At 54.2% G+C, this 281003-nt stretch overlaps 3 protein-coding genes across 7 annotated transcripts in view; 2 read left to right on the plus strand and 1 right to left on the minus strand.

Moving 5' to 3' along the window:
- Window positions 1-13057, plus strand: part of Adi1 (acireductone dioxygenase 1) — a 14653-nt gene extending 1596 nt beyond the window's left edge. Inside the window, exons 2-4 of the mRNA XM_047523151.1 lie at window positions 1591-1710; window positions 8118-8297; window positions 12538-13057. Of these exons, the coding sequence (XP_047379107.1) occupies window positions 1591-1710; window positions 8118-8297; window positions 12538-12657 (420 nt within the window). The 3' untranslated portion in view covers window positions 12658-13057. The remainder of the gene's footprint in view (window positions 1-1590; window positions 1711-8117; window positions 8298-12537) is intronic.
- Window positions 13058-23235: 10178 nt separating this feature from the next.
- On the minus strand, window positions 23236-91227 carry Trappc12 (trafficking protein particle complex subunit 12). Its single transcript, XM_047522838.1, has 12 exons — window positions 90270-91227; window positions 87681-88921; window positions 81462-81578; window positions 65293-65406; window positions 62704-62842; window positions 47530-47642; window positions 38588-38660; window positions 37501-37574; window positions 32477-32575; window positions 25074-25174; window positions 24484-24571; window positions 23236-24237 (listed from the first exon to the last, which is right to left on the minus strand). The coding sequence occupies exons 2-12, from the start codon at window positions 88914-88916 to the stop codon at window positions 23995-23997; spliced, it is 2397 nt and encodes a 798-aa protein (XP_047378794.1). The 5' UTR covers window positions 88917-88921; window positions 90270-91227; the 3' UTR covers window positions 23236-23994.
- On the plus strand, window positions 90817-206782 carry Eipr1 (EARP complex and GARP complex interacting protein 1). 5 transcript variants are annotated; one of them, XM_047522840.1, is made up of 10 exons: window positions 90825-91620; window positions 94295-94483; window positions 98379-98462; window positions 109921-110053; window positions 162874-163030; window positions 186628-186727; window positions 194353-194489; window positions 196589-196756; window positions 198104-198271; window positions 206350-206782. In XM_047522840.1, the coding sequence occupies exons 2-10, from the start codon at window positions 94454-94456 to the stop codon at window positions 206522-206524; spliced, it is 1152 nt and encodes a 383-aa protein (XP_047378796.1). In that variant the 5' UTR covers window positions 90825-91620; window positions 94295-94453; the 3' UTR covers window positions 206525-206782. The 5 variants fall into 5 exon arrangements, with proteins under 5 accessions (XP_047378795.1, XP_047378796.1, XP_047378797.1 ...); XM_047522839.1 differs by lacking the exon at window positions 94295-94483 and having other exon boundaries at window positions 90817-91620; XM_047522841.1 differs by lacking the exons at window positions 90825-91620; window positions 94295-94483; window positions 98379-98462; window positions 109921-110053 and adding an exon at window positions 146726-146887.
- Window positions 206783-281003: the final 74221 nt, after the last annotated feature.

The raw sequence follows: 281003 nt of genomic DNA on the forward strand, positions 1-281003 counted from the left end.
ATGCTGTTTCTTGCTGCGTGCTTCTGGTGCCTGGTGCCCGCGTACATGCTTTCTTAGCGGCTGAAATAGATCTGTGGCATCAGAAGATGAAATTCGTTAAAGGTCTTTACTTTTATTTCTTCAGTAGTGGGGCCTGAACCCAGGGCTGCTCTGCCACTGAACCACATCCCCAGCCCTTTCTTAGTTTTATCTTGAGACAGGTTCTTAATAAATTTCTGAGACCAGTTTGAAACTTGTGATTCTCCTGCCCTAGCCTCCAGTTTCTGGAATTACAGGTGTGTTCCACCATGCACTGCAAAATGTGTTAAAGAAGGAATTGGGGGCTGGGGTTGTGACTCAGTGGTAGAGCTCTCGCCTAGCACATGTGAGACCCTGGGTTCGATCCTCAGCACTGTATAAAAATAAAATAAAGGTATTGTGTCTACCTACAACTAAAAAAATTAAAAAAAAATTTAAAAAGAGAACTATTTAGCTTTTATTCCAGATTCGGGTGTCCAGGCTGTCTGCATTCTATGAAACACAGTCAACTGTCTGTGTCTGTAGGTTTTGCATCATAGGCTCAATCAACTGCGGATTGACAATATTAACCCGCAAAATTTCATCTGCAATGAATCTGTACAGACTTGTCATCACTGCAGAATACAGTATAACAACTATTTACATAGCATTTACATTGTGTCAGGTACTACAAGTAATCCAGAGTTGATTTAAAATACATGGAAGGATTATACTCCAGTTACATATGATCTATCAAAATTTATAAATGCATTCTGCTGTCATGTGCAACAAATTAGAACAAATAAAAAAACTTAGAAACTACGGTGAAGGTTGGGTGCAGGATATATGCAGATCCTGCACTGTTTTATGTAAGGATCTGGGGCAGCTGTGGATTTTGGCACGTCTGTGGGTGTCCCGAGGACAAGAGGACTGCAGGTGATAGCCCCCTGGTGTTGGCAGAGCGGTGGGCTTCATAAGGTGGGGACAAGAAACAGCCATAGGAGAATGAGCTCTTGGCTCGTGTCAGGTTACTTCAGGCTCCTGTTTTTGTGAGGGTTAAAGGAGAGGGCAGGTTCTTAGTAGCTGATGCAGGTAGACTGGTGTCTCATGTTTCCAGGAGAAACAGGTTTGTTTTGGGATCTCTCTGCTTTTTGTTTGATTATACAACACTTAACATCAGTGACTCTGTTGGTTTGTCTGGTCTGTTGCCTGAGTGCAGAGCTGAATTCAAAGCAGTGGAACCCTCTGCAGCATGTGATGGTGCACCCTGTAATCCCAGCAATTTCGGAGGCTGAGGCAGGAGGATCATGAGTTCAAAGGCAAAAAAAACCCTAAAAAACCAGCCAGTCAATGAGACAAACACAAAACCAAAAGCAGTGCCCCTGTAATTTTGCTTGATAGCAGGAACAGGTTTTCTTTTTTCCTGTTTGTTAATGGGGATTAGAGTAGTAAACCGGTGTACCGCACACGCAGCTGCAGGTTAGGCCGTTTTAGTTTGGAACAGTGTCCAGTTGGGGCGCGGTCAGCGTTCAGGAGGAGAATGTTTCTACCTGCTCCTATTAACATGACCTACTTTTCGTTTAAATTTGTTAGCTGGATGCTGACAAATATGAGAACGATCCAGAATTAGAAAAGATCCGGAGAGAGAGAAACTATTCCTGGATGGACATCATCACCATATGCAAAGATAAGCTTCCCAACTACGAGGAGAAGGTAAGGCCGGGCCGCTCCTCCTCGGAACCCAGGCTTCTTCCTCTTCCCGTGACTGTCCTAGCTTCGTGTCCTGGTGGGAGGGGCTGGACGGCGCGCAGGCTGCTGCTTCTGTTGGTCTGGTAGACCGAGTGGGGAGGCGGTGGCGGGAACCCAGGCTCCCCGGCTCCGACGGTCCAGATGCCCGGTGCTGGTGTGTCTCCCCCTCCCTCCCCTGGGCCTGCACGGGTCAGCGCTCTCGCTGACCTCGCGGAGGACCCTGGTCTCATCGATTTTCTCCCTGCTTCAGTTTTTACTTTATCGATTCTTCCCTGGTCTTTGCCTCCTCCTGTGTACTTTGGGTTTAGTTTGCTCCTTTTTCTAATTTCCGGAGGTGGAAGCTGAGGTGGCTGGTTTGGGTCTTTTCTTCTTTTCAACGTGGGTGTTTAGTGCTGCCAACTTACCCTCGTGATGACTCTAGTGGTATCAGACAGACTTTGGTATGTTGTGAGTTAATTTTTACTCAGTTAACATTTCCTGTCCGATTTTGTCTTTGACTCATGAGGATTTTTTTGTTCTTTCTCTTTTTCTGTACTAGGGATTGAACCCAGGGTTGCTCTACCATTGAGCTACATACCAAGCCCTTTTTATTTTGAGAGAGTCTTGCCAAGTTACTGAGTCTTGCCTTGAATTTGCGATCCTTCTCTCTCAGCCTCCTGAGCAGCTGGGACTACACACATGTGCCACCGTGCCTGGCTGTTTCATTTTTTAAAGATGTATGTTAGTTTCCAATTATTTGATGCTTTTCCTAAAGATATTCTTTTGTTTCTAATTTGATTCCATGTAGGTAGAGGTTTATGTGACTTGATGTTTTGTAAGTTGTTGAGGTTTGTTTTGGTGCAGAATGTGGTCTCTGCGTTGGAGGGGTCGCCTGTGAGGTCTGTCAGTCAGGCAGCTGACGGTGCCGTCAGACCTGAGTGTCCTAGCTGGTGGCCCGCCTGGGGTCTGCCGTCCTGATGGTGGGCTGTCGAAATACCCGGTGGTGGTGGACTCCTGCCTCGCCTTCGTCAGTCCCCGGTGTGATGCCGTGTGGGAGGCGTGGGTTCTGGAGGTTGTCCCGTCCTCTGCAGGAAGGCCATCTCTGGTGAAGAGGTGAACATGCTGCCCAGCCTTCTCTGGATGAGCGTTAACAGGAGCACCCTCCTCCGCCCCCTTACGTTCAACCCGTGTGTGTTCTTGTGGACAGCAGGTAATTTTGTTTTATTGTTGTGGTACTGGGGATTCAGCCCAAGGGGCGCTTTACCACTGAGCTGCATGCCCAACACTTTCTGTTTTGAGACGGGGTCTTATGAAGTTGCCGAGGGTCTTGCTGGGTTGCCGAGGCTGGCTTCCCACTTGCGATCCTCCTGCCTCAGCCAAGTTGCTAGGATTACAGGCGTGCACCACCGTGCCCAGCTTCAACGGATAATTGTGTTTGTTAGCTCTCATTCTGACAGTTTGTCTTCTAATTGGTGTATTTGAATAACTCACATTAAAATTGATCATTAATATAATTGAAATACCTGCCATGTCTGTGACCGTTTTCTATTTTCTCTAGTTGTGCTTTTTAAATATTCCACCTTTTTCCTGCCTTCTCTGGTTTTGACCGAGTGATCTTCATGATTCTGTTTCTCTTAGCGTATCATTTCAGACAGCGTTTCAGTGGTCGCCTCAGGGTTTGTGAGCCACGTTCTTCCCGGACTCTGTCCCAGTTCCTCCCTTCTGTCACCCTCATGGTTCAGATTATATACTAGGTCACTGAAGAGCATCAAAGGTACTTTGTCTTTATTTCCTCTCCTTTATATAGATCTGAGTTTCAGATCTATGTGACTTTCCTTTAGTTTCAAGAACATCTTTAACATTTCTTGCCAAGCAAGTCTACTGGTGATAAGTTCCCTCAGGTTTTGCTTGCCTGAGAAAGTTCTCCTTCACTTTGTTTTGGTTCTGGGATTGAACCCAGGGCCTCAAGCATGCTAGGAAAGTGTTCTAGCCAGGTGTGGTAGCACGCACCTGTGATCCCGGCCACTCGGGAGGCCAAGGCAGGAGGATTGCAAGCTCAAGGCCAGGCTGGGCATCTTAGCGCGACCCTCTCAAAATAAAAAGTAGAAAAGGCTGGGGATGTAGCTCAGTGGTAGAGCGCCCCTGTATCCAGTCCCCAGTACAGGAAAGAAAGAACGTGCTCTCCCTCTGAGCTACCTCCGTGGCCCCTGCCCTTCCCTTTCCGGGGAGGGTTCGCGCGGCGTGTGGTGTTGGCGGCCGTCCTTGCCGCCTGCGTGGTTTCTGGGGAGAAGCCTGGTGTGCTTCTGCCGCCTTCCTCCCTGGCTTGGGTGCATTTCCTCTGGTTCGTCCAGCTTTGCTCTGTGCCCTCAGTTTCACGCTGTTGTGACGGCACGGGCCTCAGGGTGGGCGTTGGGCTGGCTGGTTTGCTGCTGTCCATTTCCTGGTCTCTGCGGCTCGGTGTCTGCCATTCACGTGGGGACATGCTTGGTCCTCATTATTTCAAATTCCGTCGGCTTCTTTTTCCTCGCACACTTACCGGACGGCGCGCCCTTCCTGACGTCCTGGTTTGCGGCTGTCCTGGCTTCTTCCTGCCCCACCATCGTTCTCTTTGCACTGCAGGGTGGAGCGACAGCTGACGGGCCTCCAGCCGCTCGGCTCGTGGCCCCCTGCAGGCGTCTGTTGCTGCTGCAGACCTTGGCTCTCTGGGTCCCTTTAGATCTGAGCTTGCCATCTGTCCGCCCGGTTGCCTGTGCCGGCCCTGCACTTTTCACACGAGCCCCGAGCACATCAGGCATGTGGTTCCAAGGCCCTAAGTGTGCGTCACTCCCAGTCAGCTTCTGATGCCTGCTCGTCTCTGCAGGGCCGACTTCTCACCTACAGCCTTGGCGTTTGGTTTGACCAGCTGTGCTGCTGCTGTGACAAGAGCCTGGGTACACAGGTCAACAGTGCCGGGGGTGTGAAGAGCCGGCCGTGCAGTGCCGGGGGTGTCAGCTGGTCTTGGTTTTCCGCCCTTTCTCTAGAGCTCAGCCTGGCGGGTTCTCCTGGGTCCAGTTCTCTGATGGCTGAGGAAGAGACGGGCTTTCAGTTTTTTGGGCTTTGTTCTTGCCCTAGGGAGAGGAGTGAGCACCGGAAAGCAGAAGCCTGGTCCTTGACTTGCCAGGCTCCTTCTGAACCCCAGACCTGGTTGAGTGGTGAGAGACCCGCCGATGGCGCTGCCCTTGCTCCCCACTCCTGTCCCTGTCCCCTGTTCCCTAAAGCCACACTGTCAGTTCTATTCTTGCTTACACAGCGAATCGTCTTTAAAGCAGTTGCTAGGAGCGAGCCTCCACAGTGCCCGTGGTCGCCCCGGCCATGCCTCTCGCTCCCAGTCTGTGACCGCGCTTCCGCCTCTCCCTGCCCCTCTTGCCTGAGGACTTGCTGTGGCATCTTGGCATGCCGTCTCTTGGCGAGAGTCCCTTCAGCTTTTCTTTGTGGCACTGTGGGTTGAGCCAGGGGTGCTGTCCCGCTGAGCTGCATCCCAGCCTTTTAAGTTCTGTGTTGAGACAGGGCCTGGCTGAGTTGCCCAGGCAGGACTCGCGCTTGCCGTCCTCCGCCTCAGCCTCTCCAGTTGCTGGGATCATAGGTGTGGCCAGAGCACCTGGCCCTTCTTTCAGCTTTTGTGTTCTAACTTCAGTTTTTTGTTTTAAGTTTTTTTTTATTATATTTTAACAACTTTACGTTCACCTGCAGAGGTTTCCAGACTCCTGCCCCACCAGAGTGGCACGTTTGTGACAGCCGATGGGCCTACACGGACAGGTCATGGCCATTGGCTGTCCACACTGACCTCGGCTTTCTTGCTTGTGGTGAACATGGTGGACAAGACAGTTGGATAAGGGCAGGTCCGTGGCCAGCTTCACGCAGGTGGTGGCACAGTCCCCCGAGTCCTCCACTCTCTGCCTGGGCACCCGACCGGCCTCTGGCAGCTCTGGTCCTTTCACCGTCTCTACCGTTCACTTTCCAGGTCACAGCAGTTCACCTGCTGGGATCGTGGGTAACAGCCTTCAGCCTGGTCCTCGCTGGGGACGGCCCTCGGCCTGCTCCTCACGTAGAAATGTGCATTCCATTTCCACGTGCTGAGTGGTAGTCCACTGTCTGAATGGACCATGGTTCACTCGTCCATTTGTCTTCTGAAGGACATCTTGGTTCTTCCGTTTTGGCAGTTATGGAGAAAGGTGTAAAACCTGCGTTCAGCAATGGACAGCTTACAGATCGCACCTTTGCTTTCTCACCTAAGATCATGTCAAAGCCAAGGTTATCTAGATACTCCCTGTTGAGACTTTTATAGCTTTGTATTTTACGCCTGGGCCTGTGATCCCTTTGGAGTTAATTTTTGTGAAAGTTGTGAGGTCTGTTTAGATTTTTTCCGCATGTGGATATCCAGTTGTTCCAGCACCGTCTGCTGAGAAGGCTCGTTTCCCTAGTGTGTTGCCATTCCTCGTTTGCCACAGGTCAGCTCACTGGATTTATGTCCCTCTGTTCCTGGGCTCTGTTGTGCTCCATCGATCCTCCGTCCACTCTTCTGTGAATACTAAACTGCATTGCTCATCATAACTTTCTATAGTAAGTCTTGATGTTGGCTCCAGCTTTGTTCCATTCCTTCGTTATCCTCTTCGTTATTATTGGTCCTTTGCCTCTTTGTTAAACTTTAGGAGCAGTGTGCTATTATCTACAAAATAGCTGGCTGGATTTTTGATTGGCATTGCAGTGAACCTGCAGATGCTGCTGGGAAGATCGTCCTTCTTGATGTTGGGTCTTTCTGTCCGTGAGCATGGGCTGTGTCTCCACTGACTTAGTTCCTCCTTGATTTCTTTCATCGGAGTTCGAGGCTCTCCTCGTGTGTATCTGCACTGATTTGCATCTGTGCTTCGCGTTGCTGTTTGAGGTGGTGCTAAAGTAGATGCTGGTCTTGATTCCAGATCCTCCTGTTCGTGGCTGGCGTGCAGCAGAGGTCGGCCTTTGTGTGTCGACCTTGCTGTGCTGGCTGCACCCTTGCTGCCATTGCTTATTAATTCCAGGAGGTTTTTTTCCTGTCAATTCTTGTGGATTTTGCCGAGATGATTACATCTGCTGTGAACAGCCCGTCAGCATGTTTCGTTTCCCTGTCCTGTCGTCTTGCATTGGCTAGGACGTCTAGTCTGCGCTGACCTGGGCTGTGCCCCCTAAGGGGAACACGATGGCAGGCTGGCAGAGGGGACTGCAGCTGGGTGTTTCCCATCTCGACTGTCCTGCCCAGGCTGCTGTAACAAAGTGCCACACAGTGGTGAGCGCTGGACAGGTGCTCAGACGGTCAGGTTGGGGCGCCGGCCTTCCCGCACTCCCTCCAGGATGCCCACTGGCAAGCTGGGGAGCTGCGCTCTCCTCCCCAGCCTGTGGGCCCTGATGGCCTCCTGTGGCTCTGCCAGCTGGTCCTGCGGGCAGCCTTCCTTGGCGTCTGCCTGGTTTCCCTGCTCCTCTCCCTGCTAGAAGCAGGAGGGGAATTTCCCCAGGGTGGCAGTGGGGACCTAATTGAGCCCTCGTCACTTGGCGGTTGGGGCCACTGTGCTGGTCCCTGAAGGCTCCTGCCTGGTGGTGCTGTGGAGTCGTGTCCTGCTCTCCGCCTGGTCAGTCTGGGGTGGCCGCTCCCGCTCGCGGCTCTGGCTGTTGTGCAGAGTGGTGGCTGTGGAGTTTGATCAGCACTTCCGAGTGGGCGTGGGTGGGTGGTGGTGGGCGGTGGGCGGCGGCTGCCCGGCTCCTGGGACACATGGCAGGCGAGCAGTGGCACCCATCCCGCCAGGATGGAGAGCCCAGAACAGGACACTAGGCACGTCCTGCGGTCCAGCCGCTCTGGGGATTGCAGTGTGCAGGCGTGGCAGAGGCCACTCCAGACTCAGGCGCCTGCTTTGCCCGCCCCCGTCCCTCGTGGCGTTGGTCCCTCGAGAGCCCCGCCCCGGTCACAGCAGTGTCTCACTGGTTCTGCAGCTTCAGCTTCTGTGGGTCTCAGTATCCGCATCACGATGCTCAGGGAGATGGCCACCTCCTCTGTGAGCGCTCCTGGTCAGCGTGGTCCCTAGTGCTGCGGGAGGACGGGTGTGGAGCTGCACGTCTCGTGGCAGTCTTACTGTGTGGCACTGGGCCCATGACCTACCCTCTCTGCGCCTCCAGTCCCTCATCTGTAGACGGGGATGACAAGGAGTACCTGGCTGGTGGGTCATGGGACTCAGCGAGTTGTGTGTGAAGACTGGGGTCGTGCCTGGCACGCGGAGCTGCGTGAGTGCACGTGGTCACTGGCAGGTGCCCCTTGGGGCTCCTGGCCGAGCAGGGGCCACACCCGCTCACGTTGGCCCGCTGACTCACTGAGCTCTCCCTCCGCCTAGATCCAGCTGTTCTACCAGGAGCACCTGCACCTGGACGAGGAGATCCGCTACGTCCTGGAGGGCAGCGGGTACTTCGATGTCAGGGACAGGGAGGACCGGTGGATCCGCATCTTCATGGAGAAGGGAGACATGATCACTCTCCCCGCCGGCATCTACCACCGCTTCACGCTGGACGAGAAGGTAGGCTCTGCGGCCTTGGCTGGCATCCGGCCTGTGCTGGGCGTCAGAGCTGGCCAGGTGCTGCCCATCGTGTTCCTGCCAGCCTGCTGCTGAGACTGACGCTGGACCCTGGGTGGCACCGCTCACGGCCTGGGAGCGGCCTGGCCTGGCCGTGTGTGGAGCAGTGCACAACCCTGGCGTGCTGCCTGGACAGCGTCGCCCGCTGCTGGGGAGGCGGATGGCCCGCGGGCTGCCCTTCACTGAGAGGTTTTCAGCTGCGGTTCTCACTGGTTCTAGGGCCGTGGCCGGGAGGCACCTGTGGGTGGGTACTCTGCCACTTTTGGATTTTGACGGTCGAAACACAGCTATTAGGTTTGCCGGTAAGTATAGAAGTAAGCAGCCCCTGCCTGCTCAGGATGTGATTGGCTTGAACCTGAGGGTCAGTATGATTTTTGAATAGACAGCGATGCCTCTGGCTTAGGATCCCGACGCACGCAAGGAGACGTGTGTGGAAGGCTCTGCCTGACGCCTGCTCCCGGCCCGTTCCCTCCCTGCGGGCGGCCGTGGTACATTCTGGAAAGTCTCTTTAGAGGCTCTGTCGGGCTCCAGGGGATGTGGCTGGGCTCTTCCTCCCCAGGCGCAGAGGTCACAGGCTGCCCACAGAGCCGCGTCTGCTCTTTTCCACTGGAGGTGAGGGATGGGGATCATCTTATCCTGGAGGTTTGTGTGGCTCACGGCGGCACAGCCTCCGTGGTCGGGCCAGCCCCGGGCTCGGCAGTTCTTCACTCCACGAGTGACGGGCGTATACTGTTTCCACTTCTGTGTAACTAGTGTGGAAGCAGTGACGCTGTGCCTCTGTGAAACAGTGACGCTGTGCCTCTGTGAAACAGTGACGCTGTGCCTCTGTGAAACAGTGACGCTGTGCCTCTGTGAAACAGTGACGCTCTGCCTCTGTGAAACAGTGACGCTCTGCCTCTGTGAAACAGTGACGCTGTGCCTCTGTGAAACAGTGACGCTGTGCCTCTGTGAAACAGTGACGCTCTGCCTCTGTGCAACAGTGACGCTGTGCCTCTGTGAAACAGTGACGCTGTGCCTCTGTGAAACAGTGACGCTCTGCCTCTGTGAAACAGTGACGCTCTGCCTCTGTGCAACAGTGACGCTGTGCCTCTGAAACAGTGACGCTCTGCCTCTGTGAAACAGTGACGCTCTGCCTCTGTGAAACAGTGACGCTCTGCCTCTGTGAAACAGTGACGCTGTGCCTCTGAAACAGTGACGCTCTGCCTCTGTGAAACAGTGACGCTCTGCCTCTGTGAAACAGTGACGCTCTGCCTCTGTGCAACAGTGACGCTGTGCCTCTGTGAAACAGTGACGCTGTGCCTCTGTGAAACAGTGACGCTCTGCCTCTGTGCAACAGTGACGCTGTGCCTCTGTGAAACAGTGACACTCTGCCTCTGTGAAACAGTGATGCTCTGCCTCTGTGAAGCAGTGACGCTCTGCCTCTGTGAAACAGTGACGCTCTGCCTCTGTGCAACAGTGACGCTGTGCCTCTGTGAAACAGTGACGCTGTGCCTCTGTGAAACAGTGACGCTGTGCCTCTGTGAAACAGTGACGCTGTGCCTCTGTGAAACAGTGACGCTGTGCCTCTGTGAAACAGTGACGCTCTGCCTCTGTGCAACAGTGACGCTGTGCCTCTGTGAAACAGTGACGCTGTGCCTCTGTGAAACAGTGACGCTCTGCCTCTGTGCAACAGTGACGCTGTGCCTCTGTGAAACAGTGACGCTGTGCCTCTGTGAAACAGTGACGCTCTGCCTCTGTGAAACAGTGACGCTGTGCCTCTGTGAAACAGTGACGCTGTGCCTCTGTGAAACAGTGACGCTGTGCCTCTGTGAAACAGTGACGCTCTGCCTCTGTGCAACAGTGACGCTCTGCCTCTGTGAAACAGTGACGCTGTGCCTCTGTGAAACAGTGACGCTGTGCCTCTGTGAAACAGTGACGCTGTGCCTCTGTGAAACAGTGACGCTCTGCCTCTGTGCAACAGTGACGCTGTGCCTCTGTGAAACAGTGACGCTGTGCCTCTGTGAAACAGTGACGCTCTGCCTCTGTGCAACAGTGACGCTGTGCCTCTGTGAAACAGTGACGCTGTGCCTCTGTGAAACAGTGACGCTCTGCCTCTGTGAAACAGTGACGCTGTGCCTCTGTGAAACAGTGACGCTCTGCCTCTGTGCAACAGTGACGCTGTGCCTCTGTGAAACAGTGACGCTCTGCCTCTGTGAAACAGTGACGCTGTGCCTCTGAAACAGTGACGCTCTGCCTCTGTGAAGCAGTGACGCTCTGCCTCTGTGAAACAGTGACGCTCTGCCTCTGTGAAACAGTGACGCTGTGCCTCTGTGAAACAGTGACGCTCTGCCTCTGTGAAACAGTGACGCTGTGCCTCTGAAACAGTGACGCTCTGCCTCTGTGAAACAGTGACGCTCTGCCTCTGTGAAACAGTGACGCTGTGCCTCTGTGAAACAGTGACGCTCTGCCTCTGTGAAACAGTGACGCTGTGCCTCTGTGAAACAGTGACGCTGTGCCTCTGTGAAACAGTGACGCTGTGCCTCTGTGAAACAGTGACGCTCTGCCTCTGTGCAACAGTGACGCTCTGCCTCTGTGAAACAGTGACGCTGTGCCTCTGTGAAACAGTGACGCTCTGCCTCTGTGAAACAGTGACGCTGTGCCTCTGTGAAACAGTGACGCTCTGCCTCTGTGCAACAGTGACGCTGTGCCTCTGTGAAACAGTGACGCTCTGCCTCTGTGAAACAGTGACGCTGTGCCTCTGAAACAGTGACGCTCTGCCTCTGTGAAGCAGTGACGCTCTGCCTCTGTGAAACAGTGACGCTCTGCCTCTGTGAAACAGTGACGCTGTGCCTCTGTGAAACAGTGACGCTCTGCCTCTGTGAAACAGTGACGCTGTGCCTCTGTGAAACAGTGACGCTGTGCCTCTGTGAAACAGTGACGCTGTGCCTCTGTGAAACAGTGACGCTCTGCCTCTGTGCAACAGTGACGCTGTGCCTCTGTGAAACAGTGACGCTGTGCCTCTGTGAAACAGTGACGCTCTGCCTCTGTGAAACAGTGACGCTGTGCCTCTGTGAAACAGTGACGCTCTGCCTCTGTGCAACAGTGACGCTGTGCCTCTGTGAAACAGTGACGCTCTGCCTCTGTGAAACAGTGACGCTGTGCCTCTGAAACAGTGACGCTCTGCCTCTGTGAAGCAGTGACGCTCTGCCTCTGAAACAGTGACGCTGTGCCTCTGAAACAGTGACGCTGTGCCTCTGTGAAACAGTGACGCTCTGCCTCTGTGAAACAGTGACGCTGTGCCTCTGTGAAACAGTGACGCTGTGCCTCTATGAAACAGTGACGCTGTGCCTCTGTGAAACAGTGATGCTCTGCCTCTGTGAAACAGTGACGCTGTGCCTCTGTGAAACAGTGACGCTGTGCCTCTGTGAAAGTGACGCTCTGCCTCTGTGAAACAGTGACGCTCTGCCTCTGTGAAACAGTGACGCTCTGCCTCTGTGAAACAGTGACGCTCTGCCTCTGTGAAACAGTGACGCTGTGCCTCTGTGAAACAGTGACGCTCTGCCTCTGTGAAACAGTGACGCTGTGCCTCTGTGAAACAGTGACGCTCTGCCTCTGTGAAACAGTGACGCTCTGCCTCTGTGAAACAGTGACGCTGTGCCTCTGTGAAACAGTGACGCTGTGCCTCTGTGAAACAGTGACGCTGTGCCTCTGTGAAACAGTGACGCTCTGCCTCTGAAACAGTGACGCTCTGCCTCTGTGAAACAGTGACGCTCTGCCTCTGTGAAACAGTGACGCTGTGCCTCTGTGAAACAGTGACGCTGTGCCTCTGTGGCTGCGCTGAGGTGAGCGCGCCTGCTGGGCAGAGGGGCCCTGGGACCGCCGACCCTGCCTTCGCCAGGTGGTTTCCAGGGTGGATGGTGGTGCCAGCGGACCTCTGCCCCGTCGGCAGCACGGGGCCCGTGCTGGCTCTTGGGAAGGCTGAACCCACGGGGCAGAGACAAGGGACGGTGCTAGTGTCCACCACTGACCTGTTTCTGAGCGTGTAGAAGCTGAGTTTCAGCTGCAGATGCTTCCACCTGCCACCGGGCCCCTCAGCGTCAGGCAGCCACCGAGGCAGAGGGTCCAGTGTGGCAGAGGCGTCTTGTTAACACGGGAGCGAGTGGCGAGTCGTCAAGGGTGACGCGTGTGTCTGTCTGCCTTCTAGAACTACGTGAAGGCCATGCGGCTGTTCGTGGGAGAGCCCGTGTGGACCGCCTACAACCGGCCAGCCGACCACTTCCCCGCCCGGGAGCAGTACGTGAGGTTCCTGGCTCAGACGGCCTAGGCCGGAGCGGCTGCCTGCAGGACCTGGCGTGCCTGCGCTGTGTGGTGGACTCGGGCTGGCTTTCCGTAGCAGACCGTCTGGTCAGCGCGTTTGTGATGGAAGGAGCTGGGAGCCTGGTGCTCAGGAGGACGTGGGCGGAGCGTCGGGGCCCGGCTCCCCCTGCTCCACGGCTGGTGTGCAGGCATCAGCTCCTGGAGGGTCGCTGCCCATGGTCAGCTGAGGCCAGCCAGCCTGGGCCCCGTGCACAGGAGCAGTCCTAGAGACAGGCCACTGAGGGAGGTGCGGCACTGCCCGCCTGGGGCACCCGGGCTGCGGAGACTCAGGCTGGGTGTGCTCTGGGCTGCCTGTGTCTCCTGTTCAGAATAAAGTGCCTTAACTCTGCTGGAGCTTGGAGTTCCTCACTGGTGTGCACGTGGTTCGCCTGGTTCATGGCCGTCCATTCGAATTCTTGGTAAGATTGTAGGTGTATCTGGCTAATTTATTTATCATCCGTGTTAGTGTCTTTTCAATGCAGGGTTTCTGGGTTCCTTCACAGTCAAGTTTGAAGAGAAGTGGTCTATTATCTTCACTCAGTAATTCTGGGGTCAGGGCGTAGCTCGGTGCAGGAGCGCCTGCCGGGCATGGGAGGCCTTGGGTTTGGCCCCGGCTTCCACCCACACGCCAGTTCTGAGAGCCGAGCTGCTGTTCCTGGTTTGTCCTGATCACAGAGACACACGGTCCCGTCTTGAGGTGAGGTGAGGGTGCAGCCCGTCCTGACCCATGTTTGGACTGGATGCAGATGGCTCGCGCCATCACCCTCGGCTGCCTGCACGGGGTGGGGGGCGCGCTTGCCCCGGGCAGAGGCGCCGAGCTGTAGCCCAGTTTCCGTGGCTGGAACCAGGGCTGGTCTGCAGGTGGATTTCTTTTTTTTTTTCTTTTTTGGGTGCTGGGGATGGAACCCAGGGCCTTGTGCTTGCGAGGCGAGCTCTCTACCAACTGAGCTATCTCCCCAGCCCTGCAGGTGGATTTCTAAGTGGCCATCGGACGTGGGATGTGTTTCCCTCCTGTCCTCTGTGGCTGCTCGGGCTTCGTGAGGCAGGAGGACAGAGGCAGGTGGCAGACTTCTGCCAGCCTCAGGGGGCCAGGGCTCCGCTGGCCTCGCTCCCGTCGTGCTGTCTTTACTGCTTTGTCGAGGCCCGGTGCACAGGGTCCTCAGTGTGAGTGGCTTGACGTGTGACCCGCCCTGGTCAGGGCGTCTGGGCAGTCAGCAGCCAGGAGGTGTCTGCTCATCTCCGCCACCCGTCCCAGCCATGCCGGCCATGCCAGGGAACGTCCAAGGACCTGTGAAGGTGGCACCTGGGTAGGGTCCTTCTGGCTTTGGGCTCCTGCTTCCACCTGTCCCTAAATGGGCCTCTTCACCGCAGCCCTGTCTGCACCTCGGATGCCACGGTGCTCGTCTCCCTCGAGAGGGGCCTCGCTGTGGCCCAGGCTGGCCTAGAACTCCCGGGCTCACCTGAGCCTTCTGCCTCCACCACCAAGTCCAACTGGAAGTTTAGAAAACTCAGGGGTCGAGACATTCCCCCCAAGTAGGGGGCGTCACTGCACAGCAGGACCGTGTGTGTACCTGGGGGGGTCTCGTTCTGAGGCCATCCCTGCAAGGTAGCCCGTCTCCAGTCCCTCTCGTTGGTGCTGGGTCAGGTGGTGGTGCCCCGGGCCCAGCCTGGGGTCCTGAGTGGAGCTGTGAGGCTGTCCATCTGAGGGACCTGTTGCCGGCTGACAGGGCCCACCTGGGCAGAGACTCAGCATGCCAGTCTGAAGGTGTGCAGCGTGTACAGAGGGCCTTGGTTGGTGCGCCCTTGCACGTGGGCGCAGTCCTGCAGGGGAGTCTGTTGGCATCTTAAAGAAACGCAGCAGCCTGGAGTGCAGGCCGTGCGCCCTGAAGGCCGTGTCTGAGAAGACCTGGCTGCGGGGCGGTTGCCACCTGGTCTCCGTGAAGCCCCGCCCACAGCGCGCAGGCCGCCTTCCCTTGGGAGCAGGGACAGAGGCCCAGGGCTGGTCTCTGCCCTCCGCCTCCTCCGCAGCTGGTCTGCCCTTCCTGAGTGAGCAGGTCGTCTCATCTCTCTGTTCTCACTCCTCGCTGCCTGCTTCTTCGTCCTCACTGATCAGAAGAGAAGTTGGAGGCTGAATACCAAGTGCTCTGCTGTTGCAGGAAGCCACTACTGTGGGCACATGGGCGACTCAGCCAGACGCCAGTGATTGTCACTGTGTGGGACCTCATTGAAAGTGGCAGCGACCCAGGCTGGTGGCACACACTGTTGCAACTTAGGAGACTGAGGCAGGAGGGTGGAAAGTTGAGGCTAGCCTCAGCAGCTGAGTGAGACCCAGCGGTAGAGCACTTGCCTGGTGTGCCCGAGGCCCTGGGGTCCGTCCCCAGCACCCCGACAAAGGCAGAGACAAACGGGCAGGAGAGCACAGACCTGCCGGCCGATAGTGCTGAACTCTCAGCTCTGAGAAGGCCGTGTGGACCTCTTGCGCTGAAGAGGGGAGGCGGGTCCTCGGAGCCGGGACGAGCGTGGGGACGGGAGAGCTGGAGATGAGGCGCAGCACATCCGCAGCCCCGCAGCCCCTGAGTTCAGTACTTGCTCCAACGTTCTTTAAAATAGAAGGGTGGATCTGGGCAGAGGGCGGCGGTGGCTTTGTCGGCACGCACATCCGGCTCGCCGTCAGCCAGGTGGCTTCTGGTGGGATTCAGCAAGCGCCTTTGGGGCTTCCACACGGGCCCTCTGAGCCGCCGACACCGCGCCTCCCTCCCCACACGGCACGTGTCCCGGAGCAGAGCCAGCCCCTCCAGCCCAGCTGGGCAGTGCTTTGGCCACGCTGAGGAAATAGCCTTTCTTAAATCTAAAAGGACAGTGCTTCAGCCCCTCAGAAGCAGCCAGTCATCCGGAGGAGCGTGTGGATCGGAGCTTTTCTACGAAGATGGATTTTAACAGCAGGAAAGCAAACCCTGGCTGGCCAGCGCCAGGCCTGAGCCCGTAGGCTGCTGGCTTGTAGGAAGCCACACCTGTCCCAGTGGAAGGTGCCCTCTCTGCCCTGGCAGCGTCCACCTCCCCTGCGCTGCTTTCTGTGAGCTCTGGCCAGCACCTGAGGCCGAGGACCAGGGATAGGTCTGCAGGGCACGTGGGCTTCTTGGCTTGCCCGGCCTGCTTCCCAGGAGGCAGACGATCAGTTAGCCCGGGACCCCCCATGTCTCCAGGGAGGTGACCTACTTCTGCGGATGGGCGTTTTTTCCTAATTGCAGAGCAAAGTCTGCAGCATCAGACATTTCATTTTCTTTGCTTTGGGTTCTTATTAAATCCAGGGCCTCCTGTGTGCTGAGCACACACTCTGCCACTGAGCTACACCCCAGCCGACATTTCATTCCCCAAATATGGCTTTGACCACCAAAATGAAGCTCTTTTGCTTAACCGGGCTGGCTTGGTGGTTTGCAGAGTGCAGAGCCTCTGTCAGCAGACTGGAGCTCTGAAAGTGTTGGTGTGTGCCTGTGAATGACGCAGCCTGAAGGCAGAACCGGGCCCCTGGGATGGAGAGGCGACAGTGGGAAGGCTTCACTGTGGGAACGCGGAGTACTTTGCCAGTGTAAGGATTTTTGCACTTTTCCCAGAGCCTTGCATGTGGTGGAATTCAGTATGAATTGGGTGGTGGGTAGCCGGTCACTGAGGGTTGGGTGGATGGGTGGGTGGGTGACAGGTACATGGGTAGGTGGGTGGGTAGGTGGGCAGGTGGGTGAGTAGATGGATGGGTGGGTAATGGGTTACATGGGTAGGTGGGTGGGTAGGTGTGTAGGTGGGTGAGTGGATGGGTGGGTGGGTAGGTGGGCAGGTGGGTGAGTAGATGGATGGGTGGGTGATGGGTTACATGGGTAGGTGGGTGGGTAGGTGTGTAGGTGGGTGAGTGGATGGGTGGGTGGGTAGGTGGGCAGGTGGGTGAGTAGATGGATGGGTGGGTGATGGGTTACATGGGTAGGTGGGTGGGTAGGTGTGTAGGTGGGTGAGCGGATGGATGTCTGATGAATCTGTTTCTTGCCATAAAGATTCAAAATATTAAATTCAGATATCTTGAAAAGTCTTTTTTTGGAAATATTTTCTTTTGGAAGTGTATCATGTTTTAGAAACCTCAAATAATTTTCTGATTTACACAAGGAAAACTTAATCACAAGAAATGTAAACATCCATTGTCCTAAAGCCATCAGGAAGATGGAGGGAAGCAGAATATCCCACCTATGCTGCCCTCGGCTCCTGGGAGCCCCTTAGCGCAGAGCGGCTTAGGACGTTCCAGGAAAAGCAGAGGCCGACTGCAAGAACCAGCCGCGCGGGCGGCATCCGCCTGTTTGAGAGGAACCACAGAACCCAGCTGAGACCCCAGGGGTGCTTGGCCAGCCTGCACCCGCCTCTTCTGCCCCGCCAAGGCCCACCTGGTGCCTCTGCCCAGCTCCTTTGGCCTCGAGAAGCTGAGGGCCCTGGCTGGAGGGGCCCCTGGAGAGACGGTGTGCTGATTTCCCTGTGCTTTCTGAATCCTGGGGCAGGAGAGAGCCGTTTTCACCATTGTGTCTGGAGAGGGGCAGGTGTGCGACCCTGCTTGGGCCACGCGGAGGCCTAGCGCCCAGCCTAGGTACACGGCCAGCACATCCGGCTCTGCCCATCAGCCTTCCCAGCCGCTGTCAGATTTGCTCTCCCCTCATCCCCTGATGAGGTCCTTTTGTGGCTCTTCATTTGCCCGGTGGTGGGACATTTGCCTCTGGAGAGCTGGCACGCTTGTCCACCCGGGGTCACTGCACGCCCCACAGCACAGGAGCACAGCAGGCAGACTGCACGCTGAGCTCCTGGTCAGGGCAGGGACGCTGACTTCGCACTGTGCTCCTGTGGGGACAGGCAAGGCCTTGTTGCCCGTGGTGGCAGAGAGGTGGACACCGTCGGGTTTTCTTGCAGTTGGTCTCCATTCTCTCCCTCATTCTTAGAACAACGAAATAAAAATCCCCCATTCATTCCAAAGGTCTGTCCAGCTCTGGGGAAGGAAGCCGGAGCCAGGTCTGAGCTGTGGCTCCGTGCGTCAGATCCCGAGGCGTGGCTTTCCACCCCACGGCAGGGCCTCTCAGCTCCCCACGGCTGGCTGGGTCATGCCAGGTGGGCCTGCGCAGTGGGATAGGCCACTGAGAGACCAAGGAAGACCCCTGGAGGTGGAGGATGCTATGGGAGCCCAGCGGGAGCGGCCAGGAAGTGTCCCTCCGAGACCTCAGGACGCCTGGTCTGGGGTGGCTGGTGCCCTGGCCACGGTGCTCTGGTGTGCCCCAGGGAGAGGGGTCCTAAGTCAGCTACGGAGGCAGCAGCACTGAGTGCTTTTCCTTGGTGTAACCAGCCTGGCGGGAGCAGCCGTGCTGCCAGAGGCAGTTCCCCCAGAGGACACCAGTCTGGCCTGCTTGCAGGGCACACGAGAGGGTCAGTGTCCTTTAAGACAGCACTTATCTGGACACCTGGTCTGGGGCTGCACTTGCTCTTCCCCTAACTTGGCTAGGTCCCTGGGAATAGAGAGGGTGTTCTAGGGACTTGGTGCTATTGTTCTTTGCCCTGCGGGGGGTGGAACCCGGGTGCCCCAACACTGAGCTCATCCCCAGTCCTTTTAGTTTTGATTTTAAGAGTTTTGTTAAGTTACCCAGGCTGGCCTGAAACTTGGGACCCTCCTGCCTCCGCCTCCTGAGCAGGTCTGACTGCAGGCATGACTACCTGCCTGGCCAGTCCTTTATCAAAGGACAGCAAGGGTCACAGCGTCAGGACTTTAACTGGCCTGATCTCCCTTTCAGTGCAGCAGGGGCAGATGCTGCCCTCTCTCCTTTAATCTGTAAACGGGGACCTGGTCCCGAGCTATTTGGGACGAGAATCCCAGAGTTCAGTCACTATAGCCACAAAGTCCCTCTGGCCTCCTGGCTGACGGAGGAATCAAGCACCACCTGAAGAGGGGAAAGCGGGACTGTGAGGAAGTGAGGGCCCAGGAGTGAGTGTGTGCTGCAGCCGCGGCCGTGAGGGTGAGCCGAGCTGACCCCAGCTTGTGCAGCCGTGGACGTGAGGGTGACCTGCACTAACCCTGGCTTATGGTGTGGCGCTGGTGTGGGGAGCTTGGATTCATCGTCCCTTGGTGACATGGTGACCTGCACTCACTGCAGACTCCCATGGGATGGGGCAGGACTTGGGGCCATGAGGCCCCTTGGGATGGCAGAGGCTGGTCCTCAGAGTCCCTCTGTGGGGGCTGGTGGGTGAGTCCTGGCCTTGTGGCACCGCAGGGAGCTGGCAGAGGCCTGGCCTGGCGCGGCGCCGTGGGAGCGGGGCTGTGCACAAGCATAGGGTGTCCTGTGGGCCTGAAGGAGTGGAGGGAAGCCGAGGCCCACTGCCCACCAGGAGGTGGCTGCAACCCTGGGCCCGGCATAAAGTGCCTTCCAGGGGTCGGTGTTGGAGACAGTGTGGCCAGTGCTGCGGGCGTGGGTCCTCCTGATGCGCTTGAGTGCCCCTGCCTGTGGCGCCGACCTGTCCTGGCCCGAGTCGCCGCCCGCGTGCCCAGCCCAGGCCAGCAGGCTGTGCCACGTCTCCTCAGGCACCTGTGCCACCGTCTTGCCCTGAGCTGCCCCTCGGTGGCTTTCGTGCACTGCTTTCCCGTCCTCACCAGCACGTTCCAGTGCTCACGCAAGTGAGATCTTAAAACTCTGTTTCCCATGTCGTGAACACTCTTTGACAGCGTGACTTCGGCGCTGCTCAGGCTTCTCTGGGAGCGCGTGGTAGGCAGCGCACAGCCGCCCCTGCTCCCAGCCTTACTCTCGGGGTTTCCTGGCCGCGGGCCCCGTCCTGTTCCAGACAGGCACGTGCGGTTTTCTCGGCAAGCTGCTTTGAGAGCCAGCGCTGGTGGGAGGCCAAGTGACTGAAGCCTGTACCCCTGCTACCCGGGTGCCACCCGGCTGAGCCCCCGGTTCCTGGAGCAGCTACCTGTGCTGGAAGGACTGCCGGCGGGGCTGGTGGGGCCCCCGTCCATAGGACTGTGGCTTACAGGGGGGGCACCAGTGGCCTGCACATATGGCAAACTCCATGCGGAGGCACAGTAGGAAGGCGGCCCTCCCTGAGTGCAGGACAGGCTCGGGAGAGCCCGATGGCCAGTCCTCTGCCTCAGACTGGCAGCCTGTAGAACATAAGGTCCTACCTTCCTGTTGCTGGGTTAGTTTCTGCAGCTCACGCTGGCCAAGACCCACTGCGTCCACTCAGCTCCCTGGCTCTGTCTCTTCTGAGATGTCCTGTGCTCTCACCCTGTGTACCTCCTAGAGCTCCAGGACACAGGGACACTGCCTGTTCACCTAGGACAGTGTTGACCAGAGTGCTTGGCTTCTGTGCTGCCAAGCACAGAGGAAGTCAGCTGCCATGACTGCAGCATGAGAGACTGCAGTCCTTCCGCACAGGCAGGTGCCCAGGGTCAGGGGCCCAGCCAGCGGTGCCCAGGCGGCAGGGGTGCAGTGAGACTGCAGTCCTTCCAGCACAGGCAGGTGCCCAGGGACAGGGGCCCAGCCAGTGGTGCCCAGGTAGCAGGGTGCAGTGAGAGCTGCAGTCCTTCCAGCACAGGCAGGTGCCCAGGATCCTAATCCAGGTGCCCAGGATCAGGAGAGGTGGCAGGATCCTAATGTGGTTGGTGGCTGGAACAGAGGGGGTCAGGGGAGGTGGCAGGATCCTGACATGGCTGGTGGCTGGAACAGAGGAGAGACGGGGTACGGGGAGGGCAGACTTTGCAGGCCTTGGAGAGAGCTGGGCGGTGGGAGCTCCAATGTCCCTCTCAGATGGGAACCTGGGGAGGCGTGGGAGCAGAGGGGGCATGGCCTGAGCGGAGGCAGGGCGGGGATGAGGGGCAGCTTAGTGCGGCAGGACTTCCTGGCTGGTCCCGAGGTCCCAACTCCACAGTCTGGTGCCAGCAATTGCGGGAGCGTGCTTTCACTCCAAAGATTCTTGGGGGTGCTCCTGCGTGCCAGGCGCCATTCCAGGATAGCGAGCAGGCTGGCCAGGTGCTCGTGTCTGCAGCTTGAGGTGGTTTCCACATTCTCGAGGCGCTGGGACAGCAGAGCCAGGGAAAGAATACTGCGTGGCAATGATGGCGCGGACTCTGGGCCCTAGCTTCCAGCGCTGTCCTTGCCCGGCCCACCTAAGTCCCTGGGAGAGGGCTGTGCACACTGAGGTTTGCCCACGGAACCCCACATCCCTGGCCTGATCTGGGTGGTGGAGAACCCAGTCCAGGAGCAGAAGCATGGCTGTGCCTCACGGGTTTGGCCCGGCTCTGATAGACGCCGGCTCCAGGCGAGAGCATCGATGGCCTGTTGAGCCTGCAAGTTGAATCCCAGCTGCCGGTGCTTCCCAGTAGGAGGCGAGACAGGAGGATTGCAAGTTCAAGACCCTGTCTCAAAATAAAAAGGGCTGCCATGTCGCTCAGTGGTGGAGCAGCCCTGGGTTCCGTCCCCTACAATGCAAAGAAAGGAAAGAAAAAGAGGCAGTGTGTGCTCAAATAGCATTTTTACATTAGCTGCCAGGGTCCAAGAAGCTTGTTAATGTGATTGCTTCTTCCGTGATCCGGAGGAGAAGCAAGGAGACACATCTGAATGGCCGCGTGACAATTTGAGTTACGGACAGTGTTGATAGGAAAACGGAGCATGTAGACCTTTAAAGGTTGCTGTTGTTGCTGGTTGCCTGTACTGCAGAGTGGCAGTAGCTGGGTTTCCTAGGACAGTTGGAATTCCCCCCAGGTGTGCACGTGAGTGTGGACGTGGACGTGTGTGTGCTGAGCAGTCTGTGGCTGGAGAGGAGCCCAGCACCACGTCTGTTTCCTGCTCCTTTCCCCGAAGGATCTGTGCTGGGTGGAATGCGTGCCCTGGAGGGAGCAGCAGGGCGAGGAGGTTTGAAGAGGTCTGTGGGGTCCAGGGCTGACTGGGGATGAGATGCCCAGCAGCACCTGTAACAGAGGGATGGCAAGGCCCGAGGCTGACCGAGTAGCAGACCGTGGCCGCCATCTCAGGACCATCTTCTTACGTTGTGGCGGGAGGTCCGCGTGGCTGTTACTGGTACCAAGGAGTACCGCGGAAACTGAACTCAGGCTTGGGTGCTGCCTGTGGAGGCCAGTGTTCCTGTTGCCGGGACAGCCTGTGGCCCCTGGCGTGTTTGTTCTGACCATGTGGTGCCCAGATGAGCAGGAGGGTTACCCTTTGCCCAGGCCTGGGGCCTGGAACCCCATGGCCTGGCTTGTTCTGTCCCCCTCCAGCCAGGGCTCAGGTCCTGGGCAGAGAAGCACCTGTGGACGACCGTCTTCTGCCCCTGGTGACAGCAAAGGACTTAGCACAGCCTCTGTGCTGCTGAGGCCACATCTGAGGTGGCCCTGGAGCAAGGCCCAGGCACTTCCCGGACACTGCTGTGCACGCAGGGCTGCACATCTAGCCCTGAGCCCGTGTGTGCATCGCGACCTTTAGTCTGTGGGCAAGGTGTGGGGACGGCAGGGGTGGCGGGTAGCCCAGGGAGCCCGGAGCTCCAAGAGGAATGCTGGGGCGCAGCTGGCACGCAGCCGAGTGCGCAGCAGAGCACCGCTGGGGGAGGTGCAGCCGGGCGAGCGCGAAGGTGAGGCTGGTGTGGACTCCAGGATGCCACGGAGCCTGAGACCAGACAGATGACAGGCAGGGCGTGGCTTTGGAGGAACACAGAGATGGCCGTGCAGGCCGTCCCGAGGCCTGTGGCCTTCAGGCAGCGTGGAGAGGCCTGCCTGTGCCTGAGCTACGCCACCTGGGAAAGGCTAGTGCCAAGGTACGGACAGTGCCGTACCTGCATGGCAGGAGCCTGGAAGTCGTGGAGGGCTACAGCCCAGACCCCAGTTCCAGGCAAGGGGGGCTGAGATGTTACTTTCTGACCGGTTCCCAGGGGCCACTGCTGCTGCGGCCTGGGGACTCCGAGCTGAGGGCATCGAGTTAACCCTTCCTCTTAGGCAGCTGTGGGCTGACCCTGGACTCAGCCATACAGGGTTATTCAGGGGGCAGGGCGTGATCCTGACGGCCGGGGCCAGCAGCTGCTGCTGCCCGAGAGCTTCTGCTCACGTGATGGCTGGCTGAGCCGACGGGGAACCTCGACCTCTGTCTGACTTGCCTGGCTCACGTCTAGTGGGAGCCTGTGCCACTCCATCTGCATGTCCCATGCACATGTGGCCTAGAAGGGGCTGGTTCTGTGAGCCTCGGGTGACTCCCAGACTCGGGGCAGAGAAGCACCATCTCTTATCCCCAAAGCCAGACTGAAGGAAAACCTCACGGTCAAGGCCTTTGGGCCTTTCTTTTAGAAACAAAGGGTCTTGCCATTTACCAAAGCCAGGGCTCAGTGATCCTCCCGCCCCGGCCTCCCAAGTAGCTGGGATGATGGGTGCACTGGCTTGTTTTTTCTCTTTTTAAAGAGATTTTTGAGCCACACTGGTGTCCAACAATTCTTTTGTCAGCCTGCCTCTCCCATTTGAATGCGTGATCCCTGTTTCAATAAGCATGCTGGACTACACGCCTGGTAGTGCCGTATCTATTCACGTTACTGTGGAAGTGAGTGGAAATACTGCTCTGCAACAGACGTCTAAATCAGTCTTCAACGTGTTAAAGTATATTAGGAAAACTAGAGAGTTAAAGGAGGTTCTTTAGTGAAGTGCCTAAATTTTCAGGTACTTTTAAATTTCTCTGTGAATATCAGGGCCCAGGTCCCCTCAGGTGCCAAGTGCAGGCTGCTCAGGGCCTGGGCAGCACCGCCCTCCCCCAGCCTGGGTACTGAGTGTTCCGCACCTTCTCTGTGGAGTCTGCACCTGAGCTCCTGATCCTCTCCTCCCTGAAGGCAGCCACAGCCTTGCCCTCTCCCGCGCTGCGCGAAACACTGAGTAGGGGAGGGCTCTCAGCCTGCAGGGGCAGAGCAGTCGGGTGAAGCCACCGCATGTGGACAGTGATGTACTCCGCCCTCCCGAGGACAGCTGCTATTCCTCCTCCCAGCTTTCCTCTGGGGTGCTTAGGATGAATGGAGAGGGTGGCTTCCAGGGACATGCTGGGGCCCATGGTGGACCTGCTCCTGCCCTGGACACCGTCCTGATGGCACATAGGCAACAACACAGCACTGCGGGGATGGGGGTCAGCAGATGGTGCAGGTCTGGCCTGACCGTGGTCCTGGCTCAAGGAGATGCGCTCCCGGGCTCCAGCGAGAGCTTTTATTGAGTCTGGCAGAGCGGCGGCAGCACATCTGCTCCAGGGCTCGCAGGGCACAAAGGTCAGTGGCCTGCGGGGGACTAGGCCAGCTTGAGGCACTGCGTGTTGAAGCTGTCCCCTTCCTTGCCTGCAACGGCCTCCAGCAGGCTCTGCTTCTTCTGCATGCTCCGGGAGGACTCCAGCTCGTACATGGTGGTCAGGTTGAAGAGCACACTCTCATGCAGGTAGTGCCTGGGGTCCTGCTGGACCATGGCCTCCAGCTGCCGCAGCGAATCCTTGAGCTTGCCCAGGTAGAGCAGACACACGGCCGTGTTGTTGTTGGCCTGCGGGAGCAGAGACATGCAGAGGCACGCAGACCCGCCGCTGCTCCCACCCGTACCTCGGGCCTGTGGGGCAGAGCTGCTGAGGCAGAGCCCAGAGCCGCCTCACGCCTCCCAGGGCCTTCTGTGGCTGCCTGGTGCCGGCAGGCCGCACAGAGCTGAGGGCCCAGGTCTGCTGAGTGCACAGTGCTAACGTCTCCGACATGCCGAGGGTCCCCAGCGTCCTGGATCTATGCTTGGGCATCTTACCACTGCATTTGTGGGTTCTATCCTCAAAATCTCTGTGAAGAATCTGTGGGCTTCTGCAAAGTCGTTCTGGCCGAGGTGAAGGAAGGCTCTGTAACACAAGCACAGGGAAGCAGGCCCCAGTAGACGGACCTCAGATGCCCACCGGGGACAGGCGCACCCGCCCTTCAGGCTGAGGGCCACACTGCGCATGCTGGCTAGCAAAGCTCCCCAGGTGTGGCTGAGCACAGAAACCTGCTGTGAAGATGGACACCTGCTCTGTGTCCACTCTGTGTAGGTTCATCCTGATGAATACACACACACAAAGCCACAATGTTTCACTCATGAAAATGGCTCTTAGGGACCAGACAGGTCCCCATGGTGGGTTGTCAGGGACAGTGAACACTTATGCACATGTATGTGGAAACAGGGCCACACAAACAGTGCTTTTTGGTTTTTATGGCTGCAATTCTAGAAGACACCAGTGCGCCTCCAGCCCAGGGCTCTCTGGGATTCAGCTCCAGATGGCAGAGGGAGAGGGGTGTGTTTCCTGAGGGGAGAGAGGTTCTTAAGGGAGCTGAGAAAACACGTGTCTGGTGTAAAATGATATTTACCTGTTCATTAAAACCATTATTTTACCCTGTAGTCCATCCAGTTTCTGTGTCACTTTCTCAACGTCTTGAAAATACTTTTCAGCTGTTTTTATGTCTCCAATCTGCTTTGACAAAATCATCTTGTTAGTTAAAAAATTAAGGGATATTGAAGTTATACCCACATACATAGTTCCTAGCACCACGTCAGAAATGAGGCCATGCAGGTGCCAGGCAGGGCCTTGGCAGCCATCTAGCGGCCATTACCTTTTGTAAAAAAGAGACATTTAAGATACAATGTCTGCTTCACATCAGAAGTTAAAATGCATGCTTGATTTAAAAGTCTTCAATTTAGTAACTTGTGTTATCTAAAATGAATTCTGGAATAGTATTAAGTAAAAATAAAATGACTAATAAAATAAAAATAAGACACTTTTAACTTTTGGTGTAGTAAGGCAGGCCCAATTCTGTTGGCATCTGTGGGTAGAGGGATGGCATGCACCATGATGTGCTTAACCAAATGGTACAAAATTCTACTACAAAAAAGTAACCAACCAGAACATAAGCACAAACCTCTTATCACATGTGGAAGCCACGCTTCCTTCGGGTGGGCACTGGCAGGAGGGGAGCGGGTGGAGCCCGACATCCTGACACCCCCTCCCACCTCTGTGGTGCCCAGGCAGCACCTGCTGGGTTCTGGCCTAAAGTAGGAGGGGAGGCTTCTCCACGAGGAGCAGAGCCTCCCGAGGAGGGGAGGCACACAGCAGGAGGCAGGTGGAGCCGGGAACAGCAGTGCTGCGGCCACACTCTGCTCTTGGAGACTCCAGGAAACCAGCTGGCACAGCTCGTCCAAGGCCCTCGGCTCCAGCCCTGTGCATCCTGCAGGGCCTGCACTAGCTGAAACCCTGCTCCACAGCACGGCACTTAGTGCTGACCTGAAGTCACTGTAGCCAGCGGTCAAGATGGACTGGGCCCTTGCACGTCTGGCCCTGCACCTGGTACCTCTGGAATGGCTCATTTGACTTGCCACCACTGTGGACACACTGCCCAGCTTCATTTTCTGGATGACAAAATCAAGGCTGGGCAAAGCAAGGCAAGCCTCTCAGGGACTCAGCTCTGGGTCTTGCCAACTCTACCCTGCACACACCCTCTGCTCCAGAAGGCCTCAGAGACCTAAGGGCATTGTTTGCCACCCACTGACTTTCCTGAGTATTACAAAGTAAGTGTACACCTTCACCATTATGAAAATGTAATGAGGATTTAAATTCTACCCATTTTTAAGAAATTGGTAGGGCTTAAAAATATAAAAAATAAAACCATATAAAGATAAAACCAGGGGCTGGGGAGATAGCTCAGTCGGTAGAGTGCTTGCCTTGTAAGCACAAGGCCCTGGGTTCGGTCCCCAGCACCCAAAAAAAAAAAAAAAAAAAAAACCATATAAAAGCTAAAAAATTAAACCATATAAAAGACAAGAGTACTACAGAACATCTTGAAAATAAAGTTATTAAAGAAACCAGTAAATGGATAAGATAGTCAAGAAAAAGAAAGTGTGAACATACCTAAAGAATTAGAAATTTAACAGGAGAAGCAGGGTGAGGTAATGCACACCTGTACTACCAGATAACAGGGAGGCTCAGGTAGAAGGATTACAAATTTGAGGTCAGCCTGGACAACTCAGCAAGACCGATCTCTAAAGAAAAAGGACTGGGAGTGTTGCTCAGTAGGAGGGTGTGTGCATACTCTGTGTGAGGCCCTGGTCTAATCCCGGCCCCCAAACCAGGAAATCTAACAGGAGAAACAGCCATAGGTAGAAAGGAACTTGAAATAGCCACGAAGAGGCCTGTCCTTTACGTACTCTAGGCAATTCCTGTGCAAGAAGGGAACTGTTCCCCAGATGGGTCTGTTCCCAGAATCGATCCTGTTCCTCACACTGATCCAGAAAGAGAGAGGAACCCCTCCCCCACTGCGTCCCACCTGTCACTTGCGCCTGCTCCTAGAAGTGCCCTGCGGTGTGGCACTGTCCTCTCCACTGAAACTGCCAGAGGCGGCCCTGGCTCAGTGGAGTCCGCGGCTCTCAAATCTGGAGGCTGTGCACGGCCTCCTGGCCTTGTGCCTGGGGCAGCAGAGCTGCCTTCATGCAGCTGTGCTGACATTGGGGTCAAAGTCGTTTGCATCCACTTGGCTTCTGGACTTCCATGCTGGCACAAAAGGTATTTCCCTGGCATAAATGGCGATCCATGTAGAGAGATCTGAGGGGCAGCACCTGAGTCAGAGTGAAGTGACCCTAAGGAGGATGGACAGGGCGGTACGGCCGGCAGGTCTGTCTGCCCTTCCTGCAAACAGAGGCTCCCTAGGTCCTCCATCCCCGGGCACCACGGTCCTGGCAGTGGGGTCCTCTCCTCTGCCCACCCGCCTTTGGTGTGGGAGGCACAGGTGCCCTGCAGGCTGCTGTGGGGGAGGCCCACAGGCCGGGAGCTGCCTGCTGTGTGACCGAGGGGCTGACGGCGTGGATGGGAGCATGCCCAGGAGTCGGGGCCTGGGTGGAAAGGGTGGATCAGGCCTCGAGGGAGCCCTTCATGGTGCTGTATGTAGAGTGCAGGTCTCCGTCTATCCTCTGAGTGGACACTGGATGCACTAGGTGGCCCTCTGCTCAGAACCAGAACTGTGCTGAGCACTTCTTGGAGAGGAGGAGGAAAGCTCCTCGGAAGTAAAACACTGAAGATCTGGAACAGCTCTGTCACCGGGAGGCCTAAGAGGAGGAGCCTTTGGGGTTCCAGTGTTTGCTGATGTGTCTTCCTCTTTGGTCCAGCAATTGTGGGAGTGAGAAATAGGTGAGCCTATTTTTGTTTCACATAATAGTTTAGAAAAACCTTAAAAATAAATTTGAGCTGGGCCCAGTAGTCACACCTATAATCCCAGCTACTTGGGAGGAGGATCTCAAGTTCAAGGCCAGCCTAGGCAACTCAAGGAGAGCTCATCTCAAAATAAATAAAAAGGGCTGGATGTGGTGGTACATGCCTATATCCCAGTGGCTTGGGAGGCTGAGACATGAGGATTGTGAGTTCAAAGTCAGCCTCAGCAACTTCTGAGAACCTAAGCAACTCAGAGAGATCCTGTTTCTAAGTAAAATATAAAAAAGCTGGGGTTGTGGCTCAGTGGTTAAGTGCTCTTGGATTCAACGCCTAGTATGTATGTATGTTTGTATAAATAAATAAAATAAAATAAAAAGGGCTGCGGATGTGGCTCAGTGATATTACTCAGCATGTATGAAGCACCAAGTTCAATCCTCAGTACAAAAACAAAAAACCAAACAAACAAAAGCGGGAACTCAATGCAAAATGTGAAGCACACAGAGAAGGTGCCGTGGTTTCTGTCTCCCACCCGTGTGGCATCGTCTGGAAGCCCAAGGCCTGGTGTGACCCGCCCAGCACCATCCTGCCTCCTGGGCTTTCCCGCAGCCTGGCACCTCTGTTCCAGAGTCCCGTCTCTCCTCCCCTCTCAGACAGATAGGGTGCTGGCGGAGAGTGGCATCACTCCTGCTGGTCCTCTGCGCACGGGCTGCGCGCTCTTCCCAGGCTCACAGGGTGGGGAGCGCTGCTCACCTGCTCTGGCCCGAGGTGAGAAGACCTGCGCGTCCAGGCCCTGCTGTTGACACCTGCCGTGGTGGCATACTACTGGAGCCTGCCTGCTGCAGGTCCCACTGTGCCCCAAGGGCAGCGAGGGCAGCAGGCTGGCAAACACTGAGGTCATCCCATGCTGCAGGCCATGGTGACAGGGCCCAGGACCCCAGCCCTCAGTGGCCCCCTCAGGTGCCCCTCTAGGCAGATGCCCATGCCAGCATCTCTTTGGAACAAGCTCTCAGAGAACTCTGAATCTGCTGTCCCCACTGAGCGGCTTTGTCTGCAGTGCCATCGCTACGTGAGAAATACAAAGTACGGTGGTCCATCCTCAGAATGTACATTCAGCCTTAGTTGGGATGCAAGATCCAATCACAGCCATTTAACTACACCCTTCCCTTTGTGCACCCCAATTTAAAAATTAGCTAATCACATAGATTGTGACCCTGAGCTCCTCCTACCAGGGCAAGGGGTAGTGCTACATTCGGGACAAAAGCTGGGGACTGCCCCCCAGGTGCGCCTGCTGGCCAGGTTTAGAAGCACGTCCTTCTGCAGAAGTAAAGTTGCCTTGCCGGCCCATGTCCGAGCAGGGATTTATTCCCTGGGGCACCTGGGTCTTCGTGACAGTCAGCAGGCTGATCCAGAAGAGGCATACTCTCCAGGAGCAGTCTAGAAGCTAAGCTGCACTGGCCAGCCCCTGGCACACCTTCTGCCCGCAGGCCTTGCCCCTTGTGTGCTGTGCCCAGGATGTCCTCGCTCTCCTGAACACTGCGCCTGCTCCACCTGGGGCACTACCACACCTTCCCCTGGCACTGTTTGAGCCAGCCACCCTGTGCCTGTGGATAGCACGAGAGGTGGCAAAAGATGCCACTCCCTTCTACTTGCACACACTGGGCACCGGGCAACTCAACTTGTGGAAAGGAAACACATGCCACTCCAGACATGGCACTCCAGGTCCCGTGGCCTGAGGGTGCATGACCCTGGTGTTCAGACATGGCCCACAATGACAGCGGGGATCCTGCTGAGCCCAAAACCTTGCTTTCTTACTATTTACTTCCTTCTAATGCGCTGGTAACACGGTGCACCAAGTGCCTGCAGTGTATGCAATGCTTCTTGCCTTTGGCATTGTCTGCAACTCATCATGGAAGGGCTGCAAAAAGCTGTTCCAGAGACTGAACAACCCCAGAGAAATGTACTGATGCAGGGTGGGAACAAAGTAGCCACACGCTGTGGGACGGAGGTGGGCCTGTGAGGCACTCTTAAGAATCTGCCATGGCTGAGGCTGCCTGTGAGCTCTGAGTCCTGACTCCAGCTGTGAACCTAAGGAGCAGACCCTGCCTGGTTCCCATGTGAGTCAATGGGGATCCTTGTCGTCCAAACAGAGCAGACTCAGCCCTAGCTAGACTTAACTCTGGACTCTCATTTGGCACCAGCCCTCCCACCCATGCTGTCCTATGTCCTCATCTAACCACCCCATGCTGTCCTATGTCCTCATCTAACCACCCCATGCTGTCCTATGTCCCCATCTAAGCACCCCATGCTGTCCTATGTCCTCATCTAACCACCCCATGCTGTCCTATGTCCTCATCTAACCACCCCATGCTGTCCTATGTCCTCATCTAAGCACCCCATGCTGTCCTATGTCCTCATCTAACCACCCCATGCTGTCCTATGTCCTCCTCCTGCCCTCCACCCCATGCTGTCCTATGTCCTCATCTAACCACCCCATGCTGTCCTATGTCCTCATCTAACCACCCCTTGCTGTCCTATGTCCTCATGTAACCACCCCATGCTGTCCTAAGTCCTCATCTAACCACCCCATGCTGTCCTATGTCCTCATCTAACCACCCCATGCTGTCCTATGTCCTCATCTAACCACCCCTTGCTGTCCTATGTCCTCATGTAACCACCCCATGCTGTCCTATGTCCTCATCTAACCACCCATGCTGTCCTATGTCCTCATCTAACCACCCCATGCTGTCCTACGTCCTCATCTAACCACCCCATGCTGTCCTATGTCCTCATCTAACCACCCCATGCTGTCCTATGTCCTCATCTAACCACCCATGCTGTCCTATGTCCTCATCTAACCACCCATGCTGTCCTATGTCCTCATCTAACCACCCATGCTGTCCTATGTCCTCATCTAACCACCCCATGCTGTCCTACGTCCTCACCTAACCACCCCATGCTGTCCTACGTCCTCATCTAACCACCCCATGCTGTCCTACGTCCTCATCAAACCACCCCATGCTGTCCTACGTCCTCATCTAACCACCCCATGCTGTCCTATGTCCTCATCTAACCACCCCATACTGTCCTATGTCCTCATCTAACCACCCCATGCTGTCCTATGTCCTCATCCAGCCCTCCCACCCATGCTGTCCTATGTCCTCATCTAACCACCCCATGCTGTCCTATGTCCTCATCCAGCCCTCCCACCCATGCTGTCCTATGTCCTCATCTAACCACCCCATGCTGTCCTAAGTCCTCATCTAACCACCCATGCTGTCCTATGTCCTCATCTAACCACCCCATGCTGTCCTATGTCCTCCTCCTGCCCTCCTACCCATGCTGTCCTATGTCCTCATCTAACCACCCATGCTGTCCTATGTCCTCATCTAACCACCCCATACTGTCCTATGTCCTCATCTAACCACCCCATGCTGTCCTATGTCCTCATCTAACCACCCCATGCTGTCCTATGTCCTCATCTAACCACCCATGCTGTCCTATGTCCTCATCTAACCACCCATGCTGTCCTATGTCCTCATCTAACCACCCCATGCTGTCCTACGTCCTCATCTAACCACCTCATGCTGTCCTACGTCCTCACCTAACCACCCCATGCTGTCCTACGTCATCTAACCACCCCATGCTGTCCTACGTCCTCATCAAACCACCCCATGCTGTCCTACGTCCTCATCAAACCACCCCATGCTGTCCTATGTCCTCATCTAACCACCCCATACTGTCCTATGTCCTCATCTAACCACCCCATGCTGTCCTATGTCCTCATCCAGCCCTCCCACCCATGCTGTCCTATGTCCTCATCTAACCACCCCATGCTGTCCTATGTCCTCATCTAACCACCCCATGCTGTCCTATGTCCTCATCTAACCACCCCATGCTGTCCTACGACCTCATCTAACCACCCCATACTGTCCTATGTCCTCATCTAAGCACCCCATGCTGTCCTATGTCCTCATCTAACCACCCCATGCTGTCCTATGTCCTCATCTAACCACCCCATGCTGTCCTATGTCCTCATCTAACCACCCCATGCTGTCCTATGTCCTCATCTAAGCACCCCATGCTGTCCTATGTCCTCATCTAAGCACCCCATGCTGTCCTATGTCCTCATCCAGCCCCGCGACCCCATACTGCCTGTGCCCTCACCACTTCTTGCTCTTGCACTCTGAGATACTGGGCACATTTGCTGATCTGTTCCAAGATGAAATCTGGCCTGAACCTATAACACCAGTAGGCTGGCTCTGGTATAGAGAGCTGAGGTGGAAGGTTTCTTTTGGTTCATTCAGTGCTGTCCTACTGGTCCCAGGATTGTTTCTAATGTTTTCCATTTGGTGTCTGTGTTGAAAATTCCTGCCCACTCGCTCTGAGCACCCGTCCTTCCCGGTGTCCAAGGCTGTGGCTTCACAGTCCAGCCAGAACTGCTTCAGAGTCCCCAGGTCAATGGCCACACACATCTGAGCTAATCCTGCACCATTCCCCGTATGACAGTGTCGTGGAGAACGGCCCTGCTCTGGCCGGCCGCCCGGCTCACTCTGGAGCCACTGGGAGCGTGGATACCTGCAGCAGGATGCGGCCGATGCCACTCAGCAGCTGTGGCTCCTGCTCTGGGTAGTACCTGATGACCGCGCGGTACGCGTCCACAGCCAGCACATAGTCCTGTGGAGAGACCCGAAAGCACGGCTTGAGTACGGAAACCACCCTGGGCTGCATGCTAGGAGGGGCACAGCTGTCCATGGACACACGTGTGGAACTGGGGCTCTGAGCTGGGCAGTCTCATGTTCTTCTGTCACCCAGGGGCACAGGGTCAGCGTCCCTCTCCTACCCTCCAGGCAGCAGCTCAGAGGTCACCTGACTTGGTCTCTGACTTTCTTTCCCACAAGGCCATAGAGTGGACCAGCGACTCTGCTGAATCCATTCCCCAGAACACAATCCACATTTTCCATGCTAGAAACTGAGGCAAAATCCCTACAAATAAACAACCCTCAAGGCAGCTTTGCAAGGAGAGCGAGCCTGACGTTCCACGTTGCTCTTCCTCAGCAGGACATCTGAATGCCACCTGCTCTCCGCCGCACCCAGGATGCTCCTCTGTTGCCATGACTGCACAGGGGCATCGGGAGAGAGGCCTTGCAACCACGGCTGGGCATCTGAACCCTGCACGGGGCCTCAACCTTCAGGCCTCTCCAGCCTCTTGTGTCTTGAGAGCCAGGCCCCCTCTCCAAGGCAGGGCCTGGCTCCACTGCCCAGCATGCATGTGCCCCTACAGGCCACCCAGTGGAGGAAGCTCTCCTCTAGGTGGAGCTGGTCCTGGGAGGGGTCTGTCACTCTCATGGGACACAGAGGTCTGTCCCTCAGGGCTGCCAACAGACACCCAGCATCCTCTGAGTGATGTGCTGGTGTAACGGGGCACCTGCCGCAGAGCCGTGTGGCAGCCCTGAGCTGAACTCCCTCCCCGTCGGCAACCGCACATGGTCAGCAGGATGGCGTCCACGCACGGAGCTTTGCTCCTAGCTTACTCACTGAAAACCCCGGAAGGTACTTTTATTTTATATTCCTCTACATTTTCCATTTCCTACAAACTGGGACTGGAGTCACTAGCTTGCTAATTGGGATGTTATAAAGAAAGACAGACGACAAGGCAAGTTCCAGTTTGGCAGGAAGACAATGAAGCCTCTCGGAGCCTGGTACCTCCAAGCGCAGCTCATTAAAACTAATTTTACTCCCGGCCAGATGCTCACAAGGAGCCAGACAGCATGGGCCTCACTCTCCTCTCCCACGTCACTTTCTGTGTTGAGACAGGGCCTCACTAGGTGGTCCAGGCTGGTCTGTCTTGGCCTCCTGGGGTGCTGGGCTACAGGGCTAAGGGCCTCTCACCGCCTGCTGCTGCCCGTGGCTGCACCGACCTGCTTCCCGGTGTGAGTGTGAATGGGAGACCCCACAGAGGTGGCTTCGTGAGCAGCTGAGCCACGCTGAGGAGGGACACGCTGTGCAAATCGAGCCTGCCGTCCAGGGCCTGGGCACTGCTTTGTAAAGTCCAGCTGGCAGACAGGGAGGCTCCAGGAGGCTGTGGCCCGAGCCTGTGCTGCTGGGAAGTGTCTGTTCGGATCCGACACACCCCTTACTTCTGGTTTCAAGTGAACAAGAGGCAGACTGAGGTTCACAGGAGCTCTGACTGTCCCTGGGGTGTGCCTGAGGCAGGTGCCCTGATCCACCTGTGCTTCACCCGTGTTCTGCCAGGACGGCCACTGAGAGCACGGGACCAGGAGTGCCGGGCAGTGAGCTCTGCCACGACGGCTTTCTGGCTAGGGCAGTGTTTCTGATGGTCTGACTGGCGACTGGCCTTTGCTGGGAAAGCGCACTGCACAGGGCCGTGGAACTGCTCCTGGGAGGGCTGCTCTGGGCAGCGTCCATGGGCTCAGACCATCGGGGAAACGGGTCCGGAGCAGAGAAGAGGACAGGGCACTCTGCAGCAGCTGAGAGCCATGGTCTCAAGGTCGGTGACGGTGACGAAGGGCACCAGATGGGTGCCGTCCTTCAGGTGTAGACAGGACCTCTGCCCAGGAGGTGGCTGTGGCCAGGGCAGAGGAAGTTTGGCAGGTCTCAAGTGGGCTAGAAGAGGCTGGGCGCTTGCTGGACAGCTTCCCTCAGCCCTCTCTTCTCCATCAGACTGCTCATTCTCAAGGTGGCGGGAACAGAGCCCCTGCGAGCGACCCTGGATGACGGGACCTCCTCAGAGACCTCGCCTGTCGGGATCACACAGATCTGGCTTTGAAAGGAGCACGGATGCTACACCCAGGGACAAACTGCCTCTTGCCAGTCTCCACAGTGACTGGCTGTGAAACCAGACTTCTGGCCACTCTGCAGCTGGAATACTTGGGTGTCATGTGTGACCAAGGAGGAGGCTGTGCATTCACACCCTTTCCACAGGTGAGAAGCCAGGACAGGAGTGTGGGGCACCTGCAGGGACGTGGACGTGGACGTGGGCAGGCACTCCGAGAGGCTGGGCAGTGAGCTGGTGCCCCTGCGTGGCCTGCCAGCACAGGTGCCAGTGCACACCTGTAACCCCAGCCTCTTGGGGGAGGCTGAGGCAGGAAGACGGCACGCTCCTGGCCAGCCTGGGTAACTCGGCAAGACCCTGTCTCAACATGAAGTAAACGGGACTGGGGATGTAGGTCGGTGGTGAGCGCTTCCTTGTATGTGCCAGGCCTGGGTTCCATCCCCGCACCACACACACAGGCTTAAGGAGAAGGGACATCTACAGACGGAGTACTGTGGGGTTTCCCTGCTCTGTCACATGGGCCTGTTATATGTGCCTTACAGCACAGCGTACAGATGTTATGGCTTGGATCTAAGGTGTCCCCCAAAAGCTCGCATGTGAGACGATGCCAGAAGGTTCAGAGGAGAAATGATCGGTTGTGAGAGTTGTAACCTAACCAGTGAATTAATCCCAGATGGGATTAACTGAGTGGTGACTGGAGGCAGGTGGGGTGTGGCTCTGGGGTATGGAGTCTCTCTCTGCTTCTCACAATGCCAGTTGCTTCCCTCCGTCACACTCTCCTGCCATGATGTTTAGTCTCACTTCCAGCCCCGAGGGATGGAGTCGCCCTTCTGTGGACCAAGACCTGAAACTGCGAGCCCTCAAATAAACCTTTCCTCCTTTACAGTTGTGCTGGTTGGGTCATTTAGTTGCATCAGTGAAAAAGTTGACTAAGACAGCAGATATCTGGGGTGGGAACATACAGATTCTTATCATTAAAAAGTTAAATTAATATTTACTTCACCATTATAGAAGTGTTATTTAAAATAATTAAATGGCTGATTGAATAACTCATTGTTAGTCCACACAGAATTTAAGGAGCACCAGACCCCGACTGCTGCAATGCCGAGTGTGCTCACTAGGTGGCAACAGACTGCGCATGCTGGATGGGCCTTAACTGCAGCACTTACTCCTTTTCAAAATCATGAAGAGTAAGCTCAACTTTCAAATTGAATCATGTTATCTTAAAAACACTTTTGAAGAGCCACGATATGTTCTGATGAGTCCCAACAACATGGGCAGAGGCCTTACATTTGGTGTGCTGTCCTGGCTCCTCAGCACAAGGAAAGCGCTTTTTGTTCTACCACCCTGTGAATGCATCTTGAAACTGCAAGGCAGAGCGCACAGTGGGACAGGCGGCCTCCTTCCCTGAGGCGTGTCAGCCCACGATCAGTGAAGCCTGGGTGTGTGAACTTGTGACTGGTTCCTCCTCCATACAACCCTGCTCTGCAACCCAGAATTTGGGGGCCTTCAGGGAAGCTGGGCCTGGAGGGTGGCCTCGCTGTGGTTGCTCAGGCTCTGGAGGGCAGAGGGGGTAGGAGCCAGGGCACGGCATCCAGTTACTGTCAAAGCCATGGGTGATAAGGAAGCAACCTGCTCTGGCCAGGGTGACCCCTGGGAGGTGCAAGGCCAGCGCAGAGGTGGGCAGGCCCTGCTGGCAGGGCCAGAGGGGAGGAAGAGAAGGAAGATGACAGACAGAGGGGGACTAGGAACAAAGTGGCCTATAGGCAACTGCCTTTTTGGAAATATCTCAGATGAGCCAAGAAAACACTCATTCTGAGAAAAAAACACAACTCCTTAAAAAACACATTTTCCTTTGTACTGAAAGGTGAGAGAGAGCGTGTGAAGTCAGAGCTGGAGGGAACCCAGCCAGCCATCCCCCTGTGCTGTGAGGAGGCTGAGGCTGGCGGACAGAGGACACGTCCAGGTCATGCACAGAGGCAAGCCGATGTTCTGCCCTCTGCACCAGCACACACAGAGGCAGGGACGCTGGACGGTGCCGGGGCCACACACCTTCCTATCCCTACAGGAGCTGCTTGTGGTTTTGAATCTACACCCACACCCAGCCTATGGACGCAGTGCTGTCCGGGGTTCTGAGGGCTCTGTGTATAATGCGGGGCTGAAGAGGGGGCCAGGGGTGCAGAGTCAGCCGAGGAGCCACCCTGGGTTGGTGGGAGGAGCTCTGACCTGTCTCAGAACAGCCCAGAAGATGCCAGTGGGCGGCTCCGGGGCGGCTGCCACTCCCAGACTCCTGGGTGTTGGGGCTCTGCAGCAGGACGGCCTGTGCCCAGGCTGCCCCCGACACAGACACTGGAGAGAGCTACGGCACAGGGGGGCCGTGTGCAGTGGGACAGACTGGGAGGAAGGAATGACAGGCTCCACTTGCTCTCTGGTTTTTACCTGGCTCCTCAGGGGTGGAAAGTTCTGGGCTGAAGTCCTCAGAATTGGGTCAGATGTCACAATCATCAACTGTAACATCGAGCAGAGATGGGAAGGAACCCACCAGAGCAGGGAAAACAAAGGAACCCACCTGGGATGGAGTTTAGAGGACAAAAGGGGGGATGGCCCATGCGTGCATAATTAGATTTGTCACATACATTTTGCCTTCTGTAGGAATGACAGCCCCGGGGTGTCCCTGAGCTTGGTGGACTCTGCTCTGGGGCGCCATCTGCATTCTCTCCACAGAGTGCCCACCGCTCTCTTGCCCTCTTCCAGTGATACCCTCTTCCGGAACCTACGGTGCTCTGCAGCTGGGCCACCCACGTACCTTCATTAGGAGCAGACAGTTTGCCATGGAGTACAGCACCCGGCCCAGACGCGACCTCCACAGCTGAATGGAGGCTGCAAAAGAAGAGCAGCTGTCAAAACGCAGGCAAGTCACAGGCTCCTGCCAGCCATCAGCGGCTGGGTCTTCTGAATTCTGATTGAAAAGCCCCTCTTGCTAACACTGCGGGGCCAGCCTGGAATGTTGATCCTGCTGCGAGCCAGACTGGAGGCAAGAAGCACAGCATTGGAATCTGGAGGCCTCAGCGGGCTCCCGAAGATGCAGGCAGCACAAAGGCTGCGGCTTAGCCCTGCTCAGACAAAGGAGCACCACCTGAGCACTCCAGGAAAGGCACACGTCTGCCTGCGGCTGTGCCCTGCTGGGAAGGGGCCTCAGGAAGGTGGCCACGAGGCTCCTGCTCGCCCCCTGCTGGCCCCGGGGTGTCAGGACAGCAGGTTCTCCCCAGCCCTGCACCTGCTGGCTCTTCTTTAGTTCCAATGACTTCCCAGGCCCTGGCTCCTTCACCTTTTAAATGGGAACAGCGATCCCTGCCCATTTTCTTCACAGGGCTGTGTGAGGGTGCGCCATGCGAATGGGTACCGGAGGGCCACCTGGAGGGCACGTGCACTGCAGGCAGGACGAGGCCAGCTCCACAAGCCTGGCGCGGCAGCACGGCAGGCACCGCCTGACCCCGCAGGGCCTTGGCCTGGTCTCTCCCACGTGCCCGCTGCTCGTTGCCACCCTTCCACTGGGTCCGAGCCTTCAGGGCCCCCCTGAGGTTTTCAAGGGCTCCGTGGCTTCAGGGAAAGGTCCCACAGCAGCTTTTGGGACAAGGGGAGGGCTGGCGTCTGTCTGTTTACATGCTGGGCCAGGCCCGCCCCCGGGGGGAAGCCGCCTGTGCTCATGCCTCTTCTTCCCTGTAGTGGGGTCAGGTCTAAATCTGCACCTATCTCTGCAGCACAGCGCAGGGCTCGGCTTGCCAAGAGGGAGGCGTGAGGGTGCGCGGGAGTGCCCACCATGGAGGGAGGGGAGAGAGAGAGACCCAGGCCACGCCTGTGTGGCTGCTCTGCTGGGAGCAGAGGCCCCTCACCTTGCCGGCTCTCGGGCGTGACGCTGCTCGAGCCCCCGTCTTCGGCAAGCCCTTGCTCCAGGTTGGCCAAGATCTGCAGTCATTTAAACAAGGAAAGAAAACCATAAAAATGAGTTTGCATCTGGACTTGTCACAGTATATTCTCAGCAGAGCAAATTTCTCTGGATAAAAATGCATCTAAGGACCATCCACATGGAGATTTCAAAGGCCGGGATGACTGTCACTCAGAGGTGACGGCGAAGGGAAGGGCCCTGCTCCCCCGCAAGGTGGCACTTGGGTTTCTGGCACTTGTGACCACTCTGAGACATCGTGCACAGGGACACGTGGCCTTCCTGTTTAAGAAGAGCCTCGATACGTGACAGGAGGGTGGCCACCGGCTTCAGTGGAAGCATCTGTCGCTCCTCCGGGCACCAGGAGGGGCTGTGGCCTTTTTAATGTGCCAAATACACTCTGTGCAGCTGTCATTTCATGTAGCTCTCACTGTTTGGTTAGTAACTCTTGGTTGCTTCTTCCATGTTCTGTTTTATCCTGAAAGAAAAGCTGCTGTGGCCACTACCATTAGGTACTGATCTCACTGTCTTGAGGGGCAGGATGAGGAGGAAGTCCCGGGAGTAGAGAATCTTCCCTAGACAGAACAAAGGCCTCCAGCCGTTCACCAGGGACACCTCTCCCTCATCAGGCCGCCTGGCCGGCTCCACTCCAGTGTGGACCAGGTCGCCGTGCTGTCCACTTGTCCCCTCGCCTGTGCAGAGGACAGCAGTGGCCGTGAGCCTCCACCTGTGGATGCCTGGGGGCTGGTGCTGAATGGCCTCCCAGCTGTCTGTCTTCGGATGTGTCACAGACCACACGCCTGCAGGGCAGGGAGTCTCAGTGCTGCCACGCAGCTGTGATCCCTGGACTGGAGGAGAGGAAGCCCAGGAAGGAAGAGAGGGACAGGGGACGGCGCCAGACAGGAAGAGAGCCCAGTGGAACCCTGACCATGCAGACGGCCAGCCCCACTAGGGTCAACGACCTGGGCCCTGGGCACAGGGGAGGAGGCCTTGCGTGGAGCCCAAAAGCGGAGGTCGAGAGCAGTGCCCTGAGGCAGGTGTGCTCGGCGGAGGACCAGCAGCAGCTCCCCACTGGCCCAACGCTCCGCTGAGGGGAGCCCTGGGCCTGTGGGGCCTTGGCTAGCTGCGTTCCTGCCGGCTGTGGGGAATGAGGGGCACCCAAGGGGGCAGAGGCCCCGGAGGAGGCTCTCACATCGCAGAGGCCAGGCAGCTCCACTAGCAGCAGAAGCAGAGCAGGAGAGCGCCCCGGCCACCTGCTCGTCCTCCTCCCAGGGAGTCAGCTGGGGACGGCACAGGTCAACAGGGGGCTGCAGCTCCCTCTGCCAGGAGCCCACACACTGGGCAGGGGGCATGTGGCAAGGCTCTGCAGGGCCTGCCCAGTCCTGGGCTGCTGAAGCCTGTGAGCACCAGGGGAGGCTCAGCCACGAGAGTGGGCACGTCGGGTCCTCAGCACTGCTTCCCCTTTAGGCTGCTACTGAATGGTATCTGTCAGCAGGTTCCCTCCAGATCAGAAGTACACCCCAAGTGACCAACAGAAACCTGGTCCCAGCCAGCAGCTCGCACAGCTGCCAGAGCCAGCCCTCTGCACTGCTGAGCGAGGCGAGTCTGCACACAGGAGCCACCAGAGCCAGCCCTCTGCACTGCTGAGCGACAGCGCACCAGCAGAGGCCAGTCTGCACACAGGAGCCACCAGAGCCAGCCTGTCGGGCAGCAGGCTGAGCCACGGCATCTGGAAGGCATACTCGCAGATCATCTCTTCTGGTTACAGTGTGGTTCTCTTCAGCACATGGAGTGTTGGTTCTCCAGGACGCAACACATGTCAGTGTGCAAAAGAAGCCTCAGCAGATCACAGAGAATCAAAATCATGTGTCTTTTCTGGCTACTAAACCAAAAACTAACAAAAGCAACTTAAGAACTATACAAAGTCATGGAGACTCAGCACTTAACAACATGCTACCGAACGATGTCACTGAAAAAATAAACCTAAAGGGACATTTAAAAATTTCTTGAAGCAAATGAAAATGGAAAGAATGAACCTAAACTTAGGGCCAACAGCAAAAGTAATACGAAGAAGGAAGACTGCAGCAAAACTCCTGCACCCCAAAGAGAGAGACTTAAAAAATCCAACAGTGCATCTTGAGGACCTAAAAAAGGAAGAGAACTAAAACCAAAATCAGTATTAGGAAAGAAGTGACAAAGATCAGAGCAGAAGTAACCAAACACAGACAGAAAAATACAAAAGAGCATGAATTTAAGTGCTGCTTTTAATAAGACAAACAAAACTGACAAATCGTTAGCTGAAGCTGGCTTTGAACTCACAATCCTCCTGCCTCAGCCTCCCAAGCCACTGGGATTACAGGCATGCGCCACCAAACCTGGCTTCAGCAGCATTTTAAAACACCAATAACAAAACTGCTAAGAAAGCAAACATAAAAACAACCCTTTCATAACAGCCACAAAAACATCTACCACAGCACCACTTAAGACAGTAAGGAAGAAAGAAATCAGCAGAGGAGAGGAAGGTGACAGGGTGGAGAAGGGAGGGTCAGTGGAAGCACTGGGGCTGACATGGAGCAAACGACACTGCAAGCACGTGTGAGCACGTCGGGATGAACCTGCTGCTGTGAATAATGGCAGCACACCAAAACCATGAAAAACAGCTCAAAATGGGCCAGAGACCTCCATGGAAGTACTTCAAGACCTTGGCATGGGCAGTTTTCTGGGTTAGACCCCCAAAGCATGGGAAACAAAAGCAAAAATACACAAGTGGGGTTACAGCAAACTAAAAAGCTTCTGAACAGCCAAGGAGACAGTCAAAAGCATGAGAGACAACTCAGGTAATGGGAGAAAACATCAATCAAAAAGCATTATCAGATACATGGAACTCACAGAACTTAAGGGCAACACAGAAATTCAATTAAAAATGGCCAAATGATCTGAATAGATACTTTTTAAAAGAAGAAATACAAAAGGTCAACACATCTAAAAAAAAATGCTCAATATCATTAGCCATTGGGAAAATTTAAATCAAAACTACAAGATATCCCACCCCAGTTAGAATAATTATTAAAAAACTAAAAAAACAAGGGGGATGTGGAGAAAAGCTCTCATGCACTGTTGGGGAGAATGTGACTTAGTACAACCACTGTGGAGAACAGCATGGAGGTCCTCCGAACAACTAACGTGAGACCCGCTGTAGGACCCAGCCAACCCTCTTCTGGATATACACCCAAAGGAAATGCAATCAGCCCCCCAGGGGAAAGCCCACGCCCATCTCGACTGCAGCAGTATTCAAATAATTGAGTATGGAACCCGCCTAAGTGCCCACTGACAGATGAACGGGTAAAGAAAGGCTGGCACACGTGATAATGGAGTATTCATCAGCCATGGAGAAGAAAGAAATCCTGTAATCCCAGAGTCTCGGGAGGCTGAGACAGGAGGATCTCGAGTTCAAAGCCAACCTCCGCAACTTAGCGAGATCCTAAGCAACTCAGAGAGACCTGTCTCTAAATAAAATACAAAACAGGGCTGGGGATGTGGCTCAGTGGTTGAGTGCCCGAGTTCAATCCCCAGTACCGACCCCCCCAAAAAAGAAAAGAATGGAATCCTGCCAGGTGCAGCAACACGGACGCAGCTGGAGGACACCCGCTGAGCAGGACGCGACCAGTGCCTCAGGTTCTCGCTCACGTGTGGGAGGTGAAGATAAAGCGGAGCTGAGCGCAGACTCAGGGACTACAGAGCCTGGGCAGGCAGCAGCTGTGGCGTGGAAGGCGGTGAAGGGAGGCTGAACTGGATCCGTGCCACTGTGTGTGCTCTAAGGACTATCACACTCAACCCCACAGATCCGTGCGATTAATACATGTCGATCCAAAGAAAAACAAAACTCTCCTAAAAATAACATGTTTTGTGGGGGGGCACTGGGGATTGAACTCAGGGACCCTCGACCACTGAGGCACATCCCAGCCCTATTTTGTATTTTATTTAGACAGGGTCTCACCAAGTTGCTTAGGGACTTGTTTTCCTGAGGCTGGCTTTGAACTTGTGATCCTCCTGCCTCAGCCTCCCGAATGGCTGGGATGACAGTGTGCCACTGAGCACAGCAAAATAAAACTTGCTTTAAAAGGAAAACGCAAGCTGCTTGGCTTGAAGCCAGAGCTTTGGAGTGGTCTGTCCCATCGCAGCTGATAACCTGTCTCCGGGCAGCTTTTTATTCAGGGTGTGCCAAGGTCAGAGTCTTGCTCAATTTGGAGCTTCCCAGGTGGTTCCTCACTGGAATTCTGGAGTCATGCGCTCCGTTCCTGGGAAGCAGCTGCGGGGGCACAGCGCCCAGTGCTGGGCGCACCTGGGCTGGTCGGGGGGAGGCTGTACTCCATTAGTGCAGACAGCCATGACTGCACTAATCCACTGGGGGTGGGGGGACACCTCGGAGGGAATGAAGACCTGGATGTTTTGCCCAAGGAGAAAGTCGTATGCCCTGAATGAATACAGCTCTCTGACTTGTTCACAACAGTACTTAAAAGGCAATCTGTAACCTATTCAGATTTAAAGGACCCAACTCCTTGCTCTGAGTCCACGCAGTCGTCCGGGGAGGTGGTGGAGCACACGTCCTAACTGGGTCAGACACGTTGGTCTGGAGCCACAGTCTGCAGAGGCTGAGAGGAAGGGCCCTTCACACCTGTCCCTGGGGTGACTGTCGTGCATTGTGGGGTGTGGTGGGACAGGACTCAGGATGATAGATCAGTGCAGGCTGTTGGGAGGTGGGCACTAATTCAAGAGCCTGAGGATTCACTGGCCCCCTGCAGTCCAGACAAAGGGTCGGTTGGGTCTGCCTTGGATCTCGGGAAGTCCAGGGATCTCCCTCTCACCACCCCAGGGACATCTCAGTAAAGAGGCTTTCCAAGGGACGTGGGTTTCTTGGAGCTGCTCCAGGACACCCAAAGATCATTAAGTACTTGGCCATGTGCCAGCACCTTGCTGAGTCACTGACCCCTCTCAACAGCCCGCGATGTCATGAGCGATACTACTCAGGACGGACAAAGAGGCTGGGCCAACCCAGGCTGACAGCTGGTCAGGCAGGGCCGGGCCTGGACGTTCTCACCGTTTGCCTGGCTCCAGGATACCCTCACACCCACTGCCTGTGGGTCAGCATCCTCTGCAGCCTTCACACCTTGACCACGCGCACAGATGGAAAGAAGGCACAGCGCTGAGAGGACAGTCAAGAGTGCAGGGCAGAGGCCTTTTGTTATGTCGAGGGCCTGCTTCTCTCTGGGCGGTCAATGCCTTGAGCTCACTGTGTGCACCAGCCTTTGTGCCAGGTGCAGGCGCCAGGTGGCACTGCTGGCCGTCCCCTGGCTTCTGATTTTCTGGAGTGTGAATCTCCACGGTGAGCAGAGTCAGGATGTAAACCCTGCGAGTCCTGATGCGAGGGCTCCTCCCTTCCTTCAGGATGTCAGGCGCGGGAGCCTCCAAGGCCACGGCCCTCCTGCCAGTTCTGCGGCCCTCCACGTGCCCTCTTCTCTCAAGCCACGATCACTTGCTCTCTGCGAGTGCAGCAGAAAAATGGAGCAAGGGAGCATCTGGGTCAGGCACAGTGCTGGCGGCAGCGGGTGTCCTCTGTATGCGGCTGGCCGGCCTGCCTGAGCAGCTGGCCAGTGACAGGCAGTGACGGCTGTTCTCACTTCTGTACAATAAAACAGCAGAACTGAGTATGTCCATGTGTCAGAAATCCTCTCAGAAAAGACTTGAAGCCTCCCAGAGGCCCCACTCTCACTCCTGCCTTACCTGCAGCCACCAGCAGAGAAGCAGAGCACACTGGTGGCTGAACAGGCTGCTTCTCCAGCAGGGGTGAGAACACCTCACCCTCCGCCTCCTCCGGGTGTGCTGAGGCTCGGAGGAGGGGCTCCTTTCCCCTGGTGCCCTCAGCAAGCTCCTGCGGGCTGGTGGGGGCTGCAACAGGCGGGCAGGACGGAGCTGCCCTGAAGCCCATGCCGGGCACATCCACACTGGCCGAGAATGAAGCACAAACTAACTGGACACCATTATTGGTGGCCTCTGCATCTGTTTATGCAGTGGCTCTTAGGAATACGTTCGCTTGGCTCTTTCCCAGCTGTCTGCAAGGTTCTCGAGCCAGAGGTGGAGACAGCCTGGAGAACCAGTGAGACGCACAGAGAGCAGAGGTGGAGGCATCTGCTCTTCTGACAGTGATGGTCACTAGCCTCTAAGCCACGGTGCCATGGCACACTCATAGTAAATGATGGCATATTTCACTCTTCAGGGGTGCAACTCCATTGAGCCACACATTTACTGATTCACCAGCGGCTCCAAGACAATAGGTGAAACACTTGACTCCTTTGTAAAGCGCAGACGGGTGTCCTGATCAAACTGGGCCCACACAGGAGCTCTCGACATCACCCTGGTCGAGACTTGTAGATGAACACACGGATTCTAATCATCGCTTGGTGAGTCTCTCAGCTGCCTCTGAGCACATGATGGGTTTATGGCTGCCGAGAATTCTGTAATTGGTTGTTTTCTGCTCTGCCTTGGTTACTAGGAAGTGGACAACAAATTTACTTTGAACACACCTTTTACTTTACCAACTGTACTAGTGGCTAAATTTTACTTTTCTTTGTCCCCTAGTCCTCATTTTCTTCAACAGGAAGGGCCTTATAAATGAAATTATGCAATGCATGAGTCTTGAAAATAAGAGAACGAATCCACCTTCGATGACGTCACCCACTCCTCTCACCTGGTGCTTCCCCTCTAATGCTGCTGTCTGCATCACTGATCAGGTGCCATCACTGACCATGGGCTGGCTATGAGAACTAACACAGTCCTGCCAATCAGAACTTCCCTGCGAGATGGCGCTGGCCCCAGAGCCAGGGATGACCTGCTCCAGGCGCAGGTGTTTAGCACTCTTCACAGGCTCTTCCAAGTGGATGTAGCCCACACAGAGCACAGCAGAGGCTGCCTCTGCGGGGGTGGCAGACGCTGGCGTAGGGAGAGAAGTAACCCTTCAGGGCTTCCTCATTTCCTGCGGAACACACGGCAGTAATGACAGTACCTGACTGGAGCGTGGGCCTGAGAGCCAGATCGCTCGGCTCAAATCATGTGAGTTGGGCACGCCAGGTGACCTCCTGAGCCTCAGCGTTCTCCTTTATCAAATGGGACATACAACACCTGCTTCACTGGTTGCTTAAGGATTGCTGAGTTACTACGTGGCAGACGCTCAGGAAAGGTGTGGACTCATCCCAAGCTTGATGTACCTGCCTGTCGAGCAGAGTGAGGACAGGTGGTCAGAACACAGTCAGACACCCTCTGACTGTGTCAGTTGCTCTGCAGTCGGAGGCGAGGGCTGCTGCTGGTCTTAGCCAGTGAGGCCTAGGAGGACCGTGAGCAGGTGGGAAGTCAGAGGACCAGAGAGCTGGCTTGCGGACCTGACTGTCTGCTCTCAGACCACCCCATGCCTCAGTCTTCTCTCTCAAATAGTAAGATATTTTCCTGCAACAATCTGACATGGAGGTGAATGAAAAGACTAGTTTAGAAAGTTAATGATCTAGAATTTCTCAGTATCAAGTTATGCAGTTCTAGTTCTGAAAATAAATACATTTTAGCTGTTTTAAGATTCAAGAAAAGTGCTACCATGAAAAAAGTAGCAAGCAATTCCACCAGCTGACCAAGGCACAAGAAAGCAGCACAGCTCTTTTAATCTTTAAGGTATAGCATGAAAACGTGGGAGCAGACATGAGCTGGTGGGTGGGGGGCCCTGAATCCTGCACGTCCCAGCAGAAGGCCCCTCTCGCACAGACTGGGTGGGGCGCATCCCCTCGGGTGCTGACAGCCCCAGGAATCCCACGGCTCCCACCAGAGGCTGGGAGCTGGAAGGAGGGGTGGCGTGTGCCCTCACACGCATGCTTCTGCCCGAGCAGCTGCCTGTGGCTGTGGTTTCCAGGCTGCCCCCTCACAGGGCTGCCCCGTGCCCAGCTGAGCCTGAGTCCCACATTTCCTCCGACGTTTCTCGGTGTGCGTCTGACTGTTGATGGGACGGCCGCAAGCTGACTTTGCGCAGCTGCTGTCACGGCCAGGGTCCGTCGCTCACACTCACAGCTCCTGGGCCTTGGCGTCAGTGCTGCCAGAGGGCTGTGGTCACCAGGCGTCGTTTCAGTCAGCCACCATGCTCTGCCTAGCGCGGCGCAGGAGCTCGTGACAGGTGCTGGCGTGAGCGGTCTGGCCCACGGAGGCCTGTCAGGGCACCAGGCAGGCGCTCCCAGGCTGCTGCCACTAACTAAGGTTTCTGTCTTCATTCACCAAGAGCACTGAGGAAGGGGAACTCAGCACCCAGCTTCACCTGGCAGGAGCACTGAGGAAGGGGAACTCAGCACCCAGCTTCACCTGGCAGGAGTACTGAGGAAGGGGATGCTCAGCAACTAGCTTTACCTAGCAGGAGTACTGAGGAAGGGGAACTCAGCACCCAGCTTCCCTGGCAAGAGTACTGAGGAAGGGGATGCTCAGCACCTAGCTTCACCTGGCAGAAGCACTGAGGAAGGGGAACTCAGCACCCAGCTTCACCTGGCAGGAGCACTGAGGAAGGGGAACTCAGCACCCAGCTTCACCTGGCAGGAGTACTGAGGAAGGGGAACTCAGCACCCAGCTTCACCTAGCAGGAGTTCTGAGGAAGCAGAAGCTCAGCACCCAGCTTTACCTAGCAGGAATACTGAGGAAGGGGAACTCAGCACCTGGCTTCACTTATTGAAAATACTGAAAAGGGGAAACTCAGCACTCAGGCACTTCCAACAACCATCCTCCATCCTTCAAAGTTACCTGGCCACACTAAGTGATGCCCTGGCTCTGAGGAAGGAAGTGGGACTGGTGTCGGCGGGAGGGACGGGCGCTTACCTTGCTGCAGACGGTCTTGACCCGGTGCAGTCTATCCAGGGACTCCTGTGGGTGGCCCAGGTACTGCTGCAGCTCTGCGTGCAGGATGCGCATGGAGAAGGGCACCATGGAGCCTAGGGTGGAAATTGGATCGGTCAGTCTGCCTGCTGTGGCTGGCGGGCTCCGGGGGCCAGCAGCCCAGCCGCAGTGAGGACCCGAGCCCTTATTCCTTGAGCACAGCTGCAGGCGTGTGCTGGTTTTCTCTGAAGAGCTGAATCTATGTGTCTCCAGCAACTGCCACCATCCCACGCAGAGGTCCACTCCTGTAGGGAGGGACAGCGCGGCAGTGCTACCGTTTCTGTAGCAAGCCAGCTCAAACCAGGGCGGCTCAGGCTGGGTGAGCGCCTGGGCCAGCCCCAGGCTGGGCCTCTTAGTGCAAGTTGTCTCAAAATGTTCTCTTTCCATGTTTATTGTTCCTTTTCAGCTACACGTAACATTAGGATGGATTCTGACGTAATCAGAGAAATGTGGAATGCAGTTTGCTCTGATTGGGTCCCCAGTGCTTCCCTCCCGCCCGCTCCTGCACGTCCTCCGGGTTACCTCAGTGTCCTGGGGATGCACATGAGGTGCGACCTGCTGGGGTGTGTCCACACGTGTATGCAGGGGAGCTAGGCCAGAGCCACTCCTGCGCTTTCCTCTCCTTCCCCCTCCCTTCCCCTTGGTGCCCTGCATCTAGTTCATCACTCTTTCTTCTATTTTCATGGAATCTTCCCCTTTTCCTTTCTCTCTTTCTCCTACCCTCCCTTTACTTTAGATTAGCTTCCGCATATCAGAGAGAACATTCGACCTGTGACTTTCTGTGTTTAGCTTATGTCACTTAGCACCATAGTCTCCAGGTTCAACCATTTATCAGCAAATGCCATAATTTCATTCTTCTTTATGGCTGAGTAATATTCCATTGTGTATATGGTGAGTATTCCATTCATCCTGATTGGTCCCATAGCTTGGCTATTGTGAATTGTGTTGCTATAAACATTGATGTGGTTGCATTCCTTATAGTATGCTGATTAAAGAACATTTGGCTGTATACTAAGGAGTGGGGACCATATGGTGGTTCCACTCCTAGTTTTTTTTGAGAAATCTCCACATTTCTTTCCAGAGTGGTTGCCTGGAGATGCAGTTCAGTGGCAGCACCTGTCTAGCATGTGTGAGGCCCTGGGTTCGACTCCCAGTACAACACACACACACACACACACACACACACACACACACACAGACTGCTTAGGCTGGGCTCCCCAGCAGGTGCTGAAAGCAGGGTCTGGAAAGTCATCAGCTGGGAGGCTACAGAGTGAGGTGGAACCCCAGCCTGGGTCCTGATGGGGGTCACCCAGATTCTGGTTTACACTCTGGAGCCTCAGCCCTGCCTCCACGCTGTCCCAGCACGGGAAAGCTCCACTCCCAGCTGTCCTGGCGTGGAGGCATGCCGTGCGGGAGGGAAGGTGCAGGAGCGATGCGCCCCGCCCACATCCAGACACTCCTGAGTCCCTCGGGGACGGCCACCTTTCTGTCAACAGTACCATAGCTTCTAACATGATCTGGGGCTTGGACTGTAGTCTGCACTCCATACACGCGAACCAGCACAATAATCAAATGGCCCAGCTGATTACAAACGAGACGAGCGTGGGCTGCCAGCAGGGAGCAACTGGCAAGGATTTGGTAACTGGGCTTTTCAAAACAGGCCCAAGCCGTGAACATTCAGAGCTGGAACAGAGCTTGGAAGCTGGTCAGAAAACAAGCTGTGTGTCTTTTGCAAGCCACCAAGGCTCTCTGTACCTCAGTCTTCCACCTCACACTCATTCATAACTGAATGTGTGCCTTGAACCACACAGAGATGGGCTTCATGCCTGTGCTGCTCTTTATCTTGAAATCTTATGATGCTTGATGGTTCTTAACAAGAAAGGTTCAAAAGGACAGAAAAATATAAGGAATGCTACAGGAGGTAGGTGCTGAGGTTACAGGCCTGGAGAAAAGAATGATAGTAATTACTGAATCTAAAATGATTGAACTTTCTTTTTTGGTGACACTAAATAATTTCTATATCTGAAGAGGATGGATGATCGAGTTTAAATCTTCAGTGTCCTAAAGAGACATGGAGAGTCATGGCAGGTCATGCTCTGCCACTCCTGTGTGCCAGGCAGAGAGGAGGCAATAACCATGCCACGTGGTGGCTGGGATTCACCTCTACAGAAAGAATTCCGCAGGAACCCCAAGCTCCGAGACAGGCACAGGAGCAAACACCCCTGGAGTTCTCAGTGTGACCTGTAAATGAGGCGCCTGCGTGAGGGATGGCTGCCTATCACCTGACCTGGGGCAGTTTCTGTGGGTAGAAGGACACACAAAAATGTCGTGAATGAAGTGAAGCCTGCCAGGTGTCAGATGGAGCAACACGGTGCTGAGAGGGCTTGGAGAGAGCATTGACGGAGCAACGAGGTGCTGAGAGGGCGCGGAGGGAGCATTGATGGAGCAACGCGGTGCTGAGAGGGCGCGGAGGAAGCATTGAATAAGTACCTAAAATCAATAATCTAGATTCCTCTCCTAGGACACTGGAGAAGGATGAGTGATATGAGCCTAAAGTAAACAGAAGAAATAAAATAATAAAATCAGCACAAATCAATAAATTGAAGAGGACATCAAAAGAGAAAATTAACAAAACCAAAAGCTATTTCTTGACAATCAGTAAGATTTGATAAACAACTCAGGATAACCAAGAAAGGATAAGAACTACTAATACTGGAAATGAAAGGGATCATCACTACTGATCCCATGGACATTAAAAGTAAAGGAATATTTGAACTGCCCTACGTCCATGAACTTGGTAACCTAGATGAAAAGAAAAAGCTTTGCCCCAAAAGAAAGCTCCAGGCCTAGATGGTTTTCCTAGTGACTCCGCCCAACAGGTGCCAGTCTTCACCATCTGCTCCAGACAGCAACGCCAGCAGCACCCTAACCAACACCAGGCAAGACACCAAGAGAGGGAAACGAGGAACAGTAGGTCTCATGAACAAAGTTATGCCAGTCCTCTGTGGAAGGCCAACAGAAAATCAGCAATCAAGTAAAAAATGTATAAAAACAATTATAGACCATGACCAAAGAAGACTGCTTCCAGGCAGATCAATTAATGTGATCACCACAGAAAATGGTCTTGAGAACAAAAATCAACAGATGCTGAAAAAACAAGTAACAAAATACAACAACCATTTGTGATAAAAACCCAGCAAACCAGGAATAGAGAGAAACTTCCTCAACTTAATAAAGAACACCTACAATATATTTATAATGAGAAACTAGATGTTTTCCCTTTAATATCATGAATAAAGCAAGAATATCTCCTTTCACTGATCCTACTAAACAATACACTCAGAGTCCTAATATAATAAGAAAAGGAAACAAAAGGTATAAAGAATGAAAATGAAAAAAACAAAATTATCTCTGCAGAAGACATGATTATCTATGTAGAAATGTGAATCATCAAAACAACAAAAGGAACAAATGTAAAACCCAAACAAAACTTCCTAAACGATTCAAGAATAAACAAAAGTAAACTGAGTTCCAAATACCAGCAATCAACAACTGAAATTAAAAGCAAAATAGCATCTACCAAATGAATGAATTACTTAAGTACAAATCTGAGAACATATTCAAAAGACTATATAAAGAAAACTAAAATTCCTTCTGATGGAAGGAAATCAAAGATCTGAGTAAATAGAGAGATATCCATGTTCGTGGATAGAAAGACTAAAAATTGCTAATGCTATTTCTTCAGAACTTGATGTTTAGATTTAGTGCAATCCCAATGAAAATTTCAGCAAGTTACTTTGTGGGTATCAAAAAACTAATTCTAAAGTCTATATACAGAAGCAAAACCCAGAAAATCCGTATTGAAGAGAATAACCATGTTGGCAAAACTGACATATTCATACCACAAATATTACTTGATGATAAGAAATGTACTATCAAACCAGAGGGGGAAAAAATGGAAGTACCATATATTTAAATTCTGATACAAGAAGTCAGTCTGAGAAGCGTATGTACCGTGTGCTTTTGACTATGTGGCTTCTGGAAAAGGCAGGACTGTGGAGAGAGTAGGACAGGAGTCGGCGGGACATGGGCACTTATGGTTGGAGCACAGGAGATTCCAGGGCAGCGAGACCATTCCAGATGACGCTGTGATGGACACAGCAACCGAGGAGACCAGCTCTCAACCAGGACAGCACGCGCGAGCCGAAGACGGACTGACCAAACATCCACGGCGATGTCATCTTCCTTATCATGTCTTCAAAATACACATTTAGTTTAATTTTCCAAAATTTTTATAAAACTTCGCTTTATAAGAATTTTATGGGACCAAATCAAAACCTGCAATCAGGGTAATATACAGTATTCATTTATATCACACGAGGAAACGCACCTCTTTAGTTACATGCTGTTTCCTGGACATTTCCAACCCCTTTAGAACAATCCAGGCACTGAAGGACCACTGGGGCGGGGGGACAGGGAAGCCGCAAGATCTGCCTGTGGGTTTTCCCAAGTGGCTGAGGGGCCCGAGCCCGGGGCCTGGCGAGGCCCTCCTCACCGCAGGCACTGCTGTGCTCTGCAGAGTGGGGAAGGGAGCGGTGGGCAAGGCACTTCTGCTGCCCACAGGCGCTGCCCTCTGCGCCCCAGCCCTCGACTCTGCTAGGCTGGCTTCCAGGGCTACTGCTTGTCAGTGGGGTGGACACTTGTGAACCATGTTTATCTACTTCCTCGGTTCGGGGAACAAGTTGTGTAAAACTGCAAATGAAACGATGACTGGTGTGCAACGTTCTTTTAGAATTACATCTTCATGTTTCTGAAAAGAAGACATTTTAACACGTCATTTTTACAAACACCAGTGTTCCCTCCACAGAATGTCTGGGCACCCTCGTTCCCATGCACGGCCACCACGTGCCACTCAGGTTTCCGCCCTTGGTCTGCACAGAAAGGCAGCTACAAGGGGCCAGGGCTCTTCCGTGGCAGGAAGGGGAAAGGACCTCCTTGTTTCAGCTGCACTGACCCACACGCTGGCCCACTGTGTGCGGACATTGCCAAGAGAACAGGCCTCGCCCCCAGCCCAGCACAACCCTTGGCACACAGGCCAGGACAGGGAGCGCTGCCTGCCGTGCACAGGCGGGCATCACAAGGAGCAGGGCCCACAGGGAGACACGCGTGGCCTACGGGAGAGGCCTCAGGGAGACACACGTGGCCTACAGGGGAGAGGCCTCAGGGAGACATGCGTGGCCTACAGGGGAGAGGCCTCAGGGATTCACGCGTGGCCTACAGGAGAGGCCACAGGGAGACACGCATGGCCTACGGGAGAGGCCACAGGGAGACACGTGTGGCCTACGGGAGAGGCCACAGGGAGACACGCGTGGCCTATGGGAGAGGCCTCAGGGAGACACGCGTGGCCTGCAGAAGATGGGCCACAGGGAGATATGCGTGGCCTACTGGGGAGAGAACGAAGGGGATTAAACCAAAGGAAAACACGCCTTTCTAGACGACGATGTGGTCCACAGGATGAAAACAAGAACAGAGCAGCTGGGAAGTGCTGTCTCCAGGTTCTAGCTGGTCTCTCACTCTGTCCTCTATCCCGCTCTGGTGCCCCGCTCAGGCCGGCACTGGCCACAAACCCACGGCCCCGCCTCTTCTGCAGCACACGCAGTCACTGCTCTGGTGTCAGACAGACCTTCACTCAGGAAACGCCCCTGACAGTCTTTGCCCAGATGCAAAGTCTGCCTGTCACTGAAGAGCTACTGGGAGTCTCAGGGACATCCTTCGTGCTAAGAGCGGCTGTCAAGGGACATAAAGCTTGTGAAGAAAAGGCCAGTCAGAATCTCCAAGGAAACATAATTCTAAGGATCTATTTTCCAAAAGATTCCCACATCTAGTCCTGACCTGCCAAAATCTAGGTTGGTATAAATACTGTAGAAACTTTCTCATTAATCATTTAGAAAACATTAAATGAAAATTCTCCTTCAGAATTTATTTCAGACATCCCTGCAGTGCTCAAAATCCATGCTGCCACTGCAGAAAGCCAGGGAAACATACTGGACTCAGCCAGGCCCTAGTGGGAAAGGGACAGGGGGATGTCCGCCCGACTCCAGGGGCCTGTGGGTGCTGTGTGAAGGGGCAGCCGGCAGCGTCTCTGCTGGGCAGCTGCATCCTCTCTGCAACAAGGACGGAAGGTCACAGAGCAGCTGGGCGGGGTGAGGGGGGCTGAGAAGATGCTGATCACGGCGCTCTGCACCACTGTGGCTGGCACCTGCAAGGAGCCCGCGAGTCCTGGGCCCACCATGGCAGGTTATGTCTGGGCACCACCTCTGGAGTCTGAATGGGCTTTCGCAGCTCACTGGAGTCAGCCAGAGCCTGGCGGGGGTCGCAGCTCAGTGCTTTCTTCCCTGTTGCCACCTCCTCCCTGTGCCGCGGGCAGCCCGGGGAAAGCCGTGCCTTGGCTGCACCGAGGGGACTCCCGGCTGTGTCCATCCATCAGGAGCACCACGCTCACAGCCCAGCAGTCGCCTTCAACTCAGCACTGTTTCTAAGTAGGAAAAACCTACCAAGAAAGTCGCAGGCAAAAAAGTCCTACATCAAGTCCTCACCATCTAATGCTTCATTCAGTGACACGTCTGGAGCCACCACGCTGGAGTGCTGACCAGGCTGGGTGACCGAGGTTCTGGTCCGAGCCAGGCCTGAGAAGAGGCCTTCATCCTGCTGGTCCAGTGGCAGAAATGAAACAGGTGGAAAAGTCCTGTCCTGAGTAGCGTGTCCTAGGGGCTAGATTTGGTGACGTGATGAGTGTGCACTCCAGAGCACTGAGGATGACCAACAGCCGGCTCCTGCTGCACAGAGTGGCAAGAGCGTGCGACTGCGGCCTTGTTGAGTGAGAAGACAAGGCCAGGCCTTCGAGTCATGAGGGTGGACATTCAGCCTGAGCTTTCGTGTACGGTTGTGTGCTGATACCGACAAGTTTCAGTATTTGGCTTGGGAATTAGCAGTGTGCATTTCAGACTTGGGAGGGAGGTAGAGGAGGACTACAGACCCAAAGGCAGTTCACCCTTACTGGTGCAGAGGGTGGAGGTCAGAGAAGGGTGGAGATTAGCATCCAGTTAATTCCAGGATTTGTCTGTCGATTTCAGTTTGGCTTGATGGAACTCCAATAAGACTTCAGAGGAAGACAACAGAGCTGTCACGGCTGGGACTGGACAGTGAGCTGGTGAGCACACAAGAGGCTTTCTGAAACATCATGGTGAAGATCAACAAACCTGCTTTCTCCAGTGGAAAGACCCAGAGCTGCATAAGCTCCCAAGTCACACTGAAAGTTAAGAGAGAACTGTTCGGTGCTGCTCAGTGCTATGAAAACGCAGAGCTCACCACCGTCCTGAGTCTCCTGTTGCAACGAGAGGGAGGCTTTTACACAACAGACTGGAAAGATGGTGGTGGGGCCGGGAACACCTGTCTCCCGAGAGGCTGGAATTAACTATGTCAGCAAAGCACTTTTCGTTTCCTTTGGAGATAAAAACAGCCTAGAGTACGCACAGAGAATGAGCCCGAGGTAAACCCTGAACTTCTGCTCAGGATCACGCACCAGTGCTGGTTCACCAGCTGCGACAAACGTACCAAGGCAAGATGTTAAATGAAGCAGACCCTGGAGGCGCGGGCTCCAGACACTGCCACGTGGGGCCTGGGCAGCCAGAAGTGTGTCAGGTCACGAACGCTGCCTGTCCGCACTGCTTCACGCCAGCCAGCTACACGGCAGCCCGGGCAGACTGAACAGCACCCTCCCTGACAAGCTGTGCACGGGAGAACCTTTTGATGAATTTCAAATGGAAGGTGTCTTGGCAGAAAGCAATGAGGTTTATTTAGAACCAACATTGGAAAATTCATCTCAAGCCTTGATAATGGAGCTGACTAAACACAAGGTCCCTGCCTGAGGTCTCTGCAGAGCCCTTTCTGTTGGGCAGGCGTCGCATGGACTCATGACGTCCCCATGAAGCTCACTCCTGGAAACTGGAAGGACGGAGGAGGCCTCAGCCCCAGGCTGGGAAGTGAGTACGTATCTACCAGAATCAGGTTCGAGAAGAGCGTTGTGGAGGGAGTGCAGGCCACTGTCCTGTTACTGGAGCAGACCTTAATGGAGAGGTGACCTCAAAGGCAGAGACTTGGTGTTCGAGTCACAGCTCATGTTAAAATCCGGGACCCCTCCCTCAGCCTCTGAGAAGGCTTCTGGGGCAGGAACCCACAGGGAGGCCGAGGTGCGCCACTGCCGGGTGCATCCGGCTGCTCCAGCTTCCTGCTGGATGTGGAACCCTAGGGAGGCCGCCGGGCAGCACCTGCCTCCCGCGGACATCTCCCCACAGCCTTCCCCAGCCTCGTCCCAGCACAACCCCACTGGGATGGGGCACAGAGACCTCTGTCCTGAGGGGGACAGGCAGCGGGTGATGTGCTGCATCACCTGTCTGTCCTCACAACACACGAATCGCTATGCTGTGCCTCGCTGTCCCTTCCCAATGGTTTAACTGAAAATGAAACGGAAACAAGGTAGTTGGGTAAACATACCACTTCGTATTGGAAAGGGATACAGGGAATGACCTGGAATATTTTCCAGGGATAGATTTCTGTCGACCCCTGTCATGAATACAAACCCTGTAGTGAGAGAAAAAACCTGTTCCAGTGTAATAATTACAAAACCAAAAATAATTTAATTAAAAGATAATTAATGAAAGGCTGTTATGGGCACGTGGGGAGGGTCTCCAAAGCCACACTGTGAGTCTGGAAAGGTATTTCAGGCCTAACATGAACAGCAATTCTGCTGTGTTGCCGGGTGCAGTGGTGCACACCTGTAATCCCAGCAGCTTGGGAGGCTGGGGTAGGAGGATCTCGAGTTCAAAGTCAGGCTCACAAAAGTGAGGGGCTAACCAACTCAGTGAGACCCTGTCTCTAAATGAGACACAAAACAGGGCTGGGGATGTGGCTCAGAGGTCAAGGGCCCCGAGTTCAATCCCCAGTACTCTGCTCCCACACACACAAAAACCCCGCTGAGTCAACACTGAGACAAACCAAACACTCTTAATGCTGGGAAGAAATGGTGCCCCCAATGCGCTGGCCCCTTCCTTCTGGTCCCATGTGGGGGTGGACAGTGAAGAAGTGGGAGGAAATTTCAGGAGAACAAACGTTAAGCCAACTGAGTGTCCACTTCATTCCCATTAGGAAGCCGGAGCATGCGGGGAGAGCGCACCTGTGCAGCTCCACTCAGGCTCCATGCTCCGCCCGAGCCTGCCGATGTCCAGGCCACAGTGCACTGCCCCTCTGTGGTGTGTCTGGCACCACCCCTGGTCCTGGGTCTCAAGGCCTGGCCCACGCCAAGCACACCATTGAACCTGTCTGCACTCGCTCCTGGAAGAGCCCTAGGTGATACTGAGGAGCTACCTTCAAGTGTGCTAGCTGCAAATAAAACGTGTTATCTTTGTCAATTTAAATGAGATTCTCTTTTCTTGTGTTTAGAAATATTTTCCAAAATAGAAGGAGATACTCCTAAAATATGTGGCAAAGGATTAAATAGCTAGAACACAGAAATAAACCTCAACAAGTGAGAAGCAGTACAAACACAGAGGCAAGGACAGTGAGCCTGAGGAGGAGAGCCGGAGGACGCGAGGGGCAGCACGGCCGCGGCCAGGCCAGCTGGAGTTGCACACTGCTGGCAGTGGTCACAGCCCTCACGGACGGCTGTGGGGGTGCAACGCGGTGCGGGGAAACAAGCTGCTACCGCTTCCCAATTGGAAACACACCACCACACGACAAAGTAAGGCTGATGTTACTTAGGCCTCGGACACTCAGAGCCAGGGTGCTCGTTCTTCTGGAGAGATCCTAATTGGGCATCGGGAGGCTATGGATGAATATGGATGATGGCAACCGGGAGAAAGTAAACAGCACACTCACGGTGGGTATTCAGAAAGCCAATCGCACCCGCAAAAGCACACACTCTTACTCGCTCTCCACATGTGCTTGGATCTCTGTGTACACACACGTACATGTGGATGGACATGTAAAGACAGGATCCGCAAGGATGCAGCACATGCTCATGGTTGAGAGAGCTTTCTGGAGGCTTCTGGTGTTGCCAATGGAAACACCCATTTTTACTGAAGAACTCTGGACCTCGAGCCAAAATAAACTTTCCCGCCTCTGAGGTGTTCTTGTCAGGTCCTTCGATCACAGAGACTAGAACGAGCTGACTAGAACAAAGTCTAAGTGAGCAGAGGCTTAAGAGGTCTCCTCTGCCAGTGGCTCTTCCCCTGTGGCTTCCAAAGGCTTCCCTGGAGAGCCTCGGAGCTGTGCTGAGGGCATGGAACCACACAGGAGGACGGAAGCTGGGTAAACTGCTCACTGCAAAGAAATCCCCTCCTAAACACTCTCCTCGTGGAAGAAATGCATATGGGCAAGCCTGTCTGCTCCTCTGCTCCAGACGCACGGCTCCTGGGATCACTGTGCACCTCAAGTCAAGTTCAATTTCTAGAGACAAGAGAGGCTCAGAGCAAGTTTCTGCAAACTGTTTTTATTCTCGTTCTGACATCCTTTACCTGCGTGGTCAATGCCCACGCACAGACTTTCCTAAGCCACACGATGGTCAGACCAGACTGTACGTGAGACAGGTCTGAGAAACCAAAGCTGCACCACCTTTAGAGGGTCCTCTGGGGACACAGCAAACGCCCCGCTGATGAAGAGATGCACACAGCAGCATCTGCACCACCTCCCAACTGCTGGGTTCAGTCTGGCAAGAAGTGTGTGCACTGTGGGAAGCAGCTCTGGGTGGACACGTGGGTCCTGAGGTCTAGGACACCCAGGAAGCAGGAGCAGGGATGGCCCCCAAGAGAGTGGAGAGCAGGGTCAGCAGAAAGGGGTGGGCTGGAGAAGAGAGGGGACAGGGCAGGGCAGCAGGCAGAGCACCGGGCAAGTGCCCCTCACCGTCGGAGGCCCTCAGGTGCCCCAGACCTCCGGGCCTCAGTCCCGGGCTCTGAAGCTGGCTGGGCTCACTGTCCTCATTACTCTTCTAGATGGCAGGTCAGATTCAGTGCTGAGTGCCAGGAACCAGATCTGACTGTGCTTCAAGGGACTGAAGTGACCGACGGGATGTCGGAAAGAGTTCCTTTCTCAGATGAAAACGACTGCATGAATTTTACACTGTTCATCACGTCTTTTTATGAATGTTCTGAATGAGTAAAAATCATGCCCAATATTTACATGAAATATATTAAAGCTCATTCATAAAAGTTATTTATTTGTTTGTATTGTTGTACCCTCTTTTTTAAAGCATATTCTAATGACTCACTTTGCTTATATATTGCAAGCTAAAATGAAATGAATGAATCAAATTCTTACATTTATGCTTGTTATTCCACCAAACGAGAAGAAAAATTAGTAAGCATTCCATGTAATATTGTGGATGAATGTCAATACACGTTAGCTCAAGTACACGAGTGATGTATGTCTCCTCTGTAACTGGAATTAGCTGCTTCGTGATGCACGGCTGCTGGCTTCTCCTCATCTACACCCCCAGTGTCCAGTCTCGGCAGAGCGGCAAGGCTCCGAGGCCTGCATGTCCTGCGGAAGTGGCCTCAGGAGGCCTTTCTCACAGGAGGCCCTGTTCCCTCCCCCCGATGCTCTGTGAAGACGACCTTGAGCTCAGCCATTCTCAGGATGCAGAACAGGACGTCCAGGTGACTCAGGAAGCACGGGCCACTGACATCGGGGGCAGGCCTCCCAGGAAAGTCTGCCTGTCAGCCCACTCTTCCTAACACCTGTCCTGAGCATGGGCAGCCGAGGGGAGTCGCCATCAACCTACACCACTTGGGCCCTGAGGGCGAGCCAGGCTCCTCACAGCAGTGGCATTCGGGAACCTTGGGGCTCAGCCCCGGGAAGAGGGGCCTGCAAGCTCCAAGCACTGAGCTTTGAGTTGACACTCAAGAGGAGGAGGCAGGGGCAGGGCTGGGAGCAGCAGGCAGACTGGAGGCAACTTACGTTTTCATTGCTGAAGGAAAGCATAGCTGTTCTCTCCGAGAAAAGGCAGAACCGCTGCCTCCTGCCAGCGCTCCCAGGTGAGGCTGGTTGAACAGAAACGTCCTGACCCCTGCAGCCACGCCCCTAACCTTTCCTGCACCTCTGTCAAAACCCCGGGACGGGTCAGTGGCTCATTCCTCTTTTGGGCTAGAAGTTTGCAATTGCCGTACCATTAAAGATGAGCCTCAAAAGGTTACAGGGTGTGAATGAGAAAGGAAGAAGGCAGCCCCAGGGATACCACTCAAGTCACATGCTGGGACGGCGTCCTGGAACCCCAGAGATGGCTATAGCTCTGGGGGGGCAGGAAGGAGCCCTGGGGTTACCCGTGGAGTGGATGAGCTTCAGGGGTGGGCACACATGAGACCTACTCATGGAGACAGAGGACTGTGGGTCACAGGGAGAGGACCACAAGGCCCGGATCCCCATGATGGCATCTTCCTGACTGCAAGGTGAGAGCAATGTCCTGAGGTGCAGGCTCCTGGGGAGGAAGGCCCTGGTCACCCAGTAAGGTCCCAAAGGAAGCTTGTTGAGCCCTCTGCCCACTATTTCCCACTGTCGGCAAGGTGGGTGGGGCTGTGCTTCCAAAAACTCTCTTTCTTGGGCTGGATGTGGTCTTTCTCGCCCTGCCTGAATACAGGCTACAAGGAAGCCACAGGACCCTGGGTGGACAAGTCCTCTCACAGACCTGGGTTCCAGCGCCCCCTGCTGAGGTGGTGCCAAAGCCTCTGACACCCAGCTCACCTGGCTTGCTGCTCGGAATCCACAGCCTGCTTCAGAACAATCATTTGGATTTGTACTCTCTTTTTAGTATTAAAACTCATCTCTCTCTTTTCTACAAGGTGTAAATTCCTTCAGTCAGAAGAAACACCACAAGACTGAGAGCCTAACTGGAATAAGATGAACTCCCTATTTGTACAAATAGGTGAGGACATACCCTACTGTCATGTGTGACTAAAAAGAACAAATGAAAGAGGTGCCGGGGGAGAGGAGAAGTGACCTCTAGTGTCCGGCAGCACAGAGGGAGAAAGAGGTCGATGACTGTTAATTGAATATTTCAAAATAGCCAGTGGGGAGGGTTTGGAATGTCACCAACACAAGAAATGATGACTGAGTTAACGAGAAATTACCCTGACTGATCATCACACATTGTATACACGCATTGATATGTCACTGTACCCCATACACATGTACGCTATGTCAATTAATAATAATGATAAATCTAACTTAAAAAAAGAAGGAAGAAACAATTCTAATACTAGTGCGACTAATACACCCGCTTTTCCCATGGGGTGCAGTGGAGGTTTGTGGTCCTGATGCTGTCAAGCTGCAGGGTCCCAGCAGGTGCAACAGGCGGCTCCTCAGGGAGCAGAGGGTCGCCAGTGTGTCCTGTCTAGGTTGGTGCAGAGGGTGTGCCAGTGTGTCCTGTCTAGGTTGGTGCAGAGGTGTGCCAGTGTATCCTGTCTAGGTTGGTGCAGAGGGTGTGCCAGTGTATCCTGTCTAGGTTGGTGCAGAGGGTGTGCCAGTGTGTCCTGTCTAGGTTGGTGCAGAGGGTGTGCCAGTGTGTCCTGTCTAGGTTGGTGCAGAGGGTGTGCCAGTGTGTCCTGTCTAGGTTGGTGCAGAGGGTGTGCCAGTGTGTCCTGTCTAGGTTGGTGCAGAGGGTGTGCCAGTGTGTCCTGTCTAGGTTGGTGCAGAGGGTGTGCCAGTGTGTCCTGTCGAGGTTGGTGCAGAGGGTGTGCCAGTGTGTCCTGTCTAGGTTGGAGCAGAGGGTCACCAGTGTGTCCTGTCTAGGTTGGTGCAGAGGGTCACCAGTGTGTCCTGTCTAGGTTGGTGCAGAGGGTGTGCCAGTGTGTCCTGTCTAGGTTGGAGCAGAGGGTCACCAGTGTGTCCTGTCTAGGTTGGTGCAGAGGGTGTGCCAGTGTGTCCTGTCTAGGTTGGTGCAGAGGGTCACCAGTGTGTCCTGTCTAGGTTGGTGCAGAGGGTGTGCCAGTGTGTCCTGTCTAGGTTGGAGCAGAGGGTCACCAGTGTGTCCTGTCTAGGTTGGTGCAGAGGGTGTGCCAGTGTGTCCTGTCTAGGTTGGTGCAGAGGGTCACCAGTGTGTCCTGTCTAGGTTGGTGCAGAGGGTCACCAGTGTGTCCTGTCTAGGTTGGTGCAGAGGGTGTGCCAGTGTGTCCTGTCGAGGTTGGTGCAGAGGGTGTGCCAGTGTGTCCTGTCTAGGTTGGAGCAGAGGGTCACCAGTGTGTCCTGTCGAGGTTGGTGCAGAGGGTGGGCCAGTGTGTCCTGTCTAGGTTGGTGCAGAGGGTGTGCCAGTGTGTCCTGTCTAGGTTGGTGCAGAGGGTCACCAGTGTGTCCTGTCTAGGTTGGTGCAGAGGGTGTGCCAGTGTGTCCTGTCTAGGTTGGTGCAGAGGGTGTGCCAGTGTGTCCTGTCTAGGTTGGTGCAGAAGGTGTGCCAGTGTGTCCTGTCTAGGTTGGTGCAGAGGGTGTGCCAGTGTGTCCTGTCTAGGTTGGTGCAGAGGGTCGCCAGTGTGTCCTGTCTAGGTTGGTGCAGAGGGTGTGCCAGTGTGTCCTGTCTAGGTTGGTGCAGAGGGTGTGCCAGTGTGTCCTGTCTAGGTTGGTGCAGAGGGTCGCCAGTGTGTCCTGTCGAGGTTGGTGCAGAGGGTCGCCAGTGTGTCCTGTCTAGGTTGGTGCAGAGGGTCGCCAGTGTGTCCTGTCGAGGTTGGTGCAGAGGGTGTGCCAGTGTGTCCTGTCTAGGTTGGAGCAGAGGGTCACCAGTGTGTCCTGTCTAGGTTGGTGCAGAGGGTGTGCCAGTGTGTCCTGTCTCGGTTGGTGCAGAGGGTCACCAGTGTGTCCTGTCTAGGTTGGTGCAGAGGGTGTGCCAGTGTGTCCTGTCTAGGTTGGTGCAGAGGGTGTGCCAGTGTGTCCTGTCTAGGTTGGTGTGTCTACAAAATTGAGTGCGGTCACTGGATGGCTCAGGCTTGTTGCTGGGCTCCTGGTTGATTATGCAAAGTGAGGATACCCAATTATGCGTATGTCAGGGCCACACAGAGGAATTACATGAAATGCGCCTCTTACCCCTGCGCCCAGGGTACACGTGCGGGTAGTACTCGTAGTACAGGTCGGGCTGATCCAGACTTTTGAAGGGCTCAAACTCCACTTCGGCATTCTGGAAAAGGCCCAGCTTCACCAGCAGGGCCAGTCTCACAAACCAGAGCTGAAAGGCAAGACGCATCCACGAACAGGTTACGTTCACATGTTAGCTCTCCAAATTCCTCATCCTTAGCAACCTGCTAGCAGAGCCTGTCTTCTAATATATTGGAACGAGGGCTTCCTTTGCAATCTGCACACTTACATATTTTACAGAAATACTCTGGAGCTCACGAACATCAATGTCCATGATCTTATTAGATTTGATTTACACTAACGAGCTTTCTAAGCAGGGCACATATGCTAAGCACCACACCAGGTGTCAGCAGGTGAAAGATAGACCCTCCCAGAAAGGAAGCCCAGTGCTAGGGCTGGGGTCATGGTGGGGCACGACGTGGTAAGTGGGTGTGCTGAGGGAGTACTGAAGGACCAGGGCTTCAAGGCCAGAGGCTGGGGAGGGGTCTCAGAGTGGACCGTCCCTGATGCTGGCGAGCACAGAGCTCCAGGGTGGCAGAATGCAGACCCAGGAAGGAGAATGGTGGGATCTGAGTTTGAGCAACAGAGGCAGAGACCTGCAGAACTGAAAGTCCCTTGGAGATGACTCAAGTTGATCTCCATTCACTGATGACAAAAAGGAGGCGAGTGGATAAAGGAAATAGGGGATATGTATTCCATGAAATGCTATTTAAATTAAAAAAAGGTAATTCTGCCACTTGCAACAATACACAAGAATCTGGGAAGACATTATGTCAGGTAAAGTAAGTCAGGCATAGGAAGAAAAATACTGTGTGATCTGTGTGTGGAACTTAAAAACTTAAATTCATAGAAGCAGAGCAGAATGACATCCATCAAAGGCTGGTGGGAATGAGGGGCAGTTAGGAGGAGGAAGTTACAGAACACAGGACTGTGCGGCTAACCGTGTGTGGCACACTCAGAAACAGTGAAGAGCACAGAATCTGTTCTCAAAACACAAACAACTATGAGAGCATAAATGTCAATTAGAGTGACTTCACCATTCCACAATGGATACATCTATCAAAATAGCAGGCCATACACTGTGAATATATCAATTCTTATCAATCAAAAATAAATAGCTAAATTTATTTATTTAAATTATTTTAATTTGATATTAAGTCTATTTAAATTATTTTTCTGAAATAAGCTTTGAAAACCAAATCCAAAACCAAGGAATGAGGTCTGAAGAAGCAACCACCCAGGACCTAGAGCAAGCAAGGGGAGAAGACAGACGCAGACTGGGGCCCGTGTTCCCCTCTGGGCTGGAGCCATCTGCAGGGTGAGGGCCCTCGTTGAACCTGGGGTGGCAAGACGCTGCTTCCAGCCTGCCAGCAGGAAGGCAAGGCCACCTACGTGGGCTGGGTGGAGGCGAGTCGGGGCCAAGGCACCCTTCCAGCGAGGGCCTGTGCTGGGTGGTGCCAGGTGAGGCACAGAGGGAGGGGCCAGCAGGGGCCAGGAGGCACAAGGGCACCTGAGGCAGCCTTGCCTGTCCTCCCCAGCCCACACGTGCAGACTCCTGGCATGAAGTCATCCAAGAGGAAGGAGTCCACCTGCAAGAGCTGGACCACCAGCCTCCCCACAGTTACCCCCATAAGCTCTTCATAGCTTTGCAACATCTGGTGATGAGCTCAGTCCTGTGGAACCCCAGGAAGTTAGGATTAAAGTTAAAAACTCTTAGCTGGGTGTGGTGGCTCCAGCAACTCAGGAGGCTAAGGCAGGAGGACCTGAAGTTTGAGGCCAACCTCAGCAATTCAGTGAAGCCCTAACCAACTCAGTGAGATCCTGTCTCAAAAGGAAAAATAAAAAGGGCTGGGGATGGCTGAAATAATGTATTGTACAAATACTCGTATACAGTATTTTGTGTTTGTGTTTTGAGAACACAAAATCTACTCTCTTAGCTATCTACAAGGGTTCAATACATTATTTGCCCCAGTACTGCAAAAAACAGAACAAAATCCCCAGGACAGTGAGAACCGAAGCACTCCTGAAGCTGCTCTTCTTTGCTGTTTTTTTTTTTTAGGGTACTGGGGATTGAACTCAGGGCACTGGACCACCGAGCCACACCCCCAATCCTATTTTGTATTTTATTTACAGACAGGGTCTCACTGAGTTGTTTAGTGCCTCACTTTTGCTGAGGCTGGCTTTGAACTCACGATCCTCCTGCCTCAGCCTCCTAAGCCGCTGGGATTACGGGTGTGTGCCACCGTGCCTCGAAGCTGCTCCTTCTTGTTTGATGAGTGCCTTCCAGTCACAACCCTACTCTGGAAATTCTGTTTCAGGTTCTTCCTGATCAGGGCAGCTACACTTGCTCCAGGGAGAGCATACAGTGGTGGAGCCCCCTTCCCAGGCCCGGCAAGCCTTCAGAGCCACTTGGTTTCCAGGCAAGGCCGGGCAGCACAGAGGCTGATGCACAACGGGGCTGCAGGAGACTCCAGCTCACGTGGAGATTAAGCTCAGGACAAGGAACACAATGCAGCAACTGAGGGGTGGAGGTGCGCTCACCTGCAGCGAGTCTGCTGTGTGGCTGGTGGGCAGCCCACTCTTGCCGTAGCCTTGGCCATGGGCTGTGAGAAGGCGTCCACACAGGTCGACAGCGGCTCTCCAGTTTCTGCAGCTCTGTAAGACACGAGGGGCTTGTGACCAAAGGTGCACCATGGGCAGGCTGGGAGCTCCACCCAGCCATTAGGAATGAGGCAAGGTTGGCCAGCGCCCCGTCCACCTCACACGCACAATTACCAACAGGAGGGCCTGTGGAGGGGCGGCTCCAGGTGACCCGTCACAAACCTCTGCAAGTTACTACCTGACAAAACACAGCCTAACTGGACGGCTCGCCCAGACCCCAACCTGTATGGCTGACATCCTTTTAGCAAGATGGCTCTATCTTGCGATTTCCATCAGTTTAAAACCAATAATTTAATTTAATGCTATGCATGGGATACATTTATTTTTATGTGCACAATGTACATGGACCATAAAATCTGGGCTTCCAGCGTTCAGTGCTCGCTCCTATTAGCAGCATGAAAAAAATCAATGCGTCACGCCAAGACAGTGGGTCCTGGCCCAACCCACAGAGCCTACTTTCTTGTGCTTGTGATGCTTCAATGTGGGCCTCCAGAGGCTGGAAGGTGGCTGATTGCCGTACACCAGTTCCTTTTTTGGGCTCAAAATATTTCTGCTCCAGCTAGTAGAGGAAGCAGCGCTGCCAGGCAAATGAACAAGGGAGGGAACGCAGCACGCTCCCAACAAGCAGTCAGCAGCCACTGCACCAGCACACGCCCACCCAGCAGGACGGGCACTGCACCAGACAACAGACACCCAGCAGGACGGGCACTGCACCAGCATGTGCACACCGTCACCCAGCAAGAGTAGGAAACAGTTCAAGAGAGCAGGTCAAGGACCCTGAAGGCAGAGGGAGCCTCAAAGGACAGAGTGAGCCTGAGCTGAAACGAACCCACGATGGCTGGTGCCAGACAGTGAGAGAGTGAAGAGAAGCTGGAAACGCTGGGCCATCCTCGAGGGTCCATACTTGTCCCAGGGCAACAGGATGCCAGGAAGTTGGCAACGCCTGCACCAGAGCACGTGGCCCGGCTCTCCGTCCTCTAGCTGGTGCATGCTCCTGCTGGCTGGCGGATGAGTCCTCTAGCTGGTGCATGCTCCTGCTGGCTGGCGGATGAGTGTAAGTGCCAGGATGCGGAACGTGGGCCCTACTAGTGAAAGCCCGCTTTCCACAGAAGGGGTGCTGCAGTCCGTTCTTGGGATTCCTGGGATCTCAGTGCTAAGGGCTAAGGGGGCTGTCGGACCGCGCGGGATCAGGGTCAGCTGAGTGTAGGAGCTGAGGCCACTGACCCCACCTGATGGTGTCAGCACATGCAAGCGCCTAGTGCAGGGCCAGGCACAAAGCTCACATGCAGAGTGAACAGTGATTTGGCCCCAAGCTCTCCCATGCACACCAGGATGCCCTCCCTTGCTGTCAGCGAGGCCCAGCACCTCTCCAGGGGAGGACCTCTTCTTGCTGTCCTACGTGGGTGCGAGGGTGTGTGCACACACCCTTTGGCCAGACTGTTTATGAGAATAGCAAGTGGCTTGGGCTGGAACCTCAATACTGCCTGGCTGCCACTGCCCCACTGGCCTGAGGCAAGTGGGGTCAGAGTTCGTGTCTTGTGCTGAATGGATGGTGCTGTTTATTCCTTCACCTACTGAAGTAAGTCTGGGTTGCCTTTCATTTTGGACAGTCATGAGTCAAGCAGCAACCACATGCAGGTTGGGTGTGGACGCATGCAATTAACTTCATAGGTGAAGCACCCAGCAGGTAATGCAGCGGTTTCCTTGCTGGACGTATGGTAAGAACACTGCTTTCAAAGATGGCAGCCCCACTTGGACTTCCCGCCAGCAGTGAGTGAGCGTGCCCACCACTCCAGGTCCTTGTATGCGGTGCGTGTCAGGGTGCTGGTGTGCTCAGGCTGGATGTGTCTTACTATTTTCTCTGGTAAGCTTCCTCCTCTCTGGCTCCGTGCACTGAGGGTGGGCCCTACCCTGCCAGTCTGCCACCAGCCAGTAGGGTGCAGACGGCAACGGACCAAGACTCAACGAGGTGCCTCAGGATGTCTTGTACTTTTCTTTTTTCCTTTAACGTGAGGACACTGCCACGCACACACGCTGCCAGGCTCTTTGCCACTAAAGCTGCTGCTTCCTCTGAGCGCCTGCAGCCCCAGGAACAAGGCAGAACCTCTGGTCAACTGTGAAGAGGACACTGGGCACGTTCCTCCCGACTGTCCCAACTGCAGCAGAGCACTCAAGAAATGCAGGACTTCCACATTCTGGTTGGCAGCTCAGGAGTATTTTTAGACTGGTTAAGATAATTTATTAAAATGTTTTCCAAATGCTGTCTCCAGTCTAAATTTCAATGTGACAATCACTTTATGTAATATAAGTGGCTGTGCATATTCTCTCTGCATTGCAAATGCGGAGGAGTGGGAGGGAAGACCTGCCAAGTTGTGCCCTCTGTGCCTGTCCGGGATCCCACACCCCGCACCTCGGCTATGCACCTTCCCAGCTCCCAGGCCCACCATTCTGGCTTTGCCTGTTGGTGGCACTTGATCACCTGATTTTTTTTCTAGGAACACAGGGAAATAATTGACTTGTGTACTATACTTTTTGTTTTCCTTAATCTGCTCTGATTTAATCTCAGTTGTGATCTTCGGGGACTGTTCTGTGCATCCAGAAGAACCTGCACTGTACTTACACCCACTTCCCATGGGTTTCCCACCACCGTGAATAACGTACCATGAAGAAGTAAATGGCCCGAGGTTCTCGCTTTTCTATTAGAGCATTACGATTATACGTAGTAGTGGGCTCATCCTGACAAAATCATACAAGACAGGAATTTGATCTCAATCCCTACCCCCCTACCCACTTCTCTTCCCTTCTTTCCCCTATTCTGCTCTGCTGATCTTCCTCTTACTCCTATATTTTTTATTTTGGTACCAGGGATTGAACCCAGGGCACTCAACCACTGAGCCACATCCCCAGCCCCATTTTAATATTTTATTTAGAGACAGGGTCATGCTGAGTTGCCTAGGGCCTCACCAAGTTGCTGAGGCTGGCTTTGAACTCTCAATCTTCCTGCCTCAGCCTCCTGAGCCGCTGGGATTAAAGGCGTGCACCACCCCGCCTGGCCTTTACTTACTTTTGATTGATGCTTTCTACAAATACATAATGGCACTTGGCTTAAACTGAGACCTGGGGCAGACTTCCCTCAGGAAAGGACCTACACCAGGGACAGGTATGAACTGGCCCAGGGAGCTGGGCTGGGGCAGCAAGGGCAGGGGCAGGCAGTGAGGACGGGCCACGTAGGGGGTGCGGCCTGTGAGGGGGCGATGGCTGTGCTGCATTCACCAGCCTCCCAGAACACTGGCCACAGGGACGTGCTGTCACACCGTGAAGCACCAGACCCCCGGTAGCGATGGGTGAATGTGGGGGGCCCACTGAAGTGAGAGAAGCAGCGGACAGGATGTCTGGCCATCTGCAAGCAGCTGGGGGGCCGGTCCCGCCAGGCGCTCCCAAGTTCACGGGAGGCCTGTACTTGCTGTGCACTGCCTGCGGCTTTGTGCTTGGCTGCAGCAGAGAGCTGAGCAGCGCAGCCAGGACGCCTAGAAAACGCCGGGCTCTTTTACAGAAAATGCTACTGACTCTAGGTCTAGGCGACTGCTGCTGGGGGCGGGCATGGACCACAGGGCCCGACTGGTCCATGACAGGAAGCACAGACGAACTCAGCACAAGGGGCGTCACAGAGAAGGATGACTTCAGAGGTACTTACACGTCTCTGCACACAAACGTGTCACACCCTCATACACACACACCCATGTGCTCACAACATCACGGCCACGTGGCTGGGGGAGGAACTGCCTGCTGAGCCTTGTGCAATGAACGTGGGGTGTAAGTGGGTGTGAGAGCACAGCCTGCCAGGAGGGTGCCCCACGGCACTGGCCCTGGTCCTGGGGGGAACCCTACATGACACTGGCACCCCAGGTGGAGGTGCTCAGGAGAAATGGAGCTGACCAGGAAGCAGAGTGCTCTCAGGCAGCTACAAGGCTGGGGTGGGGCAGGAGGATGGGGTGGCGTCCGGTGCCAGGATCCCCGATGCTCTGAAGGTGGCAGGACAGGCTCAGAGTGGTGAGTGCTGCAGAGTGCGCCACCCTGCACAGGGCACTGCAAGAGTGCTGAGGGCCACATGGCCATGCTCCCCACGCGGAGGGACTGAGCTGGAGTCCTATGTGGTGGTGGAAAATATCGTCACAATGCTGGAAATCAACGGCAGGCATCCTTTGGAACAATTCAACTTCTGACAAACATCTCTGAGAAAAGCGTGAGAGGGCACCTAGTGTTCTGACTGCTTTGGAAGCATCCTGTGGGAAAGAGGCCACTGAGCTGCTTAGTGGAACAGGTGCAAAGAAGCAGGGGCCCAGTTTGGCACAGGAGTACAGGGGCGCGAGGCAGGGCAGGAGGCCGCCCGTACAGCGAGGATCTGGGAGGCGCATCCAGGCTCTGGAGGGCAAGTCGGGGGCAGTTCTGGGAGTGCAGGAGCAGCAGCAGGTGCACCAACACCTCTGCAACACCACTGTCCCCGGTGACGCTGCCGCTGCTCGCTCCCCCACGTCACAGGAATGGCAGAAGACAGGAAGGGTCGAAGCAGAAAAGAGAGCGACCATAAACCGTGACATGTCTCTTAGGTATCTCGGTGACCTTTCTTTAAGCAAGTGCTGTTCTGCAGCTTTAAACAGTCTTGTATCCTCATGTTCTCACGACACGATTTTTATTTCTTTTCTTTTTTTGGAGACAGGGTCTGGCTACATTGCACAGGCTGGTCATGAAGTCACGGGCTCAACTGGTTCTCCTGCTTCAGCCTCCCGAGTAGCTGGACTACAGGCATGCCCCACCGTAGCCAGCGCCTTACACTGTGAGTTCCAATGACTGCAGGAGAGTAAGCAGCACAGTGTAGACAACGCACCGTCTGACAGTCTGCTCTGGATATCTGAACACGTGCCGGCTTCTCAGAAACTGAAATTGATCAGTTTTATTTTTTTCTTGGTGCTGGGGATTGAACTCAGGGCTTTGTGCTTGCGAGGCAGGCACTCTACCAACTGAGCTATATCCCCAGCCCTGAAACTGATCATAATCAGAACACCATTCAAGAGTTGTGGGTTTTCCTTGGCTGGTCATGTGACACTCTCCTAGCTTTGTCCAAAAGCTCTGAACCAAGTTTTCTAGGACAGCAGTGGGAGACTCAGAACATGTGACCTTATTCCTTTGTCACTGCAAGGCCAAGTTGTCACAGGATAAAGGATATTCAGATCACATTCCTTTGAGCCCAAGGACTCAGCTTTTGACTACCACAAAGGGAAGCAGTATGAGAAGTAACAGGACGGAGAAGTTCTAGCTGAAGAACAGGGGACGCAATGGTTAGAAGAGTAAAAGCCAGATTTTGGGAACAAAACTTTAGGTATAAAAAAGTTAACAGAAACCAAAAATATTAATCATTAATTTGTACCAATACCATCAAAGGCCATAATTTCAACTATGCAGAAGTGTGGGGTGTTTTTCTTCTAGGAGGGTCCTTGGGAGCAGAGATGACTGCTACTTGTGTGCAACAGATGAATGACACCCTCTGCACACAGCAGGCACTTACTAAGTGCATAGCACAGCCTGGCACACCTCCCTGTTTTCTTCTTCACTCAGGTCCTGCTGGTGTCCTGCACGCCCAGCCCTGTCAGGCCCTGTCAGGCTGCGTCACCAGCTGCCTTGCCCACCTGTGTAAGGCACAGGGAGTTCTCACTAACCGGAATGGACCACCCTGGGCTACGGCCACAGCGCAGGCCCAGGAAGCTCAGTGACATCCACCACTCAATCGGCTTCACCTCTGAGTCTCGCTGGCCACGCCAGAGCTGGACATGATGGCGCAGCCCGTCCTGCCTCTAGGTGCCCCCTCCCAGGGGCTTCTCCAGTCACAGTCAAGGGCTCCTGGAGCTGCGCCTATCTTCCAGTCCATGGCAAAACCACCAACCCTGCATCCCAGAGCACATGTTCTGAGTGCCTCCGACAGATGGGGTTCAGTTCTTGGGGATAAGAGAATCTTAGATAACAATGATCAGTATTCCCCAAAGGTCAACATTATCCAGCAGAAGCTACTCCTTAGTATATAATTTTATGTGGGTCTGAGGGTGGTGGTGGTGGAATGGAAAAGACACTGAAAAATGCCCCTGAAGGGCCCCAATGGAACAAGGGTGTGGATGTGGTGCCTCAGCACGCTGCCCCAGCAGAGGCCCAGCCTGACGTTCCAAGTCTGCTCGTGTGTAGGTGTGGTGCTGGACTGAACTCAGGTGTGCTCTGTCTCCAAGGTCATCCCAGTCCTTTTATCAATTGTTTTTGAGACAGGGTTTCACTATGTTGCCCAGGCTAGCCTCAAACTCCAAAAAGCAAATTCTCTTGCTTTAGCCTTTCACGTGGCTGTGAATTCTAAAAGTCAGCACGCATGGCTCCACTTCACTTTTAATTGGGACTACATCCTGTCCCTCCACCGGGTAAGCTCCTTGGGGCAGTGGCCTTGTCCAGGGCACTGCTGTTCAATTTCTGAAAGTATTTCATCACTGTACGTGTATGACACTCAAAGAACTGTGGAACAGATACAAAATTCACATCATAAGAAAAGTCAGTAAGAAATAAAATAATAAAAGCAAATGCCTTTGGAAACCTAAGAAATCAGAAAACCATTTATAAAGAAAGAAGGTGATGCTAGAGCATGTGCACGCATGTTATTGAAAATCAATATGCAATATGAGCTTCAAAAACTGACTATACTCTTTGACCCAGTGATTTGCTTCCTAAGATTTATGCTAAAGATGAAATATGCAGAAAAGAGCTCAATGAGAGAGGGCTCAATCCAAAGGTCTTTATAACAGTTTCAGATTATGCAGCTACTGAAATAAGTCTTGACTTAAAGACTCTTTGTTTCCTTTTCATTTTTATTAGTGCACTGTACTTATATATAACAGCAAGGCTCACTCTATGTGCTCACACATGCGTGGAATGTAACTGGCCCTATTTCAGCCCCCAGTACTTCCATCTCCAGTCCCAATTCCCAATTCTCCTCCCCATTTCCCTTCCTCTACTCTACTGGTCTTTCTTCCATCCATTTATTATTTTTTTTAAATTGGTGCTTTATAGGTATATGCAAAGGTGGAATTCACTGTGCAAGAGTCATAGGTGTACAGAGTGTAATTTTTCAGCTTCATCCTGCAGTCTCTCCCCTCTCCTGTCCCTCCTCTTTCTCCTCATTCCCCTCCTACTCCATTAATCTTCCTCCTATTTTCATAGGGTCCCCCCTTTTCCCTTTATCTCACTTCCCCCTGTGTTGGTTTCTAGTTCCATTCATTTCATTCTCTATATAGCTGAGTGTAGCTCCGCTGTGAATATATACCACATTTCTTCATCCATTCATCTGTTGATGGGTGCCTGGGCTGTTCCGCAACATGACCACAGTGACCTGTGCTCTTACAAACATCAATGTGCCTGTATCACTATAGTATTCTGATTTAGGTTAGGTTGACAATGAAGAAAATATGTTAAGAGACCTCAATCAAAATACTCAAATTCTGGATAACATTGAGAGACCAAATCTAAGAATCACTGGCATAGGTAAAGGTACTGAAAAACAAACTAAAGGAAAGCACAACATTTTTAGTAAACTATTAGAAAAATGTCCAAACCTTAGGAATGAGATGGAAATCCAAAACCAAGAGACGTTTAGAACTGCAAATAGACAAGATCCAAAAGGATCCTCAAGACATGGGTAGCTGAGTGTGGTGGCACATGCCTGTAGTCCCCACAACTTGGGAGGCTGAGGCAGAAGGATTGCAGGTTCAAGGTCAGCCTCAACTTAGGCCCTGAGAACTCAGCAAGATGCTGTCTCAAGATAAAAAAAAGAATAAAAAAGGGTTGGAGATGCAGATCAGTTTTAAAATGCCCTTGGGTCTAAGCCCCCCAAAATAAGACACATTATAATCAAAATGCCTAATATACAGAATAAGGATAGAATTCTAAAAGTTACAAGAGAGAAAAGGTAGATCACATTAAGAGGCCAATTAGAATTTCTACTTATTTCTCAGTTTAGACCCTAAAAGCCAGAAGGGCTTGGAATAAAATTAAGCATTGAAAGATAACAGCAAACAAAATTGCTATATCCAGCAAAGCTATCCTTCAGAACTGAAGGCAAAATAAAACCTTACCATAAGACTTCAAAAGAACTCATAACCAGTAAGCCAGCTCTACAAAACAGATTCAATGAAATACTGCACACAGAAGAAATGAAAAATAAATATCATACCAGAATATGGATGATTCTCACTCAAATTGCCAGTTAAACACTCATTAATATGGGAAAATGTTTAAAATAAGTAATAAAAAGACACGAAGACATAAATAAGCATAATATGAAACTGTGTAGTGTCTACACGAATACACATATATCATTCATCTTCATACACATACGTACTATGTAGAACACACATAAATATACACAATCATATACCTAAAAATATATCACATGTATGAATAAGCATGGAAATGGCAAAGGCAGTGGGTCTGTGCCAACTTTCTTTCCAATTTTTCTGAAGCAGACAAGAACTTTGTGAGATCAGGAAGAGAAAGTCTTGAGAAAGAAAGGACAGGCCACACACCCATCAGAGCAGCTCTCACTACCTGGCCTTCTGGAAGTGGGTCACGTATGTGCGTGCCCATCTCTCTCCTGTGGTGACGGCCCCAGGGGACCGCCAACCACCTCTGCACCCATGGCAGGGCTTGACAGAGAGAAACAAAATACACGGTCTTTGAAATGCAGACTTTCAAAACCAAGTATGAAGGTACAAGTTACTAAATAAGGCAGTTAAAGGACAGGTTTCTTCTTTTCCCTAAACAACATAAGGATTTAGATCCACAGTTTGCCTTCCATATCCATGGGTCTCACCTGAGGATCCAATCAATCACAGGTCAGTCACAAACACTTAAAAAAACCCAAAACTGCCTGTGGTGAACATGTACAGACTTTGCTTTCTTGTCATCATTCCTAAACAATACTGTATAACAACTATTTACAAAGCGCTGACGTTGCAGCAGGCATTATGCGTGACCTAGAACTGACTTAAAGTATTCTGGAGAATGTGCACAGGATAGATGTGAATAAAGTGCCATTTTACCTGAGAGACAAGAGTACTGCAGTTTGGTCCTCTTGGGGGCTCCATAGATACTAAGGACCACTGTAGTGGGGTGCAGGTCCCTGACATTCTGTTCTAGATGCTTGTACAGCTCCCCATGAACTCAGTTGGACAGACCTCAAATTAGAATATGTGTGGGTGCAAAAATATATGAGAAAATCTGTTCACAGATATTTATATATTTTTGAAACAAACAAGAAATATTACACTATAAATGCTCCTATCTCATTTTATATCCAGTATATATAAACATCCACCACCAGTAAAACATTTAAATGTGTAATAAAATTATTTGAAAGAACTTTGTAAGTATGAAGTGCTCCATAAATGATTAAAACCAGTAAAACATCATATAAAAGCCTTTAGCACTTGCTATGATTTCATATACAAGATGTTTTCTCTACATTTCAACTAGATCACTACTATTAAAAATGAAGCAAAAACCTACCATCTTAATTATTCATTGTTTTTATTAAGTACAAATCTTCTAAAAGTTGGCTTCTGAACTAGAAAGCAGAAATGTTTATGCTCCTATTTGTTTCTCCCAACATAATTTTCCCACAGATGGCTGACTTAAAAGATTTACTTGGATAATTGCTGCTACTGACTAAGTGTGCACTATTTGGTTAAGCAATGTTCTGATTTGTATTGATGGGTCATAAACGATAAGCAGTCATATCTAAACAAATTCCACTAATCCGAGAGCCAATTTTTTTTAGAGTAAGGACCCAAGTCTTTGTAAAAATTAATAACACAAGACAGCCCATCACAGGAATCTGGTGGGCCTGGCCACTTTTCTCAGAGGGAATCCAGGCTGCATGTTGGCTGGCCGGCTTGAGGACACAGGTTGGGGCAAAGGGGCAAGGGTCAGGCTCAGATGGGGGACTCGGGGTGGGGAGTGCAGCCACACCACTTCAGGGCCAAGGTGACCAGGCCCAGATTCTCTGACTGCTCACTCAGACCTGGACTGGGAATTTAACCACTGAGTTGCATCCCCAGCCCTTTTTAGTTATTTTATTTTGAGGCAGGGTCTCGCTAAGTTGCTGAGGTTGGTTTTGAATGTGTGATCCTCCTGTCTCAGTCTCCTCAGTGGCTGGGGTTAGAGGCACGTGCCATTCCAGAGATCTTGTATCACAATTGAAAAAGAATAAAAGAGGAAAAATGCCCAGATGTTAAGAGAAGTTTGCCATCTCCAGTTCATACTTCCCCCAATTTTTTTTTCCTGAAGAGAGAATACAAAATGCTTATTTGGCAACAGTTCAAGTTTACTTTGAATTTCAAGACATTTCCAGGTCTAGGAACGCTCTTCCTCTCACCAATGGGGGTCAACCAAGACCATAACTGGGTCACCTCGCTGAGCGTAGCTCTGCCATCCGATTCTTCAGGGGCGGGCAGGACATGAAGGTGACTTCAGGGACACAGGTTCCTAAAGAGTATTGGAAGGAGGGGCAGTTTGTAAGGGTGTGGGTGAGGCACTAAACTACTAAGGACAGTGATGTCCCCAGCCTGAACTTGAGGGGACAGTCTGCGTGCAGGAGGACACTATCCATCTCCGCTGCCAGGCAGGGGAGGGAGGGCTGCAGTGTATAGAGCAAGGAAAGAGAGGTGTGTGTGGGATAAACACGTGGAAGAATATCCTGTCAGGTGCCAAACGCATTTGGTCAGGTCAGATTTTGCTGCCCAAAGTGATCTTTGGTCTTCAGGGCTTCCCTGGACTGCAGAGAGGTGGCAAAGGGGTCACCACCTGTTTGCAAACATGAGTGAAAGCTAGCATACTACAGATGGCCTGTGCAGTTTGCTCTTATTGTTCAATGTTATTTTTGAAATTTATTCATATTGGTGAAAGTGGCTCCAGTTCATTTGTTTCGAATGCTCCTAAGGATTTAACTGATGGTATATAACACAGTTTTCTTTTTCTGGTTGGCTATTGGAGTTTTCAATAAAATCTTTGACTAATACAAATAATATGTAAGAAAAATTCTTTTTTTATATATTTTTTGGTACTGGGGACTGAACTCAGGGGCACTCGATCACTGAGTCACATCCCCAGCCCAATTTTGTATTTTATTTAGAGACAGGGTCTCACTGAGTTGCTTAGTGTCTCATTTTTTCTAAGGCTGGCTTTGAACTCAGGATCCCCCTGCCTCAGTCTCATGAGCTGCTAGGATGACAGGCATGTGCCACCGTGCCTGGCTTAACGTTCTTGAACATGTCTGTTTATACTACGTACAGCTGGAAGCGGGTGGTGTTTAGGTGGCCACCGTGAACGTGATCTGCAGTGTGTGGTGGTCAGGTTCCTGCCAGCAATGCATGTAGCCCTCCCTTGCCAGCTGGTGCTGCCGACAGCTGGGGCTGGCACAGTGGCACTCTGTTGTACTCACAGGTCCTTGACAAGGAGAGGCTGAGCAGGTCCCGCGTCCACTGGCTGGCTATTTCTAGTGTTTTTTGTGTTTTTCTTCTGGGCTGTTTCTTTTCCTTATTAATTCAAGGAAGTTCTCTGTATCCTGGATACAAATCTGTCAGTTACATGTGTCATCTCCATCTCTTGCTCCCTTTTAACTGCTGTTCGTGGTTGTATACACTGTACACACATTTCCGAATTATTCAAAGTGGCAAATTTATCAATCTTCTCCTTCAAGGGTTAGGTTTTTTTGTATCACGTTTAAGAAACACTTTTCTATCCTGAGTCACTACAATTCCACTTTATGAAGTTAAAAAAGTTTTGATCCCAGTGACTCAGGAAGCTGAGAAAGGAGAATCAGAAATTCAAAGATAGCCTCAGCAATTTGGTGAGGCCCTAAGCAACTTAGCAAGACCCTGTCTCAAAATTAAAAATAAAAAGGGTTGGAGATGTGGTTCAGTGGTAAAGCATCCCTGGGTTCAATCCCAGTACCAAAAACCAACCAAACAAAAAAGTTTTGGTTTAGAGATCTATTTTTTTTCCATATAATTACTCAACTAAGTCAGGGCCACTGTTTGTTGATTAGTTCCTGGGTTGATTGCACCAGGTGTATCTGGGCTGCACTCTGTCCCTGGTGCTGGAGTGTTGAAGCCTGTCTGCTGTTCTTCTTCGGGCCTGCTGACTGTGTGGGGACTGAGGCTGAGGCCAGCCCTGCCTTCACCCTGCTGCTGGCAGACCGTGACTACTGGCTGAGTTCCCTCTTCTCCCCCACTTCTCCCAGCTGCAGGCAGGTGGACACTTCCCGGGTTCAGCACACCAAGCGCCCATGTGGGAGTTGATTCTACCAGTCCAGCATGACCCTGGCCTTCTGATCTTGGGACGTGCATGAGAGGTGGTCTCTCTGTTAATGAGGAAATGACAGAGAGGAAAGTAGGCTGGCCCCTGTTCAGCTCTGGGCAACCTCTCCTGGCATTTCAGGCAGGACTGTGCTGGAGAGGTGGGGAGGCAGGAGGCCGGATAATGTCCTTCCAGGGAGGCACCTAACTGTGTCACCCAGAGGCCAGGGCACTTCTCAGGACTGTGCCACAGTTGCTTGGAAGCTTAGCTACTTATTTCTCTGTGTGTTTTGCCGTTTTCACCACACTGTTCCCCACCGTCCTCTCCTGGTGGTCCTGCTACATTTTTAATGCCAGACATGAGAAATGCTCATGAAGAAACTACCCTTAGTTTAGACTTAAAGTGTTCCACATAAAACCTTAGGTTGCATGGAGGAAATGTTATGAAAACCTTGTAATTACCGTATACGACAGCAAAACTCTGATGAAGAAGTTGGTGTGATAGGAGAAAAGTGCCTAAATTTAAATAAATATTACTTTTTAAAACTAGGAAATAAGATAGACTCTATTTCAAAAACTGAACAAGTGCATTATATAACTTCCAAAAGATAAGAATAATATTCTAATAAAATCACTCAAGTAGCAAACGGCAGTACATGGCTTTTCTCCACCTCAGACTCAAAGGGAATTGTTCACAGTTCCTACGATTCCACTAAAGAGACTGACGTGCCTTCCTCCTCAGGCTGTGACATGCACTCCCTGAGAATCACAGCCCTGGAACCCTCCGGCCTGACTGAGGAACACATTTGTCTATTCCTGGTCATAGACAAGAGGAATTATTTTAGGACTAAAATACTAGGGCGAGGTAATGATCTTTTTTTTTTCCCCTGTGTTTTCAAACAGAACCCCAGTCGTCAAGGCGTTGCAGCCAATTTCCGGTGTCCTGCAAATCATTTTCTTTTTTTAAAAATTATTTATTAATCTTTTACAGACTGGTAATGGTCTTTCTATGAATACATTTCCCAGTTAAATAAGCCCCCCAGTTAGGACTCTCAGTAAAAATTCTCTAAGAGTCTCAAGTATTTTCAATGTATAAAAAAAAATCTGCGCTACTGTGTGTATTTACTATCCCAGGAATAATCAAAGGCAGAGAGACAGCGAGTGTGCTGAGAGATCAGGGACTGTGGCCCCAGGGGCTGTGCAGCACATGGACCTGCAACAAAACGCTTTGAACGCTCCTCTCTCCTCACAGCACTTCCTCCTGATGACGGACCAGCAGGTTTTCCAGGGCATTTCATAAAGGGAAGGAGAAGCACTGCCTTTCACCCTGGAATGTCTACTTGTGTGCTCAGTTCACATGGGCCATGGGAATGGGTCAGTGATGGAGGTGGGGGGGACATCTGGGCCGTGCAGGGAGCAGGGGGACAGGTGGGGGGAGGGCTCAGGTGACTGGGGACAGGGAGGATGTCTGAGAGGTGGCCCTGAGCTAACCACCTTTCTAGGTCTAGTTTTCTAGGACTATATCAATTTTTTGAAGATTTTAAAAAGCAAAACGCATGCACTTTTCCCTTTTCCACCCCACTGTCCTTTCTGTATCACTGACACAGTGCTGTGCCTGTCAAGGGCCAAACATATCAGGCCCTGGAGATGCCCTGCTTAGCTGGGCAACAGATGTTTCCTGTCACGGTGCCGGGCAGGTCCTTAGTTCTTACACCCTTGCTCTGCCTATGTCCCAGTTCCAGCTCTGGGTACTGACACCAGTGACCGTCATCTTCCACATAATACAGCAAGACAGAGCCTGGTAACTAAGCATTCTGCCAAGGTCCAGTGCATTCTCAAAAGCAGGCTCTTTTGGAAAGACACGAAAAAGCTTTCTGAGCAAATGACCAGGAGTTAAAGGAAGATAACAATCAGGACCAAAGCACAAGAGCATAAGAACGAGCTTTGGAAGGAGGTTTTTAAGTGCTCTCTCTCCTGGCTCTTGCAGTAGGCAAGAAATGTGCAGACAAGAGCACCAGGAAGGGAGCCCTGGAGCACGGTGGTCAGAGAAGAGGGTCCCAGGAACCCTGTCCCTGTTTCCTGGTTCCCTGTGGACTCCATGTCCATCTTGGGCTGCACTGTCAGAGCTGGAGTTGCAACCCAGGCAGGGCAGCTCCAGGTGACCTGGTCACTGTGGCAGGCGGCTGGATTCCTCCTGACCAGGAAGGCTCTCTACAGGATGGAGGCCACAGAAGTACACATGGAGGCAGACGAAGGTGTCCAGATCCAAGAGGACCTGCCCATTGGGAAAAGAATCGTGGCACTTAGCTAAGTGCTACTGTCAAAGAGAAAGAGTTCCCTCTTCCCCCACGGCTTTGGTTCAGGACTTTGCCTCTCAAACATCACCAATTTCTGGCAGAATGGGGACAAGTTATGCACCTAACTTTCAAATCCTGACCTAAAAGTAGAGCTGAGAAGTAAAGAAAAGGATGGATTATTTTATTCAAAGATTTTTCATAAGGTCTTTGTGCAACTAAGTGATTTATGTATCACCATGAACACCTCCACATTGAGACTGAATCTTGAGCTTCTCCAGGAGAAGACCTCTTTCTCTTCTTCACTTATAAGTTCACAGGCTTCACTTCTGATTTAAATGGGTTGCAAAGTTAAATCCTCAATAAACCTCGAAACCTCTCACTGAAACTTGCTTAAAATAGGTGAAGTTTGAAGCCGAGTACTAAAGAATTAGTTACAATTATGAAAGACAAGCCAGAGAACTCCTAAAAAAAGTGAAGCAGGACATCCCACTCTCCTGTTCAAAGGCTGAAATGATAATGCCCAGATTATTCCCCCAAATCCAGAGTAGACATCCCAGACAGTGCACCACTGAATACAGGCAGGGTGACAGCAGGATTTCAACACTGGAGTTCTGGGCAGCTAAACAGACTTCTTGTTCCCAGTCAAGCAGGTCATTGTTCAAACACCCTCAACAAAGCCCTCCATTGACTGTGCTCAGATTCAGGAGGAGGTGCCTGTGTCCACCCCAGGTGACCAGTGGACAAGCCTGCCAAGCAACCCTAGGGTGCATGAGCAGGGCCTCGGGCAGAGGAAACGGTCTGAGCCGCGGCTGCATCAGGGAGTGTCCGCTGACGGCAAGGCTACTCGGGAGCCCACAGAGCATACGCAGGGAAAACGTGCAGGCTTCTCCTGGATGACCTCAGAAAGGCACACCAGCGTGCTCAAAGCTCTTTTTGCTGGAAAGAGGGCAGTGGTGACTAGAATTGAGGAATTATAAAAATCTACTCAAGGAATTCATGACAAAATTAAAAAATGTTTAGGATCCACCCATTAAACAATAAACCTACTATACCAAATGGAGAAAACAGAATATACTTAAAAAAGAACACAAAATCATTTATCTGTACTAGTTAGACTTGATGAAACACATGTGATCCAAGAATAGGCTGCTTCAAGTCATTTGGTCACTTAAAATGATGGCTTTTTAAATACCTGGGCTTAAAATGATCAGTATAATAATATTATGTTTTTTGCCGCACAAGATCGGTACCAATCCAACAAGATTTTATTGCTGTGCCGGTGCTTCTGGTGACATAATCAGCTTCTGGGGGAAACTGTGAAGGCAGGTGGGACAGCCACAATCGCACTGAACCTCAGGGAACTGCTACTTACAATGAGCTGCTTCAGCCCCAGGAAGGACTGCTCCACCGAGCTGGCGTTTAAGACCTGCCTCTTGGCCGCAGCTTTCTCACCCAGGAAGCGAAGCATCAGGTCTTTAACTGCATCTCCCTGCAGAGGGTGGGAGGAAACGTGTCAGAACGATGGAATGCTAAACTCAGCTGCCCAGAAGCCAAAACTAACTAAAGCTGCCTTCACTCCACGGGCTCAAGAAGGAAGAACAGTGGTTCTCGTAGAGGAAAACTTAACCAGAAGCTAAATTACTGCAACTGTTGATAAAACTGTATTTTCAGAATTTCTCTTTACTTTGAGAAGGAAATGGTAAATCACCACTATTTGTACCAGGCTCAGAGCAAGAGGAGGCACCATACCAGAAGGCTTCCCGCGAGGGGCTCACTGGAGTGTGAGGTGACATTACTCGGGATGAGGGGTTTGCGGTCACGGAAGAGTACCACGCCCTGGCCTGAAAAGAGCTGTGCCCAAATCCCACCTGTTCCCCACTTGGCCTATGAATCCAGAGAGCCTCCTGGGTCAGAGTGAAGATGACGTCACTGGTGCTGAGGAGGTGCCACCTTCTCTTCCATGCCAGCCAAGCCAATGGAGAGTGGCGGACCCCTCACGGCCTTCCCGGCCAGGACCGGGCTTGCACGTTTGCTGTCCTGCTGGAACGTTTCTTAGTGCTTCCTAATGGGCTCCTTTGATTATGCACATTTGGACACGGGCAAAAGAACTGAAGTACAACCCAAGGTACATTTTAAAGGGAAGTTCTGGAAGGGCAGGGAGCAGGAGGAGAGAAGCACCCAGAACCTGGTATGGCCAGAAGTCTCACCGGCAGGAAGCACAGGGCTGGCCAAAGCGAAGGGGCTGGGCGGCTGGTGTTCCTGAACCAGCACGATCCCCTGCAGCCCCAGGAGAAGGCAGAGCCTGTCTGAGCTAGACACTACCACGTCAAATGACACATGGGGACAAGCAGACACACTGGGCTTGTGCTGCGAGAACCGTGGCAACACACAGGCCTCAGTACTCTGGGCAGCTGTACTGGTGGAGGGAGAGCTGAGGCCTGCCTGCCTGCCACGAAGCTTCTGGGAGTCAGCATGAAGGACTCTCGCTAGAGCGCTGAGCCACTGCTGCAGGTGCCCCGAGGAGAGGTCACAGGCAGCCCAAGACACACAGCAGTGATGGGACGGAGCTCTGGATCGATCCTCTCCCTTCTGAAGGTGCTGCCTCAGAGAGGTACCAGTGGCAGGAGCAGTGGCGCTGCCTTCCTGAAATGCCCCAAGGCGGCTCAGCTCAACACCCAATGGCTGTGGTCTCAGCACCTGGCAGGCAGCCTGATGGCCCCAAGGTGGCTCAGCAAAACACCCAAGGGTTGTGGTCTCAGCACCTGGCAGGAACCTGATGGCCCCAAGGTGGCTCAGCAAAACACCCAAGGGATGTGCTCTCAGCACCTGGCAGGTAGCCTGATGGCCCTGAGGTCTCCCAGGTGAGCTGGAGAGAGACATTAAAACTAGGATACCCTCAGAGGGCAGGGGGCAAAGTCCAGGTTTTTCACTCAGCCCAAATTCGGCTTCTAGCCACAGGAAAGCTAATGCGATACCGCCAAGGACAACAGGGAGCTCGTGTGATGCAGGTGGAGAGAAAGTCAATCAGGACGTGTGCCGGGTAGACTTCACCACCCCAACCACCTGTTTCTGTGGTGCTGCTGACAGAGGTGCCTACACTGGGAGCGTGCTGCTCCAGGTTCTGTTTTGTCCTTTGCCACCAAAATCAAGACAGGATCTCTAAGACTATTCCTGTACTGCAAAGTGGGGGACCAGATCCACAACCACTCAGGATGGGAGAACCACTAACACATCTGCCCAAGGGAACCCAGGGGTGCTCTCCACGGCCAGACCACAAGTGAGACCCTGGTATTCACATGGGGTCTCCCCCACGTTCCCATCCTTGTCTGGGACAAAGCAGACCACACATGATATTTTGCGGATTTTAAGAAATCCCTTGAGTTCTAGCAACACAGCTCTCTGGATGCACAGGAAGCTTCCTCTCCTCCTTCGGGTGGCTGTGAGGGAGGTGGAAACAGTTCCTTAACCTCATGTGCCTTGGTCACTTAATTTAGGAATGCATGTGTCTCTCTCTCACACACACACACACACACACACACGATTTTAGCTGTCTAATGAGTTCATGTTACAGTGATGACAGACTCATCAAACTTCTAGATAAGAAAATGAAGACAGATGTTCAGTGAATTCATCAGTTTACATAGACTACCAGCAAAGCAAGCAATTGAGAGCAATTCTTCCAATTCAAGGTTCTTTCTATGTTCATAGACTGATCAGCGGAATGTCTATGTATTAGGCAACTTCCAGAAAACTGGGGAAAAAAGTCCTGTGGTTCCTGAATACTCACTCTTCACTGAAGCCTAAAATTGAGTCATTAGATTCTTAGTTCTGTTTTTTTTTTTTAAAGTGGCTAAAAGGAAATTTTATTTTTTAATTAAAAATTATTTGATTGACATGTAAGGTGAAGAGCGTGATGTTGATAGATGCGTGTGTGCACCAACGACCACAGTCAGCACTTGTGTGTGTGCTGGGGTGTCAGGATACTTAGACCTGTGCTCACAGATCTCAGAAAACACTACTATCACTAGTCACCATGCACATGCACACACACGCGACGTCCTCAGTCTGCTCAGCCCGCGTCACTCACTGACCAGCACTCATTTCTCCTCCCTACCAGCCGTGGAACCCACCACGCCACTCTCTGCTACGAGTTCAATTCTTTTAGATTCCACATACAAGTAAGATCTTGGTCAACCGTTTCTGTCTGGGCTGCTTCACTTGACCTCATGTCCTCCAGGGTCGTCCAGGCCGTCACAAATAACAGGATGTCCTTCTTTCTGAAGATTGGCTGACAGTCCATCATGGGTGCACATCACATTCCATTCCTCCAGAGATGACACCAGGCTGATTCTCCGCCTTGGCGATCATGAACAGGGCTGCCCTGAACACGGGAATGCAGGTATTTCTCGAGGTACAGATTCCGATTCCTTTGGAAACACCCAAGCGGCAGGACTGGTGGGTCCATATGATTCTTAATTGCTTGAAGACCCTCTATACTGCTTTCTACAATGACATACTACTCTGCATTCCTATTAAGACTCCTTATCTCTTGTCTTTTTGATAACAGTCATCCTAACACACATGAGGTGACACCTCTTTGGTTTTGATTGGCTTTCTCTGATGGTTAGTGGTGGTTTCTAGTTCTTTAGCCCAAACGCAACTCTTTCTGAGAGAAATAGAATTAGGGATTTATATGGTAAATAGAAATGCTACAAAATAGAAGACGGAGCCCAGAACCAAGGCAAAGAGAGTTCGGGTATTGGCTGTGTCACATACGAGTTGCATTAGGTAACTGCAGAAATCACCTGGGCCCTCTGCTGAGTTCCAGTGTGGGAAAGTGTCCACTGCCAGTCTGCTTCCCCTGGTCTGGGCTGGCGGGGCTGGGCTCGTGCCCTCTCCCTTTGTGACCCCAAAACAGTGGATGCCCGGGGCACAGCATCCTACCACGAACGCACCAGTCACACTGGTCTCAGGTTCCTCATCATCAGAGGAGAAACAGGACCAGACAGGAGACCGGTCACCTTTCTCGAGGAGCAGATACCTTCCATGCCTTGGAAGCTCTGAGTTCATGGGGGGATTGAAGAAGACGCAGGATCAGTGACATTTGGCTTTCTGGAGGCCTCGGGGTTTCTGACAGAAGGACTCCTGTGGTCTAAACAAGGGGTTTTGACATAGACCGTGTAGGCTTCCTTGATGGGAATCCTGTCAAATCCAAACTCTGGGAAGGCTGAGGGGAAGGAGAGAGGAGTGGCACAGGGTGAGAAAGAGGTGGGAGACACCTGGTCTTGCAGTCGCTGTTGGGGCCGGCAGCAGGCCAGAGCCCTTGCTAGAGGTCTGTGATATGGCCCAGGAGCCAACCCCTTACCTTTACCATGGAACTTTCATGGCTTTTATTTTTATTCCCTGTCTCTTTTCTGAACAAGGTTCATACAACAATTTTCTGACTTCTATTCTTTACTGGGTCCTAAAATTTCTCACTTGCTCTTTAAGAAGACTGAAGGCCATCTGTAACTACAAGTAGTTGAAAATGCACATGTTCTTTGTATGATGCTACCAGGAGAAAGTTTTACAAATTTACTTTTACTGCCTCTAATTTAACTGAGATTGCTGTAAGTCACTTAATAGTCAATTTTTAAAATACAATTTTATCCTGTAAGAAGGGGTCTTTTAATTAGACACTAACAGATGAGAAATTTGGGAGGAAATTAAATACACGTGTTTTAGGAAGCTAATTTAGCACAAAGATCACTTTAACAGTGTCAGAGGGAGAAGCCTGTCAGCAAAAAAATCCAACAAAGGGCTGGGTAATAACCTAGGTGCTCAGAAAGCCAGTAGCAAAACTGTTCTTTGTTATACCAATCCAGTCCTCAGCAGACACTCAAAGCATTTCCAGGTAAAACTCTACAGTCTTTTCTATCACAAGGGTGAGAAGGTCTTTGAAGGATAACTTGCAACTGAAGAGACACTGAGTGACCAAGCATCTTGCATGTCTGTTACATGTCCAAGTTAAAGGTATTTTGGATATATTGAGTTCAAACTCTACTTGCCATGGGATTTCCAAAATAACCACTGAGAACTGCAGAAGGTACGGAAGACACTGCTTCAGCAGTTGAAAGAGGCTTGGGTCTGGTGGGGGTGAGTCACTGAAGGACCACGTTAAGGAGGACCTATCATAGAGGTCCCTAATTTGTAGATGGCCCTCCACCTTTCATCTAATCTCAGTTTAACTGAAACAGTGTTTCTCAGCTCAAGAACGCCTACACTGTTGTTTGATACTTCCCAGCCACTGAACGACACTGAGCATTGAGGGCCCAGCCCCTGAGTGTCATATGCTTGCCCCAGCTCTCCATGAACCCGTGAGCCGCCTCGGCACACTTCTAAAGAACACAGGTGGAGTCGCCCACTAAGTTAAGTCCTTCCTGGGGCAACCTTCAGACTCCCACTGAGGCGCAAGCACAGGAAGCAAACCACAAACAAGAGTTTGAAAAGACGGAGCTAAAGGTCAGGCCACTGCTGGCACAGGAACCCCGCAGCAGACCCCATGAACAGGATGAAACACACACTAAAGCCATCCTGGGGTGCAGGCCAGAGGAGCAAGGATTCAGTGAAGGAGTGTGTCAGATCCATGTCTATCAGAGGTCAAGGCTGGTACTCACCAAAAAGCTCCTGCAAGTCAGAGAGCTGGACTGAACTTCTGAGAGGTGCTGGAACGAGGTCAAGACTCTGGGACGACTGAGCATGGAATTTCTGCACTGCACTGTGAGATCAACGTGGCCCCTGAGGCTGGGGTGAGTGTGTTCCCAAAGGCTCCTGTGCTGGAAGGGGTCTTCACGGGTGGGGTTAAGAGTTGGTGCGAGCTCTAGGAGTGGGCCACGGGAGGCAGGGAGGCAGGCAGACCCTCCCTGACCTGCCTGCGTTAGTTCTCATGGGGCCCTGCCGAGTTTTTGTGAGAGGGCCCTTAGGAAGGGAAAGACTGGTCCCTCCTTGGTCTCTAGCTTCCTGTCTTGTCCTGTAATCTCTGCCTCTTGCACAGACTGCTTCCATGATGTGATGCCACCAAGAAAGCTTCACTAGAGCCAGTGCCATGCTGTTTGGACTCTCAGCCTCTAGACTAAATGAAATCAATCTTTTTTTCTTATAAAGTACCTAGATGCATGTACTTTGCTGTAATAGTGGAAAACAGACTAATTCTACTAATTCTGCTAAAAATTCTTTCTTCCTCAATCATGTTACATGTAAAGTGAATAAATCTTTCATATTTTAAAAAAAGAAATGGCTTTATCATTTACTGGAATTCAAATGTCAGAAATTAATTGATCACACATATTATAGAGCTACCTCAGAAAATCATTATATAATGATCTACTTGCTAGTATTTATTTCTACGACTGGATAGTACCTTAAATACATTAGAGTATGGAGGAAATGAGTTCCTAATTACCTACAGAAAAAAATAACACAGGCTCTCACAATCAGAATCTTAAGATTGCTCAAGAACATGGGTTTTTTCCACCTTTAAAGGTATTATGCATGTTTCAAAGAACAGATCACAAGGGATGAGATGTGAAAACTGCAATCCTCCTCGTCTCACCTGAATGTTGTCGAACTTGAGGCCTGGCATGGTGAGGTTCTCCTTGTCGATGAACACAGTGCTGCACTGCTGCGTCGCTACTGAAATCAGGACATCCCTGGTCCCCTGGCTGGGAATCCAAGCATCGTTCCTTCGGTCCATCTCACTCATGCTCAGGGCTGTGGCAAAGGGGTCATCGCTTCCTGCAAATACCGTCTGTATCTGTGAAAAAGGTTTTGGAGACTCGGGAATTTCCAGAGAAGCGGTAGAGACACCTGATTCTGATCTTGCCATTCCAGCAGAGTAAGATGGGTCAGCAGAATCAGGGGACTCCTCTCCCGTAGGGGCAGTGAGTGAAGACAATTTTTCTGGAACAGAAGAGCCTGCGTTGGGATTACTGACAGAAATGAAAGTGGAAGTTGTGAAGGAATCAAAGAAATCAGAGGCCAAAGAATTAGCGTTGATCGTATCTCCAAAAAATTTACTCAGGCTTGGACTGGGCTGGACCACCTGAGGAGGCGTCTTGGCTGAAGTCTCACTCGCACTGCTGAAACTTGGAGATTTCACCATCTGAGACTCGAAGCCATCATGCAGAAACAAGTGTGGCTGGGAAGGAGCTGAATTTGACTGGCTGAAAATGGTGCACACGGGCACAGGCTCATCCCTGGAAGAGGACTGACTGGAAGACAGGTCTGACCCCTGCTCTTCTGGGTCAGCACTTTCACCCCCAGGCATCAACTCCTCTGCACCGGCGTTCCCAAGAGAGGACCTGCCTTTCACGTCCTCCCGCATTGAGTCTTCTTTCAAAGATGCTCTGCTATCAGGGGTCATGTCTGAAACATCTCTGGGTGTGTCGTCTCCATCAGTTTCACTGTCATTACTTAGAGCGTCCACTTCTTCTTTCTCTGTGGTATTACTGTCCAGTCTGTGATCAGTGCTGCCTTCTACGGGCTCCACAACATCCTGCAAACAGCCAAGGTCACCCACATCATCTTCACTGTTATTGGGAGAGTCAGAAATAAGGACACTCTCCATCATGTGCTCATTGAGCTTATCGGCAAAGTGGTTAGAATCTTCCGATACGGTTTCATTCTCTTCAGACCCAAACTCGTCTCCACCAAGATCAATGGTTTCCTCAGGATACAGAAGCTGCGCCTGCTGCTCCGGAGGCGCCTGCTTGGCGATGCTCTCGGCTCCGGCCTGGGCTGCAGGAGACTCTTCGGTCACGCTGTGGTCACCGTCTTTAGCGTTCTCCATGTCACCTGTGAGAAAGACGTCATATATTCACCTTATCAACTGTCTATTTCAGGTATTTTAAGCTACTTTTATCTTTAAAAAATATTTTTTCATTACAGAGGGAAAGCATGCCTTTATTTATTTTTATGTGGTGCTAAGAATTGAACCCAGGGCTTTAGGTGTGCTAGACAGGACTCTGCACTGAGCACCGCCCCAGCCCTATCTTGTTCTTTAACTGGAGGAATATTTACTACTAATATACTTAAATGGTTCAAAATTAGAAATACCTTTCTCCAGTCTTTTACTTATTAATTTTTAATTGTGGCAAAATACTGTAACATAAAATATTCCATTTTAAGTATACCATTCAATAAAGTACATACACATTGTTGTATAACCAATCTCCACAACTATTCCCTCTTGCAAAACTAAAATTCTAATTACATGGTCCCCTTATGTCCATCCCTAGGCAACTACCCCGCTTTTCATCCCTACAAATCTGTCTGGCGAGGTACTTCATGTAAGTGGAATTATAAACTGCTTTTGTAATCGGAATATCTTACTTATTTACTTCGTAAGTAGCATGTATCAGAATCTCCTTTTAACGGGTGAATAATATTCCACTGCATATGCCTATAGCACCGTTTATCCATTTATCTGTTAATGGACACTAGAGGTTTCCACCTTTTAGCTGTTGTCAATATTGCTGCTATGAACATGGTGTACTATTATGTCATCAAGGTCCTGTTCTTTCTTTTTGGTATGCCCCCCAAAATTTAATCGCATCATATGGTAATTGCATTTTTATTTCGAGGAATTGCGAAACCTTTCCAAAGGGATGGAATCATTTTACACCAACGGCGCACAAGTGTTCAATTTCTATACATCCTTGCCAACTTTCTTTTTAACAGCAGCCATTCAAATATGTGCGAGGGTTTCAGTTCTTAAACACTCGTTCTTTAGGAGTCCACGAAGGCCTACCCAGGCACCCATCTGGCCATCTTTTCCTCCTCCCGCGGAGCTTACAATACGGTCCCCTAATTCTGGGGACGTGCGACACTGAGACCAGCGAGGGGAAGAGGCAGAGTCGCGCTCGGGAGCACGGGCGGCTGAGGTCCCGACGCAGACGCCGGCGGCGCCGACCGGCACTGGCTGTGCGCCGGGCCCCCCCATGGGTTGCGCGGACCCCGCTGCCGCGCTCTCCTCGCGCTGGCGCCCGGGGCCACGCAGCCTGCTTCCGGCAGACGCGGGCTGGCCCGGCTGGGGCGCCGGCGGGGGCACGGGGACCGCCGCGCCCGGGTCTGCGCGCAGGGCCGCGGGGCACAGTCGGGCGCGGAGCCCGCCCCTCCTGACCGCCGGGATGCTGGTCCTCACCTGCCGCCCGCCCGGGGCCGGGGAGGGGTCGCCCGTGGACAGCAGGGTCGGGGAGAAGGCGACGGGACTCGCGGCTCCCGCGCCTGCGCGTCCTCGGCGCGTCCGCTTCCGCGCACGCCCAGTTCAGGAACCCGCGCTTCCGGTCCCCCGCGCCACACTTCCGGTCCCTGAGGCGGGCGGGTCCGGGTCCGAGGTGCGCGCGCCCGCGGCCGGCCGCCCTGGTCCCCGCCGCGCAGAGGGACGCGGGGCGGGGGTGTGGCCGCGACGCTGCGGCGGCGGCGGCGAGCCACGGCAGGGCGGGAGGCCTTCTGACGCGCAGACGTCGGCCCTGCGCGTCTCCCGCCTGTGGACTGAGCCCGAGGACTCAGCCCTGCCTTCGCTGGGCGCCGCCCTCGTGGCTGGGGCCCCGCTGCGTCGTCTCTCACGCATTGTCACCGAGCCCTAGCCCAGTGCGGGGTGCAACCAAGCGACACCAGGCCCCGGCGTTTCGTCCGGGAGCTGGAGGAGGAGGGTGTGTGGGCGGGTCAGGGCACGGGCTTGTCACACGTAGCTGACACCACGCGGTGCCACTGCCCTCCCGCGGGTACCGCCCGGGCCGGCGCTCTGGGCGCGCCGCACCGGAAGGGCAGCCTCTCCAGGGCGAGCTTCATCCCTCGCGGCCTCCGGCCCGCGGCCTCCCACTACTCCCACATCGCGGGCGAGGCTTCCACGCACACCATCCCGGGCCGGAAAGCCCTGGGCCAGGCAGGGACGGGCGCCCGCGGAGCGCACGCTCCACTGGTGACCTGAGACCGCGGCGGGGTGACTCAAGTTCGCCATCTCATCTGTAAAATGGGAGCGTGAGGGCTGCGCATCAGGCTGCAGCGAGATCCTCACGGCAGAGTGGAAGGCGCAGGACCAACACTCGGACTGCCGCTTAGCAGTGACGCATGGTGACAATGACGGCATTGCCCCCGCTCCAGCCACCTTTTCTACGCCGTGGTGCAGGGAGGGTCCGCCTCATTTCCTGCCTTCCAGCCCCGCCCTTCCGCCCGGGGACCCTGCAGCGGAGCCGGGAGAGCCCTGTGAACATGCGCACGAGCCACGCGCCGCTGCCATTGGCCACAGGCGGGGGGCGGGCCGATGACGCGGCGACATAAACAGGAAGTGAGCCCTACGGTAGTCGGCCTGGGCCGGAAAGAGCGAGGGCTCGGAGTGGCTGGTCGCGGGCAGGGAATGAATGGGCCTTGCGAGCTCTCGGTGAGGTGGTGCGCACGGGCTCCGGCCAGGGTCTGACCGCGCAGCGGCACGGCAGGCCGCCCGCCGCAGCATGGAGGACGACGCGCCGGTTATCTACGGGCTGGAGTTCCAGGTGGGTCACTCGGAGGGCGGCAGGTGCTGCGCGGCCTAGAGCGGCGCTCAGCCTCCAGGTGCGGGTCGCCTGGGAGGCGGAGGCTCAGGGCGGGCGGGCGCGGCGGCCGTGCAGCTCCGACTCACGCGGCCCGCGCGCCCTGCGGTCCGCCAGGCGTCGAGGTCCCCAAGGCGGGACCTGCGTCGGCGGGCCAAGAGGTCGACTGGGACCTTTGGAGAGGCGGGGGCCGCGCGCCCCGCTGCGGGCACGGGTGATTGGCTTTGCAGCGGCGCCCTCGCCGCGGCCCGCTCTGCAGCCGCCCGGGTGCCTGTTGCCGGACCGCGCACAGGGGTGATCAGCGAAGCCGCGGGAGCCCCGCGGCAGTGCAGTGGGACGGCGCTGGCTGCAGGGAAGCCGCGGACTGCCCAGGGCCAGGCGGGCCCTGTGACGGTTTCCTCTGCTCGGAAGGCCCCTGAGCACCCGTGACGACGAGGCCCCGAGGGACGGATTCAGAGAGAGGAGCGCACGTCGCCTACGGAGTAGAAACAGCCGGTGCACACGTGTGAGCCAGAGCTCCGAGATCGCTGCTGCGGGTAGCTGACAGTATGACCTCCTATGCCGAAAGCAAGGATGCCGCCCGGTCTCCTGAGGTTTAAGTCCTGGCTGCAGCGTTTAGTAACTGTGCATCCTTGGGTCTCAGTTTCCTTGCTCATAAAATGGAAAAATAAGCCCCCTCATTCTTGTGAGCATTAAACGAGTTAGCACATTTAATTCGAGAACTTAGTATTCAGTAAATGTTCTAATTATGGCGTGCCAGAATTCTTGGATGTAAATTCCGTATGGAATGTAAGCTGCATTCTAGGTTTGCTAGGAGACTATCGTTGTCAAGATTCATTCCTCAGTAGCATTATTGAGCGCTGAACTGTGTCTCAGACACTCAGCAGAAGACCAACACAGAGAAAGAGGTCTTTAGGATAGAAAAGTGCCAGACAGATTAGTGTTCATGAAACATTTTCATGTTATATGAATGCTGTCTTTTAGCTTACAGGAAAGGATTTTTGACTTGTGTTCAGGATTTTATTTCTTTTTACTTTTGCAAATTTAAAATCTTAAAAACACCCACGTAATTCTTACAAGTTATTTAAGAAATCAGGGCCCGATGTGGTGGTGCATGCCTGTAATCCCAGCACTCAGAAGGCTGAGGCAGGAGGAGCCTAAGTTCAAAGCCAGCCTTAGCAACTTAGTGTGATCCTGTCCAAATAAAATACAGAAAAGGACTGGGGATGTAATGCAGTGGTAAAGTGCCCCTGGTTTCAATCCCTCCTACTGAAAAAAGAAATCAAGTTGCTGAAGATCAGATTAAAATTAGTAGGTTCTTAAACTTTCCCTTCCTGCCTTAGCTTATTACCTGGGACAACCCTTTCAGTGTTTTCAAAACTGTCATCCTCTGGTTTTTACCTGTGTGCTTTTCATGATCTGTTGACTAGAAGTCATAGACATGGGAAGTTCTTGCTTTCTTTACACTTTTTCCTTCCTGCTTTTAGACTCCCAATGTAGTTTTATCACATTTTCTGAAGTTCATTTGCAGGTGTTTTTGATTCCTGATAGTACGAAAACATTGCTGACTGTTGATTCAGGTAGAATAATACATTTTCAGTTTTTTCTTGTACAGCTTTTCATTTTTCCTGTAGTTGTTATATGTTCCTTGCTTTCATCTCTCTCTCTCTTGTTTCCTCACCTTACTGTGTGTCCTCTGGACTACAGATTTGGGGTGAGCAGTGAGGAGAGGGGTGCACGACAGGAACGTGCAGGTGTTTCTGTCTCAGGGAGCTCTGCATCCCCAACCCTGGCGGGCTGACTGCCTTGGGCCATTCCTGTGACTCGACACCCTCCTGGGTGCCTGGAACTGCCAGGATGGCACCAGAAGGCTCTGTTCTGCTCCGTGCCCTCAGGCCTGTCATCTAGGCATTTTCTTAGCGGCTGTGCTGAGGGTCAGAGTTGGCGAGCTCTCATCCGGTTGATTCCAGTTTAGCTCCCTCGACCTCCTTTTCCTTTGTGCTTTTGCTGTATGAATGGAGTCTTTAGGCCTGTGCGCCCATTAACAACAGATGTGCAGTTCCTTCTAAACCAGAGAGAAGGAAAAAGCCAGTTCTATGTAGGTGCCTTACATGCCTGTTTTACAGAAGAGAAATGAGGAAATGGAAGCAGAGAGAGGTGCTGTGAGGGGGCCAAGGTCAGACAGCTAACAGGGACAAAGTTAGGATGTGTAGCTGACTGTCCTTAGCCTACTAGGCCACTTAATTCTCCAAGGCCTGTATTTCCTGATCTATAAAGTGAGGGGAATTATGGAATTCATTCAGAAAAATAATTTGTAAATGCTTCTTTTGAGACCTAAATATCTCTGAAAATCCCAAGGAGATAGACTAGTTTGTTGTCAGAAGACTTTCTACGGACTGTGATTACTTGTGAATGGGACCGACAGCAGCAGAAGTCTGTGAAAGCTCTTTGGGTCTGAAAGTGCACCAGGTGAGGCTGATGAACTCAGACTGAGCACACAAATTTTATTGAGGAATTGCTGTGTGCCCATCACTGTGTGTGCAGACGGGCTCCGACCTCAGGCATGCGAGACGTACTGGTGGAAGGGATGGCATAAGCGGTGGTGGGTGATTAACTGCCTTTTAAAATCCATCCACAGAAGTGAAGCGTATCAGACCGTGAAGTGGAGCAGCGGACGGTGCCAAGGAGAAGCCACGTTTCTGACTCTGACAGAGTCAGGGCAGGCAGGTGGCTGGGTGGGTCAGGCCTGTGCAGGCGAGGAAGCCTGTGCCCTCAGACCTGTGGCGGAGGCCTGCAGATGTCGCCTTTTGGAGTCTTAATATTGAAGGTGGAGACTTAAGTTTCTTAAAGACTTTTTTTTTTTTAACACCCATGGAGTCGATCATATATGGTTATTTGATTTTTCTTTGTCACATTAGTAACTTTCTAAATTTTGGATCAACTTTGAATTCTTAGAAAGAGTTCCATTTAGTCATGGAATAGTACTCTGCTGGGTTCACTTTACTAGTACTTTGCTTGGAATTTTCCTTTTCTGTTTGTCCTGTAATTTTCGTGGCAGTTTGATTCTGCAGTCGGGAGACCTGTCCGGGTCTGCTGGGGCTCTGCCGGGCGGCGGGTGCGGGGCGCACTGCTGCCTGCACCGGGTGACACTCTGCTGGTGTTTGTTGTCCTTGTGTCTGTCTCTGGAAGCTAGCTGCTCAGACTTTGTGCCTTTCTTGTGAGATCAGTTTTGGTGACTTACATTTTCCTGGGAAGTACATTCCATTGACAAGTACTTGTTTATTCTCATGATGTGCCAGGCACTCTTTTCTGTGCCTGGGACGCCGCAGAGAAGGAAGCGGTCAGCCCCAGTCCCTGTGGCTTTGTTTCCACCCACGGGAGCACTGCTGCAGAGGTACTTCTGTGGACAGAGAGTCTTGGAGGAGTGGGAGAGTGATTTTTTAGCTGTTGCCTTATTTTTTTTACGGGTGCTGGCATCCAACCCAGGACCTCGTGTGTGCTAGGTGAGCGCTCTACCATTGGGCTGCACATCCCCACCCTGCCCTGCTGCTTGTTCTTTTAACTGCATCAGTAGATAAATTTGTCATTCCCCTTCCTCCCTTCCTCTGACTGACTCACCCTTGGTTTGGGGCAGAATCAGCCTGGAGAGGGCTGATTCTGGAGGAAGACAGCGTACTCTCGGAGAGTGTTAAACTGGCCCATTCTGTCTCCGTGGATTAAGGCAGAAGCCCCTTTCCACCACGCCCCATTCTGAGGTGGTGGTACACTGTCAAGACCAGGGCTCTTGGTGGGAAATTTTTGATGAAGAACTATAACTAGGTATAATTTGCTACCTGTCGTCTAGTGATAACTATTTACTTGCTTCATCTAATCCAGTTTTTTTGCACATATATGCACATTCTTGGCAGAGGTCTCTAGATTCACAAGGAAGTCATCCGTTTCCCTAAGAGATTTAATGGTCAAAAACTGTCCTTCCAAGAAGAGGGAGTACTGGTCCTTCCCATGGGCAGGACCCTTGGAAAGGTTGCAGGGACATCTCCGTGTGTCCAGTAGTAAGCATGCAGCTCCAGGCAGCTGTGTCCTTGGTCTTGTCGAAATGCGGTTTAGTAGTTGAAATCTGTGCTGCTGTCTCTTGAGAAGGGCAGGAACGTGTGTAACATGCTGTGCGTTGTCCGCATTGTTCATGAGATCGCCATCTCTGAGCTCTTTGTGGTGGACACCCAGGAGATCTCGTGGTTCTGTTCTAGTTGTTAAACCAGGTCAGAACCAGACAGACTGCATGGTCAGGACAACTGTTAGACTGTTTGTCCCACTGATTTTGAAAGGAATGAATCAAGGTATAAGGAAAAACACGTAGAAATTAGCCATGACAGATGAGGAAATAGAACGTCGTATGTGTGTGCCTTCCCAGCTCCATGTGGGAAGAGAAGACGTGGAGTGGGCACCTTCAGTGACGGGTGAGGCAGGATGATCCCAGCCTCTGCATAACACACTAACACAGACTTGGTGGCTGCAGGCGTCATTTTACAGCTTCAGAGTTCTCTAGGTCAGAAGCCAGCTGGGCTGAAGTCAAGACATGGGGTCTCCCTCACTTGGGGAGCTCTGGGGAGTCTGCGCCCTGCCTTTTCCTGCTGGTAGGAGCCCCCCAGTGTTCCTCCCATCTCCTCCTCCCGTCTTCCAGAGCCAGCAAGGGCTGCCCGAGTCCTGCCCATGCTGCTGCCTCCGGTTCTGTTGGTCACATCTCTCTGACTACAGCCAGGAAGCTTTTCTCATTTCAGGGAGTCATGTGATTACATCTCCCCTCTCAGGGTCCTTAGCAGATCCAGTGTGCACAGCCCCTCGGCCACAAGTGGTAACACATTCACAGCTTCTGGGGTTAGATATGCACGTTTCAGCAGGCCATTACGGTGCCCACCAGAGGCAGCAAACTCTGAGCTCTGGGGACTTGTCATGGGTCATGTGGGGTCAGATTTGAGCTTATGAGCCTGAAGTCTGGTCAGCTCTCTCACCCAGTGTGTGGCTTTTCCTCTTGAGCCTCAGACATTTCACCTGAAATCCTTAATTTTGTCTTTTAATTACTGAATGTATTAAGTACAATTGTGTTAGCTTTTCTTTATTGTGACAAAATACCTAAAAGTCAACTTAGAAGAGGAAAGGGTGGTTTTGGCTCACGGCTTCGTTGCGTGGTCAACTGGCTCTGCAGTCTCTGGGCCCGATGTGAGGCAGAACGTGGCGGCAGAAGGGTGTGGTGAGCAGAGTTGCTCACCTCTTGACAGTGGGAAGCAGCCAGAGCGCGCCCAAGCAGAACGGGTTGGGGACGAGAAACGTTCCCTTTTGGGGCACAGCCCAGTGACTTTCCTGCTGGACACTGTCTCCCACGTTCCCCCACCACCCCATCGTGCTTTGTCTATCAGTGATGAGTCCACTGGCGACGTCGAAGCCCTCGTGATCCAGCTGCTTCCTGAAAGCTCCACTTGAGGACCAAGCCTTCAGCACTTCAGCTTGAGGTGGACATTCCAGATCTAAGCCCTAACGTTTATTCTGTGCTGTGCTACCCTAGGTTTTGATTTCAGGAACTCCCCCAGCTTGTGAAATTGCTGGTGGCTGACCTCTCTCAGTGGGATATTGCCCCAGGAATTGCCCTTGGCTGGACAGAGGCATTTTGCCTAAGGCCACACCCTGCCCCCTGGGGACCACCTGCATCCAGTGACTGATGGAGGTTGGTAGGTGGTGGGCGTACAAAGGTCTAGCCATCTAGCCAGCTGCTCCCAGGCCTCCAGTGTGGACATGAGGCAGTTCACCTCTCCCTTCATCCAGTGTCACCTCCTCACCCTCAGCGAAGTGATTCCCAGGAACACTCTCCAGAAATTTCCGTATACCCATCTTGGTGTCAGAGCTTGTGTTTCAGGGAATCTGCTACTTGAATTCCTGCAGGCTGTTTTCTGCTGTTTCTTTTGTCCCTGTGATTTTGTCTTGCTGTCTGTCTGACTCCTTTTGATTGAGTGTTGGACATTGGATATATGTTTTAGAAACTCTGGATGTTCTCTTCCTACGGTAGTGGCATGAGGCCTCCTAGCTACAGGCCCTGGCCTGCCTGGTGGCGTCCATCGAGGCAAGGGTTGGGACAGTTTGGAGCTTTAATCTGGGCTGCTCTAATTCTAGTTCCCTTTGCTGCTAAGCTCTCGCCTGCCCCTCCTCCCTGGTGCGCTCTGCTCCTTGCATCCTAAGTCCTGGTGACTGTCACTGCTGTGCTCACGATCAGCCTCTTAGCCAGTTTCCAGTTGACAGGTGCCTCTAGGTAGGTGTAGCCAGGTGTTGTCTTCCTCTAGGCTTCCTTCCTCTCCCAGTTCTCTGAGGCGGGGTCAGAGTCAGGGTGTCTCATTTTGGTTTTCCTCCTCCTCTGCAGGGAAATTGGTTTAACCCACCTATGCGGCTAGTGCTAGAAACCATTTGCTGCTGTATTGTTGAACCATAATTTGCTTAACAGTGTTACTGTTGAAGTAAAGGTTTTATCACAAACACTAGCTATGCTGTGTAAATAACGGATGTCTTTATTGTTTAGTCTCGTGCCCACTTACAGTTCTTTCACATGCAGATTTGAAGTGGGGCTGTTGGAGCTGGTGGCCCCCAGACACCGAGCTGGTTTGTCCTTCCTGGGCAGGGGGTGAGATGAGCTGTCTCCACCTGACTTCACAGATGTGCGCTTTCCTTCCTTCCTGCAGGCACGTGCGCTAACTCCTCAAACTGCAGAAGCAGATGCCGTTCGGTTTTTGGTTGGGACACAGTCACTTAAATATGATAATCAGGTAACTATTTTTGAAATGTATACATGTTAATTACTGAGCTTATACTTATTTCATAACCATTCCACTCTTTATTTTCCAGCAACATTTGAGAAGAAATGTCACACAAACAAAATAAAACTTGTGTTAGACTTAAACTCTTTTCAGTTGGTGGCTGTACCCAGCTAGGTGTGGTGACTGGGTGCAGCAATGTGACTTGCCGTACCGGCAGAGCTTCTGAAGCTCGGTTTTGTGACCTCACAGATTCACTGTATAGGTGATTGAGAAGCAGGGTGGGGCATGTACTCAAGGTTGACCTCTGCAGCTGCTCCCTGAAAGCTGTCCTGCGGGCTTGTCCCAGGCCCTCTGCGGCACAGCGTTCCACGCTGTCAATGCCCGTCGACCTGGGCGGGCACACAGGATGTCGCAGAGCCTCCCGAGCTCTGGATTCAGCTGGTGTGGCTCCAACCCTGTGACCCTGGATACATAGATGAGCTTTCCTGGAATGGAGGCGGAACGTCCACTTGGACCTCGCAGAGCGACCACGAATGCTGCGAGGAGCTGCGTTCTTGACTAGGATGCGGGCCACGGCCATGTTAAGATGCCCAGAGCCTGTCCTGTTACCAGCGTCCCACAGAAGGGGCTCAAAGAGCTGTTGAATGCAGGCGAACAGTCGTCCTGGAGGGGGCGGGGCGGGAGAGCTATTGAAGAATATTCCTGCTGGGGAGGGCACAGTGAGGCTGTCACATCCCACGGTGCAAGGGGTCTAAGATCAGTGTAGGACTGGGATGTAGCTCACCTGGCAGAGTGCTTGCCTTGCAAGCACAAGACCCTGGGTTCAAATCCCCAGCTCCACAAAAAATAAAATAAAATAAGGTCAGTGTAGTCATTTTGGCTGCGACACCAATTTGGTGATATTCATCTAGATAGAGCCTTATAAATACTTCTGTTATTTAAGCTGTAATTTCTGTATCTAAAACCTAGAAAAAGCTTCGTGCACCAAGAGTATGAATCGCAGTGGCACTTGGCGGTTGTCAGCATTGAAGCAGTCAGAAGGTCGGAATGGCGGTGCTGGGTGGGCTCTGGGAGCGGCTGCCTGTGGTGCCAGGCTCCTGCTCCCGCGCTTGCTGCTTGCAGGGCCCCCGCGTTCTCTGCGCTCGGCAGTCAGGACTCCAAGGGAACACTGCCGCTTCCGATGACTCATGGGTGTTGGGATCACAGACACACCGACTACTGTGGTGCAGAAAGCAAAGCTCAATTGATTCTCTGCTTGTCATGAAGACTGGAAGGAGATTGGCCACAGGGGCTAAAAACGGTGCCAGTGGCTTCTCCAGGTGCAGGAGGTGGGGCTGCTATGAAGTTTTTCCTTACTGATTTTGTTTTTTGAATGTGTGTCTGAGTGAGAGAGAGTGAGTCTGTGTGAGAGTTTGTGTGTGTGTGTGTGTGTGTGTGTGTGTGTGTTATCTGTGTGTATGAGTCTGTGAGTGTCTGTGTGTGTGTGTGAGTGTGTTATTTGTGTGTATGAGTCTGTGAGTGTCTGTGTATGTGTGTGAGAGTGTGTTATCTGTGTGTATGAGTCTGTGAGTGTCTGTGTGTGTGTATGTGTGTGAGAGTGTGTTATCTGTGTGTATGAGTCTGTGAGTGTCTGTGTGTGTGTGTGTATGTGTTTGAGAGTGTGTTATCTGTGTGTATGAGTCTGTGAGTGTGTGTGTGTGTGTGTGAGAGAGTGTGTGAATTGGTGTGTGTGAGAGACAATCTGTGTGTGTGTGTGTGTGTGTGTGTGTGTGTGTGTGTGTGTGTGAGACTTTTCCTGGGGAAATGTAAGCCGAGAGTCCTTTATGTGTATGAGAACAGTTGCCAGTGGCCACCTCAGGGAAGCCAGCAGGCTGGTTCAGGGTCTGGCTCAGGGGAATGGGGCCAGCGCCCTGAAGGTCTGGCAGGCCCTGGCCTCTCCCTCCGGCCTCTCCCTCCCTCCCTCTGGAGGCTGGAGCTCACTGTGGGGAGAGGGTAGTGGCTGGTCTGCAGTCCTCCCTGGCACTCTTCTTCTGACTTAGGTTTAATTCTGCCACCCTTCTCTTCTGGTATAGCTTAGTTTTTTAAACTTTCCAAGAACAAGGAAGAACTTACTGTTTTGTTAGTGTGAGGTGCTTGGGCCCCATCCCGGCCCCGCCCCGGCCCCGCCCAGCACTGCGGCCCATGTGTACCACCTGGGTGAGACTTTTAAGCGACAAGGCAGGATCCGGTTAGTTATCTTAAAGGAGCCTTAACATTTTACTCTCCTTTCCTCCTAAGTTGAACGCTGATATCACTCAGGTGCGTTTCGCAGTGGTTTCTTTTTGAGTCCGCAATGTTAAGTTGGCACATGGCACGTGCACCTTTGAAGCTCTCGTTAGCAGTTTGGTGCTAAGGGAAGGTGCATGCAGCAGTGGTCCTCAGTCCCAGGCACTCCTGGAGGCTGGCGGCTGGTTCCTGGCTCTGCTCGTGGTGAGAGTGCACCTGTGCTGCCGCTCTCCTGGCCTCCCTGCCATGGGGCGATGCTGGTGCTGGGAGGAAGGTTTCAAAGAAGTGGTGTTTTCCTGAGGTCGCAGGCCGCACGGGCTTTCTTCTTGCCTGGACAGGACTGTAGTGGTCTCCGACTGGTGGGTAGCCAGCTGCCTGAGACAGCTCCCGGCACTCTGCTGCCTTGGATGGTTTCTGGAGTACAAGGGTCTGTTCTTGGGCTGGTGAAAGAGAGCTTTTCACTGAATGAGAGCATTTGTCCTTCATAGTCTCATGTAGAGACCCACGTCTCCGATGGTAAGAGAGCCATACGTTGAGCTTAAGTTTTTGGGTGCCTCGTGTGTGAGGGTCTGGCGGTCTTGTCCACCCTCCCTCACCAGGAGCTGCTTGGTGCTTCTCGACCCCAGGTGTGTCTCTTCTTTCCTGCCAAGCGTCCTGATGACCCAGCCAGTTTTCTGTCATGGTAGAATTCTGTCATGGTAGAATAGGAGGGTAGCTCGGTAGCTTGCTATGTCTGCCCCAACCGGAGGTTGATTTTTGAAGTGAATCCAAATGACAGCAGGAGAGTGTTGCCTGCATGCTGGCTGTGCCTCTTCTGGGCAGGGTGTTGCCTGCATGCTGGCTGTTCCTCTTCTAGGCAGGGTGTTGCCTGCATGCTGGCTGTGCCTCTCTTCTAGGCAGGGTGTTGCCTGCATGCTGGCTGTGCCTCTGTTCTGGGCAGGGTGTGTGCCATCTTTGAGACTCATTCACTCAGGTGTCCATTCAGCCGCTGCCTATACTGCATGTGGGCAGAGCTCTTGAGTTCCTCTTTTTATGTGCTGGGTACACACAGATGAACAGACATGGGTGTCCTGAGTCGCATGTCCAGTGAAGTGGTGTGATGGGTGTGCAGTGCTTATCATGGGCTGTGAATGAGGTGTGTGCGCACTGCGGTGGAGACCGCGGATGGGGTTCCAAGTCAGAAGTTTTTGTTTGCTTCTGCACTATACTTTCTCCAGGGTTTTCCTTCCATATTGGTAGCTCCCTATTTCTTATATAGATGGGATGCTAGTCTTCATCCTCTGGGGGCAGCAGGGAGTGCCAGCTGGCCAGGAGGTCTGGGGTGTGGGCTCTCTGAGCCTCAGTGATTAGATCCCGGCCAGCGGAAGAGCTGCTGTAGACAAGAACAACTCCTTTCTTTCCCAGGACAACTTTTCTTTCTGGTTTTACAGCCACAGCTGTGTTGTTCCGTGCTTGTGTTTTGATTAATGATAACTTTGTTCCCGAGTCCCCTCTGTGTCTCCTCTCCTTAGCCCACTTGGAATCTCTCTGTGCTTGGGAAAATCCAGAGTCCTGGCTCCACTCCCAACTAACCGAACCTCAGCTTGTCCATTTTCTCCTGTGCCTTCTTCCCTCCTCCTCCCTGCCCTCCTCTCTTCCTTTAAGAATAAAGCTCCTTTGTGCCCTGGGCAATAGGAATATCACAGGATAGCTGCGAGTCTAGCTAGGCTGACCCAGAGGCCTCAGCCATGCTGCCAGGGCCCCATTAGCCTCCTTCCTGCATCTCATGTTCCTCAGTGAGGGCTTTATCTGCAGGCTGTTTCTGGAGTGTGGTCTGCTGCACCTGGGGACTCTCACAGGCTCTTTCCAGCTCTCAGCTCCAGGGACATAACATCTGGTGTGTCCTCTGGTGTGACCTTTTCCTTCAGGACCTTTGTCTCTGAAGATGGGCTGAGCCCACAGTAGTGTAGCTTGACCAGTTATTCAGTCCTGAGCGAAATGTGTAGCTTCCTGTCCAGGGTCTCTGCATTACCATCACTGCTCATGTGTGGACAGGCGAGGGCCTTCCCTGTTCCCCTCACCCAGTTCCCTAGCCTGCCCTTGTCTGTCCATGTGGACTCTTGTGGTCGGGCTCCAGTGGTTGCGTTTTTGCTTGTGTATCTCCAAGCACCCTAACACAGTGAGTTTTCTAGGACCCAGGGCTCTTTATCACTATAGCCCCTTTTTCTTTGTGGTCCTGGAGATTGGCCCCAGGGCTGTGGGCATGCTAGGCCAGCGCCTTGCTGCTGAGTGGTCCAGCCCTTTTTATTTTATGTTCAGATGTGGCCTGGGCGAGTGCCCCTGTTGCTGGGATCCCCCGCAGGTGCTGAGCAGGCTGTTGGCGGAGGCTGCACACATTCTGACTCATCATTCCTAATGTAGATAATGCACTTTCTTTTCGCCAGGAAATCTTGTGATGTCCTGTGATGCCTTCTTGGTGACACTTATTACATTTTCAGACAGACATGTCAGACTTCTTTCTGTCTAAAGTCAGAGCGTTGAGGACTGGTGCCTGGCCATCCAGGTCTGTGGTTTTTCTGTGGTGAATTCCCCTGCGATGTAGGCCTGGCTCTCAAGGCACCTTGGGTCAGCACCTTTGCCAGTTGTCCCTACCGGAGTCACAGAGAGCAGAGTCTCAGAACTTCCTGTGGATGCCTTGGGGGCTCCTAAGTTGCAGCCCTGGGGTGGGGGTGTAGGGAGAGGGGCAGGAGTCTGTGCTTCTGATTGAAAACCCAGCCAGAAGTACAGTGGATTCGCTTATAGGGTTTTCCAGCAGTCCATCCCTTCAAGGGTGTCCTTAGCACCTTCTCCAGCACGGTGGTGCTGTTCTTCAGGGGGCTCCCGTGCCTGAAGCGGGCCATGCGAAGCAGTATGAATGGGGACGAGTGAGGACAGCGGTGGCCTTGGGCCACGCCTTGCTTACATCCTTGCCTCCGGGAGTTGCCTCCTCTTTGCTGTCTGAAAATTGGGCTCCCTCAAATTTTTAAATGCAGAGTTATGCTTGGGTCTTTCTGAGTGTCAGATTTATATCTAAACGTGTGGTGGTAAACAGCTCTTACTGTCTAATGACCTGGCTAGGTTCCAGCTGTATCCCAGTCCTTGGCCACAGATGGCAAAGGAGACTTTCATCTCATCTGTTCTGAGGTCTCAGAATGTGAGGGCTTTTCTTTATCCCCCAGGTTGCCAAGCGTACTTTGGGCTTCCTGGGCAAGGGCTATTAACATGACCTGGGGCTTAAGACTCCAGTAAAATGTTGATATTGATGGGCACATGGTAGTCCTAGTATGGGCCTAACACACTGGAAGAGAGTGGCATTTTTAATCATAATGCAGTTTCATAGTGTTTAACTAAATAACTACAAAACTAGTGCTTATTTCAGTTAGAACAAAGGAATCTAGAAATCCAGTACCTTAAATTTGCAAATGCAGAAACAAGAACCCAGAAAGCTTTAGTGACTTGGCCAAGGTAACATAGCCAGGAAGTGGCAGAATCCAAGCTAGAACCCAGGTTTCCTGATGTATTTATGCTGAAGCAAAGCAGAGTTCAGGAAGAAATGTTTTCAGGTTACTGACTTTAGCTGGCAATTAGGGAACCATGATGGTTAGCTGTATGCAGACTCAGATGTGCTGAGTTACTCCTAGGGAGCTGTCGGGGTGGTTGGTTGTAGGTAATGAGGGCTGGTGGGGCTGAGGGAGGGCCTCATGGCTGCCAGCTGGCTGGCCATGTCTTTCAGCTGTGGCAGGTGACTGTAGTCATGACCGGAAGGGCTTGCCTGAGGGAAGCCAGCTAGAGGATCCTTGACGTCCGAAGATGGTAGCCTTGGATTCCTCACATCCAATTTATCCTTTATTCTTTAACCCTGTGAGTTGTTTTACTTACAGTTTAGGAAAGGCACTGTCCTGGCCTGGGTCCTGGTGCTTGGCAGCTTGCTTCCCTACACTGATCTCCAGAGAGGGAGGAAGGGCTGTAAGGCCGTCTTTTTAGGGACTTCCTAACAAATTTTATGTCTCATTACTGCTGAGTTTTTATGGAGTGTCATCCTCCATAAAAGGACACTGGTTACTTCAACTTTAAACATTTTGATATTGGTGATCAGAACATGCAGCTTTGATCTTCGTTGTCCATGATGAACGCCTTCACAGCTGTTTTGTGAAGAATTCCTTCCTGACCTGGTTGGCAATGATGATGGGTCCCTTCTGCCCTCATTCCATGCAGAGCTTGCCCCACGTATGGCTCATGTTTGTGACTGGCCTGTAGCAATGGCATTTCTTTGAATTTCCATGGGAGCTGGGTGCAGGCATGGTACCCTGAGGGTGGAGTTGAGAGCTCTTTCCTGCAGTCAGGAACCACCTCCTACCTTGCTGGCCTGGTACCTGCCTCACCCTCTGGAGGCTTGGGCCGCAGGGTGCGTGCTCTAGAGTGCCGGGGGCACCCTGGCCCTGGTTCTGTGCTGTCTGAGTGGGCCAGGGCACCTTCATGCTTTGAGTCTCGGTTTCTTCTGCACGTGGAGGTCAGTAAGGGTTTTATCGGGCTGTTTTTGGATGAGAGGAACTGCCAAAGGTAAAATCCTTAACGTCGTCCTGGGCCTTGTGGATATCAGCGGTAATTGTTTTGTCATTCCCTGCTGTTGACGGTTGATAGATGCCTCGCATTCCTTTTGAACATACCTGGTTGAAGCAGTTCATGAGCATGTGTGTCTGGGTTCTGAATTTCTAGGGTTGAAGGAGGGTGGAAAAACCTTCAGGCTCACCAAGCTAGCAGTGGAGGTTGGGGTGTGTCCAGTGAGGAGAGATGGACTTAGGAAGAGCACAGAATCCCCATGCTCTGCTGCCTGGTGTCTGTGTGCCTGAGGGTGGCAGGGAAGGAGTCTAAAGGAAGATGGTGCTCAGCCAGTGGAACTTGACGGACAGCATTTGCTTGTTGTCTTTACAGGCAAGAACACAGCTCTGTGGGGTGGCCAGTTCTGTGAGCAAGGGGTGGCAGGGGCCCGGGACAGTGAGGGCAGTGCCTCAGGTTAGTGGGATGCTGTGCTGTGGCGGGTGAACAGAGCCGGCCAGCAGATGCACTGGCGCCAGCCTGTTGGTGCCCTGGCGCTGCTGTGAGTTTGAGGGGTGTGGCAGAGTGGGACATGTAAGTGCCCTTTTCTTTCAGCATTGATGGATTTCCAGTAAGTAGGGAATGTGTCAAACACTGAAAGAAAAAGACTCCTAACAACACAAAAGCTATTTCTGATTTTGTATGTTACCTTTTAGTTCTCGTTCACACATGGTGGTTGTGTGATTGCCAGCCATTTTATATCTGCCGTTAAAAGTGGACACTGATAACATTTTTGGTAATTATGATTATAATAGTTAATTATGTTATATATTATATAATATATAGTATAAATATAATATATACTATATATTATAATAGTTAATAGTTTCACAGTATGCATTTCTAGTTTATATTTGGTGGCAGATTTGAAGAAATCAAATCATTGTTTCGATTGCAGCATCTGTGTGGTTTTTATGTCAGCGTTGTAGTAAACATCCTGAAGGAACCACCGGGCTGCAGCGTGGGCCGGCCTACCACGGTTACCAGCAGAGCGCCCGTCGCGTCACGGCGGCGGCGTTTTGTTTCTTTCTCTGTGCCAGAAGGAACCAGCTGAGTGCATGCTGGGCCTGCCTCTGACGGAGCCGTCACCCTGGGGTTCTCCTCTGGGGCTCAGCGAAGCGTGCTTGTACTCCTGCGTCTGTGGGTGTACTTACGTGTGATGCGCGTGCAGCTTGTGTGCGTTCACTCCCCGGTGCACACGCGTCCACGCCATACCACCGCACGCATCCTGTGTGTGACTGCCATCTGGCCAGCCCCAGCAGCCTGCGTGAGAGTCCCGGCCCCCAGATTGTCTCTCTGCTCTTGAGCGTCAGGGACAGGCTCTCACCAGCCTTGCCTGCATGTCCTGCTTCGCTGTCACCATAGGGGCCCTTTCTGTGACAGTGCCCATCCTCTTATTGGTGGACCCACGGGTGCCAGATGTTGCTGTCGTGAGTCCATCTGCTGCGACGGTCTTGCATTCCCTGGTGCTCGTTGGGCCCGTGCCCAGCAGCAGTGCATTGCTGGCCTCATAAGCTCCGCAGATGCTCGTGGGTGGCAGTAGTCACTTAGGGCTGGAGGGCACTGCGGTGCGTGTGGGTGGCAGGAGTCACTTAGACCTGGAGGGCACTGCAGTGCGCGTGAGTGGGGGGAGGGCACTGCAGTGCGTGTGGGTGGCAGGAGTCACTTAGGGCTGGAGGGCACTGCGGTGTGCGAGGTGGCAGGAGTCACTTTGGGCTGGAGGGCACTGCGGTGTGCATGGGTGGCAGGAGTCACTTAGACCTGGAGGGCACTGCGGTGTGCATGGGTGGCAGGAGTCACTTAGACCTGGAGGGTACCGCAGTGCGCGTGAGTGGGGGGAGGGCACTGCAGTGCGTGTGGGTGGCAGGAGTCACTTAGGGCTGGAGGGCACTGCAGTGCGTGTGGGTGGCAGGAGTCACTTAGGGCTGGAGGGCACTGTGGTGCGCGTGGGTGGCGGGAGTCCCTTAGGGCTGGAGGGCACTGCGGTGCGCGTGGGTGGCGGGAGTCCCTTAGGGCTGGCGGGATGTCTTCTTGCACCTAACAGCTGCCTCAGGAGGAGGCGCTCGCAGATGGAACAGTGCCCTGCAGCTCCCCTGGGGCTCCGGTGTGCCACGTAACGCTGGGGAAGTCTCCCTGGCTCCTGCGGGCAGGAGGCGATGTCTGCTGGTGGCTTTGAAGATAACAGTGATGATGGCTCATCTCCTGCAGAAAAGGGGAAGGCACCTGTGTGTACCAGCCTCCTGCTGGGGACTGCCATGCTTCTCAGTGATCCCGAGGGGCTAGTGCACACAGGGACGGGCGCCACGTGGCTCTATGCTGGGTGCCCAGTGCTGACCTTGCCACCATGCATCTGGGGAATGGAACCATGTGACTCTCTTGGCTGCTGCTGTGTTTGAAGTCTGTCTGCACTGATAGCCGGGTACTTGTCCAGGTAGCAGGGTTGTTCTCACGCTGATGTGCTGCATTCGAGGAAGCAGTCCATGCTTGCTCTCAGTCTGAGCAGTGTGGACGCGCTCTTGGGCTTGTGGAAACTTTGCTTTGGTTGTTTAAGTAATGCCTATTAATCACGCAAAAATAATAAAGATACTGATAAGGCACAAGTAGCGAAGGAAGGGACTGTGATCTCACCATCCTGAGCCCACAGCCACTTGCCTCTAGTTTCCCAGCTGAACATGCACGCTTTTTGTTATTCTTTTGTTTGTGGGGTTTTTTTTTTACTTTTTATTTTTACAGAATGCATTTTGATTCATTGTATACAAGTGGAGTACAACTTTTCATTTCTCTGGTTGTACATGATGTAGATATTCACACCATTTGTGTAATCATACATGTACATGGGTAATGATGTCTGTCTCAGTCCACCATCTTTCCTTTTTCCCATTTCCCTCTACACAATCCAACTTTCCTCCATTCTTCCTTTACTGTGTCCCCCTCCACCCCCATTATATATCGCCATCTATTTATGAGAGAAAACATTTGGCCTTTGGTTTTTGGGGATTGGCTTATTTCACGTAGCATGATATTCTCTAACTCTATCCATTTACCTGCAAATGCCATAATCTCATTCTTTATAACTGAGTAATATTCCATTGTGTATATATACCACAGTTTCTTTATCCATTCATCTGTTGAGGGGCACCTAGGTTGGTTCCATAATCTACTACTGTGAAATGAGCTGCTATAAACATTGATGTGGCTGTGTCTCTGTAGTATGCTGATTTTAAGTTTTTTGGGTATAAACTGAGTAGTGGGATAACTGGGTCAAATAGTGGGTCCATTCCAAGTTTTCTGAGGACTCTCCACACTGCTTTCCAGAGTGGCTGCACTAATTTTCAACCCCACCAGCAATGTATGAGTGTGCCTTTTCCCCACATTCTCTCCAACACTTGCTGTTGCTTGTATTCTTGATAATAGCTGTTTTAATTGGAGTGAGAGAACATTGTACTTTTTGTAAACCAACAATGTTGTAGTTCCATTCTTTTTGTGTCCCCCATTAAACATGTTGTAGACCTTCTCCTTGTGCCTGATGTGCTCTGGAGCATATTGAGGCTCCAAGTCATGTATTGCAGTCATGCATGGCAGGTTCTTTGGACAGTCCCCTGATGCTGGACACTTAGGTGACTTCAGCCTTTCCATGGCGATGATCAGTGCCATGGTGAACACTCTTAGATATAAATCTTTGTGCAGATCCATGATTATTTTCTTAGTATGTTTATTTTTAAAAGAATTATGTTTTCTCATTGACTTTAGTACTAATAAGAGATTGAATGTAAGGATCATTTCAGTTCCTCTAAAAATTATCCTGACAAATATGAGTGTATTTAACCTTTTTGTTTTGTGACTTAAATTTAGCACCGTTGTAATTAATATTATATGATCATAAATGCTGATAGCTGTTGACCTCATTTTTAGAAAGAAGCTAAAAATGTGCTAAAATACAATCTTTTTTAGTAGTATTTTTTTAGTTGTAGATGGACACAATACCTTTATTTTATTTATTTATTTTATGTGGTGCTGAGGGTCGAACCCAGTGCCTCACCTGTGCTAGGCAAGTGCTTCATCATGGAGCTACAACCCAACCCCTAAAATACAGTCTTTCTCACACTTTTCCACCCTACTCACTTCTGAGGTGAGTCAAGTTCTGCCCATCAGAGTGGCCAAGCACAGTCCTCCTCACCTCACTGGGCAGCAGTCCCTATGGTCACTCAGACCTCAAGGGGCAACAGCTTCCCTTCCCTGCAGCCACACGGCCAGTGTGAGTGGTTTCTGCTGCCTTGGACAGCCCGGACAACTGGCCTGGCTCCAGCCACAGCCTCACCGCAGAGCCTACTGGGGCAGAACGTCTGGCCTCTTATTGTTTGAAGACTGCAGTGGACCAGAGGGTAGTAACGTGGCTTGGAATTGTGAAGACACTCTCCCGGGACTTACTGCCTCGTCATTGAAGAGGAGTGCAGAAAGCTTTAAGCACAGACACGAGTTGTTAATATACTATGAATTAAAGATGGATGTATTTGCTGCTCATGATGTTTGATTAAGATGCTGAGGAATGTGTTTGAGATCCTGATGTGTCCTTTTCTTGTCTTTGTAGATCCACATCATAGATTTTGATGATGAAAACAACATTATAAATAAAAATGTCCTTCTGCATCAAGCGGGTGAAATCTGGCACATTAGTGCCAGCCCTGCAGATAAAGGTGTGCTGGCAACCTGCTACAATAAGAGTAAGTGTGGCTTTTGCTGTATACCTGTACCACTAGCTGGGTGGGTCACGAAACATTGATTTGATATTGCCAATGGATTGGTGCAGGGCTTACAAGCTTTGACTTGACCGCCAATAAACAGAGCAGCCACAGTAGTGCAGGTAGGTGTTTGTAGAAGTTCTAATCCTGAGATTATCAGGATCCAAACTGGAATCACAGCTGTTCCAGGAACATTGTGCCCCCGCATCAGGAGAGCACCATGCTGGAGGTTCCTGAGGGGGTCACAGGTGTCCCGATATGTCCCTTCCACTCCAGCTGTGCTGTGCACCCAGGCAAACTGCCTCCCACTTGCCTCCGGCTCTCCGGTCTCCAGGACTCCCATGTTTGTGTCAGTCCGACGTCTGAGACAGTGGACCTACCTCTTCCTTGATTCCTGTTCTGCTGCGGTCGGGAACTTCTCTAAGTTCTGACTTCGCACCTGCACTTTCCCACTGCAGAAGCTGTTCTCACCTCTAGCCTCCAAAGCATTTCCTTCACGTGTCCAACATGCCAGCTTGCCCACAGACACTGCCCTGGTACCTTCTGCCCCTCTGTCTGTGGTCTGGCTGAGGGTGGCCCTGCTTTCTGTCATGTGACTCTCAGATCCTGATTAGACTGCTTCCAGGGGACTCTGTTACCTTTTTTTTGCACCAGAGATTGAACCCAGTGTGCTTAACTACTGAGCCACACCCCCAGTTCCTTTTGCTTTTTATTTTGAGATAGGGTCTCACTACATTGCTTAGGGCCTTGCTGGGTTGCTGAGGCTGGTTTGAACTTGTGATCCTCTTGCCTCTGCCTCCCCAGAAGCAGGAGTTACAGGTGTGCACCCACACCCAGCTGTCACTTCTGTTTAATGCATATCTACCTGTAGTTATTTATAAACAATCCTCTTCTTCAGGGCAAGAAACGGTCACTGAGCCCCCCACCCTTTATCTCTTACTGTTAGCTCCTAATCTGCTTCACTCCATCTATTCACCAGAGCCTCTGTGAGCCCACCCCAGCCTCCTACTCTTCCTCATCACCAGTAGACCTGAGCTTCTCATAAGAGGTTGTTTCTTTGGGTTGTTATTTTGTGTCTGATGACAGCCCATTTCCTCCTTTGGATTGCGACCCGTAGGTGGCTCTTTTGAGTGTGTGAGTAGTGTATTTAAAATAGCCATGTCTGGTTCTACTGCTAGCCGTGTGCTGAACTGCTAAGGGCAGGTGCTATCCTCTTCTCGCTTGAGTGGACCTGGGCTCTCCCTTGATTGCTCAGGATGCCTGTGTGTGGCTTCTTGGCTCAGCTTATTGCTGCTCTTCCTTTGCTACCTGGTGCCACCTGCATGGGCATTGCTGGCCCTTCAGCCTCCGTGGGTCTCAGCCAGTGCTACCATTTCCCCAAACCCACTCCTTTTAAAGGAGATGGCAGCTTTCCTTGTTTGGAGAGGACCAGAAGTTTCTACAAATGGAAAACATTAGTAGAAAAAAGAGCAGTGTGCAGACTTCTGGTCAGATCTCCCCTTGCCTAGGTCCTTACTGTGGCGTGGGGCAGTCATGGGGCACCTGCCCCTCTCCCACCTGTGGTTGCTTGGAAGCAGGTCCTTGCTCCTGCCAGCACTCAGGAGGAAGGATTCCAGGAAGGCGAGCCTGGCCCTGTGTGAAGAGCTCAGACTGCCCTGGGTGTCGACTACGGCTGCACCAACTGAGCCAGTGGGTGCGGAGTGGACTCTGGATGGCCCCTCTTTGCACATCTCTTCCAGTTCTGCTCTCCTTCGTCTGGTGACCTGGGACTCTGGCAAGTGGTCTGCTCCCACATGCTTTAGCACTGGCCAAGCACAGGGTAGTAGCAGCTGTGGGCATCGTGTTTGAAAAATGGGGATGGACGGACACCAGGGCTCGTGCTCTGTGGCAGTTCTGAGAGGCCTGGGTGTACTCCCTGCAGGTCCTGGTGGGTCTCAGGGCCGGGGTTCCCTGGGCCCTGTACCCTCCGAGCGTTGTCCTTCCTCCCTTGCAGAGCGGAGCATGCGTGTGCAGCTCAGTCTCCTGCCAGCCTGCTTCTTGCAGGAAGAGTTGGGGCCCCCAAGTCTCCTCTTGTGTCCTCCATTCTGTCCCCATTGGCCAAGCTGACCGGATCTGCCAAACTGAGTTTTCAGGAGTATTGTCCTCTCAGTGACTTAGAGCCCTGCCACAGGTCTTTGTGAGACCTTGGCCTTCTGCTGAGCCAGCCCAGGGACCATGCCCTCACCCTCACTTCCTCACCACCACTCTTCACCCCGACCTTCACCCTTGACCCTTCACCTCCCCTCACATCACCTGGGGTTTGATGGTGTGCATGGGAGGACCTTCCCGTCTTTGCCCTCTGGGGAGGCAGCGCTTACACGTCATCAGGCCCCTACTCCTTGTCCTCAGCAAGCCTCCCTGTGTGTCCTCCTCTCACAGCTGGCCGGAGACCCGGCTGTCTGGCCTTGCCGCCCCGGGCTGTGTGCTCCCAGGCAGGAGGCCACAGACAGTCTCAGAGTCCTCACTCCCTGCTCATCTGCACTCTCAGGTTATACATGCGCTGCTCAGACGTCCCCCTCCTGCCTCGCTGCTCAGACGTCCCTGGGAACCTGGCTTCAGCAGCAGTACCCTGTCTGTACTCTGGCTCCCAGGCTGTGTGTGGATGTGGCCTGGTGGGTTCTCTGCTGGGCTTAGGGCTGCCATCTGGGTGTCAGGTGGGCTGTGTTCCCTCTGGATTCAGGGTCTTGTTGATAGTGCCCTGGTTCTTGGCAGAATTCAGCTGTGAGCTGGGTACTTGTTTTCTGGTGGTGTCAGCTGGGACCCCTCGCAGCTTCCTGAGGCTGCAGGGGCACCTCCTGGAGCCCCGAGTTGTGCTGTGCAGCAGCAGCAGAGCTCCCCTGGGTCCAGGCATGCTTGACCCCGTGTGGTTGTCCACAGGCTTCCATCGCTTGCGCCTTCCAGTTCCCAGAGCTCGAGCATGTCGGGGCCTCCAGAGAAAACTCCTCCCAAGGCTCATCTCTCAGGTGTCTTCCTTTCTAGGCGGAGAAAATGGCTTTCCAGTGTTCGTTTCTCAGTTCCTAGGGTTCTTCTGCTCCTGCCAAGGCAGAACTGAAAGGTCTCAGTCGGCCTGGAAGTCCGCTCTCCAGGGAGAAATGCTGGGTCTTCCTTCCTGCTCCGGCAGCAGGGAGCTGCTTGGCCTGGGCTTCACCTCGGCTCCTTGCCCTCTGTAGCCGTGCTCTGTGTGGTAACCGACCTCCTCAGTGTCTGTGGTGACGTTGCTTTCGTGGGGACAGCTGCCAAACAGCTCTGGTTCGGATGCCTCCAAAAGGCTTGGAGTTGAGAGATCCAAGCTTGCCTTGCATAACCCAATACAAAAGCACTGTGAGAGGCTAACACGCTTTGCAAATGGAACATGCCCCGTTTTTTGCAGAAGCCTGTACATCACGAGGTTCCATGCTCAATAAACCGAGTTCGAATTCAGTGTGAAAGTGCCACGAGCACACGTAGCACCTCTGAGCCGCCACCTCACCTTTCTGCCTGGTGGGGAGCAGGGCCGGCTGTGCCTCTGCTGGGTGCTGTTCCTGTGTCTCACTCCTTACCTTTTCTATTCTGGGCTGATGGGCTTCTGTGGACATTTGTTACGAGTTTCGCCTGCCGTTCCTCCTTATGCTGTGTTTGTACAGCCCCGTTGTTTGCTGTCCATGGTGCCCTGTGTGTCTTGTGTCCCTCCTTTTTGCAGCACCTGCCACCTTTTTTTCCCCTTGGTGCTGGGAATTGAACCCAGGGCCTCACACATGCTAGGTAAGCTGTCCGCCACCGAGCCAGTCCCAGCCTCTTGGCAATTTTCAATCAAATGATCGAGGCCTTGAGACATATCGCCGGGTCCACAGCTGGTGGGGTGGATAGCACACAGGAAATAGGACCCACAGGTGGAGGGGCCCACAGTGGCGTGAATTTGCTAGGTGTGCCATGTCCAGTGGAGAACTTTCTTTTCAAGCTGTTCCTGAGTCCCCCATCACGTGTACTAAGATTCTTTTTAATGGATCTTACTGGAGGCAAGGAGAAAGAACGGTGGAAAAGGGGCTTCTTAGGGAGAGAGTCTAGAAGCAGACTCTCTGGAGAGCTCTGCTCTTTTGTAGGAATCTTGGCAGTTGTCATAAGGGACAGCGTGTAGATCATATGGTAATTGCAGCATGCAGGTTCTTCACGAGTTAGTGGAAGTCAGTAAATGATGGACTCTTATACAACCCACACACATGCACGCACTGGAGCAACATCACACAGCCGTGTAAGTAAGCGTGGAAGCATGCACGACCTTGCAACCTGTTCCTCCTTACTCTTTGTTATCCTGCTCGAGAGGGAGCTAAGTAAAGGCAACACCCCTGCACAGTTTAAGCATCTAGGATGTGGACAGGAAGCTTCCTACTGAGCAATGCTCTTCACACGTAGAAAAGGTAGGAAATGTGCAGCAGGATGATGTCACCTGAGATTCAGACTCTCAGATCAGGCTGTGACCTGTCTGTCCTGACTTAACTCTGTGCATGCAAGGAGTGTGCACAGGTGCAGATTGCACAGCTGATCCTCGCGAGGGGCTTGCAGCTGCCCTGGAGCCTCTGAGTCACTGCCTGTGAAGGCGATGAGAGCCATTCTGGGTCCAGCTGTTGGGGTGTGTGCACGACCAATGCTTGGAACTTTTTCATTTGTGGATGAAAATTAAAAAACTTTACCTTTTCTTCCTGGTAATTTCGTAAGAAAGATACGTTGCTATGAAGCAAAAGGAGAGATGTTTCCAGGGTAGATGCTGTCCCAACAGTACTGTGTAGACTGTGACTGGCACGTGGGGGCATCTGCTGGTGGGACTTGGGGGATGGTGTCAGGTGACGGGAAGGGGGGTGCCTGCACACTGCAAGTGAAAGGGGAGCTCAGGTCTTGATTCGAGGTGTGTCCCAAAAGAGCATGTTCCTACGAGGCATCGAGGCAGGCGGGTCGAGGTTCCCTGCCTCTGCAGCTGCCGGGAACTTGAACTTGCCCCTCCACAGTTTATCTCCAGTTCAAAATGTGCTTCCAGAAGACCTGACTCTCCTTAAGAATCCTCCTCCCATGTCCAGATTCTTGTTTGTACAGGGGGCTTTCTTACAGTTCATGGAAAGAGGCATAAGCCTCAGGTAAGCATTAGTAGCTGAACTTTTAAAAAATCAAGTACTTCGCTGCTTCAGTTTCTTGTGTATTTTTCCAAATTAGAGTGTGAGTCAGTGTGTGTGTGTGTGTGTGTGTGTGTGTGAGAGAGAGAGTGATGTGCTCATACCGTCATGGGCATTATGCTTTAGATGTGAGGTGTCGTGTGTGTGTGTGTGTGTGTGTGTGTGTGTGTGTGTGTGTGAGTGATGTGCTCATACCGTCATGGGCATTATGCTTTAGATGTGAGGTGTCGTGTGTGTGTGTGTGTGTGTGTGTGTGTGTGATGTGCTCATACCGTCATGGGCATTATGCTTTAGATGTGAGGTGTCGTGTGTGTGTGTGTGTGTGTGTGTGATGTGCTCATACCGTCATGGGCATTATGCTTTAGATGTGAGGTGTCGTGTGTGTGTGTGTGTGTGTGTGTGTGTGTGAGATGTGCTCATACCATCATGGGCATTATGCTTTAGATGTGAGGTGTCGTGTGTGTGTGTGTGTGTGTGTGAGATGTGCTCATACCGTCATGGGCATTATGCTTTAGATGTGAGGTGTCGTGTGTGTGTGTGTGTGTGTGTGTGTGTGTGTGTGTGTGTGTGAGATGTGCTCATACCGTCATGGGCATTATGCTTTAGATGTGAGGTGTCCCCCCAGAACTCACCTGTGAGACAGTGGAAGAAGGTTTGGAGGAGAAATGACTGGGCTATAGTGAATCGATCCCTGATGGAATTCACGGAGTGGTAGCTGGAGGCAGGTGGGGTGTGGCTGGAGGAAGGGGTTCATTGGTGCGTGGCTTTGTGTATATATTTGTATCAGACAAGTGGGGTCTCTCTCTGCTTGCTGATCACCTGTGAGCTGCTTCCCTCTACCACACTCTTCCGCCGTGATGTTCTGCCTCACCTTGAGCCCCAGCAGGAATGGAGCCTGCTGTTAATGGACTGAGACCTCTGAAACTGTGAGCCTTCAAAGTCTTTCCTCTATAATTGTGCTGGTCAGAGCCTTTTAGTCAGAGCAGGGATAGCTGAGTAAAACCCCGGGCGAGAAGTGTCTGCCTCTGCTCACACCGTGCTGGGAGTGTGTGTCTGTGTGGATGTGGAGTGTGTGTCTGCTGTTGCTCACGCTGTCCTGTGTGTGGTGTGTGTGTGCCTTTGCTCACACTGTGTGTGTGTGTTCTGCCTCTGCTCACACTGTCCTTGCTGACACCCACGTGGGGGTGGTCTCATGGTCAGCAGAGGGCACCAGCACCCTGCCTTTGTGTCGTCTTCTCCTCTGACCCTCCACAGGTTCCCCTTCCTGTGTGTCAGTGGTCCTGTTCTCACTGGTGCTCAGAGCCAACGCAGCCATTCCTACGACTTTTGCACTTCCTTCCCTTGATGTTTCTAAAATATCCTCCACGACTGTTAGGCAAATGCTTGGAAGACAGCGTTGGCGAAGTTGGACTGACTCTGTCTGGCTACAGCGATGCATCTTAGGGTGTCCACTGGAGCCCTCTGTGGGGTTCTCTAGAGAATTTAGTACCCAGTGCCAGAACACAGTGATTCACAGAGGGGACTCTGGAGCCAGGGGAACCGAAGCACCTGAGAGGTTAGAGACTGCTAGTTAATCTGGGGCGACTGACTGGCATCCAGAATGATTAGAGTATGCTGGGCAACCTGGGGACCAGCAGCACCTGGGACAGTTAGAGCCTGGTGGGGGATCGTGGGGACCGGTAGCACCTGGGACAAGTAGAATCCGGTGGGCGATCCCAGGGGACTGCCAGGCACCTGATTGGCATGGTGCTGTTTGTTGTTGATCATGCGTGGTGTCGTGTGATCTTCAGGCATGAGCATCAGTGCCCCCTGGTGGAAGTGGTCCTTACAGAGGCCATGTGTAGTCCTGGAGGTTTGAGTCAGAGGAATCGAAGCCAACACATGAATTCTGCATGGCTTCTTCACCAGCCTGAGCCTCTGGCTTCCATACCTCTGGCTCCTCGCTGCTTTCCCTCCTGTTCTAAAGTTGCAGGCTTTTCTTTACCCTTATAAATACAGGAGCATACCCTTAGAAATACACGTAGCTTAGTGGCAGAGTGCTTCCCCCATCATGCCTAAGGCCCTGGGTTCATTTTCTACTCTAGGGGCAGAAGAAAGGAAAAAGAGACACAGGAGCTTTACATGTAGAACGTGGAGATAGAGAATAGGCAGTGGTGGCAGAGTGGAGGTGGGGGGACGTAGGTCAGATGTCTAGAGAGCTGCAGGATGGGAGGGCTTGTTAACACTGTATCATTCAGGATTTTTGCTAAATGAGTAGATTACAACTGTTCTTGCAACACATTAAATAATGGGAACTATGTGAGATGATAATGATGTTTCATTGTAGCAACTCACTGTACCTTTATATATGTGTATCTTGAAGAGACAGTAAAGCTCATGACAGAGAATGAAAAAAGATGGTGCAGCCACCAGCATCTCCTGAGTGCCTGCCCCACTTCCAGACACAGGGGGGGCTCACCTTGTTGCTTTCTCATTGCTCCTGTGTGATAATTTCTGCCATCGTGTGTATCTTCCTCTGTCTCTTCCTATCCCCTGACACCCACTGGAGGCTGGACACATGTCATCTCTCTTTGTACCTCAGGGTCTTGGTCACTGAGGCCCTCCCTGTGGTTAGGCCTCCCCTCTGGACATCGCTTCCAGTCAGGGCCCTCTGTCTCCTGGCCTAGCTTGGATCATACATCACATGCTACAGAAGATCTTCTTAGAAATGGTTACAGATCAAATCGCTACTTTAAGTAAGATTGCAATAATTACCTCCTGAGATCTAAGAAGATGCAGGGAATCATTCTTGGGAACAAGGGTGTTGAGGCATACTGAGTGAACCAGTAGGAGGAAACAAGGAAAAACGAGGCTGCGTAGCTGGATTAATCTCTGAGCCTGAAGGGAAGACAGCATCCTGAAGTGAGGAGTCACATGTGCCCTGAAACATTCCAGACCTTTCTCTATCTGGCTTTCCCCATTACACCTCCTCATGGAGGTGTCTTACAAATTAGCAAGATATTTTGTCAGAACGGGCGGAAAAATTAACAAGGGAAACAAAGTGTACAAGTCTGGTTATTTCCCCAAACTTCTCTCATTTCCTCAGCTAGTCACTGCGACCTGGGGAAGGGAGTCTGGGGAGTAGCTGCCACGTGGGGGTGCGGTGGTTGGAGAACCCGGATTCTGCTGTTCTTCTGCTCTTTGTGCCTGGGCCAGTTGAATAGCCTGTGAGGTTTCTGTCTGCAAATTGGTACAGTTGCACAAATACCTGTCCTGACAGGGAAGTAATGAGGACCACGCAAGGCTGTTGTGAACACACCTATTCTGTCCTTGTGTGTGCACTCTGCAGGCACAGGTGCTGGGCATCTGTCCTGAAGAGAGGTGCAGCGCGTCTCAGGTACACTGTTCATCCAGTTGAACACAGCGGCACCTGAGAGGTGTCCCCTGAGCCGGAGAGCACTGTAGGAGCTACGGTTTGTGGGTTCAGAGCTCAGCAGAGGCACTGCCAACTCCAGGTCACCTGTGCTCACACCTGTCTGTGCTGGCTTCCTTCGAAGAAGGGAGGAGCTCCTAAGCTGGGCACAGAGCCCTCAGGGCCCTGCAGGGCCCTCCCCAGTGGGTGGGGAGGTGGGCTGAGACCACAGGCTGAATGTGGCGTGTCTTGCTGTGGTGTCATTTTTGTTTGACTTTAAATAATGAAAGCATTATTCAAAGCCTAAAATGCATGTCGATAGGTTGCCAGGAAGAGCACAGACTCCTCAGGAGTCTCGGGAGTGAACCCAAGTCTCACTGGGGTCCCCTCAGGTGCTGCTGGGTGTGCTCTTAAGCTTGTGCGAGGAGGCACTTTCTCTCTCCTTAGTGGATTGGCTGCAGCAGCCAGGGTAGCAGGGCTGTCCTCTGGATGGGGCGCCTCAAGCACGACAGCCAGGTGTGTGATGAGAAGGCCTTTGCCTTCCTCGTTGGCTGGCAAGTGCACTGGCCAGTGTCGACCAGGGTGCTCCACCTCTCCAGGGGGAGGACTCCCCCAACTGTAGATTCTCCTCTGACCCTGCATTTGAAACTCAAACGCAGTGTGCACACTGGTCAGCTGGGGATCTAGATCAGGGACAGTGGGTGAACCAGGCTGACGGATGGGGTGTTCTTGACACTCTGATCCTTGCAGTGAACCTGGGATGGCAGCCTTCTGTGTTTCCTCTGCTGCTACGGTTTGCTTCTGTTTCCCTGGGAACCAGACGAGGGCTGTTGAAACAGTACTACTTACGGTGGAAGAGGAGGCCCTCACGGGACCACTTACATCTGGACTGGAGACTGGGATTCTGAATTCCCAAGGGTAATTCTCTGGGCCACCGAGGGTGGTGGCTCTCGTGGCTGGCTCTGCCCTTGCAGCAGCTGGAGGTGCTACTCTTTCAACGGTTGCACCTCCTGGAAGGCAGGAGGCTCTTAAACCAAGGAGCCTCCCACTCTGGCCTGAAGAGGGCAGACCTCTGGCTCTTGACACAGAGCAGGAGCAGGTGGCCAGCAGAAGTCTGCCCTACTGCCTGTACCTTCTGAGTGGATTTGTGTCACGTGCGATGCGAACAGGGCCCTGAGGACTGTACCATACCATCTCTAGGCAAGACTCCCTTGCTACCAGAGTCAGGATTGTTCTGATGGAGGTCATTTCAGGTCCGGCAGACACAAGAGGAGCTGGTTCCTGAGTCTAGGAGTGGTCACAGACTGCTTCGTAGACAAATAGCACCCGGGGTGGTGTCGGGGTGGTCAGCTCTCAAGGTTGCAGTGTGAGTGAGTGAGGAGGCCAGGGCACCTGGGGACTGGACCTGTGTACAGAGCAGAAGGTTCAGCTCTCAGCTTATAATCCAGGAGAGGAGTCTCAAGATGGGCAGGCAGCTGTGTGCTGGAGGACCTCAGCCTGAGGACAGGAGCCAGGAGAACCTTTGAAACACGTAGAGAGACTCAGCATAGAACAGGTCTCGGGACCAGTTGTGGGGGTTCCTGTGTCACCTCAGGCACTTGTTGCATCTCCCTCTCTGTAGTGATCTGTTCTAGAGGCAGCAAACCATGAGGGTCTGGACCTGGGCAGAGGGCCAGACACCTGCACCTCACTCCATGCCTCCATAGGTAACCAGTGCTGTGCTTTGATGTGGGTTGCTTGCTGTCTGTGAGCCTTGATTCCATAACATGGGAAGGTTTTGTCTGCCTTGAGTGCTTTGGAGTTCTTGGATCACAGAAAGCCCATCGCATGTGATGCTTTGAGTATCATGGTGTGCGTACTACAGTTCTGTTTTGTGATTTCTTAGTTCATTTTAATTGATGTCCGTGGGTGTTTACGCCTGAACTTCACATCTGGTGAGAGCGTCAGTGTGCTGCTCTCTGTGAGTGGTTGACAAGTCAGCACACCTGCCCAGCTTCAGACATCGGAGCTGTCTGTGCCACCACCAAGCAGAGTTCCTCACCCAGACTGTCACTGGACCCTGCAGAACGAAGAGGCATATGCGACCCTAAGCCCCATTCTTCAGGGAGAAGCCTGGAGTTAGGTGAGGTGACTGCCCTCGCTGCTAGTCAGGGAGCAGCTGTCCAGAGACTGCCCTGCGTGGAGTCCTGCCCCTCTTGGTCCCCAAGCCTGACACATGGCCCCTGCTCTATCGGGGTGAACTCTGAGCATCTTACTCTGAGGGAGGCTGTTGAGGGGCGCCTATTTCCTGAGGCCTCGAGCGTGGCGAGAGAGGGCAGTCCCCGGGCCTCCACAGGGAGATGCCGACTGACTGCGGGGCCTGGCAGGAAGTCGAGGAGCTCCTCGAAGTCAGCCACGCAGCCGGCTCGAAGTGCCAACAGGTGAAGGAAGAGCTGAAACACCTTCTGGATGTCAGACCATCATGGGCCTCAGAGGAAGTCAGGGTCCCTTGGGGCCAGTCCATTCCTACCTGGCCACTGGCGCTCCCGTCAGAGGCTCCGTTCCAGACGCTGGGTGGACACTGGTCTGATCGGGGTGCCATTTCCCAGCCCTAAAACTTCAACGTCAGGTGTTCTGACATGCCTCTGTGTAGTGTTCGCCATTACAGAGTGAGATTTTATCATATGCACCACTCTGAGAGATTTTAAACACAGAAAGACACTGTGATAAGAATTAGCTTATCTGCCATTTTGTGAATCCCCAGAAAGAGCCAGAGGTTACGTGGGCTTTCGTGTCCTTATGTTTTAATAACATTTGCTGCGCTTAGTTTATAGGTCTTTATGGCAACAGTGATGAATTGCATTTGGGCTAATGAAAATCATTAGAGCCAAATGATCCCACTCTGCCAGCTGCAGGGAGAGTGGCTGACCCTGAGGCTTCCACATGAGCCCGTCCCGTGCACCTCCATGAGCACCTGCTCACCGAGTTCCCACTGTACTGATGGAGAAGCAGCACAGTACGGCTCGGGTCCTTTCTCCAGATGCGTGTCTGGTTCCAGGCTGGCCTCTTGACTGTGCCCTGCAGCCTCAGGACAGTGGGAGGCAGGTAGATGAGGCGAGAAGCTCTTGAGCTCTTCCTCAGGCAGTGCTGAGTCAGAAACACGGGGTTTGGACTTAGGGCACTTTGGTTTTGCCTCCGTTTTGCTAGAAATGGATACTATGACGTTTGGCATTTAAACTTTCTAGGTTCCACCCTGGTCATCTGTAACTAAGGAAGGTCAACCTTGTATGTTAGTCAGCTTTTAGTTGCTGCGGCAAAAGACCTAAGAAAGACAACTCAGAGGAGGAAAGGTTTATTTGGCTCAGGGGTTCAGAGGTTTCTATTCAAGGTCAGCTGGCTCCGTTGCTTTGGACCCGAGGTGAGGCAGAACATCATGGCAGAGCAAACCACTCGACTGCCAGGAACAGGTGGGCGGGAACAAGATACAGTCCCCTCCAAGGCCGGCTGCTTCCGACTAGTTTCTACCTCCTGCCATTTCTCCCATCTCCCAGGAGTCCATCACCGTGAATCCAATGGATTAATCCACTGATGATGTTAGAGCTGTCATAATCCAATCACTTCACAAAAGCCCCACTCTGAACACTTAACATATGAGCTTACTGGGGACAGTTCAGATCCAAACCATAGCTCTTCAGTTATTACCAGTTCCCTTTTCTGTTTCTTGATTTAGATATTTATCACTATCCACACTTTAAAAAATGGTTTTGAGTGTCTCCTGTGGTGAAGCATGGTCACAGATACTCAGGACAGAGAGGAGGGGTCTCAGGGCCCCACTTGGAGCCCCCAGTCTCATGGGGCAAATAGACTGGCCAGCAGCGAGCCTGGTCAGTTGGTATGAAGGCGGTGCTAAGTTCCTTGTGCTGGGAATAGTCTGAACTCTGTGAGGCCTAATGCCAGGGTGCTGCAGCTTTCAAAGGGCCACTGTCAGGCACCACAGGGAAGAGGCTTCCAGCTCCCACCGTGGCCCTTGCCACGCCGAGCACTGCCCAGAACTGGGTCTTTGGACATCTTTGGCAAGGTGAGGGTCGCAGCTCACTCCAGGGATACAGATGCTGTTAGGTGCTTCGGTTTTAAGAAAAGCCAGTGTCTTTGGAGCTGTGAAGTAAGGGCCAGGCTAACAGGCCTTGGGGGTTTTCCCTCCTGGGAAGGACGTGTGTGAGCGGAACCTCCTCAGTAGGGTCCCTCAGAGCAGTGCTGGAGGAGCTCTCCTGGTTCCAGGCCCCCTTAGTTCTCCTGGATGCTGTGTGTTCTTCTGTGGAATGAAGGTGCTAGGCTGGGTGGTTCCTGAGATAACTCTGCGACTGGTGAGACGCCACGTTCCCCGATTGTAGCAACAACTGCACCCGTGGGTCAGGGTACAGCTGCTTCTCTCAGAGCCACCGTTTCCCATTGATCTCAGCAGCACATTAGAAGAAGATTGCATTTTCCTATTTAAATGATTGCTTTGTGAAAATAAGCCAAGAGAAGTGGGTTTTCCCAGGAAAAGGATCTCTGAAGGCTCTTCTTTGTGAAACCAGAATTCTGAGATGAAACTACTGAGAGTGCTTTGAAAGTGGAGTGTGTGACAGGCAGGAGAACATGAGCATCCCTGGGGACACCGTCAGGGGCATGCTGATTAAACACGCGGCCCAGGAGCTCGCTGCCTGCAGCTCCTGTTGCGTGTTTCTGAGGCACGCTGGCTTCGTGTCTCTGGTTAGAGTTTCTCCGCATTGTCTGCGCAGACATTCGGAGGTCGAATGCTGGAGTTCTTTGTTTCAGGCTACAGGTACTTAGCTGGGAAGGGGAGTTAACTTTTTTCAAGATCCCAGGCCAAAAAATACCTCTGGAAAAGGGAAAGGAATGGTGCTCAGCAGTGCAGGGCCGTCATTGTGGACCATCGAAGGCCTCCTCACAGGTCACGGGCTCCCGCTGTCCCAAGGGTCTCTTGTCGCTGGCCAGAAGCCCTGTCTGCAAGCATCTTGACTGCCGCCCTGGCCTTGATCTGCACACTGTGTCGAGTGAGATATGTTCCGAAATCAAACACTGCGTTTTCCATTTTAAGTTTAAAAACAGCCTTGTGTAGCTTAGTGGGAACACGTTCTGAGAACTGTGTCGCTGTGGGCGTTGTGGTGTGTGCTTGCTTACACCACCAGCTGCATCGGGCCAGGTGTGCGCACGCGCTCCTGGAGGTGCGTCACTGGTGGCCCGTCACCTTGTGAAGATCGTGCGTCCACACCATCCCTGGGATGCGTCTTACGGTAGGGCGGACGCCTGTTCTGAAGTGATGAGGAGGCAGTCTGGCACAGAGAGTGCACACCCAGTAGCATAGCAGTGTCCTACCCTTCCTGGGTGTTCTGCCCCGCACCTCATGGGACGGTCGGGCAGTGGCTGCATTTACGCCAGCGTCTGCACATGCGTGTGAGCAGTGTGTGGCGTGTGACTTCTGATGGCTCATGGGCACTAGGTGTTAGGGACTGCTCCCTCCTGATCCTAAGGGACCAGCATCACGTCTGCAGTCCATCCTTGACAGAATCATCATTAGGCCTGATCGTATCCTGTCTGCTTTCCTTTTTCTGAAAATGACAAGCATCAGATTGAGTGACCCATCTTTGGAACAGTTGCGCACTGACCGGATTGTCAGCTGAGGATGGTTTGACTTCGCGGCAGAAGCCCAGACAGATCTGAAGTTGGATGGATCTTTTTGTGTGAATGTTAGAAGGCCTTGTTAGTCTTTTTAAAAATCTTTGGGATTTTATGGAAGTAATTCATTGAGGTCACTTTGGTGAGATGTGAAAGCCACACAATGTATCCTTCCACCCAAGTTCTGGTGGTTGCAATTTTGGGGAACTAGTTACTATTTTAATTCATGACGCTATTTTAGGGTTTGAATAGTGATAAGCTTTACTCTTCAGAAATGATTTTGTTGCTGCCTGTTATAATTAATCGTTAGCGACAGATGTATCTTAGCCTAGCAAAGAAATTAATTCTGTACCCAGGTCCAGTTGGTGTGCCCGTGTACCTTAGTGCAGGAGCCTGAGCTGCCACAGGTGGGGCTTTGTGGCCTGAACCCCAAGGAGGCAGTGTTGTCGGTTGGTGGGAGGAAGCCCAGAGTGGCTGGCTGGACCAGGGTGCAGGTGTGCCGCGTGATGAGGAAGCCCGGGAACTCGAGTTCGGGCTGCAGCTTGCTGCTAGTGCCTGGTTGGGCAGGCCCCCGGCAGGTTGCACACACAAGGAAACAGGATGTGATGACAGGCTGGCACAGTGTTGGCACAGGGCTGGCACAGGGCTCATGCACCAGGCACTGGGGTAGGTACTTCATGTGAATTATAGTCCCTCCTCTGTTCCCTGGTGCTTGTCCCCAGTGGGGGCATGGCTGGAGTGGCCTTCCAGTAGCACAAGGTAGCCATTTACAGTTCTGAACACTGTAATCCAGAAAGTTGACTCCCCAAAGAGCAAAGTTTCTAATATCTAAAGTCCCCAAAACGGCAGTCCAGAAATGTGAAGATCCTGAAAGCTGCCCCACCCATGATTCTCACTGAGAAAGACTGTAAGACGGGGGAGGGCTGGTGCACTTTTGGTGGTCCGCGGGATGGTCGAATCGCGTTGGGCAGAGCAAACATCCAGAGCCTGGCCTGTGTGTGTCTGGGAGGGTGTTTCAGAGGGGACCGTGTAAGTGCATGGGCCGGGGCAGCCCGGTCTGCCGAGCAGAAGCTGCGTTGGCACAGGCCCCAGGGAGAGCCAGACTCCGAGAGTACAGGACTTGGGTCAGTTAGCGGTGGTGAAGGAGAGCAGCTCCCAAGGACCCGCTTCTCCCAAGTGCCCTTGGCCTGCCCTGCTGTGCTCTTGCTCATGTCAGGTTTCCTTTTCATTTTTTCCTAACCATATTAATTTGTTAGTGCTTTTTTTAATATTTTTTTTTTACTATTCACTGTGCTACATATCTCATGTTTGCATCATTTCCAGTTATGGAGGTATAAATTGCATAAAGACTTTGCCAGGTGTGGTGGTACACGCCCGTCATCCCAGTGGCTCGGGAGGCTGAGACAGGTGGATCACGAGTTCAAAGCCAGCCTCAGTAAAAGTGAGGTGCTAAGCAACTCAGTGAGACCCTGTCTCTAAATAAAATGCAAAATAGGGCTGGGGATGTGTCTCAGGGGTCGAGTGCCCTTGAGTTCAATCCACAGTACCAAAAAACAAAACAAAACAAAATCGTATAAAGACTATGCCTGTTTTACAAATTTGACCCAAGAAAGTGCATTATTGTAGTGTTGACCGTTGTAAGCCTGTGCAAGTGCATAGAAGCCCCGATGAGGAGGGGTGCTCTCGTGACTTGCTCGAGGTCTTGGCTCTTGGAGGACGGTGTGCGTGGTGGTGACCCGTTGTTGTTTTCGATCTCATCAACAGGCTGTGCTGTCCCTCGTGGCATTTCAGACGACAGTTTCAAAGCTTTGTGACACCATTACCAGCCATTTGTTCATTCATTCACCTTTTAAAAACCCGTTTCTCTATGAATGTGGTTTGTCTGCTCGTAACTTACATTTGTGCCACTGTCATTAATGCACCCGAGGGCTTACATTTGCAAAATGATGTCTGTAAGTGGCCTTTACACAATAAATCTCCATTTAAATATGTAAAAACATTTTTAAAATTATCTATTGTATTTTTGGGATTTTGCTCTTTCAAGATTTCAGCTTTTGAGCTGGGGTTGTGGCTCAGTGTTAGAGCGCTTGCCTAGCATGTGTTCGATTCTCAGCACCACATGTAAATAAAGAAAATAAAGGTCCATCAACAACTAAAAAAAAAAAGTGTGTGTGTGTGTGTATATATATACATATATATATACACACACACGCTTATACATATATAAATGTATATATGTATCAATGTATGCATATACATTTATATACATTTAAAATATATATATATATATTTTAATTGTATACAAATGGGATACATGTTGTTTCTCTATTTGTACATAGAGTCAAGGCATACCATTTGTGTAATCATACGTTTACTTAGGGCAATGATGTTTATTTTTTTTTCCCTTCCCCCCCACCCCTTCCACCCCTCTTTTCCCTCTATACAGTCCTTCTTTCCTTCATTCTTACCGCTCTCCTTATCCCTAACCCTAAACCTAACCCTAAACCTAATGCTAACCCCTCCCACCCCCATTATATGTCCTCATCCGCTTATCAGCGAGATCATTCGTCCTTTAGTTTTTTGAGATTGTCTTATCTCACTTAGCATGATATTCTCCAATTTCGTCCATTTGCCTACAAATGCCATAATTTTACCATTCTTCATTGCGGAGTAATATTCCATTGTATAAATATGCCACAGTTTCTTTATCCATTCATCAACTGAAGGGCATCTAGGTTGGTTCCACAATCTGGCTATGGTGAATTGAGCAGCAATGAACATTGATGTGGCTGTATCTCTGTAGTATGCTGATTTTAAGTCCTTTGGGTATAGGCCAAGGAGTGGGATAGCTGGGTCAAATGGTGTTTCCATTCCAAGCTTTCTGAGGAATCTCCACACTGCTTTCCAGAGTGGCTGCACTAATTTGCAACCCCACCAGCAATGTATGAGTGTTCCTTTTTCACCACATCCTCGCCAACACCTATTGTTGCTTGTATTCTTGATAATCGCCATTCTAATTGGGGTGAGATGAAATCTTAGGGTAGTTTTGATTTGCATTTCCCTTATTACTAGGGATGTTGAACATTTCTTCATATATCTGTTGATTACTTGTACATCTTCTTCTGTGAAGTGTCTGTTCATTTCCTTAGCCCATTTGTTGATTGGATTATTTGTATTCTTCGTGTAGAGTTTTTTGAGTTCTTTATAGATTCTGGAAATTAGCGCTCTATCTGAGGTATGGTTGGCAAAGATATTCTCCCACTCCGTAGGCTCTCTCTTCACATTTCTGATAGTTTCCTTTGCTGAGAGAAAGCTTTTTAGTTTGAATCTATCCCAGTTGTTGATTCTTGCTTTTATTTCTTGTGCTATGGGAGTCCTGTTAAGGAAGTCTGATCCTAAGCCAACAAGTTGAAGATTTGGACCTACTTTTTCTTCTATAAGATGCAGGGTCTCTGGTCTGATTCCGAGGTCCTTGATCCATTTTGAGTTGAGTTTTGTGTAGGGTGAGAGATAGGGGTTTAATTTCATTCTATTGCATATGGTTTTCCAGTTTTCCCAGCACCATTTGTTGAAGAGGCTATCTTTTCTCCATTGCATATTTTTGGAACCTTTGTCTAGTATGAGAAAATTGTATTTATTTGGGTTTGTGTCCATGTCCTCTATTCTGTACCATTGATCTACCTGTCTATTTTGGTACCAATACCATGCCATTTTTGTTACTATTGCTTTGTAGTAGAGTTGAAGATCTGGTATTGCAATACCCCCTGCTTTGCTCTTGCTACTGAGGATTGCTTTAGCTATTCTAGGTTTTTTATTCTTCCAGATGAATTTCATAATTGCTTGCTCTATTTCTGCAAGGTACATCATTGGGATTTTAATTGGAATTGCATTGAATCTGTATAGCACTTTAGGTAGTATAGCCATTTTGACGATATTAATTCTGCCTATCCAGGAACATGGGAGATCTTTCCATCTTCTAAGGTTTTCTTTAATTTCTTTCTTTAGTGTTCTGTAGTTCTCATTGTAGAGGTCTTTCACCTCTTTTGTTAGATTGATTCCCAAGTATTTTATTTTTTTCGATGCTATTGTGAATGGGGTAGTTTTCCTAATTTCTCTTTCTGAAGATTCATCACTTATGTATAAAAATGCATTGGATTTATGAGCATTGATCTTGTAACCTGCTACTTTACTGAATTCACTTATGAGTTCTAAAAGTTTTCTGGTGGAATTTCCAGGTTCCTCTAAATATATAATCATGTCATCAGCGAACAGGGATAGTTTGAGTTCTTCTTTTCCTATTCGTATCCCTTTAATTTCTTTGGTTTGTCTGATTGCTCTGGCTAGAGTCTCAAGGACGATGTTGAATAGAAGCGGTGAAAGAGGGCATCCCTGCCTTGTTCCAGTTTTTAGGGGGAACGCTTTCAGTTTTTCACCATTTAGAATGATATTAGCCATGGGCTTAGCGTAGATTGCCTTTATAATGTTTAAGAATGTTCCCACTACCCCAACTTTTTCTAGTGTTTTGAGCATGAAGGGATGCTGTATTTTATCGAATGCTTTTTCTGCATCTATTGAAATAATCATGTGATTCTTAACTTTAAGTCTGTTGATATGGTGAATGACATTTATTGATTTCCGAATGTTGAACCAACCTTGCATCCCTGGGATAAAACCCACTTGATCGTGGTGCACTATCTTTTTAATATATATTTGTATGCGATTTGCTAAAATTTTGTTGAGAATTTTTGCGTCGATGTTCATTAAGGATATTGGTCTGAAATTTTCTTTCCTCGATGTGTCTCTGTCTGGTTTAGGTATTGTTGAGAGCAGGGTGGTATCTGTGCTGCTAACTGTCTCAAGGACAAACAGGACTGCTGGGCCCCTGTGCTTACCAAGGTTGTTAAGAGATATTTGTCCGAGGAATGTGCAGTTGCCTGGAGACCTTATCCGTCAAGGACGAGAGCAGGGCCTAGCCCCGACTCAGCTCCTGAATAGTTCACCCCTTCCCTCCTCCCTTCTTCCTCTAGGACCGTCCAGTTCTGGCCGGACCCAATGAAAATCAAATAGATTGACCGGACCCAACCAGGGGAGGTTTAGCTGTTCGAATGTTAGCCAATTAGAAGAACACTGTAAAACTGCTTGCTTTTCCTTATAAAAACCCGGCTGATGAGGGCTCGGGGCCTCTCTCCTAGCGTCGTTGATTAAGGACGCAGAGGACCGGGTTCGAACTCGCTAATAAATGACTCTTTGCTGCTTGCATTGATCGTGGTCTCTGGTGGTCCTTGTGGGGTCTCAAGCCTTTGGGCACAACAGTATCAGGGTGATATTGGCTTCATAGAACGAGTTTGGGAGGGTTCCCTTCTCTTCTATTTCATGGAATAGTTTGAGGAGTATTGGAATGAGCTCTTCTTTAAAGGTTTTGTAGAACTCGGCTGAGAACCCATCTGGTCCTGGACTTTTCTTTGTTGGTAGGCTTTTGATGACCTCTTCTATTTCATTGCTTGAAATTGGTTTATTTAAGTTATGTATGTCCTCCTCGTTCAGTTTAGGTAATTTATATGTCTCTAGAAATTTGTTGATGTCTTCGAGGTTTTCTGTTTTGTTGGAGTATAGATTTTCGAAATAGCTTCTAATTATGTTTTGTATTTCACTCGTGTCTGTTGTGATGTTTCCTTGTTCATTCCGAATTTTAGTAATTTGAGTTTTCTCCCTCTTTCTCTTTGTTAGTGTGGCTAAGGGTTTATCAATTTTATTTATTTTTTCAAAGAACCAACTATTTATTTTGTTAATTTTTCCAATTGTTTCTTTTGTTTCGATTTCGTTGATTTCGGCTCTGATTTTAACTATTTCCTGTCTTCTACTACTTTTGGTATTGGTCTGCTCTTCTTTTTCTAGCGCTTTGAGCTGTAGTGTTAAGTCGTTTATTTGTTGATTTCTACTTCTTTTTTTGAATGCACCCCATGAAATAAATCTTCCTCTAAGTACTGCTTTCATAGTGTCCCAGAGATTTTGATATGATGAGTCTTTGTTCTCGTTTACTTCTAAGAATTTTTTTATTTCCCTCCTGATGTCTTCTGTTATCCATTCATCATATAATAGTGTATTATTTAGTCTCCAGGTATTGGAGAAGTTTCTGTTTTTTATTCTGTCATTTATTTCTAATTTCAATCCATTATGATCTGATAGAGTACAAGGTAGTATCTCTATCTTCTTGTATTTGCTAACAGTAGCTTTGTGGCATAAAATATGGTCTATTTTAGAGAAGGATCCATGTGCTGCTGAGAAGAAAGTGTATTCGTTCTTTGTTGGATGGTATATTCTATATATGTCCGTTAAGTCTAAATTGTTGATTGTGTTGTTGAGATCTATAGTTTCTTTATTCAATTTTTGTTTGGACGATCTATCCAGTGGTGAGAGAGGTGTGTTAAAATCGCCTAGTATTATTGTGTTGTGGTCTATTTGATTTCTGGAATTGAGAAGGATTTGTTTGACGTACGTGGATGAGCCAATGTTCGGGGCATAGATATTTATGATTGTTATGTCTTGCTGATTTATGCTTCCCTTAAGCAGCATGTAATGTCCTTCTTTATCCCTTCTGACTAGTTTTGGTTTGAAGTCCACATTATCTGAAATGAGGATGGATACTCCAGCTTTTTTGCTGTGTCCGTGTGCATGGTATGTTTTTCCCCATCCTTTCACCTTTAGTCTATGGGTGTCTCTTTCTATGAGATGAATCTCTTGCAGGCAGCATATTGTTGGATTTTTCTTTTTAATCCAATCTGCCAGTCTGTGTCTTTTGATTGATGAATTCAGGCCATTGACATTCAGGGTTATTATTGTGATATGATTTGTATTCCCAGTCAATTGACTCATATTTGTTTTTGACATGATTTGGTTTCTCCTTTATTTGGTTATTCCTTTAGGCTAGCGCCTCCTGTTGCTGATTTGCATCGTTGTTTTTCATCTCTTCCTCATGGAATATTTTGCTGAGAATGTTCTGTAATGCTGGCTTTCTTTTTGTAAATTCCTTTAGCTTTTGTTTATCATGTAAGGATCTTATTTCATCGTCAAATTTGAAGGTAAGTTTTGCTGGGTATAAGATTCTTGGTTGGTATCCGTTTTCTTTCAGGGCTTGGTATATGTTGTTCCAGGCCCTTCTAGCTTTTAGGGTCTGGATTGAAAAATCTGCTGATATTCTTATTGGTTTCCCTCTGAATGTAATTTGATTCTTTTCTCTCGCGGCCTTTAAAATTCTGTCTTTATTTTGTATGTTAGGTATTTTCATAATAATGTGCCTTGGTGTGGGTCTGTTGTAATTTTGTATGTTTGGAGTTCTATAAGCCTCTTGTACTTGGTTTTCCATTTCGTTCTTCAGATTTGGGAAATTTTCTGTTATTATTTCATTGAATAGATTGTTCATTCCTTTGGTTTGTTTCTCTAAGCCTTCCTCAATCCCAATAATTCTTAAATTTGGCTTTTTCATGATATCCCATAATTCTTGTAGATTCTGTTCATGATTTCTTACCATCTTTTCTGTTTGGCCAACTTTGCTTTCAAGATTAAATAATTTGTCTTCAATGTCTGAGGTTCTGTCTTCCAGGTGTTCTATCCTATTGGTTATGCTTTCTATGGAGTTTTTAACTTGGTTTATTGTTTCCTTCATTTCAAGTATTTCAGTTTGTTTTTTTTTCAGTATCTCTAACTCTTTATTGAAATGATCTCTTGCTTCCCGCATTTGCTCTTTTAACTGTTGATTGGTGCGATCATTTAATGCCTGCATTTGCTCTTTCATCTCCTCCTTCAATGCCTGCATTTGCTCTTTCATCTCCTCATTAGCTTCCCTGATCGTTTTAATTACGTACATTCTGAACTCCCTTTCTGACATTTCTTCTGCTGTGCTGTCATTGGGTTTTATTGATGTAGTATCTAGGTTTGTTTGGGACATTTTCTTCCCTTGTTTTCTCATATTGGTCAGCTGTCAATGGAACCCTGAGATATTGCAGTTTTCCGCTATTGGCTTATAGTGTCCCGGTAGATTTCCAGTGTATCACCTCCCAGCCTTCAGTAGCCTGATGTCTTGGAGGAATCTGATAAAGCAGCGCATTCGAAGAAAACTGCACCTAGCCCCCTACTGGTTCCACGGTTTGGAACTGGTTCTGTGCGGAAATGCTCTCATTGTGGGCCTGCACCGTGCAGCTGGCCGTGTGGGAGGAGCCCACTGCCGGAGTGTGGAAGGCTACCTTGGGAAGACTTTAGCTGCCCTGCCCTGCTCCGATAAGCCACCTCTATCTGGGCCTGCCACCCGGGCCGAGCTTTACCCAGTAGGCAGACTCACCTGTGGCTCTATTTCAGTCCGAGTCTCTCAATGCCTCCCCTTCTTAACTCCTGGGTTCTGGAGCCACTGGGGGTGCAGTCTCCCTCTAGGCCGCCGTCTTGGATCGCCCTGTGAAGAGAGCCTGCAGCCGGAGTGGGCAGAGCCGCCTGAAGAGGTCTCTGGCTGCCCTGCCCTGATCCCAGAGGCTGCTTGCAGATTGAAGCTCTCCGTTGGTTCGGGGACTTGTGGCTGGTTCTATGTAGAAAACCTCTCACTGGGCGGTCTGGTCTGAGAAGCTAGCCTTGGAAGGCACCTCCCACCGCAGGGGTCCAGGCTATTTGGGGAGGTCTCTGGCTGCCCTATCCTGGTCCCTGAAGCTGCTTGTGTGCCGGAGTACGTTGCGCTGCACTGGCTCCGGGACTCGGAGCTTGTTCTGGTCAGAAAGGCTCTCACTAGCGGGCCAGTTCCGTTCCGAAAACCTGGAGAAGCTGGCTGTGTGGGCGGGGCCCACCGCCGGAGTGCGCAAGGCTGCCTGTGGATGACTCTAGCTGCCCTGCCCGGCTCCGATAAGCCACCTCTATCTGGGCCTGCCACCCGGGCCGAGCTTTACCCAGTGGGCAGACTCACCTGTGGCTCTATTTCAGTCCGAGTCTCTCAATGCCTCCCCTTCTTAACTCCTGGGTTCTGGAGCGACTGGGGGTGCAGTCTCCCTCTAGGCCGCCATCTTGGATCGCCCCCTAAAATATATATTGAAAAAAGATTTCAACTTTCAGATTATGGTGTTTGGGATTAGGGCTCAAATCAGTGTTAGGTTTCAAGGATGCTGCTTCTGAATTTTCCCTTTTTGTGTTGGGTTTTGTCTTGCAGGATGGTGTTTTAGTCAGCTTTTTCATTGCTGTGACTAAATGATGTGACCAGCACAACTGCAGAGGAGGAAGAGTTTATTTGAGGGCTCACAGTTACAGAGGTCTTAGTCCATAGAAGTCCAGCTCCATTCCTTAGGAGGTGAGGCTGGACATCTAGTGGAGCGTGTGGCAGAGGGGAGCAACTCACATGAGATCAGGAAGCATAGAGAGAGACTCCACTTGCCAGATACAAATATATACCCCATAACCACGCCCCCAATTAGCCCATTCCTCCATGACACCCCCTTCTGCCTCCAGTCACCACTCAGTTAATCCCATCAGGGATTAATCCACTGATTAGGTTAAGACTCACAACTCAATCATTTCTCCTCTGAACCTTCTTGCATTGTCTCACACATGAGTTTTTCAGGGACATTTTATATGCAGATCATAACAGATGGATATGTAGTTGTGTGATATTTGTAATATTGTTCAAATACTGGAGTTTAGAGGCCATGAAATCAAAGATCTTAAACATGTCTCCTTCATCTCCTTAGAAATATAATTAAAACTTAGAGATCCAGGTATTTTGTTGCTTGAACACATAGAGTCCTAATTTGTTTTTGTCTTGGTTGTTTATAACAGAGTCCTCTGATGGATTCCTTTTGAGTTCAGAGGCCCATGGCAGTCTTTGCGTGTCTTCACATGCTGAGTGGACCCATTGCTGGTGAATTTGAACGTGTTCATGTGTGCAGGTGGTCTCCTGAGTTTGAACTGCAAGTTTGGGTTGGGGTCCACCACGTGTCAGAGTATTTTGAATGCCAGGCACGAATTCTGAGTGCCAGGGATGCACCTGAGCACTGTTGAGTTTGTGGGAGTTTGGCCGTGGGAGGGGAGGACATGAACCACAGGCATTCAGATGGCGAGGCACACCTGCCTTCTCCTCTCCTCATGCAGACTCGTCTATGGCAGTGGGGTATTGCTCCAGAGCCGAGGGGCAGTCTTCGGGCTGGCTTCTTTGTGTGAGTCTGAATCCTGTGTGGCTTCTGATGCTCTTGTACAGCCTTTTTAGATCTCATTGCATCATCTCTCCGTCATCCTTGGCTTTCTGCAGCACCCCCAAATTCAGCATCATCTGGATTTGATTCATGTGCTGCTCACTGCTCCATCTAGACCTCTAGTGAAGATGTTAAAGAAGGCCCAGCACCCAGAGTGCCTCACAGCTAGCGCTCTGCTGTTTATCAGAGTGCCTTGTTCATGGTCCTTCCTCCAGGTCTCCGACCACTGGGGGTCTGAGACAGAATGAATTTTTCCAGTGAGTCTGTAAGAAGTACCGTGCCAGCTTCCTCCCACAATGCACTTGGGTCATGCTACGCCCTTCCACAGCCTGGCACCATGCTCTCTCCCCTGGCCCTCGCCTCTCGTCACGTACCCTTGGAGATGCAGGGCGAGGGTGCTCAGGGGCCTGGCTTTGCAGGACCAGGACCAGGCATTGAAGGCGTGGCCTTGAGGCAGCTCCTGGCCTGAGTGCTGCTCACCTTTCCCACAGAGGTGGGCTGCCACAGCAGAAGGCCACGGGTGGGGCTGGGGCAGGAGAGGTTCCTTTCCTGGTGGTTCTGGAGGCTTTAATTCCTAGAGCGAGGTCTGGCAGGGTGGTTGTCCTGTGTCCTCTCTCCTTGGCCTTCCTCTCTGTGGTCCTCAGGTTTCTTTCTGATTAGGATCCAGTCAGGATCTCAGTCTTATGACCTCATTGGACTTCCCCTAAGGTCTTGTCTTCACATTTGGTCACATTGGGGTTAGGGCTTTAGCATATGAATTTTGGGGCACAGTTCTGTCTATAACAGCAGACATCCTTTGATCCGTTACTCCTGTGGAAGTCTGAGGAGCGCCTTGTCCTGCTGAGGTCCTCACAGCGGCTGTGAGGCAGCCTGCTGATGTTACCTGAGCCAGCTGCTCGAGCAGCGCATGGGGCCACAGCTTGCGGTGTTCTGTGTTTCTGACTGGAAGCAACCCTTTCAAGTCGTGGTCTGTGTTCTGGGGCTTTCCGAGCTGTTGGCTGTTGGGACCCTCTTGGGCAGGACAAGACATTGGTATGATCAGGAGCCTCATGGCTCAAGTTAGGTGGCCGGCAGGGTGGAAGAGCCTAGCCCATCAGCCTGCATCTGCTTTGTGGTCCTTCACTGGAAGTTATTTCTGTATCTGTAGTAAACTGAGAACTAAAATAGCAATTAAAAAGCTTCCTTATGAAGCATAAACTCCAATGAAGACACTTGATGGGAAGCAGAAGAGCGCTAAATGGGGCAGCTCTGCTCGTGAGCCCTGTGCCCTGGGCTGCTGTAGGAGACCTGGGTTCTGCAGACTGGCCAAGCAGCAGCCCTCCCGACCCCGTCATCACTGCATACGTGAGTCAGGCCTTGTGCTGCACCGGTGTGATTGATGGCTGTGGTGTGGCTAGGAGATGGAGACCCGTAGCTACATCCTCACCCTCCTGCACGTGGTCTGTTGTGGACTGATCGCCGTGAGCACGTGACTGCCGAGTAAGTTTACAGAATCGGGTATTCTGAGTATTTGGACAGTATTTCACGCCTTCCTTGTGAAATGGTGCTGGCGCTCACCTCCACGTCGCGCAGGCCCTGGAGCAGCGCTGCCGGCGACCAGTTCCTGTCAACAGAAGCCTGCACTCTGTGGCACTTCTGTGCTCGGTGATGGAGCAGTTTTGCAGGCGCACAGTAGGCCATCCTGCCTCTTGCCAGGGCCTGCCTCGGTATCCGGGCCAGCTTGGTGTTCAGCCCCTCGGCCTCCAGGGCTGATGAGTCTTTCCTGTTACACATTCGATTTGCCTGGGAAGTGGGAGAACACACTCCATGTTCAGCACAGAGCTGAAACATGAGCTAACAGTGCGTGGTGGATGGCATTGTGGGCAGGCATTTGGGACCCTGAGTTGGACTGCACCAAAGGACATCGCAGGGACAATGGTCAGGTCCCACTGTCGGAAGCCTCAGCCCCTTGGCAAGCACATGGCACCCCCAGCAGATTCAGTTCTGTGCCATGATCTCTGAACACTGGTGTACCCTTAGGCTTCATCAAAGGCGTGTTGGCAGGATGGCAGGTGCCAGGCCTGCTCGTGTTGTGACTCAGAGCCCAGCAGAAATGTCACCGTCGGCTCCAGAGACAGGCAGACAGGCCTGAAGTGGCTCAGGTCACCACATGAAGTGTGGGGAGTCGTGGGCCTCATCTTCAGGTTCTGGAAGGCGGTGAGAGGGGTGATCTTGGGGCAGCGAGTGGAAGCCACAGGTCGGGGGTTTAGGCAGTGCGTTGGAGTGTGTGTCGCTGGACTGAGATGCAGTGGCTGCCTCTCAGCCCCGTCTCCGTCCCTGCAGGGCTCACAGAGGCAGAGGATGGCACTGGCACTGTGTGGGACTCCAACCTTGCGTCTCTACAGATTCCATGTCAGGCCTGCATTCTTTGTGGAAGGTGCTGGTGAAACAGGAGTTAGTAGGTGAATTCCTTGCTTGTGTCAAGTCTCAACATTTATTGAATTAAGTGAATGGAAGAAAGAGGAAGAAGCTGTTGTAAGAGAATGTCAGATCGCTCCCACTGAGCGAATTTGACTCCTGCGTGCCTCAGTCCTTGACTTCATGGCGTGTGTTTGTGCTTGGTATCCTCCTGCCAAAACAGAGCAAATCACAAACACCATTGCTCATCATTAATTTCTGAAAATCCCGTTTAACATGAAAGGAGTTCGCTTCTGGGCTCCAGGGTGGTTGAAGGTGTTGCTTTGCCGCAGTCAGCGGATCAAGATGCCGCGGTGCCATGTCTGAGCCGCGCCAGGGTCTCTGCGTAACTTTGATGTGCAGTGATGATTCTGTGCAGAACTTTGGAATCTGGGGTCTCTGCATGACTTTCTGTCTGATTTTGAAAGGCGAGTCTACACAGACTCTTGCTTGTTACTCTATCTAGAACGGACCCTTGGCTGTTCATGGTCCAGCTGGCCAGGGAAGAGCTGGGGAGAGGCGGTTTCTCAGATCCCCACGCCCTCTTCTGCCTTCCGTAAAGGTCCACGTGAAGTTCAGCACCCACTCATGTAAGGAGTCAGAGTACTGCGCACACTTGCTGAAAGACCACGAAGTTAGTAATTAGTTTATTTTAAATCATTACATGTGTTTTTGGAAGCCAGATTAATTTGATAGTGTTTAGAACCAGACCAAAGATAACAAAATCCTGATTTCCCTCTGATCCATCAAATATTAAAATTTTAAGGTACAGACACTCACATGTCGTAGAAACAAGTCAACAGCAAATGACAGTTTTCCAGGCACTCTTCAGGCTCTCTTGATGTGGTGTTTCTGGCAATCTTCTGAGAGAAGACATCTGCATATACCCCATTTTATGGGCAAGAAAACAGAGGTTCAGAGAATTTTTTTTCTCAGGATCTTTTAGCTAACGGATCAGAATCAAGTCTATTTCCTAGAGATTATTTCCCCTAATGTATGGAAATCTAGGTTGATTTATTTATTTGAAAAAAATGCTTCTGGGGAAAGAATCTTAAAAAAATGTATCCTTGTACCACTTTAATAAATAAAAATAATCTTAAAATACTCATATACCTGTGAGACATGTCCTACACAATGCAGCTGAGCCCTGCGGATTTTATGTGTTATGTACGTAAGTATACAGTCTTACTGTGACGTTCAGGCTAATTTCTCTTTTTAAATCAAGACTCTCAGAGGCCTTCAAGGACTTGCTGGTATTTCTGCTCTTTCTACCCAAACATTAGGAAGGAGGAATTTGGCAGACCCTCAGCGTCTGCTTCCTGCTCTTTGGAAACCTATGGTCTCCAGGTTCCAAAGGAGAAGGCATCACAAATACCAGCTTGCTGGCAGCAGCCTTTGGTGACCACTGGGGACGCTGCTGTGAGCTGGCATTGCACCAGGCGTGTGCTCCTTGTTCCCACAGAAGGCCAGAGGCTACTGGTTGGCACATATGTGCCTGGGTACTGGGACTTGGCCAGGGCAGTGACCATGTCTGCTGTCCCCAGAGGAGCTGCATTAATGACAGAACATTGGGGGATGGCAGGGCAGTTTGCTGACCTCTAGAGACGTGCTGCCGTGGGCGAGCACCTCCCCAGATCCCCCCTGGCCTTGCTCCTGCCGCTTCCTGCATGACTCGCCTGTGCGCGTGCGCAGCAGAGACCTTGTGGGGACAGAAGAGGGATGGGCACTGCCTGCATTCCGTTCAGTGGCGTCTGCACCTAAGTGCCAGTGCAGCCAGTTGTTCTGGAGGCACCGGCCCTTTGGAGCCCCACCTCCTTGCAGGACATGCTGGAGTTTGGGGGTGAGGGTTTTTGTAGAGAGCACATAGTCAGGGTGCATGTGTCTGTGACTTCACTTTCCTGACCTCTGTCTTCCGACAGGGGTATGTAGATGATTTGCATCTAAACTGCTGACTTGCTGGGGCTCAAGTGCCATTCCATTACTGTTTCTGTTCATCTTCCATCAGCGTTTGGAAACCATGTGCTGCTCCTTTGGGGCTCTGTGCTTTAGGCTGAGAAATCTGATGTCATTTCAGCCGTGGTCCTGGAGCTCTGCCACTACTTAACCATTGTCTTACGTTTTCAAAAGTCTAATTATTGGGCGTCATGGAATGGACGTCCCTGAGTTATCCTATCAGGAATTTGCTTAACCTTTTGAATCCGTAGGCCAAGAATTTCACTAGATCAGTAGGCCAGATTTCATCCGAGGCACCTACTTGGATGCTCTTGATCTCTGGAAGGGGGCTGGAGCCTTGTGTGGGGTGCCAGGGAGGGTTCCTGAATGAGGGGTCGCCTGGCCAGAGCTGCTGGTGGGGAGCCTGGTGACTGGGCCCGGAGTTTGGAAGAGCCGTTGTCTTCCGACTGCCTAGACTCTGCAGCCTGCAGTTCACCACGTATGGCACATGCTTTCAGAGCTTATTTTGTGAGTGACTTGGAAAGAGATCCTTCCAGAAATAACCAAGGAGAAAATTCCCAAATTGTAGCGTTCACTTTGCCCTGCACTTCTGAACTCCGCTTTCCGTCTGACGACGTGGCTGTGCCGTGCTTCTCCAGCAGTGGCAGGCAGTCAGGCAGGGCTCCCTGCCCAGGCCCAGGCCCCTGGTGCTTCCTCTTCCTGAAGTCCTCCGTACAGCACCCTCGTCACACTAGAGCTGGTGGAGTGCAGGGAAGGGGTTTCAAACGGCTGGTCTGGAATCCCCTGAATCTCTAGGGCAGAATTCTGTACACTGGCTTACTGACTTCATTTCCACTCTGGAGCTTCTGCTACAGCCTGGGTAGGTTCAGGAGTCCTATTTAAAGGTCCTAGGATTGCAGCTGGCAGCCTCTCTTCCTCCGAGGTTTCTTGGTGGTCTTGTCAAGTCCTAATTGGCCCCACCTTTGGCCTCTTTACCCTTGTTTAGAAATGAGAAGCTCAGATGCAAGTTTCCAAATTTTCCTGTGTTCCTAAGGGAAACATCTGTTGCATCTAAAGCCTGAGATAGTGTGAATGGTGGATTCAGATACCCAGAGTTATTCCAGATTACTAACCACCTTGGACACTGTCACTTTTCTTTATCCTGCTGTCTTACATTTAGCGAGTCTTGGAATTGAAAGTAAGAGGGTTGAATTTTAGCCAGGTGATAACACAGCTGCCATTGTGAGGACCAGGGTCATTACTGGTGAGTCAGTTCTTAGTCTGCCCAGCTGGGAGGAGGAAGGGTGTTGTCCCAGGTAGCAGCTGGGGTTAGAAGAGTCCCCAGCGTTCACATGGCAGTCCCTTGGCTGGCACATGGGCAAGGCCAGTCCTCCTCTGAGTCCAGCTGACCCACCTCCATGCTGGTGGAGGTGAGGGGTACCGGGACGGGTGCGTGTGTCACCCTCCGCCAGGTCTCACCTGGAACTGAGTCACTAGTCCCAGCAGGGAGCTGGTGTAGAAGGCGTGCTGTGTTCTCTTAGCAGACGGTGGAGCTGGCACCCCTGCTTGTCCCAGGAGACTGCCCTTTCCACGGCAGTGTGAACTGTCAGCTTCATCCATCTACGAAAACGTTTCTCCTGATTTTATCCAGCAGTCTTGACTCCTGACAGTTCTGCCCCACTCACTCAATCAGGCTGGACTCTAGATGTCATACCGTTTTAAAAACTGGAGCACACCTCAAGGAACAGGATTCCTCCCAATGAAGAATACGTCAAAGAAAGTGTGTCCGGGTCTGCAGGCCCTGCCCGCTTGCTGCCGTGACCTGCCACGTGCCCCTTTCTCAGGAAAGTGCCTGGTGGCTGCTGCTTTCCGGGCACAGTGGGGCCATCAGGTGTTTGTATGACAGGACTTTCTGCCTGGAAGAAGTGGACCATGTGTGGCTTCTTGCTTTTGCTGCTTCTGGACTCTCTTTTCATAGAAATGACACTGGCAAGAAAGGTCCTCAATAGGGTGTTGAGCATGGAAGTTCAGGGGACCTTCATCTGTGGGAAGTGGTTAAAAACCAACATATAGGGGTCTGTTTGAGAAGCATGGGCTCCAGAGAGGCAGCTGATGTCTGGGCCTGGCTTTTGAGCCCCGTGCAGGAGTGTGAGGACACCGTGAGTGTAGAGTGACAGTGGCGTGTGCAGATGCTGAGGCCCAACTTGAAGGAGAGCAGGAAGCTGAAATTCTCTGAGGTCTTCACTCACCCCATCGAGGTGCCATGGAAACACACGTCCTGTGGGGAGAGCACGCTGCTCAACAGACCAAGTGGAAACGAGGAACTGAGCCATGCTAGATGACTGCGTAATCCTGGTTGGATGGAGTGGGGGTTCTTTCACCCTCCGGGACGGAGCCCAAGTATCCTGGAGGATAGCCTCTGCCGTGTCGCGTCATGGTACGGAGAGTTTCTGAGCCTGTGGTGTGCTTCTTGAGGTAGCAGGTCAGGAACTGCACAAACCTTTGTGGGGAGAGGACACCGGAGTTTGTTATGGCCCCAGGATATCCAGTCAGGGGGACTTTCCTTATTACAGAACCAGTTTACAATTCCCGTTAAGATAGTAGGACACTGGGTACATTAGGAGCCCTTGAGAGATGCACGTTCTTGCAGATTAATTTTGTCCTCTCGCAGGACACAGTGATCTGCTAGACCCAGGGCAAGCAGCAGATGTAGTCTGATAGTAGCAAGAGTTGGGATTCGATCCCACACACTCAGCCGTTGAAAGAGAGGTAAGATGCAGTGTAGACCATTGGTTTTCAAACCTTTCTTTTAAAGCCTCAGAGTCTGGTTTTCCAGGAACCCCAGCATATGAGCTGGCCGAGAGTAGAGCCCCTGTGGTGGAAGGATGGCTTCTCTGTGCTCGCAGGTGTCTGTGAAGGGGGACGGGAAGCGCAGCGATGGCACAGAGACCTAGAGTCACGATTCCACACCGCCGACCCCCTGGTGGGCTCCGGACAGGCATAGCTGAGTGCAGCAATGAAGGGTGGCCTGCGGCTGCCTGGAAAACAGAACCGCGCATGGCGTGGTGTTGGACTGGGCTCACCAGCCTGCACCCATGGGCTAACCTTGGCCCACCTCCTGTTGTTGTGAATAAAGGTTTATTGGCACACACTCTCCTTTGCATACTGACTGGCTGCTTTCGTTCCACAATGAGAGTTGAGTAGCTGTAATGGAGACTGTGTGGCCTAGAAAGCGAAAAATATTTCCTCTCTGGCCCCTTGGACAAGCAAGAGCCTGCTACTTCTTTGTGCACCAGGCTAGGTGGGAGGTTGGCCCTGGTAACCCTACATCGCACCTCCCCAGACCCACCTCATTGCAGAATCGTAGGTCCTTAGATGCAGAAGGGATTTCACCCTCACTGTTGGGGCGTGGTGACTGCTGTTGATTGAACACCTGCTGTTTCCCGAGCACCGTGTTTTAACATCTTACCTCACAGTGTGTGACAGAGCAGAGGTGTCTTCCCTGGTAGATGAGGAGGGTGCGGCTGGATGAGCTGATGCCCCCCAGCGGTCAAGGGCCCAGCGTTTACTCTCGCCTGCCTGGGTCCGCTGCTGCCTCACCTTCCCCCCAGTCTCCCCCTTCCCCTGCCCCTTCAGCCAAATTCAAGTTCCAGAGCTGCTTTCTTCACCGTGCCTCCCGCAGGGCTTCTTTTAGGTCCAGGTGTACGCTGAGCTCCCACCAGGGGCCACACCTCCCAGACGTGGGGCCAGGAAGCCCAGTGAGGACCCACTGAATCCCTGCTACCCAGGAGTCAGGACCAGCCGAGGACTTTCCTCACAGAGACCAAGGTGCCTGGGGAAGCCTGTGGCCTCCAGCGTGTGTAGATCAAGGTCAGCTCCTGTACTGGAACCCCCTGGAGCCAGGGTGGGAGACTGAGAGGCGTGGTCCTAGCCAGCTTTCCAGAAGAAAGGGCAGAGCCCAGGTTCGCAGGTTGGATCGGACGCTGCGTGTAGAGGACAGATCCAGCGGAGGCACAGTGTGTGTGCAGGTCAGTTCCAGGGCACAGGCCAAAGCCAGGCCTCCTGGGAGCCGTGCGTGTGATAGCGCCCCTCCTGTGGGATGAGAAGCATCACCGTGGGGGGATTCATCAGCACTTACACCTTTAAAATATCTCTTCAATGTTGTATTTAGTTTTTGTTCGTTTAAAAATTGTAAGAGTGAAAACATCATGTCTTGGGTATTATCAAAGAATTACTAGGGTCGATGATTCTTCCAGTTGTCTGGAGTCTTGTGTTGTTCAGTGGCGGCTCTTCTGTTTAGCTGAATTCATGGAGGAAGCGTCTTTCTGACTGAGTAGTCTGTGTGGCCCCGAGACTTAAGTGGTGCAGCGAAGGACAAAGTCACTTGCTGGGATCCAGCTGCAGAGAACTGATCTTTCCCTGAAAACCACAAGAGCTGCCTTCGACCCTGCGGCTGGTCTTTCCTTGAGCACACTGAGCGCCCTCGCTTCCTGCCCGCCAGGCTGAGTTCCTCGGGAGCGGGTGGAGGTGGTTGTCGCACGGGTCCACCGTGGCTTGGGGTCGGCTCTGAAGCAAGCTTTCTGTGTTGCTTCTTGTGGGCTAAACTGTCCTCTGATGTCAGGACCCTGCTGGGGCCAGTGGCCCACTGTGGGCTCCAGCCTTGCCGCGAGGTGAACACAGGTGGCTTTTCTAGCCTAGCCAGGGCCCTTGCCACCCAACACAGTCCAGCTACGCGACATTCAGCCTGCCCTTCGCCTGCGCCTTCTGAGCCTTTCGTGTCCTTAACCAACCCACTGGACCACCGGGGGTCCTGTTAGAGCATGTGAGGCACACAGGCGGGTGGCTGGACGTGCTGGGACGTCATGAGTTAGGCCACAGGCCCCCAGCAGACCATGGCTCCTCTGCCCTCGTCTGCAACTGTGCGGTGTGATAACCTCTGAGGGAATGAAGGGAAGCAGAGGGCCAGGGAGGTCTCGCCAGGGACACTGGTGGCTCTGGTCGGCCCAGAAGCCTGTGCCTCTGCGGGCAGGGTCTGCAGCGCTGTGTGCACTGGCTTGTCCTGTGTCTGTGGAAGAGTGTCTTCCTGTTGAACAGCGTTTTCTAGGTCCTGCCAGGGAGGCTCGTTTCCTGTCTTTGGCAGGACTTTTCCCTTGTCTCACGCTGTGGTGTTTCCAGCAGGAGGAGAACCCACTAGCAGACCCAAGGCCATGCTCTTGCTGGTGCAACCGGCCTCCACTTGGTGAAGGCTGCTGTGCGGCTGAGGGCTTCTCAGGCTTGTGAACTGGAGAAGCACGGGCGCTGGAGTCGGGTGCCTGGGTCTGGATGCCAGCGCTGATGTGTTTGGGTGGCCTGGGGACGTCTCCTAGGTGCTCTGCGGCTCACAATTGCCGTGCATAGGAGAGAGCGACAGGGCCTGCCTGGCTCTGCTGTGAAGCACGTGTGGTGAAGGCCTGGCTGCTGTCCGCAGCGGTGTGGCCCACACAGGAGCAGAGAGCCAGAAAGCACGAGACCTTTCTGTGAAGCGAGCTGGCAGATGACAGGCGTTCAGCAGGTGGACTTGAAGGTTAGCACCTGGTGGACTGCTGGTGCTCCGCTGCACGCACATCAGTCACCCAAGGACCTTAGAAATTCCCTGCGAACCTTCCCAGAATGTTCCCTGACTGGGCCCTGAGCGTTGGTGGGTTAAACCTTCCCGGGTGCTTTTAGCAGGCAGTAAGAAATGACGACTCTGGGTCTAAGACATCCTTCAGTGGGCGGGGGCAGCAGGACAGAGAAGCCACTGTGGCAGCCAGAGCCCTGGTGGGCAGTGCAGGGAGTGGCCGGATCCTGACCTCCCGTGACATCCAGTGGTGTCTCTCCAGGAAGATAAGGGAGATGGCAGTGTGGCTAATACTTAAGAATTTTGGTTTTACTCTATGAAATGATGATACTCTGCTATCAAAGATGATCTGCAGACCTGTTGTTCACAGTGTGAGAGAGAATGTATGAAAAAGACCTGGGCAGTCCCTGATCTGAGTTCACCGTTGTGACAGCTGATAACATCCTGAATATGTTGTCTGCTTGAGAGGAATGAATGCAGAATTGAGTTCTGCTTATTTTTAAAAACATAGTTTTAGGATGCATTGTATTTACATAAAACCATTGTAGATAATATGACATCTGATTTCCTCTAGTAAAATTTGAGCTGCAGGTAGTCCTCTGTCCTAGATGCCTGCTGAGGCGCGGGCATGTGTTGTCATGTTCAGCACCAGGGCCCCTTGACGTGGGGAAGGACTCAGGTGTGATGAGCCACGTACTGTACACATAAGACGGCCTCCCATTTTGCGTTGCTGTGAGTCCTGATTATAAAAAATATTGAGTTATTGACCTCTAAGTGCCTGTGTAGTGATACTGGGTGTGACCACAACTGTACTGCAAGGGCTTACCCTGTCCCCTGGTGTCCCCACCACAGAGGGTGCTGGCAGTCTGTATCTGAGCTGTGCTCCTTAGGTGGACCCTGGCCTTCGTGTCTACACATGTCCTCATCACTGGTGCAGGTAGAGGGTCTCTTAGGACCAGAAGCAGAAGTCCAATTTATACCTGTAGCACTTTCTGTTTAGCAAACTGAGGTTTGACTCTGGAGCACCAGCAGCCTCTCCCGGCCTCTGCCTGGCTTGCAGCTCTGGGAGATGAGGTAGGTTGAGACAAGAGCACTAGTTTACTGCTTCCACAGGCAACCTGATGGCCAGTGCTGCTCGATCAGGGAGTGACCTGTCCCTGGGCTCTTCCCTGTCACAGTACATTGCTTATTAGTCCCTCCATGAGGTCAGCCTCACCTGTTGTATCAGTCAGGATTCTCTAGAGGAAGAGAGAACATACTTCTCCATAAGAAGCATGATTATAAAGGGGACTTATTAGATTGGCTCACATGACAGAAGCTGGATAGTTCACAATGGCCATTAGCAGCTAGAGAGCTGGAAGAACCAACAGCTGCTCAGTCCAAGAAACAGAAGCCTCAGAACAAGAAGGATCAACAGTGCTACCCTAGTCTGAGACCAAGGCTTCTGGAAACTACCTGGAGAATCACTGACAAAGTCCACTTTGGAAGAGTGAAGTGAGTCCTATATCAGATGATTGAAGAGCCGAGCTCGCATCTGCATCTGCTTCCTTGTTCTTCCAGCTTTTATCCATCCTGTTGGGTGGTGGTGCCTAGGCTGAGGGAGGGGCTCCACTTCAGTTCACCATCCCACATGCCAGTCGCTCCTAGACACGCCCTCATGGACACTCCCAGAAGCCTCCTAATCATCCAATCAAGTTGACAATTCAAATTAACCATTACACCTGTCCTTCAGGTAGGAGGCAGAGTGCCCACCTCTCCATCCCTGTCCCTCCTTGGAGAGCTGTGACATACTTGAATTTAGTGAAATGCTCTAACAGCCAGAGCTGTTGAATGACTGGGTTGGACCCAGTGACCCCTAGGGATAATCCCTAAAGGCCTGCGGGCCACCCGCTGCTGTTGCCAAGTCTTAGGGATACAGACTTCTTTCTGGAATGAGTTGCATTCCTAGGAACATCCCACTGCCTGGCTCCAACTCCGCCATTCCACCACGTTTCAGTGGTATGGCAGTATCTTTGTGAAGGGGCACCAGTTTGTTCCTCTGTGTCTCTTAAAAGGTATTTTGCATCTCTTGCAATCCATCTGTGTACTTTGTGCAGCATGTCATATTGTGCAGACCTGGGTGTGGCCTTGAACCAGGGGAGGGCTGTATTCTGGTGAGGAAGATCAGCCCTTGCTTGACCGGGCATGCAGCAGCGTGTGCAAGCCTGGCCCACACCCTGCGTCTGGTGAAGTGTGCCCTGTGTTGTGCAGGGCAGGGAAGAGAGAAAATAGCCAGGCGAGGGGGCACTGACCCAGTGGGGCAGAGCAGGAAGGACCTTGGAAGACGTCTGGCATCCTCTGAGCAACAAGGCCAGCTTGAAGCAGGCGGCAGCCATGGTGGCAGCATGAAAGTGTACAGTCCAGGTATGTTCAGATCCCTGCAGGGAGAAGTCAGGGACCAGGGGGAGGCCGAGACCTTGTCAGCTGGTGAGCAGTTGTGAGGCCCAAGGAGGACACAGTGAGTGTGGCTCATGCACTGCAAATCTGGTCAAGTTGGCGGCCCCTGAGGAGGTGCTGGGGTGAGTGCCAGAGACGCAGAGTGGCCTCGTTGGCAGCTCTGTGGAACTCAAAGCTGTGGGACTTGCCTTGGGGTTTTCGTGCACAGAGAGAAGGGATCATGGGTCAGACCTGGGTGCCAGTGTTGACCAGTTTACAAGGCTGGGAAAAAACGAGGTGGCCCAGAAGTGGGAGACCAGAGACCCTTGAGCAGAGCAGAAGCAGGCATAGGGCGTCTGGGTCCCATGGGGCCCAGAGTGTAGTGAGGTGAGGGCTGGGGTAGGCCGGGCACCTGGCTTCGCAGGCTCCTGTTGGAGAGGTGCTGAAGGTGCAGTGACATGCTCCAGGCCTCTGAAGGGACACTCCTAGCTTGACCGCCTTTGTTCTACAACTATAGTTCACCAGACAGCAGAGAGGACAGCAGAATGATCGAGAAAGAGAGAGACTGGGTCCTGAGAGGTCAGGGAGGAGAGCAGCAGAGAGATTTCCAATTACTATGAAAAGGGAGCTTGCCCCTCCCTTTTCCTCCCTGGAGCCAGGGGGAATGTGGTCGCAGAGCTGTCCTGTTGCCGGGAGAGTGCACAGTGGCAGTGAAAACTCTAGAAAACTGGGCGGTGAGCAGAGCCGCTGGTGCAAGGGCTGCGTTCTAATCAGAGGAGGTGAGGGTGTAAAGGCCCTTGGAAGGAGCATCAGTGCTGAGGGCAGTGTGGGTGTACCCCCAGCTGTGCCCTCGAGAGGCGTGCGGCGGCCACTGGGAAGGAGCTGTGCTGCAGGACTGGATGCCAGCACACGCTGGGCTGTGTTCCTGGCTGACCAACCGGCTGCATCTCATTTAAAAAGACCCCCCCCCCACACCCACACTGTGTGTCAGTGCACACGCGCGCACGTTGGCTTTTGAGTAAGAAGCACCCGTTTTCAGAGGTCAGCACCCTGAAGCTAATCTGTGCCCTCCCCTTGCTACAGTCTGGCTGTACTTTGAGGGGAAGCTTTTCTCTGAGACAGTGAAAGGTCATCTGTCCCCTGGGATCTGTACATCTGGACTCAAGTCAGGTGGTGCCACCCTCTGACATGGGCTCATGCTTCACAGAGCAGGTACCTGAGGCACCTGCAAGGGGAGCCAAGCTGTTGCCTAGCAACAGATTCACTCTGCATCGTTCAAGGACCACAGTAAGCCTAGCTTTGTCATTGGAATGCTTCTTCCTGTCTGCACTCCTGCATCCTTAGTAACAGTCTGTGCCTGATGCCACCAGTCAGAGAAGCAGACTGGATGCTGGAAGACCTCTTCTCAGCGGCAGCACGGTTTCTTTCCCATTGTCTGGCTACCCTGCGGTAACTTTCCAAGGACTCAATGGTTTTAATGACGATTTCCCAGGCTGCTCAAGGGTCTTCTCAGATGCCCTTCAGGTGTTTACACCGTGCCGCGCCTCGGGGTGGGGCAGTGATCTGTGTTCCAGAGGACTGCTGCAGCTGGGTAGCAGGGTAGCCATGTTTGGAAACAGCTCGCTGCCTCTTCCAGTGAGGAGCTGACAGAAATGCAAGCAGTCTTCCAAGGTCATGGGCGGTGCCTCTCCTGCTGCTGCTGCCACCGTCGGTGCCTGCCTCTCTTTCGGGATGCACCTCCAGTCAGTCTCTGATCCACATGAGGCAGGCTGGCCGGGAGAAGAGGGACCATACAGTGGAGAGCCACAGCATGAGCTCCTGTACCACCACATGCCCTGCATGCTGGGGTCTCTCCTGGAGTCCTGAGGATGCAGATGATGAAGGGGAGCCTGAGGGAGGGCTGAGGGGTTCAGCAGAGTCTCGGGAGGGAAGGATGGTCCTCCAGTCCCTGGGGGAGGGACCTCTTTGTTTTCCTCCTAGGAAAGCACGGGTGGCTGAGCCCTCCCTCGTGCAGTGTGCCTCTGGTGGCCTGGTGGAGTAGCCGTGCCTTCTCGCTCTGCAGCCTCTCATGCAGGCCCTCTGCACTGCCGCAGCCCAGTCCGTAGGAGGGAGAGCCTGTGGGGAGCGGCCTCGGCTCTGGAGTCTGTTTGGTCTCGAGCTGCTCCTCATTGTTGGGTGCCCTTGGACAGCCACTTTGGCCCTGGTGCTCTGGGTTCCTGTGTGTGGATGAGATTGCTGGCCCTGCCCTGTGGGGCTCCCGGGAGGACAGACTGGGTGCCTCGTAACCACTTTGTGTGTGCCAGTGTCTGCCAGTCACGGCGTGGCTGCTGTAGGGCACACTGACTCCGAGACACCTTGACCCCAGAGTACAACTGCTTCTTACAGATGCTCAGGAGTGGCCCTGTCATTTCTGAGGTGAAGACAGGTGCCCTCAGTGGATGCAGGCTGCGAGCTGCATACTCTGGTGCCCACTGGACAGACATGGGGTGCCTTACTCCTCCATCTTTCCTCATTGCCCACCTGTGCCTGGCCAGACAGCCTTCCTGGGATGTTCTGTGTCTTCCCTCTACTGTGCCCTGCCCTGGGCTTTCCGAAGTCCAGTCTTCGATACCTGGGGATGAATGGAAGCCAGTTCGTGGAGACACACTTCGAATGAGCAGTGTATGCGTGTACCCCATACCCAGGTGTGCATGAGAGCAGAGTTGAAAATTGCTTTACAGTTTTCAAATCGACTTGCAGGCGAGGTTGACTTTTGTTTTAGTAGAACAACCTTCTGTGATCCTCTCGTGGGTCTGAGGGTCAGCAATCAGGCAGCTGTTGTCTTGTGCTGGGGGCCTGGGCTGATGCAGATTCCAGAGGGAATTGCCACCCAGGTGTGACTGCCCCACCTTCCCTGGGTCACCAGCCCTTCTCTGTGGCGGAGGCTCTAGCATGTGTGGGGACAACGCGATGCTGCGCAACACAGGCCACAGACTCACTGGCTTGTTCCAAGGTGGAAGGGCGAGACCCGCTTCCCAAGGCATGCGTGTGGCGTGGAGTGTTCCTGCACTGTAGCCAGTCCTCCCTGGGTGAACATTCGCTTTAGTATTTTTCTCTTATGAACAGCACTGTGCTGAATTCCATGTGTACATGTCTTTTGTTCTCATCTGACCTCTTTCTTTTGGGCTGATTTCTTGGGGAGACTTGCAGTCTCGAGGCATTCTCCCGTGGGATCCCCACAGAGCCCTGGCTTTCCCCCATGTTTCTTTTTCTGACCGGCCACCGGAAGACTCCCGTTCCTGACTGTGTGCTCTTCTCTGCCATAGACAGGTAGGCAGAGTGATGAGAGGGGACTGACAGACAGACCTGAGCTCAAATCTGGTTCCATTTTGGTGGCCCTGTGTCCTGAGAAGTGGGCCTAGTTTTCTCTTCCACAGAGTGACCACAGTGTCCATCTCTTGGGAGAGAGGAGTGGACTGGAGTGTGAGATGTGGTCCTGTGGTAGAAACTGGGTAGGAACCAGTTCCGCTTTCCTTTTTCCTGAGAGCACCACTGTCTATGGTCTGTACACTGGTTGGGGTTTCGTGCCTCCTCTTGTGTGTTCTCTGACCCCAAGTCCACCTGCAGCATCTGCCAGCAGCTTAGGGGTCACCATGACCCTGGGCCCCTGCACTGCTGCCCAGGCACCCCCAGGCTTGCCACTGTTTTTACTTAGCTTTGCTTGCTGGCGTCTGACCCCCTGCCTCTCAGTGTCCTTGGTGGTTGGGTTGGGCGAAGGCTGACTTGGCCAGCGTGTGGGGAGTAAGTGTGCATTCCTCCTTCCGGGTGGGAGACTTCACTGCTGACACGACTTCCTCTGTACTTCTTGCTGCGCACAGGCCACACCTGAGCAGCAAATCCTGTCCAGGTGTGACTGGCCGAACAGGGAGGCCAGAGTGAGGCGTTGGCCAGCCCCCAGGAGACCAGGGCCAGGAGTGGCCTCCAGGGTCGACGTCTACTTGAGTGGGTTCCCTGTGTTTGCCATGCAGTGTTGCCTGGCCATGCCCGCTGGCTCCTGTGCCTCTGCTGGTGGGGAGGAAACCACCCGAGGGCGCGGTCCCAGATGGGTCTGCATGAGTGAGTGCCTTGTCCTGAGACAGCGGGAGCCAGTTGGGCGGCCGGCCCCCCGTGGGCTGCTGCATAGTGCGAGGGCCTGTGCGTTTGTGTATTCTCTGCATGAGGACCGTGGACGTGGAAGAGGACTAGAGGGGTGGAGCAGGTAAAGCACAGTGAACAAGGTGAAATGCAGGACCTGTGAAGCCACGGCTGTGCGGGCTCTTCTGGTGTCTGCAGTGACAGGTCTGTTAGGACTAATCAGGGCTCTTCGCACCTCTGCATGCTGCCTGGGTGGGCGAGGACTGCTGTGCTCCTTAACAGGCAGCCTGCTGGTCAGTGGGAGAGCAGGGCCTCTGCAAGTTCTCTTGTTCCTGTGCAGGAGGAGTGTTAACGGCCCCAGCTGGGCCACAGCCCCCAGCTTCTGCGTGCACAGCAGAGACGCCAGGCCCCAGTGGAACCAGCAGCACACACCTATTTCCTGGCAGCAAGACCACAGCCAGCTGGCTTTGCCCCGACACGTCAGAGCACACCCTCCAGGGGCTGGCACTGAAGCGCACGCCACCTCTGTAGGACGTCGGGCTTCCAGGGTTAACAGGAAGGAATGGATGCAGTGAGAGAGGGGCTGCCTGGCTGAGTGAGGCCACGGCCCTGTTCTGTGCTGGCTGCAGACAGAAGGCCAGAGAGCGAGGGCTCATCCCAACAGCCTTCAGCCATGTCCAGCCATGGTCTTCAGGCCTGGGCGTGGGCCTCTCATGCGGGTCTCTGCTGCCACAGGGAGGGGCAGCCTGCTGGGCATAGGGAGCTGGTGTTGCCACATAGTGCAGGCTCTGCCCAGCAGGGCACAGAAGGATGGAGTGGGCGGCCAGCGGGTCCTGGGAAGACGACTGAGTGGACCTGGTGTTTGCCAATTAGTCTGGCATTTTCATGAACTTTCTTCTTGGGCCTTTGTCGGGTTTCTCCTTTCCAGCAATGGCTGCACCTGCCGGTTCCCCTCAGTTACTCATTTGCTGTGTTGACTGCAGACGTCTCCTCTTCAGGCAGTGCGTGGTTTGGAGCATTCCATATCCGAGTGGGCCTTGTTTCACCCTCGATCCTCCAGCATGAGGTCCTCTGAACTGGTTTACCCTCTCATTTCTTTATTTTTGTGGTGCTGGGATTTGAACCCAGAGCTTATGCATGCCAGGCGAGCACTTTACCTCTGAGCTGTATCCTCAGCCCCTAATTTCTTCTGAAGTATTTGTTGTTTCTGTGTTTTGCTCTTTTTCATCCACTTGAACCCAATATATTTGAAAATATTATTTTGGAATCAAGTTTCAGCAAAGTTTTAATTTGGGTGGTTTCTTGGGTAAAAATAAGACTCACTCCGCGTTGAACGTGACAGCAGTGAACTTGGTGGTGTTTGGAATTGGCCCTTGGAAGGGCTGTCTCTGGAACTCACGGGGGTTTCCGTGCCATGTCGCGCATACTGCGGGCCTCCCACAGTGTCGCTGGTGGGTCTGCACTGCTGGCCGGCCCTCATCCTTTTCCTTTGTCCCCATGTTGCTCCCCTCTGCGGCCCCCTCCAAGTTCCTGCGCTTTGTTTTCCCTTGCTTAACAAGGACGTGTGTTTATAGGAGCTCAACAGCAGCTAAACTGTGGAACCAGCCTAGGTGCCCTTCACAGATCAGTGGATAAAGAAACTGTGGTGTACACACAATGGACATTACTCAGCCTTAAAGAAGGATGAAATGATGGCATTTGCAGGTAAACAGTTGGGGCTGGAGAACATCATGATAAGCGAAGTAAGCCAAACCCAAAAAACCAAAGGCCGAATGTTTTCTCTGATTTGAGGATTCTAATTCACAATGGAGGGGTGGTGGTGAGGGAAAAATAGAATTACTTTGGATAAGACAGGGGAGGGGAGGGGGTGTGGGGATGGGAAAGTTGGTGGAATGAGATGGACATTATCACCCTATATACGTGTATGAGTCACTAACGGTGTGACTCTGCACCACGTTCAGCCAGAGGAAGGAGAAGTTGTGCTCCATTTGTGTACTGTGTCAAAATGCATTCTACTCATTAGAACAAATATGTGGGGCCAGGTGAAATCTTTAAGAAGTGATCATGCCCTACTTTGTGAATGCATTGATCTTTTCATGCTATTAATAGGTTAATGGATTATCTCTAGAGTGGGTCTAGTAAAAGCCAGCTTGGCTCAGTCTCTCACCACCAGGGGATAACCTGCCCTGCCTTGGGACTCTGCCGGCAGAAAGGTCATGGTGATCATCTCTGGCCCTTCACCCCTAGACTAGAACTGTGAGCCAAAATAAAGGCCTTTTTTTTAAATAATAAAAAAGGATGTAAACATCTCAGGTGCTCCGCCTGCATCTGCCTGCCCCTCACTGCCTCTCAGTGGAATTCCTGTGTCCTCAGAACTGCTCCTAATCCTCTCCCTCCTCCACAGGAGATCACTAGCCCTCAGGGGGTGCTCAGAATCCGTCCAGACCCCAAGCCAGAAAACACCTGGGCAAAAGGGAGAATCTAATTTTCCTAATTTTCCACTCGTTCAGTTGATTTTTGACTAGTCTGAGCTCAACCATGATTACAGATGGACTGAAACTTGTAGTGTGTCACACCCACAGAGGCGAGGACAGGGCGCCGGCTGTGGTGAGTCTGGGTGCGGTGGCTCCATGGGCACTGGTGTGATGCTCAGCCGCCCCCTGCGGGTCCCGCCTGAGCAGGAGCCCACCATGGGAGGAGGGTTGTCCAGCAGCGGCCACACGGGTGGCTCTTAGGAGGGACTGCAGGAGGTGACAGCAGCGTAGGCTGCGGGCAGTGCAGTGGTGTGTCCTCAGAACTCTGTCCTGGGTGTGTGGCTTTCCCGGTCCTGTGTCTGGCTGAAAGGAGCCCCTGCCCACTTGCCCTCAAGGCACGTCTGGCGCCACTCTGGCTGTGTTCCACTGCTTGCCGCACGTTCCGGGAACCCTGCTTGTGAAAGCCGTGCTGTGATCCTTCATGGAAATAAAGGACAGAGCTCTCCCCAGACCAGAAGGGCTCGCTGGCTGTAACTTGGGCCAGAGCAGCACTTGAGGCGACATGCAGAGTGTCTTCCAGAGCTTCCCCAGACCTGCGCCCGATGCTGTGGTGCTGATCACGTCAGTACCTGCCCGGGGCCCAGACGGGACCCAGAGACAGTCGTGTCAACTCAGGGCTCAGCTTTTCTGGGTGACTGTTCAGTGTGTCAGACAGACTTTTTGTCAGTTAACTATCAAAGAAGACTTTTCAGAAAATCTTGCATGCCACTTGCAACAGTACTGAAGCAGATGCTCTGCTTTCGGTCAGTTGTCACCCTAAGTGGCAGTTTTTGAAAAATGGAGCACCTTATCTTGGAGATGTGTGTACTAGCAGCTGTGCCCACAGCGTGGAGGGCTTCTCTGCCTCGGCGGGTCCTGTTTTTGCTTGCGCTCTGTTTTGAGGATTCCTGGGTGTTTGTTAACTTGGGTCGGAGCATGGGCTTTGGTCAGTACTCTGTTCTGTGCTCTGCCGTCACAGCTGTGGACCGTGGGCACCCCCTTCAGTTGCCACAGGCAGCAGTGTTATCCAGGGATGCTGGAGTGGCCTTGCTGGCGTCCACTGTCTTTGGCAGCTGGCTGAGCTAAATCAACACGGCCTTTGCATCACTTGGTTTCAACGTGAGTTCAGTTTTGGCTTTTTACACAAAGTTGTGAGTTTGTTGCAACCTTCACAAGAAGGTGTTCTTGTACGGATTCAGCTTTTTCTTAATCTTTTGTTGGTTTTCAGAAATTCTGATGTCGATGTGCAGTCTTTTCTCCCTGGTTAGAACATCAGTGAAAAATAAAACATGGTGATTTTGTATGTATTCTTACAATGAGATTCTTTTGTGCTCTATTATATGGTTAATTTTTATAGGTTTCATTTATGATTGAGAAAAACTAGTCGTGTTCAACTCTTTGTAACCTTAGCAGTTAAACTAATGTTTTCCTGGTGCTCAGTTATTGAGAGTACTAGAGTCTCCTACTGTAAGTAGATTTCTCTATTTTTACTGTTCTGTCAACTTTTTCTTTATATGTTTTGGTACGGTTTTATTGAGTAGATGTAAATTAAGGACTTCTGTATCTTTCTGAAGCTCTTATTCAGTAGTGGCCTTTTCTCCATTTGCCTTATAGTCAATTTTGGCTAATAAGAACATGGTGAAGTTAGCTTTCTCTTGTGGCTCAGTTTATCTTTTTCTGTTCTTTATTTCCCCCCCAGTCCTGGGGATTCAACCCAGGGCACTTTACCACTGACCCACATCCCGAACCCTTTTTCTTTTCTTTTGAGACATGGTCTTGCTAAGTTGCCGAGTTGCTGGGATTACAGGTGTGTGCCTCTGTGTCTGGGTCTTTCTCTATTCTGTTATCTTTCTACATCCTTGAATTTTTGGGATATCTCTTGGAAACGATGTTTTGCTGATATTTGAAAATCTAATCTGATAATCTCTGGCTGATGAATTAGTTCATTACAGTTATTAATTTCTGGCCTTTTTAGAATGATTTCTCGCGTTTTATGTGGTTTTTCCTGTTTGCTTTTGTCTTTCCTGTTTCCTCCTCTCAGTGCCGGGGGTTGAATGTGTCCTCCTGCCTCAGCCTCCCAGGGTGCTGGGATAACAAGCATGCACACTGCCCCTGCTTCCTGTCTTTTCCGTGTTGTGAGTCTTGTTCTTGCTGCGCCCCCTCTGCTGTTGTAGAAGGAAGGTGCTCTTTTTCTGCTCTTCCAGTTGCTCTCCTAGAGCACTGAGTCTACCTCCACCCGTCCCTTGTCCATATTTTGTTCCTGTTTTTAGGTTTCTCCTTTGAACCTTTGTCAACATCCAGTTAAACGTGACCAGCAGCAGGGATGCGATCTGTTGTTGGTGTTTGTAGATTTTTGCCATCTGTCTCTCAGCCGTTAGGCTATGGCTCCATCCTTTACCCTGGGCCCCCTTTCCTTCTCCACTGTGTCCTCAGAGGCTCCGGCTGGAGCTGCTCTGCACACAGACTCAGCTCGGTCTCTGTGGAAGGTCTGCCCTTGGTGACTGTCCAGCCAGGGTGCAGTTCATCTCAGGGTGCCCCAGTCCCGGCGTCCTCGCACAGCTCACCTCAGGCCCAGTCAGAATGCTGGCCGCCCCTCAGCTTTGTCTTGGTCTCGAGGTCCTGTATTTTTCTGTGACATGTCCAGACATGGATCTGGCTTTAATTTAATTTAAACCCTACTCAAAGTAGTCCCGTTTCCTAATTCAGAGAACGTGTGCACTTCATTTTTCTTCAGTTCTGGAAAATTCCCCAGTGTCACCCCTTGAGACTGTCTCCCACGTCCTCTGTGTTCCCTGTGCACCCTCATGTTCTGCCTGGTGGCCGTGGCGGTCTCTCTGCCTCGTCCCATCTGGGCTTCTGTCTGTGCTGCACCCAGGTGCTTTCTTCACATCTTTATTCCAAGCCATTATTTCTCATTGGACTTTTCTAATACCAACTGGAATTTTTATTTCAACAATTTAAATTTTTTATTTTATTTGGTTCTTTAAAAAATGTTCCTGGCAGATTTTGATAGATGCCAGACCCCTCTATGTCAGTATCCATTCAGGAATTGGGGTGTCATTGCAGTTCGATATGCAACCTTTGGGCCCTGTGAGCTGTACTGGACCACAGCACTGTGCCATTGACCGCTGTGGCTGTGTGTTGAGCGACAGGGATTGGTGGTGTTCAAGTCTACACTGTAGTTCTCACATGTCTGCGTGGTTAGTTCCCTTGGCCTTGGACAGCCATCCTATAAACTGAGGTCTGTGTCAGCTGGTCAGCTGAGGGAGAGGTTGTGGCTGCCTGTGGTCCTGAGTCCTCCTGGGGTAGGTCAGGTACTGAAGCGTCAGGACACCCCTGAGGGAGAGGTAGTGGCTGCCTGTGGTCCTGAGTCGTCCTGGGGTAGGTCAGGTGCTGTAGCATCAGGACACGCCTGAGGGAGAGGTAGTGGCTGCCTGTGGTCCTGAGTCGTCCTGGGGTAGGTCAGGTGCTGAAGCGTCAGGACACGCGGGGCTGAAGGCGGACGTGCTCCTGTTCCTGTGCTGTCGCTGATGCCCAGCGTCAGCCCATCCTTCTGGAGAGCAGGCATGTGCTCCTGCCGCCTCTCCTGCAGAGCCTCCCCAGGGCGGTGCTCCCAGCTCCACCTCCACAGAGATGGTGGCAGCCCTGGTGCCACCTCACCTGCTTTGTCACCTTTGTCCCTTCAGCAGTTGGTGTCTGCATCCTGCAGACTTGCTGGGTACCTGTGCACAGCGCTATCTCTGAAGCATAGAGGCCAGTGTGGAGAAGTATTTTAGGCGCAGCTCCTCAGACCCCCTGTTGTGCATGCCAGGTTATACCTGCATCAGGTGATTGCTTAGTGGAGCTGGTTCTGCCTCTTTCACCTGCTTAGCCTGCGCGAGATGCCGGGAGATGGCTGCAGTCTCTAAAAATAGCCCTCAGATGCCTAATGTGCTCATTATGTGGCAGAGCCTGTGGACACCTGCTCCTCCAGCTGGGGATCAGATTATGTCCCCCAGCCAGGGCATTGTTAGCCCTTTAGCAAGCTGACTGCAGCTGCTATTCAGGCTCAAAGGCTCTAATCTCCTTTCAGTTCCTCTAAGCCCTGGACTCTGTAATCCCTTACAGCCAGCCTACCTCCTCCAGTATGCCTCTTCCATTCATTTTGCCCTGATTATCTTTTTATCTCATTAAGCGCCTTTAGCTCTTGTGTTACACGTTAAAATAGATAGAGGCGTCAAATTGCCCCTAAAGATACAGCTTGGTATTTTCTCCTTCAACGCAGTAGACTGTTACAGAGTCAAGAGGCTTCATTTCTTTCCCGACTCTGGTGCTAATGAGCCATGTGAACTTGGAAAAGTCAGTTAACTTCACTGGGCCTCAGTTTCCTCATTAGTTAAATGGAGAGGCTGGCTACATTCAGCCTGACATCTGAGACCTTTCTAACTCAGCCGTCTGTGGCTCTGTGCCTTTTATGTCAGCATGGGTGGGGTTGTGCAGTGGTGCTGTGCTTTGTGCTGTGGATGTGGTTTTAAACAGAGCCTGCACTTTGTCCTGTGGCTTGGCCTCATGCAGAACCTGTCATTGTGCCATAGATTTGACTTTGTACAGAGCCTGTGCTCTATACCGTAGACTTGGTTTTAGGCGGAGCCTGTGCTGTATGCCATGGTTTGGTTTCATGCAGAGCCTGTGCCCTGTGCTGTGGACTTGGTCTCACGCAGAGCCTGTGCCCAGTGCTGTGGACTTGATCTCACGCAGAGCCTGTGCCCTGTGCTGTGGACTTGGTCTCACGCAGAGCCTGTGCCCAGTGCTGTGGACTTGGTCTCACGCAGAGCCTGTGCCCAGTGCTGTGGACTTGATCTCACGCAGAGCCTGTGCCCAGTGCTGTGGACTTGATCTCACGCAGAGCCTGTGCCCTGTGCTGTGGACTTGGTCTCACGCAGAGCCTGTGCCCAGTGCTGTGGACTTGGTCTCACACAGAGCCTGTGCCCAGTGCTGTGGATTTGGTTTCACACAGAGCCTGTGCTATATGCCATGGTTTGGTTTCATGCAGAGCCTGTGCCCAGTGCTGTGGACTTGATCTCACGCAGAGCCTGTGCCCAGTGCTGTGGACTTGATCTCACGCAGAGCCTGTGCCCTGTGCTGTGGACTTGGTCTCACACAGAGCCTGTGCCCAGTGCTGTGGACTTGATCTCACGCAGAGCCTGTGCCCAGTGCTGTGGACTTGATCTCACGCAGAGCCTGTGCCCAGTGCTGTGGACTTGATCTCACGCAGAGCCTGTGCCCAGTGCTGTGGACTTGGTCTCAAGCAGAGCCTGTGCCCAGTGCTGTGGACTTGGTTTCACACAGAGCCTGTGCTATATGCCATGGTTTGGTTTCATGCAGAGCCTGTGCCCAGTGCTGTGGACTTGGTCTCACGCAGAGCCTGTGCCCAGTGCTGTGGACTTGATCTCACGCAGAGCCTGTGCCCTGTGCTGTGGACTTGGTCTCACACAGAGCCTGTGCCCAGTGCTGTGGACTTGGTCTCACACAGAGCCTGTGCCCAGTGCTGTGGACTTGGTTTCACACAGAGCCTGTGCTCTATGCCATGGTTTGGTTTCATGCAGAGCCTGTGCCCAGTGCTGTGGACTTGGTCTCACGCAGAGCCTGTGCCCAGTGCTGTGGACTTGGTTTCACACAGAGCCTGTGCCCAGTGCTGTGGACTTGGTTTCACACAGAGCCTGTGCTTTGTGCTTTAGGCATTGTTTCATACAGAGGCCTTGGGCCCTGCCCTCTGGGGGCTCCTAGTCATTTAGCTATTAATTCAGGATAGGCAGGCATCACAGGACCTAATTTTTTGACAGTCTTAAAAGCAGAGATGAAAGGCAAATGCCTCCCTGGCTATTACAGGATTTTCCTTCTGAAGATTGGGTCTTCCTTCTTAAAATGCCTTCATGTCTTTAATATCTGCTGGGTGTGCACTGAAAGCTCTGCTGCGGTTCATCCTTCAGACGGTTCCTTCAGAACCAGTCTGTGCATCTCCAAGGGCATCCCTGCTGTTTCTTACTTGGTGCTGTTTACCTCGAACTTCAACCGCCCTGGGACTTGGAGTTGCTGACGATGCCTGCCACAGTCCTCGGAGCCAGGGTGCCCCTGCTCACCCAGTTCATAGCCGTGTCGTAGCTGTGGCCAGGTGTTCCCGGTGCCTCCAGTGTGCAGAGAGCTGCAGCTTCTGGTCTCAGGTAGTGTCTCGTGTTCGTCATTTTCAGTATGGGACTGAACTCACTGTGCACTCACTCACCAGATTTTCAGAGCAAGTTCTGGAAAGAAAATTGTGTAATGTTTCAGAAAATCTAAATAAAATTTCACACTCTAGACTTTCCTTAAAGCTTTTTTCTTTTTATTTACTAGTTTCTAGTAAATATATTGATTGGTGTTTTGCAGAGTGTCTAGTTACATCTATGTCCACCATACTTGTTCTGATCTGTCCCACCCAGGAGGAACCTCCTTCCTGTCCTCTGTTCTTGAACATGTCCCTGTAGTGCTTGCTAGCTTCCTGGTTTGCTGTATGAAAGTTTTCATTTACCATTTTTTTAAAAAGACTTCAACCATTACTTTATTTACTTGTTTTTATGTGGTGCTGAGGATCCAACCCAGTGCCTCACACTTGCTTGGCAAGCACTCTGCTACTGAGCTGTGTGTGCAGTCCATCCAAGGCTTGTGACTTGAGGATGACTGAGATGCAGAATCCACCCGAGCATCCACTGTGACCAGCAGTAGAGGAAGCGTGGTACACAGGCACCGTGGGGACACTCTCCAGGACGGATGGAGAAAGAGTGGTGCCCACTGGACACTCTTCAGTCTGAGAGGAGGGCGTCCTGTCACTCGTGATGACCTGGGTGAGCCCGAGGACACCAAGCTGAATGCAGTGGGCCAGGCACTGAGCTCTCTGTCATCTCGCTTAGATGTGGCAGCCGAGTCCAGCAAAGAGTAGAGGGACAGGGTCGGCCTGGTCCAAGGAGAGAGGTTAATTCCAGGGAAAGTTTCAGGCAGCCAGGAGGAGTGAATTTCAGAGACCTCAGGTGCCTCCTGGTGACTGGCGTCACACCAGCGTATTGTGTGCCTGAAAATGGGTGAGTGATGATTCTAGGTGTGTCTACAACAGCAGCACAACAGCAAAATAAGTGTTCAGACAGAGCGTGTCATTGGCTGCATGTCCTCTTAACACACTGTACATGCACACCGTGTTTATCAGTTAGAAACAAAGCTCCTTGTGCCACAGCACTGTTCTCTGGGGGCACAGAGCCGAGCACAAGTACCCACTTTAATGTGTGTGCCCCACCTGGAGAAGCACCCGCTTTGCCTGTTCTGGACGGTCCACGGCTCTGGTGGTGGGAAGTGTGGGGCAGTGAGTGCTGTGGTCACAGGCCTGCTCCTGTGTGCTCCGTTGTACAGTGGCTTCCCTGATCTGTGCTCACACCTGTGCTCTCTGTTCCAGGGAGATGGAACTCTGCCTTCCCACGGGTAGGTGGGGCCTGGGTGTCCCCTTGCCCCCAGCTGGCCCTGTGGGTCTCCACTCGTTCAGTCTTTCTTTCTAGTCTGCTAACCTCCAGCTAGCCATTGGACACACCCTTGTTCCTGGTGTGCTGTGAAGACAGTCGGTGCGGTGCTCACAGCCTGTGCCTGGACCGTCTCACTCCGTGGCTCACGGGTGACTTCTCTGGGTGCGGCTGCTTGAGAGCTGTTGCCCGTCTCTGGCTCTTGCCTCAGTGCTGTGCCCTCCCATCCTTCAGCTGGCTCACCCTCTTCCTCCTCCTTCAGTTAGGAGTACAAGGCCCACAAGTGGCTTTGGGGAGCCACTGGGTCCTGTGTCATCTGTGTACCTATTATGCACTTTTTTGCTGTTGTGACCAAAAGAACCAACAAGAACAATTTTAGAGGAGGAAAAGTTTATTTGGGACTCATGGTTTCAGAGGTCTCAGTCCACCGACAGCAGGCTCCATTGCTTTGGCCCCAAGGTGAGGCAGAACAGCATGGCGGAAGAGTGTGGTGGAAGAAAGCAGCTTGGGATATTCAGGAAGCCAGGAGGGACCAAACTTGGCTCATCAGAGACAAAATATAACCCCAAAGGCACACACCCAGTGCCCACCTCCTGCAGCCACGACCCCCTGCCGGACGCCCATGTTCACCGTGCAGGTGGTGACAGCGCTGACGGGCCACGTGCTTATGGTCCGTCATTCACCTTTGAAGTTTCTTGCATCGCCTCACACGTGAGCTTTTGCGGGACAGCTCACGTCTGCACGGTGACATTGCTGACCCCACCCTGTCAAGGGGACAGTCTCTAGTGTGGGCAGGGTGAAGGTGGTGTGCCTGGACGGGCGTGAAGACTCAGGTGTCCAGTGTGTCACTGGCTTCCTGCCTGGCGTAAACTGAGGCGGCGACTGGGAAGTGAGAAGAACTGCTTTGGCCTTTCTGGTCCCAGGAAGTGGAAGAGGAGTCTGATGGGCAGGTGTTGCGGAGAGACACCTGGGCAGAGTCCTCCAGAGGAGGAATTGGGCTGGAGGCAGTCTGCCACAGGATGACTGCGTGACTCTCCCTGCCGCCCTCGTCCTCTGCTTCCCTTTCTTCTCAAATCCGTGGTGCCTCCGCCCTTCAGAGGGCGTCTGTTTAGGACCCTCAGAAGGGCAGTGGAGTCTGCAAGCCTCGTTTTTCTCGGCCTTCTCCTGGCACCAGGAGGGCAGTTGCCACCCGCGAGTGCTGCAGGAGGGCTGCACCACACGCCTCAGCAGGCACTTTCCCGAGGGCCGCGTGCGGGAGCTCGTCACCCGCCTCATCACACAGCGGCTTTTCAGGGCACTGGGAATGCCTGGCTCTCTGGAACCCCTGAGGAGTGCAGGGCTGAGTGAGCAGGGCTGTGGGAGTCCACATGCCCAGGGGCCGTGTGCCAGGGGTGGGGGACGTGGAGGGGCTGTGGTGTTGGGCTGCCTGGGCAGGTGAGCGGGACGTGTGGGCTCAGCCCCCGCTCCCTCCGAACGCCTTGCCTCTGAGCCCGGCACTCACCTCCTTGGGTGAACTGAGGTGGGCACGGTGCTGCCCGCGTTTCCAGACAGGGCTTCTCACGTGCTCAAGGCCTGTTTGCAGACCCTGTGAAGCCGTGGGCGGAGAGGCCGACTTGGCGCCCCTCAGACAGCCCCCTGCCCGCTGATGGTATCCTCATCCCTTATTTTGCTCCTGTTTTTAAAGAGCCGTTGGAAAGGAATGGGAGGAGATTGGATTTGAGGAATTTAAACTTTCTTTGAAACAGAAGGACAGCTTTAAGTGAAGGGCCGGTGGGCGAGGGTGGTGTGTGGTCTGCGGACTGCCCTGCTGACTCTCTCCTCTGTTGCTCAGCCTCCGACAGTCGAGTCCAGGCGCGTGCGGCCGTGTGGAGGATGCCCAAGGAGTTGGAGTCCGGCAGCCAGGAGTCCCCCGACGACTCTGCCAGCACCGCCCAGACCCTGCAGCTGCTCTGTCACCTCGACGACGCGGCCCACGGCAGCGTGGCCTGGTAGGAGGCCTCGGGCCCCAGGGCCCAGAAGGCGCCCTCCGGCGGCTCGGGCGGGCAGTCTGCCCACGTGCTCGCTCGGGAGCGCCTCTCTAAAGGTTGCTGTGCCCCTTTCGGGGTTTTGGGTCCTAGTTGTGTTGCAGGTTAACCACGCTTGACGCCCGCCGCTTGCGTGGTGCGGAGCCTGCGTCCTGCTTTCCCTCTTGGTCTCAGCCGTGTTGCCCAGGTCACCGGAGTCAGTTGGGCTGGTGCAGCATCTCCATAGGATGTCCCCAGGTTGCAGGCCACCAGCCCTTGTCCCGTGGACTCTGTGAAGGCTCAGTGTGCCTGCCTGGCCGTGTCCTAGCCTTCAGTGTGCCCCCTGTCCCTGTCCCCAGCCTTCAGTGTGCCCGCTGACCATGTCCCCAGCCTTCAGTGTGCCCGCCTGGCCGTGTCCCCAGCCTTCAGTGTGCCCACTGGCCGTGTCCCCAGCCTTCAGGTGCCCGCTGTCCATGTCCCCGCCTTTTGTCTTCTGTGTCTTTGACTGTTTTCCCCCATCAGTTCTGTGGTGTGTAAGGGGACAGGAAACTGTGACTGCCATTTGTTCAGGCTCCTGGCCAGTTGCTGCCTGTGCAGTTGGAGCTTGGCCGTGTCTACCCACCCAGCCACTCCCAGGGGCCTTTGCACAGTGGTCTGGTCTCTGACATGGCCGGCGTCGTGGTAAAAGTAGAGGCTGTGATTTCCAGAAGGGACGCTGGGGCATAATGTCATGCATGTTACAGGAGCCATGATCATTCTGCTTAGTTCAGTGAAACTGATGTGCGTGTGTGTGCTTGTGCACCTGCACGGACTCCTGTCCCTCTGTACAGTTGCTTCGTCATAGCTGTGCCAGGAGACGAGTTGAACCCAGCACATACCTCTAAGCATCTGCTGCCCTTACCCTAGGCTCTAGGGACAGCAGGTGAGTGTTCTGGAACCTGGCCTTGAAGAGTCCCTGTCTCCAGGGCAGACTCAGGGCGTAGACTGCTAACTGTGGGCAGGACAGTGGTGACAAGTACTAATGAGCAGTGTGCCAGGGCCCCAGAGGCAGCCACTAGGCAGATTGCTGGAGCACTGAGTGTCCCGAGGTGACACTTGGGCAGGGCTGAGGGCTGGCCCAGGGCTGGGCCTCGATGTGGTTTCTAAGCAGTGCCACCGTCAGGCAGTCTGCGCTCTCAAGTCCCACGTCGGCTGCCACCTGCTCCGGGGCCCCTCCTTGCTGGGGAGCTGCTCTGAGTACGCACGGCCTGCCGGCCTGCAGAGGTGGGGCTGGCGGGTCCTGAAGCCCAGGAGCGGTCGCTTTGGTTCCGTCACTCGGCTGCCCACATCTCACAGCTCCATCCAGAGTCCCACATTCAGTGGCCACATTTCCTAGCAGGCAAACATTTGTGCTGGTGTCCATCAGTGTGCGTGTCCCCTTGTCCCTGGAAGCACAGTGGTATGGGGAGCAGAAGAGTGAGCCCCAGGCGGGTCCACAGTTGCTCAGGGTGGGCTGCAAGGGCAGAACCAGTGGGCTTGGGGGGGGACTGAGGAGCCGTCAGGCTGCTTTCCTGGCTGTCCACCTTGTGCATGGGCCTGTCAGATGGCATCTGGTGTGCAGGCCACAGGTGTGTGTGCGTTGTTGGGAACTGAATGTCAGCTTGGGACACTAGACTGCACCGCGCACACCTCGTGTGAGAGGAAGGCTTGTGACGTGGTCGTGATATTCAGACAGTCAGCTGGCCTCAGCGTCACTCAGAGTGCTGCTGTTCTCCTTGGCTGCCATTCCTCAAGCACTTCCTGAACTCCTTGTCTGTCATCCAGCACCCAAGCACCTCCCCCCAGTGTCTTCTGAGTGTTTCACGTTGAGGTCATGCAGATTTAGCAGCAGGTGTCGAGAGGGCATGGGCCCTTGCACACCCTCCACCTGGGCTCCAGGGTACCTGTGACAGCAGTGCAGGGTCACCACCTGTGTGTTGGCTCCGTGCACTCTGCCAGCCTTGGCTGGGTCCTCGTGGCCGCCTGGGCGCCTCTGCTGCCATCTAGCACAGCTCGCCTGGGGTCCTTCGGCTGCAGCCACCTCCCTTCTTCAGTGCCTGCAAGCACTAGTCTGTGCCATCCCTAAAGTGGTCCTTTTGAGGAGGTTATATAAGTGAAACCATGCGCTGCGTAACCTTGATGGTGACTTTTTCAGAAGCTCAATTCTTTGGAGTCGCCTCGTTTGATCCCCCAGGGGTGTGCTTTGGTTAACGCCGGTCCCCTTTTGTTGCCAAGGAGTTTCCCACGGTATCATGCACCCCCGTCTGTCTGACCATCACCTGCTGAAGGACGTCGGGGTTTTGCCAGCTTCGGGCTCTTGTGAGTAAAGCTGCAGCAAACGCTGCTGTGCACTCTTCCGGGCTGACTCTGGCTCAGCCCTAGCACCCTGGGCTCTTCAGAAAGGGTGTTTCTTTCCAAGAGTGACTGCGTGTTCCATGACTTGCCATCATGTGGACCAGCCTCTGTCCTCACCTGCACTGGGTGTGGTCAGGGATATTCAGTGTCCCCTGCAATGCACAAGGACTGTCCTCTGTCCTCACCAGCACTGGGTGTCTCCAGGGATATTCGATGTCCTCCTCAGTGCACAAGGACCAACCTGTGTCCTCACCAGCACTGGGTGTAGTCAGGGATATTCTTTGAAGAATCTTAAGTGATTTCCAGGTTTTGTTAGACAAGAAATTTTAGTTTTGAAAATTTAAGTCACAAGTGTGGTGGATCTGTTGGGGGCTGGACAGGGTGAGCAGGGGTGTGCTCTCCTTTTGGGCTTATCCGTTGATGCTGAGCAGCTCTAGGAGAGCCCTTAGCATTTCCTGAACAGTGTCATTGGCCGTCAGAGAGCATGCAGGACTGTTGCACAGTTCCCGTGCTCGTCCAGCACGTCTCTGCCACCTCAGGCCGTGTGCTCTTCCTCCCCCACCAAGGGAGCAGTGTCGGGGCCCCTGTCCTCAGCCATTTCAGCATTCGTGTGTCTGGAGCAGTGGGACACCTCTTGTGTCGTGTTCAGCCCTCCAGCAGGCAGGGGCGACAGAGTGATTGCTGGCAGCTGCTGCCACGAAAGCCTGTGATGCTGGGCACTCAGCTTGAATGTTCTCTGCAGGACCGACACCGACCCCCCGTGACTTCCAGCATCTTACTGGATTTCATCTGCATGGCCGCCATCCCTGCTTGGTGTTCCTGCTTCTGTTCACACTCAAGTGCAGTGTTCTCTGCAGGCGGTCCCAGCTTCCTCTGAAGTATCAACTTGGGCCAGGCTGGATGCTGTCTTCTCAGCACCAAGGACAGTGCCAGACACAGGAGGCTGGTTCAGGCACCAAGGACAGTGCCAGGCCAGAGCGCTCAAGGCTTCATTCTCAGCACCAAGGACAATGCAGGCACGAAGGAAGATGGGCTCCAGGCTGCGTCCTCAGCACGAAGGACAGCGTCAGGCGCAGAGGAGGCCTCCAGCTGTGGGAATGGAAAAGAGATGGAGCCCTGCAGCAGCCGCAGTGCTGAGCCCTTGCTGTGAGCCGGACTCCTTTCCAGGACTTCGCATTTATTCGCCACAGGGATCCTGTCAAGAGGACTGCCTCTGCCCTGCAGCCCTGGACCAGAGGGAATCTACTCGGCCTGCACGCTCTGCGTCGGGGTCTTTGGACTGGCGCTGGGCATTCCCACCCAGGACTCTGGAAACACCTAGTTGCCTCCCAACTGAAGGGGTGGAAGGAGCCATCTGTGGCCATGGTCACCTGTGATCTGGAAGTTGTTTTAGTTGCTGGAAATATGAACTTCTCTTCATCAGAGTGGTCTCAAGGCTGTCCAGTGGTCTCAAGCTAGTCCTTTTCAGAAAGTGAATGTGAACAAGTTGAGCTTCCTGGTGGAGCTGCTTAATTGGAAGATAATAAACTTTGTGGTTTTCTAGTGAGTTTCTCTTTTGCACTCTTCGGTTTTTGGGGGAGGGTTTGCTGGCAAACAAACCCAGGGGTGTATTGCCTTTGAGACACATCCTCAGCTCTCTTCTTTTATTTTGAGACAGGCACTCACTGGGTCATCTAGGCTGGCCTCAATCTTGTGGTCCTCCTCTGCAGCCTCCCAGGTGGCTGGATTCCTAGGCAGGCAGCACTGTGCCTGGCCTGCCCCATGCTCTCTGGAGTCACCTCTGGGGTCAGCGTGCCTTTGCTCTGGGAGAGGCAGCGTACACCAGGCCTGGGCCTGCACCCACCTTCAGACATCTGGCCATTTGTGCTCTCAGCACGGGCCTGCCATTTCCTTTCAGGCCCTGCTTCCTCCTGCAGTGGGATGATTGTGGGGTGGCCAGCATTGTTTCCTTTCTAAGTTTACGGGATGCCTCTCTTTGACACTCAGTGCACCTCACTTTACTTCAGCGTATCAGAAAGAAGTGGTAGGCTCTGCTTCCCTGCTCCCTTCGCATTGATGTGGTCCTGTGTCTGCTGCCCCAGGTAACAGGAGCCTACCTGGACAGGGCCTCGGCATTCAACCACAGGACCGGAATCATCTGGGCCACTCGCTCCTGGGTGCAGTCTGTGAGCAGAGGGTGGCTCCCTGGCTGGAGTGGGCCCGGGTTTGGGGAGCTCTGGGCACTTCGCACTCTATGGTGTGAGGTAATGTCCTGACCACCTTCAGTTCCCACATGCCCATATTTCAGGTTGGCATATTACCTGCCTTAAATTCTTTCTGGAACAATCTGGGACCTGGCTATGTGAGTAGAATTAGAGATTGCTTTGTCACTGCCGTAGACAATGACTGCTGCTAGGAGGGGTTGGCCCTTGCATTGTTCTTGCAGCTGATTGTGCCTCTTCACTTTTGGGGAGCAGATGAGGAAGACGTCTTTACAGTGCTTACTATTGTGGTGTGTGTTGTTGTTCTGCAGAGTTGGGTCTCTCCTTAGGTCAGACGTTAAATTGATGTCAGGCTTTTTTTCCGGTATGCAGAGTGGACGTGCTCATACCAGACTGCTGCCTGTAGACCCCCCACGTTTGCTGTGCTTCCTGGCACTTCCTACCTGCCACTGAGGTTTATGCCAGTGAGCCCAGGTAAAGGGGAGGTTTCCTGAAACTGCAGCTAAGAGGGGAGGTGGCAGTTATTTCTGAGAGACTGCACAATGCTTCCTCATCACTGTGGCTTCCAGGGCTGATCAGCCACAACAGGGTGACTGTGTGGTCTCCATCTTCTTTGATGATCAAGAGGCCCTCCAGCTGCTCGGGAGCCTGTGCCTCACCTGCAGATGAATGCTTCCTGCTGACGAGTGGAAGCAAAGTCAAAACAATGGAAGTGCAGGCATGGTCCTGTTGGGCACCGTCCCCAAGTGGAGTGTCAAGAGCAGTCACACAAATCGGCTTGTTTCTGGGAAGATGAAAATCTCCTTTAAAGGAGAAGTTACTAAAGTCAGTCGTCAGCAACTTTTGAAAGATGGGAGTTAATTTAAGGCAGGCTGCTGTGATCTGGGGGTGAGTGGAGTTAAGCAAGCTGTGCTAGTGTGGCATGTTTCTCTGGGGGCATCAATGTCCTGTGGCACCGCACAGTGGCCAGCCAGCCTGGCCTCCTCAGCCAGTGGCATGGCGGAAACCCTGGTGTGCAGATGCAGTAAATGTCACACTGAGTGCCAGGCAGGCAGTGTGTGTGAGGAGAGGGCCCAGGCCTGGGCGCTGAGACCGGGGGGGAGAGAGAAGCCACATGTGGACCCACCAGATAGGAGGTTGCCTCTTCACTTTTCTTCTTTTTAGTTCAGTGTGACAGAAGAGTGGAAATTGGCTCTGGTTAAATGTTACAAAAAGCAAATTGATGGTTATCCTCAATATCTTGCAGAAGTTGCCTTTAAGGATAAGAAAATGTCTGACATTTTCCCAGAGCCTGTGCTACGATTGCTGTTGCCAATGACGGTAGTGTCATCCTGAAAGTGTGATCGGGTTTTTACAAGAGCCTTGCTGGCTAGTCACAGCAGACCGGGGCACACCTAAGTGCAGGGTTTTAAAACCGCCACCTAGGAGCTGCTTCCCTGTTCACCAGCTTGTTACTAATGCTGGCATCAGCTTTCACAGGAAGCCCGGGATTTTGCCTGACAGCCCTTAGTTTGTGCAGGAGAACCACCATCTTATGGTGTTTTGGGAAAATATCAGAATGCCTTCCTTGAAGCTTTCTCAAAGTCCCCATTGTTAAGAGGGACTGGGCTTCGTAGTCTCCCTTGTCCCAGGTAACTAAAGTGAGGTATTAGAAAGGGGACAGTCGGGAGGAAATACTTGGTAATATGCAGTGTATAGACTCAGCTCATTCTAGGAAGATCCAGAGTACAAAAATTTGAAGAAACAGTGCAGAAAGTATAATATTCATATCAAAGAGAAATTAATATTCTCATTAGGATTTTAGTTCAAGTTTTCACTAAGTAGTATGGCTCAGAAGTGCGTCTCCGTCGATCCTCTTGTGAACTGAGTGGGCGTCTGCACATTTCAGCACAGCGGCCCACCAGGGAACCCAGGGGGAAAGCCGAGAAGCTGTCTTGATCCGTGCAGGCTGCTGTGACAAAATGCCATAGACTGGGTGGCTTTTAAACAACAGAGTTCACAGCCGTGGGTTCTGGAGGCTGGAAGTTCGGTTCAGGCCTCGACTGAGTCCCTCTGCTCGGTGCTGGGATGGCCCCTGTGCACCGTGTCCTCGTGCGTGCACAGGAGAACGAGCCCCTGGAGCCCCTCAGGAGGGCAGCATTCCCTGCACAGGAGGCCTAAGTTTTTAAAGTTCTATTTGTGAAAAACTTGAGATGTAAGAAACAGGTATGGGACCAGAAGAAGAACTAGAATAAAATGGAAGAACTTCTTATTTAACAATTTGGATTTTAGGTAGTGTCTTTAAGCCTACCTTTGGATTTGCTGAGGAGACCCATGGACACGAATGTGTGGATGTGCTAAACGTGTCCTTGAAAGCCAGGAGAGTGCCAGGTGGGCCTCTGTCTCTGGCCAGGTCTCAGCAGACTGCTGTTGGAGGGCGTGCCCCCCAGGAGGCCTGCCCCCTTCTGTGGGAGAAAGCTGAGGTCGCGGAGGTCGTGGAGGTCGGGTGCTTGTGGGCGGCCAGGCTGGCTGTGCATTCCACTTAATAAAACGACCTTTCCCGTCAGCTCTGCTCCGTCCACTCCTTTCTGGGGCAGAGGGTCAGGACCACCGAGGCTCCAGCATGGAGCCGTGCTCTCTGCCCTCACCATGTCCACCCCAGGAGGACCCCTGGAACTTTCCCAGCAGACGCAGGTCTGCAGGGGTCTTCTCTGTCCACTCTCATTCTGAGTTCTGGATGCTTCTCTGTGAGCCCGCTGGTGAGCTCCAGGGCGTTCTGAGGCTAACTAGCGCCCCCAGCCCTACCGAGGAGAAGGTGCCTGACCACAACCTCTTGCGTCCCCACACCCGCGCCTGCCCTCTGCTCTCTGACTGGACGTGAGGGACATGGTCAGTGGAGCTGGACGTTTGTCCTGGTCAGATGGCAAGCAGCATGGCTTTTCAATAACCCATCACCTGGTTTCGAGGTCAGACGAGTCTCCAGGCAGCCTGTGGAGGTGCGTCTGTCCCTGCAAGTGTTCCTCGTGCCGCCATGTGAAAATCTTGTCCTCATGCAAATGGAACAGACTCGCCTTCATGGCCGACTCATTTCTCGTGCACTCCTGTGGCTCTTGTGAAAAGCCGCTTTCTGCTTGTCGCAGATTTTTGAGCAGAAAGACATGAACCACAGTGCCAAATCTGTAAGTTTTAAGAGGGAATTTTGAGAATTGGGGAAGTAATTTGTTACATTCTTTTCTTAGGGGTCTTCAGCGTTTGGTGCCTACCCAGTGACTGAAGCGCCATCACACAGACATGTTTCTCAAGATCTTCCTTCTGGGGCTGGGGTTGGGGCTCAGTGCTAAAGTGCTTGCCTAGCACGTGTGAGGCACTGGGTTTGATTCTCTGCACACGTGTAAATAAATTAAGTCCATTGGCAGCTAAAAGAATTCAAAGAAAGGTCTTCCTTTTGTCAGCGTGATAGTAAACTTGGACTGTGGGGTGCGCAGGAACAGGCAGCGCACTGGAAACCCTCGTGTGCTGGCAGCGTGTGGCCGGCCCCGAGTGGCGGGGCAGTGACTCCACCGCCTCGCAGTGTGGTCCCTCTTTGGGACGCCCTGGCAACCCTTCCATCCTGAGCGCTGTGGGGAGTGGATCGACACTGGCCTCCGGGAGAGCTGCTCAGTGTCTCTCCTGCTGCCTCTCCCGGTGCTGAAGCCCAGGGCGGTGCACGTCCGTCTGGGCCCCGTGATGGAGGAGGGAAGCCTGCTGTGGCGCCCTGTTCGCTGCCTGCAGGGGCCTGTGTGTGGTTTGCTCGTTTCGCTGTGCAGGGTGTTCACAGGGCAGCCCTCCTGCGCTTCTCTCCCCCATGGTGGAGGGCGTGGCCTGCTTACATCAGGGACAAGCTTCTTCCTTCCCGACTTGTTAATATTGTCATGTGACCTCTCGTTCACTGGTAGAGTGTGATAAAGTAGAAAAGTGGGTGATTTTTATGAACAAAGAAATAAACTTCTTGGTTTGGAGTAGCAAGAGTGGCAGAAACTCTAGGTTATTTCCCCGTGTTTATAGCTCTGGTTTCGTGGTGATGGTCCGTGATAAAATAGAGTTTCTTTTTTATTGCTCTTTGCATACCCCAGCTATTGCAAGGCATGTTGCAAACAGGAATGATTATAGGATTGCTACCTATAAAATAAAGCAGCCATTTTCCAACGAAACAGCCGTGGATGAATAATGAAGTGTACGGTAAAGCAGCTCTCCCATGGTGGTCCCCTCAGCCATCAGCCCCCTGGAATAGCTGGCGTTCCTTCATGGCACAGCTCTGCAGAAGCACCTTACAGATGCTCTTCCTGAGGGCGGATCTGCCGGCTCTGGCTGGGGTTGCAGTCTTCCATCTCCTGCAGAAGAGCACAGTAACCTTGCCGGCTCGCGTACTGCCTGTCTCGTGTGAATACGTGTTATAGGATAAAAGCCAAACCTGAAAGTAGGAGGTAGCAGAAGCCAGGTGACTTCTCACCATTAAACCGGAGGCCTGGCCTGATGGTCTGCACCTTGGGCAGTGGGGCCACAGGGCAGATCAGAGCACCAGGCGAGGCAGGAAGCATGGTCATCCCCACCAGCGGCCCCATCAGGATGAGCGCGTGCAGGCGCAGAGTGCTGTCCACCATGCATCTGACCCTTACTCACCAACCGCAGGAATGGTGGTTTTCCAAAGAATGAACCTGGGCCTTCTGATTGTACTGGAAGATTCTGTAATCATACTTCCTTTGTTTAAAGTAGTTCTTGGTTACTCTGCCTTCTGTGTGTGTAGAGTTGTTTGCTTTTCTCAGAGACCTTAAAATGTAAAGTCCTCAGGCTCACCTGTAAGGCTGAGGTCTGCTGACACTGTTGAGGGGAACTGTCACCAGAAGGGTCCCCATGATGTCTGGCCCTTTTGGGCTGCCTTGTGGGCTCCTTCCAGGACGACAGGTGTGCTGGCAGCAACAGGAAGCTGGGCTGTGTCTCATCCTAGCTTTCGTGTTGCCTCTTGGATTTCAGGGCTTTTCCTTGTGGAATACCCACAGGCCTTCTCCCACCAGAGTCTGTGAGGAGTCCACTCTGGATCAGTCCTACCAGGAAAAACCCATGCGCTCTCTTATCCGCCCATTTGGTTGGTTGCCTTCTTCATCTTGTTCTTTCAAAGACAAATTAGCAAACTGTTAGGGACGTAATAGATGTTCTCTGAAGTCCTTATTTTTTGCTTTCCTCTTTTCCTTTTGTATCCCTCTTGGGTATGGAACCCTGCCCTCCCACGTGCTAGGCAAATGCTCTACCACTGACCCGCATCCCTGGCACTTTTTTTTTGGTTCTTGGAATCTCTGGATCATCCAGATCGATGTGCCAAGATTGACTCCTGACACCTGCAAAAGGTTTCACTTTAAATTCGTGGAATGCAGAGTCTCAGCCTTGAATCCTCAGAAGCAAAAGGTGCGCCTGCCTTGGTTCACGGCCTGCAGTTGCTCAGCCTTGGCTGCCGCCCTTGGTGCCTCCTCTGGAGGAGGCAGTCTGCCAGCGTGGGGCACCTTCTTCAGGACAGGCGTGGTGGGCCTGTGGGCGTGGAGCTCTGAGTCCAGGCCTTAGCTGGGGGCCTGACCCTCGCGTGCCGTCGTGCTGTCTGGAGGGGAGAGCAGGGCTGGAGCGCCTTGTCATGTATCAGCCTTAAAAGCAAGACCGTTCAAGCTGTGTCTCCGGCGGGACCCAGAACTGTGGGCTCCCAGAGTGAAGGGCCTGTGCGTGTGACAGGAGCTCCAGAGCTCGGGACCATTTTCCAGTCCCTGGGGGACCGCAGGTGGTGCTCTGCTTTCCTCAGATGGAAGAACAGCAGAGGAGGACCCAGGACCTGTAGAAGGCGACACTGATTCAGGCCCTATCCTGGGTGGCAGGTAGGGGGCTCAGCAAAATTTAACTGAGTTTCAGTGCTTTTCATAACAGGAAGAGCTGAGTGTCTGATCTCTCCTGGAGATTTTCTCCTTAAAGTAAGTCTCCCTGGAATTTTTTGGGTGCTGAGGAGGAGCCCTTTGAATGTTCCTGACAACTTTAAAGGCGCTGGCACGGTTTGCAGAGAGATGCTGCCACACTGCAGCTGAAGCCAGTGTGCATCAGGAGACATCTTGCAAGCCTGCCCCTGCTGCCCCTTCCATGTGATCCAGCAGCGTCCCTGTCCCGAGCCTCCCAGATGCCCCTGGAGGGCTGCACCAAGCACGGACCCAGTGGTGCACTAAGCTGCGGAGCACCTGCTGCGGGCTGTCACAGACCTGTAGTGCTGGCATACTGCTGTGTCCCCAGGAGAGAGGGCGGAGTTCAGCCACAGAGTGGCTGGGATTCGGGAGGCGAGGCAGGCGTGGCTGGCTGCCTCATGTGCCCGTCTTCCACACCGCAGTGCGTTGTCCGTGGTTGCATGTGTTACGTTGTTAAAGATACCCGAATGGGCTGTGTGGTGGTGGCTCGGTGGAGCGCCTGCCTAGCGCGTGAGGCCAGCACCACACATAAGTCATATGGAGGTATCATGTCCATCTACGACAAAGCAGTATCTAAAAGATCCCTGAGTGCTGAAAAGTTAAGTACTGTTACTTTCTGGAAGGTTCTTCTCACCTTCTCGTCAGTGGACCTGGGTAGCTTGGGTCACCTCTCAGGTGTCCTTGCATATGTCCTTGTGCAGGGGCAGCAGCACCATCCCAGAGCCACATCCTGGCCGCTCTCCAACCAGGGATGAGTTCTCGTGTAGTGGTAGGTGGAGGCAGGTGGGCTGAGTCCCGTGGTGCTTGTGCAGTGGAGAATGGAGGCCAGGAGGCTGAGTCCCTATAGTTCCTGTGTAGTGGTTAGGTGGAGGCAGGTGGGCTGAGTCCCGTGGTGCTTGTGCAGTGGAGAATGGAGGCCAGGAGGCTGAGTCCCTATAGTTCCTGTGTAGTGGTTAGGTGGAGGCAGGTGGGCTGAGTCCCGTGGTGCTTGTGCAGTGGAGAATGGAGGCCAGGAGGCTGAGTCCCTATAGTTCCTGTGTAGTGGTTAGGTGGAGGCAGGTGGGCTGAGTCCTGTGGTGCTTGTGCAGTGGAGAATGGAGGCCAGGAGGCTGAGTCCCTATAGTTCCTGTGTAGTGGAAATGTGGAGGCTGGTGGGCTGAGTCCCCTCGTTCTTGTGCAGTGGAGACGTGGAGGCTGGTGGACCGAGTCCTGTGGTGCTTGTGCAGTGGCAGGAGGAGGCCAGCTAGCTTCCTGAGCGTGAACCCGTAGGGCCTGCAGCAGTGTGAGCACATGGCCTGACTCTCGGCTCTGCCAATCCTAGCCACTTGATAGGGGCAGCTGCTCAGCTCCCCGTGTCTGTTTGTCCCTGGCAGGTAAGGAGGGGTGGGGTTCCTCTCCTGGGCTCCAGGCACAGTGCAGAATGCCATCCAGCCTAGTGCAGGCCCCCGAGCAGGCCCTCGAGTGCTGCCTCCGGTTGCCCTGGCGCTACCTGGGACTGGCCAGGCATGCAGCCATGCCCCTCTGTCTTGTGGCTGGGGTGCCCCGCACCAGGCACTGTGGTCACCCCAGGTGCCTTTTGCAGCCCGTTCCTTGGTGTTGCTCAGAGATCTGTCCCATCTTGTGTTCTGTTGTCACCTGGGCTAAGCTCTTGCAGCCCTGTGGGTCTCAACCTTTGTCACGTTCCTGGCCAGGGCAAGGTAGTCAGAGGACAAGGACGAGGGTGTGGTCCTGACTCACCAGCAGCGCCACCTTGCCGGGTCCTAGAACACCCCCAGCCTAGAGTCCTGCCTTGAGTCACCCTTTCCCTGCCTCCGTGGCTTGTCCCACGTCTTCTTGTGGAGGACAGTTCTCTTGGCACTTCGAGGTGTATCACCTGCTCAGGGGGCTTCCTCTAGCCTCTCCGCAATAGGAGTCACTTCACACCGTGCTGCGGCTCCAGTGTCAGGCCCCCTCTGTCGCGGGTGTGTGATCCAGGGACACCACCAAGGGACATTCTAGGAAAGTCTCTTTTTAGTTCCTCTGAGGAACAGGTACATTTGCAGACGTGTCCTGTGATTGCAGAACAGGCGTAGGAGGAACCGAGAATGTGAGGGACGGGGTGCCCGACTGGCTGAGTGGCCTGGGTCAGGTCGTCCTGCTTTGGGAGGGTGGCTCAGAGCCTGGGTGTTGTGTGGAGGCGCCTCTGGAGGCCACAGGCGTGCCGGATGCCAGTGCTGCTCAGCCCCGTTGCAGGGCGCCCTGTCTTCCCCTGACCGAGGGTCTTTCCAGAAGGAGAGTCACACTGCAAGTCCAGCTCCCCTGTGGAGCCAAGGCTGCAGGAGCCAGGTGACCGGGGTGTGAAGGCTTGGCCTTCCTGATGGGTCAGCATCAACCGGAGCTCTGATGAAAGGCAGCAGGTCCTGTCCAGTGGAAAGGACTGTCGTTATTTTCTGGTCATTTTGTTCACTAGAATAGTGCTATGACCCTTTAAAATACTGCCTTTTGTGGTGCATGTGTCAAGCCTTAAAGTAAGTTCTGCCGTAACTCAGATTTGAAGGGACAGACCCCAAGGGCTGCTGCTGCTGCTGGGCACTGCTGTCAGGGAAGGCTGATGGGGCGCTGCCTGCTGGTCACCCAGAGAAGCCACGCTGTGCATTGACAAGGCCTTTGCAGAGCACACCTCAGTGACTTGGGTGGCTGCTGCCGTGCACCCAGGAGCAGGCTGGCCTGAGCGGCAGAGAGCGAGGAGCTGAAGCAGGCCGTGACTGCGCAGCGAGCCGCCTCCTAACTAGTTGGAACGCGCTGTGCCTTTTACATCTTTGGAGAGAGGGTGAGAGGCAAGTGGTCATGGGAGATCTCCATTTTCTTTCTCCTTTCTTGTGTGGCTTTCCCGGGAGTTGTGATCTGAGAGCTGTGTCAGGCCTTCGATGCTCTCAGCTGCCGCTGGAAACATGCATGTGCTTCACTTGCTTACCCGTTACTTTGCTGAAATTCTTCACTCATGACTCTTGGAAAGGAAAGCTGTTTCCATGAGGATTCAAGCTCCTGTCCCAGAATGACAGCATCCTGAGGAGAGGATTGAGGACTCCGTGTAGGCCTTGCTGACCCTGCGGTCCGCATTGTCTTTGGAAGGAGGTGTTTGTGTTTTGTGGAAGCACAGGGTCCCACACCCAGGTCCACATTGTCTTTGGAAGGAGGTGTTTCTCTTCTGTGGAAGCACAGGGTCCCACACCCAGGTCCGCATTGTCTTTGGAAGGAGGTGTTTCTCTTCTGTGGAAGCACAGGGTCCCACACCCAGGTCCACATTGTCTTTGGAAGGAGGTGTTTCTCTTCTGTGGAAGCACAGGGTCCCACACCCAGGTCCACATTGTCTTTGGAAGGAGGTGTTTCTCTTCTGTGGAAGCACAGGGTCTCACACCCTGGACAGCCAGGCACAGTCTTCCAGCTGAGGGCAGAGTGGGGAATAGGTCACAGAGGCCAGGAGCCTCTATGGCCTGGTGAGGGCCTCCACGGATGACCGAGTGCAGGAGCACTCGCTGCACAGTGGCTGGGACGAGGCGGGGTCGAGGACGAGCCGGCGACTGACTCCGTGTTGCCTTCTGGCCCTCCGGCCCTGGCGGCTGAACTCCCATGTCGGGATCTGCACCACGGAGCCCTGGCTGCCGGGACCCTGACACTCTGCCCTTCCGCATCGTCCTCGGTGCAGTGGAGCCTGCCTGCCTGCCTGCTTAGGGCTCCATGCTGGTGCTTTAACGGGAAGAGGGTGTGCGACTGATACAGCCACTTGTGTGGGGCAGAAGCAGCCCGAGCACTTTCGTTTGGTGTTTACATTTATGAAGTACTGGGTGTTTTCTTGGTAAAGACAGCACGGTGTGAGTCATTCTGAAAACTTGAAGCACTCTGCATTCCTGCCTTATTTTATTTTAAACACTATAGCAAAGTACAGGCACCCCTCTCCCCCACCGGGGTGGGGTCTCAGGCCTAACCCAGCCCTCAGCTGCTTTTGTGAGTGAAGCTTCACGGGTCACGCAACTACCCTCTGGTCGCGTGTCTGGTCCCGTGTTGCCTGTGGCTGCTTTTGCGCTGCAGCAATAGAGCCATGCAGTCCAGAAGCCTCAGTTGACCATCAAGCCTAAAGTACTTTTCCTTTAGTTCTTTATAAAAAGTTTTCCAACACTGTTTAGGGTGCTAGAAACATTGACTCCCAACTTTGGGGTTTTTGATGTTTCTTGGAATATGATGTATTTCATTTAATATTATCGTGACTAATTTCTAGGATTCTTATTTTCCAATTAAGCAGATTGGATTAAGTTCTAGATGAAAAGCTGGTGATTTCTGTAGCGCTGTGATTCTTTACCCATTCAGGTGTTTGCTTGCTGGGGTTTCCCTGAAGGGCACGTGGAGGAAGAACAGGCCATCACATGTCGTGAATGTCCTTTGAAGGCCATAGCTTCCTTCCAGACTAGACATTGTGAGTGACCAAGTGCTCGCAGAAGAGTTAGAAGCATCCAGTACATGTTGGACAGGATGTACACACTCTGTAACTACGGAGGAAATGCAGGTGCAGATGGGGATCTCTTTCCAGAAAGGTGCAGTTTGTGGCCGAAAGCAAGGTCAGCGAGGATGCAGGGTTGGGGTTCACCTTGTTAGAAGACGAGCAGGAAGCACATCTGTCTTTCGATTGTAGTGCAGAACTGACCCTAAGGTGTGCCAGGAAGTTCATCTCTGGATGCTCATTGCTTTACCCTGTGAATCTGTTGTGTGAAAACTGGGGACGGCTGCAATGCCATGTGCTAGGGAACGGGGTTTAAACATTCTGAAGGTCTGCAGGGTGGACCTCCATGTGGCCCTGGAAAGCAGTGTGTCTGTCTGACAGGGAGGGTTGTGCAGGATACCTGGGAAGCAAAAGCAGCACGTTGCAGGACAGTTCTGTAGGTCGTAACTGCGGTGATGCCTGCACACCAGCGCCCGTTGGGAAGCCCTGGAAAGCATTGTGACTTGTGCCTCGTGCCAAGTGGGCAGGCACGAAGGGACGTGGACAGCTCGAGTTTCACCGTTTCGATGGGTGACTGTGACTTCACATTTGCAGGGTGTGAAACGACTCGAGGTTGAAATGAGGTTTCAAGGAGCCAGACAGCTTCTCGTCCTTCACTCAGAGGAGACGCCCTCGGTGCCCTTGAGGACTGTCTGTCATTTCGTTAGCAGGACTTGCTAGACATGAGCGATGGTGCTTTCAAGCTCACTGAAGAGGCAGAATGGCAAGTGGTAGCCAGAAGATCTACAGGAGCAGAAGGGGTGACGGGCACAGTCATCAGGGTTGCAGACCAAGCTTTCCTAAAGTGGACTCCATGAAGGAAGAGAACACCTCAGGGCTGTTAGCCTGGGGAAACGGCCTACGGCTGTCCAGGAGTGGAGTGCCCAGCTCTGTGCCTGGAGCCCCTTTAACAGCACCCGCTGTGAAACACTCCAAGGCTGATTCCAGCAACGTGCTAAGATCCCTGGAAAGGTCCAGTGTTAACAAGGGAATGACTGCCTTGAGAGGTGGCAATGGACCAACTTTCAGGGGCACTGCTCTGCAGTTTGAGAGAAAATTTATAAGAATGAATGTTGCATTAAGAGAGAAGAAAGAGCGCAAATAAACTACCTAGCTCTGTGCATCCAAGGACTACAAAACGAAGAACAAAGTAAGCCCAAAGTTAGCAGAGGGAAGGAAGTAAATAGAGATGAGAAAAACAAATGACACAAAGTTGGAAAGCTTTTAGCTCGGTTAAGAAGAGGGAACATTCAAATAAAATGGGAAACTAAACAGCAGACATTACAACTGATACCACAGATCATCAGAGGGTAAGAGACCACCATGAACAACCACACGCAAGCAGATCTTTGGGTGTCTAGAAGACATAGATCAATTCCTAGAGACATAGGACCTCCCAAGTCTGAATCATGAAGAAACAGGGAATCTGAACAATTCAACAAGTAAGGAGATCGAGTCATTGTCAGAAATCTCCTGACAGAGAGAAGCTCAGGACTGTAAGACTCCATTGGTTACCTCCCATACACGTAAAGGAAAGTTCATGAGGCCATCCTATTGTGATGCCAGAGTCAGATAGAGACACGGCAGAGAAGAAACTACAGGTGCACAAGCATCCATGCAAATCCTGATGCAAACCAAGTCAACAGTGTATTCTGAGGATCGTGCACCATGTGACTAGGGTGTGCTATGCCTGGGATGCAGGAGTGGTTCACATATATAAACCAACAAATGTGCATCATGATCCTCTCAGTAGATCAGAAAATGCATTTGGCCAGGTTCAACTTCCTTTCATAATAAGAACGCTCCACAAAAGAGGTGGAGAAATGGCATACTTCAGCACAGTCAAGACCACAGATGGCAAGGCCACACTTAACCCGTACTGCTGGGAAGCTAGACCTTTCCTCCAGGATCAGGAGCAAGACCAGGATGCCCGCTCCAGCCCCTGCCATTCAACACAGCATTGAGGCCCTGGCCAGAGCAGGCAGGCAAGAGAGGGAGGCTTGACATCCTGCTTGTAGATGACACAATCCTGTATAGAAAAGGCCCTGAAATCGCTACTTAAAAAATAAAGCTGGAACTGGTAAACAATTCATGAGTCAGTCTCAGTAAACTGTATGTTTCTAGGAGTTGATCCATGTCTTCTAGGTTCTTCAGTTCGCTTTCATACCTTGTTCATAGTGGCCTCCTGCGATCCTTTGTACCTCTGAGGTATCCGGTGCAGGATACAAAATGAACATACAAAAATCATCTGCACTTCTCTACGTATAATACATGGCACCAAAATAAATTAAAAGGCTTTCCCATTTATAACAACATCAAAGAATAAAATCTTTAGGAATAAATTTTATGAAGTGTGTGAAAGCCTGTACTCTGAAAACTGTAGACTTCGATGAAAGAAGTTGGAGCAGGCACCCAAAGGGAAGGATAAGCCGTGTTCACGAATTGGAAGAATCAGTATTGTTAAAATGTCCATTTTAACTAGAATGATCTGCACATTCAATACAATTTGTATGAAAATCCCAATGACATTTTTTAAAGAAAGAGAAAGCATCCTAAAATTCATATGAACTTCCAAGACCTGAATAAGCTAAGGCAATCTTGAGAGAGGAGGGCGAAGCTGGAGACACCACGTTTCCTGGTTTCCGATGGTATTACAAAGCTGTGATAATCAGAACAGGGTGGTACAGCCTTGAATCAGTGGTGCACCCGGATCAGTGGTGCACAAGAGGAAGCCCAGCAGTTCAATATCCAGGTGGCGGAACACGCTTCGTGCAAGGTGCCAATGACCTGCCAGGGCAGAATGGCCATCTCTTCAGTGGATAGCTGGGAACGCTGGATGTCCGCTGGAGAAAGGGCACCTCGCACCGTCACAGAAGTGCACTCGGAGTGGATCTACAGATCAGGCGTAATGCCCCAGACTCTGAAACTCCAGAAGAAAACAAAAGCTTCTCAGCGTTGGTCCCGATGATCATATTTTGGTTGAGACACAGAAGCACAGGCAACATAAGCAAAAGTAAGCAAGAGGGACCGCGTCCATTTAGAAAGCTCCCGCTTAGCAGGGAGCAGCCAAAGACACGTAGAGGCTCCTGCAGGACGGAGAACGTGGTCCCCTGTCCGCAGACCTGACAAGTGTTCATCAGTCCAGCAGTGCAAGGAGCCACGGGGCTCCAGAGAACACAGAACAAAAGAATCGGATCAAACAATCTTGGAACAAATAAAAAAAATTTTGAAAAAAAAAATAGGCAAAGGATCTAAAAAGATATTTTTTCCAGAGTAGGTCTACAAATGGACTTTGCTGGCTAGGTGTGAGGAGATGCAGAGCAAGCGCAGGAGACACTCTGGACACCTGCTGAGAGGGCCACCGCCAGCACACGGGGCGAGGAGGTGGCAGGGTGTGCAGGGAGCCCTGCACACTGCTGGTGAGAACAGTTTGAAGCTTCTCACAAAGTTAAAAATAGCTGCCCTCACCCGCAGTGGCACTCGGTGGGCTTTCTGAGGAATCGAGTCGGTCGCTCAGATATCGCCACAGCCCCACACCGTCGCTCGACTCTTTACAGCAGCCAAGGTTTGGAACAGAATGAAGCGTCACGGCCAGTTTGTGAGGTCAGGTTGAGGCAAAGGTGACAAATCAGCCAGGAAGAGAGAATTCAGCAGGCTCTCTTTGTCTTGCTGTAGCACTTAAGGATGATACAGATGTAAAAACTTATTCCGGAGTCTTGGTCCGTGACAGTGTGGGCAGCGGACGGGAGGTGGCTGAGGCTGCTGAGGGCCGTTTGGAGTTCATGGTGAACACGGGGCATCCAGTCCAAGGGGCTTGTGGGCACACGGGGACGGCCTCCAGGCTGCCTCGCAGGTCCATCCCCGGGAACGGAAGTGGGCAGGCACGGAGTGGGGGCGGGGAGCGTGCAGAGGCCTGGTCCTGGGCTCAGCATGCTCCACTTGTCCGCTGCAGCTTGCCCGGGAGCCGCCTCCACAGCTCGCCTCCTCACAAAAGGCACTTGGTCCTGAGGGGCAGACCCTCAGAAGCTCACTGGTCTTCTTTTTTGGGGGGTGCGGGGTGTTGAACCCAGGTTGCTTTACTACTGAACTACGTCCCCAGTCCTTTTTATTTTTGAGACTGGCTCATACTAATTTGCTTAGGGTCTTGCTAAGTTGCTGAGTCTGGCCTTGAACCTGCAGGCTTCCTGTCTCAGCCTCCTGAATGAATGGGTGCATCTTGACTGAGTTGTGCCGATAAACAGTCTCTTTCAGTTTTATTCTTTATGTATTTAAGGTGCGCTGGACCAGAGAAGAATAACGGACTCTCCCCGTCCTTCTCAGCACATTTGCAAAGTGCTCTCTGCCCCAGATTCTGCTGGGTGCTTGTGTGTACCAGAGAGCATGTGGTCAGTGCCTGTAGAGAACTGAGAGATGACCAGTGTGAGGGGCAGTGCCGCAGCCACTGAGGACAAGGGACAGTTCTGCTGTGAAGACAGGACAGCCCCGTGGAGGAAGTGGAGTCACAGCCCACCCCGTGCCTGGGAAGGGTGAGCCGGGACGGCGCTGCCTCCCAGAGCCCCTCTCTGCCTCGCGTACAAGCTCGCTCTTCTCCTGGAGGTGACCGCCTGTCCCGGTGTGGGTCCTGGGCCTGCAGGAGTGCCAGCCTTGCCCGTCAGGTCACGGAGGTCGTGGGAAGCGCCTGCACTCGGCTCAGCTCTTCTAGCTTTCTCTGGATGCTTCCCTGTTGGCCTTGAGGTCTCCCTCCAGGGGCCTGTGGAGGGCGTCTCCTGTTGCCAGTCTGTGAAGGTCAGGCCCTCGCGACTATTTTCCTAGCAGCCGCCAGCCTCGCTTGTGGGCCAGGTTTGTGAACCTTCAGCAGGAAGAGGTCTTGCTGTCCCTTCCAGGCCAGCCCGCGACGCCACGTGGCCTCCCTTTGTATTCAGTGTCACCTTCAGCACACAAGTGGCAATGGACTTTGTCCACGAGATGAAGCAAGTCTTCAAACTTTCATGGCCAGAACAGGAAACCAAGCTTTTTCTAAAGCAAAACAGCTCTATCTCCTGTGCTCTCTAAGCTCATTTTGCTTCTTTTCAAGTTAAGATTTAGCTTTTCTTTTTCAGATATAAAAAATCGCTTCTACAGCCACTTGAAATTCACTTTGTCTTTCCTTCTGCTAATGCTACTGAAAATATTAGCTTTTTCTCAGAGAAGTGTCTGCCTTGGCCACACATCGGCAGGCACAGGTCTGTGTGTGAGGAGATGGGAGTGGAGCCGGGCATGGGCTCCTGAGAAAGTGCCTTTCCCAGAACCTTCTAGACCCAGGTGCCCATTGTCACTTGGGAAGAGGTGCTGTTGCTGTGGCTATGTTCGCAGGAGGGACAACCCTGGAGGCAGGCCGCTCTTCCCTGCGTCCTGTGCTGAGGGTTAGGTGGAGCACGGTGGCGTGCCTCGGTTTGACTCTGCGGCTTTGGATCTGGTGTTCACGGTGTGCACATCTTGCTCAGCAGAAGTGAGGGATGTGGGAGACAAGTTTTCAGGGCACTTGGCACTGACCATCCATGCCTGAGGACAGGAAATAGGCGTCTCAGCATGTCCAAGAGTGGTTTGGTACATGCTAAAGATGCTCAGGGACCTACCAGGCCATATGTGCCCTGACTTGCTGTGAACATTGCTCCAGAATGTTCCAGGGCCATGCCTGGGTGTGCAGCGGACTCACTGCAAGTGCTCTGGATGGACTGGGTCCAGCGTGTGTGCACAGCTGACTTGCTGTGAGTGCTCTGTGACTCACAGGGCCATCAAGTGCCCATGCACTCACTCCCTGGAGGTGCTCCAGCGTGTGCCGCCATGTTGCCTGTGTACCTGACCAGGGGCGCTCAGAGGGGCCGTGGAGTGGGAGTGCCATTGGAGTTCTCAGGAAGAGAAACCGCACTTCCTGGGTGCGTGGTGGGTGACCACGACAGCCTCCGTGGCTCTGTGGGTGGTGAGGCCTGGGAACCTCTGCCTCCAGCCGGTGCTTGGTGATGTGCTGAGTTTCCGAATATCTGCCACTAAATTCTGCTAACTTGTTACCCGGTTTGCTTCACAGAGTCCCTGAGAGTCCCCTTAATCTGCAGAAGAATGTAATGTCCATCTATCTGTACTGCTTTACATGAGGCTAACTCAAGTTTTATTGAAAGCGACTATATTTAAAACTTAGCTACCTAAAATCTGAAAGGTTTCCTTTTTTGAATTTTTTATTTTGAATTATAGTTTGACAAATTATAGTTGGGTAGGTTTGCTCTGCATTTTCTCAATCACCGAGGTTTGCTGAAATTAAATATCCAACTTGAAAAAAAATCACTTATTTGGAAACTTTCTAGTCTTTTTTAGCTAGAGCTTGCTGAGTGTCCTCAGATTCCTGGCCTTGCCTGAAGGTCGTGTGGTACCCGGCTGCAGTCCAGTGCGGTTGCCCCAGCGATGGGTGCTTTCATTGCTGTTTGCTTCCTCCCCGACCCGGCCTTCGGCCATCAGCTCTGTGGCTGCGGTGTCCCCGCCCCGCTGTGTGAACCCTGCCCTCTCCTCTCGCTCCTACTCTAGGCCCTCTGGACTTGCAGTTGGGTCACTGTGCACCTGGTGGGCATGAGAGGGCCACAGGGACTTCTGGGCCCAGGCTAGGGCACTGGTTGGCAGCAGATGCTAGGCAGCAGGCCTGGGGGCCTGGGCCTGGCGCAGGGAAGAGGTCCAGCCTGGTCCTCGCCCGAGCTTCTGGCTGCTTCCAGTCTGAGGTTCTTCACACAGCCTCGCCACTCTGCCCTAGAATTCTGCGCCCTTGGAACTCCTGCAAGTCTTAGTTAAGCCCCACACCCCCAGGTGCTGCTGATCGTGGGGGGAATGCAGAGGTTAATAAACCGCCTGCTCCAGAAAGCTTCAACTTGGCTGGGGAAACCTTGACCAAGCGTTTGTGCACCAAGGATGGTGGCCAGGGTTCGAGGGGGTCATTACAGCTGGTCTGTGGGAAGAATGGTGGGGCTGGGTGCTGGCCCTTTTCCTGTCGGGGCTGTGGGTGACTTGGTTCCTCCTACCCAACCCTGTGAGCCGGCGAGGGCTCTCCAGCTCTCGAGCTCTGGGAATGAAGTTGAGGTCACGGTCTTGGCTTTGTGGCTCCAGGCCATGTGGATGGGTGTGCCTGAGGTGCAGGCTGTGCAGAGCAGCTGGTCAGTCGGGCCACTCCATTGCCTGGCTGTGTGGAAGAAGTTGACCATGGGCCCCCGTTTCTGGGGGCCAGGGCAGGCCCGGGGGCTGCCCCTTGCATCCTCTGTCCACCAGGCAGAGCCGCTGTTGCTGTCTGCTTGAAGGAGCACCTTCAGAGCAGCACACAGTCCCCCTGCTGGGCAGGAGCGCCCTGGGAGCCAGGTCCCTCAGTGTGCCTCCCGGCCCTGCTGCTTGTCCCTGGATATGGCAGCTCTTCACCGCTGCTGGCAGCCACAGTAGCTCTGCCTGGTGTGGAGCTCATGTCCCCACAGCTCTGATGGAGGGGGGCTTCTGAACTGTGTTGGGAGGAGGAGCTTCCGCTGGCTGGACAGTGGCCACAGGGTGCTCTGAGGGAGCCCCCAGGCCATCGTCGGGGGTGCTATTTACATCCTCGCTCCTCACAGCCCAGCGTGCGTGGCACGAAATTCTCTTCCTTGTGAGCACCCTGTCAGAATTCCTTCCAGGAAGACCACGTCCATATTCATGACTAAGTTGAAAAGTCTGTGATCCCTTTATGGCTTTTACCAGGGAGAGGTGGTTGGGGGCCCTTCGTGCCCTGTTCAAACATGGCTCGTGTTGGTCAGGGCGGGTGGGGCTGCCGCACGCGGGAAACCAGCTCTGTCTGCTCAGACACCCTGCTTCACATGTAGCGCAGACCCTGGACCTGGGGTGGGCTGCGATCCCTGCCCACTCGGCATTCAGTCTGCCTCCTGTCCCTCAGGACTTTGCCTCTGCCTGCAAAGTACGGGTGCCCTGTCTCATCAGCTTCTCCTTGGGGCTCTCATAGTGCTGCCCACTGACCTGGTCAGGCCCATTCCTCACATTCCTTAGCCACTGGTGGACGCTTGGTCGGGGTTCGAGTTGGCTTGGCTGCTGTGGATACACCAGACGGTTGCCTTTCATGGTTCCAGGGTCTGGAAGTCCAGCCTCAGGTGCTGGCCAGTTCAGTTCTTGGCAGACTGTCCTTCTGGTTTGCTGACGGCCCTGTGTCGCTGTGTCCTCTCCTGGCAGGGAGAGACAGGACAGAATCTCTCTGGTGTCTTTCCTCATGAGGACTCTGATCCGCTCCTGCCTGAGAGGGCCCATCCTCATGACCTAGAGCCTGACCACCTCCCAAGGGCCCATCCCCAAATACCATCACACCAGGGACCAGCACTTCAGCATGCGAGTTCGGGGGCACACAGTCCAGTGCCCAGTGCCCCGAAGTGAGGCTGCCAGTGTCTGCCACAGGAGGCCTCCCACGGTGCCTTGTGGTAACCGTGGGCAGGGATGAGCTCGCTCCGAGCAGCACGTCTGGGTGTCTCAGTGTCCACATTAACGTGGTGCTTCTCCTTCTAGCGTCACCTGGGAGCCGATGGGAGATGGGAAGAAGGTCATTTCCCTGGCCGATAACCACATCCTGCTCTGGGACCTGCAGGAGAGCTCCAGCCAGGCTGTGGTAAGCAAACGCAGCAGCAGCTTGTTCTCTGTGTTCTTGGAACTGGGACTCGAGGCTGAACTCAGCCTCTGCTTCTCAATTCACTGTCTAGAATCTCGACATTGATTACGAGGTGATGAATGAATGGACGGAGTCATCAATCAAAGAGCAAAGCGATAGGCCACTTTTCCTTTTAGATACACGTGACAGACGCATTTTGACATCTTATACACGCGTGGACTCTGACGTATCCTAGTTAGCTCTCATTCTTGTGGTTGTGCGTGGTGTGGGCACACTGGCTGTGTGTGCGTATGTGAACATAGGAAAGTGTGTCCGATCGTTCCACAGTCTTTCCCAGTCCCACCGCCCTTCCCTTCACAGGGCTTTGGAGGAGAGCGGCGGCCCTGTGAGGCCTCACGTTGACGGAGAGCCTCTGCCCTCCCTGTTGGTGTGGCGCATCCTGGGCTGCCCCGAGCAGGCGTGGGTGTGATGGTTAAGACCTTCGTGAAGGAACGTGGTGCGGCTCGGTCTGCAGGCGTTGGCCCAGCTTCCCCGTGTCTGTGTGAGCTGTAAAAATGACTCGCACCACTTTGGAACCAGTTTTGCTTTCACATGTTCATTTTGACTGTTTTGTCTCCTAGAATAAACATCGTATATGGTTTTCCATATTTAGTTGCTGAAAATTTTCTCTTTCAAAATGCATTTTTAAAGCTGGGCAAGGTGGTGCACACCTGTAATCCCAGCAGCTCAGGAGGCTGAGATAGGAGGATTGCGAGTTCAAAGTTGACCTCAGTAAAAACAAGGCTCTGAGCAACTCAGTGAGACTCTGTCTTTGAGAAAAATACAAAATAGGGCTGGGGATGTGGCTCAGTGGTTGAGGGCCCCTGAGTTCGATCCCCTGTGCCCCCACCCCTCAAAAAAAAGAAAAAATGCATTTTTTACATGCATTTGTAGCAGCAGTGCTTGTGTTGATATCAAAATAATCACTTTAGAAAAAAGAAAAGCCAGGAAACCTGAAGCAGTAGGCCTCATGGTGTTGTGGGCACTCCGGGCCGGAGGTCTGCACAGGCCACAGGGAGTGGAGGACAGGCTGCTGGTGGACCTCAGCCACGATCTACACGGGCATTCGGGGACAGCGGGAAGCGCGATGGCGGCTTCATGCCCAAGGCCGGCCCTGAGGACATGGCAGGTCCAGGGCAGAGGCACGCTTGTGCCCTGCCACCTCCTAGAGACACGGTGGTTGCAGGTGTGCCCGAGGTCTCTCCGCTTTCAGGGGCAGAATACCAGGCTTGCAGGGGCTTTGGGGTGACCTGGGGTGAGGGTGCGTCTGGTGGCCAAGCGCCAGGTGTAGCTGGGCGAGCACCCGATGCCTGAGCGGGAGCACAGGGCTCCACGTCCAGCTGTCTCTGCTGGATTTCAGGCAGGGCGATCATTTTCTGCAGAGATCAATTTGGTTTCCTCTTCCTTTTTTACGTGCTGTCAGCAGTTCTGTCGATACCCCTTGGTGACCCTCCTCCGTGGTGTTTAATACAGAAGCCGTCCATCGATCTCCGCTCCTCACACCCGCTTCCCGTTCTTTATTGTCTGAGGATATTGCCTTCTGTGGGGAATCTAATCTTATGCTCACTGCATCATTACCTTCGCAATTAAATTGGAGAGTCTTTGCCATTTGTAATCATTAGCAGAACCCAGGGGAGGCCCTGGAGTGGGAGGGCCCGTGGGGTCAGTGGACCCCGACGAAGGCAGAGGGTCCCCCGCCCGTTCCGTTGGTGCCCTTTGTCTCCAGGCTCCTGCAGCTGTCAGCAGCCATGGACGCAGAAGGCTCCTGTCCAGGTGGCAGAGCCAAGAGCAGACCTCCCCGCGCCTCCTCCTGCACTCGGAGGCCTCAAGCGCGAAGATGGCCCAGAGCGGCAGCCGTGGGTGCCGGCCGCCTCCAGTGGCCAGCGCTCCTCTGCCCAAAGGCTTCAGGGGGCATTTGCCTTCATTTCTGAGTCTCTGGGCCCTGGGAGGCCTCCCCGGCCCGCGGCTGGTTGGCTCCTTAGGGCTGCACGCGTCTCCTGGGGCCGTGCCCTTGGTGCGTGGCGACCCCAGCTCCAGGGTCCCATGCGTCCCATCAGCCAGCGGGCTGCACTGCACTCCAGCGACCCGGGGCCGTGGTCCCGGAGGACCCACCTCTGGCTCTGAGCGGGAGCCTTGCAGCCTGCCTCCTCCATGTGACGCCAGCTCTTGCCAGGTCCTCTTCCTCTTTTCTTTGTGTCCTGAGGTGCAGCAGGTCCTGGGGACCCTCCAGTGAACCCTGTCCTACCACCTCCTTCAGACCAGTGTGATGCACACTGTGTGCGCCAAAGGATGGCGTCGCCTTCCCGTGTCCCTCGCCCCAGGAAGCTCAGAGTCCTTGGAGCCTCCTGGGTGCTGGCGCTGGCGTCAGCAGAGACGTCTGGGGTGAGCCATGTCACGCTCTGCCTGGGCCTTGCTTGGTCGTGTCTCCACCATGCAGGAGTCACAGAGCCGAGTCCCCAGCCTGAGACGGGGAAGGAGGGTGCGAGTCAGCATTTGGGGTGCATTGGGCTGTACGCGTGAGAAACGGCGTTTCACTCTGACGTGGCGAGAGGCGTGGAGGTGACGGACTCCAGGGCTGCTTGGTCCTCTCGGCAGTGCCAGCAGGGCTTTGCTGCTTCTACTGTGCCATGTGCACGTCACTGCCATCTGTTGTCATGGTGCAAGGTGACTGCCGCAGTTCCACCCCTCACCTCCAGTCTTCCACAGCACCATTGAAGAGAAAGCTGGCTTCTCTGTGCATTGCTTGTTAGGAAATCCTTTCCTGGAGTTGCCTTTGCCCAGCTGTCAGATGCTGTCCAGGTCATACCTAGCTAGTCACTGTGGAGAGACCAAGTCCATCACACGTGACTTGACTTTCTCAGGCCCTGAGGGTGGAGGGCCTCGGGTGGCTGGCCACAGCTGTTTGTGGGAGAGCCACTTGTGCGCGTGGTTCAGGCACCCGGGAGGCACTGATGGGCGCCCGTGCCTGCCGCTCCCCCCGCCCCTCCAGCGAGGGACAGTGGCGCTCACCTGCCCAGCTGGTCTGCAGGGTCCTCCGCCTCGACAAGCCAGTACTCGGGAACCACTGTGGGCACATGCTGTGCTCCTGGTGGTTCTCTGCGCCCAGTCTGCACCAGGCTCGGCACCCTGGATGTTAGCCCTGAGACTCTTCGAGTGTGCAGGTCGGAGTGGTGTGTTCATGGTCAGGAGTCCTTTCGCCATGTGCTGGCCTCACGGCTTCCTCTGTAGGGCCTTGGGGGAACCCATGTCGCTCCTTCTGAGCCAGGAGCCTCGGCCGTGTCTCTTGCTGAAGCAGATCACATGCACCGTGCCTGGGGGCTGGCGCTGAGCTCTGTCTCCACGTCACCAGGAAACCAGAAAGGCCGTGGGTCAGCCTCACAGCTCCCTGTCTGCCCAGCAGACGGCAGAGATGGACGTGAAACCTCCCGGGTCTTCGTGCACCATGGCTCCCAGGCCTCTCTGGCCTGTGGGTGTGGTTTTCAAGGCCTCGGGAGTGTGGGCACTGGCGGTCTGCTGTGGAGTCGGGAGACGGGTCTGGCATTCAGCTGGCGGACATCCCGGGCCAGACACTCCCTGAGCTTCTGGTCTTCCCATCTGGGGGATGAGGGGAGGACCAGAGCCTCTTTAAGTGCTGAGGTCCACTTAAGGCCCCCTTCCCTCTGGGTCCTGCTTGCCTTGGTCAGTGCCTGTGGCTGCCCTCGGATGGCCACGGAGTCTCCTGCTCCCCCAGCTCACACCGTGCTGGTTCCATCTGGAGTTGGCCTGGCTCGGCTGGCGTTCCACGTGGTGCCAGCTGGCCCCGGAGAGTCTGCCGCCAGGCCCACCAGCAGGACTCGGAAGGTGCAGCTCCTCCTGGGTGGACAAGGCCTCCTGTTTGGAGCCTCGCTGACTGTTGGCCACAGATGGTGCCAGTCCTCGTCATCATGCAGGCCTCGCCACGTGGCCTCCTGCCCCATCCGAGTCCACAGACGGCGCCCGAGTGCCGCAGTCTGGCCACACAGGTGCTGACTGAGCCGCTGTCCGGGAGGCCCAGGGCGGGTCCTTGGGGCTGACGTGGCTGCCACCAGCCACAGCGCCTTCCGCCCCACCTCTCCTGCCGGTTCACCTTCCAGGAGCTCAGCTTCTCTGTCCTGCTTCGAGCACAGCCCAGCGCCCAGGCGCCTGCCTGCGGGCCTCCCAGCCAGGCCTGTCCCCTCTTGCTCTCTGTCGTAAGTCCTCTTCCAGGGCCGCTTGCTCCAAGGCCCCAGTGTGTGTTCTGTTCTGCCTCCACGGCCCTCGCCGGCTCTAAACCCCGGGAACTTCCTCTTGCTTCTCCAGTTGCATCACCCTCTGTGCTTAGGACCTCAGGACTCCAGCTGCCATTCTTTACCCTGGCCTCCCCTACCCTGACCTCCCCTGGCCTCTCCTTACCCTGGCCTCCCCTACCCCGGCCTCTCTTTTCCTGGGTGGCCAGACAGCAGTGTGAGGGGAGCAGCATTGGCGGGGCTGAGGCGTCGCTCAGTGAGCACTGGTGGGTGGGTTGCGTGGCGACGGGTGGCTGCTGGCAGGTGAGTTCTTAGCCACGCGTTGTTTCAGTCTCCATGCGCCATTGGCTGGGCATGGCTGGTCCGGCTCCCGAGTCCTCCAGGCTCAAGTGGAGGCAGTATGCTGAGAGGTGACCCTCTGGGGCCCCTCGGGTGGCACTGTGTCCCCAGAGCCAGGGCGGCAGTGGGTCACGTCCAGTGGGCAGGGGTGAGAACCCGGCGATCAGCCAGCAGACCACCAGCCCTGAGTTGTTCCTGCTGCTTCATCTGTCGCTTTGTTGTTTATTATTATTATTGTCTGTTTTGGTACCAGGGATTGAACCTGGGCGCTTAACTACTGAGCCACATTCCCAGCCATTTTTAATTTTTATTTTGATACAGAGTCTTGCTATGTTGCTTAGGTCCTTGCTAAGTTTCTGAGGCTGGCCTTGACCTTGGGATCCTCCTGCCTCGGCCTCCTGAGCCACTGGGATTATAGGCGTGCGCCATCGACCCACTAGATGAATGGCTTTTTCAGGTTCTTTGTTGCCAGTGGGTGATCATTACCCTGGTAACTACATCTTCAGAAAACTGAAATAACACCTGTAAGAGTTTGGACTTCTTTTCTGCTAAAGGGGATACCGCAGAAAGAGCTTTTCTTTTATGTGGATGTTAAAATGTCGAACCTATAAGTTGCATGAGCTCAACCCAGCCTGTCTCAGGTCGCGGTAGAATCATTTTTGGTGCTTCTAGTTCCCCTCTCTGGGCCACTGTGTCCCCCGGGGCTATGGGGAGGGATCGTTTTGATTTCCTTCCAGCTGTCTCCCCGGGCCGGAGATTGCTACCACCATCTCCCCGTCCTGTGTGGCTTGGGATGCTGACATTCTCCCAGCCGTTACACCCTCCAGGGCCTCCTCTGCCGTCAACTGGGACCAGGACTGCTGTGGGGCTGGCTGTGCCCACCTCGCGGTCCCCGCTGGGCGTTTGCAGGGGCCTCTCCCCGTGCATGCTTGCTGGGAGCTGAGCTCGCTCTCTGCGAAGGTCACACAAAGGAAGGGCCTTGTAGAACCTGAAGGAGGAGGGAAGGGGCAGGATGCACCACCTCTCCTCAGCCCCACTCTTGGTCTTGTCGCCAGTGGGCACCTGCCCACCGGGCCAGCCGATGTCCTCCAGGAACTCTGGGGTGAGGTCCGAGGCTCGCCGTGCTCTTCTGGGTGCCTGGTCATTGAGATGTTGAGATCTGTGCTCTGGGCACTTGGCCTCCTGGCCTGGGGTGTGAGGAAGCTGGGAGGAGTGTGGACATGGCGTGGAAGGGGTCTCGACGCTGGTTCTTCCTGACCTTCAGCCGTCACCCTGCCCTGGGCCGTCCTGAGACACTGGCTTCTTAGGTTCAAGTCCCCACCAGGCATGCGATGAGCACTTTTTGCACAGAACAGAAAGACCCTTCACTGTTTGTGGAGAGAACTAACGGGCCACACACGGCATGTGAGGCAGTGAGGCTGTGACTCGCCAGGTCTCAGACCGTCCAGCATGCAGGACTGGGCTCGGGGGTGGGGTAGACGTACAGGGACAGTGGACAGCTCGAGGAGAGAGCAGAGTCCTTGACTGTGAGGGAGGGAGCGCACCCAGAGCACCACGTGAGCCGCTGCTATGGTCCTCAGCCAGGCGGACTCCCTGGACAGCAGTCAGGCCCGATGGATGGGAGGGATGCCTCCTCTTCCGCCTGAGGGCACGGGCTGAGGCCGTGGCTGTGGCTGTCCCCGTGGCTCCCGGGCCTTGCCACATGTCTGCCTCCTGTCCTCCACTGGGCCGCTGCTGCCTGCCCCTCTGCCAGTCTCTGGCCGCCCGCCCTCGGCCCTCTCCCCCAGGTGGTCAGCTGCAGCCGTCTGGGCCGGCCCTGCCTCCCAATGGGCCTCAGCTCTGTGCGTCCCACAGAAGCCCCATGCCTGTCCCAGTGCCAGTCTCTTTCCTCAAGGCTGGACTCGGGCTTAGACGGACACCCCTGCTGGACAGCCCCCTCTCCCCAGGATGCTGGAGGCCTCTGCTGGGAAGGACGGAGGCCTTAGCCTGTGCACTACAGACCACTGAGTCCTCAGCCTGGGGCAGGTGGTGACCTTTCTGCTGCTCCTTTTCTGTCCTTTGCTGTAGCCGACCTGCTGCTCATTGCTGGGGTCTGCTTAGATCGGGGCTCACACCCTAAGTCCAGGCCCTTCATCTCTCGAGTCCGGACACGTGCCCTGGCCTTGCTCAGCGAGGCCCACGATGAACACCCATCAGCCCCCTGGACTGTACCACTCCTCACTGCCTCTCCCGAGACGCCTGCAGACCTTCCCTCTGGGCCTTTGTCCAGGGCTGCCACAGCCTGGCCTGCCTCCTGGACAGTTGCACCTGGCTTCTCAGAGGGCTCTGAGGAGCACTGCTGTTGGACGTTCAGCAGATGAACTGATGGCGAGCTTGTGTGTACGGGGCAGCGTGGGGGAGGCCGAGCGGACCCTGGAGGCAGGCCTGCACCCCCGCCCTCCGAAGTCGCCGTGGGAAAGACGTCCAGACCCCAGGGACAGAAGTGCCTAGCCAGGGCAAGTCCTTTGTGCGGGCAGCCCTGGCCTGTGCAGCAGTGGGTTCGGAAGGAGCGCTCAGACCCAGCAGGCACTTCCCAGTGTGTGTAGGCTCTGCATGCGCACCTCGAGCCTCAGGGTAGGGGAGGGGCGCTGACTGAGTCAGGGGCTTCCCTTTGTTTCTCCGGAGCCGCTCCTATGGACTCCGCTTACCTGCTGTCTTGGGGGAAGCCAGACATTTGTGCGATTCCCGTTGTTCTGTTCAGGTTTGAGCTGGTGCTCTGTAATTGCACACTTGCAGGTTCTCTGTGATCGCTGTCTATTAATGTGCTTTCTATTTTTTACTGTGCTCAGTTTTGTAGTTTTTTTCCCCAAATAAGGCTCAAACATTTATGCCTTTTAAAGGAAGAAGACAAAGAGAACTTCCTAATTATGCCAATGGTTACTTTCCATAAACCCTGAGTGTAGGATGCCCTCTTGAGTTTCTGAAAAGAGTTCAAGTTTCTCCTCTTCTCTCTGTCATTCCCAGCTGGCCAGCTCGGCGTCCCTGGAAGGGAAGGGACAGCTGAAGTTCACCTCGGGGCGGTGGAGCCCCCATCACAACTGCACCCAGGTGGCCACCGCCAGCGACACCACCCTCCGAGGCTGGGACACGCGGAGCATGAGGTCAGTGGCCTGTCCGGGCGCCCAACTCTGTCTGTCTGTCACCGTGTGGGCTGATCCCAGTGGGAGACACTCTCCCAGGGCAAGGCAGCGTGGGCGGGGGGCCGTGCCTCGGCTGGCTGTGCTGTCCTGCCCCTGCACTTCACTGCCGCCCTGCCTGGCAGGGCACTCCCTCCTGAGGAGCCCTGCAGGCGTCAACAGCCGCCCTGCTCCAGCCTCCTTCCAGGACTTGGCTTTGACCGTCGTGTGCTTTCAGGAGACATACCTGTCGGGTAGTCATATTTTGTCATTTAAGTAATTATGTGCAACAACCAGCAGTTCTAATGGAACAAACAAGAGCGATTTTTCTGTTCCAGTTGTGATTTTGATAGGCAAAGGAGTGATGGTGGGATGTCTGTTGCCATGGCAACAGAAGCCTGCACAGCTTTTTTAAGACGCGGTTTATCCCCTTGGCACACCCTGATTTATCACTGAGCTGAAGAGACGGGTGTCACGCAGGGTGGGGGGCACCTTTTAGTTCAGTTCCAAGGCCTCTGAAAATCCAGGGGCTGGAAATAACCAGAGAGCACTCCCTGTTCTCGCACATACCTGCACCCAGGGCCAGTGTGGTGGGCAGCCGTGGACAGACCACTGCAGCTGCTTCCTCCAGGCCTGTGCTGAGTCTCCCCTCTTCTCACTGCTCTGCGAAGGACATGACAGGAAACCAGAAGAGGACGTGTAGACCAGGCCAGGAGTGGGCTCCAGTGGGTGCACCCCACGGTCACCTCCCTGCACCCAGCTGCCTCTGACCAGGAGCTGACTCCTGCAGGAAGTGGGGCCACGGCAGAGCCATTTCTGCTTCCTGTCGACCTCTCCTTTGGTAACCGCCCTGGCTTCATCTAGCCAGGATGCCTGTAGCATTTCTTCTACAACGTGTCCTGCCCCTGGAGCATGCAGTAGCCCTCAGTTGGCAGTGAGTGCACTGTGATCATCCACCAGTTCCCTAGGAAAGAGCCAAGCTTTTAATTTTATACCTATGCCTGAAAACTCTTAAGGATTGGGGCTTCTTATTTTTGCAAAGCAATATTAAGCTCTTGAGAAGGTGCTGGGTATAAAAACCAGTTAAAGATTTAAAATGGTGTAGGGCCAGCGTGGGGGTGAAGGGTGTGAGCTGATCTGCATCGGGAGCAGGAAGCATGGCTGCCCTCCAACACGCACGGCAGAATCACGAGGCCTGGTGTCCCCGCCGTTGGCCAGCAGTGAGGAGCTTGATGGCAGGAGAGGCTGGGGTGGCACCAGGGGAGGGGGTGGTAGAGTGCTGTGCACCTGGAGGACAGGGAAGCCCCAGGCGGTGGCCAGTCCAGGCTCCCTGGTGGCGGCCCTGCTTGGAGCCACGATGGGCAGAATATTCTGATTTCAAATGCTGTGGGGGCAGCAGAAGCAGGGAGTGGGTGGGACTCGTCGTGTGTCATTCCTGGGTGCACATGTGCACGGCTCTGTGTGTGTGCTTGGGTGTGGGTGTCACGTGAGACACACGGTCACCTCTGTGCACGTGCCTTTCACACCCTCCCCTCGTCGCTGTCTTCAGGACAAGCAGATCCCGAGGGCAGACAGGACAGGCCAAGCTGGGGCAGACAGGCTTCCTTGATTTTCCTCCTACCTTCCTAGGGTCTCCTTGCCCTCTGCGGGTCTCCCAGCATCAGCAGCACGACTTACCGTGCTTCCTTCCCCTGCCAGTTCTTTCTTCCTTTTCTCTCCTTCCCCTTGCGTCCTTCCAGAATTTGTCAGGTGTCCTTCCACAGCCATCCTCAGCTCTCCCCAGCCGCTTGCTGGACACTAGCTCTGGTCTGTGGTAGCAGGGCCCGTGTTGCCCCAGCTCACATGGGGGTCACGGACACTCTCCTGGGCACTCCGCTGCCTTCTGCCCCAGGGCCGTCGGCCGCCTCGGTGCCCTGTGCCCTCCTCGTGTGCGCGAGGATGGTAGGCGCCCCACGCCAGGATTCCCCTGCTCAGCTGCTGGTGGGGAACTGCGGCGCCCTGGCTGGGGGCTCAGGGCCCTGGAGACGGCGTGCCCGCAGCTCCCCATTCAACGTGTGCCCGCGCCGTTGTCCTCCTCCTCTCAGCCAGATATACTGCATCGAGAACGCCCACGGACAGCTGGTGCGAGACCTCGACTTCAACCCTAACAAGCAGTACTACCTGGCGAGCTGCGGGGATGACTGCAAGGTGAAGTTCTGGGACACGCGGAATGTCACGGAGCCCGTGAGGACCCTGGAGGAGCACTCCCACTGGTATGGTGGCTCGCATCCGCTCGAGGGAGAGGGGACTGTATGATTTATTTTGCTAATTACTTTACCATTTGGAGAGGCACAAACCAGCTTAGTTTGTACTGCTGTGAATCATTCAATCAACCCAGTTTTATTTTTCCTAAAGAAGCACTAATTCCAAATCTGAATGTTTGTGATTTATAAGCGCAGGAAAAGAAGAAAACCATTAGATTCTGTTTTCCCTTGAACAGTGCTGGTTCAAATCTGCAAAAATAAACGTGCACAGATGTTCACACAGCATTGTTTGCAATGCATGAAAACTGGAAGCAACCCAAATGTCCATCAGAGGGGACTGGTTAAGTAAATTAGGTGACATCCGTGCAGCGGAGATTACGCAGCTGTCAGGAAGAGTGAGGGGTGTCTGCGTGTGCATGGCTGTGGAGGGGTCCCGAGAGCGTTCACTCTCTCTCCAATGTTGTTTGAATGTTTGCCATATGCTGGGTGCTTTCTGCTAAGTGTGTGAAAGGATCAGGTCATGGAACAGCACATACAGCATGAACCGGTCTTTTAAAATTCAGAGGCGTGTGCACACAGGAGGGTGGAGGCAAGGGCTGGAAGAGCACAGCCCTCCAGGGAGCCGGCCCAGGACTGGGCGCCTCTGGGCTCCGTTTCTCACGGTCTGCGTCTCTGGTTGGTGTGAATATTTGTCAGAAGCAGCACTGTTTCTGCAATCAGAACATTTTAAAGCCCCAGAGGACTTGTGTACAATTTTGATAAATTCAGTCAATGGCCTGTAATGTGCTACAGCCTGACCAGAAAACCAGGTAGTGCCTGCCAGGCTGGGGTCACCTCCACCTACGAGGTGCGCCACACTTGCTCCGTGCTTGGGCCCACATCCCACTCTGCCCTCAGCACAATTGGAGGCCAGGCTCTCTGTGCTCCAGGCCTGTGTCAGGAGGACGTGGCCAGGTGTCAAACCCCACCACTGTCCCCAGTCCTTGGGGGAACGCCAAGCCAGCCGGCTTGACCCGGAAGATGTCCTGGGGCTTCGTTTGATGGTGCAGCTTGTTGTTAATCCATGTGTCACTTCTGGGCAGGCAGTTTCTGTTTGGGGATTGTCAAAAGCCTGTCTGAAATTCTGAGTAATGAGCCTCTCCCTCCACAGGGGGAAGCTGACATTTGGTCTTCCTCATCTCTGTTTGTTAGGACTTAGCAGAATATTTTAGAGCAGCACATTATAGGCCTCACCCCCTGCTGAGCAGCCCTGCCTTCAGCCCAGGGGTGGGGGTCAGAAACCAGGGACACCCCCACGACCCAGCCCCACAAGCCAGTCATGCCAGGGTGCCTCAGCAGCCGCCGTGCCCTTTGCAGGGTGTGGAGCGTCCGCTACAACCACTCTCATGACCAGCTGGTCCTCACTGGCAGCAGCGACAGCAGAGTCATCCTGTCCAACATGGTGTCCATCTCCTCCGAGCCCTTCGGCCATCTGGTGGATGACGACGAGGCCAGTGACCCGGAGGAGCACCATGCTGACGAGAAGTAGGTGCCAACGGCAGGGCGGCTCTCGTCTGCGCTTGGTCGCGGGCACTGGAGCTGCTGTGGAGAGCCCTGGGCACGGTGAAGGCGCCCGCCTCCCAGCAGCGCGGGCCGGACTCCAGGGGTAACTGGTCCTGAGACTGCTCCACGGGGGTGCTGGGCGGCCCCACTGGGGCCAGTTCTAGAACGTGTCCCCAGGCCTTTCTTCCCACGTTCTTCCCGGGTGCCACCTACAGGACCTGACGGACGTGGCGGTGGTGTCACCTGGTGCTCCCGAGCCTCGGTGCCCCCGTGGGGCGGTGCCTTCCCTGTTGTGGTTTCGGATGTGTGCTGCTCGTGGCCCTCAGCAGCAGGGGCCGGAGTGCAGGCATGCCGCTGGGCGCAGAGCCACGCACCAGGTCCCCGTGCGCCCCGGGGAGCCGCTTGTGATGCTGGAGCCGGATGCTGTGTCACTGCGCCGTGTCGCTTCTGCAGCTTACAGAACCCTCTGCTGCACCCGCGTCCCAGCCCTGTTGCCCTGTGGCTTGGAGATGGCTCATGTGCCCTATGACGTGTCCCTGAGGTCACTCGTAGCCATGACAGCAGGGCTCCAGTGCAGCCAGGCTGCTGGTCATTTCTACACCAGGAGAGAGACACTACGGGCTGAGTCTTACTCCACGGCACCGGCACTGGCGGGATAGGCCCGTGCATCTCTTGAGGTCCAAGTTCCCTGGTGGCCTCTCTTGCTCCAGGTCAGTTGAACAGGGCCTGCTGCCGCAGGGTCCGAGCCGCCGACTCCCAAGGAGGGAGGCTCTGGAGCAGAGCGGTGGAGGTGGGCGCTGGTGTCTGCAGGCACACGGGAGACGCGGGGTTCTTGAGAGAGCCCATCCACACAGCGCCCGTCTCCCGCCGGCCTCTCCTGTGAGCCATGTGCACTGAACTTCTGCCCAGTCTGTCTGCAGCCAGTCACCAGGTCCTCTCTGTTGGGGGAACTGACTGTCCCTTCAGTGGGCCATGTGACCAACGAGCATGCTGCCATCCCTGCCAGCAGCTTCCGGAATGACAGTCAGGAGGGGAGGAAGCACTTGTGGTCAGCAGACGCCTTCCTGCCATCTTAATGCCATCAGGAAAATGGAAGTCCCTGTGGGGATTTTTACTTGGTATTTGTCACAGTGTATCTTCTGACCATTGGCAGGTCACTTCCTGAGGCCAGGGCTTGGGGCTATCTCAGCCTCTCAAAGCCAGCTTCCAGAGAGGGGGTTGGGGCCCTAGGTTTGTCTCGTTGGGGGATGAGGTGTTGCTGCAGAGACAGGCAGGGCCCTGGCTCTGGCTCAGGGTGTAAGTTGAGGGGACTCTTCCTGTGGCGGGGGAAGGCGCGCCCACCGCCTGTGCTGCTGGAGAGCAGTTAGGCCGCCAGCCCTCTGTGAGCACAGGCCACAGGCCCCTGCCGCTTGTTATGGGCGCAACTTAAGAACAGATCGATCACCACTGAGAAGTCCAAATCTGAGAGTCTTTATTAGCCGGCTGCTGACTATCTCACACAATGCCCAAAAAAAGGGTGTTGGGAGAACAGCGCCGACCACAGGGTTGTAGGGGTTCTCATACCAAAAATCACATCAATCGTAAGTGTCTGTTGTTATGATTCCAAATTACACATTAACATCATGAGATCATCGACAAGGGGAACATGGGTCAAAATGACCCTTACCTAGGTACAAACTAAAGAATGGTTGCTAACATCCACATAATCACTGTTCACATGGTACGTTGTTTAGGAGCAATAGGGATCAAAAGAGAGCAATTCTTTACTACATAGGAGTTGTCATTGTATATTATTAAACATGTCAGACTAAGTAACTGATGATGGGCACAGAGGCGGGGTGTTCCCATGGGAGAAGCTTATTTCCCACCTAACATGGAGTCTCAGAGCAAAATGGAGTCTGTTTAGTCATTTCCCTTAGAGCCTGGCCTACAACATTCTCATGGAGTCTGATCTGTCAGCCCATCACATTCTGCACTGGTTTTATGTACATAATCAAATCATTGATTCATTAGTAGTGCATAGGTGATTGTAGTGAGTGTGCAACACCTTTAGCTTAACAGACTGGACTCTATCTCTAACATACTGAGTTGAACATGCATGGCCTGATTAAAAGTTCCAACATAACTAGGATGAGAGGTCTCACCATTGTGGTTATTAGTTAACCAGGGGGACCAAGAGAACAGGTTTTAACATTTTTTTACTTTTTTGAGCCTTTTTTAAAATCAAAGATAAACTATCATAAATGACACCTGAGAGGTTAGTATAGAAACAATAGGTCTCCCCTAAGTCCATACATAATCTTTTTATTTTAAGAACAGCAAATTTAACCCTCTTTTGTTTTGTAAAACTACCTCAGCAGGTGAATCAAGGGAATTTTTAAGTGACTTACAGGGTTTTTCTAACTCACTTAAGTCCAAATCTATTCGTCTACTTAAGGTTTTGAAATTCTGATTTCCAGTAATCAGGGCAGTGGTTCCCAGCTGTGGAGCCCGCTATACCTATTCCCACTAGGAGGGGAACTAAGACAGGGGCCGCTTATTTAGATATTAGTCCCATACATTTTCTTTTTCTCTCTTTATCATAATAGTACACCTGGGGAATGATGTGAACAGTAACGCAGAATTCATCCCATTTGGTAATCTCAAAAAGTTGAAGGGCCAAACATGGAGTTATTCCTGACATAGTCCAAGCAAGAGAAAAAAACATGTTTAACATTTTTTAGTCTTATCTTTAGACGGTGGTTGGGGTCTCTGAGGGCTGTCCATTTTTCTGTTGTCTTAACTCAGGTGTGATGAGTCCATGTTGTGAGTAAGGTCCCTTCCATTTCAGCCGGGTGTTAGTCCTTTCTGGAACAATTTGATGTAGACATAGTCTGACTGAAATGGGTGTTGGAAATCAGTGGTCTCTTGGGACTGGTTCTCTCATAAGTTGAACCTGTTAGAGAGACTTAACAACAGGTTAAGGAGCAGGTTCTTGGTAAGGGTGGAGGAAGGGCTCTGGAAGCATTAATATCTTAATCTCTCAGAGGTCATTTGTCTCCAACTCTCTAGACCCAAACTGGCCCTTATTTTTGTGATTTAATCTTATTTACCTACCTATATTGACTGTATTTAAAATTTTTATTATTACCCCTCTAATTTTAGGGACTTTTTACTGCTGTAAGGAAAAAGGGTGATGACCGCTCTTGCTGCTTCGAGCTGAGAGGGGGCGATGTGGGGTGGGGCAAGCAGTAGAAAGTTCCTTTTTAGGGATAAAAGTCTTGTTCTATGAAAGAAACAAAAAACCAAAAACAAAATAAATAGCATCTGGAACATGTCAATGAATATCATGAAGCTGATAAAAATTAATAATCTCTTACCAGGAGGTGGAAGAGCTGAGACGTTGTTTACATAAAAAGGCCTAACAAATTCTAACAAGGCTGGAGAGGATAAGGCCTTAATTGTAGATCTTCACACTGTTGGAGTTATCAGGAATGTAAGCACAACATTTAGTTAAGTTACTCAATGTCATCTGATTTTTGTAAAATATCTTTATTGGCATGATCTCTTTGTTTAGTAGAGATCCTTTTTTTTTGTTACTTAGGGTTAGAGAAGCATACTAGCAAACATGGATTAAGTGTACCTGTATCAGAGGTTAGAAAGATCTGTAGGCCTTAAACTGACTAAAAGCTTATAACTCTGGCAGTTTCTTTTGATAATTATCAGGCATTTTTGTCTAAGAATCTTTTTGTCACCTTTAGTTTTACTTACTTTGTGGGGGCTAACACAAGTGTGCATTTAGGTTTTCTGTCCTATAGGTGATGGCTTATTATCTCAAATTAATTTAGATTGTTCTTGAAGCAGTACCTCTGTAAAACTAATCAGTCAACAGTTACAGAGTATACAAGGAAAATACAAAATGGAATTAACAACAGTACAAACATATTTAGTTGTGTAATAGCTATCTTAAATTTTGGCTGAGCTATATATTATGTCCCCTGTTTGAGATCACAGTAATTTTGTAACAAAAAAAAATCTGTCTTTCAAATATAACTTTAAATGAGCTGAAGTCTGACTTATTTTAGAGCCATTGTAACATGTAGTAAGGTGGGAGGCAGAGCCTTATCTCAGGTAAGGTGGGGCTCTTCACAAATCTTAGGTAAAGCAGTCTAGTTCTGAAGCTGAGCTTTATCTTTTTAAATATCATTTTATAAAGTTTACATATATTTTTTCCTAAGTCTATATAAACGTTAATTAAAACAGTACGATATTATACCTAAAACATAAATCAAAGAAAGCTGAGAGAGCTTTTAACTTTCCTTTTGTGTAGTAAAGTGGCAAAATGTTTTCCTGTTTCATGATATTAACCTTTAAACAGATCAGACTCCCATTATCTTTTAGAAATATATTTATATTTTATCCCAGTGCAGAAGGCAACATAAGGTTCAGGTCCCGTTACAGAACACTAAATGATATAGATAAATCCCCAATAAAATTTCTTATTCTGATAAGTTTAAAATTACCATTACAACTTTAGGTTGGAGAACACCAGCTTGATAAAATGTTTTTTTAAAACTTTTAAAGACTTGTATACCTGGAAGATATGAACACATTTAATATATAAATAAGAGTAATAGAATCATAATTGCATTGTTGTTTTTATATTAACCATGTTTAGCTTTTAAAGAAAATTTAGACTTTGTAATGTAGTACAATACTCTAAAATAACAGTTACTGTTTAACCAGAGTTGTACAAACCCCCAATTTTAAGACTAGTTGCTCTAGAGAATAAAACTTAACAGATACAATGTTAAGAGTAAATTAATATTTTAAGAATTATTGGTCATTTCAGCATATAGACTGAACTTTGGTTTATATCAGTACATTAATATTTGACCTTAGGAAAAACCTTGAATAGTTTTAACTGTTGTGTTAATTATATATATATATATATATATATATACATAAACCTTTTAAAATTTATCCTTAATTTACACTTATTTTAAACTCAACATTTTTTAATCACTTAGACACTCTTGTTTACTTAACTGTATTACAGCCTTATTTTATCACATAAAGACTTTTTTTATCTAGAAATGTTTTTATTAAATATATTTTTATATCTAAAACCTTGTAATGTTTTAATCTGTTGATCCCCTTTTTAAAATTTATATTTTGAAATAACCCTTATGAATTTCTCAATTCAGATAAATTACTCCATTTTAATCTGATGAAATACTTTGTTACTTACAGAACTCTATTTAAACAGAGTTGAAACTTTTGGACCCTTTATATAGAATAAATACCTGTTAAGACTTTTAGTAATCATGTTTTTAGTGATAACATAAAGTAAATTTAAACCCTTTTTTTTTATTTATCAATTTATGAAAACACCAAACATGTTTTAAGTGTGTTACCCTGTGGAATTTAAGGAGTTAAGAGTACTTGATGTTATATTTAACAGTTAGCCTTTTAACTTTTTAAACCAATCAGATGTCTCTAACAAACACATTCATGATCAATCCCATATATGTTAAATCTAATTTAGTTATTTTTTTTAAAACCAAGATATCAGAGAAGTGTATTGGGCCATAGCAGTCATTTCTTTCCTGTTGAAGAAAAACCTATAAACTTTGGATATTAGACATTTTATAAAATTAACATTTTATTATTTTTCAAACACCTGGAAACAAAACTGTATTAGTAACTTGAAAGCCATATTTTTGTTTACCCAATTTAAAAACCCTTTAAATCACGTAAATCAAAAACATTTGGATCCATTTTTTTAATTTTAATTTATGAACTCACATGTCAATTTTGGTACCAAATATATGTAGACATGACAATACACCAGTGTACATATACATAAAATAAACAGATGGACAAAGACTTGTAGCTTATTTTTTAAAACCCATTAGACTGAGAGTTAACCTTTGTAAACTGGCCTCTGAATGAAACAGAGCATTAAGAAAACCTTATAGTTGGATAAAATAGGTCTGATAAAAAATTAACTTAGGTGCACCAGATCGAAATTATGAACTCAGAAAATAGAATTTTTTAAAGTCTTTGGCTTCCATCCTGATGTGGTCCCTCTCATCAGAAATGAAAAGGAATAAAGAGAATATAGACAAAGGTTATGCTTATCCCTCCCTGAAGGAGTTTCACGAAGAGACAGCAAGGGAACCTGCTTCCATTGGTCTCCTGGGAGAGCCCCCTCAGGTTGGGGTCTTGTTCCAAACCGGTTTCCCTGGTCTCCTGGATAGCAACCATCAAAATTTTAGCCTGGCATTTTGGTGGACCAATTCCAATAGTTGGAAGTTCCTATTGGCAGCAGTTTACATTTTAATGTAAGCTTTAGTGAACATGGTTAAAAAGGTTTTTAACCATTTTTTCTCCAAATTTGACTATAAAACATTTGATCAGATTGTTCGGGCTGCCCAAAGACAATTTGGTGGTCCCCTGAAGAGGCCATCTGACCTCAAAAGTTGGTCATTCTCTCTCACAGAATTTAGAGAGAGAAAAGACATCTCAGCCGGTTCCGTAGTCACTGGCTCTCTTCTGGAATTCCTGGAAATTAGTTAACATGCACTGGAGGGGAGTACATGACTGACGTGAGGGAGCCTGACCCATGCTTACACTTAAAGGCAACAAAAAAACAGAAAAGGACAAACAAACACAGAACAGATAAAACACCAAAGACACGGACAAGTGGCCACTCCAGATTCCAGACCAGAGGAACTGAGCAATGTCTTGCCAGTCCCAGACTCGGGAAGTAATGCTGCGTCCAGCCTTCCTCAGAGTCCCCAGATGCGGATCCGCCAGAAACAGACTTACAGGTCCCCCAGGGGTGTAGAAGCAGGTGACTCTCTCGGAGAATTTAGTTCAGTCCTGGGGTGGGGCTCCACAGACCGTGCAGCCTGGGGCTGAGGAATGTCCCTCAGAGGCCTTCCCCTAGGAGCAACATTGAGGCCTCTCCCCTCCACAGGAGTTTCCAGGTCAGTGGTGAGCCGTGATTGCTCACCAGGCAGCAAGGATCTCGCTGGGGCCTCCAAATGTTATGGGGTGCAACTTAAGAACAGACCGATCACCACTGAGAAGTCCAAATTTGAGAGTCTTTATTAAGCTGGCCAGCTGACTGTCTCACACAATGCCCAAAAAAAGACTGTTGGGAGAACAGCCCTGACCACAGGGTTGTAGGGGTTCTTATACCAAAAATCACATTAATCATAAGTGTCTGTTGCTATGATTCCATATTACACATTAACATCATGAGATCATCGACAGAGGGGAAAGTGGGTCAGAATGACCCTTACCTAGGTACAAACTAAAGAATGGTTGCTAACATCCACACAATCACTGCTCACATGGTACATTGTTTAGGAGCAATAGGAATCAAGGGAGAGCAATTCTTTACTACATAGGAGTTGCCATTGTATATTATTAAACATGTCACACCAAGTCACTGATGATGGGCACAGAGGCGGGGCACAGCAGGGGTCCCATGGGAGAAGCTTATTTCCCACCTAACATGGAGTCTCAGAGCAAAATGGAGTCTGTCCAGTCATTTCCCTTAGTCTGGCCTAGAACATTCTCATGGAGCCAGATCTGTCAGCCCATCACACCGCTCATGCCTGCAGGTGGTAGTGGACCGTCCCTGTCGTTCTGGCATGAGGTCCTTGCAGGCCTCTAGGCCTGAGCTGACTCTTCTCCGTGGAGAGGCAGAGGCTGCCTCCTGCTCGGCCCGCGCACCCTCTCGGAGCCTGACCCCCTGTTGGCCCGCTGCTCCCAGCTCGGTTCCTGGGAGGTTTGATGTGCTGCTGTCCTCGGGTGTGGAGGAGACTTCCCCATTCCTTCCCCAGCACGGGGCCTCACGCTGTCCGACGGCAGCCCACCCAGGCACCCGTAGCCCGAGGACTAGAGGAGCCGCTGTGCTGCAGACGTCCTTGATGCCCAGGTCACTGGACGCCGTCTCCCCACAGCCAGGGGCCCACACTGGCCTCAGCCAGGCCGAGTGGGCTCCCCCGCCCCCGTCCCCTGCTGCCCTCGGGCCTCACTCACAGCTCTTCTCTGTTGGGTTGCAGGAGCAAGGAGCCCCTGCAGGACAATGTCATCGCCACGTACGAGGAGCATGAAGACAGCGTGTACGCCGTGGACTGGTCCTCGGCTGACCCGTGGCTGTTTGCCTCTTTGAGTTACGATGGCAGGCTGGTCATCAACAGGGTGCCCAGGGCACTGAAGTACCACATACTGCTCTAGCGCCTGGCACGCTGTCCTTCCTCTCAGCAATCTCAAATCTTTCCTGCTGTTGGAGCGCGTCCTTCTGCACACGCGTCTCTCTGGGAGGACCAGCACCACCTGCTCAGGGGAGCTTCCGCCAGTAGCACCTGACCTCCTGGGGTGGGAGGCGGGGCGCCAGCGCAGCCCAGGCGCTGGGCGCTGGGAGATCCAGGCACACCATCTGGTCCTTCCCCGCCGTGCTGACGGGTCCAGTGAAATAAAGTTGGTGTGACTGCCGCAGCCTGGCTCCTCCCAGGGCTCTGCCCTCCTGCACGTCACACCGGTCGCCGTGTCTCCCGTCCCAGCCCAGAAGGGGGCAGGTGTGTAGTGGGGGCGTCACCAGAGCTCCCTGCTATGCGGGGGGCCCCTCCATGGGGCCAGGGCTGGTGGGGCTGCGTCTCTGTGGCTGAGTCCCCTTGGCCTCCACGCCTCCCCTGGTCTGCACACCGTCCAGGCTGTGCCCAGCTTGCCTTTGCTGTTCTGTGTCATTGCAGGAGTCAGCACTGGGCACTGCTCTGCCGCAGGCCAGCACCGCCCACTCCCTGCCTCCCAGTGGTGGTCAGCCTGAACTCAGGGGCCCCCAGCACCCAGGCACAGCTTGTGTCTCCCCCTGGCAGTCTGGGCTGTTCTGTGCAGGTCAGGTGCACCGCCCACCCCAGAGAAACCACTGGGCAGAAGGCGGGACTCCACCTGGCGGGTGTCCCTGCACATGATGGCACTCCACCGTAACCCTCAGTGTCCACAGGGGAAATGAGGGAGAGCTGCAGGAGCCAGCAGGTCCACCCGGCCCTGCGACCTGCTGTCCTGCCACCTTAGCCGCTCTGACAGGAAGCCCTGCTCTCCTGGGGTGGCCTGTGCGTTCCCCGGGACGCCCTGGACCTGGCCGTGGGAGCCTCGGCGGGCAGGGCCGAGGGTGGAGCCGGAGCTCCCCACGCTCCGGCTGCCTCGGCCTCCAGCCGGTGTTGCCACCCACCCGCACGAGGGCGGGTCTCTGGGAGGTGCAGACCCTTCACAGAGGCCGCCCTCCATCGCCACCCCCCGCGCCATGGCGCAGCCTCTGCCTGGGAGACGCTCCTGGTGGCTGTGCCTGGACCCCGTCCCTCCTTGCCTTCCTACTCCTCTGTGGGACCCCCGGCGTGCGTGTCCCTGCCCACCGAAGGGTGTTCGCATCGCTCCTGCGCCTTGGTGACGTGCACAGAGCTGCCCAACACTGGCTGGTAGACCCCTGGAGAAGGGCAGCAGCTGGCAGGCTGACCTGCAGGGTGGCCCTGTCCATGCCGTTGTGTCCACTGCTGTTGACACGGTGCAGCCAACCCAGAGCTGCGTGGTGACCAGCGGCCTCACGTGTGGGCAGGGTCGGACCCTGCCCAGGCTGGCCCCGAGACGTGGCTGCTGGGTCCCATGGCAAGTGTGCCCGGCCTCGTGATGCCGCCACCTGACTTCAGGGCAGCACTGTCATCGACCCCCACGGAGAGTGACCCCTGCCCCTTGCCAGAGGCATGGACATGGCCCAAGCTTGAGCAGGCCCCTGGGCTCACGAGCAGCTGAAGTCTGATGGCTGATCGTGTTGCCTTGCTCTCCATCTCGGCCGTCCTCAGATCAGACAGAAGTTTTCCAGTTGTTCCTCAGGGCCTCTCTTCCTCGGCATCCCTGGGAACTGCCTCGCCTGCGACCCGGATCTCCTCGCGGGTCCTTGGAAGGTTCACCATCCACATTTGCACCTGTGATCCCTTTGGGGTTGGTATTTACGTCAGGTGTGAGTTTTAGGTTGTGGTTCACTTCAGCTTATGTAGATGTGCCCAGCGTCCGGTGTCATTGGTGAAGAGGGCTCCTCCGTGACTCAGCTCCTCTTTCAGAAATCAGGCCCTGACCGTGGGCCTGTGTCCTGACTCTCCTGTTCCAGGATTGTCGGGGCCTCTGTGAGCTACTCCTGGGTGTCTCTGTTTGGGGGCTTTCCAGCACTTCTGACTTCCTGGGGCTCCCTTCTCGGCCTTCTAGCGTCACACTGAGGCCTTGTTCCCCTGGTTACTGCCCGTCCAGTGGCCATGCCTGTGTCTGGAGCTAGTGGCCACTGGTGTCCCTTTCCCTTTGGTTGGAGGAAGGGTCTATCCTCAGTCTGAGGTGTCTGTGGGCCCCTGTGGCTGCTGCCCCACAGAATTGCACAGGATGGGACATGGGAATCAGCCGCTCTTCTGGGGACAGCAGAGTCCCACAGTCTGTGGGTGCCAGGGCCCTCATCCTGCCCCACCCTCAGAACTGCCCATGCCAGTGTCCAGTCGAGGCCTGCAGGGAGTGCTGGCCAGGGTTGTGGGGGACGGAATGCGACGTGCTGGGCCTGGTGCTGGCCTGTGGTCCTTCAGAGAGCAGTGTCCTTCCCAGGTCTGCGGGCCGGCCTTGGCAGCCTCTCCTGTGGTCACTGCGTGCTGCATGTGATGGGAAGACCAGGGAGCGTGCAGGTCCACCTCAGGACAAGCGCTCTGGAATCCAAGAGTGGTCACTCGGCTGCTGTGGTGAGGGCGGGTCAGTGAGGCCACTTGGAGTGGAACTCTGGAGATGCTGGTGACATGCCGACTCACGTGGATGCAGAGGTGGCAGGGACCCCCGCGTGGGCTCTGGATGCCTGTGGGAGGGGGCTTCGTGGCAGGTCAGAAGGCGGGCCACCAAGAGGATCCACGTGGCCCAGGGCCTGGGGGCGGGGAGCCGCTGAGGGGCTGGGCTGGGCTGGGCAGGGCTGGAGGTGCCCTTCAGGACGCGAGAGGCCAGGGGAGGCGGCCTTAGGGGCCTGGAGAGTTCATGAGGGCCAGCGGCTGTGGGAGGAGGTGGTCTGTTGTCTGGGCACGAGTGGCCGTGCCCTGGGCCTGAGCAGCGGGCGTCATGTGCAGGGCAGGGTGAGCCCACCATGAGGACCCACAGAGGCGGTGGGTGGACCGTCAGCCAGGAAGGGACCAGCTTCTGAGGCCATGGGAGCCGGTAGAGTGGAACCTGACTGGGAAAGGGGCCGGCATTCCCGTGCTGCTGGCGGGCATCAGATGCGGGGAGAGCAGCCATGGATGCGGCAGCATGGGGGTCTGGGGTCGACTGGGGCGAGGGCCACTGTGGACGCGGCGGCATGGCGGTCAGGGGTGGACTGGGGTGGGGGCTGCTGTGGATGTGGGCATGGGGGTCAGGGGTCGCCTGGGGCGAGGGCCACTGTGGACGTGGGGGTGTGGGGGTCGGGTGTCGACTGGGGTGGGGGCCGCCGTGGACGTGGGGGTGTGGGGGTCGGGTGTCGACTGGGGTGGGGGCCGCCGTGGACGTGGGGGTGTGGGGGGCGGGTGTCGACTGGGGTGGGGGCCGCCGTGGACGTGGGGGTGTGTGGGGGTCGGGTGTCGACTGGGGTGGGGGCCGCCATGGACATGGACGTGGGCGTGGGGGTCGGGTGTCGACTGGGGTGGGGGCCGCTGTGGACGTGGGGGTGTGTGGGGGTCGGGTGTCGACTGGGGTGGGGGCCGCCATGGACATGGACGTGGGCGTGGGGGTCGGGTGTCGACTGGGGTGGGGGCCGCTGTGGACGTGGGGGTGTGTGGGGGTCGGGTGTCGACTGGGGTGGGGGCCGCCATGGACATGGACGTGGGCGTGGGGGTCGGGTGTCGACTGGGGCGAGGGCCGCCGTGGACGTGGGGGTGTGGGGGTCGGGTGTCGACTGGGGTGGGGGCCGCCGTGGACGTGGGGGTGTGGGGGTCGGGTGTCGACTGGGGTGGGGGCCACTGTGGACGTGGGGGTGTGGGGGTCGGGTGTCGACTGGGGTGGGGGCCGCCGTGGACGTGGGGGTGTGGGGGTCGGGTGTCGACTGGGGTGGGGGCCGCCGTGGACGTGGGGGTGTGGGGGTCGGGTGTCGACTGGGGTGGGGGCCGCCGTGGACGTGGGGGTGTGTGGGGGTCGGGTGTCGACTGGGGTGGGGGCCGCCATGGACATGGGCGTGGGCGTGGGGGTCGGGTGTCGACTGGGGTGGGGGCCGCTGTGGACGTGGGGGTGTGTGGGGGTCGGGTGTCGACTGGGGTGGGGGCCGCCATGGACATGGACGTGGGCGTGGGGGTCGGGTGTCGACTGGGGTGGGGGCCGCTGTGGACGTGGGGGTGTGTGGGGGTCGGGTGTCGACTGGGGTGGGGGCCGCCATGGACATGGACGTGGGCGTGGGGGTCGGGTGTCGACTGGGGCGAGGGCCGCCGTGGACGTGGGCGTGGGCGTGGGGTCGGGGAGCCGTGGACCTGGGGTACGGTCTTGACACGGGGCCTCCCCAGAACTCCTCTGAGGCGGTGGCAGCGGTGCCGACTGAACTGGGAGGCTGACAGGTGGCAGCGTGGCAGGCGGGCAGGGCTGGGCGGCGGGTCCTGCCGCTGCCCTGGGAGCAGGCTTCTGCCCTGCGGCCCCGCCCTGCCACCCTCTGCCTCCTGGCTGCTGGGCGGCGGCTCTCCTCACCCGCCTCTGCCTCACCCTGGGCTCGGGCGGTGCTCTGCCTGCCGTGGGAACTGCTGCCCTCTCAGTTGTTGGCGTTTTGTTCACAGAGTCACCACTGACCAGTGCGGTGGGCCGGGAGGCTGAGGAGACGGCAGCATGGCGTCCCTGGGAGCGGGAGCAGGCCCACCAGAGCAGCCCCGTGCCGGCTGCCTGGGGTCCTCTGTGAAGGGGCAGAATCCCGAGCCCTGACCACAGCCTCCTGGTCTAGCCGGAGGCCCCTTGTCCTTGGGAAGGGCTGCTGCTTGAGAGCTGCCGGTCGGCCTGTGAGGGGACAGGAAGACGAGGGTGGGGCTGGGCGATGAGTGTGCCCAGGTGGCCGCGGGGCGGAAGGCAGCGCTTCCGGGAGCTGCCTGGCCTGCATGCGAAGGGCTCGTGGGGTCAGGAGCAGGGTGCCCGGCATTAAACCCTGGACAGACTGTCACTTGGGTGTCACCAAGGGATAGAAGGCAGCCAGTGAGTGGGGCTTATGCAGGGCAGGCTACCGTTGAACCACAAGGACTTGCGGACAGACTGGGCAAGAGGAGCAGTGGCCTTTCCCAGGGCAGCCAGCCTGCTGCTCTTGCCCAAGTCTGCGGCCTGAGGGGCAGACCGCAGGGAGGGGCCCGAGGGTGGGCAGAGAGGAACGGAGGAGAGGAAAGAAAAAGAGGAAAGAAAAAGAAGAAAAAGAAAAAGATCTGGCAAGGCCAGATCCAAGGGGTGGGCCCAGAATCTGTGACAGGCCCGAGACCAGGGGCCGGGAATGCTCCGCTCCCCACACCAGAGCCCTGCCTGGCTTGCCCCTTAGCCAGGTGACCACCGGTGTGTCCCCAGCCCTGCCTGGCTTGCCCCCTAGCCAGGTGACCACCGGTGTGTCCCCAGCCCTGCCTGGCTTGCCCCCTAGCCAGGTGACCACCGGTGTGTCCCCAGCCCTGCCTGGCTTGCCCCCTAGCCAGGTGACCACCGGTGTGTCCCCAGCCCTGCCTGGCTTGCCCCCTAGCCAGGTGACCACTGGTGTGTCCCCAGTGGCCCCACACCTGCCCCTTCAGGCCTGTACGGCACTGGTTTCTTTGGTACGTGACCCTTGACCTTCCTTGCTGACTTACCTGATGCAGGGAACCCCTGGGCTGCGGGAAGGGCCTGCAGTTCCCGAACCCCACAGAGGAAAGCTCCACCCGGGAACCCGGGCCGCCTCCCCTCTCGGTGTGGACAGCCCACCCTTCTTGCAAGGCCTTTCATGGTGACCAGAGAGCAGCACCTGCACACTCACAGGACATGCAGAGGGTGCACCTGCTACCTCTCTGAAACCAGGCAGACCTGGGATCTAAATCTGCCTCACCATGGGGATTCTTGGCCTGCTGACCAATCCCACCTCCACGGTCACCACACCCTCCTTCCAGGCAAGCCGCTGCCCTCTCCCATCCACCCGCCTCGGGCTACCCCTTCCCACCTGGGTTCCCACCAAGTCCTCTACCCAGCCTTGGGCCAGAGCCCGTTCTGCCTCCCACAGCTGCTTCTGCTGCTTCGGCCGGTGAGGGGCCCCTGGGCTTGGAGAGGGCCGGCCTCCCTGGAGTCTGACTGACGTCCAGTGGTTCCTTGTGTGGCCCATGACCTGGTGAGCTGCAGTCAGCCCTGGACACTCATGCGGCTCCTCCCAGGACCTGCCCACAGGAGGAGCCTCCGGTCAGAGTGAGGCGGGACAGCAGGAGCCAGGCCGTTGCAGCCTATTGGCACCCCCTGAGCCTCTGGCCAAGTGCCCTTGCTCTCACTGTGCCACCAGATGACCCCAGCACCCACTGGCCAGGGTGACCAGGGGATTCACTGACAAGCACACGCGTGGTGCTGTGCCTGGCGTGGCGAGTCCCTGCGGGGGCTGACCTGAGTCCCGACGCCTGTACTACCCCTGCCCCTGGCATGGCGCTCCCCCGGTGCCTGGGATGAAGAGGTTCTGCGGTGGGCTGGGGTGCCTCGGCCCACCCACACAGGCCTGAGGCCGGGACGGTGTTGGCTGGAGCAGACGTCGCCTGAGACACTGGCATTTTATGTCAAAGACGGGAAACGACGAGAGGAAAGCAGGCGGGGATAGCGAGGCCCGGGACAGTCCCTCCTTGTGCCCAAGCTCCTGGCAGCAGGAGCCAGTAAGGACCGGGACGGGTACCCCTGGGGCTCTGGGCCCAGGGAGGGAGCCGGGAGCAGTGCGCTGAGCAGGGCCATCCGGGTGCGGATGGGCCAGGCAGCTCCCGCCCGCCCCGGCCCTGCCTCTGCTGCACAGAGGCAGCCTCCTGGCCTCGGAGCCTTCAGGAGCCGCGCTTCAGGGGAGCCCACGTTCTGCCAAGCAGGGCGGCGGTGCTGGGCTGCCCCGCGGGCGAGCCCTGGGAGCAGGATGCCCGCTTTGCGTGGGCCAAGTGCCACTTTCTCAGCCCGGCCCTCCTGGGCCCGGCCCTCCTGCCTGGTGCCCTCCTGCCTGGTGCCCTCCTGGGCCCGGCCCTCCTGCCTGGTGCCCTCCTGCTGGTGCCCTCCACACCACCCAGTGCCCATCAGCGCCGCGACTGCCTGTGACCTGAGCAAGTCCTCCCAACGTGTTCACTGAGCCGCTTCTGGGCACGGACGCCATTCCCTGGTGCGGATGGACTGTCAGGCATGCACGAGTCCGGTGACTCTTCTCTGTGGTGCTCAGCCTCCTGTCCCCATCTAGAGGGCCCGACAGGAAGTGTCAGTATGTCAGACACGTCCAGTGAGTGGACATGGCTGATCCAGGGAAAGGGGCTGGGGCCACTCAGCTCCCTGCGTCCCGAGGGCAGCAGAGAGCTGTCATGGCCGAGCCCCAGTACCGCCTAGATGGGGGCTGCTCTGCGGAACCCTGCAGGTGGACTGGAGGGGCAGGGGCAGCGGGCAGTGCAGTGGGGGCAGCAGAGAAGGGGGATGGTTGGCGGCTCCCTCCTAGGCAGCCTGGCCTTGGGTCAGCCCCAGCCCTCGTGGGCTTGGTGCAGCTTTCGAGTTTGACAGAAGGTGACCACTGCCACCGTTGCTGCAGGTTTCTTGAGAGCATGTCCAAGGCCTTCCTGACGGTCGGCGCTTGGCAGAGGGCCAACAACTGCAGGGCACTTCTGCCTGCGATGCAGCCGGGCAGGCGTGTCCCTGCCACCTGAGGGAGCTGAAGCTGAGCGCTTGGGCCTCCCAGGGCCACAGGGCACATGTGACTCCCTTCTTCCTTTTCCCCCTGCGTAGCACAGATGCCCACAGTGCCTGGGCGGGCGGCCACACGTCCTGCTCAGGGACACGGAGCAGCATCTCGCTTCCATTTCTCTCCCTGACTCGGGGGCCAAGTGTCAGTCGCAGCCATGGGCGATACAGGGTCTGAAGAGCATCGCACCCTAGCCTGACACCCCCGGCCTCTTCCCTGGGGCCACTCATCCAGTGAGCACGTCACCAGCACAGCACAAGCTGGACAGCCGCCCCCAACACTGTCCTGCCCAGAGCTCCAGACGTCCCCCTGGTGCCCATGGGTCTCCGGCAGCATTCCTGGAGTCCGGAGGCACTGGGGGCAGAGCAGAGTGGGAGCCAGGGCCGTCAGGGAGCTGAGGGGCAGCGGGGCTCCAGAAGCAGGCCTGCGCGGGCGGGGCGGGAGCTGCAGGGTGCGGGGGGCAGGGGCAGCGGGGCTCCAGAAGCAGGCCTGCGCGGGCGGGGGGGGAGCTGCAGGGTGCGGGGCAGCGAGCGGGGCGCTGCGAGGTCCATGCGCTGCCCGAGCAGGGCCGGGGAGCCTGTGCTGGGGCCACACCGTCAGCGGGAGGCAGGCAGCCCCTCTTCAGGCCACTGTGCCCCTCAAAGGGGGTTGGAGAGCAAGGCTCCCAGGGGTCACCCCGAGGTACAGGCTGCTGCACAGGTTTGTTTCCCTTTGTGCGTGCCAGACATTAAAAACAGCAGGATTTCCTTTTTAAAATTTTACAGACTGCATCTTGATTAATCGTATACAAATGGGGTAGGACTTTTCATTTCTATGGTTGTACACGATGTACACTCACACTATTTGTGTAATCGTACCCGTACATAGGGTAGTGGTGTCTGTTTCAGTCCACCATCTTTCCTTCTCCATCCCTCACCCCATTTCCCTCTACACAATCCAAAGTTCCTCCATTCTTCTCTTGCCCCTCTGCAACCCCCCTCATTGTGTATCATCATCCACTTATCAGAGAAAACTTTCGGCCTTTGGTTTTTTGGACTTGGCTTATTTTACTTAGCATGATATTCTCCAACTTCATCCATTTACCACAATTGCCATACTTTTATTCTTCTTTATGGCTGAGTAATATTCCACTGTTTACTACATCACAGTTTCTTTATCCATTCATCAATCTTGGTTGGTTCCACAATCTAGGAATTTTGCTTCTTATGGGGTCAAATGAAACAGAAAAACAGCCCAAAGCACTCCTGACTCTTGAGGCCTCTGTGCTCACCCAGTGCCCTCAGTGGCCTTGCCACAGGCTGGGGAAGCCTGGTGTGACTGCCATCGGAGGCAGAGTCAGCAGTTCAGATGCTCAGGCAGCAGGATCCTGCCTGGGCTCTGCTTGGCCTGACGGAGAATGAGCTACCACTGCCGCTGGCTGCGGGGCCTGGAGGAGCAGCTTGGCTCCTGTGCTGTGCTGACCTCGGTCTGCCTGCATTGGGCAGCCCTGGGGTTGACTGGAGCCTTCCTTCTGCTGTGAGAATACACCACCTGCAGAGGTGCACGGGCCCTGGGGACCCAGGTGGGTCCAGTGCGACCACGCTGCCCCTGAGGCCATCAGTACTGCGCTGGGCTGTGCAGGTCCAAAGTGGGAAGAGCAGCTTGCGAGACCACAGCCAGGGCGGCTGCATGTTCCCGCTGTCCGACTCGGCAGCGAGGCAGAGCCGGGTGACAGAAGTGGGCTGGGCTCACCACCAGTGCCCTGCTTGCCATCCTGGCCCTGTGGGCGGTGAGGCAGCAGGACCTCCGAGCAAGACCATCCTGGGGCGGAGGCAGGAGCCCAGGCCTGCGGGGACAGGCGTAGAGTCCCCTAGAACACCGTCCGCCGGCCGTCAGCCGACCCGCCCGGGGGATGAAGGGCGCCTCCACTGCCTCCGGCCCATCAGTGGAAGGAGGTGTCCGTGGCTGCACAGGAGGAGCGATTGGAGGTGCGGCTGCCGTGGCGGAGGGGATGATCCATTCCACGGGTGGGCTGGCCCAGGGGCAGCCGGGTCAGCGAGTCAGGGCCCAGGGGGGACGGAGAGGAGGGGCCTGGGCAAGACCAGCTCCTGAACTTCACTTCTCCAAGGGACCCTCTGACCCAGGTGCCCAAAAAGTGTGGAGCGGAGTTGAGTGGACGCACTGAGGCCGTGGCTGGCCCTGGGCAGGCCGGGTGAGCGTGGGTCGGAGGCCCGAGGACCCGCCCCGGCTCACCTGAGAAACAAGCGCCTCCCACCAGTGTCGCTGGGACCCAAGGAGAGGGCGCCGGGTCGAGCCCCTCGGCCGTGCAGGCCAGGCCGCTGGGCGGACCTGGGGGTAGAGTTGGGGTGGCTGGGTGTCCTCTGCCAGAAGAGGAGGCTTCAGAGGGCCGTCCACTTAGGCTGACAGACAGGAAGGGGAGGGGCTTTCCTGCGAACGCACGTTTCTCTGGATCGTTGGCTTCTCTGCCACAGCTAATGAATCCCCCAGCTGGGCCCCAAGCCAGCGCCGGCAGAGGGGTGTCTACGGTAATGAGCCGTGGCAGGCTGCCGCCACCACCCTCCGGCTGGCCCCGGGCGTCGTTAGCTTCCCAGGGAGGGGTGGCCACAGCACCCGAGCTGCCCCGTGGGTCTCTTCTCGGGGTGCCCAGCCCTTCACCACGTGCCTTCCTCATTAGGGGTGGCAGGGGCAGGGACACTGCACAGGAGTGGCAGGAGCCCCGAGCCAGCCGCCGCCAGCGCCTGGTCACAGCCCTGTCATGGCCTCTGGACAGCCTCACCCCGGCGTCTGCTGCACAAGGAGTCTGCGTGTGGCACCAGGAGGTCTCGTGTGGCCTGTGCTCCAGGGGGCGGCTGGCCTCAGGGTGGTCGGCCTAGCCACCAGGCTATGGGGTGGGGAGCTTCCATTTTGCTGTTTTTTCCTACAGCAAGGAAAAGAAACCGGTGTTTATCATCATCCCCCAGCACAGGACCCAAACCTAAGAGCTCTTAGGAGTTTTCCTGCTCAGTGGCTGGTTTATCTTAAACTGTCGAAGTTGATAGCCTAATCCACTTTTGATGTAAGTATGATGGTTTTAGGAGACTTAGACATGATTTTTTATAGCATGAAAAAGAAAAATAGAACTGAATATATGGTAATGATGGATCCTTCGACTTTGTGTCTGAAATTGCTTCCAGGCGTGAGTTATTGCCTCGTAATTCACGCCCTGTTGTGTCTCAGTGCTTAATAAGCGTATGGGAAACGGTGGTGCCGGGCTGCCTTCGCGCTGTCATTGTGTGCTGCCTCGGTGGCCGAGCCTGGTGCAGGAGGGCTGAGCCCGAGGCCCCGGCCAAAGCCATCCCAGGACCCCAGGAGGGCTGCTCGTGGCCTGCAGCCCCAGAGGCCGGGAGAAAGCCCTACCTTCTGGTGTCCACTTCTCCCACTGCAAGAAGGGGTCTTGTATGGAGGTATCATGATGGCGTCTGTCTCTGCAGGGTCTCAGCCCGGTGGACACTTGGCAGATGGCCCTGGGTGTGTGTTCTAGAGTCTCAGTGCATCTCAGGTGAAGGTGGCCGTTTGAATTGGTTTGGGCGTTGGCTGGACTGGCTTTGCGGGTGGGTCAGCACGGCTGGCCCAATGTCCTCCTTTTACTGTGCTTTTGGCCCCGGCTTGTCTTCCCCAGACTGAACACCTGCAGACACAGACAGATCACTCACCTTGGTGTCACCTCAGAAGCACATGCGTGGGTGTGTCCTGGGGGGCCCAGAGCGGGTGACCCCAGTGCATATTCAGTGGGGCTGCGGTCCTGCTGGTAAGTCGAGCTGGACAGATTCACAGTTCTGACTGTTGTCAGCCACGGATGGAGTCTTGGCAGCTGGAGGCAGGACTGTGCCTGCTGGTTTCTCCCCAGTGTGGTGTCTGCTGGGATGAGGCTCGTGCCTCCCAGAGGCAGCCCCATGAAAGCTGAGCCCACCAGCCTCCTCGCCCATCGGCACAGGTGAGGCCAGCTTACGATGGAAGAGCTGGACTTGGAGGGTTGCAGACATTCATATCAGGGCAGCACCCTGTGGCCACACAGTCATGAATGGCCAGACCTGTCCCTCTGCCGCCTTCTGCCCAGCTGATGTGGATTGGGTCCCTGCTACTCTGGGCAAAGCCAGGAAGCTGATCTGTGACCTCCAAGGCCCTTCCAGCCCACTGGTTTTGGGGCTCGCTCCGACCTGAAACTGCTGGGCCTCTGCCCAGAGCAGAGCTGGCCGTGCCTGCAGGCTATGGGAAGAGTGCCAGGCGTTGGGGGCAGTGCAGGCTCCCCTGCCTCTCCCTGTCCAGCTCCCATCAGGGCCCAGAGCTGTGTCCAGCTGTGACAGAATCAGCGCACACCTTTCCCTCGCTCCAGGCCAGGGTGGGCTCTCGTGGTCCAGGGAGCTCTGCCCTCACCTCCAGCTATGTTCAGATGAGGCTGCTGCCGGCTCAGAAAGCTGAATGCACCAAGCTCTGGGCCAGAAGGGCCCGGGGTGGGCTGCAAAATGCAGACGTGGCTGCCACCCTGCGGGCCTCCTGCTGCCTCACACCAGGCTGTCCTCTGTGCCAAGGAAATGGTTCTCAAGAAAGGACCAGTTTTTGGTTGGGTGCCTGTAGTCCCAACTACTCAGGAGGCTGAGGCAGAATTCCTGGAGCCCGGGAGTTTGGGGCCAGCCTGGGCAACAAAGCAAGATGACTGTCTTTAGAAGAAAAGAAAAAAGAAAGGGTCCCTCTCCGTTGCTCATCCCAGCCTAGGACAAGAGTCCCCGTGAAGAGTCTCAGCCCTGGGGAGCCACTTCCGCGGCACCTGGTAGGGAGGGCCATGGGCGCAGCCCACCTACGCCTCGGGGCCAGGGCCCTGGTGCTGGGCCATCGCCGTCCCCAGAAAACGTGGAATGCATGGCTTCCCTAGTCGTGGCAAGCAGTGACTCCGGCGGGGACCCAGGCGAGGTGCTGCGGTGCTCTGCTTAGGTGCGAGGCACGTCCTGGGCAGGCAGGCCACAGGAGCCGTCTGCGTGATGCCCGCACCTGGGAGCTCCTCTTGCTCATGGAGGTTGTTCACAGATGTGTCAGTGTCCTCCGGGGCTGGACCCAGCAGCCAGTTGCTGCACCTGGCCTGTGTCAGGGAGGGAATGTGAACCAGACACACACCCACGCGGTTCTGGAAAGTTCTGAGCTCTCCTGCAGGCAGGACCCGCTTCTCATCCCGTGATGGGAAACGGGAGGTGCCACCACATCGGCAGGCACGCGGGGCCCCAGGTCTCCAGTTGAGACTGGACAGCTCGTCCTGGCTGGCTAGGCCACAGGTCTCTGCTCTCTGCTCCCCACTTACTGAGCATGCGGACATGGATGCGTGGGACGGGGCTGCCCAAGCTGCACAGTCTCCTGCAGCCTCATGTCCACGTCATAGATTGAACCCACTGACTAGGAAGGAAGGTCAGGGCAAGGGTAGGGCAGCCTGGATATTGGGGACTCTCATGCACCTAGAGGAGAGTTTAAGTTCTGGAAGCTGAAGACACCAAAGACTGAATGGGTGGGGGTCCCTGGATAAGAGAGGCAGCACTGCGGCCCCAGCACCAGGCGCGTGCAGACGAGCTTGCTGAGCCAGCCGGCTGGACGGCCCTGCTGTGGGGAGCCTGTGTTGCGAGCAGACACCCAGAGGCCGAGCCCTGCAGGCAGCATCTGGCTCCCTCCCAGGAGTGTGCGTGGCTCCTGCCTCTGCTGTGTCCCTGCCCTCGCCTCTGGGCCGAGCCCGTCCCTGCTGCCTGCAGCCTGGCTCACTCTCCTGGGAAGCACCCCCGACCCAGGACACAGAGGCTGACCGTGAATTGTGGCCACATGCCCAGGCTTCTCTTGCCCCAGGTGGAACCGCAGCCCGGGGAGGAGGTGGCCTGAGTTCGCTGCAGGGCCACAGGAGGGGAGCCGGAGCTTCCTCCCTGTGTCGCAGTGGGCTGGATTTCATAGGCCTTGCACGTGGCTGTGCCTGCCCGCGTTGTCCTCCTTAAAAACATTGTGGTGCTGGGATCAAACTCAGGTCCTCGAGCGAGCTAGGCAAGCACTCCCCCATCCCTCCAAGTTCATTCAGATGTGGACTTCTACTTCACTGTTAATGTATTACATTTAAAGCTATTATCTCATTTCTGGGCTGATATTCAGGGGTTAGAGCCCAGAACATGGAGAGAAATCGTGATCCATGCTCATCTTTGAATTCTCCGTACCTAGCATAGTGCCTGGGCCCTAGACCTCTAATAAATGCCATAAATGGCCTTTCAGAAAGGCCATCCAATTTGGAGTGGCCGCACTTCACTCATTCTCAACTCCATCTGCCTCAGTGCTCAAGGTGGCTGAGCTCTGCTGCGTAGGTCCCCACCAAGTCAGATTTGGGGTTATTCATCCAGCTAACGTGCTGCACCTCTGGCACCATGCTAGGTGCTAGGGACCAAAGCAAATGAAACACATCCCCTGGTTCCAGTTTAGTCCATTGGTAGCAGCAAAGGGCCACTTGCACCCAGGGTGCAGAATCTGAGCCCAGGACTCTGCCCCAGCAGCAATGTCTTCATGGCGAACCCGAAGAAGAGCCAGGGTGATGCTCCTTGGAGTCTCGCCCCCATCCCACTGCCACAGAAGCCACGCCTGCCCCAGGAAGGCTCGAGGGCCGATGTCACAGTGCCCTTCCCTGTGCAACAAAGACAGCAGCCCCACTGCACAGAGGAGCTCCGAGCAGTCCACCCTCTGACGCAGCCCAGCCCTCTGGAGGAACACCGTGAGGACGGGAAGGGCTGGCACTCACGGGCATCTGTCTTTCTGACAGTCAAGCCGGGCTCCCCATCCTGCCAAGGGAATAAATCTTGTGTGACCTTCATGCATTCATGTACTAAGAACGGTTAATGTGTGTTCCCTTTGAAATATGCAAGGTGTTGGGTGTGATTAAACTGAAGAAAGATTAAGGTGGCTACTCCTTTGTTTAAACTTTGCTCCTGGGTAGTCTTATTAAGGGGAGGGATTTAAAGTGCTTAAAAATCCACTAGGACAAAGACCATGTTGTGGTTCAAGAAATGATGCACTGCAGTTCGGGGTGGAATCCGTCATTGCACCGTGGAGCCGCCATCCTGTCTTGATTTGGATGGAGCCTGGCCAGTTTCAGAAGGCAGGGCGGCTCACAGGGGAGCCACGGATGGGCTGTGGGAGCAGATGCCTCCCAGGTGCTGTAGAGCAGCTTCCTGTCATGCCCTCTCCAAATCCCCTCCTGCAGACTGTTCCCCACCAGTGGCCAGAGCAGGTGACGGACTGTCTCAAGGAGGCCATGTCCGTGCTTCCCTTCCACCCCGTTTGCACTCTGCAGACTCCTCACCGTGAAGGTGAGCCCAAGCTGCCTTTCTGGGCGTGGTGCTGTCTTGCCGAGTCCCGTTGGAGCCCACTCCAAGAGGTGGTCACAAAGGAGAAGGGGAACTGGGCTGGGAGACGGCAGGATTTTCATGTGTGGGGGGCATCAGAACCCCGCTGCCCTGGTTTGCGATTTCCCTGAGTATTCCTGGTGGAATCGGGGTGGGGTGGCGCCTGCTCGCCTCCTTGCGGGCGCTGTGGAGGGGCGCCAGGCGTGGAAGGGCCTGCGGAGCTGGACTCTGGAGGCTGGCCAGTGCGGGCCTGTGCTTCAGACCCTCTTGCTCCCCGGTCGTTGGGAGCGGCTTGCCCGCAGCCTCAGTTCCTTCGTCTGAAGTGGCGGTGGCCACTGCTCGCACACGCCTGCAGGCTCCCTGCTCCAGCCAGCACTGACCTCAGTCGGGAGCGCAGTTGCAGGTGCCGTGGGGGCGCCCACCCAGGGGTCCTGGCTACAGTGGGCGCACAGTCGCAGCTGCCTGCCACACACGGGCCGGAACTGCCCGGAGCTTGCTGCCCATCGCGTGTGGCCAGCACTGCACAGCAGCCACCAGGAGCTTTTCAGGCTGTGTGCCAGAAAGACAGCGCCGACTGGAGTCCTACAGAGCCGCGGGTAACGGCCCCGCCTGGGGTGGGAGCAGGATTCATCTCCAGGTCGAGGAGGCCCAGGTCCCTCTCTCCGTTCGTGCTGTGAAGGGTGAGTGGTGATTGGCACTTTGTGGTCACACACACACACCGGCCCATACATCCGTCTGTCACAACCGCGGGGGGCCTGGGTGCAGGCGTATCTGGATGCGTCCTGCCCCCACCCTCCGAGGTATTCCAGTGAAATGTCTCCCACTCTGCCCCGCAGGGTCTACACCTCCACTGCTGCCTCCTCTGCCTCAGAGCTCTGCACTCTCACCTTGTAATCAAGTGTTGGCGCAAATGGTCCTTCACGTTCACACAGCGCTTGAGCAGCACCAGCCAGCAGTCTGGAGGTGCTACCCCAGGGCTGAGGGCCTGCTCTCTGCTCGGAAGGGAACTGTACAGAGACCTGGTCGGGGAACGCAGGCCACACAGTGCAGGCCTGCGCCGTCAGCCCTGTCCAGGAGGGCACTGGGAGGCACACCCCGTGGGTGTGGCCTGGGTCAGGCCCCACTTGGACATGAGCAATAAAGGGGAGAACCTGACCTTGACCCTGCTCCAAGGGGCTCACACCCAGGTGAGGGAGATGCCCTGGCCAACGGCCCGCCACCCTCAGTAGAATTGAAGGGGAGGCGACTCTTAAGGGAGGTTAGAGATGCAGCTGGGCAGAGGCTCGTGGTGAGTCACAGGGAAGCATGGAGCTAAGATGACTCCAGCCTGTGCAGGCAGACAGCTGATCAGCTGATGGAGGGAGCTCAGGAGGGGGCAGCCAGAGCGGCAGTCACAGTGGGGTCTTCCTCAGTGGCACCTGAGTCCAGGTCCCTGTGACAGCCAAGGAGTCCTGTCTCGTGCATGCCACGGCAGGGGTCCCGTGTGCGTTTCCGTGGTGGGGACTTCTTGGGTGTGGAAGCCACACACACGGACGTGAAGTTGAAGAACGTTACCGCTGGAGACAGACAGCCTGGAGGCAGCAGGGCGTGAGAATCGCAGGTGATATGTGGTGTGTCCACCGTTGATTTGTGGAAGCAGGGAGGAGAGGAGCCGTCCTCCCACGGCGGAAGGAGAGGAAAGACGAAGCAGGCTGAGTGGAAGAAGAGTCGGGAATCGTCCAGAGGCCCTTGGACCTCATTGTCCCAGGACACACAACCCAGCTGCTGCCCGTCCCAGCTCCAAAGTGCACAGGATCCACCCCAGCACCGCAGCCCATCCGTGCTGTGGAGAAAGTGGCTCAGACTGCAGGAAGCACAGAGACCAGGGGAGCAAATGTCAGAGGAACCTAAGGTGCGTTTGCCTTTCTGTGTCTGGGAGTCAGGCCTCTGGAAGGAAGGGCAGCTAGTGCTCTCCCAGTTCCTGTCTGCTGAGCTCCTGTCCCAGCATCTCAGTGACAAAGGGCTGGGAAACACACCTTTCAAATGATAGCACCACCAATACCCTGCACAGTGTCAGTTATTTTCATATGCCAATCAATATTTTTCCCCTTCTCTCTCTATAAGGAAGACAGCGTTGTAACTTATTTCCTGTTCCTGCTGTGCATAAATGAATTTCTTCCTGTTATAAAAGAAGAATTCTAATTTGCTGCCTTGGAACAAGGTGAAGAATAGAAATGACTGTGCGGGGCCAACCCTGGAGACTAGAGTGGAGTTCCGCTGACCTCATCCTGCAGATTAAGCTGCAGTCCTTAAACTGCCAACAACAGTAAATTAAGCTATTGTGCCAGAGGACACTGGGAAGGGCACTGGGCGGGCCGAGGGCCCATTAAGTGAGAAGCACTTAGCTCCTGCTCCTGGCGCCAGGGCTACCCTTGGGCTTCTGCTTGTCCCTGGAGTGTGAACTTCCCCTCCAGCATGCCACTCACTGGGTAGTGCCCGGTGCCAGGCGTCCCCGCCCTCTTGTGGCCATGGTGGGCCGTGAGGGCTGCAGGCGGGAGAGACTGTGAGACAGGAGGCAGCAAGTGCCGACCCATCGGCCAGGCTGATGCTGTCCCCGCTAGAGCTCACCCCTGCCCCAGGCAGCAAAGGCTTTCTCACCAAGTGACACGGGCACACACAGACGTGGCGCTGAGATGGCCCTGGGCGAGTCGTGGAATGAACTGGAGGCTTCACCATGCTGGTTGGACAGTCCACTCTTATGCTACCACCTTCAAATACATAGAGTCAGCAGGAGGTGCTGGTCTCCCCTGGACGCTTCCTTTCTCTTCCCCTTCCGCCTCTCTCCTGCTGCAGGTTTCTAGGTGGCTCGTCCCACAATCACGGAGAGAGGTGTGGAGAGCAGACCCGTGAGGGTGCCTGGGCGTGGCCGTGTCCCTCGGGCCGTGTGTGCCCTGGAGGGTGTCCCGCGCGGCCTGGCCCTGGGCTGGGGCCCCTCTGGGGCCGGCGTGCCCCGCCCCAAGCCTTCTGCAGCCTGCTTCTCCCTTTCCTTTCCTCTCCAGTGCTTGATAGAGCCACTGAGGCGCATGAGACTGGAAGCCGGGGCCCTCGAGTGTGTGCCACCGCGCTGCGTTTGCTCACGAGCGTTTGCACACTCAGCCACTGGCCTGATGAGCTCCTGTGGCTCAGCCCTGCCTGCCTGACCACACGGCCAATGCGGACAACCGGCCACAGGCCCCTCACAGGGCACCTGAGGCCAGGGGCAGGCGCTCCGTCAGGCTGCGGAGTCACGTAGGATGGGCCGCCGGCCTCCCTGACTGCCAGGGGCCTGGCAGCCTCACCCCGACGGCTGTCTGTGCGGCACGGCTCCGAGGCACTGGGCTGCCACTGCTTCTCGCCCTTTATCACGTCTAGCAAGCCCGGGTTCTCGGGCCAGCGGCCACTGGTTAAGAGAAAGAGTGACATCTTCTTTTAACTTTCAGATGAGAAATGTAGACATTAATTAACCTACAGATAGGAATAAAATGAAAGCGCAAAACCAAAACAGATTTTTGCAAAATGAACTTAGGTGTGAATTAAAACCCAATTCTCAACTAAATCAATTCTTTTCTCGTCGACCTTGAAAACATGGCAGACGCTCCGCGCCTTGCAGTCTTCTGGAAGAGAGGCGTGCCAGAGGCTCACCCGACCCCCGGAGGAGGGTGGCAGAGGGCAAGGGCAGGGGTGTCCCTGAGCCAGCCCTTCGCAGCAGGGACGGAGCCCGGGGTTCTGAGGGGTGCGTGGTGGGATTGGCAGTGTCCTGGGATGCTCTAGGTTGGATGCCGATGTCCCTCCCCTTGTGCCGGATCTGGGAATTCTTGGGGTGAACGGACAGGCAGCTCTGTTGAATGTGCGTCCTGTGTTTACCCAGGTCACATTGCTGTTGCTCCCTGTGGGCCCAACCCTGAGTGGGCGGCGCTGACTGCCCCTCAGGGGTACTGTCCCTTCAGTACCCTGGGTTCACCTGCTGATGTCCCACTGGGGCTTTTTGCTTTGGCTTAGGAGGGACGTGGGTCTCACGTCCTTGTGCAGTGCCTGTGTCCGCTGCTGGCCTCAGCAAGGCTGGCGAGGCGTCCTGTGTGCGGGAGGCGAGCCGGGGTGGTTTTGCTCCTGAACCGTGCCGTGAATTTGCCAGTGAACGCCTCTGGGCCAGGAGTCTTCTTTGCGGAGAGGTTGAGATGGAGGCTGCTTTTCCCTTTTTTTCCATCCTTTTTTCCCTCGCTGCTCTTCAACTGAGACGGACTGTGCTGATCTGTTGCGGGTCCTCCTTTTTCCTCTTCTCAGAAGTCTACAACTGAAGCCTCCTTCTGGCTTATTTTTTGGCTGAAGGTTTTCTTCAGTTCAGAAGTTCTCAGTTTGGGTAGCTCCTCCCTGCCGGGCACTGCCCTTCTCTGGGAGGGCTCACCTTGAACACAGGTACCTTGGGAAGCACAGCGTGAGGCTGCTTTAAGTCTCCGGTAATTCAACACCTGGGAGAACTCTCGCAGGCAGGGGCTGATTCTCCTTGACCTGTGACTGTCAGGGCTTCCTGGTTCTAAGCGTGCCTTGCGATTTCAGATTACTCCAGGCGTGGGGGCTCTGTGCCGTGAGATGCTGAGTTCTGTTATGTCGCGGTTTCCAGCCAGGCGCCTTTGCCCCCGAGGGCTTTGGGAGTAACGGGAGCCTGTCCTGATCCTCCCAGCTGTGGGCTGCTGCTGGCATCTAGTGGATGGGAATCTGGGATGCTGTGGAACACCGTCCACCTGAAATGCCAGCCACGCGAGAGTTGAGAACCTGCGCCCCAATCCTCTGGAGCAGTCAGGTGTGACCACAGGGGCTCTCACCTGCTGGGAGGTGATTTTAGTGCCAGTTCAGTTTTCAAAGCCTCTACTTCCTGCCACAGATTGAAATCATGTCCTGACATCTGCATGCTGAAGCGCTGGCCCCCAGTGTGACGGTACCTGATGGACCCTTGGGAGGTGATCAGCTAGAGGTCATGAGGGGGGCCATCATGATGGGGGCTCTCTGAGGACACAGTGAGCGAGTGGCTCTGGACCAGGAAGAGGGCCCTCACCATGGCTGGACACCTGCTGGCACCCTGTTCCCCGGGAACTCCCAGTGCTCACAGGGACCCCAGGGATCCCAGGCCTTTGTGGGAAAGTTCTGGATTCTCTGCCTTAGCTGTGCCTTCCCCCAGGCACTGCACTGCAGCTCCCTTATGGCGACATCTCAGGGTAAGGTGGGAAGACGAGAAAGAAAATCACTCACTCCAGTATTTCTGGAAATCGGAGGCCCATTTTCTCAGTCCTTCCAGCCAGAGAGGTGACTTGTGCCCCCTGCATGACCGGCTGGCTAGAGCAGAGCGAGGGGCGGAAGGAGGAAAAGAAGGCCTGGCTCTGGCCGACTCTCAGGCGTGTGAGACCCCACTCAGCCCCTGGCCACAGAGGGGCGTCCCCCCCGAGTGGCTTCTGTCCTGAGAGACCCCGCTCAGCCCCTGGCCACAGAGGGGCGTCACCCCGAGTGGCTTCTGTCCGGCTGGTGCAGCAGCTCTGAGACTCTGGCGATCTCAGGACCAAGCTGAGGACAGAGAAGACAAGCAGTGAGCTCCTGCCACCCCACCACTTGCCAGGGTGACCTCCTGTCCAGTCTGACTGCCGGAGCTCACTTCTAGAGTCCTCGTGGGACAGCCCGGTGTGTTCTGTCAGTCGTCGGTGTGTCAGAGTCTGAGCCCCTGGGCTGCTGCACCTGGCTGGCCGGAGCCGTCTGCTTCCTGTTAGCAGTGAGGCGAGGGCGGAAGCAGCTGTGGTGTCTGCAGTCCTGCTCATTCTGTTACTGAGCCTCTTCCCAGGTCAGTCGTGGCCGTAGACGGGGTTCTGGCCCGCAGTGAGGACGGCAGTGAGGGCTGTGTGCCCAGGCCTTGCCCATCCGTGGGCCCTTCATGCTGTTGGCCTGTGCCCAGGGGCCAGCTGGATGCAGAAGTCGGCAAGGCTCCCCAGATGCCCTGGCAGATCCGCAGGTTGGAGAGGCTGTGGCCCCTGGGTCACTGCATGGAGTCGCCGCGTCTGTGACGGCTGCCTGGCTCTGTCAGGCTGGGATCCGAGCAGCAGGGGGGTTTTGCGGGTGAAGCCCCCGAGATGCATGTCAGAGTTTGTTACCCCAACAAAGGCACTCCTGGCGGGCAGTCTGAATCTCCCTGGCTGGCCACGCGTAAAATGCAGACATGTGACGCGTTGCTTTGATCTCTTCTCTGGTTAACCCCTATCAAACGGGTCTATTTGTCTGACCCACTAATATGACTTTTTCTGCCCTCTGCAATGTTGAAAGATAAATTGAAGCAATCTTTGGAAGATCCAAACTCTTTGGAGGAGAGACAGTATGTTCAGACAAGGTGCAATTATCATAATTCTGAGCACCACTGCCAAATGCCTGGGGAGAGAGGCTATTAGTCACCCTTAACTCTGACAGAGGCACTGTTTTTGCAGGTGAGATCTGCAATAATTAAAAGCCCAGGGCTTCTGCCTCCCCATCTTGGTCTGCCTTCCGACCATCTCGGTGCCCTTGAGTAGCCTCATCTGCAGGCTCTGCAGCCTCTGATGTTGGGGGATTTGGCGAGGCAGCCTGGGGAGAGCTTGCTCCGGGCAGATTTCATGGTGTGGTGCTGGGGACAGCACCCGCCCTCCAGGGCACTGCTAGATGCAGTTTAATTAAGCAAGGAGGGTCACTGCAGGGGCCGCGCTTCCCACGTTTTGATTTGTGTGATGGTTGACACGTTTGGGAGCTGCTTCAGAAGCCAGCTGGTGTGAATGGAGAGAGTCACTCACCTGAGTGATTAAATCAGCTCAGCTGAGATGCTCCTGGGAAGCAGCTGCCTTCAGCCCTGTGGTGGGGAGGAGGGCAACCCGAGGAAGGGCGTGCTCGGGCGGTTCCCTGTGCCAGCTGACGGCCAGGTCCGGAGCTCGAGCTTGCCCGTCCTCGCTCCAACCAGCCCTGCCAGGTTCTCCCCGGAAGCTGTGGAAATCTGCTCCCTCCTCTCTAAATTTAGATTTTTTAGTACTGGGGATTGAACCCAGGGCTGCTTGATTGCTGAGCCACATCCCCAGCCCTTTTTATATTTTATTTAGACAGGGTCTCACTAAGTTGCTTAGGTCCTCGCTAAGTTGCTGAGGCTGGCTTTGAACTCAATCCTCCTGCCTCAGCCTCCTGAGACGCTGGGTTGATTTCACATTTCAGTTGGAGGTTCCCATGTGGCTGTAAGAAACAGCGTGGCAGAGCCCAGGCTCCTCTGCCCAGGGCCCGTGTAACAGCAACTGGAAAATTCTTCTGGCCTCACAGCCAGCATAGCGACCTTGATGTGAATCACCCGTCGTGTCCAGATACTCAGGTCCCGTGTCTGTCTGTGCTCGCCTGGGTTAGCCTGCGCCTTGAGGACCTGCATGAACCGCCTCAGGGTTCAGGGGCAGAGCAGCTCTGTCGCCACGGGCCCGGTGCACCCGGGACATGGCTGGTGTGTGTGAGGGCTCTCTGCAGGGTGGACCCTCCATCTTCTGGTGGAAGTGGCCTGAAGGACTTGCATTTCAAATAAAGAAGTGGTGAGGAAGGTCTGAAGGGCGTGGGAGACGCTGGAGAGGTCAGGTCGGCCGGTGGCTTGCGGGCAGTCTGCTGACGGGCTGGGCAGCAGTGGTCGTTGCTGTCTGCTGGGGACTTTCTGTCACGGGATTCAGCATGTGTGTTGTGAAGCCTGAAGTTCCGAAGTCTGTCGGGCATCTGCCCTGCGGGGCTGTACCTGGGCTACTTTTGCCAAGTCCTGTTAAAGCATGCGGCCACTGGCAGGAGTATCTCAGGGCACTGTGCACATGCTCTGGGGACTCTAGGCCCCGCTGTCTGCCTGCCTCACACTGACCAGGGCTTCGGGACATGTGGGAAGCTCAGCTCCTGACACCACTATCCCTGACTCTTCCACAGCCCTGTTGACTTGTGCCCGTAAAACTCGGGTTCAGTCCACGCCAGACACACGGCAGTGAGCTCCAACACCCGAGATGTGTTCAGCAGTGATCTCAACTGCAGTGGACACCCCAACCTCTGCAATGACCTGGTGCCCACTGCGGGCATGAGAATGACATTCCTGTGGTGTTGGTGTGGTGTTGGCATGCTCTACGGTGTTAGCATGACATTAGCGTGCATGGCATTAATGTGGTGTTAGCATGACATTAGCATGGTGTTGGTGTGGTGTTGGCATGCTGTACGGAATTAGCATGACATTAGCATGCATGGCATTAACGTGGTGTTAGCATGACATGAGCATGGTGTTGGCATGCTGTACGGTGTTAGCATGACATTAGCATGCATGGCATTAATGTGTTAGCATGACATTAGCATGGTGTTGGTGTGTTGGCATGCTGTACGGTGTTAGCATGACATTAGCATGCATGGCATTAATGTGTTAGCATGACATTAGCATGGTGTTGGTGTGGTGTTGGCATGCTGTACGGAGTTAGCATGACATTAGCATGCATGGCATTAACGTGGTGTTAGCATGACATGAACATGGTGTTGGTGCGGTGGCATGCTGTACGGTGTTAGCATGACGTTAGCATGCATGGCATTAACGTGGTGTTAGCATGACATGAGCATGGTGTTGGCATGCTGTACGGTGTTAGCATGACTTTAGCATGCATGGCATTAATGTGTTAGCATGACATTAGCATGGTATTGGTGTGTTGGCATGCTGTAAAGTGTTAGCATGACATTAGCATGCATGGCATTAATGTGTTAGCATGACATTAGCATGGTATTGGTGTGTTGGCATGCTGTAAAGTGTTAGCATGACATTAGCACGCATGGCATTAATGTGGTGTTAGCATGACATTAGCATGGTGTTGGTGTGTTGGCATGCTGTACGGTGTTAGCATGACATTAGCATGCATGGCATTAATGTGTTAGCATGACATTAGCATGGTGTTGGTGTGGTGTTGGCATGCTGTACGGTGTTAGCATGACATTAGTGTGCATGGCATTAATGTGTTAGTGTGACATTTGTGGTATGAGGTGTGGTGTCAGCGAGGTGTCTGCGTGGTGCCTGGTGTTAACATGGCGTTAGCGTGACATTTGTGGTATAAGATGTGTGGTGTCAGCGAGGTGTCTGCATGGTGCCTGGTGTTAACATGGTGTTAGCGTGACATTTGTGGTATAAGGTGTGGTGTCAGCGAGGTGTCTGCGTGGTGCCTGGTGTTAACATGGCGTTAGCGTGACATTTGTGGTATGAGGTGTGGTGTCAGCGAGGTGTTTACATGGTGTCCCTTGCTTTTGGAAGGAGCCTGTCTTGGAGTCGCCCGGACCCTGATTCAGTTGCTTGGCCCATCACCCCGGCTCTGGGTCAGTCTCCTCTGTCCCATCTTCTGTGCCTGTTTTCTCTTTCCTGTTCTCTGCCCTCTACTGGTGGACACTGAAAGGCTCGGCTCTGTGTGAGTCTGCATCCACCCGCCATCAAACGTCAGCAGAGGTGACTCCCAGGTGTGCATGGCTCTGGGCAGCAGGTCACGTAGGACAGGGCCTCGTGGCTGCAGCAGGTGGCTGTGTGGCATGTGGCCACACGTGTGCCACGTGAGCTGCTGGTCTTCTGCGTGGGCTGGTGGTGCGCGAGGCCTGCTGTGCAGGCACGGGTCTCTGGGCGGGTGGCGGTGGCTGAGCTGTGATATCTTCACAGTGGAGATTATTGCACAGAGCAATTTGCTAGGTTTCCTCAACCATCGAAAACCCCAGAAGCCCAGTCTGGGGTGACTGAGCTGTTTAGCAGCCGAGCACTCTGGTCAGCTCTTCTTCCTCTCCTCGACCTGAGGGCCCAGTGGACAACCTCTTTCCTGCTGCTCTGGCTTCTCTGAGGCCCAGGTGCCCTGGTGTTGCCATAGACTCCTGGGGAGCCTGGGGTATGAACTCACCTCGTCTGCTTTTCCGAACTGTTCTTCTGACCAGACGGACGCGCCTCTTTCCAACTCTTACTTGGCTGAAGATGGCTGGGTGCGGTGTTTATCTCCTGCTCCCAAAGGCCCTTTAAGATCCTAGTGAAATAGTGAAGTGGAGGCGTCGTCAGGAGACGACCTTAGCAAACCTGGATGATGGTCTGGGGCAGAGAGCTCCTTGCTGACCTGGAATGATCCGGTGTGAGCGTGGCGAGGAGCGGGCCATGGGAATAAGAGCTGCCAGGGTGCGGGCACCCGCTCGGGCAGAGGCAGCGTTGCAGGCTGCATTGGAAGGGTGAGGGACGGTCGACCCCGCCAAGCAAGATGCCAGCCCTGGCGGCCATGCCTCATGGAAGCCTTAAATCCTCTTCTCTAAAGGTCTGAAAGAGCAGTCTGGGGACACGTGGCAGGGCCGTGGGACTCGTGGCGCCTTGGAGTGAAGGCGTGGAGCACAACACTCAGGGCCTCTGATTTGTCCCCCAAAGCAAAATCCCCTCGTTGGCGATGCACAGAACTCTGCGTTGATCGAGGCTCACTCTCAGTGTGACTGGAAATAGGTGGATCCAAGGGCCCGGCCACCCTGCTGCCCCTCCTCACTGGCCTCTCTGTGGCGAGGGCTCCACTCCTTCTCTGACCCCTGTCCTCCTCCAGCCACCCGGGGTTCCCTGTGGGAGGATGTGGAGCAGCCTCCAGGTCCTTGCTGAGGGGACAGCTGGGTGACCCTGACACTTCCTGCCTTGCTCGGCTTTTCAGGGTCCTGAGAGCGCAAGAGGAGGACCAGGCTGTGGGTACAGAGTCTGAGTCCCAGGGCACACGATCCTTCCAGCTGTGGAAGAGACCAAGGGTGCTGAGTCCCACTAGCTTCCGGGAGGAGCAGGACGGGGGTTCAGGACGGCTCCTCCACTGCCCTGCAAACCCAGTGGCTTGTGATCTTGATACACCTGGACGAGGCCCGGTGACGGGAAAGCTGCGGCACCTCCCCTGCAGGTGGAGAGTCACTTCCGGGGCGGGCTGTGCCCTTCACAGAGCCTTTCCTGGCAGCCTTGCTCTGTGGTCTCCCTGGAGCCCAGAGGAGTGCACAGAGGGCACCTTCAAGGTTGCCTGGGTGGTTGTCTTAACGGAACAGAGGACCTCGCAGTCTTTAAAAATGCAAGAGGCGGAAACTCATCCGGAAAAGCCCTGCTTCTTACATCAGCGGCACGAGGCCGAAACCACGGAAGGCTGGGTCCCCCTTGTTCCCAGCACTCTGTCGATGTCGGAGGAGCCCTGTCCACTCCAACACAGGGGTCCCCTCGAGCAGTGTCCCCGGACTCCCCACTCCCCTCTGAGTGGGGAGGGACCCTCGCTCTTCCCACCGTCAGCCCCCATCCATCTTGAAGTCTGTACAAGCCACTCACGTCCTGGCTACACCCTCTTCCATTCCCAGGGAAGGTGTGTGCACGGGCCGATGTGTACCTAGCTATCACTCGGGTGTGGCCCTGGACCTGCAGCAGAGCTTCGGAGCCACCCAGACCTGTAGAATCATCGTCTGCACTTTGCCATGATCCCAGGATCAAGTGCACGTTATTGGTGGAGAGGCAGCTCTGCAGCAGCTGCCCCACCAGCCTCAGGACAGGCCCGGCTCCTCAACCTCAGCAGCCTGCTGATTCTCATCTACCCATTGCAGGTGGCCGGGGAGGTTCTGCCACCCGAGTCTACACAGGAGGACATGCTGGCTAGGGAGGCCCAGGCCTTGCCACGTGACTCATGCCACAGGTGGTGGTCCCGGGCCTCGGCAGCCCCTCGCAGTCCCCACAGCCGGGCTCCCGTGCAAATGCCTGTGCTGAGCACCTCAGGCCCGGATGCCAAAGCCGCCTGTGACGGGAATGGACACACGTCCACAGCCACAGCGGAGCAGGAAGCGCGTGGGCCGCCAACTCTGAGAGTGAACACTAGGGGGCGAGCGCCTTGGACACACACCCACCCACCACCCATCCTCCTGCCCGTCCATCTGTCCCTCCAGCAAGTCCTGCAGGTGCCCTGTGCTGGTCTCAGGGTGGGTGGAGCCAGGGGCATGCAGTCCATAGCCCGGCTCTGGGAGGGTCTGTGTGGTGGGGTGATGGGATGCCGAGGGCCTGGGTCACTTCTCTAGCTGGTGACAGACGTCTCTGCAAGCTGAGATGTGGCGGGCGACCATTTGTGGTTCCCGAGGGCAGAGTGGCCTCATGCCAGAGCAGTGGGGCTGTGATGAAGCCCCTTTCCAGTGGACGTGCTTCACTCACGGAAGGACGGGGCTCTCTGTTCCTGGCTGGAGTTGGGCCCTCGGCTTCAGGCCCTGGTGCACCTCTGGGGAGACCTGGGTACGTGTCTCAGCCTGACAGGAGGGTGGGGCTCCGGCTGAGCCGGGTCTCCCAGGTCCCAGTGCTGCTGTTGTGTGGATCTGTGTCCTCCTCACCCAGCTAAGGCGTGACCCTGCCCCACGCCTCAATGTCCTCTAGCCATAGCCCCCGTGGCATCAGAGACACTGTGGCTGCCTGGAGCTCGGTGAGGGGGGAGGAGGCTGCGCAGCCGCCCCGCCAGCGGCCCCGGGAGCTCTGCAAGGCAATTCTTATTCTGGGGACATTTTTCACAATAAGTCCAAGTCAGGCGTTGAGAGATTGAAGTCCCTGGGAACAAGGTTATGGGGCAACTTGACAGACCTGAGGGGAGTAAATCACCGGAACCGATGACATCTCTCCAGATGGAAGCAGAATGGACGGTCTAATCAGGAGAGGAATGAGAGTCTAACTCAGCAAGGCTTACGGACGGTCACAGGAAAGCTGCTGACGTGAACCCTCGTCTCCAAGGGCAGAGGTCAGGGACCAGGGGTCGAGAGCACAGGGCGATCGATGCGCACTCCTGGAGGGCGGGCGCTCGGCAGGGTGGCCGCTGCGTCTGAGGCTTCCTGCGTGTGTTCATTTATTCATGCAGGGCTGCATTTCACTGAGGGGGAACTCGGCTCACAGGAAGCACATCGCATAAAGCGATATAAATAAATGATAAGGCACTGGGTCTAGGAAGGATTTAAGGTGGAAAAAGAGGCAGAGGTCAGAGGGGAGGTGTGGGAATACCTTCCATCATCTTCCGTATAACACAATGGCTGTGCCAGTCGAGCCCAGAGTGTCTGTGACGTGCCAGCTCTGCTCTGGTGCTCAGGGACTTCTGGGACTGAGTTCCAAGAGGGTAGAGTCATCCCCGACTCAAAGTGGAGCACAGAGAGGCCCACACCATGCCCAGCCACACAGGCCCAGCTGTGCCAGAGCCTCCTGCCACCCCAGTGCCAGTGCCCTGGGCGGGAGAGTCAGGGCACAGGTCCCACCCACCCAGGCAAGCGGCTCATGGCAGGTGCCCCAAACAAAAGCACATGTGTCCACCAGGCCCCACTTGGAATCAGGAGAGTGTGTTTGAGTGGCATTGCTGAGAAGGAGGCCAGAGCGCTGCGTCTGGACAGCTGCCGGCCCAGGTGGCTGGCACAGGGCCTCCTCTAGCCCTCCACAGCCAGGGTCTCGGGGCCTGAGAGGGTGATCATCTTGGGTCACCCTGGGAGGCCGCAGAGCTGGCTGCTGAGTGCACAGCTGACCCTCCTGGCTACCCTCCGAGGCCGAGTGGGTGTTGAAGGGCCTCTCCTCATTGACTGCAGGCTGGGTCACCAGGAGATGAGGCCCCGGGGAATGGCATCCACATCACGTGAAGGGCAAACATGGCGGGCTCCACAGAGATGCCCTGCCACTGCCCATGAGGGTCTTTCCCTTCTGACCTGAGTTGGCCTTGTGGTCACTCTGACCTGGAGATGCCGTGGAGGGGACTGTGTGCCTGTTCTGGGCTGGGTCCTGGAGGCCTGCGGCAGCCTCTGCTTTTGCCCTTGGTCCTCACTGCCCCATGGAGAGCCTGCTCTGTCCCCACAGGCCAGGGGGTCTCGACGGTGGGCCACAGGGTAGAGAACTGTGCCCAGCCCAGCCCAGGCTGGTCTTCCAGGCCCCGTCCAGCCTTCCCAGTGAGTAAGGAGCAGACCTCTCCTGCCAGCCTGTGTGGGTCCCTGGCCTCAGGGCTGTGAGGGACAGACTAGGTGCCCCGAGCCTCTGACTGGGAGGTTCTCATGGAGAACGTGAGCCACCCAGCAGTCGCCTGGGGGATCCTGAGCAAGCAGCTTCGTATCTGCAGGGTGGGGGCAGGCCTGGTACCGCGGTGGAGGGGAGTGACGCAGCTGCGCCACCTGGCTTGGGCCTGGGACGTCCCCCAAAGCTCACGCGCTGCAACCACGGTCCCCAGGGCAACCAGGTCGCCAGGGCAACCAGGTCCCCAGCTGGGACTTTTAGGCACTGACAGCCCAGGAGGGCTCCGACTCAGCGGGTGGATTGGTTCATTCATCCGCTGGTGGCCGAGTGGCTCCTGGGAGCGCGACTGGGGGGAGGAAGCAGGTGGCGGGTGCTTCCTGGGGGGACGCTCTCCCCGGCCTTGTCCTTCTGCCCTGAAGCCAGTCCGCCCAGGGCGGAATCCTCTGAGACTGAGCGAGTCTTCCTCCTGTGGTTCTTGTCAGGTGTTGTGTCTGCAGCACTGGTAGGTTGACCAGCGCCTGGCCAAGCAGGCCACAGGGGCTCTGGGAGCAGTGGACGGGGAGTCCACCACAGAGGGCAGCACGTGGTGGAAATGCCTGGGAGGTGGCGTGCAGAGGTGGGGCCTCCAGCTCCGTGCTCCCCGAGGTCCGGGCTGGCCTGGGGCTGGCCCCACCTCATGAGTGTGCCCTGTGGCCTCAGGACCTGGTCAGGGTGAGGTGGAGCGGCACTTCCAGGGTCACCGCCATGGTCTGCCTCTGCCCTCGCCCCAGTCTCTGTGCCACGGCTCTTGCCCAGGCCGGGACGCCGCTCTGCGCGGGGCAGGAAGGGCCCACAGGGCATGGTCTTGCTCTTGTGGGGCTGCGATGGCAGAGTTCCACAGACTGGGCGGCGAGAAGACGACAGATGCGTTTTGCAGGGTTCTGAGGTCAGAGGTCCTAGACGGGGGGTGCCCCAGGGGCCCACCATCTGGCCCTCAGAGTGGCGGCTCGTGCTCTCTCCTGTGGCGGGGTGAGCTGCTCTGGGGCCTTCACAGTGCACTAGGGTCACCCCCAGGGCACCCCTGTGTTCCTCCTGGAGGTCCTCCTGCCCCTCACCCTGGGCCTGAGGCTTCGGCTCGTGGATTTGGGGGCATGAACATTCAGACCCTGCATCTGTTTCTTGAGGGGACTTAAAACCTCAGCCTCCTCGTCCCCAGAGGCTGCATCTCGCCATCTGGTCACGTCCAGCGCTGGCCTTGCTCTTTCGCACCCTCTGCTCTCCTTCTCTAACTCATCTTGAAAATTGACAAAGGAAACCGTTCTCCCGCCTGCGCCCCACCTGCCTCTCCACCTTTTCCACGTCCAGCCCGCCCACTCTTGGGAGGACCCTCAGCACCTTGGACTGCACAGATGGGCTTGGCTGCTGTCCTCAGGGACTGCGGCGGGGACAGCGGGTGGTGGAGAGGGTGGCCTCTTGTGGAAGGAGGGAGAGGAGGCGGTTTCCTTCACGGTTCCCCCGTCGTTCCTCTTGGAGGGGATGCGTGTTCTTCTCCTGTGAAGGACGTGGGAAGGAAGGGGCAGTGCGCACCCCCAGGGTGACCAGCGGCACCAGGGCCTCTGAGGTTCCTGTTATTGCATTGTCTCGGCTGCCCCACGTGGGACCTCTGGTCACCAGCAGGAGCTTAGGACAGTGTGACGACCTGTTGAGAGCCCCAGGGCAGCACCACAGGGCAGGAGCAGCTTCTGTCCCTGGCTCTGGCTCCTACGTCCATGCCTTCCCACTAAGGGGAACTTGGCTTGGATCCCTCGGCCAGGCGACTTTACACAGAGCCCTGACCTAGCAGAGCCTGCGTTCTTTGTCTGGAACCATCAATGAGCTCCTGACCGACTCAGCCCACTGGCCCTTGGAGCCAGAAGGTGAGTGTGCGTGGCTTTCCCCTTGTCCAGCGAGGCTGATTTGTGGCCACGCTGATGAGTCACAGTTTGGATGGGGCAGGTTCGTGCAGTTATGTCGCATCAGGAAAAAGGGGTGATGAACCTGGCCCATTAACTCTGAGTTAATGGTGTGATAATGGTTCCATATTTCTTCCTCCGGACGGGCTGCGGGGGTCGGTGCTCAGCAGCAGGTCATTGGCAGGGCAGGCCCAGGGTGAAAGCCCAGAGCGAGTCTCTCCAGCCTCAAGGAAATCCTGAGTGTGTGTCTGTGCACACGTGCAGGCGTGTGCATACACAGTGAGCTGGTAAGTGTGTGCAAATAGCAACGTACATGTACGTAAGCGCATATGTGAACACAGGCACGTGTGTGAGGCTGTGCACGCTGGCATGATCTGTGCTCCATTCATGCACTGGTGTATGCATGTGTGTATGGTGTATGCACCTGTACACACAAACACATGCATGCCTGCCAACACATACACATATGCCTCTGTGCACACACACATGTATGCATACACATGCACACATGAACACGTGTGTGGTTCCACGCACACATGCATGTGTCTGTGTACACAACCAATGGGTATGTGTGTACATGAATGCATGTGCTTGTGTGCACGTGTGTCTCTGCATGTGTGTTTGTGTACGTGTGCATGTGTGCTGCTGCACACACGTGAGTGTGAGAGCCAAGCCTCTGACTGTGCGGGAAGGGAGGGCTGGAGGCAGCACCTAGCAGTGACGGCAGCGCTGCCTGTGTGGCCCAGGCCTCTGCGGGAGGAAGGTCCGCCTGCCTGCCTTCCTCCCTCCCACAGTGACAGCCTGTGGAGATGTGGGACCTGCCTGCTGGACTCCCGCTTCCTGAGGCAGGCGCACGTAGGTGGCACCAGAGGGGGCCTTCCGTCCAGGCTGGGTGTCAGCAGACAGGACTCCTTTTCCTCAGAGTGCTGGGAGCGACCCCCGCTGAGTTCCTGTGTCCTTCCGCCACCTCCCGCGTGGAGTCTTCAGAAGGACTGCGACCCAGGGTGCCTCCTCCTCAGGCCATCGGGCCGACTGTGGGGAGGGAGGTGCTTCCTGAGAGGGCAGTGGAGGCATGAAGGGCAGTTCCTGGGGTTCCAGGCCTGTCCCAGGAAGCCTCCAGCCTCCGCTGTGTGCTGGGTGTCCTCTGGGCTGCAGGTGAGGGCGGTGTGGCGGGCCCAGGCTGCACCTTCCTAGGCCCAGGGTCCTGAGCGAGGCTGAGAACTGAGAGCTGTGGCCAGGCTGCGGGGCAGGAGTGCGGCTGGTGGACTTCAGCCAGTGCTGCGTGAGCGCTCACTCCCGCCCACTTCAGCCTGCGTGTGCCTCTGCGCTGCCCGTGGTCAGCAGACCAGTCCCGGGGCCGGGGGTCCACTGGCTTCCCTGTGCCCGAGTCCCATCGGGGAGCTTGCCTGGCCCAGGTCCTGGAGTGCTCTGCTCCTCTGCACCACCCAGGGTGGAGGCAGAAGTGCTCCCTGCACTGGGCCCGGGTTCAACTCCTGTTCCTGGAGACCAGGGCCTCAGACACCTCCTCAGGCCCAACCTCCTCCCGTGGGAGCTGTGCCCAGGCACTGCCACTGGCTGCGCTCCTAGAGGGTCTGCACAGTGCCCAGGGCCTTCTCCTGCCCCGAGGCCTCTATCTCCTTGTCTTCAGGAAGGCCTTCTGAGGGCCACAGTGCCCAGGCCCTTCTCCTGCCCCTAGGCCTCCATGTCTAGTGTCTTCAGGAAGGCCTTCTGAGGGCCACAGTGCCCAGGCCCTTCTCCTGCCCCTAGGCCTCCATCTCCTTGTCTTCAGGAAGGCCTTCTGAGGGCCACAGTGCCCAGGCCCTTCTCCTGCCCCTAGGCCTCCATGTCTAGTGTCTTCAGGAAGGCCTTCTGAGGGCCACAGTGCCCAGGCCCTTCTCCTGCCCCTAGGCCTCTATCTCCTTGTCTTCAGGAAGGCCTTCTGAGGGCCACAGTGCCCAGGGCCTTCTCCTGCCCCTAGGCCTCCATCTCCTTGTCTTCAGGAAGGCCTTCTGAGGGCCACAGTGCCCAGGCCCTTCTCCTGCCCCTAGGCCTCCATCTCCTTGTCTTCAGGAAGGCCTTCTGAGGGCCACAGTGCCCAGGCCCTTCTCCTTCCCCTAGGCCTCCATCTCCTTGTCTTCAGGAAGGCCGTCTGAGGGCCACAGTGCCCAGGCCCTTCTCCTGCCCCTAGGCCTCCATGTCTAGTGTCTTCAGGAAGGACATCTGAGGGCCACAGTACCCAGGGCCTTCTCCTGCCCCTAGGCCTCCATCTCCTTGTCTTCAGGAAGGTCTTCTGAGGGCCACAGTGCCCAGGCCCTTCTCCTGCCCCTAGGCCTCTATCTCCTTGTCTTCAGGAAGGCCTTCTGAGGGCCACAGTGCCCAGGGCCTTCTCCTGCCCCTAGACCTCCATCTCCTTGTCTTCAGGAAGGCCTTCTGAGGGCCACAGTGCCCAGGCCCTTCTCCTGCCCCTAGGCCTCCATCTCCTTGTCTTCAGGAAGGCCTTCTGAGGGCCACAGTGCCCAGGCCCTTCTCCTGCCCCTAGGCCTCCATCTCCTTGTCTTCAGGAAGGTCTTCTGAGGGCCACAGTGCCCAGGGCCTGCTCCTGCCCCTAGGCCTCCATGTCCAGTGTCTTTAGGAAGGCCTTCTGAGGGCCACAGTGCCCAGGGCCTTCTCCTGCCCCTAGGCCTCCATCTCCTTGTCTTCAGGAAGGCCTTCTGAGGGCCACAGTGCCCAGGGCCTTCTCCTGCCCCTAGGCCTCCATCTCCTTGTCTTCAGGAAGGCCTTCTGAGGGCCACAGTGCCCAGGCCCTTCTCCTGCCCCTAGGCCTCCATCTCCTTGTCTTCAGGAAGGTCTTCTGAGGGCCACAGTGCCCAGGGCCTGCTCCTGCCCCTAGGCCTCCATGTCCAGTGTCTTCAGGAAGGTTCATCTGAGGGCCACAGTGCCCAGGCCCTTCTCCTGCCCCTAGGCCTCCATGTCTAGTGTCTTCAAGAAGGCCTTCTGAGGGCCACAGTGCCCAGGCCCTTCTCCTGCCCCTAGGCCTCCATCTCCTTGTCTTCAGGAAGGCCTTCTGAGGGCCACAGTGCCCAGGGCATTTTCCTGCCCCTAGGCCTCCATGTCCAGTGTCTTCAGGAAGGCCTCTTGAGGGCCACGGTGCCCAGGGCCTTCTCCTGCCCTGAGGCCTCCATGTCCAGTGCCTTCAGGAAGGCCATCTGAGGGTCACAGTGCCCAGGGCCTTCTCCTGCCCCTAGGCCTCCATCTCCTTGTCTTCAGGAAGGCCTTCTGAGGGCCACAGTGCCCAGGGCCTTCTCCTGCCCCTAGGCCTCCATCTCCTTGTCTTCAGGAAGGCCTTCTGAGGGCCACAGTGCCCATGGCCTTCTGCCCTAGGCCTCCATGTCCAGTGTTTTCAGGAAGGCTGTCTCAGGAGGAGCGCATCCTTGCAGGGGTTCCCACTCTGTCGGGGACCCCGCAGGCAAGAGTCTGATGTCGAGTCGCAGGAAGGCAGGGTCGCAGATACTCAAAGTTGTGACTCGTTGCTGACCTCTATTTTTCATTGTCATAGAGTCACTCCAGTCACTCTACAGCGTCTTGCAAGAATTAGAAACAAGGACGACAACAGCATCATCAATAACAGACCCAGCAGGCAGCGCACCAAGAACTGGGTGATCAGGGCTTCGCTGACGACGCCAGGGTGACCCACACCAACTGTGATGGGGTCGTGCGAACGCATGGCTGTGGTGGCCAGCGGAGGCTGTGGGAGGAGGTGAGGGACGCTCTCCCCAGGCAAGAGGCTGCTGAAGCCCTCGATGTGAGGAGGAGCTGAACTGGAAGGACGTGTCCATCTTGCTCCTGTATGTGGCCTAGGGCACAGGGATGCAGAGTTAACTTCTATGAGCTTCCAGGTGGAGGCTGGTGGGGCAGGAGGCCAGCAGGAGAGGCACATGGGATAGTGATATCACTTCTGCCTATGGACTGGAGGGCCTGCTGAGTGGTGGGTCAGGAGTCACTGTGCCTGGGTGTCTGGAGAGATGGTGGCAGTCACTGATGTGGTCAGAGGATGAGAGAGGGGCCTGAACTCAGTGACTTGTGCAGGTCACCCGCAGTCTCTCTGCTTCTCAGCACATCCCAAGATAAGAGGATGTTGGCTTCCGCCAGGGGTGGACCCAGTCACCAGGTTTAAGTGGCTTTGTCCCACATGCGATGAGTCTAGGGCTCATGGACTTTGCAGTGGAAGTTCTGCTTTCTGAAAGTTGTGGTTGTGACCATCGACAGGCAAAGCAGACCCATTCCTCCTGGTAGAAGACCCATCCTCCATTCCTCCTGGTAGAAGACCCATCCTCCATTCCTCCTGGTACAAGACCTGTCCTCCATTCCTCCTGGTATAAGACCTGTCCTCCATTCTTCCTGGTACAAGTCCTGTCCTCCATTCCTCCTGGTACAAGACCCGTCCTCCATTCCTCCTGGTACAAGATCCGTCCTCCATTCCTCACACAGCACAAGACCCGTCCTCCCATTCCTCCTGGTACAAGTCCCATCCTCCATTCCTCCTGGTACAAGACCTGTCCTCCATTCCTCCTGGTAGAAGACCCATCCTCCATTCCTCCTGGTACAAGACCCATCCTCCATTCCTCACACAGCACAAGACCCGTCCTCCATTCCTCCTGTTACAAGACCCATCCTCCATTCCTCACACAGTAGAAGACCCGTCCTCCATTCCTCCTGGTACAAGGCCCGTCCTCCATTCCTCACAGAACCAATGTGCACAATGCCGCCGGGGGCAGTGAGGCCGGGCCTCGCAGGCAGATGATCCTGGGGACAGACTCTCACAACACACAGGACCCCCTGCCCAAGGGCACTGCCACCTGCCTGGCGCTGCCTCTGCAGGACGAGTGGCCCGAGCTGCTCCTCCGGGCTGTGCCCTGCTGGGCTCCCCTGCCAGGGACGGGGTTTGGAATCACTCACGTGGTCCCCCGCACTGCCCAGCCTCGAGCCCTTGACTGTGCCTGCAGATGGCGGCGCAAGTGTCCGCGAGGCGCAGAGGGAAGTGTGGTCTGGAGCCCTGAGCTGCTCAGTCGGCTGCCGCTGTGGGTCGGGAGGGTGGAAGCAGAGTTTGGGCGCGGCTCTTGGTCGCGGTTCCCTGCCTGGGTGCTGGGGAGGGCAAAGCTGGCCATGAGGAGCCACCTGGGGAAAGCCGTTGACCTGACAGCCAGAGCTGGGCTCTGGGGACTCCAGTGGTTTGGGAGCAGCCATGGCTGTGCCAGGTTCACGCGTGGACAGCTCTGTCATCAGGTGGACCTGGAAGTTGGCCAGGACGCTGCCATCAGTGGAGTGGAGCGGAGAAGCCGGCAGTGGGTCTTGGACCGAGCTAGCGGGTTGTCCCCCAGGCTGACCTCCTGCAGGAGGCCCGCGTTGTTCCAGTGCTGGTTGCGGATGATGGACTTCGAGGGCACAGCCGCCCCAGAGCCCAAAGCACTCCAGCCTGCAGGGCACAGGCGGCTCTGGCCACCTGGGGGCTGCCAACCCTGCCCTCGCCCAGGCTCACCCGCTCCCGCCTCTTTCATGGTGCCCAGGCTCTGCATGGCCCAGCAGAGGCAGCCTTGGCCCTGCCAGAGCGCCGCTGGGAGGAGGCTGCCCGCCTCACGGGAGTAGGTAAGCACTCGGGCTGGAAGACGTTGAAGGAAGCTTTGCCACACTGAGCTGGGCAATGAAACCTCCATGTCCTCATCTGTGACATGGGGCAGTCAGACCTGAGTGCACACGGCCCATCCCTGGGCGTGAAGCTTGGTACTGCGCCTGAGCAGCAAGCTCAGGAGCCTGGTCCCCTTCCTCGCTCATCAGCCGCTCGGGCTGCTCCGACACCACTGCCTACCAGGTGCCTACCACCTGTGATCCCGGTGTTGTGGGAGGCTGAGGCAGGAGGAGGGCAAGCTCAAAGCCAGCCTCCACAACCTAGTGAGGCCCTGTCTCGAAGTAAAGAATAGAAAGGGCTGGGATATGGCCGGAGGTTAAGAACGCCTGGTTCAATCCTTGCGCTCCCCCCTTTTAGAAGATCATCATGAACACCAGGCTGTGGCTGAAACCTCTGTAGCCCTGGTCTTCCCAGAGGAAAGTCACGCGAAAAGCATGTGGGGGACAATGAGGTGATCCGCCAGCACCGCGTCACTGCCGTGTCTGTGGGCTCGGCGGGTCCCGGGAGCAGGCTCCGTCCCCCTCCTTCCAACCGCAGGCCAGCGTGGCTACAGTATGCTTTTCTTCACGCGCAGGGGATGCATGTCATGTGGCAGCCGAGAAAGCGATGGCCTCAGGAGTGGAGAAGAGAAGGTGCCCGCAGCCTCTGCAGAGCCCCGGCTCCTTCAGGGCTCCCCCGCGGCCACGCCCGCGACCCCTGGCCAGGGCACAGGCTCCCTGCCCTCACGTGGGGAAGTCTGCCAGGCAGGTGCGCTCAGGAGGCCCAGGGAAACGGGCACACGCCACAGGCCAGGGTCGCTCCTCCGGGGTCTGAGCTGGGCAGGATGTGTCGGGCACCAGCTCCCGCGGGGCCGCGAACAGGGCAGCCCAGGAGGTCACCATCTGTCTGCCGGATGTTCTCAGCAGCCTGTGCCGGGGTGCCGGGTGCGGCTGGCCTTGCCTAGCGTGCCACTCGAGCTTGTTCCTGGGGAGGCCTTTGCCGCCTGGCCCCCCACCTGGGCACCGGGGCTGTTCCCTTGCGGTCACTGTGCTGTCCTGTGTGTGTGTGTGCACGGGCTTCGTGTGGCACCCACCCCTTTCTCTGGGGTTCCGTCCTAGGAGCGGGATTGCTGAGCCACCGGTGCTGCCTGACATCTCGGGAGCGGCCAGACTGCTCTCCCCGGGCAGCGCCCCTGCCCTTCCCCACCAGCAGCGCACCCCGTTCCGGTTCCCCCACACCCCACAGCCCTTGCAGAGGCCCCTGTTTTTGACGGTGGCCATCCTGGTGGTGTGAAGGGGTGTCTCACAGAGCCTGGCTCAGCATCGTCCTGGCGGCCAGCGATGATGGGCATCTTCTCCTACGCTTCTTGGCCGCTGGTCCCTCGGCCTCGTCAGACTTCTTTTTCAGAAAGCTCCACGATGAGGTGCCCTTCACGTCCTGCACGCTGCTTTCCACCCCGCTGTGAACCAGCAAGGCTGCTGGCGCCTCCACCAACTGCTTGGCGGCCACTGCCGCAGGGCGAGGAGCCGGCAGGCAGGCGCCCGTGGAGGGCCTCCAGCTGCGTGTGTGGTGGTGGCGCGCGGGCGCTGGTGGCCTGGCTGGGCCTGTCTGTGCCGCTCGGCCCCTTGCTGCGGCACAACGGCAACCGACGACTTCATGCCTCTGGTTTTCTCCATAGGCCTGTGAGGGGCGTGGCCCTCCCTGGGCTTTGCAGGGGGAGCCCACAGCTGTCCACTTTACCCCTCCAGGACGGGCGGTGCCAGGCCCGGGCCAGGCCTGCTGACCTCTCATCCCTGCAAGCCAGGGCATCTCAGGAGAGCAGTTCCACATGGAAGCGCCTGCCCTCCATGGGCTTCCCTTCGGACCTGGCCTCTCTTCCTGACCTCACTGTGGTGCGGTGTGCACAGGGCCTGCTACCGCCATCACTCAAGCGCAGCCAGTGGCCTCAGTGCACGTGCCTGTCCCTCGACCACCACTGTCCATCTTCGGACACCTTCCTCTCGCAAAGCCGAAGCCGTCCCTGCTAAGCAGACTCGAGGTCCCCAGCCCTCCGCTCTGAGTCCGACTCCCCAGGCTCCCTGTAAGCGGCACACAGCAGCTGTTCCTGGTCTGGCAGCACCCCTCAGCCTCCAGGGCTGGCCTCCTTATGGCAGGATCAGCACTTCCTTTTGAGAGGCTGATGGAGACGCCACTGAATGTCCAGAGCGCATTTTGGTCTATCCATTCTTCAGCGTTGGACGCGGGTTGTCATTTTGGCTGTTGAAGGTGCTGCTGTGGACCTGGGCCACTGTCCCCTCCAGTCTCACGCTGACGTTCCTTCACCACCGTGAGATCCTAAGGGTGCAGCCAGGTGGCACCTGTGAGAGCTGACTGGTCACGGACACGGTTCGTGGGCTGATGGGTTGGTGGGTCAGTGGGCTGTCAGTTCTCTCTGGGGTGGGTCTCCCCAAGAGCTCGTTTGGCTGATTCTTGGATGCGCCCTCTGGCATGGTGCTCACCAGCAAGGGGCCTTTGACCTTGGACCTCTCGCCTCCCAAACTTGCTGAACAAGCCTTTACTCTTTATGAATTTCCCGTCCTGGGGCAGTTAGAGCAACAGAAAAAGGACTAAGACCGCACATTTTTTAAGACACTGTTTCCAGTTCTGTTTGGTGCGAACCAGGAGTGGGTTGGCAATCATGTTTGTGGACCTGCTGGGCTGTCCCCGGGTCACTCCGCCGTGTTCCCGGGGCAGTGCCCGTGGTCCAGGCCTGGTTTTCTTCTCAGAAGTGGACTGGAAAGAAAAGGCGTGTCTGGGTCCACGGTTTGGATGGGCCAACTGAGCTCCAGGACTCACAGAGGACAGGCCAGCAGACAGGCCAGCAGGGCGGGCGTGGGGCTCTGGCCCGGGGAGACTGCAGGGTCCCGCAGGACCGTGGGCCTATGTCCTGGGAGAGGGCGGGCGGGCGCCTGGCTGTGCTCTGCACCCACCCGCCATCTCCTGTGCTGCTGCTGCGTGCCGCCGAGTCCGAGCCCATCCCTCAGCCTGGCCTGTCCTGGGGGTGTCCACCCCTCCCTCCCAGCAGACGCGGCTTACTCCTGGTGGGGGGACCAGACTCCGGGCCCCTGACCCGATCTCTCCCGGGCCTCAGACCTCTTCCCTGTGGGAGGGCCAGCTGCTCCCACCACCTCTGGGTGTGGGGCCACGTAGAGAGACTCTGAAGGACAAAGGGGGCCCTGCCGGTGTGAGGCTGAGGGTGGGTTAGCAGGACCTGGGGGCGAAGGTCTGGTTAGTCCCCTGGGGCAGCCACGTGAGTGCGGTCCTTCCTGAATCATGGCTCCCCTCCTCCCTTGAATCAGAAAGACGGCTCTGAATTCCTGTGCCAGGCGGGCCAATCGGCTGGCCCTGCTGCCCACGGCACTGCTCTCCCAGGGTCTCGAGAGCTCTCAGGGTGTCGCAGGCCCCTGGGTCACACAGGCTGGTGTGTCGTTCTCTCCACGTAGCGAAGGCCTGTGGGGCCGGGGGCTGCACCCTCAGCAGAGGGGGCTGAAGCCGAGTGTGGATCGCCGACCGCTGCGAGAGCAGGGCTTCCGAGAGCCAGAGTTCACGCTTCCGCTGGCCCTTTCCTCTCTGTTTTCCATTTCGCCATTTCAACAGCTCCCCATTGTCCTTGGTTCTGCCCCAGAGAGTGCCCTTCTTGATTCCTGGCAGAGGTGGAAAACCACGTGTCCCTCACCAGGGGCGCAGGCTGGTCACACAGTCGGCAGCAGCCTCCTGTGAGGGACTCGGGCTCTGCTGAAAGCCGGTAGGGTCCCTGTCCACCTGGGTGCCCTGCGGGGGACGTGTCTGGCTCCCATCTGCACAGGTGCCGCTTGCCTCCTTAGACACTGCCCTCGACACCACCTACAGGGTCTGCTGACCGTCCCAGGTGAAACGACCTCCGTGCAGGAAGAAGAGAAATAAGATAAAGTGCCAGGAGAAGAGGAGAGGGTCTGTTTTGTTCAAGATTCCCAGGTTGACCAACTTCCCACTAAATCCTCTGGCTAAGCAGAGGACGCCTGGGAGGTGGCAGCCCTGTGTCCAGCCCGCTCCTCCTGGGGACCTGTCCCTGCGGCATGGAGCTGACCTTTTGCAGAGACCTGCTTTCATTCCGATCATTGATTCTTTAATGGCATCTAATGATGATGTAAGGAAGCAGCCAGCTCCGAGTTCAGTGCTATTGATCCTCCTCAGGAGCCACCTGGGACAGGCCCAGCACTGCCCCTCGCCTGGCATCCCACAGATGCCTGCCCTGGCCGGGCCCTCCATCCCTGCCCACCCTGAGGCCTCTCCTGCAGCCCAGTGGGCTCCTCTGCGCAAGAGCACATCTCTCTTCATCAGTCTAAATCCTACCTGTGCTTCCAGGACACCTTTCAAATATCATTTCAAATGTCAGCTAGCAGGGTGATCTTTTGAAAATATAAATCAGACCACGACATTCTCAGGCTTGGAAACTTGGATGGTTTCCGATGCCCCTTCAGTGTGTCCCAGGCCCGCCCGCCCCAGGCCTGGGCCCCCCAGAGCTTTCTGTGCCTCACCTGGCCTCTGCCTGGTCCTCAGACCACTTCAGGGACTGACATTGCTATGGCCTTGCGGGGTGGTCTCTTCCCATCTTCACGTGACTGACTTGGCCACACCTCCACGTCTCTGTTAAGCACCCCAGAGTCTTAGGGAGAACCTTCTGAGTCCCTGATCTAAGGGCTCCCCTGCCATGGTCAAACAGTGACCTCCAAAGGTGCCCGCATCCCACCCCCAGAACCTGGGGACACGTGGCATCCCTGGCACCTGGGGCTTTGCAGAGGGATGGAGGTTAGCATTCGAGGTGGGCAGAGTGTCTAGCTTATGGGGCCCAGCACATCCCAGGTGTTCTGAGAAGTGGGAGAGGGAGGCAGAGGCTGGTCAGAGGGAGGGGACGAGAGGGGACGAGAAGGACCCCCGCCTCGCTGGCTCTGCAGGAGGGAGGGCACCAGCCAGGCTCTCCAGAGGTGGAGCTGCCTCAGCAAATACACCTGGGGCCTGCAGCCTCCAGAGCTGACTCTGCCTGAAGGGACAGGGCCCTGCCTGGGCCCCCGTCGGCCCCCACACGGCTCTGCCTGTGGGGACTTGTTCTGGCAGCAGCGGAACACAGCGGCCCTGCCTTTCTCCAGTCCCTTCACCGCCGGCTTCCTCGTAGCGCTGGCGTTTCTGAGGTAAAGGTGACGGCTCCTCTGAGGTGGATGAAGCCTGGGGACCTGGCGGTCAACTGAGGCACAGATGGGGGGTCAGCGGGCCCCTCCTGGAGACTGCGCCGTGGAGGGCAGTGGCCTCCGGCGAGCGCTGCTGGGAAGTGCAGGGCTTCTGCTGCAGGGTAGGCGGAGTCCCAGGGTGCTTGAGCCGCGGGGTGGCCTTCTTGCATCTGTGTCTCCCACCCCGGCCTCTCCCCGCGCCTCCCAAGGGAACCTGAGCCCCAGGTGAGCGGCAGTCAGCGTGTGGCCAGTCTAGTCGCACCTGTGGACACACGCAGTGGGAGAAGTGAGGGACCCCGTAGAAGAAGGCGTCCACCAGGAGGCCATCTGTAGCCCTTTAATGACATCCCCCTCCAGTGAATTCATGAATGGGAAATGCTTTCGGTGAATCCCACATCTCAACTTCTGGTTTGGAGAAGGGCTGTCCTGTCCCTGGGTCCCTGGGCAGGTTGCCTTGGGGGAGGGGGAGGGTGTGCACTGCAGCCCAGGTCCACCCGCCACACGCTCACGGGGAGATGCAGGGGGCCTCCCGCGTGCCCGGTCTCTGGGGGCACCTAGGCAGTGGCTCCTGGCACCGCCCTCCTCTGCCTGACCTTGCCTCGGAACGCTTTCTTGGGTGGACTGGGGCGGGGACTCGAGTGGCCTGTTGCAGGGCCGTGTCGTAGTGGCCTCAGCTCCTCTGAGCTCTTCATCTTCTCCTCGGGGGCCGGGAACCATGGGAAGCTGCGAGTCTGCTCTGATGCCTCTGCAGCACCAACGGGCTCCTGCTGCCTGTGACCTTGGCGTGTCCTGCCGTGAGGTGCTCTGTCAGCCGCCCTGAGCGCCTCTGGCACAGGCACTGCCTGGCCCCCGCCCAGCAGCCCGCTAACAGCCTCCGCAGGGCGGGTTCCATTCGAGGCGCCAGGGAGTAATTTCAGGGACACAGTCGGGTCTGGAATGTGGATGGCCTCCGTGGGATTGAGAGAGGAGCAGATGGCGTGGCATTTGAGAGAGACAAATGGCGCGGCTCCTCGGAAGCCCGCGCTATATCTTCCTGGGAGAGGCCTGTCAGGTAACCCAGCAAATCAAAATCCAATTCTGCACGAGGCCTTTCCTTCCAGAGGAAATTGCCAAACCCGAGAAACGACGCCTGCCCTGTGGAGGGAGCCCAGCTACCGCTCCGCAGAGCCCGGGTCCCTGTGCAGAGTGGCCACTGCCGGGCAGAGCAGCGGCCAGCCCAGGTGTCCCTCGCCAGCAGGGCCTTTGGCCCCTGTGAGAGATGGACAAGGAGCCAGACCTTTGCGCTCCCCGCCGTGGCCCCTGGTGGTGGACAGAGCGGCATTGGAACCAGACTCCAGGGCCCCGGGGCCTGCGGCTCTGGCTGGGCGGCGAGGGGGACGCTGGGCCTGTGCGTCTCGGGTGCCTCTTCTGTGTGAGTGCCGGGCGTCCGTGTGAAGGCCCAGCTGCCGGCTGTCCCGTGCACGGGCAGCTCAGGCCGATGCTCTGCAGTGGCCCCCAGGGCGGTGGCCCTCAGTCCCGCAGCCCCCAGCACCACGTCTGTGTCACTTTTCCATCGGTGGGTCACCAGTGTTTCAATGAGTGACCGTCCAGGAGGGCAGCCAGGAGGAGAGCCCTGCTGGTAACAGCAGGCAGGTGTCTCCACACAGCTGGCGCCTGGGGAAGCGGAGGCCGCTGTGTCAAGCTGGCCAGCAAACTGGCCAGGCCAGAATCTCTAGGTAGAGGCCAGAGGAGGAGGGAGGGACCAAGACCTTCTGACCCCAAACCCGGTGGCCGTAGTAGGACTCAGGTTTTTCCTTCCCAACCCCAGGTGTGCTCAGGGACCGTGGGAACAGAGCCTGGCACCTCTGGCCACAGCCCTCCCTGGGCCCTGTCCAGTGTGTCATGCAGGTGGAGCCCCTGGAGCCCCTCTGCCTCAGCGCCCAGGCCCCTGACTGTGCCAGGCAGCGGGTCCTCCTGAGGAGAGACCACGGCCGAGGAGAGCAGGGGCTCAGCGCCCAGGCCCCTGACTGTGCCGGGCAGCGGGTCCTCCTGAGGAGAGACCACGGCCGAGGAGAGCAGGGGGTGGGGTCAGGCCAGTCCGGCAGGGGCAGGTGGGCAGGGGGACGGGGGAGCAGCAGTGCCTCTGGGAGGTCTGGGCCTCGGAAGGTGCGCCCACCTCTCCAGGGCCAGCCCTCGCTGCCCTGCGCTGGCTCACGCCGGGCCGGCCAGCTAGGTGTGCGGTTTGAGGAGGCTCTGCTGCCCTGTGGGGCTGGGCGCTTGTCTCCAGGGTGGGGCAGCTGGGCCCAGCACGCGTCAGGGCATTTCCTTTTCTCAGCATCAGCTGCAAGGAGCCGTCTTGGGTGCAGCAGGGACCGCGGCACGGGTGGAGCGGGCGGCCCAGGCTGTGGCGAGGCTGCAGAGGCTCGGGGTGAGCCGTGCCCACCTCCCTCTCCACCCCCGCCCCGCCCTGCTGCCCGGCGGCCTCTCCGAGCCCTCGGAGTCCTTGCCAAGGGCACGGCAGCCTCGCGTCCCGCGTGATGGGGCCGCACGGTGCTGCCGGCTCGGCTGGGAGTCTGCTTGACTGGAGGGTCAGCGCCTCGTGGGATAAATCACAGTGGCACCAGATCAATCGTCAAGGCCCGGCCGGCTCATCCGAGGGGCTGGATTCATGTGGTGCCATTTCTTCTTCCTGTTGCAATTCTTTCTAAGGAACGTGGTGTCAGAATTTTAGTGCCTCATATTTCCTGCAAATGACGGCCGCGCTAACAGAGGGCAGTGGCCGGGCTTCGCGTCCTGCCAGCCGATCTGCTCGGATCCCCACACTGCTGTCTTTGAAGCGTGTCTCCGAGCAGAGCCGAGGTGCGGCCCCGCTCCTCAGGGTGTGCACAGCATCGGCTCCGCGGCCGCCCTTTGTGTAGAGCCCGACTCTGGGATCCACGTGGATTCCGCAGTTGTAATGAGCAGACCCTGTTCCTTAGAAAACGTCACCGTTTAGTGTGGAGGAAAGGAGACGTTTGGTGCGCTCGTCTCTGCCCTCGTTTTCTGGGGCCCGTGCAGCCGTGGTCTCAGAACGCGGGAGCCCTGGTTGGGCAGAGCTCTGCCCCGCCTGCTCGCTTTCCCTCGGGTTCATCGAGCTGCCTTATCCTGTGTGCTGCCCTCAAACCTAAGCGGAGCCCGCGGCCCTTTGTCCAGGGCTCTGCTCGTAAGAGCCGCCGTCTCCGCACTCTGGAGTTTGCATCTGGCGCTCCTCCAGCTTCTCCTCTGTCTTCTCTCAGGCTGTGCCCCAAGCTCTTGTGACCACACCTGTGCTCTGCGCTGTTACCAGCTCCTCCTCTAACCCGCCCCGTAGCCGTCTACCCCGAGTGGACGCTGTCTTCCTGGCGAGCTGGTCTTTCTCACACCGTGCACGTGGTGAATGCCCACAGAGAACACGCTGCTCCGGGCCTGTGCACATCTCACATTTCACTGCTCAGTCCTCACACAGACCCACAAGGCAGGTACTGTTGCGTCTTCATTTTGCGGGTGAGAAGTTCAAAGCAAAGAGAAGGCAAGCGACCTGCTTAAGGAGGACGGCTGCGGGGGAACAGGGGGGGGCCTCGTGGGCTGGGGCGGGTCTGGGCCCGGCCCTGCAGACCGCTGGCCGCGTCTGGGCTTGACCCGGGGCTCCGGGATGGCCGCGTGCACCCCGCTCTGCTGCTCTGCAGTGTGCTTCCAGAGGCTCCGGTGCGCCCTGCTATTGCTGGTCTTCAGCTTTCGAGCAGGTCCCCTCCGCCATTCCCCTGGGCGGGCTACAGCCCACCCCTGCCGTCCTCTCCATGGTGTGCAGGGTCCTCAGCTGGCCTGGCCAGCATACGCCTCTCCGCCGCCCACCTTGGGTGGAGGGCGCGGCTCCTCCTCCTCCAGGCGGCCCTGGACGGCTGCTTCCATCATTGGAGCCTGCCAGGCCCCTGCGAGTCCATCGGCAAACACTCGGCCTCACAGTGAGAACAGCGCCCTCCCCTCTTTCTCTCTTAGCACTAGTGGGTGGGGGAAGCGCGTTGCCTGTTCATGTTAATGGGATTCTAAGTTTGTGCACTTGTAGTTGGTTTTCTTTTTCTCAAGTAGGCAGTCTTGCCACGTTGGGATGATGTCGATTGCCTTTCCGGTTCCTGTGTGTGTGTGTGTGTGTGTGTGTGCGCGCGCGCCCCTTCTCGTTTCATTAAAGACTGGGAGAATGCTGGCCACAGGAAGCCACCTCGTCTTCCCTGAGCCTCGGGAGACAAGCTGCCAGACTGTCTTGATTTGTGCTTAAGAATTGCCTCTCGTCTTTGTGGTCTGAGTGCACGCTCTTCCCCAGGTGAAGGAATTCCTCTTTCCTGAGTATGAACACAGACGCCTTGGCATGGGCCGTGTTCCTGCCTCCTGTCTCTGAGTGTTCCAGGGCCCCTGCTCAGGCTGAGCTGCAGCAGCAGCGCAGTGTCTCATGACATGTGTGAACTGGGCTGTGCCCACGGAAGCTGTCAGCGACCCTGGAGCCGAAGTCCTGAGGACGTCTGCCTCTGTTTTCAGGTCTCCAGGACACGCGGGGCTAGGGCAGGGCTTACCGGGAAGCATGCCGCCCTTAGCCTTCTCTGGAAACGCTGACTGGCACGGAAGTCACCTGCTCCTCGCGGCCTGAGACCAGCCTGTGCAGGGCTGGGGCCAGGAGCTCGTGAGAAATAGTTCCTGAGCATCACTTTCAATCTCATACGTGGCTTTTTGTTTATTGCTTATTGATTTGATTATTGTGGCTAATTTTCCTGAAGAAGAGAAAACATGTTGTCTAAAAATCCACATCAAGAACGAAACTTGGGCTGGGGAGATAGCTCAGTCGGTAGAGTGCCTGCCTTGCAAGCACAAGGCCCTGGGTTCGATCCCCAGCACCGCAAAAAAAGAACGAAACTTATTCCTCGGTTTCTCCTGTATGTGCTGAGGAAATGGCCACATTTATTTCCTTTGCTCTTTCCTTCCAGCTCCTTTGGTTTCCCCTCCTTAGGTTGGCACTAGGCTGTTATTTCTTACATGAGATGCTCACAAGTTGCATGTGACAAAGGTGTCTAATTAGTGACCATGAATTAGGTTGCTCAAGGGGGCATTTAGAAACTCTGTGCAGACTTTGAAGCCTCCCCTCTCGTCTGGAGGGACTGTCCCTTCCCTCCTGAAGGCCGACTGCTGGTCTGGGTTCAGAAGGCCTGGCTGGGTGGCGAGGTCTGGGCACTGTGGCTTTTCCCTCTGAAGGTGCGTGTGGAAGGGAAACCGAGGCCAGGCTGGGCCTGCGCTGTGAAAAGGAAACCTAGCTTTCCTGACTGCACTTTCAAAGGAAACTTCATCCTCAAAATGTAGTGTTGCCAGGTTTGACTGGGGCACCTGTGTCTCACCATCAATTTGTTTTAGATTTTTAGTCGTCTTTTCAGTCATACATGCCAGCAGAATGTGTCTTGTACACGGTGTGGAGTCACACCGGCCACGCGTCCACACGTGAACGTGGGAAGTGAGGTCCGACTCATCCCGCTGTCTTTCCCATTCCCATCCAGCAAACCTTCACTCCTCCGCCCACCACTGTGAGTCAGCATCTGCATGTCAGAGAGAACATTCGGCCTTTGGTTTTTGGAATTGGCTATTTCACGTAGCATGATCGTCTCTAGTTCCATCCATTTACCAGCAGATGCCATGATTTCATTTCCTTAGGGCTGAGTAATATTCCATCCTGTGTGTTGACCGCATTTTCTTTATCCCTCATCTGTTCAAGGACACCTAGGTTGGTTCCGTAGCTTAGTCATTGTGAGTTGAGCCATTGTAAACACTGATGTGACTGTGTCACTGTGGTGAGAGATTGTAAGTCCTTTGGGCACAGGCCAAGGACTCACCTGAGACGGCTGTCCAGTGCCCATGCTGGTGGCCAGATTCCAGGAGACTCCGGGCGAGGTTTCTGGAGAGGCCCTCCTGCTCCCCGCAGCTTGGCCCCCTCCGCCTGCACTCGCCTCCGCGGCCTCGTCTGTCCCATGAGTTTTCTTCTTCCCTTCTTTGTGCCGGCCTAGCCCCCGAGACTGCTTCCCACCACACTTTAAATATTTTTCTGTTGAGTTTTTGTGTCTCATTAAACTTCTCAAGGTGTTTTTAAATTCTTGCGCTGTGTTTTCCTTAAAGTCCTGTCTTAAGTAAACTTTTCTGCCTTACATCGGCTTGGTACCCTCTTAACTTGCATTTCAATTCCTGTTTTCTAGAATCCACGATTTATTTAGATAACAGCTTATGGAGGTAAGAGTCACACCGTTCACTCTTCCGCGGTTCTGCGTTTTGAGGGTTCTCGGAGGTGTGCAGCCGACCGTCTCTGCATTTCAGGGCATCTTCTCACCTCAGAAAGGAACCTGTGTTCTCGGCGGCCACCCGCCGCCCCCCGCCCCAGCCCGCTCTCTGCTGATGCTTCCCTGTCTGGACTGTTTGACGGGACTGTACAGCAGAGGGCTCCAGCGATGCTCCCACGCGGGTTCTCCAGCCTTGCGTGTCGTGGCATGTGTGAGCACTTCCCTGTTGTTCTGCTGCGTACTAGTGCTTCATTTTTCGAATGTTCCACCTCTTGTGTATCCACCCATCAGCTGACCCACGTGCTGGTTGCGTTCATTTTTGGCTAGTGTAAGCCATGCTGCTGTGAATATTTGTACATATTGTGTATGCTGTGTGGATTCATGTTGATGATTCTCCTGGCATTTATGAAGAGGTAGAATTTCTGGTTATGTGGCGATTCCACGCTTGACGTTTGGAGGAACTGCTAACCTGCTTTTGAACCTGGAAAGGAGTCACATTTCCCTTTCCATCAGTAATGTGGGGTCCAACTTCTCCACCTCCTCGTCAGCACTTCTTGTTGTCTGCCTCTTAGGTTTAGCCATCCTGTTGGGTGTGGCGTGCATCTCATTGTGGTTTTGACTTGCGTTTTTTTTAAAAAGATTATTGATGTTGGGCATCTTTTCACACACCTATGGGCTCTGAGCACGTCATCTTTGTAAAAATGTGCATGTAGTTCCTTTGCTCGTATTGGTTATTTGTATTTTTATTGTTGAGTTCTTACATATCCTGGACACCAGATATTTATAGGATGTATAATTCACAAATATTTCCTCCCATTCCATGAGTTATGTCTTTGCTTTCTTGATAGGTCCTTTGACACCTTTTCTAAGTGTGAGTTTTTCTGTTTTTCTCCCGTCACCTACACTTCTGATACGATCGCTGAAACATCACCCACGACGAAGCTGGGCGGCCCCTTCCTCGTTGTAAGCCTCTTTTTTGTCTGTTGTGATGATTCTCCTGGGGCTGTGTGCCCACGGCGGCCCCCAGTGCCCTCGCGGTTGTGTGACCTGGGTCTGGTGGTTGTGTGACCTGGGTCTGGTGGTTGTGTGACCTGGGTCTGGTGGTTGTGTGACCTGGGTCTGGCGGTTGTGTGACCTGGGTCTGACGGTTGGCTCCCGTCGGCTGCGTCTGCCCCGAGCCCGAGGTTCCCCTCGGAGCTGCAGGCCGTGTGACACGCTTCCGGCCCTCGCAGGCGCTGCCCTTTGATTGGTCATTACACTTAATGCGACGACTTCAGGCTGCCTCTGCCTCAAACAGCAGCATCCAAGAAAATCTGGATGCCTTTCCTCTAAGAATCAGTAATGAAATAATCAGGGTGTGTTTAAAATGTACTAAACCAAACTTTTTCAATGTGGAAAATACAGGGGGTCAGCACATCCTCTGACAAACAAGGCCGGTGAGGATCCGCTGCTGCCAGCCATAGGCCCTGGAGAAGCCAGAGGATCCCAGGCAGGGGATGAGCCGCAGAGCGGAGAGGCAGCGGAGCCGCTGCTGCAGTGCAGAGAGCCGCGCGTGCTCTGCTTCTGACTCCTCACCGGCCCAAGAGAAGGACGGCGGCCCGCGGCCCTCACTTCTGGTGCGGACTCCTTCCCTCTCTTGGGGGCGGCCAGGGTGTTGCAGGTGCCGGGTGGAGTCCTTTCATGGCACGAGGCTGTGCTGCTGCCCACCCACACCAGGGTCCTCTGGGAGGACTGTGCTTCCCGCCTGAGACCAGGTTGGTCCACGTGAGCTGGCCAGGGAGAGGTGTGCAGAAGTGGCACGTGCCACTTCCGGGCAGACCCTGGGGGCCTCTGAGGCTCCGCCCTGTTTGTCCCCTGTCATGGCAGCTACAAAAGCTGGGGACCCTGGAGTGGTGAGGTGTGAGGGGACGGTGGCCCGAGGCAGAGCTCAGGCCACCTGTGATGTGGAGGAAAAGTGCATCTTTATAGTTGTGATTTTTATTGTTTTGTATTTGGCCACCGGGGATTGAACTCAGGGCCTCTCACCCCCTAAGCCACATCCCCAGCCCTATTTTGTAATTTATTTAGAGACGGGGTCTCACCAAGTTGCTTAGGACCTCACTCTTGCTGAGGCTGGCCTTGAACTCGAGATCCTCCTGCCTCAGCCTCCCAAGCCGCCGAGATTACAGGTGTGTGCCACTGCGCCCGACATGATTTTAATTTTTAACACAATTTTCAATGGAAAATACCTTCAAAATGGTTCAAAAATTAAGAATAAAAACTCTACAAAAGAGTAACATTTGTCCTCTGTCACCTTTGTCTCCTGTCCACTCAGTAGCGTCTCCTAGGAGCTCTGAGTTCCCGTGTTGTCATAAATCTCTCCAGAGCGTCTTCACGTGCCCAAGAGCAAAGGTGCCACAGACGCGTTTACCCGCTGCATAAACAGCAGCCACGTGTGGAGCCGGGTGAGACCGCGCCCTGCTCCTGGGGACCTTGACATTGACGTGGCTGTGTTAGTGCGTGTGCAGGGTTGTCCCTGAGAAGAGCGATGCTGCCACAGGGCAGGCACACCCCCCTGGAGGGCCCTTCCTACACGCCAAGTCCCATGCTGATCTTTAACTCTCAAGGATTGCACTCTGTTATTTAAAACACCTGATCACCTGCCTCTTCCAGGGGTTTTCTTCTTTCAGCTCGTATGGCCAGACACTCCGAATGATCCCTGGCATCCTGACTCTGCATGTTTACTAGACCTTTCTCCTTGCTTTATGTTTGGAACTCTTCCTCAGCTCCGTCTTCTAGAAGGTTAATTCTACTTTCAGCTACAGAATACTTACTTTTCAAATTTTCTCTGGAGCTTTGACTTTGGCTTTTGAATTTTCGTGTTCTCTTATTGGTTACTTTTCATGGCCTCCTGGTCTTGCTAAATGGAAGCCCTCACCTCTTATTCATGTTTTAAGGAAGTTATCTTCTACTCTCCGAGTCATTTTCCCTCCTGGGAGAACATGTTCTCTTAGGTTTTGTCTCTCAGGTTTTTAATTCTTCGAGTGTCTGACTGGTGTATTTCTCCTTCCAGGAGGGGTTTCTGGCTAGGCTGATTAACTGGGTAGCTTCCAGCACTTTCTTCTATTTCCTCTGCAAACGTTTCCTTAAATGGAGGACTGACCCCTCCTCTGTGGAGAGGTGGGTGCACTGACCAAGGTGCTGCATCTGATGCAGACTGGCCACACCCTGCCTGAACGACGCCTGGTCCTTGTACCTGAGAAGCACTCCCTCCCACTGCCCACCTCTACGCACCTGCTATGGAGGACACCTCCCCTGGGTGGAGGCTGCTGACCTCCTGGGGCAGATGGGCACCTGCCATGGAGGTCTGGGGCTGGAACACCTTCATTAGGTGGAGGCTGCTGACCTCCTGGGGGAGATGGGCACCTGTGTGGAGGTCGGGGGCTGGCACACCTCCCCTGAGAGGAGGCTGCTGACCTCCTGGGGGAGATGACATCTTCCATGTCCTCATTCTTGAGCACTCGGGTTTCTTCCTAGGGTGGCCCCACTGTAACGACATTCCTTGGCCCAATAGCTCCAAATTTCAACCCAGTTCACTTTTGTGGCTGGAGCCGAGGTCCTGGGAGGACAAGGCCTTCTGCCTTCAGGGTCCTTCCCCAGGTGGGGCTGAGCTCGCCCTTAGTGTGAGGTGTTGACTCCCACCCGACATCTACTCTGCTCGGCTGCGGCCCTGTTCCCAGCTCTGCTGTGGGTGAAGGCACTCTGGAGAGCTCTTTCCAGCTGTGCAGGGGCATTTGGAGAGGGATCCAGGAAAGTGCTGGTGCAGTCCTACTAGTATGGACAGAGACCCTGGTGAGGAAAAACCAAGGAAAGAGGCCCGTGGAGAACAGGGCACTGCTTGGTTAAGGCCAGTGAGGAGTCACCACAGAGAATGAGCCCCTGAGCCCAGGAAGGGAGTGAGAGATCAGAGCCAAGCCGGCTGCCTCTTCTGGTCAATGCCATTCCTTGCTTCTTAAGTGCCCCTTACCCAACTCTGCATCATGATGATCTTTGCTTTGATAAATAATTATTATGCTTAACTGGTAAAATACATCAATGGCTCTGAGCTAATATGGACCCTCACATCTCCCTTTGGAAATACAGGAGGTAAATTTGTTAATTATTGTTTTTGGATCGATGTGCTATTCGGGTTTTTGATTTGTGGCTTGATTGTATTGCTTTAGGTGACTTCTAATTTTCAACTGGATCCATCTGAATAAACTTAGTGTTGTATCTCAGTATTAGCCAAAGGAAGATTAAAAGTAAGCTGGGGAGTTTAGTAGCTTTGTAACAATAGCATAAAATGTGGAATAATGAACTGTAAATGTGTCTAATTACATAAATAATGCATTTGTGTAATTGTCAAGTAAGGGGGTGTGCTAATGAATCAATTATTTTTAATTGTAGGATGCTTGATTGTTTCAGAAATATAATTGATTGTAATCAAGAATCAATTAAATGTTGATAGTAATTATGTTTATCAAGCTTAAATACATGACATCATTACAGTATAACTGCTTCAGGAAGGAGAAACTAGATGAGCTTATCACGAGTGGGGGGAACCAGCCCGCGTTCCTGCCGGCACCCGGCAGTGGCAGGCGGTGAGCGCCGCGGTGAGCGTGGACCCCGGAGGTGGCGGCTGCAGCTGGGAGCACCGGGGCCCAGGCCCTCGCAGTGCTGCCGGGGTCCTGAGCTGGGTGGCACGTGCCCTGGCCATGCTGCTCAGCTCCTCAGTGTCTCCAGGAGAGAACGTGGGGGGGTTCTTGTCCACACCCGCGGGCTCCCTGGGGAGGGGATCTCAGTCAAGTGTGTGTCCCTGTGAATCGGGCTTACAAAGGTCAGCTGAATAAACGCGGGCTCTGGGCCTCTGGTGGCATGGGGCTGCCTGGGGGCCACTGCCCTCGCCTCACCAGTCCACTGTCCAGCCTCGCCACCTCTCCTGCATCGTCCACTTGATGACTACTCGTTGAACACCTGCTGTGTGCACAGAACTGTCCCCAGGTCCAGGGCTGCTGTAACCAGACCAGGGGTCCTGGTCCCCGTGGAGCGTCCTGCACACAGGGGTCAGTGGTCTATCACTCACGCCAGTGGGATGGACAGTGCCTGCAGCAGGGACCAGGAGGGACGACTGACCTGGTCTGAGGGAGGCCGGAGGAGGAGACTGTCCAGGTGAAGGCGGGGGCCCCCGGGCACCTGGGAGTGATTCCTTGGCTCCCACTGGCTGCGGTGGGCGGGAGGCTCTAGAGGAAGACTACGGGGCAAGAGTGTGGCCCGCGTGGGGACCCTGGCTGCTGCCTCCCCAGGCCAAGTGCAGCTCTGTTGCCAGTCTTTGCTCTTCCGGGTCCCTGTTCTGTGTATTGGGTGACTGGCTCCTCCTTCCCGTCTCCTCTCTCAGCCTCGGCCTCCCCATCGTCCAGTGCTCTGCTGGACAGGCCTCCCAGTTTCCTTCACTGGCTCTGTTCTGTGTGGCCGACCCATCGCTGCAATGCCCTGAACGCGGTGGCAGAGCAGCTCCCAGAAGGGACTGCCCTGAGCCCTCCTGAGCTGGGCCCCCAGGGTTCCCAAGAAGGAAGCACCGGTGATCGGGGTCAGTCTGAGAACTCCTGGGGGCCTTCTCACAGAGGGCCTGAGGGTCCCGTGAGGGCAGGGACGGAGGAGGTCTGCCCGGGGACGCCTGCTGTGGGGACAGTTGTGACTTTTATAGTGGCTCAGGCCTGTTCAGCCACAGGGTTGATTCTCAGCAACCACCTCAGCAACTCCGTCAGGACCTGGGAGTGGTCGAGCCTGCAGGGAAACCGTGTGGCCACCCTCGGAGAGCCGTTACGGACGCTCCTGGACCAGTGCACGGGGGCAGGCGGCGGGTCTGCACCGGCCTGGGCTCCTGGGCTAGCTCCCTGGGCCCTTGCGGCCCCTGCCCTCTGTGGCACAGCAGCTCTTCACGCTCTCGACCCGTCACACAGCTGCCCCAGTTGGAGGGTCTTTGTGTCTCCTGTCTGCAATTGCTCCTGTTGTGGTGTGGATGTGCGGAGCCCCCAAAAGCTTACGTGTGAGACGCCGCAAGAAGGCTCAGAGGAGAAACGACCCCTCAGAGGGTTGTGAGGGTCTTAACCCAATGGGTGGACTAACCCCTGAAGGATTAACTCAGTGGTAACTGGGGGCGGGTGGGGTGTGTGGAGGAGGTGGGCACTGGGGGCGTGGCTTTGGGGTATGTATTTGTATCTGGAGAGTGGAGTCTCTCTGCTTCCCTCCGCCACACTCTTCCGCCATGATGTGCAACCTCATCTGAGCTCTGAGGAATGGAGCCTGCTGTCTATGGACTGAGACCTCTGAAACTGAGCCCCAAGTAAACTGCTGCTCCTCTACAGTTGGTCTGACTGGATTCTTCAATCCCAGCAGCGATAAAGTTGACCAAAACAGCTCCCCCTGCCTCCCCTCTCCCCCGCCTCCTTTTCGGATGGTGGGTCTCCTGGACAGTGGACTGACCCTCAGGTGTGTCTTCACCGTTTGCTTTAGTCTACTTTACGATCCACACTGTGCACTTTCAATGTTTGCTACCCTACTTGGAATTCCCGAGAGATTTCTTTTCATTTCTTTGTCCTGGTGGCCCCGGTGCGTCCTCTGCGATCCCTGGTGGCTGCATCAGGCCTCCTCCTGCTCCCTGGAACAGCTCCAGCTCAAGGTCTGCCCTCTGGCCTGGCCCCCAAGGACTCTGGCTCCTGGACAGCAGAGGCCAGGAGGTGCTTTTCCTGTTGGGGTGATCGACAGGAAAGGATTTGTGAAATGAACCCCCATAAACCAGTTGGCTCTGCCCCTCGCCACGTGGCCCAGGACCCCCAAAGGGCGGGTGCTGGCAGACGGATTCTTTAGCCCTGTGTCTAGGCGATTAAATGAGACTCTCCGCTGCACGGGGCTTCCTTCCAGTGTCACTGTGACCCCGGGGGCTAGCTGGAGAAGGCCAGGGCCACACACCTGGCACCGAGGCCATCAACCCGAGTTGGACAGTGCACACACATGCATGCTGGTCAGCTGTCCGTCCCTGAAGCAAGGCGCCCAGGCCATCGCTGTCTAGGAGGAGAAGGGGTCTATTTGACTGCTGGTCTCAGAGTTCTCAGTCTGGGGTCAGGAGGCCCAGGGTCAGCTGCGAGGCCTGTGGCGGGGCAGTGCATCAGGGCAGGGGCTGTGGCAGAGTCGGGTGCCCAGGGGAGAGGGCCCGGGTCCCTGTCCCTCGAGGCACGGCCCCCAGGCCCCGCGTCCTCAGAGCCTCTGGGGACCCCCAGCACCTGCTGCAGCACTTGCACCCACGTGACTCTGTGGGGCAGGGCGGGTCAGGGCCAGGCTGGCCAGAAGTCCTCCCGACCGGGAAGGGTCCATCGGCACACTTCCCGTGCTCTGGGACTCCTGTGCCCAGCCTGGCCTGGCCCGTGACCCCAAGGCCTACTTCTTCCCTGCAGGCCCACGCACAAGGGCCCAGTCGGACGTTGCTTGAGAGTCCGCGCTGGCCCCTGAGGACATCGGGCTCCTCGGCTCCCGGCTCTCCTGGGCGCCCTGGGCTGGGCTGCTCCAGTGTGTCGTGAGCCCCGGCCTGTCTGGAGGACCCGCCAGCAGGCCCGTGGGCCCTTCCTGCCTTCAGGCAAGAGTCAGGTCAGGAGCACAGCCCAGGCACACAGGATCTCTGCCCCGAAGGAGCTCGCGGACCTCGGGTGTGTGGGCCTTGGGCCAGCCCCGGGGTGGGGAGGGCAAGGCAGGCTGGGCTGCAGGAGGCAGTTGGCAAGTGGGGCCGGTCAGCTCTCCCGAGGGTCTGACGGAGGGTGTTCCGAGGAAGGCAGCTCTTCAAGGCTGCGGAGGTGGCAGGTGTGGCCCTGGCCCTGGGGGACTCCAAGGTGACGCCCAGCTACAGTAGAGCCGTCCCCTGGGTGGGATGGAGGGTTCAGGCCTGGGGGATGCACAGGAGGACCGGAGAGCGGTTGTGCTGGTTGGGGCCCGGGAGGTGAGGCTGCCTCCTCTCTCCTCCTGGAGACCAGGACTGTCCCAAGAGGGCAGGGAGGGACACCCCGTCACCTGGGGACGCTGAGGCAGGCAGGATTTGGTAGGGCAGACAGGAGGTGTTGGCGTGGGGGAGCGGGCGGTGCCTCCCCTGCAGAGGCGCCCAAGGGGACGCCCAGGGCTGGCTCCTCCTGGAGCAGGGCTGCGAGGCCGGCGGTGCACGTGCTGGGCAGGCTGTGGGCAGAGCCCGAGGGTGAGGGGCGGAGCCAGGACGGGCCCACACCCAGAGGGCGCCGCTGAGGCCTGTGTTCAGGGAAGTCCTGCCAGTCGCTCTTGGCAGCTCTGTGTTGGGATGCTGTGGAGATCTGGAGAAGAGTCTGTGTTGTTAATTAAATGGGCTTAGCTGGGAGCAGACGACCGAGGATCATTCTAGAAGCCTAGCAGAGTGTCTCTGGCTTTCCCCCTCCTACGAACAGATAGGACATTTCTGGGAATCCACGAATCGTGAATCATGTATGAAAACCCAGGTTGTGGGAGTCGGAAGCAGAAGCCTGTCTGCCTGAGGATTCCTGGAGAAGACAACCACGTGCAAACGATGGCGAGAGGGCCTGCACCCGGAGGCTCCTTGTCGGTGTCACCCCTCGATCGTGTCCTGCTGTGGCCTCAGGCCAGGCCGGGACAGTCACATGCTGAGGCCCTGGGTTCTGGCTTTGCCTTGTGGACTTTAGGGGACAGAACCAGCCCTAGCCTCGCGTCCTGCGGTTGCTCCTCCTCCTCGTCTTGGGCGTGGTTGCCTCCCTGTCCACGGGCGCTCTCCCTGTACCGAGTCTGTCTCCACATCTGCCCTTTGCAGGGACCCAGCTGAACTGGATCAGGCCATCCTGATCACATCTGTGGACACCTGTCAGCAGACAGTCGCGTTCTGTGGCCCGGGGGTTAGAGCATCTCTGCAAGGCTTTGGGAGGACACCACCCAACCCCAGGGTCCTGCGGGATCCCATGAAAAGCTCTGAGCAGGCAGCAGCCAGGTCGCCGCTGGGTGCCCTCGCGGCGAGTTCCCAGTGGACCTCTGACTCCCAGGAGCACCAGTCCTGGGAGGGACCCACTGGTTCTCCCTCCTGGGATGCTCAGTGGTCATCACAGCTTTAGTGACATCTAAGCAGAAGTCACCCTGGCCCATCCACTGTGGTGGTAGAGAGGGCTGCCCCTGGGTCACGTGAGGGTTCACCCCATGCTGAAGTGCTGCCTTTGGCCCTGAGCTGCCCCTTGCTGGACCCCCGGGGTCCAGAGGTCTGTTTCCTAGAGGCCCGTGCGTGGAGCACCCTGTTGGGCAGAGAACTGGCACTGGACATTAACACCCGAAACCACCTAAAATTGAATGGCTGGCATCACGGTTGGGAACGTTCTTCGGCTGCTGCTGGGGTTCCTGACTGCTCACCCCCACCTCCTGCGGTGCACTTGCCTCCCTCTGCTCTGTCTGCAGAGCTGCTCTGGGAAGTTTGGAAGGGTCAGTGGCCCCTGTCTGCCTTTGCCTTCCTGCCGCTGCCACGGGTGAAGGAGGACAGACCCTTTCCACGTGCAGAGGGCTGTCACTGCCGGGTTAACCTGGAGCAGGGCCGAGTGCTCGTCCTCGTCCTGGGGGGTGAGTGTGTGCACAGGGCGAGCTGCCGCCTTGGGGGGTGAGTGTGTGCGCAGGGCGAGCCGCCGCCTTGGGGGGTGAGTGTGTGCGCAGGGCGAGCCGCCGCCTTGGGGGGTGAGTGTGTGCGCAGGGCGAGCCGCCGCCTTGGGGGGTGAGTGTGTGCGCAGGGCGAGCCGCCGCCTTGGGGGATGAGTGTGTGCGCAGGGCGAGCTGCCGCCACCTGCCTTCCCCTCCCTGCCCTGGCCTGTCGACTGGGCAGTCAGCCAACAGAGGAGCACAGGTGGGAGCACAGGGAGGGTCTCCAGAGCAGGGTGGGGGAAGCTGCATCCTGGAGAGGAAAGGACCCTGTCTGGTGGCGTGGCGGCTGTGCGGTCTTCTCAGGCCCTGCCCAGGCTCCCGCTGATAACTTCCACTGTTTATTCCAGAAGGTGCAGAGGAGTTGGAGCCTTTATGGTGAGAAACTACACACGGTAACCACGCAGGTTAAGAAAACAGCCCTTGGAGCGAAATGGTGTTTGTCAGAGGGCTTCACTTATTTATTCACTTTTCAATGACAGGGCTGTGCTTCCACTGAGCGTGTGCCTCTTCAGAACAGCAGTGGGGACTTTCAGGCGAGAAGAGATCCTTTCAGAAGCATTGGAAACAGTAAGGTGGGAATCATTCCCACACTTGTGCTTTGCCTGTGTGTCCTCAGAGGGCCCAAGAACACACGTGCAGACTGCGGTTCGTCCAGGGAAAAAGAGCTTGTTGCCCGGGGGCCGGTCACGTGGCAGGGAGAGTGAGGCCAGCAGGGGTGTCGGGGAAGACGCGTGAAGTCGGTGTCCAGGAAGCACGGGGAGGCTGGGGCACATGTCCTTTCCCATCAGGACCCAGCCACCCGGGCCACACTGAGGCAGGCGAGGGTAGGGGTGGCGAAAATGAGGCTGCTGGAGGAGGGGGCGCCATGAGGGACGGTGGGACCGAGGCTGGAGGAAGGGGGAGCCTGGGATGGGACCCACAGGAAGGGGAGCCCAGCAGGGGTGATGAGGCGCAGATCAGGGGCTCCTGACACGGGGCAGCTTTGCCCCAAGGGGACCTGTGGGACTTGCCTATTTGCCCTGGTTGTTGGGGCTCTGCTGATATTTGATGGGCCAAGGCCAGGGATGCCACCATCCATGGCTCAGTGCCTGGGACACAGAACTGCTGGTCCTAAGGTGGCACTGGTGCTGCTGTTGAGAAATTCCAGCCAGGACCCGGAGCTCCTGGGTTCCAGCACGTCCTCTAGCTAGAGGCCCGTTCTGTGCTGGAAGTTCCTCTTGGCTCAGAGGGCGCTTGTGCGTTTGCCTGGGACTGACTTGGAAAAAACTCAGGGGTGAGTGGAACTGCTGGTGTGGCCCAACAGGCTGGGAGTCTGTGTGAACAGAATGGTCCACTCCACCTCAGCGCTGACCGGTGATGACGCGGAGCTCTGCTGCCCCTCCCTGGCCCTCACAATGTCACTGAACGGTGGTGGCAGCCTTCGTCCCTGAGGCTGCCAGGTCCTCAGCATGAGTGCACACAGCAGCTCAGACTGGGTAAGGGGCATCTCTGACACTTCTAGCTCGAAGAACGTGATACTGGGACCCCCGGGAGGTGACCTTCCCCCACGCCTCCAAATCAGACAGTCTCCTGTGCAGTTATTTACCTTTCATGGGTCATTGCTGTTTTAGAGGCTGCGAACAGGAAAGAATCCCCAGAAAGGGTCAGATGGAAACCCTTACTTACTGTGGCCCGTGAAGGAGGCTGACAGGAATCGTCAGACCATGCTGATGACTGGCGCACAGCAGCGTCCTCGTCAGTCGTTGGCCTGTAGGTGGGAGAAAGCTTGTCCAGTGTGGAGCCGGCTTGCTTGAGGCGAGGAGCAGTGGCTGGAGGGACCTGGGGGCTTCAGAGGAGCTGATGGGCCACAGCCTGAGGGCAGCCTGACCTTGTCTCTGGTGCTCAGGCTGGTCAGGGGCCCCCAGGCAGAACCTGCAAACTTCGAGGGTCCTTTTAGAGGCACCCTGGGGTTAGCCGATCCCTGTGGCCTGCCAAGGAAGCTCCCAGTACCTCCTGCGGCACAGGAAGGGTCACGGCCTTGGGTGGACCTAGACCATAAGCTCTTCTGGATTCATTTTCCTCTGGAAGTTCATCATTCCAGAAAACTGGGACTCACAGAAGAGAGTCAAAGCTGGTGACTCCGTTGATAGGTTCTGCCATGGCTACTCTCTAACGAAGTGCCGAATCTGACCACTCCACTCCACTTCAGTGTGGAGCTGCCCCACACCACCGTGCCCTCTCTCGTTAGGTGGTGGCCATGTCCCCAAATTGTCTCGATGGCTTCCACTGGTGCCATCCTTCTCAGTGTCTCTATGGAGCAGGACAGGCTTTCAGATCATTTTTGGATCATGCCTCTCTAGAGTCTTCCTGTGGCTTCCCTTCTGAGGAGTTGCCAGGGCTCATCTGCAGCTGCCCCGGTGTCTCCCGGGCTGGCCTTCCGTGGACTGCCCTGCTCCGTGCTGCTCCATGTGCGGGGCCTGCTCCTGCTGGGGTCTTCCCTCTTGGTCTTGTCCTGGGGGTGTCTCTCCTACCTGTTTGGCTTGTTTCTTCAGCTCACTTGGACTGAACGTCTCAGGTTCTCTCTTCAGTCTCGGCTGTTCTCTTCACGGTTGCCCTCTCTTATTGTGATTCCAGCTTGAATTGCCTCCTGGGTTGCATTACTTACATGATTGCTTTCCTTTCTATGTTCCCCACTGAGCCCAAAGCCTCCCGCTGGTGGGCTCCCTTGTCAGTTCACGTGTGGTCTCAGTGGCTGGGGCAGTGCTTGGCTCAAGGTTACACAGGATAAATGTTTGCTTAAGAAGGCTGAATTATCAGTAGAGGGGCCAGGAAGTCAATATTTAAATCAACCTAAAGAATAAAATTTAATAAATGTAATAAGACACAATTTCAATAATAAGCATAACAAAATAAATATGTGTTGAAATGCTTAGATGACCGGGGTCCTCCGCAGAAGCTTCGGTATAAGTTGTGAATCACCCAGAATGGCAGAACTGAAGGACAGGGGGAAGTTGAGTCTCAGGGCTGTGGACCCACCCGTTTAATGAGAAGCAGTGGGCAGAGATGAAGAGGCCAGGGAGCAATGAGTGCCCAGGGGGAAGGGCTGGGCATACACGTAGCCAGGGGTTCTTCTAAGTTCATACCTCCAGGGAGCCCTCTGGGTCCGGGCTTTTTGTGCATGCAGGGGACAGATGAATATGGATTAGATCAATTTACTTTGGTGGGTCTGTTTAGATTTCTTGAATTTTTGCAGTCTGTCTTTCTAGAAACTTGTCCGTTTCATTTAGATCTTTCGATTTGTCTGTGTACAATCTCAGTGTGCTCTCGTGATACAAGCCTCTTTGTCTCTAAGCTTGGTGGTAAGGTCCTCGCTTTCCCTTCTGATTTCGGTATTTTGAATCCTCTCTCTCTTCCCTGTCCGTGCTAGCTAAGGACTTCGCTGATCTTCAAGCACTCACTTTTGGTTTCATGGACTCTATCCTCCTCCTGGTCTCAGTCCACCTTTATCTGCTCTGGACTGCTTCTCTTCCTTCTACCCTTGGTTTCATCGGTACTTTAGTTTTTTGTTCCTTACACTCTACAGTGAGGTGATTGGTTTCAGATGTTTCTCCTTTGTAATGTAATTGCTTACAACTGAAAATTTCCCCTCCAAGTGCTGCTTTTGTGGCATCTCATAAGTTTTAGTGTGTTGTGTTTTTGTTTTCATTCATCTCAAAGAACTTTCTAATTTCACAGGTTGTTTCTTCTTTTGACCCATTGGTTGTGTAAGAGCATGCTATTTCATTTCTGTATTTTTCAGTTTTTCTTCTGCTACTGATTTCCAGTTTTATTCCACTGTGATCTGAGAAGATATTTTGAATGACTTACATCCTTTATACCTTATTAAGACTTACTTTTTGTCTTAAAACGTGGTAGATTCTGAAGAATACTCCATGTGTACTTGAGAATATGTGCTCTACTGTTGCTGGCAGGAGGTCCGAAAGGTGCAAGCCTATTAGATCTAGTCGTTGTGTGGGTTGAGCAAGACTTTGGGTTTCTTTTGATCTGCTTAGTTATTCTATCCATCATTGAAGGTGGTGTATTAAAGTCTCAGACTCTCCTTTTTTTCAATTTGTTCTAATTAGTTGTACATGACAGTTGAATGCATTTATACATTTTGATAGATCCTACATAAATAGAGTGTAATCTCTCATTTTTCTGATTGTACAAATAGTAGGGTCACATGGGTCATGCAGTCATACATGTACATGAGGTAATGGTGTCTGACTCTACTATCATTCCTTCCCCCATAGCCCTTCCCCTCCCTTCACTTCCCTCTGCCTAATGTAAAGTAACTCTATTCTTCCCTACCCGCCCCCACCTTACTGTGAATTAGCATCCACATATCAGAGAAAACACTCAGCCTTTGGTTTTTGACTTACTTCACTTAGCATGATATTCTCTAACTTTTTATACAAGTGTGTTCCTGAGCTCTATTTTTTCAGATTTTGCTCCACATGTATTGGAGTTAATAGCAGTTAGGTGCATATACATTTATGTTGGTTATGTTCTCTTGGTAGATGCACCCTTTTGTCAATGCATAATGTCCTTTATTGTCTCTTTAAACAATTTGGCTTTAGGGTGTATTTTGTCTGATATAAGTATAGATACCTGTTTTAGTCAACTTTTTCACTTCCGTGACCAAAACACCTGACAAGAACAAATTTCAAGGAAGAAAAGTTTATTTGAGGCTCAAGGTTCCAAAGGTCTCAGTCCTTCGACAGCCAACTTTATTGCTCTGGATCCAAAGTGAGGCAGAACATCAGGGCTGAAGAGCAGTGCAGGAAAGTGGTTCAGGACATGACCTAGGAAGCGTAGAGAGCCCCTCGACAAGGACACTGCCCCTACCTCTCCTGAGGCAGTTCCTCGGTGCCGCTGGCTCCGGGGTGCCCTGCGGCCACAGCCCAGCATCCCTGCACTTCAGCTCAGGAGCCCCTTCGGCGTCTCTCGCAGGACAGGTCTGCTGGTGACGTCCTCCCTCAGCTTTGCTTTACCGGCCAGTGTTTAAATTTGTCCTTCATTTTTGAAGGATAGTTTTGCTGGGCAAGGACTTTTGGTTGGCGGTTCTTCCCTCAGTTCTGTCTGTCATTTCCCTGTCTCCTGGACTCTGTCACATTACTGAGAAGTTGGCCTTCACTTTTCCTCAGATTCCTGAACATGATGGCTCTTCTCTCGTTGCTCTCAACATTCCTGCCCTCCCCTTTCCTCACTCCCTGTTCTTTCTTTCAAAATTCGACTCTAGTGTGTCTCAGTGTGGCTACTTTTACTTTCACTCCCTTGGAGTTTGTTGAGTTTCTTGGATACACGTAGATTAATGCCTTATTAAACTTGGGGAGATTTTGATTATTACTTATTCAAATGTTCTTTCTTCTGCTTTGTCTGAATCTTCTCTTGCTGGCGCTCCCACTGCGTCTGTGCTGGAGTGCTTGATGTTTGGTAAATGTCTTAGACTCTGTTAATTTTTTTTTCTCATATTTTTTCCTGCTCCACAGTCTGGATCATACTAATTAACCTGTTTTCAAGTCTGTTCTTAGGTACATTTCAGATACTGTACTTAGAGCCTTTATAATTTCCACTAGGTTCCTTGTGTATAATTTGTATCTCTTTATTGTTATCCTTTATTTGATGAGACAGAATTTCTTTATTTCTTTTAATTCTCTGCCCATGGCTTCCTTTGGCTCTTTCAGTTCATCTTAACTAGTCTTTGACTTACAGTATTTATCTAATAGTTGCAATGTCTTACAGGAACATTTTTAAGTTAATTTACTTTCCTGTGACTGAGTTGTTTTCTTATTACTTTGAATGCAAAAATAATTCACTTTTTGGTCAAAAACTGGTTGTTTGGTACATTGTGATGTGGCAAGTCTAGAAATCATGCTTCTCCCCTGCTCAGGATTTGTTGTTGCTGCTTAATGTGAGTTACTTGTTTGAGTTAGTGACTTTCTAAACCATTTTTGTAGAAACAGTATTATTTGTTGTGTGCGGCTTCTTGACACTCCATTTAACTATCTTAGCAGTCTATGGGTGAATTGGCAGAGGTTTCTTTAAATGCCTGGAGCCAAAACCAACCAACCAACTAACCAACCATTCCATGAAATCCCTCCTGGCTGTGCAGGTTGGCTCTGTGGGGATTGTGCTGTTAATATCTCTGCCTTAGCTCTCACTTCCTGTTGGCACAGCCTCAGCCTCAGGCAGAGGTGGATGCTGAAGGACCCCTTTGTTTTTAGGAGCATGTGTGCATCCCTGTGCATGTGTGTAGGTTGGAGGAGTTCAAAGTCTTCACTCCCTGATCTTCCCCCCAGCCTCTCAACTTCCCAAACCTCCTTCCCCAGCCTCTTCCATCTCATGATTTCTGGGGCCTCTGTGGCTTCCCCCGACTCTTTTTCATTGCTCAATATAGAGGTCACTAGTACATTTGCCTTTAAATACTTTAGAAAAATATCACCCAGGAAACTGGTTCAGCCCTGGGAAAGCTCAAGGGCTTGACACAAAGGCAAGCCCTGTGTTTATCCTTTGGACAGCCACCCAAAGTGGCATACAGTTGCAGTTCCCCAAGAGTAAGGTCCAAAGTTGGACCCTCTGGGAGCACCAGGCTTCACCTGGAATGTGGCTGTTGTTCTCAGAGCTGCCACTGAACTGGTGGGCAAAACTGTCGCAAAGCTCTTGTTCTGACATTCAACAGCTCCTTTGTTCATGAGTGAGGACATTTCTCCAGGTTTGTGTAGGTTTTCGATGAGACTCCAGAATTCCAAGAAGTCAGACTGTTCTGCAGTTGAATCACTGCTCTGGTGGGGGCTGGATTCTCGGCTTCCCCCTCTCTGCCATCTTTTGTGGCAGCTGATTTTTGACAAAAGGGTAAAAGCAATTCAGTGCAGGAGAATATTCCTTGAGCACATGGTACTGAGAATAGACATCCATGGGTTTAAAAATAAGCCTGGCCCCAAACTCATGCATTATATAAAAATTAATTCAAAATGATCATAGCATTAACTGTATAATGTAAAAGTATAAATTTTGGAGCAAAAGCCAAAATTTCAGGACCCAAGGCTCAATGAAGGGGTCTTAGATTTGACAACAAAAGCACAAAACAAAAGGACAAAAGGATTAACGTAGTTGGATTCATCAAATGAAAATGTTTACTCTGTTGATAGTGTGAAAAATAAGTAGAGGAATAGGAGGAAGTGTCTGAAAACCATACGAGAAACAGGACTGGTCTAGAGAGGAGAAGGGAGGGGAAACAAAAGCTCAGATACAGCAGCCCACTTAGAACACCACAGGTAAAATAAGACTGATCTAGAAAGAAGAGGGAAAGAGCAGCTCAGATACAGCAGCCCACTTAGAACACCACACGAGAACAGGACTGATCTAGAAAGAAGAGGGAAAGAGCAGCTCAGATACAGCAGCCCACTTAGAACACCACACGTGAACAGGACTGATCTAGAAAGAAGAGGAGGAAAGAGCAGCTCAGATACAGCAGCCCACTTAGAACACCACAGGTAAAATAAGACTGATCTAGAAAGAAGAGGGAAAGAGCAGCCCACTTAGAAAATCTGCAAATGCAGGAATGTGCCTCTCGGCTCAGAGGCCACGAGGGGCGCACAGGCTCAGAGGCAGGTGCTCCACTCACTGGCCCTGCGGGAGTTGCAGGGAACCATCCCTGGTTGTCACTCAGCAGACCATGAGCTAGGCCACCACGGGCGAGGGTGCCGAGAACCTGGGCCCGCAGGTACTACTGGTTGCAAGGCACAGTGCCGTGGCCCCTCTGAAAACTGTTGAGTTGTGTCTTAAACAACTGAAGTGCCACCACCTTGAGACCCGGGAAGGGCACTCACACGGGCCTGTCCCAGGAAACGAGAGTCCTTGTTCAGGCCCACGGCTGTACTTGAGTGTTCACAGCACGCTCCGTGTGACAGACCAGACCTGGGAGCCTCGGTCGCTGGGTGCCGTGTGAGGCTAGGAGGCCTGACTGCGCTGTGGAGCCCCACTTGGGGGTGAGGTGGTGAGATCTGGCAGACGCCACCTCTGGAAGACCTCAGGAGCTGCGCTGGGTGAGAAAGTCCAGTCTCAAAGGACGGGCGCTGCGGGGCTCTGCTTCACGCCCTCCTGAAACGGTTGGTTGAAGCGGTGGAGACCTCGTCCTGGTGCCCGGGCTGGTGGCCACAGGAGCTCTGCCATGGAGCCTGTGCTGGCGGGCCTGTTCCGAGACCTGCCGGGCTGTGGACCCACAGCCTCACGTGTGATGGTGTTGTGCAGAACTGCACGTGTGCACGCCCGTGTGCGAAGTCCACTGCTGGCTGCGTCCTGCTGTGAGGTCAGGCTGCATCGCCCGGGAGCCCCTCAGGAGGGCTGGGCAAGTGGTGCCCGGGACGCTGCACCTTGTCCAGCAGTCTGCACTACAGGACTTCCCCACGAAAACGTTAGGAGAAGGAAGAGGGGAGAAGCCTCCCTGGCTGGGCCTCTTTCCTGGAGAGGTTATGGTCAAGTGGAATGGCCGCCTTCCGGTCCCGTGACCTGCCCCAGTCTTGTCCCTGAGCCCAGGCCGCAGCCTCCCTGCTCAGCCCCGCGCAGCATGGCGACCCTCCTCCACTCTCGGTCACATGGTGGTGGTCCCTCACTTCCTCCTTCCTCTTGATTCGGTCTTCCCGACACTTGCGTCTGTCTTTAAAGACGCTCTGTCAGTGTTTACCTTGAGTGTTGATGAGGCCCAGAGAGAGCAGGGAGCAGGTCTAACCCTCCCCTCCGCGTCCTCGCAGGCTCTTCAGGAGGCTCGAGTCCGCAGCCCCTCAGGGAGCCGTCTCCTCCCATCTGCACCGGGCAGGCCGGCTCTGCACCCGGGTGGAGGTTGCCGCACCCAGGCTCAGGCGGGCATGAGGAGCCTCCGATGGCAGCTGCGGGGCGGCAGGTGTCCGGCTGGGCCGGGCTCCCTCGCAGTGCGCCCAGCTCTGGATGCTGGACCTGCAGATCGGTGCTGAGGACCCGGAGGGAGGCCGAGGCCATTCCTCCGCCCCGTTCAGGGGAAACTGTGGGACTGCCCAGCGAGGGCCTGCTCTGCAGAGGGCCTGACAGGCGGCTGGCTCCTGGCCCAGCCGGGGGGCAGTGTGTGCCCACAGGAAGGCTCCCTGCGTGATGCTTCTGGGAGGCGAAGGCTGAGTCAGAGCTGCGGGCAGGCTGGCTCGGGGGAGCGGAGCATCGGCTGGAGACGAGGGGCTGCCCTGCTCCAGGGTCTGGGGCTCTGGTCAGTGGGTCTCTCTGAGGACCTTGGAGAGCCGGTCTGCTACTGTGGGAGGAGCTGCCGGGAGGCTGGGAAGTGGAGGCCGGGAGGGTGGCAGGGATGCCAGGGCAGCCTGACCTGCAGCTGGTGAGTGACGTGAGCCGGCTGGCCCTGCCCGGCTCCTCTTGGTGTGGAAACAGCTGTGCTCCTTTTTCGGCTCTGGGAGAAGGCTCTGTTCCTGTGCCCCGAACAGTGGCCTCGTCCACAGTGATTGCCCGCGGCCTTCTCAGATTCGTCCTTTGGTGATGGCCTCTCTCGACAGCCTGGTCGAGAATGACATTGAAGCTTTGGTCTGTGTGCATCCCTGTGTGGATGTGTGTGTGTGTGTGTGGTGTGTGTGTGTGTGTGGGGTGTGTGTGCGTGCGTGCATGTGCGTGTGTGTGTGGGGTGTGTGTGGTGTCTGTGGGTGTGTGTATGGATGGGTGTGTGTGGGCGTGTGTGTGTGTGCGTGTGTGTGTGGGGTGTGTGTGCGTGCGTGCATGTGCGTGTGTGTGGGGTGTGTGTGGTGTCTGTGGGTGTGTGTATGGATGGGTGTGTGTGGGCGTGTGTGTGTGTGTGGGTGTACGTGTGTGGGGTATGTGTGTATGGATGTGTGTTGTGTGTGTCTGTGTGGGTATGTGTGTGGGGGTGTGTGTGTGTGGGTGTCTGTGTGGTGTGTGTGTGTGTGTGTGTGAGGTGTGTATGTGCATGTGTGGATATGTGTGTGTCTGTGGGTGTGTGGTGTGTGTGTGTGGGGTGTGTGTGCGTGTGGTGTCTGTGGGTGTGTGTATGGATGGGGGTGTGTGTGTGTGTGTGTGTGTGTGTGTGTGTGCTTCCCACCTCGGTGGCGGACGCCTCCTGTGGTTAAAGGGACTACCACAAGCCACAGAGCTAAATGGAAGCCCAGGAGGGAGAAGCGGCCTGAGCTGGGGCAGCTTGCAGCTCCCTGGATCTGTGGCCTGGGGACTGCCTGGCCCAGGGCTGTGGCTGGCCGCACCCAGGTTGGCTCTGTGCCTGGGTCCGTGTCTTTTCCGCAGGCTAGAGCCCTCAGAGGGGCGGGCACTGTCTGGGGCAGGTGGCTGAAGTAGCCTGAGGGGGACTCTTCCCCTCCCAGTGCCCGTTCCTGGCATAGCTGACCGGCTGGTGGTCTTGAGGCGTTTGCTTCTTGCCTCTAAGGGACAGCGTCACTGCTTCGCACGGGAGCTGTGACTCTTGGTGCGCGTCCAGAGGAGCGTGGGCCTGGGGCCTGCCTCGGCTCTCCGCCGCTCAGCTCCTCCCCTCCTTTCACCTCCTGTTGGCTCCTGCCTCAGGCAGAAGGTGGGGAATGGAGCAACTTCATTTCCCTGGTGCCCGGTGGAGACGGGCCTGAGGCCACACCAAGAGTCTGAGCCCAGGGACGGGTCTGGGTCTCCGTGGCAGAGTGCTTGCATCACAAGTGCGAGGCATTGAGTTTGATCCTCAGCACCACATAACATAGATAAACAAGAGAGAGTCATGAAGAGTCTGAGCCTGTGCACTACGGCACGGGGGGAGCCTTGGTCTCCACCTCTGTTCCACATGCGCCTTTCACTGTTTCGCACTACATAAAAAATAAAATTTCAAACTACTGCATTCAGCTGTGTCTCCGTTATAATTGCTTAGAATTAGCACTTGGTTTGCATCGTATTGGTTTGCCAATCATCTGCAATTTTGGGGTGATCTGCTAAAATGAGGGACGATGCCTGGTCATGCTCCATCCTGGGAGGAATCCCAGGCCACTGCAGCCTGACATCACCTGGTGAGCCATCCTGGTGGAAGTCCAGGTCACTGCAGCCTGACATCACCTGGTGAGCCATCCTGGTGGAAGCTCAGGTCACTGCAGCCTGACATCACCAGGTGAGCCATCCTGGTGGAAGTTCAGGTCACTGGAGCCTGACATCACCAGGTGAGCCATCCTGGTGGAAGTCCAGGTCACTGGAGCCTGACATCACCAGGTGAGCCATCCTGGTGGAAGTCCAGGTCACTGCAGCCTGACATCACCAGGTGAGCCATCCTGGTGGAAGCTCAGGTCACTGCAGTGTGACATCACCAGGTGAGCCATCCTGGTGGAAGCTCAGGTCACTGCAGCCTGACATCACCAGGTGAGCCATCCTGGTGGAAGTCCAGGTCACTGCAGCCTGACATCACCTGGTGAGCCATCCTGGTGGAAGCTCAGGTCACTGCAGCCTGACATCACCAGGTGAGCCATCCTGGTGGAAGCTCAGGTCACTGCAGCCTGACATCACCAGGTGAGCCATCCTGGTGGAAGTCCAGGTCACTGCAGCCTGACATCACCAGGTGAGCCATCCTGGTGGAAGTCCAGGTCACTGCAGCCTGACATCACCAGGTGAGCCATCCTGGTGGAATCCCAGGCCACTGCAGCCTGACATCACCAGGTGAGCCATCCTGGTGGAAGTCCAGGTCACTGCAGCCTGACATCACCAGGTGAGCCATCCTGGTGGAAGTCCAGGTCACTGCAGCCTGACATCACCAGGTGAGCCATCCTGGTGGAAGCTCAGGTCACTGCAGTGTGACATCACCAGGTGAGCCATCCTGGTGGAAGCTCAGGTCACTGCAGCCTGACATCACCAGGTGAGCCATCCTGGTGGAAGTCCAGGTCACTGCAGCCTGACATCACCTGGTGAGCCATCCTGGTGGAAGCTCAGGTCACTGCAGCCTGACATCACCAGGTGAGCCATCCTGGTGGAAGCTCAGGTCACTGCAGTGTGACATCACCAGGTGAGCCATCCTGGTGGAAGCTCAGGTCACTGCAGCCTGACATCACCAGGTGAGCCATCCTGGTGGAAGTCCAGGTCACTGCAGCCTGACATCACCTGGTGAGCCATCCTGGTGGAAGCTCAGGTCACTGCAGCCTGACATCACCAGGTGAGCCATCCTGGTGGAAGCTCAGGTCACTGCAGCCTGACATCACCAGGTGAGCCATCCTGGTGGAAGTCCAGGTCACTGCAGCCTGACATCACCAGGTGAGCCATCCTGGTGGAAGTCCAGGTCACTGCAGCCTGACATCACCAGGTGAGCCATCCTGGTGGAATCCCAGGCCACTGCAGCCTGACATCACCAGGTGAGCCATCCTGGTGGGAAGTCCAGGCCACTGCAGCCTGACATCACCTGGTGAGCCATCCTGGTGGAATCCCAGGTCACTGCAGCCTGACATCACCAGGTGAGCCATCCTGGTGGAAGTCCAGGCCACTGCAGCCTGACATCACCTGGTGAGCCATCCTGGTGGAATCCCAGGTCACTGCAGCCTGACATCACCAGGTGAGCCATCCTGGTGGGAAGTCCAGGCCACTGCAGCCTGACATCACCTGGTGAGCCATCCTGGTGGGAAGTCCAGGCCACTGCAGCCTGACATCACCAGGTGAGCCATCCTGGTGGAAGTCCAGGTCACTGCAGCCTGACATCACCTGGTGAGCCATCCTGGTGGGAAGTCCAGGTCACTGCAGCCTGACATCACCAGGTGAGCCATCCTGGTGGAAGCTCAGGTCACTGCAGTGTGACATCACCAGGTGAGCCATCCTGGTGGGAAGTCCAGGTCACTGCAGCCTGACATCACCAAGTGAGCCATCCTGCTGGGAAGTCCAGGCCACTGCAGCCTGACATCACCAGGTGAGCCATCCTGGTGGAAGCCCAGGTCACTGCAGCCTGACATCACCTGGTGAGCCATCCTGGTGAAAGCCCAGGTCACTGCAGCCTGACATCACCTGGTGAGCCATCCTGGTGGAAGTCCAGGTCACTGGAGCCTGACATCACCAGGTGAGCCATCCTGGTGGAAGCTCAGGTCACTGCAGTGTGACATCACCAGGTGAGCCATTCTGGTGGAATCCCAGGCCACTGCAGCCTGACATCACCAGGTGAGCCATCCTGGTGGAAGTCCAGGTCACTGCAGCCTGACATCACCAGGTGAGCCATTCTGGTGGAATCCCAGGCCACTGCAGCCTGACATCACCAGGTGAGCCATCCTGGTGGAAGCCCAGGCCACTGCAGCCTGACATCACCTGGTGAGCCATCCTGGTGGAATCCCAGGTCACTGGAGCCTGACATCACCTGGTGAGCCATCCTGGTGGAAGTCCAGGTCACTGCAGTGTGACATCACCAGGTGAGCCATCCTGGTGGAATCCCAGGTCACTGCAGCCTGACATCACCAGGTGAGCCATCCTGCTGGGAAGTCCAGGCCACTGCAGCCTGACATCACCTGGTGAGCCATCCTGGTGGAAGTCCAGGTCACTGCAGCCTGACATCACCAGGTGAGCCATCCTGGTGGAAGCTCAGGTCACTGCAGCCTGACATCACCATGTGAGCCGTCCTGGTGGAAGCCCAGGCCACTGCAGCCTGACATCACCAGGTGAGCCATCCTGGTGGAAGTCCAGGTCACTGCAGCCTGACATCACCTGGTGAGCCATCCTGGTGGGAAGCCCAGGTCACTGCAGCCTGACATCACCATCAGCACAAGTGGGCTGCTACTTGCAGCATTTACTCCCCAGAAAGATGCGCACACCCGGTTGGGTAGCTGCCTGGCTGTCAGCTGGCCTTATATGGCCACTTCCCCTCGCCTCCTGGCGGTTGCCTCTCAGTTGAAGGTCAGGGCGGGAGTTTGACCCTGCCTGATCCCAGCTGTCTAGTTCTTCTCTCCCCCCTACCCCTTTTTTTTGGTGTGCTTGTGTGTGTACTCATTTTTTTTTTCAGTGCTGGGAATCGAACCCAGTGCCTTGTGCTTGCAAGGCAAGCACTCTACCAACTGAGCTGTCTCCCCAGCCCTCATGTTGTGATCTTTTAAAATCTGTTCTTTTTGCTTGTGCATGACACATCATACGTACATGACATACATACATGCATGCATGACATAGCATACATACATGGAGTCTAACTGCCCATTTTTGTGGTTTCACATGATGTGGTTGTGTTGTCATATGTTAAAGTTATGTCCATTTCTTCTACTGTCTTTCCTATTCTACCCCCTCCCTTCCCTTCATTCCCCTTTGCCTAATCCATGAACTTCTATTCTTCCCTCACCCTCCCTTATTGTGACTCAACATGCACTTATCAGAGAGAACATTCAGTCTCTGGTTCTTTGGGATTGGCTTATGTCACTGGTATGATAGTCTCCAGTTCCATCCATTTACTGGCAAATGAAATAATCTCATTCTTCTTATGGCCGAGTAATATTCCATTGTGCATATGTACCACATTTTCTTTATCTTTCATCTGTTGAAGGGCATCTAGGTTGGTTCCATAATCTAGCTATTGTGAATTAAGCTGGTATAAACATTGATGTGTCTGTGTCACTGTATGCTGATTCCAAGTCCTTTGGTCAAGGAGTGGGATAAATGGGTCAAATGGTGGTTCCATTCCAAGTTTTCTGAGGAATCTGTATAACTGCTTTCCAGAGTGATTGCATCAATTTGCAGCCCTACCAGCAATGTCTAAGGGTACCTTTTTCTCCACATCCTCACCAGCATTTATTGTTACTTTCATTCTCAATAATTGTCATTTTGACTGGAGTGAGATGCAATCTCAGTGTGGTTTTAATTTTCATTTCTTTAATTGCTAGAGAAGTTGAACATTTTTTTTCATATATTTCTTGACCATTCATATTTCTTCTGTGAAGTGTTTGTTCATTTCCTTTGCCCATTTATTGATTGGGTTATTGGTTTTTTGGTGTTAAACTTTTTTGAGTTCTTTGTAGCTTTTTAGTTTGAATCCATTATAATTATTGTTTCTTGATTTTACATCTTGAACTTTAGGAGTCTTGTTAAGGAAGTCAGTTCCTAAGACAACATAATAGAGATTTGGGCCTACTTTTTCTTCTAATAGGTGCAGGGTCTCTGGTTTAATACTCAGGTCCTTGATCCACTTTGAGTTGAGTTTTGTGAAGGGTGAGAGATAGGGGACTGATTTCCTTTTGTTACGTGTGAATTTCCAGTTTTCTGAGCACCATTTGTTGAAGAGGCTATCTTTTCTCCAATGTCTGTTTAGGGCACCTTTGTCTAGTATGAGGTAACTGTATTTATGTGGATTTGTCTCCGTGTAATCTATTCTGTACCATGGTCTATGTGTCTGTTTGGTCCCAATTCCACACCATTTTTTGTGAATATGGCTCGGTAGTGTAGTTTAGTTCGGGTATTGTGATGCCTCCTGCTTCACTTTTTGGCCAGGATTGCTTTGGTTATTCTGGGTCTCTTATTTTCCAAATGAATTTCATGACCGTTTTTTCTATTTCTATGAAATATGTCATTGGGATTTTAATAGGAAATGTGTTAAATCCGTATGGTACTTTTGTTAGTATGACCGTTTTGACAATATTAATTCTGCCTATTCAAGAACATGGGAGATCTTTCCATCTTCTAAGCTCTTTTTCAATTTCTTTCTTTAGTATTCTGTAGTATTTATTGTAGAGGTCTTTCACTTCTTTTTATAGATTGATTCCAAAATATTTTATTTTCTTTGAGGCTATTGTGAAAGGGATAGTTTTCCTAATTTTTCTTTCAGTTGATTCATCACAGATGTGTAGGAATGCGATTGACTGATGGGTGTTAATTTTATATCCTGCTACTTTGCTCAATTCATTTATGAGTTCTAGAAGTTTTCTGAGTCTTCTAAGTTAGGATCATGTCACAAGGGGTAGTTGGAGCTCTTCTTTTCCTATTCATCTCCCTTTGATTTCTTTCTTCTAATTGCTCTGGCTAGAGTTTCCAGGACTATGTTGAACAGAAGTGGGGAAAGAGAGTGTATCCCTTTCTTGTTCCAGTTTTTAGAGGGAATCCAGCTGCCTACTTCTGTTCCCTCTCTGGGATGGAGATGAGATTGTTTGTTTAAATCTTAATGATCACTGAGTTAGAATGCTGGCTTTGTATCCCAAGTCCTGCCTCAGTGTCCTCACTTATAAAGTGAGTAAGGAAATCTGTACAAAGGGAGTCCCGGCCACTGTCCCAGCAGAGAGCCAGGGTGTCACCCGGCCACTGTCCCAGCAGAGAGCCAGGGTGTCAACTGGCCACTGTCCCAGCAGAGACCCAAGGTGTCAGGGGTGCCTGCCAGTCACACAGCTGGGAGGGTGGCCCCGGGATCTGCAATCCATTTGGCCCCGAATCAGTGATCTTCAGCTTGGATGACTTGAAGTCACTACTAACTCGGTGGCACGGGGTTGGTCTCCAGATGCTGCCCAGGAGCTGTGTCCTACACTTCTGCTCCGGGGGCTGGTGAGATGATTGGTGATCGGAGCGAGCCGGAT

The sequence above is a fragment of the Sciurus carolinensis genome, chromosome 13, assembly GCF_902686445.1.
Source record: "Sciurus carolinensis chromosome 13, mSciCar1.2, whole genome shotgun sequence".
In the NCBI taxonomy this organism is placed as follows: domain Eukaryota; kingdom Metazoa; phylum Chordata; class Mammalia; order Rodentia; family Sciuridae; genus Sciurus; species Sciurus carolinensis.

Coding starts and splice junctions, on each gene's coding strand:
- Trappc12 (XM_047522838.1), bottom strand. CDS start 88,916: ATGGAGAACGCTAAAGACGGTGACCACAGCGTGACCGAAGAGTCTCCT. Junction 38,661..47,529: donor TCAAGACCGTCTGCAGCAAG/GTAAGCGCCCGT, acceptor AAATGACTGCAG/ATCTTGGCCAACCTGGAGCA. Junction 37,575..38,587: donor CACGCCCGAGAGCCGGCAAG/GTGAGGGGCCTC, acceptor CTTCTTTTGCAG/CCTCCATTCAGCTGTGGAGG.
- Eipr1 (XM_047522839.1), top strand. CDS start 91,579: ATGGAGGACGACGCGCCGGTTATCTACGGGCTGGAGTTCCAG. Junction 163,031..186,627: donor GCCCACGGCAGCGTGGCCTG/GTAGGAGGCCTC, acceptor TTCTCCTTCTAG/CGTCACCTGGGAGCCGATGG. Junction 196,757..198,103: donor CTGGAGGAGCACTCCCACTG/GTATGGTGGCTC, acceptor TGCCCTTTGCAG/GGTGTGGAGCGTCCGCTACA.